General features: G+C 44.0%; 1 protein-coding gene, 1 long non-coding RNA gene and 1 other non-coding gene across 4 annotated transcripts in view; all 3 read left to right on the forward strand.

The window, feature by feature from the left end:
• Positions 1 to 29,435: 29,435 nt before the first annotated feature.
• LOC137546911 (uncharacterized) lies at positions 29,436 to 177,304 on the forward strand. The gene is made up of 2 exons (XR_011026399.1): positions 29,436 to 30,427; positions 169,787 to 177,304. It is a non-coding gene; the product is annotated as an uncharacterized lncRNA (long non-coding RNA).
• On the forward strand, positions 153,533 to 153,658 carry LOC137555133 (U6atac minor spliceosomal RNA). Its single transcript, XR_011027832.1, has one exon. It is a non-coding gene; the product is annotated as a U6atac minor spliceosomal RNA (small nuclear RNA).
• Positions 177,305 to 205,156: 27,852 nt separating the features above from the next.
• ZBED1 (zinc finger BED-type containing 1) overlaps positions 205,157 to 288,358 on the forward strand; it is a 439,106-nt gene continuing 355,904 nt past the window's right edge. The window contains exons 1-2 of one of the 2 annotated variants that reach the window (XM_068269938.1): positions 205,157 to 205,393; positions 218,509 to 221,808. In XM_068269938.1, the coding sequence (XP_068126039.1) occupies positions 218,562 to 220,646 (2,085 nt within the window). In that variant the 5' untranslated portion in view covers positions 205,157 to 205,393; positions 218,509 to 218,561 and the 3' untranslated portion in view covers positions 220,647 to 221,808. Of the gene's footprint in view, positions 205,394 to 218,508; positions 221,809 to 288,358 lie in introns of those variants that run through there. The other variant, XM_068269940.1, reaches the window with a different exon arrangement.

Raw genomic sequence — 288,358 nt, forward strand, 5'->3', positions numbered from 1 at the left:
GCACCGGCCGGATCCGGTAATGTAAGCAGGGGGGGGGGGCCTTTGTGGCAGCAGCGGCAGCTCCACAGATTGTGAATCGGTTTCATAGTGAAATCGATTCAAAATCTGTTTGCAGTGTAGGCAGCCAATAGATCCCTCTTTGATCAGATTCGATCACAGAGGGATCTATTTGTCTATTTGCTGGTCGATCTGGTGGCAATCGACCAGAGTATGGCAGCCTTTAGTTGTAAATGAATATGTAGGTGTGTGGCTGGCCCTCCCCGTTGTGTTTTACAGGTGAGTTTACAATTACTTATTCAGACAGATCTGTCTTTGGGGGAGGATCAACTTGGAAGCTATAGAGATGGCAAAAATGCTTACTTTATCACTGACTAGTCTATGCAACTGGAATGGATCTCATAATTTAACCACTACCTGCCTGCACTATGTTTTAAAATTCATCCTAAAATTCCCTCTTAACGGACCACAGGACGTTTTAAAACGTCCTCCCCCGCTGTTACCGTTAACCCCCCCCCCCTCCCCGCTGCACTTATTGTCGCAACCCACAGAGCCGCAATTGGTAAAAGGGAGGAAGTCTTCCCTGAACCAATCAATGTGCCCATAATGGTGCCCATACATGGTACAATTTTTATTTTTTTGGCATTAGATAATTTAGATTGATTATTCTGTTAGATCGAATATAAGGATTTTTCCAACATGTCCGATCAAATTTTTATAAAAAAAATGGGATAATCGTTAGCTTTTCTTGATAGAAAGAAAAGATTCTTTTTGACTTTCATTAGATTTGATCATTTTGGTTGAATAAACTGGTAAATCAAACGTTTTTATTGTACTATGTATGGGCACCATAAGGCAAATATTCTGGCTTCATAGAGAAGCCAATGAGATTTGCTGTAATAACACTGTCAGTGTGTTTATTCTAAGTACAATGATAGTGAGTGTGAGGACATCTAGTGGTAAAAAAAATACATAAAAAAAGAAAAAAATATGCACTTTTCACTAGATTTTACACATTACAAATGAAATAAAAAATAAAAAAAATGAATACCTACTTCCACCTTCCCCTGAACTTCCCTCCCGCCATAGTTATGAAAATAAAAGTCTTGTAAAAAAAAAACAGCATTTAAAAAAAATACATAAATAGTTACTTTAGGGACTCCACTATTTTTCTATGACATGATGGTATATTACTGTTATATTTGCATATATGGGCTTGTAATTAGTGATGGACGCAAAACTAAAAAAAAGCACCCTTATTTCCAAATAAACTATTGTTGCCATACATTGTACTAGGGACATAATTTAAATGTTGTGATAACCGGGACAAATGGGCAAATAAAATACGTGGGTTTTATTCACAGTAGCATGTTTTATTTTAAAACTATAATGGGCAAAATCTGAAAAATATTGATTTTTTTCCCCCATTTTTTCCTATTATCCCTTTTAAAATGCATTTAAAATAAAATTATTCTTAGCATGTACCACCCAAAGAAAGCCTAATTGGTGGCAAATAAACCCCCCAAAAAATAATAACGTTATTGGCGAATGAATGGGAGGAGCGCTGACAGGTGAAAATTGCTCTGGTCCGTTAGTGTAAAAACCCTTGGGGGGGGAAGTGGTTAAACCATCTGAGACTGATGGGGTTAATATATTAATTCCAAAGTCTGTTGGTGTCACAGCCTGAGAAAAAGAAGCTCTCACCCACCCAAGAAGCTCCCACCCACCCAAGAAGCTCCCACCCACCCTTAAACGCTTGGCTTCCTGCTATGGGCCTATAGGACCTTACTGTGAGGTATTGACCAAGCAGATTATGGTGTTTTGGTTCTGGTTGCCCAACTATGAAGCCATTAGTTTAATTTAATATGTTGGGTAACTGTAGATAAAATTGGGTTGTGACCTTAAAGTACCACTGAACTGTATTAAAGCTTTAAAATAAAGCCCATGGTGGGCTAGATTACCTTTTACCAACTGTGCCGCCACTGCTCATTGCCGCCGGGATCCCCGCAGCCCATTCCCTGCCTGTCCCTGCTCTCGCGCATCCGATCAAAAGTTCCTCCAAGTGGTGCAGAGCATGGAATGAACTGCGCAGGTGGGAGTTCGGGACTGCGCCGGCACAGTGAAACAAAGGGCTTGTGAACTGGGGCTTTGCCTTCACTGTGCTGGAGAGATTCCAAACTGCACCTGCACAGTTCTGAATCGCACAACGCTATTGGAAGCAGAAGAGGATGGGGAGGGGGGGGGGGGTGTGACAATGAGCAGTGTTAGCACAGTTAGTAAAAGGTAATCTAGGCCACCATGGTTTTTTTTCTACAGTTTCTGCATGTTTTTTTTCTACATTATACATACATTTCAGGGGTACTTTAACATTTGAATTGCTACATGGTCTCAGCTAAGTTTTAATTAATTATGTTTCGTAGTGTAAAAGTTTTCCTTTGCATTCAAATGCTTTCAAAAACCCCTAAAGATAAGAAGAGGCCATATAGCAAAGGTCAAAGTAAAAGCAATAAAATCAGAGATGCCGTATTTTATATGTTCAACGTCAAAAAGGAATAGATGTCATCAAACCTTCTAACATAATTTGCAGCACCATATGGCTGAAAACACGAATAAGATTCACTGTCTCAGTATATTACTCTAAAAGTAGGTAGGGCTTCATACCTTCAAATGTAGGTACAGCTATAACCAATATAAATATATTAATGCAATCTATAAATTCCTACATTTAGCAGATACAGTAAAGGATGTGAAGGTTGGCTGAGATGCGCCATTTTCAGGCTTAATGCATTTGTGTCACTAATCTGCTCCTCTTCAAAGGGAAAATAAAGCTGAAATCCTCCCAAATGTGTGTCTGCCTTTTATGAGCTGCCAGCTTTCTGCTTTCCTCACCATACGCATCCATGTTAGTTCACCATGTGTTGTGCTGTGAGAGTTGTCCCTTCTCATATCTATAGGCCCTCATTTTCTACAGTTGTTGTATACCAGTTAGGTGCCGGGTAATTGGAGGAGTGTGGAAGGATTGCTAATATCGGCTACAATAGAGCAGAGCCCCATGGGGTAAGTTAGGCACTAGGTTATCGGAGGAGCATTGGAGGATCGGTAATAGGTGATTGGCTATAATATAGGTGAGTGTTGGAGGGTGAGCTAGACATGGGGTTATCGGAGGATCGGTAATAGGCAATCAGCTATAATATAGATGAGTGCCTGGGAATAAGTAAGGCACCGGTTTATTAACAAAACAGCAGCAGGGCAGGTTTATGTAGGTAAAGAGGTTTGGTGTTGTGCATAGATGGGGGGAGGTTAGTGTAATGCTAGGTACACACCATACAATTTTCTGTTAGATTCTTCTGTTAGATTTACCTACGACATGGAAAAAAAGCTATCTGGCAGGTAAATCTAAGAGAAAATCTAACAGAAAATTGTATGGTGTGTACCTAGCATTAGGCATAGAAGAACTTTCAATAAAGTAATCCCTAGTTATTCACCCCAACCAGGTAAATAGGTAAAAAAATAATTTATACCTACTTCTTATTTATCATAAAGGGTTGAAAAGTAAAACAAAATCCCTACACCATGATAAAATATTCTTTTTATCTTCTGTTTGTTCTTTTCTGATTTGTTTACTTCTTTCTTCTTTTGTTTTTCTGTATATTTCCATCTTCTTCTTTAGTTTGTTCTGTATTTCTTTCTTTGAGAACTCCTTTCCACTAGGGGCAGGTGTTCTGGTTCTGCGCCGGATGGCATGTGTGTAAAAATGTGACATTCGTGTTGGGGGGTGTGAGGGGAGTAGCGTTATGTCCCTCTATGGGAAGATGTTGAATGTCCCCCAAAAACTTTTTTCCAGATGTGAATGATTTTCCTTATTAGCAGTGATGTAGCTAAGGAGCTATGGGCCCCGGTGCAAGTTTTACGTGGGGCCCCCCAATCCCTCCATACATAAAAATTGATACACGCGCAACAAAACCTGCCAAGGATTTCCACAGTGTCAGAGGTGCAACTAGAAGATGGGAAACAGTTTGTTAATGATTACTACTAATTAAAGCATCTATAGAAGTGATTATTACCAGCACAGGGACAATAGAGAGCTAATATTGTGCTTGAAGCCTCCCCTCTGACCCAAGGGCCCCGATGCGGTCGCTGCCTCTGCAAACCCTATTGCTACGCCACTGCTTAATAGGCTGAGACAGCCCTATGATTTTCATTTGGGTTGTTGCAACAACTGTAAATTTCATGTGCATTCATGTCCGGGATTTTTTTATGATCTGTGTTACATGGCCTTACTGTAAAAATTCTGTTTTCACCTTTAAAGGGACTCCGAGCAGTGCAGAAACTATGGAAAGATGCATATCATTTTAAAGCTCTCTTTCTCCTCTTTCAAATGATATATAAAACGCTGCCCTACGTCTTTTAGTTTTCGCTATTTTCGCGATTGAAATTGCCGCGGCCGCGATTTCAATCGCGAAAATAAAGAAAACTAAAAGGCGTAGGGCAACGATTTAGGTGTCGCCAGAAAGAGGAGAAAGAGAGCTTTAAAATGATATCCATCTTTCCATAGTTACATTGTATTACACAGGCCGACTTTTTCTGCTGAATGGAGCTGCTGACACTGGGGAAAGTGTCGTCCTGTGTAATACAAGTAACTATGGAAAGATGGATATCATTTTAAAGCTCTCTTTCTCCTCTTTCTGGCGACACCTAAATCGTCGCTCTACGCCTTTTAGTTTTCTTTATTTTCGCGATTGAAACTGCTGCCGCTGCAATTTCAATCGCGAAAATACCGAAAACTAAAAGGCGTAAGGCGGCGATATATATATCATTGGAAAGAGGAGAAAGAGAGCTTTAAAATGATATGCATCTTTCCATAGTTTCTGCACTGCTCGGAGTCCCTTTAATCTTCTTTTCTTCTTACATTTATTTGCTTGCAGCAGGTCTGTCCTTACCATATGCCACTTCTATAATGTTCAGGAGCCACATCCATCCATAGTAGAATTTTCTGCTGTAGCTCTCCAGTGGTCCATCCTTGTTTACCAGTGGATACCATCCCTATTTTTCCAAACGTATGCTTGGGAAGCTGAAATAGGAATTACACTACATATACATTTTAGATTTTTCTTGACTAAAATAATAATGAAAATTTAGAATCTGGACTGAGGTCCCCCAGTGTCAATCTCTTGTAGAAAATCTGATTTCTATTGTTCCTGTAGGAAATTCAACCACTAACTAATCCCCCTCCTCCATTTATGGAACAGAACATGCTGCTTGGCCAGGAGATAAGCAGCATGGCTGTACAGTGCTTTAAATAAACCTTCCTGAATGTCTCCATGATGTGTGATTCAGGTGTCAGGAATATAAAGTGTGCACAGGTCTAAGGACAGAGTTAAAGGTAACACCAAAGCAGAGTGTTTCTAGCATTCCAAATGTTGTTTCTGCAGATTTGTCTTTGAAGAGGTCATTTGTTTGTTGTTGTTTTTTTCTAATAAATGTGTGGAGCAAAAACCAGGTTAAAGGGGAACTGAAGTAAGAGGTATACGGAGGCTGCCATATTTATTTCCTTTTAATCAATACCAGTTGCCTGGCAGCCCTGCTGGTCTATTTCTCTGCAGTAGTATCTAAATAACACCAGAAACAAGCATGCAGCTAGTCTTGTCAGATCTGACTTTAAAGAGAAACTCCGACCAAAATTTGAACTTTATCCCAATCAGTAGCTAATATCCCCTTTTACACGAGAAATCTATTCCTTTTCACAAACAGACCATCAGGGGGCGCTGTATGACTGATATTGTGGTGAAACCCCTCCCACAAGAAACCCCTCCCACAAGAAAAGTACATACTTTTTTTGGGCAGTTTCCTGTCTGTGAACCTTGTTGCATTGTGGAAAATAGCTGTTGCAGCTGTTTCCAACTGCCTAAAACCATGCAGCAGCTACATCACCTGCCAACACTAAAATGTTCGCTGGAGTTCCTCTTTAAAGTCTGAAACACCTGATCTGCTGCATGCTTGTTCGGGGGCTATGGCTATTAGTATTAGAGGCAGAGGATCAGCAGGGCTGCCAGGCAACTGGCATTGCTTAAAAGGAAATAAACATGGCAGCCTCCACATACCTCTCTCTTCAGTTCACAATGTCGAACACACTTTCCACACACTTATACAGGCCTATCCGTCTCCAGGCCTGGAAGCAGGTGCCGCTCTCCCGCAGGTACACCACTCCTGCACTCTTTGTACTATGCAAAAAACAGGAGACAGCACACCGTTTGCTTCTTCAAGTGATCTGTATTCATAGCTCTCTCTTCAGTTCCCCTTTAAAGAAAGTTAAGAAGAGAAATGGAGTTGAAAATCCCACTAGCCTGTGGTGGACAAGGCAGTCAATCAGTTTTAAAACATACAGGGGAAGAAAATAGGGGGGATAAGCAGACTGAAAGGCGTCTGCTAGAAACTATTTCTCTAGTAAAAAAAAGTACAAGTTCACAAAGGCTGAGAGAAGATTACCTGCAAAAAGGAACAGTCAGTGTGTGGACAGGGTGGAGAAATGCTTATGGAGAGGGCAAGGGGATTTGGGTTTAGTGAACAGATGGAGCAGAGGGATAACAGAAGAGAAGTGACTTCATGTACATTAAAGTGGTTAAAAAAGATGAGAGGACTACAGACAGTTGGGATGGATGGCATTAGGGTAGTATGGTGTGGAGTGATATAAACAGATACTTACCTAAAAAAAAGTGGTCTCCAGGAGGATGTGGGAAGCCTTTGGAGGATATTAAAGGATACATCCGGGAAATTAAAATAAAGATTTACCCACCTGGGGCTTCTTCCATCCCATTGAAGCCTTCTAGGTCTCATAAGATTGGCCATAAGAAGGCCTCCATAAGATTGCGACCCGTGGTCGAGATCTGCTACGCATGCGGGAGGGCTCTGCACTTGCGCAGTTCAGAGAGAATTGAACTGCGCAAGCACAGAGCGCTACCGGCAAGGGGATTGCGAGAGGCGAGCCCGCATATGTGCGGAAGATCCTGACCCAGCCACGGGTTGTGATCTTACTGAGAGGCGACCGGAGGCCTGGCTGAGAGCGGAACCATGTCGCAAGACCTAAAAGACTTCTAGGGGCTGGAAGAAGCCCCAGGTGAGTACAACTTATTTCCCGTATGTTTCCTTTAAGAGCATGGGGTGTTGAATTGAGGTGTTGAGCAAAGCTTCATACACACACTAGCTTTGGTTGATCAGGGTCATCTCTGCCAAGAATCTCATGTGTGTGGAGGTGTAACTTGAGGTCTGCCAAGATCACTTAAATGATCCAACTTGCCAGATCTTTAATCAGTGTCTGACACCATTGTTCCACGCCTTGTCCCTTCTCCTCTCCTTATAGCGCTAGGCTCTTAAATTGTCACCTGGGGGATCCAGTCCCATTCCTTTCAGGTAAATAGCATGGAGTGTGTGTAAGCACCCTTAGAAGCCTGCAAAGGTGTGTTTGGAAAAATATATTTGGTTGGCAATTGAATAAGCAGAGTTAAGTCATGAGCATTAAATCACTGATAAGGCCACACGTCTTTCCATCTGCATTTGGCTGCACATGCTGATTTTGGCAATGATGTAATGTGACTTGTGTGTCACGGCCGGGGGAGAGTGGGGCAGGAGGAGCAGAAGATGACAAGAGTAACTTCTGTCAAGACCAGTGATACTAAACAGTTATCCTGAGATGCTACTAGGTCAAGAGAGGTGAGGTTAAAGAGAGTCAGTATGAGTGATGCAAGGTAGTCTGAGGACAGAGCAGGGTGGGGCTTAGGCTACTAAAGTCTCTCTGCCATTGGTCTGGTTTTGGAGGTGGTAATACAGAGCAAATGGATTTATCTAACTTACTTCAGTTTATATTCCAATTACATTTTTATTCTAAAAATGATATTTTACTATTGATTTATTTGGTATTCATGCATTTGTATATGCTTAGTTACATATCTTATATGGATGTATTTATTGCTGTTAATCATAGCTCCTAACTGTCCCACTTTCGGAGGGACAGTCCCTCTTTGGGAGCCCTGTCCCTCTGTCCCTCTTTCCTCCCCATTTCTCCCTCTTTCAGGACTTTGCCCCTCTTGCTATGTAAATATATATATATATATATATATATATATATATATATATATATATATATATATTTCTCTACTAAAAAATATGTTTGATTGACTCTAAACTTTATTCCCTTCCTTCAAATTGATATATTACTAATTTTAGAATGTTAATATGAAGGAAAATGAAGCAGGATAGAGAGGACCAGCATGGTTTGAATTATAAAACAACATATTTTTCTTATGAAATCTTTATGGTATGCGTGACTAGGGGGCATGATGGGGGCATGATCAGGGGTGTGGCTTAAGTGTCCCTCTTTCTCATCTCAAAAAGTTGGGAGGTATGGTTAATCACAACAGCAATGCACACTATCCCTGTGCTCAGAAAACAATTACCGTAAGATGAAATTGGGCCCCAGGCAAGTTTTTGCCCACTGCTGATGACCATGTGGCTTTTTTAGTAAGAGTTGGTGGGGGCTAGCTTCCACCAGGCCCCTAGACTCTTTCCAGGACCTAGGCAACTGCCTAGATTCGCCTTGTGGATGACCCAGCACTGCCTGTGCTCAGTCCTGGTATAAGCTCCAGAACTTTGGCTACTAGTAGCAAATCATTACTAGGCTATATAATGTGCACAAGTGCAGATGATGTGCATTGTGAAAGTAATGATCACCTGGGAGGGAGAATTAAGCAGGTGGAGTCATAATTGACAGATAGTCTGCAATGCAAACATTTCATTCATGTGATTGTTGTGTTACATCCCGAGAATACTGGTCACCAGATTGCAGTCATCATCATCAACTGTGGTTGGAACCATCATCTCAGCAGCTGGACTGAGCATACTGTACATCATAATCAGCTGCTGAACTCTGCATCTGTCAAATTCTGCAGGAACAGCAAGCTCAGCTGCTGAACTCTGCTGGTTGGTTAAACTAGAGGACTGAACATGGAGAAGACACATATGGGGAGACAGAAAGCTGGGGCATACAGTACAGGAGGCAAAGCTGTGACATGCCTTATCATAGGTGTTAAGGGCTAGTGATAGTCTGATGCATACAAATATTTATTCCCATGATTCTGTGATATGCGAAAATTACTTCTAAACGGGTATATGCAGTAAACTGCATGAAGCAGAGTTAGATTTGTACAATTTTACGTACGATGAGTGACGCATTGCATGTATTGCATTGCATTCTTCTCCACTCATTGTGCAGTATGACTTTACACACATAATTCTGCTTAAAGGGAATCATAACTGTGATAAAAAAAAAGAAAAGTTTCACTTACCTGGGGCTTCCCCAAGCCCCCTGCAGCCATCCTGTGGCCTCGCCAGTTCTCGACTATCCAGGTCCTGAACCCATCGTCAAGTGCGTCCTGTGCAGGCGCAGTACGAGGTTTCTCTTACTGTGCCTGCCCAGGACACGCTTGACGAAGGGAATGCGCTTGGCCAGGAAAATTAAACTAACCCGCGGCGGGGGACCGGAGGATAGTCGAGGACCGGCGAGTGCACAGGAAGGCTGCAGGGGGCTTGGGGAAGCCCCAGGTAAGTGATTTTTTTTTAATCACAGTTAAGGTTCCCTTTAAAGCAGTTTGTTTCAAAGTGAGAACAAAATTGTTTGTTTGTTTTTCGGTCTAAAATTCTTTTCTCTTGTACCTCACCCTGCAAAGGTCCCTTGTGCAATGTCAAGGACACAGTTATGATTCCCACCTCTGGTGTCCAGGAGAAGGTAGGATTATAGTATGAGTAGACTTAAAGGGTATCTGAAAGCAGGGGCTTATTGGGGTAATATGGCACCTATGGCAAACACTGAAATTGCCCCTTTCCCCCCTCAGTATACGTCTTGAGTTAGCCCCCAGTATAAGTACTAAGTACTAGAGGTAAAACCATAGTATAGTGGTAATCATTATCACACTGTTCTCCTCATCCTGATTACAACTCTTTGTCACTGCAGCTTTTGATGTTCCATATCAATTGCTTTAGATTGGCCCAATGTAAAACTTGCACTGGGGCGTCTAGCTACTTAGCTATGCCACTGGCCCCTTCAGTATAGGTAGAGACAGGAGTTCCTCCAGTATAGGTAGTGAGAGATGTCTCCTGGTATAAGTACCCCTCATCCTGCAATATAGGTAGTGAGAGAGGTCCCCCTGTATAAGTAGTCGTCTCCCCCCAGTATACAGTCCTGCCCATAATTATTCATACCCCTGGCAAATTTTGACTTAAAGTTACTTTCAACCAGCAAGTAATTTTTTGATGGGAAATGACAGGTTTCTTGCAAAAGATAATACGATGATGTACAAAAGGCATTATTGTGGTAAAACAAAAATCTCAGTTTTTATTTAAATTTAAGCAAAAAGTGTCCAGCCCGAAATTATTCAAACCGTTCACAAACTGTCACAGTCTGCGGGACAATCCAAAGTTCTATACCATTCCAAATAGTCCAAGCTGTTCTAAAGCATCCTAATTACCCTGATTAATTGGGAACAGCTGTTTTAATCAATTCAACAGGTGAAAAACAGCAGCTCTCTGCAGTTGGTTTGTGGACAGTCATGGCTAAGACAAAAGCTCAGTGAGGACCCGCATTGTGGCTGCTCACAAGTCAGGAAAGGGCTACAAGGCCATTTCTAAATGTTTTCCAGTTCCAGAGGCTACAGCGCAAAGTGTACAAAATACAAGATGTTCTGCACTGTGGAAAATCTCATTATTTAATATTGTATTATCTGTGTATGACTCTTGCTTATTCTGACCATTCTTACTTTCAGTGATTCTGTACTTTTGCCCATCTGATCTAGTTGCTGACTCTGCCTGTTATAATCTTCTTGCCTTTGTCTTCTGACTTTGTACCGTATCTGCCAGTCTGTTGCCAACTCGTTTAGTCTGACTACTCTACCCTCACCAGAGGGCCCTTGTCTCTGGTGAGGGGTTCAGTACTGTTAGTGCCCACCAGCTCCTCTGGTGTGGCATAGCTAAACCTATCAGTACTACTGTTGCACCAAGCACTATACTTTACCATCACAGTAACTGTCTGTATACTTGTATTATTGGTGATTCTGCAGATCATCATATAATTAGGTATCTATCTGCATTATAGGTGATACTGCAGATCACCTAATAATCAGAATTCTGTTACTTGCTGACACCAATCGTTACAAGAATTCTCAACAACAACATCAGGTAGTCTGCAGAGAAACTTGGGCTTGGGCACCAGTGGACATTTCAGCATAGCAATGACCTAAAACACACAGCACAAGCGGTGAAGAAATGGTTAGCAGACAACAACATTAACGTTTTGGAGTGGCCCAGCCAGAGTCCTGACTTGAATCCAATTGAGAATCTGTGGAGGAAGCTAAAGATCAGTGGAGACATGCAAAAAGCTGTTCTGCAATTATAGGAAGCATTTGATTGCTGTATTAGCTAATAAAGGCCTTTCTATTGATTATTGAGAAGGGTATGAATAATTTTGGACTGGACACTTTTTGCTCAAATGTAAACAAAAGCTGAGAATTTTTTTTTTCATAATAATGCCTCTTGTACATTGTCGTATTATCTTTTGGGAGACACCTATGTCATTTCCCATCAAAAATTACTTGATGGTTGAATAAAAGTGAATTTAAGTCAAAATTTGCCAGGGGTATGAATAATTATGGGCAGCACTATAGGTAGTGAAAGATACCCCCAACCCCCCAGTATAGGTAGTGAGAGATACCCCCCAGTAAAGGTAATGAAAGGTTTACCCCAGTATAAATAGAACCCACAGTATAGGTAGTAAGAGGCATCCCCCAGTATTGCTTTGCAGCATGGGGAAAAAGGGGGCGGGCCCATGGTGCAGTGGCGTCCATAGCATGAGCAATGCCTGCACCCCTCTAGATACACCACTGTCTAAAAGCCCCCTTTAATAAAGGGACCACCAGATATCCAACCACTCCCAGGTAATTACTGTAGATAAAAAGGGGACATTTATACAACCCTACCTGTCACCATTCCACCTGACACATAATAACATTTGGTACAGCTCATAAGCCTTGTATTATTATTGGGTACTATTGGGTACATTGATAAATCTTTTTTTTTAATAAAGTACATTTTCTTAGGGGTCCGGATTTACATGTTTTACACTTTGCTATAGTGCTGGAGGCACTAGAAAGCCGGGACACAATATGGGTGGTTGTAAAGCGTACAAGAGGAATCGGCGCGGGAGACTTGGGTGCAGGATACAGCCGTGTTAAATACTATTCCCCCTCCAGGCTGCCGTGGATGTTGGGGAATGAAATAATTTGGCTTCCAGCAATTGCTGGAAGCCAAATTATTGTGTTTTAAAAGTAACTTCAGCTCCGTCTTCTGACGGCGCCAAAGTAACTCCCTGTGCGTCCAAGTCTCCTGTGCTGGATTCAATGTGTTCAGGTTGTAGTGTGTATCAGGATCCTTGGCACTTGTTGCTACTTTGTCACAATCATAGAAGGACATCCTTCATCATGCAAGCTATGAGGATGTGCCTTGGCACAGTACGATGTAGCAGAAACAGCATTTATGGGCGTAGCAATCACCCCTGTGATAATATCACCACTCTTTTTATTACATAAAATCTACCTGTAAAGTTTCAGGCTAATATGCAAGAATTCTTTCACAGTACCTCACCTCCAGAGTCCAAAGTGTTAATACAGGCATACTTTAGTCCACTCCAGGATCACAAAATCCTGGTGTTAAAGTTAACATGATGATAAAGGTGTAATAAAGAGGCATTTTAAATGTCTTAAACTAGAGAAAATAGCCCCTACTACAGTACACGGAGGCCCGTTTATAAATGTGGGAAAATTTCCCCACCCCTAAAATACAGTGAAGTTTAGTAAACAAAAGCAGTGCATAATTGTTCAAAAATGTTCCCCTAATCTGCACTAGAGATGGCCCGAACGGTTCGCCGGCGAACGGTTCCAGGCGAACTTCTGGTGGTTCGCGTTAGCCATGTAAGGCAAGTTCGGTTCGCCCCCATAGTGCACTATTAGAGTCAACTTTGACCCTCTACATCACAGTCAGCAGGCACATTGTAGCCAATCAGGCCACACTTCCTCGTGGAGCCACTTCCCCCCTTATAAAAGGCAGGCTCCGTCGGCCATTACACTCACTCATGTGCCTGTATTAATTAGAGAAGGGACAGCTGCATCAGACTCTTTCATAGGGAAAGATTAGTTAGGCTCCTGCAGGCTTGTTAGCTTGCTCCTTGCTGATTCTTATTGCTAAAATAGCACCCCACAACAGCTCTTTTGAGAGCTAATCTTGTTTTTGTGATCAATTTTTTTCTGTGTAATTCATCCTGTGTGTGTGCCACTGGCAGCCAGGCCCAGCACATTCAGTGACTACCTGTGTGTGTGACAGGTGCACATTGTAATACCCAGTACTGCATATACCTATTTGTTGTGTTCAGTGCACCCACCTCATAACTGCATATACCTACCTGTTGTGTTCAGTGCACCCATCTCATCACTGCATATACCTACCTGTTGTGTTCAGTGAACCCACCTCATAACTGCATATACCTACCTGTTGTGTTCAGTGAACCCACCTCATCACTGCATATACCTACCTGTTGTGTTCAGTGCACCCACCTCATCACTGCATATACCTACCTGTTGTGTTCAGTGAACCCACCTCATCACTGCATATACCTACCTGTTGTGTTCAGTGAACCCACCTCATCACTGCATATACCTACCTGTTGTGTTCAGTGAACCCACCCCTTCACTGCATATACGTACCTGTTGTGTTCAGTAAACCCACCTCATCTCTGCATATACCTACCTGTTGTGTTCAGTGCACCCACCTCATCACTGCATATACCTACCTGTTGTGTTCAGTGAACCCACCTCATCACTGCATATACCTACCTGTTGTGTTCAGTGAACACACCTCATCACTGCATATACCTACCTGTTGTGTTCAATGCACCCACCTCATCACTGCATATACCTACCTGTTGTGTTCAGTGAACCCACCTCATCACTGCATATACCTACCTGTTGTGTTCAGTGGCACGCTTTGCGGACATTCAGCGGAGAAACAACTTGCCGGTGAGGCGCTTGATATGTGATAGCCCGACTCGCTGGAATTCGACCCTGGTCATGTTCTCTCACCTGCTAGAACAGGAGAAAGCCGTCACCCAGTACCTGTACAATTACAGTAGAAGGACACAATCTGGGGAGATGGGGATGTTGTGGCCCAACAACTGGACACTGATGCGAAATGCATGCAGGCTCATGCGGCCGTTTGAGGAGGTGACCAACCTGGTACATGGTGAAGGCACCATCAGACTTGCCCTCCATAACAGATTCTCATTAAAGGATTTAAAGTTGATTCATTTCACATATACAGCAGGGCCACGAAAGTCCTCCTGTATTGTTATTTTTGGTCACTACCTCGGGACGTGCATGCCTGCCTACTGCCTTCCTTGGATGTGTGGTGGTAGCCGTTTCTTAGGCTCCAACTCTGGACCGGAATCGAACCAGTCCTGGATTCCCTGGCCATTACCCGTGGTCACTCACAATGGCAGACTTGCCCTCCATAACAGATTCTCGCCTCCTTGAGGTGGTGACCAACGTGGTGAGTCACATCAGATTTGCCCTCCATAACAGATTCTTGTTAAAGGATTTAAAGTTGATTCATTTCACATATTCAGCAGGGCCTTGAAAGTCTTCCTGTATTGTTATTTTTGGTCACTACCTCGGGATGTGCATGACATGCCTGCTGCCTTCCTTGGATGTGCGGGGGTGGTAGCAGTTTCTTAGGCTCCCACTCCAGACCGGAATCGAACCAGGATTCCCCGGCCATTACCCGTGGTCACTCGCAATGGCAGACTTGCCCTCCATAAGATTCTCGTTGCAGGTACTGAACAGCAAGCAGAACAAGTATTTAAAAAAAATAGATGTAAGCTTTAACAATGGTAGAGAAAGAACCATCGAAAGTCGATAAGGCACCTGACATCACTGAGTGAGGAAGAGAAATCGCGCCATGGTGCGCACTAGTCCAGTCGCGAACCCGGTTTGCGAACCGAAAATCGGAGGTTCGGGCCATCTCTAATCTGCACATAGGTGTCAGCCACTATACTGAGTGTAGTGAAATATTTTTTGACAAACCGTTTCATTTTTTTTAAATTTGATTTATTTTATTATAAATTTAGAAATATTTACAAAATTAATGAAGAAGTGAAAAATGAAAAGTACAGAACAGAAGAAAAAATAATAATATTCAAACATTCGGCACTTCTATAAATATGGAGAGCAAAGATTGGGGATTCACCAGTTCACTGTTTTGTAAATAAGTCCCAGATATCATTAGGCATACCTCCCAACTTTTGGAGCCAGGAAAAAGGGACACTAAAGCACATCCCCGGCACACCTTTAACCACTCCCCAATTGTTCTAAACCATGCCCCTCCCTTATACAGTTTCCCCCTCCGTTCTATGCAGAGATTGGCGCATGGATCGATGTTAGGCAAGCTATTTAAAGAATAATCACAGCACACATATGTGATGAAGGATATACATTAGAGTAAACAGCTCTACATGAAGAGTTATGAATATATTGAATAAGAAAATAAAGGCTAAAATGTGCAAAATATTAAATTCTTTATTTCTGCCAAAAAACTTCACATATCAGAAATGCTAACAGTGCCTACAAGTGCATAACTCTAGTCCCAGGACTGTAAATACATAAAATCACACAACTATCCCTAAGTAAGGATCTTGTATCACAAGGGTTGTTAATAAATGCAATAGCACAGAGGAATGCAACCAGTATGATTGATACATACAGGATTTCTAGCACTTCACAAACATATTGAAAGATAAGATATCCACCTCACTACTCAGATGCTTAGGGCTCTTTCACATCAGAGCTTGCGTTGGAGAACGCTCAAAGCATGCATTTTGTTGTATGCCTTTTAATGCGTTTTGATATGCGTTGCACTGCAGTGAGTGTGCGTTTTTAATCCGTTTTCAATCCGTTACAGCACATAGAAAAACGCAGGTAATTTTTTTTCTTTTAGTTTTCAACTTTCTACATTGTTCCTCTGTTGCATTGTGGGACTGATTGCCTGCGTTAACGGATTGAAAACGCGCATAGTGTGCGTTTTACATTGACTAACATTGTAACGCATAAAGCTAGCGTTAGCTGAAAAACTGCGCCTGGGTGCAGTGTAACGCAACGCACAAAAAGGCTGCGTTATATGTGAAAGCTAAAATGAAAGTCTATGGACTTTCATTTCACCTTGGGTAACGCAAACTTTACCCTTTGCGTTTACACGCAGAAAATCTGCCCTAATGTGAAAGAGCCCTAAGTGACCGTGGCAAAGCTGCAGAGTGTTTTGTAAATATTATCAGGGTGGTATGGCCTCAGCTGACAGAAAGATCCCTCACCACCAGCATGGCTGTCTCTATCTGCGGAGGGTTTTTGCTGCAGGTCACTAAAGAGGAGATGAGGGTCTGTGAACTAGTTCAGATTAAATTTCCCATTTTATTTTGCAAACAAATGTGTCCAATTTTTCATGCATAAGATATTTAAAATCATGTTCTGTTCAATGCATATGAAAACATTTAAGCCCCAGTTCATCCTATTTTTTATTCATGCTTTTTATGTGGATGGATTTTTGTTTGTGATTCACATAGCCTTTAGCCTGCACAGCTTCTAATTCTGCATGAAATGAATTATTAGTAACTGTCACAGTGCATCATCAGTACCCATATCAACATACAGATGCTCAGTGACATCTGTCCTTTCTGTAGTGTAACGATGATGTCATGTGATCACAGTGAGAAGGGAGACAAGTCCATTGTTTTGGTCACCTTTTCAAAGTATGTATGGGTGTCCCCTAATGCCAGGCTACTGCTCAGTCGTGACTGGACATGCTGGAAAACAATGCCCTCTCCTGCTAATCCTCCCCTCCTTCATAGAGCAAAACATACTGCTCGTAACATAGCGAAACAGTGCGTGCTTGTATGGAGAAAGGCCGCCTGTAAGAATTGAGAAGGATCGCTTTGGGCAACCATTATTGTCATTTTGCACAGGCAAAAATACAGACAGAAGACCAACAAACGTTGATTCCGGTGATACCTTTAAAGGAATACTGTAGGGGGGTCAGAGGAAAATTTGTTGAAGTTACCCGGGGCTTCTAATGGTCCCCCGCAGACATCCAGCCACTCAACGATGCTCCAGCCCCGCCTCTGGTTCACTTCTGGAATTTTAGACTTTAAAGTCTAAAACCACTGCGCCTGTGTTGCCGTGTCCTCGCTCCCGCTGATGTCACCAGGAGCGTACTGGGCAGGCCCAGTATGGTCTGTGCCTGCGCAGTACGCTCCTGGTGACATCAGCGGGAGCGAGGACACGGCAACGCAGGTGCAGTGATTTTCAGGTGTCTGCGGGGGACCATTAGAAGCCCCAGGTAAGTTCAACTCATTTTCCCCCGACCCCCTACAGTATTCCTTTAATGGCTAACTGTAAATGGTTTATTGCAAGCTTTCTAAACATTACGTTTCTTCTTCAGGCATTATACAGAACTGTATCAGACCCTTACGGTTCTGATTCAGGTCTGTATAATGCATAGCTCCCAATAGAGATGGCCCAAACCTCCGATTTTCGGTTTGCGAACCTTCGCCAAACGTTCGATTTGCGCAAACTTTCGCGAACCGCAATAGACTTCAATGGGGAGGCGAACTTTGAAAACTAGAAACACTTATGCTGGCCAGAAAAGTGATGGAAAAGATGTTTCAAGGGGTCTAACATCTGAGTTTTTGCATGGATGAGTGGGATAGACACCAAAAGTCCCGGGAAAAAATCTGGATTTGATGCAAAGCAGTGCTTTAAGTTCAGAAATCACGTTGAATGCTAAATTGCAGGCCTAAAGTGCTTTAAAACATCTTGCATTTGTATACATCAATCAGGGAGAGTAATTAGAGTACTGCTTCACACTGACACACCAAACTCACTGTGTAACGCACCACAAACAGCTGTTTGTGTAGTGACAGCCGTGCTGGACTGGTGCGCACCATGGCGAGATGGCTCTTCCTCACTCAGTGATGTCAGGTAATGTCTGACTGCCTTATCAACTGTCAATGGTTCTTTCTCTAGCATTGTTAAAGCTTACATCTATGTTTTTAAATACTTGTTCTGCTTGCTGTTCAGTACATCAGTTCATCAAGCAAGTCTGCCATTGTGAGTGACCACGGGTAATGGCCGGGGAATCCTGGTTCAATTCCGGTCCGGAGTGGGAGCCTGAGAACTGGTTACCACCACCGCACATCCAAGTAAGGACCCATTTGCTGTATAAGTAATGTACCTGCCCTGACCGTGCTTTGCAGATCAGGCATCTGTGGTCAGATGGACCCTTGACCCAGTGCAAGATGAACCAAATCGAAAGCATTTGCCAAGAATGTGTTATGGAGGGCAAGTCTGCCATTCATTCAACTGTGTGAAACTTTCTATGGTACTTTCTCAGTAGCATGGTGACCACGGGTAATGGCCGGGGAATCCTGGGTCGATTCCGGTCCAGAGTTGGAGCCTAAGAAACGGCTACCACCACCACACATCCAAGGAAGGCAGCAGGCACGATGTGGGCACAGAAGGGGGAGCAGAAACGGCTACCACACATCCAAGGAAGGCACCAGGCATGGCATGCACAGCCTGAGGTAGTGGCCAAAAATAACAATACAGGAGGACTTTCGAGGCCCTGCTGTATATGAGATGAATCAACTTTAAATCCTTTAACGAGAATGTGTTATGGAGGGTGTAACGAATGTGGAATTATCTCCGTGGTCAGCGAACAAGATGTGCGGAAGTCCTCCACAAGCGCCTGAATAACAGAACCCAGCTTTGGTGCAATGCACCTGTAGAGGGGAATTCCCACCGGCAGATGGAGATGTGGAGTGCAGAGGAATAAACCCTCTGCACTGCCACAGACGCCAGATAGGAATTGTACGAGGGGAAGCAATACAGGGCAAGATAGCCCCTAATGAGAGAGAGTGAGCACAGAGGCAGAATGTATGTATGTCCACCAATCTAGTCGCCACCTGGCGACGGTGAACACACAACAGCGAAGACCAAGTGGGAAAGCAATCGCAAGAATGGCTATTGCTAACAGCGACACAAGACTGAGTAAAGACAGAGCATAAACGTAGTAAGAAAGACACAGCAAACAATAATGATCAGAACGCCAAAGAAAATAACAAACGCACTATCTAAATACGGTCGCCGCACGAGAAGCGCAAAAGCGACAAAACATGTTAATGGCGCGGTCTCCGCACGAGAAGCGCAACAGAGACAAAACACGCCAACCCTGACTAACAAATGAACCCAGAAACACAAACAAACAAATAACAGAAATGCTTGCTAATCGGTTGCCTTACCTCAGGCAACAGCAAGCGTTTGCTCCAGACAAACAGACAACAAGAACAAGTCCGATAGGATCCACTGCTCTTCCGCAAGAGTGAGTGCGATCCGTACACAGGAACAGGACTGAAAGAATCCACTGCTCTTCCGCAAGAGCGAGTGCGATCCGCATACAGGAAAAGGACTGAAAGAATCCACTGCTCTTTCGCAAGAGCAAGTGCGATCCGCACAACAAGACAGAGAGAAAGAGTAACCAGCAGCAACCGCAGCCGAGGTTAAACTCCAAGACAGAATACAGAGAGATCCACCGCCTCTAATGCTAGGACGAGTGCGATCAAAACAGACAGAGCGATTTTCTGTCAGCCGCTGCTGGCGACAGAACAATCGCAACGGAAAGACAGAACAAGGCAAAACAGATAATAACGACCTCACTAAGCTAGAAAAGAATGCTAGTGCACTCCCAGGAATAACTACTCTAAGACAGCAATAATAGCCAGCAATGAGCAGAGGGCTGAGACTCCAGGCAAGTTTAGCAGGAACAAACCTTCATGACCAACAAGGAATTCTGGGAGGAAATGGTATTTATACTGCAAGCCATCAAAGGAAGCAGCTAAGCAATTTGCATGACAAGTGAATGCAAATTCCTCACCAGAACAGCAACTCTGAAACTTGCAGAGCAAAGACAGGTCTCTTTTCCAGGGACCTGCAGCACTCAGACCTAAAAAATGGTCAAAAAGCTGTCTGCTTGTGCAGACAGCAGAGCAGATTATTACAGTGGGCAAGTCTGCCATTTATTCAACTGTGTGAAACTTTAGATGGTACTTTCTCAGTAGCATGGTGACCACGGGTAATGCCCAGGGAATCCTGGTTCTATTCCGGTCCGGAATGGGAGCCTAAGAAACGGCTACCACCACCACACATCCAAGGAAGACAGCAGGCACACTGTGGGCAAAGGAGCAGGAACGGCTACCACACATCCAAGGAAGGCAGCAGGCATGGCATGCACGTCCCGAGTTAGTGACCAAAAATAACAATACAGGAGGACTTTCGAGGCTGTAATGACACTGATAGACTGTACTACCTTTAACGAGAATCTCTTATGGAGGGTAAGTCTGCCATCCATTCAAGTGAAAGGTATGCACTGACTGCCAGGTATAATACAATGTGCAGTCAAAGATGCAGTGAAAGGTATGCAGTGACTGCAAACAGCTGTTTGTGTAGTGACGGCCGTGCTGGACTGGTGCGCACCATATGGTCGCCGGGCTGAGGTAGCTGAATGACAGAACAGTGACTGTCTAGCTGATCAAATTTGGTCTGTCCACAATGAAGCAACGACCTTATTATCTTTGGTGTGCCCCCCCCCTCCCCCCCCCCCGAGACACTCATATAGCTGCTGGTCATTGCTTCATTGTGATACGCAAGTCCCTTCACCACGGCAAAGTAATGATCACGAAGGGGAATTGGCACATGTGCCTTTTGTCTTGTTGTTGCAGCTGCAGTGCAGCCAGAAAAATTAGGCAGGCATGTACACACACCAGAAAAATTGTTATAGCGGCCGCTGCTAGCAGCAGCCTTAAAAATTCAGGAATCCACCTGGAGTCCTGGTGGACCCTGTTGGTGGTGGCAGAGAAGGCAGTCAAGCGGCCTGCAGGTAGAGGTGCTGTGTGGGGAGCAACTTAGTCTTGGGGCAGGCAGTCACACGGCGTGCAGACAGAGATGCTGTGTGTGGGGACTGACTTAGTTTTCGGGTGGGCAGTAGCCCTCTGGGATCCATGCCTCATTCATTTTGATAAAGGTGAGGTACTGGACACTTTTGTGACTTAGGCGACTTCTCTTCTCAGTGACAATGCCTCCAGCTGCGCTGAAGGTCCTTTCTGACAGGACGCTTGAGGCAAGGCAAGACAGAAGTTGGATGGAAAATTGGGACAGCTCTGGCCACAGGTCAAGCCTGCGCACCCAGTAGTCCAAGGGTTCATCGCTGCTCACAGTGTCTACATCCACACTTAAGGCCAGGTAGTCGGCTACCTGCTGGTCCAGGCGTTGGTGGAGGGTGGATCCGGAAGGGCTAAGGCGAGGCGTTGGACTAAAGAATGTCCGCATGTCCGACATCACCATGAGATCGCTGGAGCGTCCTGTCCTTACCTGCGTGGACATGGGAGGAGGATTACTGGCAGTGGTACCTTTATTGCGTTGTGCTGTGACATCACTCTTAAACGCATTGTAAAGCATAGTTCCCAACTTGTTCTGCATGTGCTGCATCCTTTCTGCCTTCAGGTGAGTTGGTAACATGTCTGCCACTTTGTGCCTATACCGAGGGTCTAGTAGCGTGGCCACCCAGTACAGGTCATTCCCCTTGAGGTTTTTTTTTATACATGGGGTCCATCAACAGGCTGGACAGCATGAAAAGACACCATCTGCACAAAGTTGGATCCAGACGTACTATAGATCTCCTCTTGCTCTTCCTCAGTGACATCAGGTAAGTCCTCCTCCCCCCAGCCACGAACAATACCACGGGAACGTCGAGCAGCACAAGCCCCCTGCGACGCCTGCTGCGGTTGTTCTTCTGCCGCCGCCTCCTCCTCCTCCTCCTACATAGAAACACCTTCCTCATCATCTGAGTCTGACTCCTCTTCCTCACACGACTCTTCCTCCTCCTCCCCCCTCTGTGCTGCCGCAGGTGTTGAGGAAACATCTGGTTCTGATGAAAATTGCTCCCACAACTGTTCCTCCCGTAACTGTTCCTGTTCACGCTCCTCCACAGCTTGATCCACCACTCTACGCATAGCACACTCCAGGAAGTAAGAGTACGGGATCAAATCACTGATGGTGCCTTCACTGCGACTCACCAGGTTGGTCACCTCCTCAAATGGCAGCATGAGCCTGCATGCATTTTGCATCGGTGTCCAGTTGTTGGGCCGGAACATCCCCAGCTCCCCAGATTGTATCCTTTTACTGTAATTGTACAGGTACTGGGTGACGGCTTTCTCCTTTTTCTAGCAGGCGAGAGAACATGACCAGGGTTGAATTCCAGCAAGTCGGGCTATCACATATCAAGCATCTTACCGGCAAGTTGTTTCTCCGCTGAATGTCCGCAAAGCGGGCCATGGCCGTGTAAGACCGTCTGAAATGCCTACACAACTTCCTGGCCTTCTTCAGGGCGTCCTCTAAGCCTGGGTACTTTGACACAAATCTTTGAATGACTAGATTCAGCACATGTGCCATGCAGGGTACATGTGTCAGCTTTCCCAAATCTACTATAGCGCTGCGGAATCACCGGGAAATCACCGCGGACGAAATCGTATGCGGGTGCGATTTTGCATGCGTTTTTTCCCGTGATTTCGCATGCGATTTCGCATAGGGTAGTAGGTATGCGATTTTAACCATGTCACTGCCTGTGTACATTAACATTACTTCCTATGCGAAATCGAGGTAAAAAATGCATGCCAAAACCGCATGCGATTTCCCTATTAAATACATTGAATGCGATTCACATAGCGGTGTAAGGGGAGCGAATTCTGACGGCTTTGCAGTGCAGATTTTCCCCACACACAAAAACGCTCCGCACAACGCACAAGTGGAAACAGGCCCATCCACATGTATTGGCTGTGTGAATCCGCATGCGGACAACGCATGCGGATTTGCTATAGTGGAAACGAGCCCTAATTTGACTCTGTATACTTATTACATTCCTCTTGCTGAAGTGCCAGTAACATGCAAACACTGAGTAAGAATGGGCTGTTGTAGAAAGTGAATTTTAATGTGAATAAACGTCTCTGGCAATTGAAGGATACCTGAAGGGAGAGGGATATGGAGGCTGACATATTTATTGCCTTTTAAACAATACTAGTTGCCTGGCATCCTGCTGATCTTTCAGGCGTCAGTAGTGTCTAAATCACACACCTGAAACAAGCATGCAGCTAATCCAGTCAGACTTCAGTCAGAAACATCTGATCTGCATGCTTATTCAAGATCTATGGCATTTGAGGCAGAGGATCAGCAGGAGAGCCAGATTTGTATTGTTTTAGCCACTTCACCACCAGGGTTTTTTTCCCCTTACAGCATGGACTAGAACAATTTTCTCATTTCAGCACTCCTCCCATTCATTCACCAATACCTTTATCACTACCTATCACACTGAAATGATCTATACATTTTTTTAGCCACAAATTGGGCTTTCTTTGGGTGGTACTTTTCGCTAAGAATTATTTTATTTTATATGCACTTTAACAGAAAGAATAAGAAAGCAATTGAAAAAATCCATTATTTCTCAGTTTTCAGACATTATAGTTTTAAAATTAAGTATGTGACTCTAAATGAAACCCACACATTTTATTTGCCCATTTGTCTCAGTCATTACATTATTTAAATGATGTCCCTAGTACAATGTATGGCGACTATATGTTACTTAGAAATAAAGGAGTATCTTTTCCATTTTGTTTTGTTTTTTTAAATTCCATTATTTGCACACAAAAAAAAAAGTAATAATATACCCTCATGGCATACATATTTAAAAAGGCTAAAAGCTAAGTGTCTAACTTAACAATTTATGTATTCTAACTTTGGCTGTTTTTTTTAACACTTTTTTTTTATTATAGTAACAATTGAGACAGAGGGGTTAATAGAGTTTTTATTTATATGTGTTGGTGTCGTCAAGTATGAATCACAGCTTTCTATACTATAACAAAAGTGAAAGTTGTGAGTTTTTTGTGGGCTTTTTTTTACAGTTTTACAATGAATAATCTCTGCTGTTCATTACAGCAGAGATTATTCATAAATCCAGCACTTAGATTGGTAAATGGGGACATGTTCCTATTCACTAATCTGTCCTGTAACTGCCAGTCATGGGGGCAAGCGCCGGTGTGCCCACATGCGCATGTTCCACGTCTCAAAGGCTTGAGACAATTATCTACAGTATTATATATAGCTACTGGTTAAAGGAAATGAATATGGCAGCCTTCATATCCCTCTCACGATGTCATGTGGCCATCAGGTCAGGGCTCAGTGAAGACATGGGACGAGCTTGTAGGACTCAATGGGGAGCAGTGTAATGCACACAGCAGGCACAGGGAGTGACACACTCTTGCTTCCTGATCTCTGCAGGGGGAAGAAAGTGAGAGGGAGCACTTTAGGGGCAGGAGGTCTACAGGGGATCTATTCATGGCGCATTATAAGGAGGCACTATATGTATGTTTTGCTACACTACAAGGAGCCATCATACAGGTTGCATTATATAGGAAAGGGGGGGACATGTAATTTAGGGACATTATAATGGGAGGGCACTATAAATGGGAGGTACTACAGGCGGTGGGCACTATAAATGGGAGGCAATATATTTTTGAGGTTCTATAAATTGTGAACTGTGTAAGGAGGGCAATATTTAGGTGGGCACTACATATAGAAGCACTGTAAGGACTCTTGTACAGGTAAAATGAACAGGGTGCACTAAAAGGATGGCACATGCCTTGCGGGCAAGTAATAGGGGCACTATAAAACAGCAGACAGTAGGAGCTAAACATGGGTGATTACAATAAAAATACTTTTAAGATTCTTAAGACTATGCCCTCTACAAGATTAAAATACTGAATTAACCTCTTATTGATTCATTGGTACCCATCTTTACCATTTTTTATTATTGACAACAGCAGAATACAATTTGTATTTTAATTAGAGTAGCACTGTTTATTTTTATATGAATAATGTGTGAAAACTGAGAAAGGTTGTATGGTTGCCACACAAAACCTAATTTGTCTCCCCAAAAATATTTACATACAGGTGTCATACATGATAAAGTTATTGCTGAAGCAATAGGGGCATTATAGCAGAACTGTCAGGACTGTTCCTGTCCATAAGATGAAAACAACCTCTAGATGTGGCTAAGCACACCTCAAGCCCCATTTCCTGCCACAAATATTTTATTAGATCTGTGTATAAACTGTGTTGTCTATAAGCTTCTTGATTAACTGAAGTTAAATAATAAACTTCACTGCACTATAAGCCTGTACTATAAGGTGCAATCCTCTCAAAAAAAACTGAGCATGCCCCCCCCCCCCCCCCCCCCCACACACACACACACACAATTTACAAACTGAAAAGTGGGGATGATGCAATCCAGGCAACTACAACAGCCACACCCACAAAGCTGGAAAAGCACTAAACATCTTATCATGCAATCAAAATTTAAAGACAGAATTTTAAGTTGCAGATGTCTTGTGACTACTGACTGACTGCAGAAGATGCAGATTTCATGATAAGGGGTTATTTTGTAAGCTAAAAACACTGTGTGCTCTGCAGTATAATGTAGTACATAGTACAGAGCAAAAAGTGCAGAATGGATGTGTTGTTATATATGGATCAGTTCTCACTATCTCAGCTGCTGCCCCCACCACACTGCTGCATACAATGTTATGGACTGAGGATGCATTGCATTCCCTTCATTATAATAGATGGAACCTGTGCGTGCTATTTCACAACGGAAATACATGTATTGTGTTAAAATGCAATGTAACACACAAATCCAAGTGTGAAGTCCATGATGCCAGCAGCAAACTGCCTGGCCTACTCTTAGCAGCAGATTGGAGAGCTTGGCAAGGATATCCACAAGTATACACAAAGAAGGAATGATAGCTTCTCACACAGGAATCTTGCTTTGAGCACAGCCTGTTATATTAGTGAGAACAGGGTGTAGTAGACAACAATAATATACAGCCATTTTCTAATTTAAAAAATAATTATAGCTATATGATGGATTGCAAAAGCCAATCACTAGCTACAGGTCTAAATATTCCATAAGATAGCTAAACAGAGTGCCTGAATAGACCTTTTTGTGTGACATAGGGTTTGTGCAGCTACAAAAATAAGTGTTAAAAACATGGTATCGTGACTAATGCAGCTAATCTGAGAAAGCAAGGGGAGGGGCACAGACTGAATTCTTTGAATAGACTGCAGCCAACAGCAATAGTAGTCTGAACTGAAAACATGACTATTGAAAGCACTCCTGACCAAGTACTTGAAAAGTGATGTATTTGTCAATATTCAATTAAGGAGCTTATATATGTAATGGCCAGAACCCGAAGTCTGGCCACTTTGGCAAGGGGAGGAGCCAGAGCCGTTAAAGAATAACCGAGCCGCCTGGAATCATTTCATTTCGGGTACTGGCCGCAGTGTGACAGTCACTTCTAGTCTTATCCGGCCAGAACCCGTAAGTGGCCAGTCTTCGGGTTCGAGCCGTAACATATATAAAAGCAAGAAGCCCTGACACTGAGGGTTGATAAAGGTAAATGATTAAGAATTTGTAATACTTTCCCATACTTTGCTATTTTATCACCCAACTCTTCTAATAAGCTAAACATTAGTCCAAGCTGATATGTTTGCACTTGGATCCAGCACTGTCCTCTTCCTTGGCATTCTCGAGGTCCTTGTCCCTCGACACAGTCTTCCAGCTCCTCCATTGGCCACAACATTGGAGCAGCACACAGCTCTTTTTGCCACGCAGGCGAGGTGGTAGCTACAGCATTGGTACAAAAGTAGGAGTAAATAAAACCCTAGCTAAACAGCTGTTTGCCTTACACAGCTTCAGTGTGGTTGTCATGCTGTACTAATGCTCCCATTTCATTGGCTTGCTAGTAAGCCCTGAGTTTGCCAGCCTTGCGCCAGTAACCTTATCAAGAAAGAACACGAATGACTGGTCTCCACATGAATTTCAGCAATTATATTTCTTTATTTAAAGTGCCATAGCATAAAATGCACAACGTTTCGGCCCATGGGCCTTTGTCAAGTGCAAATCACCTTATCAATCAGTTCAGTTAACCCTGTCCTACCTGTCAGTCCAGACCCCAGCCATGCTCTAGTTACCCTGTACTGACAGTCAGTCCAGTTACCTGGTACTCCTTGCCAGTCCACATTCCAACTTGCTGAAGTTATCCTGACTTGCTAAACAGTCAAGTTAACCTGTCCTGACAGTCAGCCAAGTTACCTTGCCCTGCCAGTTAGTCCAGTTATCCGGTCCTTCCTTCTTCAGTTATCCATCATCCGAGATTTTGTCCTGCTTGCCTGCAAGTTCAATCTTGACCTCAGTCGACCAACTCTTATTGCTTTCCTGTCTGCTGTCAGATCTAACTAGACCAGCACTTCGACCTAGCCCTGTCAGTTACGTTTCCTGTCCAGATCCCAGTCTTGCCAAGTACTGCAGGGTTCAGCCTCCTGTTCTTCTGATCAGTGTTTGGGGTAGTCCCACGGGTTGTGACCAGGTGGTCACTTGCAGCGAAGTTGCCCAATGTCCAGCTCATTGCCCTGTGCTGCATGCTCTGGTGAAGACCAGTAGTCACTTCCATCCAGGATCCAGGGATGCCCCACATCTTTATACATGCCAAGAGCAGCAGGACCCTTACAAAGCCATTGTAAAGACAGACGCAGTTGTGTTGAGTCCACATCTGCACCTTCATCCGGTCTTGCAAGCCAACTTCTGCAGACATTTCCCACATAGTCCATAAATGTTTTTTTTTTCTTTTTCTAGAGAACAAAAGACTGCAGGGACTTGGTTATTAGTAATATCAAGCCTCTTATCAGTCATTTCTGCAAGGCCATCCTTTGGGAAACTTGTGTTCACCCTTTGGGAAACCCTGTTCACATAAGTTATTGAACTGTTTTCTGTGTGGTAGAGTTGAACAGCAGCCAGGGATAGACAGCTATACTGGTGCTGTATATGTAACTGAATGGGGCAATCTGCCCAACAGTTAGGGCCAGCAGCTGAAAAGTAATGTTCAGTTGCGCCATCAAATTCGCCACATATTACGCCTGCTCATATGTGCTTGGATTGTATACAGCGGTGTACATGTGTTTAAAACAAACCCTCTCCCAAAACACCATAATTCCTCCATGTGGTGAACCCACCTGCTGTTTGTTTCTCCCAAGTATTCTCACAGGAGTAAACTTCAGTAAAAGATCAATTTAAATTATTAGCAATATTTTCTTTATCTCTCTCTATTTATAGTACTCCCCCCTCCCCTCCATTGCTAGGTGCTGAAAAAGGTTTTTAGAAGATATAAGATGGAAAAATAACTCCTAAGGAGAAAAGTTAATTGAATCACGACCATAGATATGAAATTAGAGTCACCCAGTCGAGTCATTTATGCTTGGAGGCATTCTGACAAAGATCATTTTCTCACACTTTAATCTTTACATTTCCACACACACTGAGCCTTGTTTTGCCTGGAGAATAAAACACCGTAGGGTACATTTTCAGTGCAGAGTTGGCATGCACAAGAGAATCTCAGTACTTGGGAACAAATGATGAGACTCTGAGCGTTCCCTTCACCTGACATGAATCCACTATCCGCTGTTTAGTCTGCGTTGGGTAATTTCCTTTTTGCCGTCTGCAAGGCAGTGACTGGGTGGACTAGGTTATCTCTTCATCTGTGTTGTATTCGCAGAGGTGTAAAGAATATAATGAGAATTCCCAGTCAGCACAGTCACTTGCTACACCGACTCTCTCTCATGTGGTCTGCCGATGATCCAGCCTCTATTCAAGCAGCAATTATCCGACTTTGACTTCCAAGCAGCATGCTTGATCTGGAACACTGAAGCATAACATGTTTAGCTTCACTGCAGGTGACACTATCGCCTCGGAACCAGTATTCAGGCAGGGAATGACAGCTGGGAGACTACAGAGACGGGAATGAAGCATCAGTAAATGATGACTTTGAATCGCCTGGGACACTTACGGGGAAACACCTTGTTGCTTTATTTCCCTCACATGGATCTTATTTTACAGACCCTTCACAGACGCCGTATATGTTTCCGTATTGCTTTTTTGTTTCTGTATTTCTATATTACAACCTGCAGCACGCTATCTCCACAGAACATAATGGCAACACCACAGGATTAGAGCGTGCCATTCAGTGACTGAATGACAGAGAAACAAGAGGAGGAGTTGTGCAATGAGAAAGAGGGAGGACAGAGGGAGATATCGAGGTAGGGGAGGGAGAGACTTGGCTGGGTGGAATACTAATCAACCTAGGTCTCAGTCTGCAGCAGCCAAGCTGCAGACATAGACACACACTGGAGTCGCTCTTTCACACATGCACCTAACCTGCTTCCTACAGTTAGACCAACCACCATTTCCTAGGCTGATACTTCATATTGATCAGCACCAGCATTTTGACTTTTAGGTTGTGTGAGTGAACCTTAACCTCTGACCTTGCAGTCTTCTCCTCCTTCAACTTTTCATGCCTGTTTCCAGATTTTCTTCCTTTCTTTTTCTGTGTCCCTGTTTGATGGCTTTTGATGGAAGCAACAGCAGGAGATTACTTTACTCAACTCTTGCTACTTCGATTTGCTCCACAAGTTTGAATGCCTCCTGCCTTCTGCTAGAATAAAAGAAGCTGGGAAGATCAGTTCTGCTCCCATGGCAGGATTATTAGCATCATTAAGTTTCCTCTGCGCAGTCCCTCTCTTTGCTCTAGTTAAGGCTTTGATCTCTGGTGCCGGAGACTCAGATGGACGTGTGCAGAGAAGATTTTGAATCCGTGTATAGACGAGCTGTCATTTTCTTCCCCTTTTCCCTGTCAGGAGGAACAAAGCACCGTTTGTACATCTCATTCAGCTTGGCACGAAGCAATGCAGATGCTCCACAGGTCCTAGTTGGTACCTCTCTCCACAGCACTTGTATGTCGGTGCCAGAGACCACCGGTTAACCTTTCCTTCATTAGTTTACAGTAATTGCCAACTAGGCATCTCCGTCTAAACCCTTGGGTGACATGCAGTCCCTCATATCTCCTGTGACCAAGGCTATCCTAGTAGCTTTGTTTATTTTTGCCATTCTGTTGATCCTCTATGTGATCTTGTGGTACATCTGCCGAGACGTGGATTGTGATCATGGAATTTAATGTAGGATGCTGGGCAATGGATTAGGCAGCGGAGCTGGTCACATAAGGAATACATGAACCGCTCATTAGCGACATTTTTTCATGAAAAGCAAAGACCAGAAACTGACCTTCAGAACTCAGGGTGACCTGGTAAGTTGTCTTTTGTCAATGGCAAGAAAAACAAAAACATGTTCTTATTGTAAACTGAACAGTCAATGGCTACTGGTGAACATGATGTGAGGTGAAGTGTGACACTACAATTTCTAAATATTAAACATTTCAGCAAGTATAGCTATTCAAAACTTTAATATTCTTTCAAAGTATACCAGGGTTAAATCAATATTCTTGTTCAGTGGTAACTATAAACCGGCTAGCAAAATTGTCCCTAGGGAAGACGTTATGTCAAGGTGTTTGAGTAGGGTTAGAGGTCATTTAGGGCAAGAGTCCTGGAGGTGATCATCACAACAGAGTCCCACGCAGCCTTGGATTTCCTTACAGTACTGTCTGAAGATTTCAGCTTACAAATAAAACAGTGTGAAAAAATATAGCAAGCCATTGGATACATTAAAACATTCTCAAGCTATAGATTTCATTCCATGAGAGATCTCTGTCCGGCTTATCGTATTACCATAGCAGATGCCTGATAAAGGCTGTGATGTTCACATTATGACAGGTCTTGGTGTGAATCTGTACGTGTGCAGAGCTTGATATATATAAACGGAAGACAGAGTGTATACAAGGTTTGTTTTGTCTCGCTACGTGCAGGGAGACGGGAAGGACAAAAAGCATGAAAATGCTTTGCGGTCTGCATTGATATGCAAGAGATAACAGCAGCAATCTCCTACTGATGATGAAGGCAAACCCTTGGGACATGGGCAGGATAGTAATTGAAAAGGCAAATAGTTTATCAACACATAGCTGGAATTGCTTACAGCAAAGATGGTGGCGAGGCTGAGAGATTGGACACAGCGTCTTTAAATGAAGTATATTTATCAAAATGCAGTCAGTCTGCAGGAGAAGGCTTACCTCAGACGTTAGCCTTTTGTACAGTGTTCTGTTGAACCCTCTGGCGCTGGCAGCTGTACCGTGAATGATAAACACACACCACAGAATGGAATATATTCTGTATCTTTTGTCAAAATATGGCATACGCTAAATGGAATGTCTAAATGGACCATTTGTAAGTTCAATGTGACGTTTCAGTTGGGGTTTTAAAGTTTTTACAGCAGTCAGAAGTGTTAATTGGGTGGCAAGGACATGAGATTAAATGCTTAATGATGTGTGTAAACATTCAGGCTCCTTTAGCAAGGCAAAGAGCAGCGTGCAGAATGCAGTAACACAAATCAGCAATTACCTTGCATGATGAAACTGACCTCAACCAATGAATGACGACATTCCACTGGCGGCTGCCACAGGTTGCTGCGCTTCACGCAGCATCGCCATTCGCTGGCAAGCGCACCTGTGTGACTACATCGTGCATATTTGACACCTGTATCTAACGCTCATAGCTGAATTCTAGCTAAACTTTTGTTTTTGTTTTGGGTGTAGTGGAAAAGGGTAAGTCTAGGTGCACAATGGGAGCTGCATTGTGTTTCCTGTAAAACAGGAATGTAATGCAACAGAACATAAAAGTCTCATTGCACAATATGCAACCGGTGTGTTGCATACAGTGAAGCATACAGTCAATGGAAAATATGCTGCCCTGCCAAGGTTAATGTCTGTGTTATGCAGTAATGCACTCTATGCATTGCGTTGGGATACCATTAGATCACCGGCGGATGCACTCTGAAGTCATATAGACTTACTATTGCAGTGGGACTTACTGTGTTAAAGTGCCTCTGAGATTCGCACCACGAACTTCTGTAAGGCCTGGAACCGACTAGGACAGAGGCGTAGCTATGGTGGGCAAGGGGGACACATGTCCCCGGGCGCAGCACTGTAAGAGGGCACAGAGCATGGCCACCACACCCCCAAGTGAGTGACAGTCAGCTCGCTGGCTCCCAGAATTGCCCCAGCTTCTCTCCTTCACTCTGCAGAGGGGTTCAGAAGTGTTAACAGCACCAGAACAAGGGGGCACATCTGGCTAACTATAGGGGGTACATCTGGCTAAACGAGCGGAAGAGAGGCACATCTGGCTAAACAGCATTTGTACATTTGGCTCCACCCATGACCACGCTCATATTCTGATGCTTGGCCATGCCCAATTTGTCCAGAGGGGGGCGCAAAAACTGTCTTTGTCCCTGGGTGCTGAAAAGCCTAGCTACGCCTCAACGCTCTGAGCGCTTTGTGATTTGAAAAGCTCTTGCTAACGTAATGCTATGGGTGTGATCCCACTTGAGCGATGTGATTTTATAAAAATCCCCCATAACATTGCATTAGCAAGAGCTTTTTCAAATCACTAGCGCTTAGAAAAGGCTGGTAGTGGGTTTGAGCCCTAATGTTTGTATTGCTGCTTTAGCACTACTGTTAATCAGATTTCCCCTTGTGACTACTATCACCAGTACAGGAAGTGATCATACATCTTCCCAACTGGCAACAAGAAGATAATAAAACATTTTTTTAGTAAAGATATGTTAGAACCTACAGTATGTCAAGACTTTCTGTGTTCCTGTCTGAAAGCCCAGGGTTATTTAAGGAGACCAGGAGAATTTCAGGAGTCTGTGTTATATTATTAGTGTTTATTCTGGAGATGATATACAGTATAATCTCATTATCAAAATTTGGGTATAGTAAACTAAATGCCCAGGTCCCAGCCAAACTCCATTATTAGCATATGGGAGTAAAGCCTGGTTCAGTAAACCCTGATCTAATAGAACTTCTGTTATCGTAAGCCTTTTTTTGGCCCCTGCGGTATGCTGTATCCAGCTATAGTGGAAAGTGGGCGGGTTCATGTGTCATACATCAGTTGGAGACCCATGAGCCATGGTCAGTGGGGGGACTTGCAACCACTTGTAGCCTGCTTGCTATCTGCACACTACTCTAGGCCTGCATGGATTACCTCAAATGCACCAACCATTGAGATCTACAGGATCTTCTAAAAAAATTAGCATATTGTGATAAAGTTCATTATTTTCTGTAATGTACTGATAAACATTAGACTTTCATATATTTTAGATTCAAATACACACAACTGAAGTAGTTCAAGCCTTTTATTGTTTTAATATTGAGGATTTTGGCATACAGCTCATGAAAACCCCAAATTCCTATCTCAAAAAATTAGTATATTTCATCCGACCAATAAAAGAAAAGTGTTTTTAAAACAAAAAAAGTCAACCTTTAAATAATTATGTTCAGTTATGCACTCAATACTTGGTCAGGAATCCTTTTGCAGAAATGACTGCTTCAATGCGGCGTGGCATGGAGGCAATCAGCCTGTGGCACTGCTCAGGTGTTATGGAGGCCCAGGATGCTTCAATAGCGGCCTTAAGTTCATCCAGAGTGTTGGGTCTTGCGTCTCTCAACTTTCTCTTCACAATATCCCACAGATTCTCTATGGGGTTCAGGTCAGGAGAGTTGGCAGGCCAATTGACCACAGTAATACCATGGTCAGTAAACCATTTACCAGTGGTTTTGGCACTGTGAGCAGGTGCCAGGTCGTGCTGAAAAATGAAATCTTCATCTCCATAAAGCTTTTCAGCAGATGGAAGCATGAACCCACTTTTGAACCAGAAACAGCGGCAGAAGCACCTGACCTGGGCTTCATAGAAGCAGCACTGGACTGTTGCTCAGTGGTCCAAAGTACTTTTTTCAGATAAAAGCAACTTTTACATGTCATTCGGAAATCAAGGTGCCAGAGTCTGGAGGAAGACTGGGGAGAGGGAAATGCCAAAATGTCTGAAGTCCAGTGTCAAGTACACACAGTCAGTGATGGTCTGGGGTGCTATGTCAGCTGCTGGTGTTGGTCCGCTGTGTTTTATCAAAGGCAGGGTCAATGCAGCTAGCTATCAGGAGATTTTGGAGCACTTCATGCTTCCATCTGCTGAAAAGCTTTATGGAGATGAAGATTTCATTTTTCAGCACGACCTGGCACCAGCTCACAGTGCCAAAACCACTGGTAAATGGTTTACTGACCATGGTATTACTGTGCTCAATTGGCCTGCCAACTCTCCTGACCTGAATCCCATAGAGAATCTGTGGGATATTGTGAAGAGAAAGTTGAGAGACGCAAGGCCCAACACTCTGGATGAGCTTAAGGCTGCTATTGAAGCATCCTGGGCCTCCATAACACCTGAGCAGTGCCACAGGCTGATTGCCTCCATGCCACGCCGCATTGAAGCAGTCATTTCTGCAAAAGGATTCCCGACCAAGTATTGAGTGCATAACTGAACATAATTATTTGAAGGTTGACTTTTTTTGTTTTAAAAACACTTTTCTTTTATTGGTCGGATGAAATATGCTAATTTTTTGAGATAGGAAATTTGGGTTTTCATGAGCTGTATGCCAAAATCATCAATATTAAAACAATAAAAGGCTTGAACTACTTCAGTTGTGTGTATTTGAATCTAAAATATATGAAAGTCTAATGTTTATCAGTACATTACAGAAAAGAATTAACTTTATCACAATATGCTAATTTTTTGAGAAGATCCTGTAAGCTTCCATTGTAAGCTGCTGCCTGATTACTGAGGGAATTATTTACCTGTCATTTGTGACTTGCTTGTGCATGGCTGCTACGCTACAGTATCATCTAGACTGCACAGAAATGTGGACAGAGGTGCACACTATCAGTACTGTGCCTGCATTAACTGGTGAGACCTATGCATCCTGTGCAAACTGTTGCATAATTATTGCATGCAGATCCCTGCATACTGAGCACTGTACATTTTGATCTAGCTTAGACGCTGTCAGTGCTTGCTTGCAGAAGCATTGACAAAGAAAAAAATGACTCCCAATCATTGGCTGAACTAAGATACAGTACTAAGGTATACTTTAGTATGACAATTTCTGGCAGTAAGCTTCTGATATAGTAAACTACTTTACTTCAGTCCCTTGGAATTTACTATAATGGTATTCAGTACAGTATAGTGTTATATGGATGGGTATAGATCTACATTAAAGGGTGACGCTGACTGCCCTGTAGAGTTTTACCTTTTCTTTCCGCAGAGGATTTACTTATGATTACTTGGGATTCTCGTCATAAGTTTTTTTTCTCACAATTGTGTGTTAGAAGCAGAAAACAAATTACTTAACATTTTTTTTTGTAATTACCTAATAAGTTATGATAAATTGCTTAGTTCTGGTCATTCTCTGTGATGACTACATTGTGACAAATGACAAGAGTACAACCTTATACTGAGTCACAGTCACTGGGAATCCCCTCTGTGTGAGATGTGATTTACTTCACAAATCACATCACAAGTCATAAGGGCATTTTCAGATGGGAAATCTGCTGCTTCTTTCTCTTCCGCTTCTTTGATTTAGTCTCTAATGTGTATATGTGTGAATCAAGATTTGTTGTGAAACCACACTTGTGTGATGGGCCTGGCGATCAAACCTCATGAGCCAATCGACATTTGTCAGACCAGCATGGAGAAAGGCACTGCAGTTGTTAGTTTACAGGTCAACTGAAGCGAGAGGTAGATGGAGGCTGCGGCTGCCATAGTTAGTTCCTTTTAAGCAATATCAGTTGCTTGGCAGTCCTCTTGCTCTATTTGGCTGCAGAAGTGTCTTATGCTGAGTACACACTATGAGATTTTCTGGTCCATTTACTGTCATATCGATAATTTCCAACATGTCCGATTTGCTTTCCGATCGATTTCCGAGCATTTTCCGATCAATTTCCGTTAACTCAATCGGAAAATAATTGGACATGTTGAAAATAATCGATCTGACAGTAAATCGACCATAAAATCTCATAGTGTGTACCCAGCATAAATCACGCCTGAAAAAAGCATGTAGCTAATCTTGTAAGACTTACATACAGTAAAGGAAATGTGATGAGCTTCAGATGTCAGTTGATTTTCAGAAAAATTGTACAAGACGACCAAGATCGTAGGTGTGTGGAGAATGTCTTTGTTTACTGGTTACCAGGAAGTGAGCTTTAAAGCAACCCATGTTGTAGGAATGTGGAGAACACTTCTGTCTCCACACAGGTAGATCTTCATAGATGTTACTCAAGGTCATAATCTTTGCCCTCAAGGGCAGGGGGATCTCCACCTACAGGGGCAAACCCAGCCACAATACAGTGTAATAATATGGTAGGACATCATGCTGGGTACATATAATGCAATTTCCCGTCCGATTGACAGGCTCTGACATTTCCTAAATATCCGTTCTGCTCCCGATCGACAACGGGATCGATCAGGAGCAGTTTGGCTACAGATAATAATGAGGACAGCCGACATTGCTAATGAAGGGGAAAGTGAAGCATTCTCCCAGCAGGGCACAGGGCTATGCTCATGCCTGACTCTGTTAAGTTCCCCAGAGCTACTCCATGCTCTGTACACACACTGCTGCTCCATGCTCTGCGCAAACACTGCTGCTCCAAGCTCTGTACTCACACTGCTGGTCTATGCTCTGTATACACACCATGCTGCTCCATGCTCTGTACACACTGTTGCTCCATGCTCTGTACACACGCTGCTGCTCCATGCTCTGTACACATGCTGCTGCTCCATGCCCTGTACACACGCTGCTGCTCCATGCTCTGTACACACACTGCTGCTACATCCAAAGTCAGCTGTAGCAGGCAAAGAAAGGGGGTAGTCTGAGGGGAAATTCTGGGCAGCTGTAATCCCCCCCCTGCATTTGCCTATGACCTGGGTGACACACACTGTGCTTAATGGCCCATTCTTATTGCGTGTTGCGGCGACAGGTCGCCTGTGAGTATGCGCCGTTGCACGGGCGCGCACCCCGAACTGTCGCTGATGTCGCCAGGCGATTGGCGCGGTCAATCGCCTGGCGACAGTCGCCGCCGCAACTGTCGCTAGTCCGCGTGAGTATGCGGACTAGCGACAGCAACCTCCATTGAAGTATACGGAGGTTCCGGCGGGGGGAGGAGGAACGTCGACGACAGCTTCCGGCGTGCCGCTGGTCCCTCTTCCGCGTGTGTACGCGGAGGGACCTGGCGAGGAGCTGTCGCCAGCCAGTCGCCCACACGCTCACGTGTGCTGGCGACAGGCCCTAGAAGTTGCCCGTGAGTATGGGCCATAAGGGAGATGAATCAATGATGGAAGGGTCAACAGAAAATGAATAGGCTGCAGAAGTGCCAAAACAGGAGAAAAGCCATTGCCATATGTCACAACACGCTTTATTAACAAGCAGTGAAAATGTCAGGTTTTATGATTTCAAACCACTTTTTCAAGTAAAGAAGTAGATTAGCAATATAAACATTATCATTATTGTTTATATACTAATTTCTGTAAAAAAAATTGTATATGACTAACCATTTACATGGACAAATAATTAAAATAAATTAAACAAATAAATAGGAAAGGAAATGGAATAGAATTGCAGCAGATTGGAAAGATTACTACATATTTCTTATATAATTAATTTATATTACTAAACAGTGATTTATAGATTAAATACACTTTTGCAGTTGCGTACTCAAATAGACATATTACAATATAGGCATAGTAGCACTAACACAAATAAAATGTATTATATAATCATGTAATATGCCCCTCCTTCTCACAGGGCTTAATATTACTGTTCCTTGAATAATGATAAAAAAAAATAAAATAAATAAATCCAAATGCCTTTTAGATTGGTCCATGTTTAAAACCACTTCAGCACCACAGGGTTTTTTGCTTAAAAACCAGAGCAATTTTCACATTTCAGCGCTCCTCCCATTCATTCACTAATAACTTTATTGCTACTCATCAGATGTAAATGATCTATATCTTGGTTTTTTTTGCCACAAATTATGCTTTGTGAGGGTGATATTTGCTTTTAGTAATTATGTTATTATCTGTGCATTTTAAAGGGAAAAATGAGAAAAAAAAGAAAAAATACACTATTTCTCCATTTCCATCCACTATAGTATTCAAATAAACAATGTTACCATAGGTAAAACCCACGCATTGTATTTGCTAATTTGTCCTGGTTATCTCAACATTTAAATAATGTTCCTAGTAGAATGTATGGCGATAATATATTAGTTTCTGGTTTGTGTTTTTTGTTTTCTCATTGTACTCTATCAGTAATTAAAAGCCCTTATCTTCATGATTAACAGTAATACACTCTCATGGCATACATATTTTAAAAGCTAAGTCCCTAGGGTAACTATGTATTCTCTTTTCAATGCTGTCACTTTTGTTTTGTTTTTTACAAGTATTTATTTAGGGGTATAGAGTACATGAAAATAACAGTTTTATTGCTTTTCATTCAGTTTTCCGGTAAAAAAAATCACATGACTTAGCCCTCAGTTGTCAAACAACACAAAATCTATTCTCTCACTTGTCACGGTTAAAATGATACCCTATATACATAATCAGATACCTTATTGGGCATACAGCACACTGTTTACCACAAGTACGCCTATCTACTCCCCTGAGCTTCAGATGAAGTTTTGTGGGGAGTAGATAAGCGTAGCAAGGGATTCAAAGTGGTTATTAACGAGAACCCCAGGTGAGAGACCTATGGGGGCTGACATATTTGTTGTTAAACAATGAACATTGCCTGGCTGTTCTGCTGATCTCATTTTAGCCAAAGACCCTAAACAAGCATGCAGATCAGATTTTTCTGACAAAAAACTGACAAGGTTAGCCACATGCTTATTTTAGGTGAGTGATTCAGAAACTCCTGACCAAAAACATCAATAGGATTGCCAGGCAACTGGCATTGTTTAAAAGGAGAAAATATGGCAGTCTCCATATGTCCCTCATCAGTTTCCTTTTAAAGCGGACCTGAACTCAGAACTTCCTCTCTGCTCTAATAGATACCCAACAGCATAATAACCTTTAGGCCTCTATCACAGTGCGATGTTAAAGTCGCACGTTACAACAACATTTAACGCAGAATAAAACTCACTGCAAAGAAAAATCAATGCACCATTCACAGTGCACACGTTGTGTTGGTGACTAACGCTGCATGTTAAGTGAAAGTACTGCATGCACTGCGTTATATACGTTATTAGCTGCGTTGGACTGTTTAAACATGCTCAGTAATTAATTGGAAACATACTATTCATTGCATGTATGCTCTACTGTATGCCACTGTAATGGAGGCATTAAGTTGCATTGCAACTTTTTGGGGGCATCGCGTTGTAATTTGTGTTGCGACTTTAACGTTGCATCAAAACACAATGTCCTACTGTGAAGGAGGCCTGAAAGAAAAACATTTCTTTGTTACAGCTGATACAAATCCTGCAATAAATCTGCGGTGTGTCAACTTCCTGCTTTCATGAAAGCAGACATATTGTTTACATCCTGTGTTTATCAATTAGCTGCTCTGCCATGGCAGCCAGCTGAAACAGCTAAGTGATCAAATTACAACTTGTGATTAGTCACAGATGAGGGGGGAATTAAACAGGCTAAACTCTCTAAATACATACAGGGTGCATTTCTCTGTGTTTTCGTTCTGTCCTAAGCAAGAGTTCAGGTGCACTTTAAATATAACTAATGTCTAAAGATAAAATAAACCTTTACCTACTACTGTCGACAATATTTATAATAGATAACGTCAACCCCACACTTAAAAATTAGGCTGGGTTTACAGTGGGAGCTGCAATGCATTCCCTGTAAAAACTGGAATGCAATGGAACAGAAAAGGTGCATCTCATGTTATGCGACTGTTGCATCACATGCAGTGAAGCAAACAGTTAATGAAAAGTATGCTTAACTGCAACATGTGTTATGTGGTAATGCAATGCATTGGGATACTGTAGTCCATTAGATCGCAATGCACCAGCTGCACTCTGAACGTTGCAGAGACTTACTATTGCAGTGCGACTTTCTGCGCGACAATGCCTCCATTAGGTCACATCGCAACCCTGTAAGGTGAACCTAGCTTTAGAGTATCTAAACATATTAATGGTATTCTGCTACATGATTATAAAGATAAAGATTTAAAAAGAGCACCTACTGTAGTTTTCAAGCATTGAGTCAGAGCAGATAAAAATGTTGCAGGATGAGCGCTGATAAAAATGGCACTGCCAGAGGCGGCAATAGTAGAAACCATAATTAGCGGCAATGAAGTTAAATTACTGCACCCGATAAATAGCAGGCGTTAGGCTTCATAATTTGACTTAATTGCCACTACTTGCGACTTTCACCATTGCCGCCTATGGTGACAGGGGGTAGTTTAGGGAGGTAAGGTTAGGCGGGGGGCCTTGTTTAATGTTAGGCAGGCAGTAGTTAAGTTTAGGTGGTGAGGAATAGTTGGTTGAGGCTGGGCAGCAGCAGAGTGTGTGTGTGTGTGTGGGGGGGGGGGGGAGGTGGTTAAGGTTAGGCAGCAGGGGTGGAGTGGTTAAGGTTAGGCATTGGAGGTGGAGTAGTTAAGGTTAAGCAGTGGAGTTGGAGTGGTTAAGGTTAGGCAGCGGGGTGGAATAGTTAAGGTTGGCCAGCAGGGGTAGAGTAGTTAAGGTTAGGCAAAGGGCTGGAGTGGTTAAAGGTTACCCGAAGTGACATGTGACATGATGAGATAGACATATCTATGTACAGTGCCTAGCATACAAATAACTGTGCTGTGTTCCTTTTTCTTCTTTCTTTGCCTGAAAGAGTAATTGGCTGACTCAGTCCTGACTCAGACAGGAGGTGACTACAGTGTGACCCTCACTGATAAGAAATTCCCCTTTTTATCTCTTTCTTGCTCTCAGAAGCCATTTTCTGCTAGGAAAGTGTTTTATAGTTGGAATTTCTTATCAGTGAAGGTCACACTGTAGTCACTTCCTGTCTGAGTCAGGACTGAGTCAGTAACTTACATACCTGATATTTAACTCTTTCAGACAGAGAGAGAAAAAAAGGAACACAGCATAGTTATTTGTGTGGTAGGCACTGTACATACACATGTCTATCTCATCATGTCACATGTCACTTCGGGTATCCTTTAAGGTAAGGCAATGGTCATGGAATGGTTAAAATTAGGCAGCGGGGTGGAGTGGATAAGGTCAGGCATGGAGGTGGAGTGGTTAAGGTTAGGCACCAGATGGGGGTCTTAAAGTTAGGCATAGGTAGAAGGAGGGCTCAGTGTGAAAGTAGGCAGGGGCTTTGTTTTACATTACTTGCTCTCGGTGATTGCACCTCCTCCACTTCCTGGTTAGTTTGCAGGTGACCTGCAGCCAGCCAATCACCATGCTGGGATTGAAGACGCATGGTGATTGGCTGGCTGCAGGACACCTGCAAACTAACCAGAAAGTGGAGGAGGCACGATAGCTGGGTGCAGGTAATGTATAATTATGCTAGATGTCAGTATGGCTTTCATACTACATGGAAGGGTGGTAACATTGGTCTGTGATCTTTCATTTTCCAAAGACTATAGTCTGATGTGTGTATCCACCTTTAAAGGGAGCTTCACTGCACGTGATTTGATGAACTCATTTCTCTACACTTCACTGGACATCTTATTAAATCACCCCCAAACTCTTTTTAAAAAGTATGAGGCTAGATTCACATTGACACGTTGCATAACACACATATTGTTACATGTGTGAACTGCAATGGACCCTACGCTTGCTATACAAGTCACATTTATTCAAAGCCTGCATTCCTTCAGCCCCCCTGTAGTTTGTTAGCTTCATCCATGTTGGTCTGGTCCCCTCCACAGTGGAGTCCATGATCCAGCTGGGTTACGGGCCACAGTGTATGCACAGTCCTGGCCATGCAAAACCTCCAATCACGCTCCTGTAGCCAGAAGCGTTCTGCACATGTGCAGTAACAATCTTAACAGACACTGCATACACAGAACACGATAAGTGGATTTGTGCAGCAAGGACTGCACATGAGCAGTAGTCCCCGACTGGCTCAGTCAGGGACCATACCAGGGGGCTGACAGTGGCGCAACAGGGAGGCCCGGGAGATGGCCACACGCAGACTACAAGGAGCAAGAGGATACCCCAGGTAAGTATAAATCCTTCTAATAGCTTTGTCTCAGGTACACTTGAGGGCTCATTTACACTTGGGCGATTAGAGGGCATTTACCGCTAATCACTTTTTAAAGCGCTAGTGCATTGCTAAGTCAATGGCAATATCTCACTGCCGCGATCACCAGCCATTCGCAATTAGCGCAAAACACAAACGCATTACATTATCCCCACACTTTGATTGGTCCAATAGGCTGCCTGTCAAGTTTCCTGTCAAGTGACAAGCAGTCTATTGGGCCAATCAAACTGCTGGGATAAATGTCCTTTAAAGTGATTTGACCCGCAGGGGCTCTGGGCAGGACGAGTGGAGCTCTCGTCAATGCCAATTAGCCAGCATAAGTTTGTAGCGCTCGTTATGCTACTCTGATAAGGCACATTCACTCTGATAAGGCACATGAACTCTGATAAGGCATGTTAAGCGTGCAGTAAGGGGAGCTATAGTGATTGTGAATCAACCCTATAGTCTAGGGCCAATTTAGGGGGAATCCAATTAACTTATCTGTATGTTTTTGGGATGTGGGAGGAAACCGGAGTGCCCAAAAAAACCCCACGCATACACGGGGAGAACATACAAACTCCTTGCAGATGTTGACCTGGCTGAATTCCAAACCGGGGAACCAGCACTGCAAGGCGAGAGTGCTAACCACTACATCACCGTGCTGACCATTTGATTATGGAACAGTTGTTCGATCATCGGTTGTTTCACTCAGTTTTATCTTTCGTGTGTACGTAGATTTAGTGTCAGAGAACTTGCATTGGTGTGCGTTTGCCGGTGGCTATAAATGAATGATATTTATGAATGATGTGAGTCATTTATTCCAACCAAAAAGCTGTGTGTCATAGTGCTGCTGAAGGCAATGTTCAGCCATTATAATTGCTTGTATGTGGCACTCTGTACGTGGGCAAGACCATCAACGTAGTAGATATGCTTTATATTTCTTGGAAATACACTCAGCTGAATATGAATAAAATTCAGCCTTGCTGCACAGATTTATTTTCTTTCATCAGTTTTCTTTTTTCAGCACAAAAAGTTCCATGGCATGGTTGTCAGGATGTTATAGATGTGGTTGATTACTTTTACAATAACCCAGATGTTTTCTATGACTTAGGTTGTTAGACCATATAGTGCCAGTGCTACCTGTCCTGTTTCCTCTGTGGTCCCACTAAGCTTGAGGGCTTTAAGCTGTGACATCCCTTCTCTGTCCAGCATTTTAGAATAAAAAAACACAATAGCTATCATTCATAAAGCATTCCCGCATGCGGAAATGCTGAAAACAGGTGACTTTACCGAACACTAGCAAAATGTCAATTCATAAAGGCTGTTTCTGCATGCGCAGCTAACATTTCCGAGCAGAGCGATAAATTAACGCATTGTGTGGTGATTCCATGCGGAAAAGTAACAAAATGTAAATTCATAAAACTTTACGCAAGCGGTATGTGGACGGGGATTACCGCTCCCCTGGATGTAGCGATAAGCATGCGGAGTACATGTAAGTGAATGGGACAGACCTCCCAAGCAGCAGCAGAGAGAACACAGCATGGAGGGACTCGGCCAGCTTCTCCTGTTTCTGCATGCCTACCGACAGCCTAACGGCAGCCTACAGTGGGATATCTCCGCACTCCTATCGCAACAGGCAACACTTTTATGAATGACCATCCAGAAGGCTGAAATACCGTCAGCGATGTTTCCCCGCATGGATTTACTTTACGGACAGCACTTTCATGAATGATAGCCATAGTAGGTAAGAGCGCTTCCAAGCAGAACCTGCCTTATAAATGTTCTGTTGAAGCCTGTCAGCAAACTTAAGGCACATTACGTGAATTCAAGCTGCAGTGGCAAATTACGCAAGGGCTGAACTGACACCAATAACACCTCAACTACACATATTAGGTTGAACTCTAGTATTGATAAAACAACTTACATGAACTTTACCTTCAGTTGCACTATTTGTATAATTTGCATTCAAGTTCACTAATGGAGGATGTTCACTTCCAAAATGGTTTACATGCGAAAGAATTTCGTACTAGACCCTTTCACCACGATGAGGTCCACTCCAGTCGATTGGAGTCCTACCACTTATTTGTCACTTGGAAGTCAACCTACCTGTGGGATTTGGTGGTGGGGGCAGTTGTGGATGGTCCCACCAGGTGGTGAGAGCATTTTTGGGGGACTGTCTGTGCTGTTCCTGCCCCCCTGGGGTGTGTTTTGTACGGGGGGGGGGGTTCCAGGTGTTGTGAGTGCCCGGGGCCCTGCCTATATTGTCCACCTCTGTGTGTCTATTTCAGCATTTTAGAATCACCAGCGCTTGCAAGATTGATAAGGCAATGAAAGTCAATAGTGGTGATTCCACGGTAGGGAGTGCGATTTCTCAAAATTGCAATGGGTTGATTGCAGCATTTTTGGACCGATTATGCTTGAATGCATGGTATAGGATCACTGCAAAATCACATTTCAAATGCTGTACAAAGCGATTTTGCAGCACTTTTAGTGCTTAAAGCCACTTGCTGTACTGAAAATCTGTTGCCAAAATGAAATCGCAAATGGCAATCACTGTACCAGGGTCGGTTCTAGCTACAATGGGGCCCGGGGCAAAAGTTACTTGGGAGCTCCCCTAGCCCAGCCCCACCCCGAATTGCAAATTCACCACCCCGGGCCCCCGAGCTGGTTGCCAGGCCCCATACCCCTCCCCCCGTTACATAATATCAGGTGTCTAACATATATCCCAGTGGCGTAGCTAAGGAGCTGTGGGCCCCTATGCAAGTTTTACAATGGGGCCCCCCATAACAATGAATACGGCGCACCAACACCTTCCAATGGCAACTAGAGTGTCAAAGGTGCAAGAAGGGGATGGGGAACAGTTAGTTAATGATTACCACTATTCAAAGTATTTATAGAAGTAATTATTATGAGCACAGGACCAATAGAGAGCTAATACTGCAGTTGAGGGAGGGCCCTTTGGGGCCCCTCTCTTCCGAAGGCCCTGATGCGGTCGCTACCTCTGCACCCCCTATTTCTACGCCCCTGATATGTCCCCAAAAGCATTGCTGGGGTCCCCATTATTCCGCTTTCTGTTACCCTACAAATGCAGAGTGTACACATAGCAGTGTCTTATCTAATCCAGGTTGGGCACAGGAGGCAGTTCTGTACTCTATGCTCTGGACTTCATCTCTACTTCATTCCCTGCAGGGTCACCATAGCTGTAGAGGAAGGAGGGATACCTGAGGGGGCTACAGGACCTGGGGCAATTGCCACCTTGGCCTCTATGGGAGCGAGAGCCCTGCACTGTGTCACAGGAGCCCTAGTGGTCAGACCGCAAATTGCCTTCCAATCGGTTTCAGCACACAGACCATGCAAGCTTTGGTCACGATCTTTGCGCAGAAACAGACAGAAATTTGGGCAGCAGCCCGACCAGAAGGGAGCCTGCGAGGTATGGTAATTACAACTTTACACACTATTTCAGGGTATCTGCCACCACCACTGGTATGGGCCAGTGGACCCGACTGACTGACTGGTCCTGCGAATAAAAACAGTTAAACACACTCTATTCTGTCTAGATATCAACAATAGTAGTGTCTCTTCAGAAGTCTGGGTTCAGTTCCTGTGTATGCTGAATAATAGGGTAGCGGAACAGTGAATGACTTTGGTAAAGTCTTTTATTCACGGGCAATATAAATAATTAATATATACAGACAATTATTAAAATCAACAATTATTGAAACAGTAATAGCCAGTATGAAAAATAAAAGAAAGGGAGAAAAAATACTTAGTTTCATGGAAAGCTGTCCTTTTGTGGGAAGAATCATAAAGTCCTTGGTAAAATCCTTTGTTTCAGATCAAAGTTTAGAGTTCAGGCCAGGTGGATGCCAGCATATCCTCAAGCTGGCACAGATGAGATCAAGATGATGATTCAGGGTGGAGGACACTGAGTTTGTCTCCTCTGCCATTCTTATGCCCCTGATCAAGTAGGAGGGAGTGAGGGCGGGAGCCACACATCCCCTTAGAATATGAGATGAGTCCTCCCCTTGTCCTGGGAACCAGAAATCATATCTAACCATATATGGGCTCTATCTCACAGAACCGTACAGGTCAGGGCAGATTTACTAACATTTTCAGGTCTGTCTCGATTTACCCAGCAGCCTGATACCAAACATGAGGGGTGGGACCCCTGTGGTATCATCAGGGCACTTTCGAACTGCCTAACTGGCAGTCTTTACCTCAGAATGTTCTGAAACTTCCTCAGAACCAGCGCCAGATAGGGCCAAGCATGCTCTGTTAGTTTGGAGGGTCTGCCAGCCTGGCAACACAGAAATATGACACATATAGCAGTTTATGGAATATGAGATAAATCTGGGATTTACAGCAGGTCATTCCCAGGCAAAGGCTCTTTGAAGTTTGGGGCAGCAAGCTAAGTGTCAGCTCCCCTGCTGGGAGGGAGCCAGAATGTCTGACTTTTCCCCAACTAAATTGTTTCTGCCATCGTGCTTATCAACTATATCTGATAGATGGGCCATCAGCACAGCTTGAAGCCAGGGACACTGCAGCAGGCTAGTGCCTTTTGGTGGAAGGAGGGAAAGAGAATAAAAAAAAAAAAGAAAAAACCCCTGGGAATGTCAGTTCTGTTCGCTGCAATGACCAGCAGATCTGACCAAGAAATCGGAGAAACCGACGGCGAATCTTCCACATTCGCCTACGTTCCTCCCAGCTGTTCCATGACAGCTGGGAGAAAGGGAAACTCCAGGTTGCTACAGGTAGCCCCTACACAACCAATCCAGATTCTATTGATCTGAACCGCAATCGATGCAGAGAATCGAGTGCGATTGCATTTTCTTCACGGGTGGTTCTCGGACGCGTCTGCGGCCCCGCAACCGTCCGTGATACAATGTACAAATCGCTTTCATTAAATTTAAAATAGCTTCAAAAACTCTGGAAAAAGCTTCAAAAATCGCTACAAAAGTGATGCTTTGTGATTTCAATCCACAAATCCTAGTTGGCCCCAGCCCTTAAGCATAACCAACTCAGAATTCTTAGTCTCTCAACTTGTGGCACAGAACCATAGCCTTAGGGTCATAGCAATAGCAAGAGTGGAAACAGCTGCTATGGACCCCAGAAGCATTTGAGGGCTAAGTTTGTTCCCAGCCACAGGATGATCAAGAGAACATTGTGCACTAAGTTTGAATGATTTGCTTGTTACTATTTGGACTTTAGCACTGTGCCAGTGTTTTCTTCTTAGCAAGCATAGGTGACGGTGTACATGGTGACCTGGATGGATGAGTTGTGATGGGGTGGCCATCCCATGTACCTTTTATCCTTTTTATGTTTGTTAGTTAATTAATAAAATTTGATACGGATTGTTTGCATTAATTAAGACTTTGTTGCATAATTTCATAATTTATTTACTAGGGGGTGTATGTCCTGCTACTTAGTTTTCCTACTGCCCCTATTTTGATTGTCATGTTTTAGATTACATTAATCCAGAAAACACTGAAAATTAAAATGTTTTCAGTGTTTCAAGATCCACTGTACAAGTGTGTGTGTGTGTGTGTGTGGGGGGGGCACCTACCTAGCTAACCTATACTGGGGGCACCGAACTGGCTAACCTATACTGGGAAACCTACCTGGCTAACCTATATTGGGAGCACCTACCTGGCTAACTTATACTGGGGGCACCTACCTGTCTAACCTATAGAGGGGGAACCTACCTGTCTAACCTATACTGGGGAAGCCTACCTCGCTAACCTATACCTACCTGTCTAACCTATACTGGGGAAGCCTACCTCGCTAACCTATACCTACCTGGCTAACCTATACTGGGGGAACCTACCTAGCTAGCCTACATTGGGGGAACCTACCTGGCTAACCTATACCTACCTGGCTAACCTATACTGGGGGAACCTACCTGGCTAGCCTATACTAGGGGAACCCACTTATACTGGGGGCACCTAACTGGCTAACTTATACTGAGGGAAAACTACCTGGCTAACCTATACTGGGGAAACACACCTGGCTAACTTATACTGGGGGAACCTACTGGGCTAACCTATACTGGATCACCTACCTGTCTAACCTATACTGGGGAAACCTACCTGGCTAACCTATACTGGGGGAACCTACCTGGCTAACCTATACTGGGGGCACTTACCTGGCTAACCTATACTGGGGAAAGATACCTGGCTTACCTATACTGGGGAACCTACCTGGCTAACCTATACTGGGGGCATGTACCTGGCTAACCTATACTGGGACACCTACCTTGCTAACCTATGCTGGGGAAACTATATCTAGCTATCTATACTGGTGGCAACTATACCTGGCTACCTATACTGGGGGCAACTACAGAGGCATAGCTAAGGTTTTCAGCACCCAGGGACAAAGACAGTTTTTGCGCCCCCCCCCCACCTGGACAAAATGTTAGTGGCCACATATCTGAATGTGGACATGGTCATGGGTGGAGTCAAATGTACAAATGCTGTTTAGATAGCCAGATGTACCCCCATTCCCCCATTTAGATAGCCAGATGTGCCCCCATCCCGCATTTAGATAGCCAGGTGTGCCCCCCTATAGATAGCCTGGTGTGCCCCCCTTGTTCTGCTGTTGTTAATGCTTCTGCACTCCACTGCAGAGGTAGGGAGAGAAGCAGGGGCACTTCGGGCAGCCAGTGAGCAGCCTCTCATGGACATGGGGGTGCAGCGGCTGTGCTGAGCCCCCTCACATTGCTGCACCTGGCGACATGTGCCCCCCCCCCCCTTGCCCACCCATAGCTATGCCTCTGGGCAACTATGCCTGGCTACCTATACTGGGGGCAACTATGCCTGGCTGCCCTATGCTGGAGGCACCTATGCCTGACTGACCTATACTAGGGGCAACTATGTCTTGCTGACATATACTGGGGGCAACTATATCTGGCTTTATTAACACCCTACTACTTTGTGCATAACACAACTCCTAACATATATATAGAAAACCACTCAGAGATCAAACTGGTTATAAATGCTGTGTTATTGCATGAAAAACAATTTACCACATACAAACAACCATAATCCCTCAGTATTGCACCAACCCTTTATAACATATACATTACCCTCCCTGCATGAACTAAACTGACACTTCTACCACCTCCTATCATGCCCTATTTTAGGAGAAAAGCACTATGGCCTCGATTCATCAACACTTAGCAAATTTGTTAACAACAGTTTGGTAAAATACCGAATTTGTTAACTTCATTTCAGGATTCATAAAAGTTATCTACAGCTGTTAGCGAACATTCGGTAACGATTCGGTAACAATTCGCTAAACGGAATAAAGTGCAATTCATGAAAATGAAAGTGGGCGTGGTTTAGCGTTACATTTAGGATTAGTTATCTCCTTCACTGCTCTGTCGTTATTCCTGTCAGATCATTGCTGACAGAGAAGATGGAGCCATTTGAAGTGGTTATGTATCAGCTGAGAGTGATTCAAAGGCGCAGAAGGGCAAGAATAAGGTCTGCAACCATATAAATTTGTAAGAGAATAGATTTATTTGCTATAACACGACATCTGCATTTCTCTTGAATCATCTTGTAAGAGAACACAGGCAGTGTCAGGGTTAACTAATTTGCTAGCTGCACTATAATTTTTTAGAAAAGGCTCCTATCAAATTGTGGGATTGTCCCAACCACTTCCAGAATCCTGGTCCAGGTGTAAAGCCCTATTCAGAATGTTGCTACGTAGTGCTCAAAGGACTGCCTTTTACCCACAATTCCATGGGAATCTTATGGCCTTGTGTTAAAGAGGAACTGTAACGCCAAAACGGCCCCTGGGGGGTACTCACCTCGGGTGGGGGAAGCCTCAGGATCCTAATGAGGCTTCCCACGCCGTCCTGCGTCCCTCGGGGGTCTCGCTGTAGCCCTCCGTGCAGTCCGGGCAGCGGTGACGTCATTATTTACCTTCCTGGCTCCTGCGCAGGCGCTCTGATGCCTCTCGGCGCCGAAGTAGGCGGAAATACCCGATCGCCGTCGGGTCTGCTCTACTGCGCAGGCGCAAGTTTCCGGCGCCTGCGCAGTAGAGCGGACCCGACGGAGATCGGGTATTTCCGTCTATTTCCGTGCCGAAAGTCGCCACAGCGCCCCCGCTGGAGCCAGCAAAGGTAAATATTGAACTGACAGTCGGCACAGTCGCCGGCTGTTCGGAGGGCTGCGGCGAGACCCCCGTGGGACAGAGGACGGCGTGGGAAGCCTCATTAGGATCCGGAGGCTTCCCCCACCCGAGGTGAGTACCCCCCAGGGGAGGTTTTTGTTGTTACAGAGTCTCTTTAAAGTACCACTGTAAAATGGAAATATCGACACGTTACCGAATGGTTACCGAATTGTTATCGAATTCACACCGAATGAGGAAAAACCTTGATGAATACAACTAGAAATCGCTAAACTTCGAATTCGGTAATTTAACAAACTGGAAAAAGTTATCTCAAAGAGAATGATGAATCGAGGCCATTGTCCTCCGGACAAAAAGATGTATATGTTGTAAAGGTGGCCACCGCTCCGGGGTTTTTGTAAGGGTTGGTGCAATACTGAGGGATTATGGTTGTTTGTATGTGGTAAATTGTTTTTCATGCAATAATACAGCATTTATAACCAGTTTGATCTCTGAGTGGTTTTCTATTTATATAAACTATGGCCTCGATTCATCATTCTCTTTGAGATAACTTTTTCCAGTTTGTTAAATTACCGAATTCGAAGTTTAGCGATTTCTAGTTGTATTCATCAAGGTTTTTCCTCATTCGGTGTGAATTCGATAACAATTCGGTAACCATTCGGTAACGTGTCGATATTTCCATTTTACAGTGGTACTTTAACACAAGGCCATAAGATTCCCATGGAATTGTGGGTAAAAGGCAGTCCTTTGAGCACTACGTAGCAACATTCTGAATAGGGCTTTATACCTGGACCAGGATTCTGAAAGTGGTTGGGACAATCCCACAATTTGATAGGAGCCTTTTCTAAAAAAATATAGTGCAGCTAGCAAATTAGTTAATCCTGACACTGCCTGTGTTCTCTTACAAGATGATTCAAGAGAAATGCAAATGTCGTGTTATAGCAAATAAATCTATTCTCTTACAAATTTATATGGTTGCAGACCTTATTCTTGCCCTTCTGCGCCTTTGAATCACTCTCAGCTGATACATAACCACTTCAAATGGCTCCATCTTCTCTGTCAGCAATGATCTGACAGGAATAACGACAGAGCAGTGAAGGAGATAACTAATCCTAAATGTAACGCTAAACCACGCCCACTTTCTTTTTCATGAATTGCACTTTATTCCGTTTTAGCGAATCGTTACCGAATCGTTACCGAATGTTCGCTAACAGCTGTAGATAACTTTGATGAATCCTGAAATGAAGTTAACAAATTCGGTATTTTACCAAACTGTTGTTAACAAATTTGCTAAGTGTTGATGAATCGAGGCCTATATCTGGATCTCTGAGTGGTTTTCTATTTATATAAACTATGGCCTCGATTCATAAAAGTGCCTGCGAGCGGGGAAAGTCGAGCGGGGAAACACCGCTGTCGGTATTTCCGCCTTCAGGGTGGTAATTCATAAAAATTTAGCTAGTTGTGACAGGCGTGCGGAGATACTCCGCTGTAGGCAGGCGTTAGGCTGTCGGGAGACATGCGGAAACAGGAGAAGCAGGCGGAATCCCTCCGTGCGGTGTTCTCTCTGCAGCTGCTTGGGAGGTCTGTCCCATTCACTGCACTGTATTCCGCACGCTTCTCGCCACATCAGAGGTAGCGGTAATACCCGTCCGCATACCGCTACCTCTAATCTTTATGAATTGACATTTGTTACTTTTGCTGTGATAATCACCGCGCAAGGCGGTGATTTATCACTCTGCTCGTGGATGTCGGCTTTTCATGCGGAAAAAGCCTTTATGAATACAGATTTGGCTGTGTGGTCGGTAAAGTGAGCCGTTTTCAGCATTTCCTCATGCGGAAATGCTTTATGAATCGAGGCCTATATCTGGCTAGTTATACCTGGCTAACATATACTGGAGGCAACTATACTTTGCTAACTATACTGGGGGCACCTATACCTAGCTACCTATACTAGGGGCATCTATACCTGGCTTCCTATGCAGGGGGCACCTATAACTGGCTACCTACCTACCTATACTGATGGTGTTTTTTTGGGTGGTTGCACTGCAGCTGTAACGTGCAGTGCAAATTTTCGGGGTGCTGTACCATCATTCCAAATCGGAGGGGGGGGGGGAGGGGTTTTTGGCGCATCCTCACAAGTTTTCCTCAGGCAGCAAGAAGTCTAGAACCAGCCCTGACCGTAATGCCTAGCCCTATTTATTACATATTACTTACTGGCTTACTGTCACAGAGCTCTAACTCTTGCCATTGCAAAAGTTGAAAATTATCCTGAAATAAGTTTTACTTTTGAGGGTCATAGTACGTTTTATGCATACTGGATGTGACACAGTATAATGTTTTCTGCCATTGAGTATTTTTCTTAATAATTCTACCCATTCTGCAACTGATTTAAAAGTTTGCAGATAAAACTTTAGATTGTTTAGAAGACTCTTTCCCAATAGACAAAGCACAGATGAAATCATGTACTAGTACTTGTATGTCATGAAAATTATTACCTGTAGGTGGGGCTGTGGCAGGGCATAACTAGAAATCACCGGGCCCCCCTGCAAAACATTGGATGGGGCCCCCCTACTCCCTTCCTCGCTTTGTGCACAGGTAAACTGAGAACCAATGTTATTCAATAGCTCTGTCCATCTCCAATGGAGCAGAACTGGCTCTGCAGACTTCTCCATCGTCACTACAGTACAGAGCACTTGGGAAGGGGTAGAGCGGTTGGGGGCTGGGTGCTGTACACAATGCACACTGAAAAGGGACTGTCTACAAATCGTTGTCTACAAAACTTTGTATGATTCCTTATCAGCGGCTGAGCAGATGCAGTAATTAGAACAATTGTGCAGAGAGCAGAACGTTTTTTCTTTCCGTGCTCTTAGTTGTCAGTCTCTCATGACGTGGAAAAGAAACTTCTCCACTATGGGGCCCCTTGCAGAGTCTGGGCCCCTCTTGCAGGGTCTATTGTTACACCCCTGGGCTGTGGGGCAAACCTATTAAAGGGACTTCGAAAATTATGGATCTATCATCTTTATTTATTTTTTTGAACTCTACAACATGTCTGATCCAAGGATGTGACTGAGTTCACACGTCTTAATTGTGATAGCTCTCTTTTGTTTGAAAAAGTACACAGTCAAGTTTCTATAGATTTTGGTAATGAAATACATTGGACACCTCATTACATTTAATTTGACTAAAAAGCTTTGATCACAGGAGTTGTGTGGAATAGAAGCAGCGATCCTCAAGTACAGTTGGTTAATTAAACAACTGATCTCTGTAAAGCTACCCATGTACTTCACACTTATCCAACAAAGAGATCCTTAATAAGAGGGAATAAATTCACTATACTTGTGTACCTATTTAGGGAGGTTTATTAACTCAAGCAAGGGTTATAAGGGTCATATTTCAGTCTGCATAAGCATAGTGGTTGTATAATTGGGTCATGGAGTGAATATGCAACAGTAGGACAGTATTTGGCAAAGGGAAAGGGCATTAACCAGCTGCAGAAAATTAACCACTTGAGGACTGCAGTCTTAAAACCCCTTAAAGACCAGACACTTTTTTTTCCATTCAGACCACTGCAGCTTTAACGGTTTATTGCTCGGTCATACAACCTACTATCTAAATGAATTTTACCTCCTTTTCTTTTCACTAATACAGCTTTCTTTTGGTGCTATTTGATTGCTGCTGTGATTTTTAGTTTTTATTATATTCATCAAAAAAGACATACATTTTGTCAAAAAATGTTTTTTTTAACTTTCTGTGCTGACATTTTTTAAATAAAGTAAAATTTCTGTATACATTTTTGTCTAAATGTATTGTGCTACATGTCTTTGATCAATAAATAGACACTTATTGGATTTTTTTTTGTTTGGGTAAAAGTTATAGCGTTTACAAACTATGGTGCACAAAGTGAATTTCCCCAGTTTGGAGCATCTCTGACTTTTCTGAGCACCTCTCATGTTTCATGAGGTGCTAGAATTCCAGGATAGTATAAATACCCCCCAAATGACCCCATTTTGGAAAGAAGACATGCCAAAGTATTCACTAAGAGGCATGGTGAGTTCATAGAAGATTTTATTTTTTGTCACAGGTTAGCGGAAAATGACACTTTGTGACAAAAAAATAAAATAAAAAAATAAAAAGTTTCCATTTCTGCTAACTTGTGACAAAAAAAAAATGAAATCTGCCACAGACTCACCATGCCCCTCTCTGAACACTTTGGGGTGTCAACTTTCCAAAATGGGTTCATTTGTGGGGTGTGTTTACTGTCCTGGCATTTTGGGGGGTGCTAAATTGTAAGCACCCCTGTAAAGCCTAAAGGTGCTCATAGGACTTTGGGCCCCTTAGCACACCTAGGCTGCAAAAAAGTGTCACACATGTGGTATGGCCGTACTCAGGAGAAATATTATAATGTGTTTTGGGGTGTATTTTACACATACCCATGCTGGGTGGGAGAAATATCTCTGTAAATTAGAATTTTTTTGATTTTTTTTTACACACAATTGTCCATTTATAGAGATATTTCTCCCACCCAGCATGAGTATGTGTAAAAATACACCCCAAAACACATTATAATACTTCTCCTGAGTACAACAATACCACATGTGTGACACTTTTTTGCTGCCTAGGTGCGCTAAGGGGCCCAAAGTCCTATGAGTACCTTTAGGATTTCACAGGTCATTTTGAGGCATTTGATTTCCAGACTACTCCTCAGGCTTTAGGGCCCCTAAAATGCCAGGGCAGTATAGGAACCCCACAAGTGACCCCATTTTAGAAGGACGACACCCCAAGGAATTCTGTTAGGAGTATGGTGAGTTCGTAGAAGATTTTATTTTTTGTCACAAGTTAGCGGAAATTGATTTTTATTGTTTTTTTTTCCACAAAGTGTCATTTTCCAGTAACTTGTGACAAAAAATAAAATCTTCTATGAACTCATCATACACCTAACGGAATACCTTGGTGTGTCTTCTTTCTAAAATGGGGTCACTTGTGGGGTTCCTATACTGCCCTGGCATTTTAGGGGCCCTAAACCGTGAGGAGTAGTCTGGAAACCAAATGACTCAAAATGACCTGTAAAATTCTAAAGGTACTCATAGAACGTGGGGCCCCTTAGCTCACCTAGGCTGCAAAAAAGTGTCACACATGTGGTATCGCCATACTCAGAAGAAATAGTATAATGTGTTTTGGGGTGTATTTGTACACATACCCATGCTGGGTGGGAGAAATATCTCTGTAAATGACAATTTTTAGATTTTTTTACACACAATTGTCCATTTACAGAGATATTATCCCACTCAGCATGAGTATGTGTAAAAATGCACCCCAAAACACATTATACTACTTCTCCTGAGTACGGCGATACCACATGTGTGACACTTTTTTGCTGCCTAGGTGTGCTAAGGGGCCCAAAGTCCTATGAGTACCTTTAGGATTCACAGGTCATTTTGAGGCATTTGATTTCCAGACTACTCTTCACGGTTTAGGGCCCCTAAAATGCCAGGGCAGTATAGGAACCCCACAACTGACCCCATTTTAGAAAGACAACACCCCAAGGAATTCCGTTAGGAGTATGGTGAGTTCATAGAATATTTTATTTTTTGTCACAAGTTAACGGAAATTGATTTTTATTGTTTTTTTTCACAAAGTGACATTTTCTAGTAACTTGTGACAAAAAATAAAATCTTCTATGAACTCATCATACACCTAACAGAATACCTTGGGGAGTCTTCTTTCTAAAATGGGGTCACTTGTGGGGTTCCTATACTGCCCTGGCATTTTAGGGGCCCAAAACCATGAGGATTAGTGTGGAAACCAAATGCCTCAAAATGACTGTTCAGAGGTATAAGCATCTGCAAATTTTGATGACAGGTGGTCTATGAGGGGCCAAATTTTGTGGAACCGGTCATAAGCAGGGTGGCCTCTTACATGACAGGTTGTATTGGCACTGAAGTGCAGGAAGCGCAGGATGTTCTCAAATCGTGACCTGGACATGGCAGCAGAGAACACTGGCATGTGATGTACTGGGTGCGTAGACCAATAAGACCGCAATACATTCTTTTTGACTAGATCAATGTTAAGGAGAAGGCCCCAAAAAATGTTAAGTTTGGAAACTTGAAGTGGTTTCCACCGAAAAGGCTGGGCATGGTAGCTTCTCGGATTGGCGGTTGCGTATTGTGTGGCATAACGGTTGGTCTCAGCCACAATTAAGTCGTAAAGATCCACGGTGCAGAACAGATTAACAAATTTTAGGGCCAATCCGAGATTATCTGTCTCCACCTGGACTCCAGAATAGGCGATGAAAGAGGGTAGTACAGGTGCGGCGGAACCAGGGGATTGCCCATTGGGATTTGCCAGCGCCTCTGGGAGACTATGGGTTGTACGGGCCAGTTTTGCTGGTGGCTGCGACTCTAGTCTTAATGCACGTGTCACCGAACCAGTTTCTACTACCATGCTGGTGCTCGCCACTTCACCAGGGTCTACGGTAGTACTGGTGCTAGGTCCAGGAGATGCTACGCTGCAGGAGCATGCCTCACCAAGAAAACTCGGATCAGCACCACTCTGCTGCCCTTCAGTCTGATCCTGCGGTCCAGTGACATGGGGTGTGGTATGCCTGGCTCTATCCAGGACCTCAACCTCATCATTGCTATCGGTCAGAGAGCCACTGCTGTTCCCCCGGTTCGTATTCTGACCCAGTTGATTCGTCGGATGAGGATTCCCAATCGCGCTCACCCCACTGGGCCAGAATCTCGGCGGCCTCCTCAGCGGAATACCACTTTTTGGTGGACTGCTACATTTAGGGGGTATTCTTCTGAGACTACCCAGGAAAAAGAGCACCTACCTAGCAAAAGGGAGTAGTTGTGAAGTAGAAAGCTGCGGTCACTGAGTTTTGATAAAATAAAAAAAAAGAAAATCAAAATTGATCTTTACAGCTCCACGGCTAAATAGTTCCGCAGGTGCCGCCGCCGATCGGCGTTATGCGGTCCTGGGAGAGCCACTTTGCCGCCGCCTATTGGTAGTGGGCGGTCGGCAAGTGGTTAAAGATCAGATAACATATACTGTAAGCCTCTTCAATGGCAAGAGAGTGGCAATTGGTCAAGGTGGAAGAATTAGCACTGCATTTAAAGCGGACAGGAACTCAGAACTTCCTCTCTGCTCTAAAAGATACACAACAGCATAATAACCTTTAAAGAAAAACATTTCTTTGTTACAGCTGATACAAATCCTGCAATAAAACTGCACTGTTTCTACTTCCTGCTTTCATGGAACTAGACATATAGTTAACATCCTGTGCTTTCAAAAGAGCGTATCTGCCTTATCTGTCGTGGCAGTCAAGTAACATAGGTGAGAGATCAAATTGAAACTTGTGATCAGTCACAAATGAGGAGGAATTAGACAGCTTAAACTCCTCTAAATACATACATTTCTCTGTTTTCCTTCTGTCCTGTGCAAGAGTTCAGGGCCACATTAAAGTCATTCTGAGTTGTATTGCTGTTATAAACTGGTAATACCAGTTTGTAAGTTTAGTGACATGTTCAGCAAGCTGGGCATTACTGAACCTCCATGGAAGAAGAGGTTGCTCCATATAAAATAGTACGGTTGTAAATGAACAGCAAAATATGTAGGAGGGACACTGGCACCTCAAGAAGCTGTACATAAAAGAAGGAAGCTGCACCCAAAGGAGCTCTACATGAAAGATGGAAGCTGCACCCAAAGGAGCTCTACATGAAATAGAGTTATGGTGCCCATACACAGTACAATAAAAACTTTACATTTTCCCATTTATTCGACCAAAACGATCGAATCGAATGAAAATGTAAAAGAATATTTTTTTCGAACAAAGAAAAAGAATTGATTAGCCCATTTTTTCAATAAAAATCTGATTGGACATGAATGTGTATGAGAAGATTCATATCAGCGTGGGTCGTTCGCGGTGTGGCTAGCAAAGCGGTGCATGTTCCATTTTCGGGGTGATTCCGAGCCAATGGAAGGTATGGGAAAATCATTGAAGGTGTACAAAAACGCGCAATAAGGCGATTGACCCGGAAAAGAATAAATACAATGTACAATAACAATGTATTCTTAAAAACGCGAGCACAAAGAGCTCACTTCCTGACTTGCGTCGGGGAGTGAACTACAAAACCGCTCGGAAAATTGCTAAGCACAAAAACGAATCGCCCACCCAAGCACTGAAAATCGGAAAAAAAAGACGCCTCAAAAAAAAACAAAAAACAACGTGGATGGACACGCGAACGGAACGCAATGTGAACAAGGCCTAAAGGTGTGATATGGGGGAATAAACCCAGACATTTTTTTTTATCTCTGCAGCATATTCCACATACTAAATTTTATGCATACAATGGATTTGCACAAAATTGTTAGCCCCCCCCCCCTCCCCCTTTATGAAGAATTTGTTTGCAAGAGGAATTAATCTAAAATATCTGTTGGGCAAACTAATTAGAAACCTCCCATCACTTCCATGACTTGCCTGTCCTTTTACGTCTTTTTGTCCTTTCTGATCTCAGGGTTTTATCCTTATATTATAATAACACACTTCAAAGGAAAACCTCCTAGTGAAGTAATCTTCTTCACATTCTCTTCTCACCCTTGCAAAATTGCAGTTTATTAACCTACAAACAGTGAGTCACTGTTTCTGACATATTCATAATTGAAAATGAATCATATAGATTAGAGTGATGGCAGTTTGTTGCGGTACAACTTGTATGTGGCTCACAGAGCAAATGATTGATAGTCAGCATGCTGCAATCAATCAGCCAACCAGTGATGCCTTATGTACACATACACCTTCTGCATGGTTGTCATCCAGTAACTGGTTGGTCTACGTTCTCCAGCGATAATGAATCTTTACACTGTGTTCCAGCTGTTCACCGTTGGAATGCTGAAAGAGTGAGATCAGCTAAAATATAACATTTTATATCCATCCTCTTGAGATAGAACTCTTCCTTTGCTAACCAAACACAATCATTTTTTCTGCCCATCAATTTTTCTCTTTTTTTAAAGTGTTAAGCTGTCCATTAACGGTACAATATTTTCCTCAGGTGCAATCATTTGATCAGATTTGCAGGATCGTAAGTAATCGGAAAGGTAGTTATCAATTGTTCCCACAAATGGGTCGATTAAGGCACTTCCTCTCTTCAGATATGATCATAATATCCAATCTTCCAATCGACCAGTAGAATTCTTTCAAACAGATTTTCTCCAGACAATCTGTAAAATTACCGATATTCTGCTATTGGGCACTAGCTAATACCAAAAGTAGAATATCAGTAATTTTTACTATTCTACTATCACTTTACCCAACACTAAGCCACCTTCTACCTACTCTTAACGCCAACCTTGCCGATATCAGCACCGCCTTCCACTGCTATTTGTCGCCAATTGCACAAAACCGAAGGCCTGCCAACTTTTACGCTGGACGCCACTACAGCCGCAATTATCATTGCAGTCTATGTGGTGCCCAGATTACTAGCCAGCCGATGGCACCCAAATCACCTGCTTCATCTTTCGCAATACTCCAAGTTAGATCACCTAATCCAATGTCCTTAGTTCCATGTACCAGTGTCCCAATGCATGGTGCCATTCACACATCCTCCCATCTCCATAAAGCAGTAAACAGGTAATGTGGACCTGAACTCTTGCACAGGACAGAAGGAAAACATAGAGAAATGCATCCTATATGTATTTAGAGAGATTAGCTTGTCTAATTCCCCCTCATCTGTGTCTAATCACAAGTTGTAATTTGATCCCTCAGCCGTATCAGCTGACTGCCACAGCAGAGAGACTAATTTGAAAGCACAGGATGTTAACAATATGTGTGCTTCCATGAAAGCTGGAAGATGACACACTGCAGATTTATTGCAGGATTTGTATCAGCTGTAACAAAGAAATGCTTTTCTTTAAAAGTTATGATGCTGTTGAATATCTTTTAGAGCAGAAAGGAAGTTCTGAGTTCAGGTCCACTTTAATTAACTTTAACCCCTACAGGTTTGTACATTTTTATATTGAAATAGCCAAAACAAATTTTAACAAAGCTGATATAACAGACTAGTATGACATATTAAAAATCAACATTCTGATTAGCGTTTTATTTGGGTGTGAACTGGGAAAAGCTTATAAAAGCAATTTTTGTTCAGTTTCTTCTACAGATTTCTGAACAGTCAAGTTAACGGTTTGTCCCAATTTCTGGAATACCAATCAGATGTCCATTTTTACTTAGTCTGTGTTTATTATTACATTCATGCATAAAAGTAATTTGGTTATCTTCTTTTGCAAATAAACACCATACATTTAATAAAATGTGTGTCTTATGCAATAACAGACACCCATGTACAATTATTTATTATTTTTTTTCATCGTATGTGTCTTATTTATATATATTTATGTTCATATATTAATTAAGCAACATATTTATTTATGCATATATTGTGTATTTATTTATTTATGCATGCTTTTATTTTTAACTTAAAGAGAATTGCACTGTCTTGCTCAGCTCACACGCTGAACAGTGCTAAGTAAATAATTTGTTTTTTTAACAGAAGGCAATTGCAGATCTTTTCTTCGGTACACGCATGAGCACTTTGCACTTTGCAGTGCGTTCACTAGAGATCTCTTATATCCATATAAGTCCAATATGGGTGAAGCAGCTGCTGTAGTACTACTGCGATAGTGCGTGTAATGTGGGGTTCAGGATCGACGGACCCAGAATAACCACCCCCTCTGAGTTGCTAGGACTTGGAGGGGTAATAGTATTTTATGCCACCGGGAGCAGCAGCAGGGTGAGCCATCATCCAGCTCACCCTGTGCCCAACTCACCGACGGCGTTCATATATGTACGTCAATATAGGAAACCCTACAGGTTCTCCATAACTCACTTTCCACTATCTTTTTATCTGCCTCGATCTACCAATTCTGAAAACACCAATGAAAACTTAAAGTGAACCAAGCACCATTTTTAGCAGTCAGGGCATCTCAACAACACATTAAAAATGCATGCCAGTGATGTGCCTCATTATTTAAAAAAAACTTCAATTTTAGTTTTTTCTTTTTACATTTAAATGTTAGCAGAGGTTTTATTAGTCTACTTCAGCCAGCCTGCCCAACAGAGGTTTCAGGCCGCTAAGGACTAATGTAATTTTTTTATTGCACACATCAGTAACCAGTAAAAAAAAAATCAACGGAGGGGGGTGGGTAATTAGGAAAACTGGTTCAAAGAGTTTATCCAGAGGTAAGGTGTGAAAATAGCATCTGTGACTTCTGTGATTAAGGACAGCTAGAAGATGAGGGAGGAACATGGCAGCTCCTATAGCTATTAGATAGCAGGAGAAATTCCAGGGGGAAAAAAGGGTACTTATTTCCCTTTAAAGCAAACCTGAACCACCATGTGTGAAGATCTACTGACAGGTCAAATGAAGCCTTGGGATCGTTTCCAGGTTGTCCCTCATTACTTAGCTCTGTTTGGGTACCCTCCTTTACACTGTCAGATCCTTGCAATCACCATTTCTCAGTAAAAAAGTCTCATATTGTGTAATACAATATAAAATTCCAATACACTCACGTTCCTGATAAAATCATGGGCTCAGAGTTTTTATATGGGCTCACCCCCGTTTGTTGGCCAGTTGGCAGGCTAGGTCCCCTTGCAGCTCCAAGAAGCATCTATGCCACCACACGCTCTGCTAGTCCTTTCCGCCTCCGTTGCTCCGGGTGCCTGTCGCCTCTCTTCGGTTTGCTCCACCTGGTCGCGTATGGGTCTCATCCGCATCTAGACTCCGTCACAAGGCTTTGATCTGTCACTAGGTCTTCCCACACGGTGAGTCCCTCACTAGGGTGAGGTGGAGGCTGTCTGTCTGAGAAGTCCACTCTAGGACTGTGTGAGGATCACCAATTGATCTAACTTTGATCCAAAGAGCTGAATCTTCCTTGAAGCTTATTACTTTCATTTCTGGACTGCTAAAATGTTGTGATTTGTAGCTGCCAGCAATGTTATGGATTAATTATCATTATGTATTGGTGTTGTGGATTAACTTGCTTTCATGAGATTGATTGTTAAGTACAGTAACACTTCAATTGCATCTAGGTATTCCTGTATCCAAGCATAATTTGCTTTTAGGTATATATCTCCCAGGTGATATATACTAGTAAGTGGTGTGGGCGCCACCCTCTTATATATATTTTTGTAAATATAAAACAACTATATTGCTTGTTATCGTCACCTTTAATTTCCATACCAGCTTTATTGACCAATTATTTAACTCATAATAATTTTTAAAACTGTATAATTGTTACTAAAACTCTTCCCTATGCTTTCTCAGAAAAAAAAAATGTTTACATTTTAACTTTGCACCCCAACGAGCAGCTTTTGCTGTTCTCGCTTATGTTACAAATTGTTTTTCAAAAAATGTATATATATAAAAATTTATTTTTGACTCCTTGAATATCATTTTTTTAATTCTTTGTTACATAAAACCATAAACGATCATACACCAACTTACATTGCACAAACAAATGGGGTCTCAAGGTTAAATGCCCTCCACAGGGGGAGGGGGAGTTAGGCACCACCAGGGAGGGTCTTAGGGTCAGGCACCACCGGGGGGGTAAGATTAGGCACTGCTGGGGGGGTTAAGATTAGGCATTGCTGGGGGGTTAAGGTTAGGCACCACGGGGGTGGGGGGTGGGTTAAGGTTTGGAACCACCAGAGGGTTGAGGTTAGGCACCAACAAGGGAGGGTAAAGATTAGGCATCAACAGGGGAGGGTTCTGTGCGAGAGTAGGGAGTGGTTAGGTTATAGTAAAATATCAGTAAATATTAAAGATATTTTACTATATGAATGAAGGAGCACAATATCCATAAATTAACCAATATTTTATCACTTTTACTGGTGCCAATTTTACTAATGTAAAAATAGAGGTTACTGTGGGGAATAGTAGAAAATCCTTTTTTTAAATGATTTTTACGGCATATCCTGGCACCTATTTTACTAAGCAGTAACTTGAATACCGTTTACATCTGGAGCCCTTCTTAACAGGAGCCTTTAGTATATGAGCTTGTTTTTCGCTGAATTACTGAACTATTATATAATTTGTGAAAATCTTAGCGAATTTGGAAAAAAAAAGTCTAAACTACCACATGAGGTAGATGACCGAACTTTACATTTTTACCAAACATGTCTTAGTGAGGAGTGGCTCAATGGAGTAATGGTTAAGGGCTCTGCCTCTGACACAGGAGACCAGGGTTCGAATCTCGGCTCTGCCTGTTCAGTAAGCCAGCACCTATTCAGTAGGAGACCTTGGGCCAGTCTCCCTAACACTGCTACTGCCTATAGAGCGCGTCCTAGTGGCTGCAGCTCTGGTGCTTTGAGTCCGCCAGGAGAAAAGCGCGATATAAGTGTTCTGTGTTTGTTCTGTGTTATGTTAGTGAACTGAAGCCACATCGTGCATATCGTTCTGGTGGAAACCATCGCAACACAACGCTGACTCATAGATGTGAACGTTTCACTGAAATCTAATTGTGATGCGATTATATTGTCCATTGCGACAGAACACAATGTTGCACTGACTCACCCTTAGGGTGAAGCAGCCATGGCATTCGCTATGGCTGTTTTGGTAAAGGTAAAGCACATTCCAGTAATATGCATTGTAGATTTGAGACAGCAGTGTGCCTCCTCTGTTTTCCCTGTTTGGGCTCTCAGTTTATGTGGGTTACATTGCTGATTTGTTAACCAGAGTGCTTAAGCTTCCTCAGCCAGCAGAGACGCCATCAAGAAGCGCATACTGCTTAACTACATGCACATTTTACAGCTTCCCTTAACTCACCATCATAATTAAGAATTGACAGTTCATTAAGCACCTCTATATGTTTCACCCGGTTTGCTTTTATTTTCTTAGCATTCAATTTTCTACACATCAGCTTGTAAAACAATTAGTGGATCTAAGTGGCTGTGTCTTCCACATTAAAGAGAACCCGAGGTGGGTTTGAAGAATGTTATCTGCATACAGAGGCTAGATCTGCCTATACAGCCCAGCCTATGTTGCTATCCCAAACCCCCCTAAGGTCCCCCTGCACTCTGCAATCCCTCATAAATCACAGCCATGCTGCTGACAAACAGCTTGTCAGAGCTGGCTGTGTTTATCTCTATAGTGTCAGTCTGCTGCTCTCCCCGCCTCCTGCAGAACTCCGGTCCCCGCCTGCATCCCTTCCCTTCCTGCTGATTGGAGGGAAGGGTGGGGGCAGGGACCGGAGCTATGCAGGAGGCGGGGGAGCAGCCGAGACTGACACTACAGATGTAAACACAGCCTCACAGCAGGGCTGTGATTTATGGGGGATTGCAGAGTGCAGGGGGACCTTAGGGGGGTTTGGGATAGCAACAGAGGCTGGGCTGTATAGGCAGATCCAGCCTCTGTATGCAGATAACATTGTTTAAACACACCTCGGGTTCTCTTTAAGGTGATTTTAAAAGTGATTTTCCACCTCCTTGTATCCATAAAATCTAGTACAGTATATATTACCTGTCCCACCAGCGATTACAGGGATACTTTAGGGGGGTTGGGGGAAAATGAGTTGAAGTTACCCGGGGCTTCTAATGGTCCCCCGCAGACATCCTGTGCCCGCGCAGCCACTCACCGATGCTCCGGCCCCGCCTCCGGTTCACTTCTGGAATTTCTGACTTTAAAGTCTAAAAACCACTGCGCCTGCATTGCCGTGTCCTCGCTCCTGCTGATGTCACCAGGAGTGTACTGCGCAGGCACAGACCATACTGGGCCTGCACAATACACTCCTGGTGACAGCGGGAGCGAGGACACAGCAATGCAGGCGTAGTGGTTTTCAGACTTTAAAGTCTGAAATTCCAAATGTGAACCGGAGGCGGGGCCGGAGCATCGGTGAGTGGCTGCGCGGACACAGGATGTCTGTGTGGGACCATTACAAGCCCCGGGTAACTTCAACTCATTTTCCCCCAACCCCCCTACAGTATCCCTTTAAGGTACCCAGCCCCAGGTCATACACATCTCTTCCAGTTGCTCTGTCTGCATATTTTTACACCAGACCTCCACAGGGTACCTGCATAGAAATGATTATGCAGAAGCCTTGAGACAGGAAGAGAACCATACATCACTAATGGGTTAAATTAGGCCTAAAGCCTAGGAATTACTAATATGAATTTGCATTCTTAAAGGACAACTGAACTGAGATGATTTATTTCCTTTTAAACAATCCCAGTTGTCTGGCAGTCTTGCTGATCCTCTGCCTAACTCTGATGTTTCTGAAGTATGACTAGATTAGCTGCATGCTTGTTTCGGGCGTTTGATCTAGACACTAATGCAGCTAAAAAGATCACGAGGAAAGCCGGGCAACTGGTATTGTTTAACCAGTTCTTCAATCCGAGGCAGAAAAATGCAGGACTTCTTCTAAAGTCCCAGAGACTTAGTATTCAACCTTGCCTTTCTATGCGTGGCACATGCGTGCTCATCACCTGCCATTAGAGCTCAGATTGATGAATGGGAACATGTGTTCCCAAAGCCAATCCTTGCCTAAATCATGAATGACCAGCGCTGTAATGAACAGTACATATCATTCAATGAAAATATGTGTAAAAAAAAAAAGTTTAAACTCTAATGGCCCGTACTCACGGGCTGCAGAAGTTGCCTGTCGCCAGCACACGTGAGCGTGTGGGCGACAGGCCGGCGACAGCTTCTCTCCAGGTCCCTCCGCGTACACACGCGGAAGAGGGACCAGCGGCGAGGCGGAAGCTGTCGCCGACGTTCCTCCTCCCCCCGCCGGAAGCTCCATATGATACAATGGAGGTTGCTGTCGCTAGTCCGCGTACTCACGCGGACTAGCGACAGTTGCGGGGGAGGTGCGGCGGCGACTGTCGCCATGCGATTGAAACTTTCAATCGCATGGCGACATGAGCGGCGGGCGACAGTTCGAGGTGCGCGCGCGTGCGGCGGCCCATACTCACGAGCGACCTGTCGCCGCAACACGCGCGCGCCGTGTGTTGAGGCGACAAAAGTCCCTCGTGAGTATGGGCCATTACTTTTGTTTTGTTTAGTTTTGCTTAGGATGCTTCAGCATCTAGTGGCCACATTTTAATATGGCAGAACAAAAAATAAAAAGCCCATTAATCGTTTATATCTTCTCCCTTGCCCCCATAGTTACCAAATAAAAAACTTGTACAAAAAATTATATTGCTGTTATTTTTGCAAATAAGGGCTTGTAATTATTGATATATTATAAAGAATTACAAAACTGAAAAATACGCCTTTATTTCCAAATAAAATATTGTCGCCATACATTGTACTAGGGACAAAATGTAAACGTAATAACCAGTACAAATGGACAAATATCCCATGATACACTAAAGCTGAATATCACATAAAACGAAATAATTGCAAATGCTTTTTGTTTTGAGAAGGCAAACCTATGTTTAGCATAGCATTTTTTAAGTAAAAGAGCTGTTTGGGCCCTTTATAATATCCTAAGGGGCCTTTTCTACCAGCTGTGAATCCGCAAAGTTTCTGATGCATTTCCCGCACTCAATTTCACTGTGATTTTGCCGTGATTCTCTTTCAAGTAAATGCAATGGAAACACTGCAGGTTCGCAGAAAAAGGTTTTATGCTGGGGATACACGGTACGTTTCTGTACCGTGTATCGACCAGCTGATCCGGCCAGCTGATAATATTCAGCTGGCCCGTTCAAGCCTCTCGACCCCCGCCCGCTCGATTCCCACCTGCGGACAATGGCAGGGAAACGAGCAATGATAAGGAAGCGCGGGTGAGAGGTAATCGATCCGCGCGCACGTGCGGACAAGCGGGGACGCAGCGGGGGTCGATCCGGCGGCTAATCGAGCCGCCGGTCAAGCCGTGTATGTTAGGCATAAATGGTTCTGGGCCACAAAGAGCTATCTGGATACTCTGTAAGGCCTCCTACACACTATGAAATGCAGATGGCTGTGCGGAACACACCACGGGATCACACGCAGCTGCATTTCCTTTTTTGCACTGCTGATCCCATTCACTACAGTGAATGGGTCAGTATTTCGACCAGAAATGCATGCTCAGTGCATAAATGAAAACGTCAGACTGGGCAGCCTGTGCATTTCCAAAATGTGATGTGTATAGTGCGAATGAGGCCTTACCCTAGGCATTGCTGTTCCAGCACGTATTATAGCAGACTGTGATTACAAGGCATGCTGCTACTGCTGAAGTAGGTATGCCCTGATAATTCCATGTACTGTATCACAATAGGCTGTGGACAGCTAAACTCATAATAATCCATGCGACTGCTATAGTGCCGGGGGCATGTAGGTCCCAATGTTGTCTGCTTGCAGAAATTGCATTTATTTATGTTAGCTACTTCAAAGCTGCAGTTTTTGTATTTATGATATTAGAGACAAAGCTTTTGTACTTTGTCATTAAGCTGTGTACTATAAATAAGAGTTACAGATTTCCCAGAAAGCTCATGGTGAACCAAAGTTGGTGTAGCATAGTAATGCTCTTGGCAGGGGTAAACATTGACCAATGCTGTGGCAAGAACATTTCTTTATCATCCAGCTTTTTCAACGCCTATTTTCATCCCTTGTATAATATAATCGGCACCCATATATGTGAAGTACAAACAAAAAAAAATAGCTAAAGACTATTTTCTGAAGCACCACATCCTGATCTCAGCAAAGCTTAGCTACATTTTTGTTTGGGATTGTTTTGATTGCTATAAAAATATGATTCATTATAGTGCTCCATGAACCCCTCTAACGCCACCCATTTCATTGTTTGCCTTTTTTTTTGCTAATTCCTCTTTACAATTTAATTGCATGAACAAACTCTAAGGCTGGTTTCACAGTGCAAACTGGCGTCAGCGATGCGGTGTGTCGCACCCGCCGCACCGCATCGCCAGAAACAGGCCTTTAGGGAACACCACATTTGTATGCAGTGTTCCCTGTCTGGCCACAAGCCAGGCAGGAAGTGCTGTGCGCTTGCCATCACTTCCTGCTTCGGATATGCGGAAGAGCATGGAAGCGTATTGTTAAAATACATATAATAGAGAGACAGATTCATCCGGCACCACATCTGAAAGTTAAGCAGAAGCTGTTCTTTATTATATCTGTGTTGCTGGTCATGCAAACAAGTCCATAAACATTGCAAATGTACGGATAAAAAAACATACCCTTTGGATACTTGCTGTGGGGCAGTGTGGGAGCAGCGGTCCGCCTCCCACACTGCCCCACAGCAAGTATCCAAAGGGTATGTTTTTTTATCCATACATTTGCAATGTTTATGGACTTGTTTGCATGACCAGCAACACAGATATAATAAAGAACAGCTTCTGCTTAACCTTCAGATGTGGTGCCAGATGAATCTATCTCTCTATTATATGTATACGTTTGATGTTATCTTCAGCATCCAGAGCACACAGGAGGTGAATACCCTGAATACCCGGATCCATATTGACCCCTCCAGAAAATAATCCCCAATTAGACCCCACGACCGCAGTGCCAGTCTCTTTTTTCTTTTTTACTTGAAACTATATTGTTAAAATACACTTCCCTGCATGCACGCCGCAATGTCGTGATGCCAACATTTTTAAAATCCCCGCGCCCCATAAAGTAACATGACTTCTGATCTGACAGAGTGACGCAAGTACACGCGTTTACGTAGTTTTGTACTAGCGTCTGGGATGCGGTTAAAACAGCACTTCAGTCGCATTGCGCCGTACCGTGGCAGTATGAAAGTCACCATAGACTTTCATTGCCCGGTGGTGGGGTGCAATAACAATACCGCACCGCCCTGCCCCAATGTGAATGGGCCCTAAGCAATTATCAAAAAAAAATAACACTTACACATGAATCGAAATATGCATTTCTCTGACTCGCTTTTTTTGGAGCTGTATATGACTACATCGGATCAGGCAGGAGTAGACAGCACATTCACAAAATGTAATTTTTTAAAGATTTAGAATATGAGACACCATAGCTCCCAACTGTCCCTCTTTTGGAGGGACAGTCCCTCTTTGGGAGCCCTGTCCCTCTTTCCTCCCCATTTGTCCCTCTTTCAGGACTTTGTCCCTCTTTCTACGTAAATATATATATTTCTCCACTAAAAAAATGTATTTGATTGACTCTAAACTTTATTCACATCCTTTAAATTGATATATTCCTCATTTTAAAATGTTAATATGAAGGAAAATGAACCAGGATAGAAAGGACCAGTGTGGTATGAATTATAAAACAACTTTTTTCTAATGAAATCTTTATGGTATGCATGACTAGGGGGTGTGACAGGGGCGTGTTTATGGGTGTGATGGGGCGGGGCCTAAGTGTCCATCTTTCTCATCTCAAAAAGTTGGGAGGTATGGAGACACAGTTGTTGTTTTTTACAATCGACTACTGGATGGGCTGCAGATAAGGAGCTGTGGGCTCCACTGGAGGTTTTACAATGATCCCCCTCCAGCACTCTATACATAACAATTGATATGGAGCACAAAGACCTGCCAAGGACAGCTGCAGTGTCACATGGGTGTAAGCAGGGGTGGGGAACAGTTTGTAATTGATTATCACTGTTCAAAGCACATAAAGAGGTGATCTCTACCTGCATAGAACCAATGAAGAGCTAACACAGTGGTTTAATGCTGAGAATACACCATTCAATTTCCCATCAGATAGATGGGTCAATAGATCCAATCTTATTTCGATAGTTTTTCTGTTCGATTTTCTGATCACATCTATGCAAATCGATGAGAAAAATGATCGGAAATTAGATCGGACCTGTCGGAAATTATCGACTCATCTATCTGATGGAAAATTGCATGGTGTATTCCCAGCATAAGGAGGGGCCCTGGTAGTCCCATCTAGAGAAGGGGCCCTGCTGCATCTCCTATTGCCAAGCCACTGTTTCTGGACTTCATCCTGGCCAAAAGCATAGAATGCTACCTAAGGCTGGGGTTGTGCTGTGCTGCAGTGGATCTGTATCTGTGTTGTTGAATGTAATGAAGCACTGACACGGTCCATTCTAGGGTCTGCTGCACATCTAGACAGGGCAGGGCAGTTTTCCCCAGTATTGGTGGCCAGATGTGCCCCCAGGATAATCAGGTGTACCCTTAGTGTAAAACCCTCAGTATTGGGAGACAGATGTGCCCCCAGTATAGGTAGTCACGTTTCCTCTTAAAGGGAATGTCCACGCATGATTTACTTACCCGGGGCTTCCTTCAGCACCTGGCAGTCGCTATGTCCCACGCTGCAGCTCTGCTCTCAGCTACTGGCTCACCGGTCCCCTCTGGTGCAGACTGCACCTGTGCAGTACACTCTGGCCAACATGGACTTGATTGACAGCCGGGCTCGCATAGATGCAATAGAGGGCTGTACAGACACGAAGTCAGCTGACTTTAATCAAGTGTTCGCCCCCCCTTTGGTGGTCAGATGTACCCTTAGAATATGTAGCCAAGTGTCCCCTTAGTATATGCCGCCAAGTACTGGTGGCCAGATGTGCCCCTAGTATAGTTAGCCAGGTGTCCCCTTAGTATAAGAAGCCCCTTCTGTGCTCTGCTCCACAACCCCCCTCCTCAGAAGAGCTTCGGCAGCAAGCTGGGATTACAGTATAGGAGGGGGGAGCAGCGGGCACACTGTGACACAGCAGTAGGGAGGGCAGCCTGACTTCTCCCTCGAGCCCCCCTTCTGTGCCCTCCCCCTTTGCAGATCTTCAGCAGTGAGCTGAGATTGCACTGCAGTGAACACTCAACTCTCCCATGCAATATAGGTCCATGTCCCGCAGGGACAAGGAGCATGGAAGAGGTGATTGTTCACTGCAGAAGCTCTGCAATTGGAGGGGGGTAGTCGAGCCCCCTCCCCACAGCTGTCTCACAGTGTGCCCCTCCTGCACTGCACCCCGGGCAGGCACCCACCTCGCTCACCCCTGAATAAGGGGCTGACAGGGTATGTCACTCATAAAATGGATAGCAATGCAATCCTCTGTGATGTGACTGAGAAACAATGAAAGCTAAAACGCAAAGTTTTCCAGAGTGAAGTATCCAATGCGCCGCACATTGAAATCGATAATAAAGTTTTGTCTCCCCCAAATCCACAAATCATAGAGAACAATAAGTAATGAAGAATGAAGAAGCGATGCCAGACCAGATGTAGGCCATGCATTATTAATGTGCAATTTTACTTTCCCAACAATGCCAGGAGTGGAATTGCTTTATCGTAAAGCCTTTAGGAGTTCCATATTATAAGTTCTGAAAATACCAGAAGGCAGCAGTAATGAAATGCACAATTCATTGAGCTTTGCATTCACACTGCTTTTGTCTGAAGGGACTGTGCAATGGAGAAAAATGTGGTTTTGGAAATGAACACATCTGGTTTACTCCTTTTTGTTGTTGTGCAAGATCAAATGCTCCCAAACAGAAATGCTGTTCAGAATAATTGTTTGTTAATAGAAACAAAGAACGACAAAGATCATTTTCCACAGTGGATACTTTCCAACTGCTTTGTGTAATCTAATCTTTGCTTAAACAGATCAAGCAAAGTCTCACCTTATTTCCAAACAAAAGGCATTATTTTAAAGTGGGGCAGGATTTTTGGATGGAAATAAAGGCAACATTACAGAGACTGATTTGAGAGTCTCAATGCTCCTAAACACCTTGGGCCATATGCAGTTCACTTTATCACCTGAGTTTTCTCCTAGGTGATATTTTTAAATTTGTCAATAAAATGCCTTTTAAACCACCAGCAAGTAAGAAAATACTCAGAATAATTTTGAAAATACTTTTGCACTTACTTCTCAGTACTTTTTCAGTTGAAAAGTGCTGGGAAATTATTTAAAATAGAAGATGAAAAATTATCTCCTAGGAGAAAACATAGGAGAAAACTGGAATTGCATATGGGCCCTTGTATGGCTCATTGTGATCCCCTTTGTTCCAACTGCTGTGATGTGAAGCGATGATGTTGCCAAGCATGCATAGGGAAGCAATTCTGTCTGGCTTTTCTATAACTTCTTCCAGTGCAGACCATTCGCAAGCAAGGGGAAGGGGACAGGCTAAAAGTTCCTTTCATATTGCCGGGACAGAAAGAGGCAAACAGAACAGAATCCGGCAGACTGGTGGAGTAGGAGGTGTCCAGCAAAGGAAGAATTGCTAATGGCTGCCACCTGTATAACCCTAATTATGAAAAGAGGAGGGTGAAAAGCATGCACTGAAATGCTCATAGGCTTGAAGGAGTGTTTATTTATCTTTGTATGTGTCAGAGTGGTGCAACTAAATATTTTGAATTAAAAAAAGTTTGGTTTGGGTCCGTTTTAAGAAAGCAGAGGCAAAAAGAAATCTACAGCCTCTGGCAATTTTGTGCTCCTACATTAGATAATCAGCGTTTTCACTCTAGTTCTATTTGGCACATGTTCAGGTTTGACTTTACACAAGACACCACAATGTATATTAAACAGCAGCACCGACACAGTGAGAAATAAACATCTGCATAAGACCAGCAACACCATCAGGTATCAGCAATGTGCTTCACTTGGCTACACCAATATTGTGTAACCATGTAAAGGCAACTCCACTCAGCACACTGTACATATGATGGTAAGATACTAATAACAATAATTAACATATGTAGTAGTAGCAGCTCACAAGTCCAAGTACAGATCTTACCTTGAAATATGCAGGTAATTAGCATCACAGGTTTTTTTGTTTAGGTATGGGTTCCATTAACAGATGCCTGCTGAAACAGCAGAAAGTACACAGAGTAGGGGAGACTGAAAAAGATCTATAGAGTTCAGGGATATTGGACCCCTGGTACATTGTATTTTAAAATAAACCTGTAAGAATACCCCCCCCCCTCCTCTAGGGGATACTTACCTGAGGAGGGGAAAACCTCTGGATCCTAAAGAGGCTTCCCTTGTAGACCCCTCCCACCGCTGGGACCACCGGACACAAGTAAATAAAAACAATCCCAGCCACCACTGCGCAGGTGCAGTAGCAGTGTTCCCCTTGGGCTCCGGTGGAAATAATCTGAGCCCGATGTGGTCCCCTTTACTAACTGCGCAGTGGAGTGGACCCGATCAGGCTCAGCTATTTTTGCCAGAGCCCATCGGAAAGCCACTACTGCGCCTGCTACTGAGGTTTCCGACAAGCGGCAACAAGCAACACTTTGGGGGTCCCAATGCTGGCTCCCCTCTGGTGAGGAAGACGGGGGAAGCTTCCACAGAATCCAGAGTCTTCCTCCTCCAGAGGTAAGCACCCATAGAGGCACTTTTTTCCCCTTCAGGTACACATTAACTCAAAATACAGACATCTCCATTGCAGTACACTGCAACATGGAAAACTTTCATTATACTGAATGGAAAATATGTCCAGTGTCCCTGAAAATGTGTACAGCAGTGCATTGGTTTTGTGCTCTGTGCACCAACAGACATATGTGAAATACTCCATGGCAAATAAAGAGCAGTATCTGCTGTGTATTCCACTAGAATGCAGTACAATACATATGGGGTAAATTCACAAAAAGTGAAGTAATCTTAACATGTGCAGACAGCACAAGTAAAGATTACTGGGATTGATGCAATTAAGTAGCAGGTTATTCAAGCTATGTAACCCACTATATACAGGTACATGCATTACTTGCATTGTCTGTTCCTCAAGCAACATACAGTGAGGGAAAAACTATCTGATCCCCTGCTGATTTTGATTTTTGTCCTCTGACCAAAAACTGACCAGTCTATAATTTTAATGGAAGGTTTATTGTATATGTGAGAGAACCCTCAAAAACCCAGTCAGAGCTTGATGTGCGTTGTAATGAGCGAAATAAGTATTTGATCCCCTAACAAAAAATGACTTAGTATTCAGTGGAAAACTCTTGTTGGCAATCACACAGGTCTGACGTTTCTTGTCGTTGGTTGGCCAGCGGGTTTGCAGACATCTCAGGAGGGATTTTGGCCCACACTTCTTTGCAGATCTTCTCCAACTCAATAAGGTTTTGAGGCTGATGTTTGGTTACTTGAACCTTCAACCCCCTCCATAGATTTTCTATTGGATTAAAGGACAACTGAAGTGAGAAGAATATGGAGGCTGCCATATTTATTTCCTTTTAAACAATGCCAGTTGCCTGGCAACCCTGCAGATATATTCGGCTGCAAAAGTGTCTGAATAACACCAGAAACAAGCATGAGGCTAATCTTGTCAGATCTGACAATAATGTCAGAAACACCTGATCTGTTGCATGCTTGTTCAGGGTCTATGGCTAAAAGTATTAGAGGCAGAGGATCAGCAGGACAGCCAGGCAACTGGTATTGCTTAAAAGATAATAAATATGGCAGCCTCCATATACCTCTCACTTCAGTTGTCCTTTAAGGTCTGAAGACTGGCAAGGCCACTCAAGAACCTTCAATTGGCAACTACATTCTACTAAACATCTGTTCTCTAATGCTCACACTAATCCTCCCCTATACTAACTCTCCCCTATGTTTGCCTAACACTAACTACCCCCCGCCTTTTACTCCTAAAAAGCCTTGCGTTTGGCTACTATGTAGCCAAAGTCTGGTGCACTGTTGCTCCCTGCCAGTCAGCAGCTATTTGTATTCGCTATTTTATAGTGTTTTCTTTTTTCAAGTGTCACTGACAACCACTATTTCTATCCGGTATTTTTTTTTTTGTAGCTATTTGTAGCTGCTATTATTTTTTTCTATTATTTCTTATTTTTGTAGCCAGAGGCACCAAAATTCACATACATAGTGACATAACTGACATTTCTCAGGTTGGATCATTTCAAAGAGAATATCATAATGTGTCACACTACCTACCTGTCTCACTTCACCCCACCTGCCACTCACACTCAGATACACACTACATACAGGGCCTTGTTCGTTGTCACAGAGCTCACTACTATTGATCACAATGAGAGGATAAAAGGCATGTTCCATGACCGTTTTCATAATGTACTACACTCATTCAGCATTGGTGATTCTGTGTGTCAGCGCAGATCAAGTAGCTATTTAGCTGCTGATTGTCTTGTGTCTCCTTTGTGAAGGTCATAGACAATGAAATATCATCATGATGCTTCTTTGTCCAGGAGTACCCTGTGTGACTTTGAAACAATTTACACGGTGTTCACATCCCTGGTTGATAAACAACACCAGATTTTGGAGTTGTGCTGACCAATCCTTTAAGGGAATCTGAAGTGAAAATAATCTTATGATATAATTTGTATGTGTAGTACAGCTAAGAAATAGAACATTAGTAGCACAAATATGAGCCTAATATTGTTTCCAGTACAGGAAGAGAGAAGAATTTTTAGTTGTTATCTATGCAAAAGAGCTTCTCTGTACTCTCTGACCCACTGGGTCAGCTACAGTGCTGTTGTCTAAAGCACTTATCTCATCATGTCTCTCACTGTTTCTTGTTTGTTTAAGGTTTTACTGCAGTAACGTACATTAGCTCTGCTCTGTTCATAGTTAAAAATTCAGAGTTTAGTTTGTAAACTGTAAATATTAGAGAATGATGCAATATTATTAAAAAAAAATAAAATAAAATAAAAGCTATATAATTGAAAATAAAAATATGAGACTCTTTGCTACTAATGTTCTATTAACCACTTCACCACTGAGGGGTTTTACCCCTTGAGCACCAGAGCAATTTTCACCTTTCAGCGCTCCTTCCATTCATTCATCTATAACTTTATTATTACTTATTGCAATGAAATGAACTATATCTTGTTTTTTTTCGCCACCAATTAGGCTTTCTTTAGGTGGGACATTATGCCAAGAATTATTTTATTCTAAATGTGTTTTAATGGGAAAATAGGAAAAAATTATTATTTTTCAGTTTTCGGCCATTATAGTTTTTAAATAATGCATGCTACTGTAATTAAAACCCATGAAATGTATTTGCCCATTTGTCCCGGTTATAAAACCATTTAAATTATGTCCCTATCACAATGTTTGGCGCCAATATTTTATTTGGAAATAAAGGTGCATTTTTTCAGTTTTGCATCCATCCCTAATTACAAGCCCATAGTTTATAAAGTAACAGTGTTATACCCTCTTGACATAAATATTTAAAAAGTTCAGTCCCTAAGGTAACTATTTTTTTTTATTGTATTTATTTATATTACAAAAAAAAATAAAAATTTAGGAAGTGTGGGAGGTAATGAGTTAATTTATTGTGTAAAACTAATGTATTTGTATATGTAAAATGCTTTAGGGTGTAGTTTTACTATTTGGCCACAAGATGGCCACAGTGAGTTTGTTGTCATGCGACCTGTAAGCGTCCGGAAGGACTCTTACAGGAAGCAGTATGAGGCTGGGAAAATCACAATGATCGCGCTGTTTCTGATAGAAGCAGCAGATCATTGCGGGGGCTTAGATCAACGAACGGGAATGGATTTTCCCGTTCATTGATCTCCGGGCGAGCGGGCAGCGGCGTGCACAAGCGGCGGGAGCGCGCGCACGAGCGGTGGGAGCGCGGACAGCGGCGGTAGCGCGGGAGGTACTGATTTCTCTGCCCCTTGGTTTTTTAGGGGGGGAAAAAGGGACAAAGAAATTCGTACCGCGGCGGGTAAAGTGGTTAATCATTCGTACTACACATACAATTCATTATATCATAAGTTTTTTTTTCGCTTTAGTGTCACTTTAAGCTTTGTATACATGCTGCACTGCTGTCACTTGAAACGAACAAGGAACATAAAAAAAAAAAACCATAACGATGGCAAAATACAGCAATTACTGTCCACCGACTGTCCTGGCGGGTCAGTTTGCACATTAATTGCAGTTAGTCATTAGTATTGAACGATGACAAGCGATCGCTTCATTAAAACTACTTACGTGTGGCTAATTTACGCACTTCCTGGTGCCCATTTTTGCACTTTTGCTAACAATCTGATTGTCAGACTGTCATCGTGCCATAGCTGGATTCAGATGTGCTCCGTCATTCCTTCATTGCCAACCATTGGGGATTGCTCATTTTATGATGACAGCGGTTGAGCATGTACAGAGTTTAGAAATGAGCCAGTGATTTGCATATTATAAAGGAATATCCGTACTGAGCCAGTGACTTGTAAATTATACAGAATTGTCAGCACGGGCCCACTGTCTTGAATGTAGGCAACAGCAGATAAAACGTATAGGCTGCAGTTTTCACTGGATATCACTGATCAGTGGAGTTCCCAGTTAAGCCTCGTACACACACTATACCAACCCAGCAGAGGTGGCCGATTGAAGCCATCACTGCACAGAACCTAACTTGTGTGTTCAGCCATCCCAATGTGTCTGCTCAGTGAGGCCCAGGTGTTACCCGGACCGAATACTGTTGTGTGTTCCTATATTTTATTGCCTGATGAAGCAGGTCTACGCCTGTGAAGCACGTTGCAACCACTCTGGAGTATACCAATAAATGTTTTTTACTTGAATAGACGGTTTTTGGTGTCTGCTTGCAGGAGGTAATTCCACCACTGCCTCCTAAACACTTTTAAAGTTTTTACCAATTTGATTTTATCCTGTTGGCGCCTCTGTTCCATGTTACTGTCCACATTATGATTCCTGTAAATTTTATAAAGGAAAAGCAGAGAATCCTATTCTAGACAGTTTCCATCTTTTTTACCTTTGAATGAAGCTAATACTGACATAATTTACTACCTCACTCTTTTTTTCTCCTTGCTAATTGTGTATTCGTTATCCGCCCTCCTCCCAGAGTCTTCAGACACTCCCACTGGGGTCTATACTAGGAAGTGCACTGTCTTATGTCATTAGAAGGAGGGGGAAATAAAAGGAAGAGGAGGAATATATTATAGATAAAAAAAAAACCCAGCAACTGTTTTGCCAGCCGATGGCAATGGCAATTTAAGGGCCAGTGCTCCTAAGGTATGTGATAGCTCCAAACCATAACAGCAGAAAATGTTTTGAATGCAGGATTAGCATCTTTATCACTTAATACACTCAGACCAGTTGCTGTTGAAATTTGATTTCTATGGTGACAATCCCGCTTTAAAGTGGTACTCTGGGATCAAAATGAGTGGGCCTACTGCATAGCCCCCTGATAGAAGACTTGTTATAGGCATGACACTTTATAAAAGATGGGCTTGAGCTAAATTCTGAGTTAAAAATACCCTGTAGTTGTCACATCATTTATTCTCCCTGTTCATCAGCTGCGCCCATTTCAACTACAAAGTTTTAAATGACATGCATTAGATCGAATGCACTTTCCAGATGCATTTTTGAAACGTACACGTTTTTCCGTGCATTCTATTTTTTACTCTACTACGCAATTCTGCGGCAAAATCCATCTCTGGACATTTTTTTTAAATGCATACAAAAAATTAATACAATTAACTATGCATATCCACTGAAATATCTTATATGTAAATTGCACACCAAACGTGAACGCATCTGGAGAATTGCTGCACGCTGTCAGTATTTTCCGCAATTGCAAAATTCACATAAGAGTTCTGGTTCACCATGAGCTTCCTGGGCAATCTGTAACAGAGAGTGCAAATATTCCATATACTTTCATGCACCATGCGTTCTAATGTGAATTAACATTTGTGCGAAAAATGTGCAAAACCGCATGTAGTGGAAATGGGTCCTTTATCTTGTCCTTGTGTGGGCAGGAACTCTGCTTTCTGTGGCAAAACATCTTCCCTTCAAACATTTTTTCATACTGAACAGGATTAGGATTTGGCTATATATTTTCTAAAAATGTTTGCAACCCACTCTCCACTGTGGAGTGATCATTTGTCACAGTTAGAGGTGGGAATGCCACTTAAAGAGGAACTCCAGTGAAACTAATGTAATAAAATAGTGCTTCATTTTTACAATAATTATGTATAAATGATTTAGTCAATGTTTGCCCATGGTAAAATATTTTAAATCCCTGATTTACATTCTGACATTTATCACATGATGACATTTTTCCTGCTGGCAGGTGATGTAGCTGCTGCTTGCTTTTTTTGGCAGTTGGAGAGGGCTGTAAACAGCTATTTCCCACAATGCAACAAGGTTCACAGACAGGAAACTGCCAGGGATCTTATGGGAGGGATTTCACCACAATATTAGCCATACAGAGCCCCTGATGATGCGTTTGTGAAAAGGAATAGATTTCTCATGTAAAATAGGGTATCAGCTACTGATTGGGCTTAAGTTCAATTCTTGGTCACGGTTTCTGTTCTATTTCGAATTCCCGCTTTATGTGTGAGGCATACTCCAGAAGACCCAGTCTGTATAGCAGTATAACTCCACACTGATTTAGAAACCTCCACAGGCAGTTTACTCGATGAAATAATGACTCCAAGTATAATCTGTAGTATCTTTACTTGCGTTGAAAGCATACAAAGATGTTTTTTAGAGCATATTCATAGGTAAAAATACGATGCGACTACAAGCACAGCAGGATCTCCTCACTAACTGAACTCAACTGTTGCAGAAACATCTAGACAAGGCTGTTGAGCAGGGAGTTACAGTTGGGAAATGCTAAATAACTAAATCTTGCAGGGGGACTGGAATATACTAATACAATGAATATAAATAATGTTAAATAACATTAAAGGAGGCTGTTGTGACAGCACAGTTTCTCTTTAAATCAGTAAGTTATGACAGTGTTTCTCAACATTTAATTGGTATGTACCCCTTTTAAAAACCTATACTCACCAAGTACCCCCTAGCATAGTAAACATTATCACAAGTACCCCTTGACAAATATATATTTCATAGTAGTACATGATAATTGATTCTAAACAATGTCCAATCATCTACTATTGCTTTTAATTAGCTAAAATACTAATTTGGTGTAGTTTAAATAAGATTTATAATTTTCTAAAACATTAAATTTGTTATTCTTGGTTAAATATATCAAGCCCGAGTACCCCCTGGAACCACCAGAAGTACCCCCTGGGGTACGTGTACCGCACGTTGAGAACCTAGGAGTTATGACATGAGAACAGTAAGAAAAATCCCAGTTCTTTGCAGATAGATCTGTTGTTCCCTTGTTCAGCTGTTTGCTAAACCTTTCCATTCCCTCTTTTCGCGTACAGGTCAGTTTCACACATATTTGTGTGTGTGTGTGTTAAATACTATTCCCCCTCCCAGTCATCGCAACTTGGAGGGAGAAGTAACTTGGGTTTCGGCAACCGCGGACTATACCATTACTGCTATAACCATGCCAAGTTTCGGCGCTACGTGGCGCCCAGTGGGATAAAAAAGCCCTGATTCGCTCTTTTCTTTCGCATTCAATAGTAAGAGCTGCTTCTAAGAGGGGAAACCAACCACATTAACGCAACAGATGGGAATTACACTTTGCCCCCTCTTTACAGAACAAGACAGTGAGGTTCACTGATCTTTTTCACATGAACCTCTAACAGATTGAATTGCAGTCCAAGAGTATAGTTGTATTTGACTGAGAAATCATTTTCATTGTAACATAAATGAGCCATAAGAAGGAAATTGAACACTCGCAGCAGGTATAATGGGACTTTTGCTATTCCAGAATATTTAGCATAAAAGTATACTATATATTTAAACCTTGTTAACTGGAGTTCCTCTTTAAAGGGACTCCGAGCTCACCCAAAAAAAGAAAGTTGTACTCACCAGGGGCTTTCTCCAGCCCAGTGCTGGTCGGGAGGTCCCACGCCGGCGTCCTGGCTCCTCTCCTTCTCCCCGCTCCGGAATGGCTGACAGGCCGCAGCCCGGGCGACACTCGGCAGAGTATCGGGCTGCTCCTTACGCGTACGACGCGGCTGACGTCACACGCCGGCTGCCTCGCGTCATCACGGCGGCCGGTGTGATGACGCGAGGCGGCTGGAGTGTGACGTCAGCCGCGTCATACGCGGAAGGAGCAGCCCGACATTCTGCCGAGTGTCGCCCGGGCTGCGGCCTGTCAGCCATTACGGAGCGGGGAGAAGGAGAGGAGCCAGGACGCCGGCGTGGGACCTCCCGACCAGCACTGGGCTGGAGAAAGCCCCTGGTGAGTACAACTTTCTTTTTTTTGGGTGAGCTCGGAGTCCCTTTAAAGAACCACTATCGCACAAAAATTGTAAAATTTAAAATACATGTAAACACACACAGATAAAAAGTTAATTTTATCCTATGTTGCTGTCACTTAGAGTAGTTAGTAGAAATCTGATGGAACGGACAGGTTTTTGGCTAGTCCATCTCATCATGGGAAATTCTCAGTATTTCATTTATTCTTTACAAAAGCACTCCCTAGAAAGGATCTTTATACGGTTAATAAAGAGGCCATCCCTCCTACCTACCTGTTTGCACACTTGCACACTGTACAGAGCAACTGCCATTAACTAAGTGCTATTGAAAATAAAGAGAACCATGAGAATCCCCCATGAGGAGATGGGCTAGTCCAAAACCTGTCAGTTCTGTCTACTGCCTACTGTAAGTGACAGCAACACAGAAGAAACTTACTTTATAGCACATTTTGCTCTATGAGAAATGCACTTTTTATTTATGTGTTTTCATGTATTTTATGTTTTACAATTTTTCGCAATAGTTGTCCCTTAACTATTTAGTATATAAAAGGTCAATTTTAGCATGGATCATTGTAATTAAAAAAAAATTAATTACTGGTAAAACATTAATGTGGTACTAAAGTTTAAGTAGAGGTGAAAGCGCAAAGTCTAGAAATAACTAGATAAATGATAACTTAACCTCTGGTGTCCCTGACCGAAGTCAAAGTGGAATATGCTGAATAACGAGGGAATACATTACAAAGGCATTAAATAACCAAGCATTTGAAATGGTAATGAGGATATTTAATTGGATCTCCCATCTGGCCACTTTTTAATAATGTTGTTGGAAAGCCTCCATGTTTTCCAATGTACAAATAGAAAGCTAAAAAAAAATTCATTATGGGCAAAAAAGTTCCAGCTTCCGAGTTGATGAAATCTATTATTAAATGAAGGGTATGAGTGTTCAGCATCTTATTACCCGCTCCTCGGGAAACTGTCTGATTGGGATACTTATTTAACGTAGCCACAAAGCCAATATAGTTGTAAGGACTACTGATATCTGAAACCCTTTCATCTTTCTTTTGAAATGTGTTTGAGGTTTAATGAATTACAGTAGCGATCATGGAAAGAATGCAATGAATTGTAGAATGGAGTCATAAAGTGCCTCAGCTCCAGTAACCAAAGTTAATAGAAATCTTGGTTTTCATGGGGCTTATTTATAAAGATGACGATAAAAACTGCAGAAATAACTGCACTTTTTCAGCAATCATTCAATTGTCATATCTTCTGAAATGGTCATCAGTTTTTGAAGCGTTGGCCAGTTTTGGCCAGTTTTGTGTGATCACTACTATTGCTGATATTTATAGGTAATGAATAAAGGTGATGTCACAATCTCATTTCCTCCTCGTTCCATTGGCGAATTGCTCCTCCCGGGAGCCGGTGTGGACGATTGGATGACTTGAGCAGATGGCGGCTCTGAAATTCCCACTAGCTCATGCGGACAGGCCTCTTCCAATGCTGCCAAGCGACGGGGGTGTGTTGAGTGGAAAATGCATTTTATTGGCTAGCTGTGTGGGTGGCTCCTTCTCCTTGGCTATCAGTTTAAAAGCCTTGCTGTCAGTTTGCTAGTTGTCCGTGATAGTGTTAGTATCTTGAGCTAGCTGCTGGGTGTGAACCTCTTGTCTCCTGCCTATTACCTTGCCTGTATACCTGACTTACACTCTGATTGCTGACTGGACCGACCTTTGCTAGCGCTTGACCAGTCTTCTGCCTCACCCCTTGCATCTGGTATTGTCTAAGAGTCTATTAGCTTGGCCTTTTGACAACAATTTTGGATACCCTTCTGGTTTTCATCCATCTGATTACCGTGTATGACTCTGGACTATTTGACTACTCTGTTTCCCTGTATTACTGCCTGGCGAGTCTTGGTAGTACCACTGTCTTATCCCATCACTTCCTTTACCTTGCGCATTACAGGGACCCTGAGCAGTGGGTTAAATTTAAAATTGGTACTTACCTGGGGCTTCCTCCAGCCCACTGTAGGCTGCGAGGTCCCCCAGTGTCCTCCTGGCTCCGCTCCAGGTCCCGCTGGTGGTTCCTTTATTGGCGACACTCTGGCTGAGTGTTGGCCCAATACTTCCTAAATCGTGATGCTCCACGTCATCATGCCGGCCGCTACGGGTCATCACGGCAGCCAGCGTGACAGTCCTGCGCATGCAGGGTTCGTAGTTAGAAAACACTGCATATGCAGGACTGTCACGCCGGCCGCCGTAATGAGCGTCACGGTTCAGGAAGTGTTTGGCCAACACTCAGCCGGAGTGTCGCTGGTAACGGAGCCGCCAGCGGGACCTGGAATGAAGCCAGGAGGACGCCAGGAGACCTCACAGCCTACGGTGGGCTGGAGGAAGCCCCAAGTACCAATTTTAAATTTAACCCACTGCTCAGGGCCCCTTTAAGGCCTGGGTGCAACCACATGCCGGGTAGCATGCAACTTGTCCTCCAAGGCTGAGCAGGGGCGCGCCACACAGGGTGAAGACTGCAGTGGAGATTGGGACATAGGCACTGATTAATTTTAGATATATGAACACCACAATTATAAAACCATATTTATTAAGGATCAGGGGCGTTGCTAGGATCCTAGGAGATCCGGGGCACCCATGGGCACCAGGGGATGACAACCTGCGGCGCGCATAGGGAGTGCCCATGGCATGGCCATGTATGTAGTGGGCATGGTAGTGGGTGGGACCAAATTACATCAAATGAAAAGCGGTGTAACAAGAGAGGGGGACAGAGAGAGGGAGAGGACATACACCATGCACCGTTTGCCTGACTGTCACTTCTCTGCGGCTGGCTTACTGATGATCTGAGGTGTGAACTATTCCGCAGAGCAGCGCAGCAAGTAGTGAGCAAGGGGGAGCCGAACTTTGTGGTGAGTCACTGCCTAGCTCTCAGCTCTCTGATGGTGGGACTAGGCTACCTATAATTATGCAGGAGATTAACAGTGCAGGAGATTTGGGCGCAGCCGCCGCCATCATAGGCCGAAATAGGAATTACGGCTATAGCGGCGCACAGTCAGTAACTTCTGCACCATCAGACAGTGCTGAAGTTGCTTTTAAAACACTGCAATTCGGCTTCCAGCAATAGCCTTATACAAGCTGTATCCTGCGCCCAAGTCTCCCAGCGGCCAGTTCGTATGTATGTGTGTGGGGGGGGGGGAGGAACTTGCAAGGCTACCTATATTGGCAATCTACGTACAGATTGCCAATACTGACAATATGTAGGCTTGCAATCTAATTGTAGTCGTTTTCCCCACCAATGCCCCCTACTTTTCCAATCCCATACGCCCTCTTCTTTTCTTAAAGTGTACCTGTAAGAAAAAAAGTGCCCCGGGGGGTACTTACCTCAGGGAAGGGGAGGCCTTTGTATCCTAAAGAGGTTTCCCCCTTCCTCCACAGTAGAAGGGATCCAGCTCTGGGAGCCCCAAAGTTCTCCTTGTCGGTGTGTGCGCATACGCAGTAGTATTTGTTTTCCTTGACTGCAGTGCTTGAGTTTAGGTCAGAGGTTCTGTGGGATTCTAAAAATCAATCAAACAAGCTGACACTTATCTGGGGCTTCTATCGGCCCCCTGCAGCTGTAATGTCCCACGCCGTCCTCCTACGATGCTCCATTTCCCGCCGCCGGTCCCGGTTTAATATTCGTCTAAACAGACGAATAATGTTAGCTCCTGCTCGCGTCATCGGGAGCTTACTGCACAGCCGCAGTGTAATAAATTGTGTGATTACACTGGGACCGGCGGCGGGGAACGGTGCATCGGAAGAGGACGGCATGGGACATTACCGCTGCAGGGGGCCGATAGAAGCCACAGGTAAGTGTCAGCTTGTTTTATTCCTAGGATGCAAAAGAACTCCTTTTAAGTGAGAAGAATACGGTGGCTGGTATATTAATTTCCTTTTAAACTATATGAGTTGACTGGCAGCCCTGTTGATCTATGTCTCTGCAGAAGTGTCTGAATCACACCAGAAACAAGCATGCAGCTAACCTTGTCAGATATGACAATCACCGGCGTAACCACCGGGGATGCGACCCCCTCAGCTGCAGGGAGGCCCGGGGCTGCTCCGGGGCCCGCCAGCCATGTGCGGAGGGGGGGGAGCGCTGCCGCCCGCCCGATTCTAAGACCCCCCCAGGCCCCCAGCCAGGTGTGGAACTGGCCGCAGCGTCTAATAGACGCCGGGCCAGTTCATTCCCCGCAGCCCCGCAGTCTCCCGGGAGGCAGAGCAGGGCTACGGCAAGATGGCTGCCGAAGCCCTGCTCTGGAGACTATTTGTGTCTCTAGTACAGGGCTTCAGCAGCCATCTTGCCGTAGCCCTGCACTCTGCCTGTCAGCGCGGGAGATGTGCTGCTGCTGGAGGAACGTCGGGGGATCTGAGGCCAGGAGAGGAGACTTCTGCCAGGCAGGTGAGTGAATTGTTTTTTGTTTTTTTTTTACAGGTGCTGCCCACATTGCGATTTTCTGCTGTCTGCTGCCCACATTGTGATTTTCTGGTAACTGCTGCCCACATTGCGATTTTCTGGTAACTGCTGCCCACATTGCGATTTTCTGGTAACTGCTGCCCACATTGCGATTTTCTGGTGTCTGCTGCCCACATTGCGATTTTCTGCTGTCTGCTGCCCACATTGCGATTTTCTGGTAACTGCTGCCCACATTGCGATTTTCTGCTGTCTGCTGCCCACATTGCGATTTTCTGCTGTCTGCTGCCCACATTGCGATTTTCTGGTAACTGCTGCCCACATTGCGATTTTCTGCTGTCTGCTGCCCACATTGCGATTTTCTGGTAACTGCTGCCCACATTGCGATTTTCTGCTGTCTGCTGCCCACATTGTGATTTTCTGGTAACTGCTGCCCACATTGCGATTTTCTGCTGTCTGCTGCCCACATAGTGATTTTCTGGTAACTGCTACCCACATTGCGATTTTCTGCTGTTTGCTGCCCACATTACGATTTTCTGGTAACTGCTGCCCACATTGCGATTTTCTGGTGTCTGCTGCCCACATTGCGATTTTCTGGTAACTGCTGCCCACATTGCGATTTTCTGCTGTCTGCTGCCCACATTGTGATTTTCTGCTGTCTGCTGCCCACATTGCGATTTTCTGGTAACTGCTGACCACATTGCGATTTTCTGCTGTCTGCTGCCCACATTACGATTTTCTGGTAACTGCTGCCCACATTGCGATTTTCTGGTGTCTGCTGCCCACATTGCGATTTTCTGGTAACTGCTGCCCACATTGCGATTTTCTGCTGTCTGCTGCCCACATTACGATTTTCTGGTAACTGCTGCCCACATTGCGATTTTCTGGTGTCTGCTGCCCACATTGCGATTTTCTGCTGTCTGCTGCCCACATTGTGATTTTCTGGTAACTACTGCCCACATTGCAATTTTCTGGTAACTGCTGCCCACATTGCGATTTTCTGGTGCCTGCTGCCCACATTGAGATTTTTCTGGTGACTGCTGCCCACTGTACGATTTACTGGTGACTGCTGCCCACATTGCGATTTTTCTGGTGACTGCTGCCCCCTGTACGATTTTCTGGTGACTGCTGCCCACATTACGATTTGTGACTGCTGCCCACTGTACGATTTTCTGGTGACTGCTGCCCACATTACGATTTTTTGGTGACTGCTGCCCACTGTACGATTTTCTGGTGACTGCTGCCCACTGTACGACTTTCTGGTGACTGCTGCCCACTGTACGACTTTCTGGTGACTGCTGCCCACTGTACGATTTTCTGGTGACTGCTGCCCACATTACGATTTTCTGGTGACTGCTGCCCACTGTACGATTTTCTGGTGATTGCTGCCCACATTGCGATATTCTGTTGACTGCTGCCCACTGTACGATTTTCTGTTGACTGCTGCCCACTGTACGATTTTCTGGTGAATGCTGCCCACATTGCGATTTTCTGGTGACTGCTGCCCACTATATTATTTTCTGGTGCCTGCTGCCCACTGTACGATTTTCTGGTGAACGCTGCCGACTGTACGATTTTCTGGTGAACGCTGCCCACATTGCGATTTTCTGGTGACTGCTGCTCACTGTATGATTTTCTGGTGCCTGCTGCCCACTGTACGATTTTCTGGTGACCGCTGCCCACTGTACGATTTTCTGGTGAACACTGCCCTCATTGCGATTTTCTGGTGACTGCTGCCCACTGTATGATGTTCTAGTGAATGCTGCCCACATTGCGATTTTCTGATGACTGCTGCCCACTGTACAATTTTCTGGTGAACGCTGCCCACATTGCGATTTTCTGGTGACTGCTGCCCACTTTACGATTATTTTATGGTGAAATGCTGCCCGCTTTACGATTATTTTATGGTGAAATGCTGCCCACTTTACGATTATTTTATGGTGAAATGCTGCCCACTTTGCGATTAGTTTATGGTGAAATGCTGCCCACTTTACGATTATTTTATGGCAAAATGCTGCCCACTTTACGATTATTTTATGGTGAAATGCTGCCCACTTTGCGATTATTTTATGGTGAAATGCTGCCCACTTTACGATTATTTTATGGTGAAATGCTGCCCACTTTGCGATTAGTTTATGGTGAAATGCTGCCCACTTTACGATTATTTTATGGCGAAATGCTGCCCACTTTACCCACTTAACGATTAATTTCTGGTGAAATGCTGCCCACTTTACAATTATTTTATGATGAAATCCTGCCCACTTTACGATTAATTTCTGGTGAAATGCTGCCCACTTTACGATTTTTTTTTACGGTGAAATGCTGCCCACTTTACGATTAATTTCTGGCGAAATGCTGCCCACTTTACAATGAATTTTTGGTGCATTACGATTATTTTATGGTGAAACGCTGCCCCATTACAATTATTTTATGCTGAAACGCTGCCCCATTACAATTATTTTATAGTGAAACGCTGCCCCATTACAATTATTTGGTACCTATGGGGGGGGGGGGGGGGGGGGGGGCATCTAAATTTTCGCAAGGGGGCCCAGTGATTTCTAGTTACGCCCCTGCTGACAATAATGTCAGAAACACCTGATCTGCATGTGCTTGTTCAGGAGCTGTTGCTAAAAGTATTAGAGGCACAGGATCAGGTAACTGGCATTGCTTAAAAGGAAAAAATATGGCAGCCTCAATATGCCTCTCACCTAATTTCTCCTTCAACTGCTCACTTTTTTCACTGTAGTGGTCCTTTAAACAGTTGAAATTTGACAGTTGGAAAATGACAGTTTAAATAAGATAGTTAGAAAAGGGCAGTTGAAATTTGGCAGTTGAAAATGGCAGTTAGAAATGGCAGTTGAAAAATGGCAGTTGGAAAATGACAGTTGGAAAATGGCAGTTGAAAAATGACAGTTGGAAAATGGCAGTTGGAAAATGGCAGATAAAATTTGACATTTGGAAAATGGCAGTAAAAAAATGACAGTTGGAAAATGGCAGTTAAAAAATGACAGTTGGAAAATGGCAGTTGAAAAATTACAGTTAGAAAATGGCAGTTGGAAAATGACAGCTGGAAAATGGCAGTTGGAAAATGACAGTTGGAAAATGGCAGATACAATTTGACATTTGGAAAATGGCAGTTAAAATTTGACAGTTGGAAAAAGGCAGTTAAAAATGACAGTTGGAAAATGGCAGTTAAAAGTTGAACGTCACTTTTCAACTGTCATTTTCCAATTGCCATTTTCTAACTATCATTTTTCAACTGTTGTTTTTTAACTGCCATTTTCCAACTGTCAAATTGTAACTGCCATTTTCCAACTGTCATTTTTCAACTGCCATATTCTAACTGCCATTTTCCAACTGTCAAATTTTAACTGCCATTTTCCAACTGTCATTTTTCAACTGCCATTTTCCAACTGCCATATTTCAACTGTCATTTTCCAACTGCCATTTTCTAACTGTCATTTTCAACTGTCAATTTTTAACTGCCATTTTCCAACTGTCATTTTTCAACTGCCATTTTCCAACTGCCATTTTCCAACTGTCATTTTCCAACTGCCATTTTCTAACTGCCATTTTTCAACTGTCGAATTTTAACTGCCATTTTCCAACTGTCAAATGTTAACTGCCATTTTCCAACTGTCATTTTCCACTGCCATTTTCCAACTGTCAGATTTTAACTGCCATTTTCCAACTGTCATTTTCCAACTGTCATTTTTCAACTGTCAAATTTTAACTACCATTTCCAACTGTCATTTTTTAACTGTCATTTTCCAACTGTCATTTTTCAACTGCTTTTTTCCAACTGTTATTTTCCAACTGTCATTTTTAAACTGTCAAATTTTAACTGCCATTTTCCAACTGTCATTTTCCAACTGTCATTTTTCAACTGCCATTTTCTGTCATTTTACAACTGCCAAATTTTAACTGTTGTTTTTAAACTGTCTTTTTTAAACTGCCATTTCTCAACTGTCATTTTCCATCAGCCAAATGTCAACTGTTTTTCGACTGCCATTTTTTTCCAACTGTCATTTTTCAACTTCCATTTTTCGACTATCCTTTTGCAATTGTTACCTTCTTCCTTTCCTATTTTATTTATTTCTCAAATCTTGGCTCTTGCTATTTAGAAAGCCAGCACCTATTCTGTAAGGAGTTCTTTGGGCAAGACACTCTAACACTGCTACTGCCTACTGAGTGCGCTGTAGTGGCTGCCACGCAAGCACTTTGAGTCCGACAGGAGAGAAGCGCTATACAAAAAAAGGAATTATTATATGGATAACTGTAGAGAGGGAGTGGAAGAAAAAGCCTATGTTGGCTTTTTATCTTCCTATCTTGCTCCCAGTCTAATGACCCATTTATTGAATTCAGCTTTCATAGTGGTTCTCTTTCCAAGAGAAAAATGAGCTTGCTTAGGGATTTGTAGGATGTCAAAAGCCAACTCACATACATTGGCCAGGAATCGAACCCAGGCCTACCGCATGGTAGGCTGCTATCCTAACCATTATACCACCAACACAACACACTACAATGCTACATGCTGAAGCCAGCCTAGCATGTACTATTGTGATATACCCAAGAGAAAAATGAGCTCTCTCTCTCTCTAGGACTTGATGCAATTGAATGAATTTTCAGCTTAAAACCATCAACAGATACCGGCAGAATTTCACAGGCAATTTTGGAAAAAGCAATTCCTACAAATCCCTAAGCAAGGTCATTTTTCTCTTGGATATATCATAAAGGTACATGCTAGGCTGGCTTCAGCATGTAGCATTGTAGTGTGTTTTGTTGGTGGTATAATGGTTAGGATAGCAGCCTACCATGCAGTAGGCCTGGGTTCGATTCCTGGCCAATGTATGTGAGTTGGCTTTTGACATCCTACAAATCCCTAAGCAAGCTCATTTTTCTCTTGGATATATCATAATGGTACATGCTAGGCTGGCTTCAGCATGTAGCATTGTAGTGTGTTGTGTTGGTGGCATAATGGTTAGGATAGCAGCCTACCAGCTGTGGCTGGATAGTGTAATGGTTAAGGGCTTTGCCTCTGGCACAGGCGACCTGGGTTCGAATCTTGGCTCTGCCTGTTCAGTAAGCCTGCACCTATTCAGTAGAAGACCTTGGGCAAGTCTCCGTAACACTGCTACTGCCTATAGAGCGCATCCTAGTGGCTGCTGCTCTGGCGCTTTGAGTCCGACCAGAAGAAAAGTGTGATATAAATGTTCTGTGTTTGTTTGTTTACAATGCGGTAGGCCTGGGTTCGATCCCTGGCCAATGTATGTGAGTTGACTTTTGAAATCCTACAAATTCCTAAGCAAGCTCATTTTTCTCTTGGATATACCATAATGGTACATGCTAGGCTGGCTTCAGCATGTAGTGTTGGTGGTGGTATAGTGGTGAGGAGAGCTGCCTACCAAGCACTAGACCTGGGTTCGATTCCCGGCCAATGTATGTAAACTGGCTTTTGAAATCCTACAATTCCCTGGAAGACAAGACCCTCCTCCTTCGGAGAAGGGAGGAGAGGATTACAATTCCTGATGTTGTAAAGCAGTATAGGCCTGCAATTGAACATTCAATGAGATTTCTGACCTTAAAACACTGCTTTGTGTCAAATCTAGATTTTTTTTCTGGGACTTTTGATGATTTCCACTCAACCATGTCTCCCTCCAGGTATTAGACCCCTTGAAACATCTTTTCCATCACTTTTGTGGCCAGCATAATTTTTTCTAATATTCTAATTGAAATCTATTGCGGTTCGCGAAAGTTTGCGCGAACCGAACTTTCGCGGTAGGTTCGCGAACCTAAAATCGGAGGTTCGGGCCATCTCTACGTTTCAATCCCCCATCAAAAGCGTATTAGGAAGTCTTCGCGAGCCGTGTCCTCCCGAAGATGTGCTGCTCCATACTGCACAGGCGTGAGCGTGCAAGAGAGTGTGCTTGCGCAGGTGCAGTACAGGGCCGCCCTTCTTCAGGAGCACTCGGGCTCCCTGAAGACTTCTGAAGCCTCCTTCGGCCGGATAAAGCAGTATTTGACTAATTTAGTCAAATACTGCTACCGGGCGAGCCAGCTCTGGAATGGGGGGACCAGGAGAGGAGCCGGAAGGCTTTATAGGACCCAGAGCCTTCCCTCTCCTTGGGTAAGTATCTGTCTCATTTTTTTAAATGCGGTTCCCAGTCACTTTAAAGGACAACTGAAGTGAGAGGTGTATGGAGGCTGATATATTTATTTCCTTTTAAGCAATACCAGTTGCCTGGCTGTCCCGCTGATCCTCTGCCTCTCATACTTTTAGCCATAGACCCCAAACTAGCATGCAGCAGATTGGGTGTGCCTGACATTCTTGTCAGATCTGACAAGATTAGCTGCATGCTTGTTTCTGGTGTTATTCAGACACTACAGCAGCCAAAGAGATTAGCAGGGCTGCTAGGCAACTGGTATTGTTTACAGGGAAATAAATATGACAACCTACATATACCTCTTATTCAGTTGTCTTTAAAGGAGTGGACCTCTGACTTCATTTTAGCTGGTATCTTACATTAGTGTCGATATAGTGTGACTACAGGTCTACTGCAGTTTCAATCCAGTTGCTCAGTTTTCTTCAGGAGTACACTGATCTTTTTTTTTCAGTTCGAGTTCAGGATGAGGTCAGAAATATGAATATATATGAATACAGTATGCCCTAAAATGTCTTAAAAGACAATGAAGTTAGAGAGATATGGAGGCTGCCATATGTATACTTGTAAACAATACCAGTTGCCTGGCGTCTTGCTGATCTTTCAGTGTGTGTGATTCACACTCCTGAAACAAGCATGCTGCAAATAATGTCAAACATCTGATCAGCATGCTTGTTCAGGGACCATGGCTAAAAGTATATAGAGGAAGAGCACGATAGTCAGGAAATTTGCTTTGTTTAACCACTTAACGACCGGCCCCAGCCGATGGGCGGCGGCAAAGTCCGGGCCCAAACGACCGCAATACGCCCATCGGCGGGGGCGGCTGCGGGAGTGGCTATGCGGCGATCACGTCATTTGTGACGCGATCAGCCGCCGGGGACTGGCTCCGCCCACCGCTCGCTGTAACCCGCCGGCCGTTCGGAAGCGCCGGCGGGTTACTAGCTGCCCGATCGCCGCACGGAAAGTGTATAATAGGCTTTGTAATGTATACAAAGCCTATTATACTGGCTGCCTCCTGCCCTGCTGGTCCCAGTGTCCGAGGGACCACCAGGGCAGGCTGCAGCCACCCTAGTCTGCACCCAAGCACACTGATTTCCCCCCCCTGCCCCCTGATCGCCCACAGCACCCCTCAGACCCCCCCCCCTGCCCACCCCCCAGACCACTGTTTGCACCCAATCACCCCCCTAATCACCCATCAATCACTCCCTGTCACTATCTGTCAACGCTATTTTTTTTTTTAGTCCCTAATCTGCCCCCTACTCCCTCCTGATCACCCCCCCACCCCTCAGATTCTCCCCAGACCCCCCCCCCCGTGTACTGTATGCATCTATCCCCCCTGATCACCTGTCAATCACCTGTCAATCACCCGTCAATCACCCGTCAATCACCCCCTGTCACTGCCACCCATCAATCAGCCCCTAACCTGCCCCTTGCGGGCAATCTGATCACCCACCCACACCAATAGATCGCCCGCAGATCCGACATCAGATCACCTCCCAAATGCAGTGTTAACATCTCTTCTCTCCTCTAAACACCCACTAATTACCCATCAATCACCCCCTATCACCACCTGTCACTGTTACCCATCAGATTAGACCCTAATCTGCCCCTTGCCGGCACCCAATCACCCGCCCACACGCTCAGATTGCCCTCAGACCCCCCCTTATCAATTCGCCAGTGCAATATTTACATCTGTTATTCCCTGTAATAACCCACTGATCACCTGTCAATCACCCATCAATCACCCCCTGTCACTGCCACCCATCAATCACCCCCTGTCACTGCCGCCCATCAATCAGCCCCTAAGCTGCCCCTTGCGGGCAATCTGATCACCCACCCACACCAATAGATCGCCCGCAGATCCGACATCAGATCACCTCCCAAATGCAGTGTTTACATCTCTTCTCTCCTCTAAACACCCACTAATTACCCATCAATCACCCATCAATCACCCCCTATCACCACCTGTCACTGTTACCCATCAGATTAGACCCTAATCTGCCCCTTGCGGGCACCCAATCACCCGCCCACACGCTCAGATTGCCCTCAGACCCCCCCTTATCAATTCGCCAGTGCAATATTTACATCTGTTATTCCCTGTAATAACCCACTGATCACCTGTCAATCACCTATCAATCACCCCCTGTCACTGCCACCCATCAATCAGCCCCTAACCTGCCCCTTGCGGGCAATCTGATCACCCACCCACACCAATAGATCGCCCGCAGATCCGACATCAGATCACCTCCCAAGTGCAGTGTTTACATCTCTTCTCTCCTCTAAACACCCACTAATTACCCATCAATCACCCCCTATCACCACCTGTCACGGTTACCCATCAGATTAGACCCTAATCTGCCCCTTGCGGGCACCCAATCACCCGCCCACACCTCAGAACGTCCTCAGACCCCAGCCCTGATCATCTCGCTAGTGCATTGCTTGCATCTATTTCCCCCCTCTAATCACACCTTGAGACACCCATCAATCACCTCCTGTCACCCCCTAGCACACCTTCCCATCAGATCAGGCCCTAATTTGCCCCGTGTGGGCTCCTGATCACTCGGCCAAACCCTCAGGTCCCCCTCAGACCCCCTTCCGATCACCTCCCCAGTGCATTGATTGCATCTATTTTCCCCTCTAACCGCCCCCTGAGACACCCATCAATCACCTCCTGTCACCCCCTAGCACTCCTATCCATCAGATCAGGCCCAAAACATCCTGTCATCTAAGAGGCCACCCTGCTTATGACCGGTTCCACAAAATTTGCCCCCTCATAGACCACCTGTCATCAAAATTTGCAGATGCTTATACCCCTGATCAGTCATTTTGAGAAATTTGGTTTCCAGACTACTCACAGTTTTGGGCCCGTAAAATGCCAGGGCAGTATAGGAACCCCACAAGTGACCCCATTTTAGAAAGAAGACACCCCAAGGTATTCTGTTAGGTGTATGATGAGTTCATAGAAGATTTTATTTTTTGTCAAAAGTTAGCGGAAATTAGATTTTTATTGTTTTTTTCACAAAGTGTCATTTTCCGCTAACTTGTGACAAAAAAAAAATCTTCTATGAACTCACCATACTCCTAACAGAATACCTTGGGGTGTCTTCTTTCTAAAATGGGGTCACTTGTGGGGTTCCTATACTGCCCTGGCATTTTAGGGGCCCTAAACCGTGAGCAGTAGTCTAGTGTATTTTTACACATACCCATGCTGGGTGGGAGAAATATCTCTGTAAAAGGACAATTGTGTGTAAAAAAAATCAAACAATTGTCATTTACAGAGATATTTCTCCCACCCAGCATGGGTATGTGTAAAAATACACCCCAAAACACATTATACTACTTCTCCTGAGTACGGCGGTACCACATGTGTGGCACTTTTTTGCACCCTAAGTGCGCTAAGAGGCCCAAAGTCCAATGAGTACCTTTAGGATTTCACAGGTCATTTTGCGACATTTGGTTTCAAGACTACTCCTCACGGTTTAGGGCCCCTAAAATGCCAGGGCAGTATAGGAACCCCACAAATGACCCCATTTTAGAAAGAAGACACCCCAAGGTATTCCGTTAGGAGTATGGTGAGTTCATAGAAGATTTTATTTTTTGTCACAAGTTAGCGGAAAATGACACTTTGTGAAAAAAAACAATTAAAATCAATTTCCGCTAACTTGTGACAAAAAAAAAAAATCTTCTATGAACTCACCATCCTCCTAACGGAATACCTTGGGGTGTCTTCTTTCTAAAATGGGGTAATTTGTGGGGTTCCTATACTGTCCTGGCATTTTAGGGGCCCTAAACCGTGAGGAGTAGTCTTGAAACGAAATTTCTCAAAATGACCTGTGAAATCCTAAATGTACTCATTGGACTTTGGGCCCCTTAGCGCAGTTAGGGTGCAAAAAAGTGCCACATATGTGGTATCGCCGTACTCAGGAGAAGTAGTATAATGTGTTTTGGGGTGTATTTTTCCACATACCCATGCTGAGTGGGAGAAATATCTCTATAAATAGACAATTGTGTGTAAAAAAAATAAAACAATTGTCATTTATGGAGATATTTCTCCCACCCAGCATGGGTATGTGTAAAAATACACCCCAAAACACATTATACTACTTCTCCTGAGTACGGCAATACCACATGTGTGGCACTTTTTTGCAGCCTAACTGCGCTAAGGGGCCAAAAGTCCAATGAGCATCTTTAGGCTTTACAGGGGTGCTTACAATTAGGCACCCCCCAAAATGCCAGGACAGTGAACACACCCCACAAATGACCCCATTTTGGAAAGTAGACACTTCAAGGTATTCAGAGAGGAGCATAGTGAGTCCGTGGCAGATTTCATTTTTTTTTGTCGCAAGTTAGAAGAAATGGAAACTTTTTTTTTTCTTTTTTTTGTCAGAAAGTGTCATTTTCCGCTAACTTGTGACAAAAAATAAAATCTTCTATGAACTCACCATGCCTCTTACTGAATACTTTGGGATGTCTTCTTTCCAAAATGGGGTCATTTGGGGGGTATTTGTACTATCCTGGAATTTTAGCCCCTCATGAAACCTGACAGGTGCGCAGAAAAGTCAGAGATGCTTGAAAATGGGAAAATTCACTTTTGGCACCATAGTTTGTAAACGCTATAACTTTTACTCAAACCAATAAATATACACTGAATGGGGTTTTTTTTATCAAAAACATGTTTGTCCACATTTTTCGCGCTGCATGTATACAGAAATTTTACTTTATTTGAAAAATGTCAGCACAGAAAGTTAAAAAAATCATTTTTTTGCCAAAATTCATGTCTTTTTTGATGAATATAATAAAAAGTAAAAATCGCAGGAGCAATCAAATAGCACCAAAAGAAAGCTTTATTAGTGACAAGAAAAGGAGGTAAAATTAATTTAGGTGGTAGGTTGTATGAGCGAGCAAAAAAACGTGAAAGCTGCAGTGGTCTGAATGGAAAAAAAGTGCCTGGTCCTTAAGGGGTAGACAGACTGTGGTCCTGAAGTGGTTAAAAGAAAATAAATATGGCAGCCTCCATATACCTCTCACCTCTTCAGGTGTCCTTCAAAGCAGAACTCCAGGATGAGTTCAATAAAATGATCCCTGCAGTTCAGTAAGTTATTGCAATCCATCCTGGAATATTGTTTTTCTACCGCAAATGTGTTATTGCCTTATTAAGAGGTGATGAGACACAGAACAAAATCCTGATAGCTCACTTGTACTGTACCAAAAAAAGAACACACAGCCAATGTGCCTGCAACCTACAGTGACACATAACTGCAGCTTCAAATAATAATATATTCATATTTACATAGATTTTCTTGCCTAGTACATCTAATATTCCTCATGTTTGCGAGCTGGAAGAGGTTAATGAGAAGAGGTAAATTTCACTAATCAGTACAGTACTATATCAGCTTTGTGATAATCCTCCATGTCCATTGGCTGATATCTGTATACTGCCTGTCTTCTAACCTCTTCACTAATTTAAATCCTCTTCTGACCCCTAACCCAAATTAAAGGGGCACTATGGCGAACAATTGAAAATATGTGCACACATACTGTATACAAATAAGAAGTATGTTTTTTCCAGAGTAAAATGAGCCATAAATTACTTTTCTCCTATGTTGCTGTGACTTACAGTAGGCAGTAGAAATCTGAAAGAAGCGACAGGTTTTGGACTTGTCCATCTCTTCATGGGGGATTCTCAGGGATTTATTTATTTTCAAAAGCACTTAGTGAATGGCAGTTGCTCCGTCCAACTGCCAAGAAACTGTGTAGTGAGCAGGGAAGCTGGCCAGCATCATTGTTTAAAGAGGAACTCCAGTGAAAATAATTTAATAAAAAAAAGTGCTTCATTTTTACAATAATTATGTATAAATGATTTAGTCAGTGTTTGCTCATTGTAAAATCTTTCCTCTCCCAGATTCACATTCTGACATGTATTACATGGTGACATTGTTAATGTGGGCAAGTTATGTAGCTGTTTCTAGCTGCTCTGGCTGTTACAGACAGCTTTAAACAGCCATTTCCTGTCTGTGAACATTGTTACATTGTGGCAGTTTGCCCAGAGTACCACGGTATTCAGAGCCTCTTGTGGGAGGAGTTTCAGCACAAAATTAGTCACACAGCGCCCCCTGATGGTCTGTTTGTGAAAATCATTCTATTTCTCACGTAAAAGGGGGTATCAGCTACTGATTGGGATAAAGTTCAATTCTTGGTTGGAGTTTCTCTTTAAATCATTTTTTTTAGGGAATATCTTTATAAAGAATAAAAGACTAGTCCAAAACCTGTCGCTTCTGTCAGATTTCTACTACCCACTGTAAATCACAGCAACATAGGAGAAAAGTAATTTATAGCTCATTTTACTGTACTTCTTATTTGTCTATGTTTGCACATATTTACAATTTTCACCATAGTGCCCCTTTAAACATTTCTGATGAAATCCATTTCCTCACACCCATGCCTAACTTCCTATCCCTAGCCATTAAATTTAACCTTGCCAGCACCAGAATCAAACGTATACAGTTGGGCTAATTTATATCTTTGCAAGAGAAAAGCCAGCACTTGGCCATCTAACATCCATGTGCCAGTAACCATACAGTATAGCCGAGAAGCCAAAATTCAGCTGTTAAATAGCCAAGTCCAATGGCCCAGATCTGTACTTTTGTCAAAAGGAGAGCACTGGTCAGATTAACCACGGGGCACTACTTGGTAAACTCACAAAGGTTTCTCACAAAATACCTTTTGCCCCCCCCCCCCCCCTCCCCTCCCCAGTGTTGTGAGATAAGAAGATGCACTTGCCCACATCCATCTTCCCCCTAAAGGAAATAAAAGGACTTGAATAGGAGATTATGGTGCTGATGCTGCTGAAGGTTAACCCATCCAGGTAGGTATGTAAAAAGTGCCATTGTGTTAAAATAAAAAGTCTTTCTTGTATTGCAGAACCTTCCAACCACCACCCCTGCTTACTGCAATCTCCACAGCAACTGCCTGGGAATACCAGCATCAATATTCCGTATATGAATTTCCCTCCAAGATGAATAGACCAATGTGGGTCCTGCTTAGCAAATTCAAATAAGGTCAAGTGGGAAAATCATATAAGCCCCAGCGGAACTTATCTGGAAATTTTTTCTGAATTTCCTGCTGAAGTTTAATTGAGTTTGCTATCAAACAGACCCAGGACACATGTCACGCAAAAAGATCACTTCAGGTTTATCCCTGATCAGTGTACAGTGGCTTCTTGGCTCACTAGAGAGCAGTCCATTGAGTTCTATGGAGAAAGGAGGATGAGTGAGAATGTACTGTGTGTTCTGACATCTTTCTCTTACGCTCAGCATCACATTTATCTGCAATTTTTGATACAATTGCTATTTTGAAGGTTTGGATCTGGTGGTCTAACCTTCTTTCATGCATATCAAGCTGAGTTCTGTGCAGTAGTGTAGCTTAGGAGCTCTGGGTTCCAGTGCAAATTTTACATTGGGCCCCCCCAAGCTCTCTATACATAACAATTGCTATGGAGCACCAAATCCTGCCAAGGACCACTGCAATTCAGAAAGGTGTAGGCTGAGGAGGAGAGCAGTCGATTAATGGTTATAACTAATCAAAGCACATATAGAGGTGATCACTACCAGCTTAGCAGCAATAAAGAGCTAACAGAGCAGTTGAAAGAAGGCCCCTTTGGTCCAGGGACCCTGGTGTGGTCACTACCTCTGCATACCCTATTGCTACGCCACTGAATAATATTGTAGCCAGCACCATCGATATTTAAGCTCTTTTATAGCCAAAATGACATGAAGAAACAGCTTGACAAAGGAGTGTTGAAGTCCCAAACATTTCTTTATAGTCCAGGATGTCATATTGGCAATAAAAAGAGTTTTAAAGTAAATCGGATCTAAGAGGGATATAAGGCTGCCATATCTTCAGCAAGTGCTTTCCACCACTGAACCCACATCAATAAGCTCAGTGCATCCATGACTCATAGCCGATTCTCCAGTTGGACAATTTTTGGTAGGTACTAATCACTGCATGGTAGGAACACCCACAAGACCTACTATTCTGGAGATCCACAGACTTCATCATCTAGCCATCACAATTTGACCCTTGTCATTAAATTAAATGTTTCATTGTATGGCTGATCACTGTAGAGGTGCTTACACACGCACTACTATAAGGAACGACGTTCCTTATAGTAGTGCGTGTGTACGCACCCTATATCTTGAAAAACGTAAAACTGTAACTGTGTTTTTAGTATTGATAACCATCAGGGGGTATGCTAATGCAATGAAAGCAGTCCTTCAGGTGATCTGTACATTTATGGACAAGCAACTGTAACGATCGGTGTAACACAGAGAGGATCTGATTACCGGTGATCTGCAGTATCACCGAAAATACAGATATATACCCGATTATTGATGATCTGCAGTATCACCGATAATCAGATATATCTCTAACCTCTGGACACCTGAATAATATGAGTGTTTGGTGCAACAGTAATACTTTGAGGAGAGCACCCTATAGAGGGTGCTAAGGCAGTACGAGATACTGCTCAGAGACAGGTTCCTTCCAAAGGCCTGAAGCTCCCCAAGGGGCGGAGTCAGGCTGAGAGTGGGAAGGACCAGCGTGTGAGTGACACCAATGGAGGGATGTCACAAACAGACTATGAACTATCTCTAGCTGGGGAGATAGTTCTCGAGGTCGGGCAGGCCAGGTCGTCAACACACAGACAGATAAAGTACAGAGACAAGAGACAGATGCGGAATCCTAAAACTAGCAGAGTTTGGCAACAGAGTATCAGATATAGCGAAGTACCTAATCAGAGATCAGAAGAGTGGTCAGGAAAGCAGAAGGTCATAACAAATAATCAACAATGCCTAGACTTGGGTGTGAGCTCCTAGATCATCAACACCCCGGAACTGGTCTAGATAATAACACAGATGGTAACAGGATTCCTAGACTAAGGTGTGAGCTCCTTGATCATCAACACCTTGGAAACTGGTCTAGATATTAACTCAGATAATAACACAGATAATAACACAGATAATAACAGGATTCCTAGGCTAAGGTGTGAGCTCCCTGGTCATCAACACCTTGAAAACTGGTCTAGATAATAGCTCAGATAATAACACAGATACTGACAGAAGGTCTGAGTGCTACCACGTAGTGATCGCAACGCCAGACACCAGATAAATGACCAGCACCCAGTATATATACCCCAGCGCTCTCCAGCGCCACCCTTAAGTGCTGGACCAATGAAAAGTGCTGGAATTGTCAGCTGACCGGCTTGGTCAGCTGACACCCTTCTGACTGTCATAAAGGCTCTGCCTCTGCGCGCGCGCGCGTCCTCCTGAACCTGTGTGGACTATCAGTCCCAGCCACACCAGACGTGTTGTAATGTTTCTGCTGTGTTAGATGCGGAACCAGCCGCACCGCTGTCCAAACATGCGGCGGTTCCTCCGCGTTCAGCAGTACTGTCAGAAATATGCCTATGCGTGCAAACATCCGCTTCTGACGCGGAATCCGCCGCCTTGTTCATAAGGCATGCGGCGGTTTCATCGCGCTCCGTCATGCCGGTGGATGCAGACCCACGCTCGCAACCTGCCGCGTTGGACACGGAATCAGCCGCCTTGCTCTGAGTACCCGCGGCGGCTTTTCCACGTTTTCTCACAGCAACATAAGCGTCTATCACTTACTAGTGGCTGGTTTATTTTATTTTTTTAGGTTTGATCCCAGTTCCTACAACTTGGGAGTTAGAAAACAACAACTGCAGTACAGTTTTCTTTACTACAGGTACTTGAAAAAGTTAGAAAAAAAATTGTAGCTATTGTAAGTACAATTACCATGAAACAGGTCACAGTTCTGTTATACCTTTAGGTAGTATAAGACAAGTACGCTTCCAAAAACTTCTGGCAAAAGAGCTTATAAATGCATGGCTATGATCTCTGGGACAAAGGCAATTACCACTTCTTTGTCATTGCATTTTGCACTTTCTTGGAAGCCTGTCCTTGGAAAGTAATCTTTTTTTTTCCGATAGAATATTTTCAAGACTAAATGCAAACAATTTATGCCCATCTGCTGTTTTTGTTCGCCTGGGACATAGAGTAGAACATAGTGTACCCAATATGCTAATAACCAAGGTTCCATGAAACATTGTGGTATTCTGTTGTGTCCTCTTGTATTATGGATTCTTAGTATAATTAGGAGATGACTATAAATAAAACATGAAATATATGTCTGATTTCTTATCATGGTCTTGAAATCCATAACTGAACCAATAAATAAAAATCCTTGTGACATACTGTATGACATTCTGTGTATATGGAATTAAAGAATACATGTGACATTGCAAAATCTGATACTTAGCTCGAGAGGGTCTGGATCCTAATGAGGCTTCCCCCATCCTCCTCGGCCATCCCGATCCAGCATTGGGACCCCTGGACAAATGTCAATAATAATAGAATTTGCCACTGTGTGCAGGAAAACTAGCAGCTTTCTGCTCAGGCTACAGCAGAAAAATCCGAGCCCTAATGAGTCCGCTCTACTGTGCAGGCATGAGCTGGCTGCATCTGCACAGTAGAGGGTATCGGATCGGGCTTGGTTATTTCTGCCGGAGCCCGAGGGAAAGCAGGTACTGCACCAGCCTTGTCAGTGGAATTTTGCTGAGGAGGATGGGGAAGACTCTTTAGAGTCCAGGGGCTTCCCCCTCCCAAGGTAAGTACACCCTAGGAGCGCTTTTTTCCCGTCAGGTACACTTTAACCACTTAAAGCGGAATATAACCCTGCATTTCAACTTTGCTCTAAAACATTATTTACAGTATATTATATGTAACCAGCATTTTTTTTTTACTAGACCAGCATTGGAAGGGTTACACAGGGCTTTAAAGTTCCTGGAGATTTCTGCAGACGCATCCGAAGCTCAGATAGTTACATTTTGTTTACATAAATGTATCAAAGTGTATCAAAGTGTTGAATGTGACTCATCTCTCTGACTGAGCTGGAGGACAGCCAAAGTGTGTAACATTCAACACTTAGATACATTTATGTAAACAAAATGTAACTATCTGAGCTTCGGATGCATCTGCAGAAATCTCCAGGAACTTTAACCACTTGAGGACCTAGGGCTTTCTACCCCTTAAGGACCGGCCACTTTTTTTCCATTCAGACCACTGCAGCTTTCACGGTTTATTGCTCGCTCATACAACCTACCACCTAAATGAATTTTGGCTCCTTTTCTTGTCACTAATAAAGCTTTCTTTTGGTGCTATTTGATTGCTCCTGCGATTTTTACTTTTTATTATATTCATCAAAAAAGACATGAATTTTGGCAAAAAAATGATTTTTTTTAACTTTCTGTGCTGACATTTTTCAAATAAAGTAAAATTTCTGTATACATGCAGCGCGAAAAATGTGGACAAACATGTTTTTTATAAAAAAAAAACCCATTCAGTGTATATTTATTGGTTTGGGTAAAAGTTATAGCGTTTACAAACTATGGTGCAAAAAGTGAATTTTCCCATTTTCAAGCATCTCTGACTTTTCTGACCCCCTGTCATGTTTCATGAGGGGCTAGAATTCCAGGATAGTATAAATACCCCCCAAATGACCCCATTTTGGAAAGAAGACATCCCAAAGTATTCACTGAGAGGCATAGTGAGTTCATAGAAGATATTATTTTTTGTCACAAGTAAGCGGAAAATGACACTTTGTGAGAAAAAAAAAAAAAAAAGTTTCCATTTCTTCTAACTTGCGACAAAAAAAAATGAAATCTGCCACGGACTCACCATGCCCCTCTCTGAATACCTTGAAGGGTCTACTTTCCAAAATGGGGTCATTTGTGGGGTGTGTTTACTGTCCTGACATTTTGGTGGGTGCTAAATTGTAAGCACCCCTGTAAAGCCTAAAGGTGCTCATTGGACTTTGGACCCCTTAGCGCAGTTAGCCTGCAAAAAAGTGCCACACATGTGGTATTGCCGTACTCAGGAGAAGTAGTATAATGTGTTTTGGGGTGTATTTTTACACATACCCATGCTGGGTGGGAGAAATATCTCTGTAAATGACAATTTGTTAATTTTTATAACACACAATTGTCCATTTACAGAGATCTTTCTCCCACTCAGCATGGGTATGTGTAAAAATACACCACAAAACACATTATACTACTTCTCCTGAGTACGGCGATACCACATGTGTGGCACTTTTTTGCACCCTAACTGCGCTAAAGGGCTCAAAGTCCAATGAGTACCTTTAGGATTTCACAGGTCATTTTGAGAAATTTCGTTTTAAGACTACTCCTCACGGTTTAGGGCCCCTAAAATGCCAGGGCAGTATAGGAACCCCACAAATGACCCCATTTTAGAAAGAAGACACCCCAAGGTATTCTGTTAGGAGTATGGTGAGTTCATAGAAGATTTTATTTTTTGTCAAAAGTTAGCGGAAAATGACACTTTGTGAAAAAACACAATTAAAATCAATTTCCGCTAACTTGTGACAAAAAATAAAATCTTCTATGAACTCGCCATACTACTAACAGAATACCTTGGGGTGTCTTCTTTCTAAAATGGGGTCATTTGTGGGGTTCCTATACTGCCCTGGCATTTTAGGGGCCCTAAACCGTGAGGAGTAGTCTTGAAACGAAATTTCTCAAAATGACCTGTGAAATCCTAAAGGTACTCATTGGACTTTGGGCCCTTTAGCGCAGTTAGGGTGCAAAAAAGTGCCACACATGTGGTATCGCCATACTCGGGAGAAGTAGTACAATGTGTTTTGGGGTGTATTTTTACACATACCCATGCTGGGTGGGAGAAATACCTCTGTAAATGGACAATTGTGTGTAAAAAAATCAAAAGATTGTCATTTACAGAGGTATTTCTCCCACCCAGCATGGGTATGTGTAAAAATACACCCCAAAACACATTATACTACTTCTCCCGAGTACGGCGATACCACATGTGTGGCACTTTTTTGCACCTAACTGCACTAAGGGGCCCAAAGTCCAATGAGTAACTTTAGGATTTCACAGGTCATTTTTGTTTCAAGACTACTCCTCGCGGTTTAGGGCCCCTAAAATGCCAGGGCAGTATAGGAACCCCACTAATGACCCCATTTTAGAAAGAAGACACCCCAAGGTATTCCGTTAGGAGTATGGTGAGTTCATAGAAGTTTTTATTTTTTTGTCACAAGTTAGCGGACATTGATTTCAATAGTTTTTTTTTCACAAAGTGTCATTTTCCGCTAACTTGTGACAAAAAATAAAATCTTCTATGAACTCACCATACTCCGTACGGAATACCTTTGGGTGTCTTCTTTCTAGAATGGAGTCATTTGTGGGGTTCCTATACTGCCCTGGCATTTTAGGGGCCCTAAACCGTGAGGAGTAGTCTTGAAACCAAATGTCGCAAAATGACCTGTGAAATCCTAAAGGTACTCATTGGACTTTGGGCCCCTTAGCGTACTTAGGGTGTAAAAAAGTGCCACACATGTGGTACCGCTGTACTCAGGAGAAGTAGTATAATGCGTTTTGGGGTGTATTTTTACACATACCCATGCTAAGTGGGAGAAATATCTCTGTAAATGACAATTGTTTGATTTTTTTACACACAATTGTCCATTTACATAGAAATTTCTCCCACCCAGCATGGGTATGTGTAAAAATACACCCCAAAACACATTATACTACTTTTCCTGAGTACGGCGGTACCACATGTGTGACACTTTTTTGCAGCCTAGGTGCGCTAAGGGGCCCAACGTCCTATTCACAGATCATTTTGAAGCATTTGTTTTCTAGACTACTCCTCGCGGTTTAGGGGCCCTAAAATGCCAGGGCAGTATAGGAACCCCACAAGTGACCCCATTTTAGAAAGAAGACACCCCAAGGTATTCTGTTAGGTGTATGGCGAGTTCATAGAAGATTTTATTTTTTGTCACAAGTTAGTGAAAAATGACACTTTGTGAAAAAAAACCAATAAAAATTAATTTCCGCTAACTTTTGACAAAAAATAAAATCTTCTATGAACTCGTCATACACCTAACAAAATACCTTGGGGTGTCTTTTTTTCTAAAATGGGGTCACTTGTGGGGTTCCTATACCGCCCTGGCATTTTACAGGCCCAAAACCGTGAGTAGTCTGGAAACCAAATGTCTCAAAATGACTGTTCAGGGGTATAAGCATCTGCAAATTTTGATGACAGGTGGTCTATGAGGGGGCGAATTTTGTGGAACCGGTCATAAGCAGGGTGGCCTTTTAGATGACAGGTTGTATTGGGCCTGATCTGATGGATAGGAGTGCTAGGGGGGTGACAGGAGGTGATTGATGGGTGTCTCAGGGGGTGGTTAGAGGGGAAAATAGATGCAATCAATGCACTGGGGAGGTGATCGGAAGGGAGTCTGAGGGGGATCTGAGGGTTTGGCCGAGTGATCAGGAGCCCACACGGGGCAAATTGGGGCCTGATCTGATGGGTAGGTGTGCTAGGGGGTGACAGGAGGTGATTGATGGGTGTCTCAAGGTGTGATTAGAGGGGGGAATAGATGCAAGCAATGCACTGGCGAGGTGATCAGGGCTGGGGTCTGAGGGCATTCTGAGGGTGTGGGCGGGTGATTGAGTGCCCTAGGGGCAGATAGGGGTCTAATCTGATAGGTAGCAGTGACAGGGGGTGATTGATGGGTAATTAGTGGGTGTTTAGGGTAGAGAATAGATGGAAACACTGCGCTTGGGTGGTGATCTGATGTCGGATCTGCGGGCGATCTATTGGTGTGGGTGGGTGATCAGTTTGCCCGCAAGGGGCAGGTTAGGGGCTGATTGATGGGTGGCAGTGACAGCGGGTGATTGATGGGTGGCAGTGACAGGGGGTGATTGATGGGTGGCAGTGACAGGGGGTGATTGATGGGTGATAGGTGATTGGCAGGTGATTGACAGGTGATCAGTGGGTTATTACAGGGAAGGACAGATGTAAATATTGCACTGGCGAATTGATAAGGGGGGATCTGAGGGCAATCTGAGCGTGTAGGCGGGTGACTGGGTGCCCGCAAGGGGCAGATTAGGGTCTGATCTGATGGGTAACAGTGACAGGTGGTGATAGGGGGTGATTGATGGGTAATTAGTGGGTGTTTAGAGGAGAGAATAGATGTAAACGCTGCGCTTGGGTGGTGATCTGATGTCGGATCTGCGGGCGATCTATTTGTGTGGGTGGGTGATCAGATTGCCCGCAAGGGGCAGGTTAGGGGCTGATTGATGGGCGGCAGTGACAGGGGGTGATTGATGGGTGGCAGTGACAGGGGGTGATTGATGGGTGATAGGTGATTGGCAGGTTATTGACAGGTGATCAGTGGGTTATTACAGAGAAGGACAGATGTAATTAATGCACTGGCGAATTGATAAGGGGGGGGGGGGGTCTGAGGGCAATCTGAGCGTGTGGGCAGGTGATTGGGTGCCCGTAAGGGGCAGATTAGGGTCTGATCTAATAGGTAACAGTGACAGGTGGTGATAGGGGGTGATTGATGGGTGATTGATGGGTAATTAGTGGGTGTTTAGAGAAGATAACAGATGTAAACGATACATTTGGGAGGTAATCTGACGGCGGGTTTGCGGGCGATCTAATGGTGTGGGTGGGTGATCAGATTGCCTGCAAGGGGCAGGTTAGGGGCTGATTGATGGGTGGCAGTGACAGGGGGTGACAGGGGGTGATTGATGGGTGATAGGTGATTGGCAGGTGATTGACAGGTGATCAGTGGGTTATTACAGGGAAGAACAGATGTAATTAATGCACTGGTGAATTGATAAGGGGGGGTCAGAGGGCAATCTGAGCGTGTGGGCGGGTGATTGGGTTTCCGCAAGGGGCAGATTAGGGTCTGATCTGATAGGTAAAAGTGACAGGTGGTGATAGGGGGTGATTGATGGGTGATTGATGGGTAATTAGTGGGTGTTTAGAGGAGAGAATAGATGTAAACAATGGATTTGGGAGGTGATCTGATGTCGGATCTGCGGGCGATCTATTGGTGTGGGGGGGTGATCAGATTGCTCGCAAGGGGCAGGTTAGGGGCTGATTGATGGGTGGCAGTGACAGGGGGTGATTGATGGGTGATTGACAGGCGATTGACAGGTGATTGACAGGTGATCAGGGGGGATAGATGCATACAGTACATGGGGGAGGGGGGTCTGGGGGGGGGGGGTTTGGGGAGAATCTGAGGGGTGGGGGGGTGATCAGGAGGGAGCAGTGGGCAGGGGGGGGATAAAAAAAAATAGCGTTGACAGATAGTGACAGGTAGTGATTGATGGGTGATTAGGGGGGTGATTGGGTGCAAACAGGGGTCTGGGGGGTGGGCAGGGGGGGGGGTCTGATGGGTGCTGTGGGCGATCTGGGGCAGGGGGGGTAAAAAATCAGTGTGCTTGGTGCAGACTAGGGTGGCTGCAGCCTGCCCTGGTGGTCCCTCGGACACTGGGACCACCAGGGCAGGAGGCAGCCTGTATAATACACTTTGTAAACATTACAAAGTGTATTATACACTTTGTATGCGGCGATCGTCGGGTTAACATCCCGCCGGCGCTTCCGTATGGCCGGCGGGATGTTGCGGCGGGTGAGCGGCGCCAGGCGGAGGATCGCGTCACGGATGACGCGATCGCTCCGCCCATGCCCCTACAAGGACCGCCGCCATTTGTCAATACGGCGGTCCTTGCGGGGTGCACTTCCCGGCCGCCAATTGTACATACGGCGGTCGGGAAGTGGTTAAAGCCCTGTGTAACCCTTCCAATGCTGGTCTAGTAAAAAAAAAATGCTGATTGCATATAATATACTATAAATAATGTTTTAGAGCAAAGTTGAAATGCAGGGTTATATTCCGCTTTAACGACCAGCCGCCACCAATAGAACGAGTGTCTGTTTCATGTCAGTTCACGGATGCGGGGCTCCGTGAACAGCCTGAGAGCCTCCGATCGCGGCTCGCAGGCTAAATGTAAACACCCGGGGACGTAATCCCCAGTGTTTACATTTTACAGCGCTGCTATCACAGCAGTGCCATAAAGGAGATTGGTGATCCCTGGCCTCTGATTGGCCGGGGATCGCTGAAGCCTATCTGAGGTGGTACAGGATGGATCGCTGTCCTGTACCGCCTATATTGAGAAGGGGAGGGAGGGAAGGAGAGGGAGGGGGGAATATCAATGCAGAGGGGGGCTTTGAGGCATCTTACCGCTAGGCACAACTAGGCAGCGGTGATCAGACCCCCCCAACAGGACATCCCCTTAGTGGGAAAAAAAAGGGGGGGGGGGAAGTCTGATCGCCCTGCCTGCCACCTGATCTGTGCTTAGGGCTGAAGAGGCCACCCAGCACAGATCATTCAAAACAGTGCTGGTCCTCAAGTGGTTAATACAGGGGTGTAACTAGGGGGGAGCAGCCTCTGCAACTGCAGGGGGGCCCAGAGGTGTGTGTGTGTGTGGGGGGGGGGGGGGGCAACTACTAACCTTCCCTTTCTCTGATACTCCAGATCAGGTGTTTTTGTGGCTACACTTGTTATGGGTATGAAAATACTGACGGCCACACTTGTTTTATAATAATGGCATAATTGCAGTATTTGTATAGCGCCTTTCTCCTGTCGGACTCAAAGCACTTGCGAGGCAGCCACTAGAGCACACTCAGTAGACAGTAGCAGTGTTAAGGAGACTTGCCCAAGAAACTCCTTACTGAAATAGATGCTGGCTTACTAAACAGGCAGAGCCAGGATTTGAACCCAGGTCTCCTGTGTCAGAGGCAGAGCCCTTAACCATTACACTATCCAGCCACTGCTTGTAAGATGGGCCCCCCAGACTGTGAGGGTTACCAAGGACAGGCAAAGGAAGGGATGTGAACATTATGTGGCCGATCAAAGTTTTACTGGGGTGGCCCCCATGATTTGTAGTTACGCCCCTACTTTAATAGCAATAGTATCAAAACTGCTTCAAAAATTATATAGTGATTTTTTTTTTCATTTTTTGCTAAAGTTATAACATTTAAAAATGTTTTCCCTTGCTTTTAAATATGAATTTTTGCATATACATATTTTTTGTTTACCTTGCACAAATTGTGTTTTCCCAAGCTGGTGTGAACCCAAGCAGAATCTCTAGTACAAAATCACATACTTGCCTAAAAAGAAGGAAATCACTGGATCCTAATGAACTAAAACACAAAAAGAAAGAGCGCTCTGAGGGCAATGAACAGTACATTCAAACGCTGTCCTATCCAGGACAGGTCTCATCTGGAAAGTGTGGGCTGTCACAGAGTTCAGCCTAAGACAGAGTTTGTCCCCTTTAAGATATCCGGGGACCAGGCTTGCCAGCGGGTCTTCAGCGGCAGGTGTCCGTGGAACAGGTAGCGTGATTCCAAGGCTCAGCGGTGTGAGGGAGACGGCTCACAGTACGGCGAAGACGTCAGCACTCCCCTGCATGTAGTTAATTCATGTGGATCATAGAGCTGCCTACTGCTTACGGATCTGCCTGATCGCCCCACAGGGAATCATCCCAATTCCCAAACAACCTACCCTGGATCCTAATGAGGCTTTCCTCTGGTCCCCCATCGCTGAGCACAGACCCTCCAAAGATTACCGACAAGTACTTGTGCATGTGGACAAGTGGCTTTGTGCTATTGCACAGGCGCAGACGCGCTTGTGCCAGAAGAGGATTGCGGCCCAGATCAGCTGAAAGGTCCGTGAAGGGCAACAGGGAACCAGAGGACAGCGAGGGGACCTTCATTAAGACCCAGAGGCTTCCCTCACCTTAGGTAAGAATGTATTTCTGAAGCTTCATCTCAGGGTCTCTTTATAGCAAGAGAAACAAAGAGTACTCCCAATAGCGAGGTTACCCTTTTAATCAGTTAAGTGTATGCTAGAATACACACTTATAGGAGAATAAATCAATAAAATCATGTAGACATCTCAGACCAAGATCTCCTCCACTTCTCCAACTCATTGTTGGCAGCACCATTCAGCATGGTCACATGCCAAGAGAGTCTGGTTACTGGCTCCATGTGCTGATTGGCTCACTCAAAACAAGTTTCGATGCTCAGCCTTTCGTTAGATGTGTGTGTTGGGGAAGGGGGGTGCAAGACACTTTGGGCTTGGAGAGTTGATGTGCTCCTGTTGGGGAGACAGGTATGATTGATTTGAAAAAAAGATCCTTAAAATGGACTTTACAGATTATAGGCTGGAACAAATATTTCTGCATGCTGACTTGAAAAAAAGTATTCAAATTTACAATAGTAGGTTGCATGATTTTGGCCTAAGCAAGCATGTGGCAGTCAACGGGATGACATTAGACTATTCTAGCAAAAAAGAATGCCACTAAAATGTCTCAGAAAAGCTTTGGCATTAATCTTCTCTACAGCGTTTCTCTAAATGGAATGGGTAAGGATTAGAACTCAGTGGGTGTTTACCTGCACAATTCGCTGCCTTCTAATGTCTTAGGAAACCTATAAACTTGTCAAAAGCCTTTTATTCAAAGCAATACTTACCGTACTTGCCCAAGAAAATCCTTAAACTTGGTCCCATGAGTAAACATCTATATATGGCAACTTACGCGTTTCAGGCCATATAACTATGGAAACTTATTAGAGCATAACAAATGAAAGAAAAAAAGAAAAGAAAAACTAGTGGATGACTTCTATTTGTAGCACAAAAGATTTTTTATTACACGTGTTATGGACCTATTGCTAGTGAGAAACTGAGGAATCTCATATGCGTATGACGTAATCCTAAATGTTGTTCTTAATTGCAGTTTGGCGTAAAAGCGAGATATTTTCATTAAAGCAGAAATGCAATTTGATGGCAAAATTTCTGAACAGCAGGATTCCCAGAAGTGAAAAGCAGCACTTATTCCAGGTTTGTAGTCGGTGACCTGTAAGGCAGGCTGATAATGCTTTCTTATTTGCACGTAAGCATTTTCTACATCTGTGCTCTACTTCCATTGTTTTCTTCTAGGACAGTTACAAAAAAATACATATCATTTGTAAAGCAGTCTTTACAGAATACTTTAAATGTCACCCTTGATCAAGAATAGAAGTGGTTTCCTTATTGAGTGTAATCCCATTAGGACATAATCCCTAGTCTTTTCTTTCTGTGTGAACTATGGACTTTGTTTCACCCCTTGTAGTGAGTGGCTTGTATACAGATAGACAGTGAGGACATAAGCATAGCACAAACACGATGTCACCAACCTTTTAGTAACTAAGAGCTCGTTTCCACTGCACACGGTGCAGGAAGATCATTGCATCACACTGCACCGCAACTAAACCGCCGCTAATGTAAGTCAATGGAAGTGTTTCCATTGACACAAATTACTTGACGCGATGCGCTACGGGAGAAATTATGGATAGCATGCTGCAGTTTTTCACAGCATGCATCCGAGTCCCTATAGCCGCTAACAGGAAGCTGCATGACGCCGCATCCGGCAGTACTTGCAGGGGGCGGGTTCGAGGTTATGCGCCGATTGCCTCGCATCATAAACGCTAGTGGAAACAGGCCCTAAGAGACAGATCAAATCTGATTGGAGAGAGATCTGATGGTTGCCCATACACTGCAAGATGATTTCCGATCGATTTCAGCATGAAATCTCTCGGGAATCAGCCTTGTAATGCCACCTCTGCTGCCTGGCTGCCCCACATATGTTAATATGTGCCCCCCCCCCATGCCTGTGCATTGTAATCTCACCTGCCCCAGCTGTGGTGACCCCGGGTCTCCCCCAAGGACCACTGTCACATTGACCACCTCGTGGCAACACTGGAGGGAAACAGCAGACCAGACTGGGAGTTACCGCAGCTCGACAAGTGAGATTTACAATACACAGGCACCGGTGGGGACGACATTTATATTTGGGGGGATAGCGGTCAGGGGTCTGTCGCAACTGTCAGTCATTGCAATATCACAGGCTGTTACAACCATGTACCTGATCAATGACATCAGACTGAAAATTCCAATCTTGTGCAATTGATACATAAGACCAATTTTGGTCCAAAATCGGTCAAATTGTTGTTTGGACATGGTTGTTGTGACACTAATTTTCAGCCGATTTTATAAGATTATCACATTGGATGGTTAATCAGACCACAATAGATGTATGGCCAGCTTTAACCAGCCTACCCAATGCATCCCCGAGAGACAGAGTGTTGGATTATCTCAACCAAGTGTATTGATCTTCTCCTTACCCCTCCTGCTGAAAGCTACTTCTTAGTTGGCCAAATATACCGTAATTGATTCTGATAAGTTATCAGGGAGAATTAGATTGTGATTAAATGTCATCTAACTACAGAGAGACTGTGATTTATAGCCCTGATTTATTGACCCAAACACTGGGGGAAAGCATGGAAACACAGGCAAGTTCTTAGTAGGATTGGTACAGTATGTACGCATGTTACTCTCATTGTGCTACACATCATGTAATATAAATTTAAGGTTTTCTTAGTTCTTTTAGAGAACCTTAGTAAATGAGATCCTTTACCCACACAGAGAGATTTGTAGCAGCTCAGCTCCTATATCGTATTTAATACAGGCAGCCAAAGCCTGGAAAAGGTCCAACATCACTCAAAGCAGTGATGTTAAAGTCTGCCTCTCTACTCGTGAGACCTCATTTTTTTTCATCGCTTGCTTAGGCCTTGTACCCCTAATACCGGAGGGGGAAACTGATAGGTCACCCGGGGTTATGTAGCGGAAACCCACATCAACTAATTGTTAGTTTCAGGCATAGGTTGGATGGTAGGATAATGTTAGGAGTAGGTAGGGTAAAAGGTATAGGGTGAAAGGTAGTTAGGTAAAGTAATATCTGCATTATCCTGCGCCCAATAGTATATTGGTAACATTACTGATATTCTGCTTCATCTGTTGCCCAAAATACCAGGTGCCTTTTTTGCATATATGCCTCTATGCTATCCCGGGACTGGTGATGACATCTCTCTGTCTCCTGTATGAGGCAAGTGAGCAGGCATGGTAAAGGGCAGAAGGGTGGGGGCTGGGGATCAGGAGTTGTAATAGACAAATGTCTTGAGGTTAGGGCTGGATTTTCCATAAGGCACTGTAAGCACGTGCCTACAGGCACCTGATGATGGAAAGGCGGCTCGGGGGGAGGTGAAAGCTGGGACAGTCAGCACACTTGCATTGTGGTTCGGTGGGGGTTTGTGGGTTCGTGGAGGGCAAAGTCTAAAGTGCCAGAACATCTGTTCATATAGGCTCCTGTGATGTAAATCCGGTCCTGCTTGAGGTGCAGTTTGGCAAGCCAAAGGCATCCCTGTGAGAGAGCATTAACCTCCATGGTGGTAAGGACGAGGCTGACTCGTTAAAAAACTTTCTACAAACAGTATAGATGAGTTAGCTTCGTCCACGCTGAAAACTGGCGTAGAAAGAGTTATAATGGTGTATGTGCACCACCTATTGGCAGTAGGCACATATTACAGCATTACATAAAATTACAGAAGCATTACAGAAAACTTCTGGTATCTCATACCATACTGTATATTGTACAGAGAATGACACTTATTGCCACACTGATCTGAACTAGGCCGTGACGGACTATAAGGATCACCATTGCTAAGAGTTTGCAGCAGACCAGAGTATGTACAGTGGCACAATGATGAGACTTTTAGCTATGCCTAAGCATGACCCAACGGCATTGTTCTTGGCACCTCCCCACCCGCTGGAAGCCACTAAGTCAGATGCGCTTGTCGTCCCTTCGCTGACCTGCCCCCCCCCCCCCCCCGTCTCCCCGCGCATCGCAACAGAGGCGTCATCAGCCGAAGACGACAGTGCACTAACAACACTGTACAGAAGTGTCATCAGCCTTTGAACACGATGCGTCTTTTGCTATGCAGGGGGGAGCGGAGAAACGCGTGTAATGGCGAAGTTTCTGGTGGTGGGAACAGTGAGAACAATGCTATTGTGCTGTGCTCTGGCATTGCTAAAAATCTAACACGCCGGATCGTCATGCAATCGTTGTGCACCTGATGTAGTCACGCTGGTCTGACCATAATGACTACCCCCGCCATGGCAGTCGTTATGGTGCACCACCCAGAGTTCACACCAGCATGTGTATGGACCTTTAGGGCTGGTTCAGGCGGAGGTCTCAATCACCTGCCCAGAGTCTCATCCAAATGCTTTTCTGCAAGCATGCAGAAAAGCATTTGTCGACTTTCAGCGGCGATTTTCAGCAATTGTCATTTTTCATCTGGCAGGGGGACACAGCACCCCAGAATGACCAGACCCTGCTGCTTTCTGACAGTGGAAAAAAATAAAGATCAAAATGCTGCTTTTTAACGGTGGTAAATGACGTGCAAATGTGCATGTGAACTGGCCCTTAGTTGTTGCACCCCACAAGAGAGATGTTTTAGGTAAACACTGTACGGTATTTATTTCTGCATCTATAAATGTATTTCTTCATCCATATTTGAGGAGGATTTTTCTATTTGTTATTAAAAAGTTTGTTTTAGAAATTTTAATGTAGTTTTTTTACATGATTTTGTTTTGAATCTTTTATTATACTCAAAATGCATACTAGACCCTTGCTTGACGTATTTTAGTAAGTTGCAAGCAAAAATTTCACCAAAATTAATTGAACCACTTTTTGCACAGAAACATGACATGCAAGTTCTCAAACCCACAAACTCTTAAGGAAATTTAGGGTAAGTGGGTACATGTGGGACAATACTGGTGGAGTACAGTTCCACAATCGGTAGCTAAGAGACTTGGAAGGAAGATAATTATTCAAGGGTAGATGCAAACCAGCCATGCTACTGCACACATTGCTTAAGTATAATTCAGACAAGCTATTTCAATGTATTTGTTACTGCAATTTTGAAAATAAACGATGAAAAGATGTGATCTCTATAATAGAAAGAGATTGAAAATGAATACTCTTAATGTTAGTACACACTGTCTGACAAACCTGCACAGCACTAGGGAATTGAGATGGAAATATGCCAATTCCAGCTGAAAAGACTGCACTTGCTTGCTATTCAGATTCACATCATATCTACAGCAGAATGCATTTCTTGGCATCTCAGAGAGATTCAGTGATTGAGATGTCTAAAGGTTCATCTTTTCAGTCAATATGGATAAACTAACAACTAACAATTAGTTGATGTGGGTTTCCGCTACATAACCCCGGGTGACCTATCAGTTTCCCCCTCCGGTATTAGGGGTACAAGGCCTAAGCAAGCGATGAAAAAAAATGAGGTCTCACGAGTAGAGAGGCAGACTTTAACATCACTGCTTTGAGTGATGTTGGACCTTTTCCAGGCTTTGGCTGCCTGTATTAAATACGATATAGGAGCTGAGCTGCTACAAATCTCTCTGTGTGGGTAAAGGATCTCATTTACTAAGGTTCTCCAAACCATTGAGAGCTGTTTCAAACATAAACTGTTGTTATATTTATACTTAAAGGAGTCATCAGGCAGTATTAAAGAAAATAAGTGCTACTTTCCGGGGGCTTCCTCCAGCCCCAAGTTCCCAGCACGTCCCTCGCCGCAGCTCTCCCCGCAGCCGTTCGCCGCAGCTCCGTCCCAGTCCCCGGCGATGACGTCAGGGCGACCTCCGGGTCAGCCTGTACTGCGCCTGCACGAGTGGCGCTGTCAATCACCGCCACTTGGGCCAGAGCGGACCGCGCAGGCGCAGTAGTTCTGCGCCCTGACGTCATCGCCGGGGACAGGGATGGAGCTGCGGCGAACGGCTGCGGGGAGAGCTGCGGCGAGGGACGTGCTGGGAGTATCTTTACTACTGCCTGATGACTCCTTTAAGTGTACGTAAAATGTATTAATCACTTCAGCCTTCAGTATTTTTCACCTTATGCATCATTTTAGCGCTTCTCCCATTCAGACAATAACTTTATCACTACTTATCACAACGAAATTATCTAAATCTTGTTATTTCTACCACCAATTAGACTTTCTTTGGGTGGTACATTTTGCTAAGATTTTTTTTTCTAAATGCATTTTAACGAGAATATAAAAAAATGGAAAAAAAATCATTATTTCTCAGTTTTCGGCCATTAAAGTTAAAATAATACATGCTACCATAGTTAAAACCCACATATTTTATTTGCTATTTGTCCCGGTTATTACACCCTTTAAAATATGTCCCTATCACAATGTTTGGCCCCAATATTTTATTTGGAAATTAAGGTACATTTTTTCAGTTTTGCATCCATCACTTTTTACAAAACCATAATTTTAGAAAACATTAGTAATATACCCTCTTGACAAGCATATTAAAAAAGTTCAGATCCTAAGGTAACTGTTTGTTTTGTTTTTTATTGTAATTTTTTATTTAAAGTTTTATTTGGGTATTCTGGGTAGCGTGGGAAGTAAGGAATGCATTTGAATTCATGTGTAGGCCTGTTGATGTCATTGTCTATAAAATGAAGTGAGGATCTCTATGGTATTGTATTGTCCTGTATTCACTCTGTGTGTTCCTGTCTGTTCAAAGTAATCTGCATTTCTTGATGATCTATCTTGTAATAATTTCTGTTTGAAAATGGTGCTTTTATAATTTTCTTTTATATAAAATGGGAGTCTGTTTTCATCTCAAATTGGGAGTCTGCTATCATCTCTGTACAGATCTTATCACCACTTCAGCACACAGTGGCTTCCGTACACTAAATCTTGTATACACATTAGGTGAAACTCAGCCAAGGCAGTCAATCATGAGTGCCACTGCCGATAATCTAGCATGAGTACAGAAGCCACTGGATGCTCATCGAGGCCTGGCAGATCCCTTCGCCCAATCAGAGGCCTAGAGCATTGTTTTCCCCACTTGCCCCGCACGCCGTGTGACATCACTCCTGCAGGGCTTCAGTCCCCACACAGGAACAGTACATGTCACTAGCCTGAGTCTGTACAGCCTCAGCCCTGCAGTGTCGCCTGAGGGATTGGGTGCTGATTTACACCGGGCGGTTTGCTTGTAAATGTGTACGAGGCTTAAAGTATACCTAAAGCAAAATTTTGAAAAAAAGATACTTATCTCAGTAGAGGAAAGTCCCTGAATAATCCAAAGACTTTCCCATCCCCCTTTAGCTCACCATTCCAGCAGTGGGACCATTTGAACCTATTCAACAAGGGCTTATCAAATAAGTTTATGGGTCCATGCTCCCATTATGTATGAGCACAGGCACAGCAGCACAGAGCCACTTGTGCTTGAATTTTTCCTCTGTGCTGAAGCTACTTTAGCTACTGTGCAGGCTGTCAGTGCGCCTGTGCAGTGCACCTGTGCTCGTACATGGATGAGAGCGTGGGCACAAAGAAAAGAGGGTCCTGGAGACCATCATTGGCTGCAAGAGGATTGGAGAAGCCTCTGGAGGAGATCAAATACATTAGTCTTTAAGGTACCATGCACAAGTTATGCAGAGCAAGATCACCCACAAGGCAACCCAGGCAGATGCCTAGGGCCTAGTGGGTGTCAAGAGGCCCGCTGCCATCTTCCCTGACCCCTCTCCAACTCAGATTAACAAAAGGATTATAATAGGGAGCTAAAGCTACAAACTTGCTTAGGGCCTCATCTCACCTTCACCCATCAGTGACGATAACACAGTGTAATGGTGCTGCAAACAAAAATACTCAGAATTCCGTGCAGTCACATGACTTTGGGCTATGCAAAAATTGCTAATAGAAATCTTTTGCTATCTCTCCAACCTTCATCCACTGCCCTCTAGTGGTGAATACACACATCTACACTGCCTGTTACCTACTTCTCTTTTATTGCTGCAGTTCTTGTAGGTCAAGTTACTGTAGCTTGAGCCTAATAATTATATCACTGATTTTTCATTTTTGTCATGCAATTTTGTAATTGCGGCAAAATATAATAGAATTAGCGATATGTGCATGGTATGCGGAAAAAAAGCTGAAAGTTGTACATTATTTTAAGGTGGAAGAAATGCAAAAACTGAAATGCGACCTCATTGAAAACAAAATACTGAATCATGAGCACACCAAAAACTTTCATCATATGTTTGGCAGGGTTTCAGGCTATGCAGAAAAGTGCTTGTATTATAACAAACATGCACCCTACATAAGTGCACTATTAATTAGCAAGGAAATGTCACAAACAAAAATTAGCCAGGAGCACTTGCAAGCCACTAATCAAATTGGTGGTTAAAAGATTAATCAGTCATTTTGGCATAATTCTGGATTCATTTATAGGACAAAATGGAACCACGTAAACTAGTAGCAAGGTATTATAAAGGTATTATAAAACAAGAAAGAAGTGTTTTCTATCAGTTCAAACTGAAGCTGCATTTATAAGTTTTCATTGCACGAAACACACAGGCCAGAGAGTTCACTATAAATAGTATAACTGTATGCAGAATTACTGTGCTGAAAGATGCTTACAGTTTGCTTGGTTTCAACTAGTGATGGATGTACTTTAACCACTTGCGGATCCTTGGGATGCATATCTATGCCCCTGAAAACTTCACTTGCTGATCTGGGGCATAGATCTGAATCTCTGGGCCATATGCAATTCACTTTTTCACCTGAGTTTTCCAGTAGGAGATCATTTTTAATCTTCAGTTTAGATTGCACTTTGGAATGGAAAAAGTACCAAAAAGTAGGTGAAAAAAGTACTGCCAAAGTTAATTTGAGTAGTTGCTTGCTTGCTGGTGGTGTAAAAGGCATTTTATTTACAAGTTGTGAAAATATCACTTAGGAGAAAACTCAGGTAAAAAAGTGAATTGCATATGGGCCTCTGTTTGTTTTCCTTGCGCGGGTGCCTCCATCGCCATTCCCCCAGTCCACGATCGATGAATGGGACCATGTGTTCCCAAAGCTGATTAAAGTGCCTGTTATGAATGATCACCGGTATTAAGAGATGCTTGCAGACATTCATAAACTGAAAGTAAAACACACATACACAACACTTCCTGTGTACTGTTCACAGTGTGGGGACATCTAGTAGACAAAAATTAAAAAGCTACTTTCATACATTAACAAATAAATTCCCCCCATTAGTTATTAACCCCCTCTAACCCCTCCCCCATAGTTACCATAATAAAATGATTGTTAAAAAAAAGTGAAAGCATTTAAAACAAAAATACACAGTTTGTTACCCTAGGGGCTCAGCTTTTTAAATATGTATGTCATGAGGGTATATCACCATTATTATAATCGATTCGGAAAGTATGTGGTGTGCCAGCACTATAAGACTTACGGTCTTTCAGTATGGTAGTCAATTATGGTGACATGTTAGTTTAAGGCGGGAGGTTCACAACATCCAGACACCACCTTGATTATGAAAACTGCGTGCTCATGATGTCGGTAGCAGATACAATGCGTAGATCAATAAAATAGAGACAGGTTGCATCAGGCACTGCAGTTAATTCAAATTTATTCAATATTCAAGCATGGTGTGAACCACAACATGTGGATTTGTTCCATTTACAGGTAGGTGCAAAAGTCATTAACAGACAACTCGTGCTGAGATGACAGATTTCAATAATTCTGAATAAGAAAAGTGTCCTACCATATCAGAGGGTGGTGGCGGTGGGTACAGGGCAAAAGATAGGTAGTCTAACAGCCGTTTCACACGGCGGTGCTTCTTCCGATGCTGATCCATGCCATTACACAACAAACACTGTGTTTTGTTTCCTGTATCACGTGTTAGGGGCGGGTTACGCGATGACATACACGTTAACTTCATTTTTATATAATGGCTGACAACTAGGAAACAATGACTTTCTTTTCTCATTCTCTTTCAAATGCATAGGAAATAAAATAACTCTTAACAAAAAGTACCACCCAAAGCCTACTTTGTGTCAGCAAAAAACATTATATAGGTTATTTAAAGAAAACCTGAACTGAAAATTAAAAGTCAAAATATACTTACCTCCTGTGTAGTCTACTCATCAATCTCTTTCTCCTCCTCTGTGTCCTGTTTGTCCACTGTGATCAATGGAATTTTCCATCCTCCATTTTGAAAATGGCCATTACCCCATAACAGCTTTCTGGTCAGCAAACTGTTAAACTGTAACATCACCCACTTGAGCCATGTTGAACATGGACATTACCTGGCCCATTAGTTGTCCTCTCAGCTATAACTGACAGCAACTGATATATAACTGACAGCAACTGATATATTTCAGTTCTGACAAAATGTTGTCAGAACTGGAAGGAATTGTTGTCAGAAGAAAATGGTGAGTTTCTGAGAGGAACTGATGGCAACTATGAAGGTAACTATGTAATGTTCATTTGAAGTCACCTCATGTGTTTATTTTAAATCATTTTACTCAGTTCAGGTTCCCTTTAAGTGTGATAAGTAGTAATAAAGTTATAAGTTAATTAAAGGGAGGAACATGATGTGTGAAAATTGCTGTGGTTTTTAAGGGGAAATAACCTGTGGTAGGGAAATGGTAAAAGAAGAGAGGGGGGGGGGGGAGAGATAAAAAGATAAGTTGTCAACCAGGATGATTAGGAAACTAACAGTCTTAGGGCCCTTTCACACCAGAGGGATTTTTCGGCGTTTTAACGCCACGGCTGAAGTTGGCGTTTTGCTAGGTAAAAGAAAGTCCATAGACTTTCATTTTACCTTTCACATCTAACTCGGCGTTTTGAAGCGTTGCGTTTCAACGCTCCCAGGAGCTTTTTCAGGGCTGTTAACAGCCAAAGTTGGCTGTTGGCGTTTCAATGATAGTCAATGGAAAACGCCAACTTCAGCGTTTTCAAAGCCTTTTCAAAGCGTTTTACAGCTATCTTGTTCACTTATTTTTATAGAAGAAAAAAAAAAGGACGTTTTCATATGGGCTGTAAAACTCTTTCAAAAGGCTTTGAAAACGCTTTGAAAACGCTATGTATTGGCGTTAAGCAAAAGGCTGACTTTCAGCCTTTTCTACCGCAGCCTCTAGTGTGAAAGAGCCCTCAGCTGAAATAAATAAATAGAGAATATACATTCAAAAAATTTTACAGGTCGTCTGCATTTTAATTGTAGTCTTTCCAATCTTTGCAATTTAGAATTAAATACTTCCCGTGAAGCCTAATAATTACACCCCAATCAGCCCAATCAAAATTCAAGGTTACTTAAACTCTGTAAAGCTTGCTTAAATTAAAAAAAAAAAAAACGAGTTAATAGATTCAACAGATTCTGGGAAAAATCCTGGTGTTATGTCATCAACATGAAATATTATAAAATAATTTGGGGAGGATAAATCTAAAACTGTGCAAATGATTATCATAACAAGACAATATATATATACACTGTACAGCGCTGCGTAATATGTCGGCGCTATATAAAATACTAAATAATAATAATAATAAGTCCTGAAAATCCTAAAGGACATCTGAGCTGGAATGGTAAAAATTTGATCTATTTTCCTAGGGCTTCTTACAGCCCCTAGCAGTCTATCTGGTCCATCAGTGTAGTTACCCTGCCATCTAGATCGACAACCACAGCTGTGGTTGCTGGCTATTGCACATGCACACTGTGCACCTCTCTTGACCTTGGTCCTATATCTGGGAGCATTATGCACTTACATGGTCCAATACTCTACTGCACAGATGAAGTCTTTGTAAACTGTGCAAGAGCAGAACACTCTCGGCCATAGAGGCAAGATCAAGAAAGGTGCATGGACATGGGCAATAGCCCACAACCACGGTTGTGGTCTGTGATCTTTCAGAGGGGCTAGCGGTGCACTGGAGGGCAGCGGAACTACACTGAGCAACCAGATAGACTGATATGGGTTGGAAGAAGCCCCTGGTAAGTAGATTTTTCTTTAACATGTCAGCTCAGAAGTCCTCTAAATAAACTACATCAGCCCTTTAGCCAAATACGGAACCTGGAAAATACCTACTCATCTGTCGAAACTATGGTACAATCTAATTACTCAACAAGGACTTAAAAATTTCCCTTAAATGTGAATGTTCTTAGCTACTGTATTTAGCATAAATCACATATGATCCTCTGAAGACAGCATACACAGAGCACTCAGAGGAACTCCCTTCAAATTCTTGATTGATAATGCCAAAACAGATTGCACTTACCATACTTCTAGAACCCACAATAATAAACATGCCAACCAGGCTTTCTGCCGTCACGCATGCCATGTTCAGTCTCACCACTTGATTCCCCAGAGGTCCCAACATATCCAAAGCGTTAAATACACAGTAATTTCCATATAATTAATATCAATCATTATTAATACGCAAAAATCATTTGGGTAACTGTGTAGCGGAGCAGCTTTATTTCCAAACAGACTTGTAGGCCTCTAGTTTGTAATTCCATATTGGGGTTAGAAACTTAAAGGGAACCTTAACTAAAAAAAAATGAGTTTCACTTACCTGGGGTATCTACCAGCCCCCTGCAGCCATCCTGTTCCCTCGCAGTCACTCATGGCTCCTCCGGTCCCCCGCCACCAGCTAGTTTCATTTTTGCTGTCTGGGAGTCGGCGGGCCGCCATGCATACCTTTGCACGCATTCCCGCTGGTACAGGAAGCTATTGCGGGCATTAACAAGTACATTTTTACGCGTTACTGGTGTAATGCATAAAAATTTAGTGGGAATGCGTGCAAAGGTACGCATGGCGGCCTGCCAACTCCTAATCAGCAAAAACAAAACTAGCTGGTGGCGGTGGACCGGAGGAGCCACGAGTGACTGCAAGGGCACAGGATGGCTGCAGGGGGCTGGTAGATGCCCCAGGTAAGTGAAACTCATTTCCCTTTAAAACTGGGTCATGCCTATTTCCTGTGAACCACAAAGTCCCACTCTCCTCATGAAGACATATGGTTTGTGTGTCACATGGTCAAACTTATTAACCCATGCAGCAGCTACAGCCAAATGGGTGATGGAGCAAGTTGTTCTGCAGTGGCAAGCACACTTGGCCAGTGAATCAGGTTATGTCTCCTCTGCTTCTATGCACTTTCTGTTATCACCCTGATAAGTTTGTCTTGTTCAATTTTGACTTCCACTGAATTTTTACTTAATATGGAGCTTCAACTAATAATGTGGAATCAATAGTACTGAACTAAATTGAATTACAGTGGATTGTTTTGAGAAAAGAAAATACATTTTTATTCCTAGAAAATGTTAAAATCACTTTACCCTTTATTTTAAATTGCTTAAAGACCTTTAAAGACAATGTTCTTTGATTTATAAAATAATAATAAGCTCTTCAATTGACAATATCTGAATAGGCAAGTTAATTAAACATTGTCTTGAGATTAATATGAACCTAGAATTTTTTCGTATATCTCTACAGAAGTTATATATAGTAGTATTAAGAAGTGCTGTAAAAATACTAGTGCCATTGAATAAAATTAAATCTATATTGGTAGGTGAACAGAGGCACCAGAAGGATAAAAGTACATACAATTTTTAAAAAATTGCTGGGAGGAAGTGGTGGACTCGCCTCCGTTAAAGCAGACACCAAGGACTGTAAATGTATAGATATACACATTTATTGAAAATACCCCAAAGATGCAACGCGTTTCGCGGGCACAGCCCACTTCTTCAGGCAATAAGCAGGGGATAAACAACAGCAATTCAGTTATAGCAAGCAGAGCACCTACAGTCCTTGGTGTCTGCTTTAACGGAGGCGAGTCCACCACTTCCTCCCAGCAATTTTTTAAAAATTTTATGTACTTTTATCCTTCTGGCGCCTCTGTTCACCTACCAATATATTTGAGTCCACCCCAGGTGGAGGGGTGATCTACCCCCTTTCTTCCTATCTACAGAGAGCGACTTCTTAATCCTGAGTGAGGACAGGTCTAATCTCCTCACCTGCCTAATGAGTGGTTACCTAGGTGGTAACCCGTGTTTGTGAGTATTACCATCTCACTGTTTCATTTATCCAATCAATTTTGACATACTACACCATATTGGGCTCTCGATTTCTCTTCAACTTTAAAATTAAATCTATGGTATGTTCAATTTGTTAAAAAAAAAAAAAAGTAAAACAGAAATCTGAACTGAGCCCATATTTGATACTCCTGTTCAAATTATCTTCAACTCTGCTGGGCCATTTTTGTTTTTATTAATATAATGATGGAACAAACTGAAACCTCATGAAAACATTTCTTATTAAACATCTTGTCAAAAAACAATATCACAGATAACTATGAGTTCTGGTTCACTGTGAGCTTGCTGGGCAGTCTGTAACTCTGGGTGTTTCAAACCTATTTCATAGAGCCACATTAATCGATGCCGTGCACTGATGCGGTTCAACCAATCTGAAACAGTCTGTATACATTGTGGATCTGTACAATTATTGCATTCCATCAGTTCTGGAGGTGTGGCTAGCCTACAGGGACAACAAGGGATAATTTGCATATTCAGCAGTGATGCATCTTGGGAGACGTCACATGCTCACTCCAACGTGAATTATCACAAATTCCTTCTGTTTTAAGAGGGCAAACTTTTGTTTTGCTTAACATTGTAGTAAGAGTGCATTTTGGTCTTTTGTAGCCCCTTAAGCACTCCAATGAGTTATGGTTCATCATGAGCTTGCTTGGTAGTCTGTAACTACAGATAACTAGAGTACTTTAAAGAGGAGCTGTTAGGTATAAGGTCTCAGAGAAAATAAACACATATATCAGTAGCTAAAGATTGGCTGTACTTACATTACATATGCATTTCACTGTCCACGTTTGGATTTCACAGAATTTTTATATAGTATATGCAGAGATTGATGCTCCTGACAGCTCATGGCAGGCTCCATGTTTTTCTGTCAAATGTGTCGTCATGTCCTGCCTGCTTCCTGATCACAGAAAAGCTTGTACTTGAACAACACAGTGTGCAGTGAATATTAATGAGCCATGTGGCTAGGAACAATAGCTGACTCCTGCAGTGTACTCTGCCCGGAGATTTATCAGTGCTACGTGCTGGACTGATTACAATCTGCTGTAACGTCTCATTAGCAGCCGAGGGGAGGGCCCCAGAATGCTTTGCAGTATAGTATGCGGCTTGCGTCCTCTTGGGTTTTAACAGCCTTTCTGATAAGCACACATCAAAGGTAACTGAGATTTTTATCTTCACTAATGGCTTTTGGGCTTCCTTCTAAACTGTTTAACACAGGAGAATAGAGGTTTAAATTAGCTTCTGCAGCCTGACAGTTACTCTTTAAGAACTCAGAAGAATCATGTACCAATGAAAGCAGGTGGGTGGGTGTAACTTTATACACACCATAATAAAGATAGTGTAACACACAAAACCACTCTACTTAAAATATAATAAAACTCTGTAAAATTCAGACAATTAAAGAGAAATATAAATAAGTGACACCGTGACAATCGCTACACAAGGTCAGAGTAGACCAAAGCCTGACCATCTGTGACCTGCAATATATGTCTCACAAAAATGCACATTATTAGACTGTTACAGATTACAAGATGATTGTGCATGTTCACAAAGCACTGCTAGGTACCATATAAGGTGAACCTCAAGATTAAACAAGTGGCAGTGCTGTGAATCTCCTATCTATTATACCGCAAATGACAATAAATTGTTTCAATAGCATGCAGCAATATGGGAAAAAATGGTAATGCAGTGCAGTTTCTGCACCCAGTTAGGTCCCCAAGAACCTTACATCCTAACATTGCGTGGGGTGTGTATACGCGTACATCAAAAAAGGGCGTCGGGAAAAAAGGGCGCGTGGTGTAAACGATAAGCAGTATTATCGTTTATAGAAATATTGTGTAGAATTTTGTTTACAAATAGTGTTTTAAGAATTTATAAATCATTAAATAATGTGTATGAGATCGGCAATTCTTAAAACGTTAATCTTCCCTGTTTCTAAACTGAAACTTATATTTACGTTTGTTAAAAACCCTCCCTGTACCTATACCTAACCCCTAGACCCCCTGTTGGTGCCTAAACCTAAGACCCCCCTGTTGGTGCCTAAACCTAAGACCCCCCCTGGTGGTGCCTAAACCTAAGACCCCCTATGGATAATAATGTTTTACAAACATTAATAAATAAAAAATGTAAATAAAGAAATGTAAATAATTTTTTGGGGTGGATAATAATGTTTTAGAAATAGTGATTTAGTATCTTTATAAACGTTATTCGTCACGGGCTCATTTTGTAAAGTTAAATCATCACAAGCACAGTTATAAAACCTTAAAAATCTCCGGGCGCCGTTTGTAAAACGTTAATAATCTCCGGCGCCTTTTTTTCCCTGTTCGGCGCCCATTAAACTATATTTATAATGGGAGTGAATGGGGCGCCTTTTTTGTCCACTTGTCTCATGCGCCCAAATCTCCTGCTTCCGTGTATACATACGTTGCGAGGGGTGTGTATACATGCTCGTCTCATTCACTTTTCCTCCTGCTTCTCTGAGGCAACCCCTTTCTGCCAATCCTTACATTGGCTGCCATTCACCCACAGAATCCAGTTCAATCTCTTATCACTATCATACAAAGCTCGTCATAAGCTATCTCCTCCATACATTTCTTTATTAATCTCCAGAATCCTTCCTGGAACCTTTGCTCCTCCCACGAGACCCTCTTATTTGTCATCCAACTTGGTCACCAGGGCCGGATTTAGGCCAAGGACACATAGGTCATGGCCTAGGGCACCACAGGAGCAAGGGTACCAAAGCAGCAGGCTGAACTTATGCAGCATTTGCAAGCTTGCAGATGCTGCAATGCAGGGAGATCAGGTGAGCGCCTGACCATGGTACTCTGCAGCCAGGGGCCTGTGCATCGGCCACCTTGCTCTCTGCGCACCTTTGCATTGTGGTGGGCAGCTATGGACTTGGGCAGCATTGGAGATAGAGGGGAAGAGGAAGCTTCTGCACTAAAGATGATCTGAGAATTGAGTGACACTGATGGCTGCTGTGGTGTGAAGGCAAGTTGGCTACCTATACTGAAAGGGGGGACGTGGAAAAAGGAGGGATTAAGGGAGTCATCTGGCTACCTATACTGGAGGGAAAGGAGTCATCTGGCTACCTATACTGGAGGGAAAGGAGTCATCTGGCTATCTGTACGGGAGGGGTGGTAACCAGGTTACCTATACTAGAGGAAAGGGGTCATTTGGCTACCTATACTGAAGGGGGGCGGCTGGTTACAGCGGTTTTGGGCAGTAAAGTCTACAAATCCAGCCCTGTTGGTCACCTCCTCTCACTCTCGCATTCAGGACTTTTCTTGAGTGTCATTTCTCCTTTGGAACTCTCTCCCACAACCTGTCCATCATGCTTCAAGCCTGGAAATGTTCAAATGTACCCTCAAGACATATTCAGACAAGCTTATAATTTGTTATCCGCTAGAAGTTGAGGCTCAATGACTCATCTGCTAACCCTTTTGTCTACTCTTCTATTGTCTACACCCCACTTCCATATAGATTGTCAGCTCACAAGGACTGGAATTGAATCAAGCCCAAGGTGTTTTATACAACTTTTTTTCCATCCATATTTTCCTTGGTTGTCCATGTAATGTTTTTGTAAAAAAAATCTGCACAGTGCTGTTGAAAATATTAACACTATTTAAATGAAATAATAATAGGAAACAGCAAATGTACTGCCTATATTTCTCTAATTTCATGATTTAAAAAATAAATAGTTGGAAGTGCAGTTCTTACCATGTAAAATTTGAGGCTCCTGTGTCATTAAAGCGGATCCAAACCAAACATTTTTTTAATTCAAAATATTTAGTTGCACCACTCTGACACATACAAAGATAAATAAACACTCCTTCAAGCCTATGAGCATTTCAGTGCATGCCTGTCACCCTTCTCTTTTCATAGCTAGGGTTATACAGGTGGCAGCCATTAGCAATTCCTCCTTTGCCAGACACCTCCTACTCCACCAGTTTGCTGGTTTCTGTCCCGGCAATATGAAAGGAAAAGAGGGGTTTCTCCAATAAATGTAAAATATTTTATTTATCATCATGCAGCTAAAAAAAGGCTGCTATTTATTATTATAATTTAAAAACAGATTTTATTACTGAAATCTTGTATTTTTAATTTGGGTCCACTTTAAGCCTACAGCAATCAGTAAGGGTTTTTTTTTTTTTTTTTAATGTTTTAATCTTGAAGGAACAATACACAAGGGTGTACAGTGGAATGGAGTGAGGACAACAATCAATTTCTGACTGTTGGTAGAAATCAGGTGCTGACTTTGCATCCACACTCCTCAACTACAGGCAGCACGGTGGCCTATTGGTTAGCGCTCTTGCCTTGCAGTGCTGGGTCCCTGGTTCGATCCCAGCTGGGCCATATTCTGCCTGTGTCTGATTGGGTTTCCTCCAGGCACTCTGGTTTCCTCCCACACCCCCAAAACATGCAAATCATTTAATTGGCTTCTCCCCAAATTGGCCGTAGACTACGATACATAAATAGACATATGACTATGGTAGGGCCAGGGCAGTATCTGCACGGAGTTTGTATGTTCTCCCCGTTTCCTCTTGGGTTTCCTCTGGGCACTCCAGTTTCCTCATTCATCCCAAAAACATACAGATAAGTTAATTGGCTAACCCCTAAATTGACCCTAGACTACGAGACATATATAGACATATAACTATGGTAGGGATTAGATTGTAAGCCACTCTGAGGGACAGTTAAGTGACAAGACTATATACACTGTACAGTGCTGCGGAAGATGTTGGCACTATGTAAATACTAATAATACCTTCCTTTCAAAAGCTCAGAATAAAATTAAATATGACCATGTCAACAGCCTGGGGAATTGAGTTTACAATCATCCATTTGGTTTGTATAACAAATATTAAGTGTTTCCTCCCCAGTTTCCCTATAGTCACTGTGACACTATCATATCCATTGTTTCGCCCTGTAGATGCTTTGCATGTATAAGCTTTTATTTTTGGTCGAAGGGGCTGGCTATTGTTATATTTGGAAAATAGATCTGCTGTGGAGTTATCTCTGGACATAGAAAGAATGTCTCTGTCAGTTGGAGGAGTAGAAGAATGGCCTTAGGCCAGAAACAAGTCAAAGGTTAAATTCAGAATCAAGGTCAGACAAAATACTTGCGATACATGTACCAATTATAAGCGTTATGACTCACTTGTTCCATATGCTTAGGCTCACTGGACAGCCCTTCCAAGCTAATTTTCCATGACTTTTGTCTTCTGATTGAGACACCTACCCATTACTGCAGCACGGATGGAAGGTAGAAATAAATATAACAGCAATGTGGACATCCCTGATAACAAGCAATCATTTAAAGACTGAATAAACATCTGATAAAGAAACCTATTTAGACTCTGTTCTGCTTGAACTTCCTTATTGAGTGCTCAACCACTAGCCATTAAAGTCGCTCAGATCTCTTTTATACAATTCTAGTTCTTATTCAGCTTTTGCCACAGTGCTTTACTTTGTGCCTACAGCATTTTTAATTTGTACCAAAAATAATAAAGTGCAAATTAATTTACTCGCCTGTAATCCCTTTCAATATGTTTTTGATGCATATTTAATACATTTTTAATCAGAGCCTTCTCACTTTTCATTCTGTTGTTAAATCATCTTCACTTCATTATTCTGGTTGTGTCATTTTGCAGAAATGCAAAGAAACAGATTACACGGATTAAGAAACTGGAAATGTTGTTTAACTGTATTCATCTGATGTTAATCTTAGGGGAAAAAAACATCAATTTGCATCGCTGATGAAGATACAGATCTTAAAACGAATGTACTGTTAAACCATCCTGAACCGCTGGTCACTGCTACCCAGCTAGTAAAATTAAAAATACATATTAGCATTTGTCTAATTGGAAGACCCAGCTATTTCCAAAAAGGTGATTCAATAGCTGGTGTCATTTCCATTAAGGAAGTGAGTAGGATGCTAAATAATAATCTAAAAACAACAGCAATAGTGATACTGCCACCCATCCAGCAAAAAGAAAAGAAACAAATGGGCTTGTGGTCAAGGAGCCCAAAGCCTGAAACACACTTGAGATATATTTTCAATTTCTACATTGTGTCTTCAATAGAGGTAGAACAACAGTGTACTTCCCTCTAAAATTGTTTTTAACTACTTTGGCCTCCTGGACATACTAGCTACGCCCAGGAGGCCATGTGCGCGTCAGCGCGCTCCCTTGGCCGATCGCGCGCGTGCACGCGTGCTCCCGGCCGCGGATCGTTAGCCCACGAATCAGTGAATCGGGCTATGGTGCCCGATCACTGATTCCTCTCCCCCGCAGAAAAAGCGACAGCTTCTCTCAGAAGCTCCGCTTTTTCTGGCTGTTGCGTCCCCCATACGTCCCTCTAAGCGTATGTTACGCTTAGAGTGACGTCATGTAAACAAACTCATGGCCACCATCTTGTGGCCAAAAAGTAAAACTACAACTAAAAGTAAAAAAAAAAAAAACCTTAACACACATTTACATTATAAAAGTTCTGTTTACATCCCACTCTCCCAAAAAATACCCAAATAAAATGTTTACTATAAAAAAAAAAACATTACAATAATAGAAAAAAAACATGTAAATATTTACCTAAGGGTCTAAACTTTTAAAATACCAATGTAAAGATGAAATATTTCTATACTTTTTTTATTTTAAACTTGTAAATAGTGATCGATGCAAAATGGAAAAAATGCACCTTTATTTGCAAATAAAATATTGTCGCCATACATTGTTATAGGGACATAATTTTAATGGTGTAATAACCGGGACATATGGGGAAATACAATACGCGAGTTTTAATTATGGAGACATGTATTATTTTAAAACTATAATGGCTGAAAACTGAGAAATAATGAATTTTTTCCATTTTTCTCTTATTCTTCCTGTTAAAATGCATTTACAGTAAAGTGGCTCTTAGCAAAATGTACCACCCAAAGAAAGTCTAATTGGTGGCGGAAAAAACAAGATATAGATCAGTTCATTCTGATAAATAGTGATAAAGTTATAGGCAAATGAATGGGAGGTGAACATTGCTCGGATGCATAAAGTGAAAACGACTGAAGGCTGAAGTGGTTAAAAAAATTTTTTTTTTTATTTTTTGGGAGTCATTATTCTCTAGCAGTTATGTTATGTTAGTTAGTACATTGTATCTGTTAGTCAGTTACATTTCAGTAATGAATGGAAATAGTAGCAAAAATCTTTCTGTATCGTGTTAGCCAAACAAATTATGTAGGTAGAAAAAATAAAAAGTCTTGTAAAAGTAATACCTTTTAACCTCCCTGGCGGTGCATTTCTGTCTGGAATTATGAGTCAAAAGCGGTACATTTTTTTCAAGAATTTTAGGCATCCGATTATTAAGTCTTAACTCACTAAAATATACCACAATAAAGGCCTGGAAGACATCCTGCATATAAATAAAAGACTAACACAAATTTGCTGAAAAAAAAAAATTATCAATAAACTGAAATAATATAAAAACTGTACAAATAAGTAGCAGATTATATACACAGTATGTACATGCAGTACAGTATATAACTAATACACCTCCCGTGTGTGGTAGATCTTAAAACATGGAACGACACACAGGGCGACATTACAGTCCGGGCAGTAGAAACGGGTTTCTTTGCGGACTTTCTTACCCTTGCTATCCATCTTGCTGCAGCAAACAACGAACATCCTAGTTGGTGCCGTTATTTTGGAGTGGGTGGATTATAGTCTGAAAAGTGGCGGCCAGTGAGGCACTCAGGATTGACAACATATGATGCATGGCGCCCAAGTCGCACATCTGCTGATGAAGTCTGGTACTTCAGACATATACTTTCGCAAATTTTCCATATAAAGTCAGAATGTGTTCCTGGCCTGTCACTGCGTTGCTTATACAAGATGAACGCATTCCACAGAGACTGTTCCAGCAGATGAGGAAAATATTTTTTATAGTATTTTTTTTGCTGTTTGCGAATTGCGGGGTAGTACGTCATCGCTTGGGCAGCTCTGTCCACCCCACCCATTGTCTGGTTGTAGTCCAGGATGACTTGCGGTTTGTCCTGGACTTTCCCTCCTCGCTTTGTGGTGGTAGATGATGCATCATGGACAGTGCTGAGCACACACACGTCCTTCTTGTCACGCCAGCGGAATGCCAACATTTTTCCTTTCTGCCAAGCCACAATGTCCCCAGATTTTAGCCTTTGCTTTGCGAAGGCAGTTGGCATTTCTCGCCAGTTAGGACGAACGGTGCCGTAGGCATCAGTTTTGTTCCTGATGAGTATTTCAAAAAATTCAGGCGAACTGTAAAAATTGTCTGTGATCACACAGTATCACTTATTCAACAAAGGCTCCATCAAACACAGCACGGATGAAGTAGGGTTAAATTGTGTACAGTATGCTGTTCCAGATGAAGCCCGTTGATGCCTCGCATAACATGTAGGACTTCACTCCAAGCCGGGCCCTCTTGGATGCAATGTACTGTATCCAGGACAGTCTGCATTTGTACTCCATCAAGCTTTCATCCACACTTATGTCCCTCTGGGGTACATAAGTGTTGCTGAAGTTTTCCACCACCAGCTGAAAAACCTCACAGATCTTTTTCAGCTTTGGCGCAGGGTTGGTGGACTCATCGAAGGCGGTGTTGTCTGCAAAGTGCAGAAACTTCTTGATGAGTCCAAAACGGTACTCCGACATTACCGTGCCAATGAAGGGGGTAGCAATTATTTTGTTTGTCGACCAGTACCATTTCTGCAGGGGCTTCCCCACCACCCCCTGCAGAATAATTAGTCCAAGGAACAGCCACAAGTCCTTTTTGGTGATAGGCTTCTACATCCTGCTCCAGGAAAAGGGCCCTCGTGGAGCAGCCATTTCTTGCACGGCGTAGCGGTTCCTCTCCACCACGATTTCATCAAAAACAGCGTCACTGAAGAGCAGCTGCAGGTAGGCCAGGGGGCAATGATCACATTCAACCTTCAGGCTGGGCTCCCCAGTAAAAGGGAAATGGGAGGCGGTGGTGGGGCCTGAGTGGTGTTGATTGGGCACCAAACATGTGCGTCACTAACCTCTGTGTCGCTGGTGATGGAGTCGCTGTCGCCATCAGATGACAGGTTGCCAGTTCCATCACTGTCACTGGAGTCCTCCAGCGACTGCAAATCCGGATCGCAGTCCTCGAACGGCATCAGCTCTTCCGCTGTGGGACGCTTCGAGGATGACGCCCAGGGGCGTAGCAATAGGGGTTGCAGAGGTTGCGACCGCATCGGGGCCCTTGGGCCCGAGGGGCCCCGAAGGGCACTCCCGCAACTACAGTATTAGCTCTCTATTGGTCCTATGCTCATAATAATAACTTCTATAGATACTTTGAATAGTAGTAATCATTAACAAATTGTTCCCCATCCCCTTTTTGCACCTCAGACACTGTGGTTGTCCTTGGCAGGTTTTGGTGCACCGTATCATTCATTATATATAGAGTGCTTGGGGGGCCCCATTGTAAAACTTGCATCGGGGCCCACAGCTCCTAAGCTACGCCACTGATGACCCCATAGCAGGTGACGGGCAGGTGGCAGGAGAAGAGCGTAGTCAAAATCCAGGCAGAGGTCGGTACACAGAAATCCAATATCAGGCAGAATCAGCAGGCAAAGAGCGTAGGTCAAAATCCAGGCAGAGGCCGATACACAGAAATCCAATATGAGGCAGAATCAGAAGGCAAAGAGGGTAGTCAAAAATCCAGGCAGTGATCGGTACACAAATCCAAAAATCAGTAGCAGATCAGAGATCACAGCACAGCACAGATCACAGCTCACAGCAGGGAACCAAATGGCAACAGTGTATTGGATACACATGTATTTGATTCATGTGTATCCAATACAATGCACTTCAGAGCCAATAAAATTCATTTTTTAAATTTCCCACCCTACCCCCATGACGTCATGCCGCCCTACGTCAGCCCGTACCGACTGCTCCACTCTTCTGATTGGCTGTCGGGTCCCAAAGAGAATAGTGGGGAAATGGGGTCCCGGCGGCCGGACAAACACCGCTGCTGCTGGGGGGAGAGAGGCAGGAGTCCCTGGAGAGTGCCGATCGCGCAAGGGACTGCTGCAAATAAGGTAAATTAGCACCGCCACCACCGCCGCTGCTCCGATCACATGTCCCCGCAAGATTACCGGAGATATGGGGATCCCGGCGGCTGCACAATAGAGACACACTTTGGGGGACAGATGCAGGAGTCCCGCTGAGCAGCGCCGATCGGCATGCGGGACTCCTGCACGCAGCCGCAGCATTTTTTTTCACTGCCCCGACCTGAGCTCGGGCTTACCCATAGCAGCTGCTTTTTCCTACCCCGAGTTCAGGTCGGGGATACCGCCAGGAGGGTTAATGGCTAACTAATAACGTTAAATTATACAAGCTTTCTGGGATCTAGTCCCCTTCTTCAGGCATATTTCCAGATGTTAGCTGAAGTAAAACACTGACTTACACTTACGTGTTTACTATTTACCTGCATCAGTGTTTTACTTCAGCTAACATCTGGAAATATGCCTATATGACAGTCATCCACTACAGAACCACTTTAAGCCTTCTCCTAGACCAAACATTGGATCTGACTGACAGCGTAAATTATACACCGCACTGTTATTGCAGACAGTTCATTATTTTCTACTTCATTATATCTGAAGAACACCCTGTAATAACAGAAGGGTTTTAAAAGAACATACAGATAAATAATCCCACACTTAGGCAGGTGATGGCTGTTCTGATGTGCTTATCTCGCTCATTATCTGAGCTGTGTGTATTGCAGATGAATGGTTAGTGAGTTGGAAAAGTGAATATTTGCATATTATTATGTTGTATTCCTGATAAGTGTGATTCTGCATACAGAATTGGACATTAATGAATATATGCATAGCTTCCTCAGAGAGCAATGCTGATTTTAGTGTCATGACCTTAATACAGTGTTTTTCATCTTTATACATTGCTGAGTTTATACCTATTCTGTGAAGCACTGATCATCGCATACAGCATGCTGAACCTATTGTAACGGGTTGTAGTCAGAATCAGTTAGGAGATTATTTCTGATTGGTTGATGCGTTCTGTCTCTTCCATTAAATCTAGGATTTTGCATTATTCACACCACATTAAGGTGGGACAGAGGAACACACTTTAAAAGATACCTAGAGTGAGAGGGATAAGGAGGAAGCCATATTTATTTCCTTTTAAACGATACCAGTTGCCCGGCATCCTGTTGATTTTTCATACTTCAGTATTGTCTAAATCACCCACCTGAAACAAGCAAGTAGCAAATCCAGCCCAATTTAAGTGAAACACCTGGGAGACATGCTTGTTCAGGGTCTATGGATAAAATAATTAGAGGCAAAGGATCAGCAGGACAGACAGGCAATTTGCATAGTTTTAAAGGAGAAAAAGGCAGCCTCCATATTCCTCACACTTCAGTTGCCCTTTAAAGAGAGTTAATGAAATGGTGGGTAAAGCACTCTGAATAAAATTCGCCATCGCCGCATCCCTGTTCTTTTGTGATCGGAGCATGAGAACCGTCCGTTCTCAGCCCCGATCACTGTGCCGTTATGAATGCAAGGAAACTGTTAAGCTGGCCATACACTAGGCCGATTCCCGCCAGATCGACAGCAGATTCGATCACTGGGATCGAATCTGCTGTCACATCGTTCCCGCAACACGCCGAATTTTGATCCATTTCGTCCGATCCCGTTGATAGCTCCGTGCGGAAAATTACCGTCGATCACCCACAGGTAGGGAGCGCGTCGCTAGCGGCGTTCGAGTACCCAACGACCGACGCAATAGAGCCCGCATACATTACCTGTTCTGCCGGCACGGCTGCCCCGGTCAGCGCTGCTCCGTCCCCGCACTGGTCTGGTCTCCGGGTCCAACATGCTTCACTTCTTCTAGCCCGGCAGGAAGTTTAAACAGTAGAGGGCGCTCTACTGTTTAAACTTCCTGCCGGGCAGGAAGAAGTAAAGCATGCCGGACCTGGAGACCAGAGCGGAGATGGAGCAGCGGTGACCGGGGGCAGTCGCGCCGGCGGAGCAGGTAATGTATGCGGCGGGGGGGGGGGGGGGGGGGAGCGGCGGCAGCAGCACCCCACACCACCACCACCACCACAACAGATTGTGAATGGTTTCAGGCTGACATCGGTTCACAATCTGTTTGCAGTAAAGGTAGCCATACGATCCCTCTCTGATCAGATGCGATCAGAGAGGGATCTATCTGTTGGTCGAATCTGATGGCAAATCGACCAGTGTATGGCTACCTTTACACACACTTTGGTTCCGATCTGCTGTGAACAGCAGACAGTAACCTAAGTGTAGTGCCATCTTGTGGCTAAAAAGTAAAATGCATGCAAATAAACACAAATATACCATAAAACACTTTTACATTCAAACATTTATAAAATATTTATTATTTTTAAAGGGAACCAGAGAGGAAGAAAAATAAAAAAAATAGGAAAAGCTTTTATACATACCTGGAGCTTCCTCCAGTCCCATAAGCCTGGATCGCTCTCACGCCGCCATCCTCCGCTTCCTCTATCGCCGATACCAGGTCCCGTCACTTCCGGCGGACACGACCAATTTTCCGCATCACAGGGGCTCCCTCCATATCCTTACGCATGCGCCTGTGTAGTATGGAGCCGCACGCGTAAGGATACGAAGGAAACCCCTGTGATGCGGAAAAATTGGCTGCGTGCTTATGTCGACTGGCCCGACTGGCTGAAACTACAGGACCCGGCACCGGCGGATAGAGGCAGTGGAGGACGGCGGCGTGGAAGTGATCCAGGCTTATGGGGCTGGAGGAAGCCCCAGGTATGCATAAAATCTTTCCCCCCAACATCTCTGGTTCTCCCCTTCCACCTCTACCCCACAGTTACCGAATAAAATATTATCACCATACATTGTACTAGGGACACAATTTAAATGTTGTAATTACCGGGACAAATGGGCAAATAAAATGTGTCCATTTTATCTACAATAGCACATTTTATTTTTAAACTACAATGGCTGAAAGCTGAGAAATGGTGAATTTTTGCAATGTTTTTCTTCTTCTTCCCTGTAAAATGCATATATAATAATTCTTAGCGAAAAGTACTGCCCAAAGAAAGCCTAGTTTGTACCGCAAAAAATAATATATAGATCGTTTCCGTATGATAAGTAGTGTGATAAGTAGTCATAAAGTTATTGGCGAATGAATGGGAGGAGCGTTATGTGAAAATCGCTCTGGTCTTGAAGTAGAAAAAACCTGTTGTAAGGTAGTGGTCAAAGGGAACCTAAACTGAGAACGATATGGATTTTTCCTTTTAAAATAATACCAGTTGCCCGATTCTCCTGCTGATCCTGTGTCTCTAATCCTTTTAGCCACAGCCCCTCAACAAGCATGCAGATCAGGTGCTCTAACTGAAGTCAGACTGGATTAACTGCACTTGTTTCAGGTGTGAGATTCAGCCACTACTGCAGCCAAAGAGATCAGCAGGAAGCCAGGCAACTGGTATTGTTGAAAAGGAAACCTCCATATCACTCTCTGTTAAGGTTCCCTTTAAAGGACAACTGAAGTGATCTATAGAGACACATCTATCAACAAATGCAATCAGGAGTGGCTTGAATGATAAGTTGCTTGCAAGATTTTTAAAGAAATAGACACTATGGGCTCGATTCCCAAAGCTGCGCTATGCGTGTAGCACGCAATGTTACTCGTGCAAAGTTTTATGTGCGCAAAGTTTTACTTCTGCGCGCTAACAAAGCTCTTCGCGTTCACAATGTGCGGCTTTGTGAGTCGAGCCTTATGCGTTATTGCGGTTTGTGGTTGAGAAGCCACACAATCTGGTGAGTGCAATCTGTGTTGGCACATGTGTTGGGTCAGTGAGGTGGAGGTTCAATTGGATTGGAAGTTACTGCACTATTATTACCTTTTGCTTGATTTTGAGGAGAATCGATACCATCAGGGGCGTAGCAATAGGGGTTGCAGAGGTTGTGACCGCATCGGGGCCCTTGTGCCAGTGGGGCCCCGAAGGGCCCTCCCTCAACTACAGTATTAGCTCTCTTTTGGTCCTGTGCTCATAATAATCACTTCTATAGATACTTTGAATAGTGGTAATTATTAACAAGCTCCTCCCCATCCCCTGCTTGCACCTCTGACACTGTAGTTGCCATTGGCAGGTTTTGGTGCGCTGTATCAATTGTTATGTATAGAGTGCTTGGGAGGCCCCATTGTAAAACTTGCATCTGGGTCCATAGCTCCTTAGCTACACCACTGGATACCATCATCATTAGCTGAGGGATGGATGGATGGATATCTGTGGAGACTGATCGCTTAAAATATGACCTGTGGCTCTATGCTGTTTGTAATTGAGCAGCATATATCTCTGGTGAGCACATTGTATAATTACTCTGTGGGTGCTAATCTAATACCCTTCTCTGTATGTGAAGGTGGAGGTGCATATTCATTAAGAAATACTACACTATTATTGTCAATCTCTTTTTTATATGTCTTATATGTCTTTTTTCTGAGGAGCAATTCAAACTAGTGTGCATAATCAGATTGACGACTGGACTGGACTGGAGTTGAATTGTATAAGACTTTGCCTCAGCAAACTGTTCAGAGCGCATACACCTTATGAAGGATTGTATCAGGTGACTGTTTGGTATCTGCAACCCGGTTCTTGAAACTTGATTAAATTCTATGTGGAGGAGCGCAACATCTGTATTTTTAGATTAGGGATTGATACTTTCTTCTGTATGTACATAGTTGTCACCTACTCTGGCTGTCCCTATCTGAGGTCTGCCAACATCGATAATGGTTTTATGTTATTGCAAGTAAATGTTAATAAGGTGTTTTCCAATTCCCTTTGTGTTTCTATTACTTTCCATAAGGTCTCTCTCAGCAGGGCCGGGCCGAGGCATAGGCTGGAGAGGCTCCAGCCTCAGGGCGCAGTGTAGGAGGGGGCGCACAATTCATTCAGCTGTCATTCCTAATTGTGTTTGAAGCAGAAAGAAATAAGTAAAGGGAATACATGGCAGTGACTGCAAGCCAGATAACTAGATATTAAGGTGTTGGGGAGGTTGTGGGCCCTGTGGCACCTCTTAGTCTAATAGAAATCAGTGTGTGACGGCTGGGGTGGCAGGGATGGAGGGGCGCACTTTGGTGTCTCAGCCTTGGGTGCTGCAGGACCTTGTCCCGCCTCTGTCTCTCAGATCTGCCTTATTCTGGCCACATGTGGTTGGGTCTAATTGTTTTCATGGATTGATTCAACACCAATTGTAAAAGAAAATGAAGCAAATTTTCAACTGATTAAAAAAATGTCAGTTATCCGACATTCTTGGTATCTTGCATGCAGCGAGCTGATTGCATTGGACTAAAAAATGATCACAATTGATCGGTTGCACTTGAGTTGTACATTTGTGGCAGTTAGAAAAAATGATTGTTCTAGTAAACGTCTGTGTAATATACAACCAGTTATAACTTGTTATGATTTTCCTACATATTATAAGCAATCGAGCAATTGCTTAAAGCTAATAATAGCAGCATCAATAGAAATATTAGTCCCATTTGTGGCGGCATTGCACACAGTAATTATAGCAGCATGGGGTTAAATATAGTGGCAAGGAGGTAAAAATACAACTTTTCATTGCATCATGTCAGACAAAGCAAGCATATTGTTTTGGGCATATGTTGGCCCTTATCAAACCATAACAGAACTCATGACTTGATGGGAGGTAAAATCTGCCTAAAACAGCATGCTGCCATTGTCTGTTGTAATGCTATAATTACCTCCACCTTGCTATACTCACTGTGCAATGCTGATATTTGCCATTGATGTATGTCATAAGTACAATTGTATTTACTAATATACTATTCTCACACCGTACTGATTACATTTATCTAGGCTCAGTCAAACTTATAAGAGGATGATTTTAGGAAGGGTGTGGGAAATTGAGTTTATAGGTGGCCATCTCTTGACTTGGCGGCTGATTGACCATCAGATTCGCTAATTATTGAATCAGATGAAAATTGGTGCTTCCAAGATCATGCCCAATCGACGATGCAACAAATTACGGACTGAAATCGGTCACATGTTTTGATCGGACATGCTGCAAGATATCGGGACGTCATGGTCGATTGGGTGTGCAGCCGTAACACCGAGCAATATTGGGACAAGCGGCAAATGCGGTGCAAGCCCTGGCTTTGACCCCCCCCCCCCGTGTGTGCATTTATATGTTACCTGCCCTGATGGGCATTGCACGGCAGGTGACACATGACAGGTAACACATAAATGCACACATGGGTGGCACATTTATACACTAGGGGGCAGTAGCAAGGTGGCAGACTTAGTGGATTCCTGAGAGATTTCATACAGAAATCGATCGGGAATCAGCCTGCGGTGTATGGTCAACCGACAGATCTCACTCTACAGTAATCAGATTCAAACAAAGAGATTTGTCTCTTGGTCGAATCTGTCTATCATTGCTAGATGTATGGCTTTCTTACGAGTATGGTATGCTTATTGGAGCAGGTCATGATAGAGGATATATTTGGCAGGTAGCATGACTTATAGGTTGCTCCATTTTTTTACAATACTTGTAAAGCGTGCTGAAGCATATGGTCATTTTGAGTCCGACAGGAGAAAAAGCGCTATACAAATGTTCAGATTAACAACAAAAAGTTGTAAAGTGTTTTTCTACCATAGGGCAAGCACCTAAAATGTCTCAGCTCAGGGTGGACTATGTCACAGAGAAAAAAAGGTACATGTCCATAATTGCCAGCCAAAAAGGTCAACCGGGTATTAAAGCCTTCTGGGGTGGATCTTTCCTGACTGAGTGTGGTAATGAGGTCCTAAGGTTTGGAGCAGTATGATAAGTCTTTGGTTCCAAAGGTTTTGAGATGGAATCTAAAGATGACCAGAATATTAGCACCTGCAGCGATTCTTCAGATAGCCAGGGCCTATTTTTTTTACAAGGATTTGAATGTTAGGAACCAATATAAAAAAAAATAATGATTGATTTTATGGGTAAACAATGGCGTGAGTAAGCAAACAATGATATATGGAATTAGCTCATTAACAGTCTGGTGGGGGCATTCTGTACTAACTGCAAACCGTGCAGGTTCTCATTTTGGAGGCCTGTGTATACACTGCACAAGTCCAGTTATGATGTAATGAAAGAATGAACTAAACAGGGCAAATCAAATCATTTGGAGGAGATGAGGGGGCTTACGTTTTGCAATGTTTCTTAGGTAAAAGTAGCCGCTGAACCCCAGTGGTGATGAATGGAATGGATGTGGAGGTGTTTTGCTGCCAAGCACTAACAACCAGTGGCCACAGCATGTAGTTTCAGCCTGTAATTATTCATCCACTCCTGTAGCTTTGTAACCCAGGTGTTTATGGATGTTGTGGGGTCTCTTACACCAGGAAAATGGCCACAGAAAAAAAAAATTGCAATTCTGTTGTAGGAATTACGCCTCCCTCCCATACCCATCCTCTTGGCTTTTTGGACATTTTTATCTCACAATCCAACCCTCCCTCCTTCCAGAACTAGTATGAGCCAAAACCAATTCCGGGTACAACTCCTTTTTACTTGGCAAAATAAATTATTCTGATTCTGATACACTCTGTCTTAAAGTGAACCTCCGGACTAAAAATCGACTCAGCAGCACTGAAAAGGCTTGGTGTTTCTTTAAAGAGAACCCGAGGTGTGTTTAAAGAATGTTATCTGCATACAGAGGCTGGGTCTGCCTATACAGCCCAGCCTCTGTTGCTATCCCAAACCCCCCTAAGGTCTCCCTGCACTCTGCAATCCCTCATAAATCACAGCCATGCTGTGAGGCTGTATTTACATCTGTAGTGTCAGTCTCAGCTGCTCCCCTGCCTCCTGCATAGCTCCGGTCCCTGCCCCCGTCCCTTCCCTCCAATCAGCAGGGAGGGAAGGGATGCAGGCGGGGACTGGAGTTCTGCAGGAGGCGGGGAGAGCAGCAGACTGACACTATAGAGATAAACACAGCCAGCTCTGACAAGCTGTTTGTCAGCAGCATGGCTGTGATTTATGAGGGATTGCAGAGTGCAGGGGGACCTTAGGGGGGTTTGGGATAGCAACAGAGGCTGGGCTGTATAGGCAGATCCAGCATCTGTATGCAGATAATATTCTTCAAACCCACCTCGGGTTCTCTTTAACAGTTTCACAGCATCAGAACTTTGTTTCTCTTACCAAAGCATCATTTTTAGCTGCACAGAAGAAAACTGCACGGGCATTTTTCCCCTGATGCTGTGCAAAGCATGATGGGATTTCTGATGTTGTTGTTCTCGTTCTGCTGTTTTGGTGTTTTTTTTTTTTTACATTTTGAATTTGACATTTGAAGCCTAGTGTGTGCAGCTGGGAGGGGTAATCAGGACACAGGACAGTTGGAACTGTGTCTCCTGCTCCTTGTCAACTCCTTACAACCAAAAAGATGGCTGCCCCATGACAAAGATGGCAGCCCCCATGAATCACAAACATTTACCTGTTCTTTTAAAACAGGGTGGGTAAGAGATTATATTACCTATCTATTCTAATTAACATAACTAATGTAACTTGATGACAGTATGTTTGTTTAGGCTGAAGTTCCCCTTTAAAGCAGCTGTTGTTACCTTACAGTCCCTCCCGCAATCATAGCAAAGAATTGACAAAAATGTATAACAAGGCTAGCTTTAACCACTGCTATAACACTGAACAAATGTGTGAAACTGAAAGTAAAATAGGAGTGTTGCCTATTTGTAGAGGTGAACTGCAGGTAAACTTAAAAGGAACCTAAAGTGAGATGTATATGAAGGCTGCCATATTTATTACATTTTATACAATACCAGTTGCCTGGCAGCCCTGCTGATCTCTTTGGCTTAAGTAGTGTCTGAATCACACATCTAAAACAAGTAGCTAATCTTGTCAGAAACATCTGATCTGCATGCTAGTTCAGGGTCTATGGCTAGAAGTATTAAAGAAACTTTGTAACAAAATGTTCAGCCTTATTTCTCCTATCCTATAAGTTCCTATACCTGTTCTAATGTGGTCTGTCTTACTGCAGCCTTTTCTAGTTGCACAGTCGCTGTAATATCTCTGTTATATAATCTAATTGTTTTTCCTTTGCCGGCTTTGTCGGCTCAGGCAGGAATGTGCTGCTCTACTGTGATAGGGAGAAGCTATGCACACCCTCTCCACGCCCTCCTGCAGGCTCTGTATGCTGCGTGTATGACTCACAGACAGATCTTCTCTGTCACATTCTGGTTAGCAGCCATGTGTTTTGTTTGTAAACACTGCCTAAAACTGCCAATTACAAGCCAGGATTGCAGCAGGGAGCAGGGCCGGATTTGGGCTTTCCAGTGCCCAAGGCCCGCTTTCATCAACCGCCCTCCTGAGTCTAAATGAAGCCTACACATGTGCTAGTAATGTAGCAGGGTGTGGTAATTATATTTCCCCCCTATATCCCCAAAACACACTAAGTTAATGAATTCCCCAACACAATTGGTCTTATGCCGGGAATACACGAGACGTTTCCGCGGCTCGATTATGCCACCGGATCGATTCCCACTCGTCCCCGCGGGTGATTCTCTTATCTTCGGCTTGTTTTCCTTATCTTTTTCTATTGTCCCACTCACGGTATCGAGCGTGGCATTGATCCAGCGGGTGATTGGACTCGTCGGAAATGATCAATCGAGCCATCTAATGGCTCGATCGAGCCGCGGAAATGCTCCGTGTATTCCTGGCATTAGACAATGATCTGGCAGGATTAGATTGTGAGCTCCTCTGAGGACAGTCAGTGACATGACTATGTACTCTGTAATGTGCTGCAGGAGATGTCAGTGCTATATAAAAACATAATAATAATATGGTAGGACATTAGACTATGACTGTGGTAGGATTAGATTGGGAGCTCCTCTGAGGACAGTCAGTAACATAGCTATGTACTCTGTAAAGTGCTGCAGAAGATGTCAGTGCTATATAAATACATAATAATAATAATAATATGGTAGGACATCAGGCTATGACTATGGCAGGATTAGATTGTGAGCTCCTCTGAGGACAGTCAGTGACATGACTATGTACTCTGTAATGTGCTGCAGGAGATGTCAGTGCTATATAAATACATAATAATAATATGGTAGGACATATGACTATGGTAGGATAAGATTGTGAGCTCCTCTGAGGACAGTGAGTGACATGACTATGTACTCTGTAATGTGCTGCAGAAGATGTCAGTGCTATATATAAATACATAGTAGTGCAAAATGCTACTATCTACCTTGTAGTGTCCCAACTTAAACTAAAGTTGAAATGGGCAGTGGAGAAGACATTCCTCCAGCCCCCTCCATGCCAATTGCTCCCTCACTGTCCTCCTGGAACATCTGGAATTGGCACTGCAAAATCCTTTGGTCTGGGGCATACTGCACATACACACATACATGGCCTGGCTGCAAACACGTCCACGTGGCCGGGAGTGTTCTGAGCCTGCGCGTGGCTGGACTGCGCCTGCATTGACTGGCGCACTTTGTGAGGCCAGTTTTGGATGATCCAGGAGGCAGAGGAGGATGGCGATGGAGCAATCAGCGTGGAAGGGGCTGGAGGAAGCACCAGGTATGTATATTGTTTTTTTCTTGTGTTTCTCAGGTACACTTTGCTCTTTGTATGGAAAGGAAGCAAAAATAAATCCTGGACAGTTGAGTAGAGAAAGCAAGGGAGGAAAAGTGGGCAGAGAAAGAGATGGTAGTCAGAGAGACAGAAAGAGAAGGTGGGAGTGAGGGTGGACAAAGTGAGCATAGAAAATGAGAGAAAACAGACAGCATGATCTTATTATGTACTGTACACATGTAATAGTGAATACAGAGTGTTCAGTGAATCTGTACACATTACCCGCATTGCAGTCCTATGCTTTAAACATGTTTCACGCACCTGTATATTATTCAGCATACTTTGGGGGCTTAACAATTCCTCACAATTAAAGATAAAGCCTGCATTCCCCAATGTGCCCTTCTCTCACCTCAATTCAGGGAGAAAGGTTAAGTTCAGCTGTGTGTAGGAAGACGAGAGTGCGAGAGGATTGTAATGCACGGCTATCACAGGCACTCTGGCTTCACAGAGTGCGTGTAGTTTCAGCACACGCTGTCTGCAAAGTTACTGTGCCTGTTTACATTTCACAGGCATCCCGAAATAATTAAGCATTTTAGTGCCAGTATGTGCTTTTTACACATACCGTATTTTTCGGAATATAAGACGCACTTTTTCTCCCCCAAAAGAGGGGGGAAAAAGTCAGTGCGTCTTATATTCCAAAGAATGAAAAAATCGTACAGAAATGTCACCTGTGTATGCAGGTGTCTGGCGGCAGTGTCGGGCAGCCTGTGCAGGTGGCGTGTAAATGTGTCGGGCAGCCAGCCTGTCAGCATTGCAGGGCTCTGAGCGGCACTGTTGTCCCCCTTTTACAGGGCTCCGCGATCGGTTCCTGTGGATTGGCACCGGGCGGGACTGCAGTGTGTGCTGTGCAGTCTTCCGCTCCCCTTGCAAAGTAATAAGGCATCGGCGGGTGTTGCAGCCGCGGGCATCACTCACCTCGTCCTTGGAGCCCGCGAGATCAGCCGCTTGTCTCTCTCGCCTTCTCTCTAGTGCCGGTACTTCCTGGTCGCGTCATTACGTCGCGTCTGTAATGACGCGACTAGGAAGTACCGGCACTAGAGGGAAGGAGAGAGAGACACAGACAAGCGGCTGATCTCGCGGGCTCCAAGGACGAGGTGAGTGATGCCCGCGGCTTCAGCACCCGCCGATGCCTTATTACTTTGCAGGGGGAGTGGAAGACTGGAGGAGGACGCTAGGCACACAGGACGGCAGATCACGTCAGGTGAGTGAATGATTCCCGCGGTAATGGGGGAAGACCACAAAGGGGGACTTGAGGTGGACATCAAGGGGGACACCATAAAGGGAGACGGAGAGGACACAAGAGGGCACAGTTGGAGACCACAAGGGGACAAGAGGAGGCCATGAAGGAGGACAGGAGGAGGGCACAATGAGGCACAGAAGGAGGATGGGCAGGACACAATGGGGGTAGCAGGACACAATGAGGCACAGAAGGAGGACGGGCAGGACACAATGGGGATAGCAGGAAACCACAAAGTTGGTCAGGAGGGGGGACATGAGAAGGCCACAATGGGGGACATGAGAAGGCCACAATGGGGGACATGAGAAAGCCACAATGGGGGCAGGAGAAAGCCACAACAGGGGTCAGGAGGAGGCCAGAGGGGGGGGGGACAGGAGGAGGCCACAAGGGGGGACAGGAAAGGCCACAAGGGGGGACAAGAGAGGCCACAAGGGGGGGGACAAGAGAGGCCACAAGGGGGACAAGAGGAAGCAACAAGGGGGGGCACGAGAGGCCACAAGGGGGGACAGGAGGAGGCCACAAGGGGGACAGGAGAACGATACCCACTGAGACAGGAGAAGGACACCCTGGGGGACAGGAGGAAAACATCTACAAGATGCCCCTGGACCAAAGACGCATCAGGTTTAGAATATCTTTTTTTCCCTGGTTTTTGCCCTCTAAACCTAGGTGCGTCTTATAGTCCGGAGCGTCTTATATTCCGAAAAATACGGTACCTGGCAATCGTGCGCCCTCTCAGCTGCCTGCAGTTAGGCATAGTTACTCCTCCCTGGCTGCAAGGCTGTCTAGAATAAGGCTGTTTCCCTTCTTCTTCTTCTCCTCGAGGCTCGAGCGATCCATCTCCTCTCTGCTTCCAGTTCCCCCCATAATGCCGAGCGGAGGGGCGGAGCCAGATAACAGCCGACATGTATAACCCCAAGACGGAAAGACTAGAGACAGACTGTGCTGCGGGGACACGTAACTGTAGTAAGCTGCCGACTCTGCAACAACCGGTGGGATGACCCGCCCCAAGCCCCGCCCCACCCTAGGCACAAGCCTAGGAGGCCTGTGCGCAAATCCGGCCCTGGCAGGGAGTGGCAGAAACAGTAAAGAGGGGCCCAAGAGAACATAATGAATAGAATGGTATGCTTTTTATTGTTAGAATTTTAGAGTACAGATTCTCTTTAAAGGCAGAGGAACAGCAGAGTAGCCAGGCAACTGGCATTGTTTAAAAGGAATTAAATATGGCAACCTCCATATTCTTCTCGCTCAGGTTCCCTTTAAGTTTTACTTTTATGTGTGTGACCAGCTGCACAGCTGTGATTGTTTGCCGGGAGTACAGGGAAGAGGTAACCTCAGAGTGCTGTGTGAATTGTTTTTGGGTGATAATGAGGAAAATGTGTAAGCATCATGGACTGACAGAGTGAGATAAAATGAGAAAAAAAAAGCAGTTCAAGGAACGGATCAGTCGAGAATATGAGAAACCATATACTATGAAAAAAAACTGGGAATGCCTGAAAGAAGGCTTGCAGAGCTCAAAAGAGAATTTGGGAAGCCCAGGTGCAGCCATCAAGGACCCATTTCCACTAGTGCCGAATTTGACATGAATTTTCAGCGTTTCCCTGCAGGTGAGAGAGCCGGGGAAACGCTGCCTATCTTTTTAATGGTTTCACGGTTCAGATCACACTGCTGTGTGAATCTGGACAGCATGCTGAATTTTTAATGCTGCATGCACACGTTTCGGGCTGTGTCTTCACAGCACAACTGGAGCCGTTGCCTAAACAGATATGGCCACTGCTTCTTGCGGAAAGTGGCCCTTAAAGCAGGGGCGTAACTAGAAATCCCCAGGCCCTCCTGCAAAGAAAATCCCCCCCCCCAGGTCCGCTCAGGGCCGTTTTGGGGGGCAGGAGGGGCAGCAACATGATAGGATAGCATGGCCGCACATCGGTGGGGAGGGGGGGGCACAGTAACCCCTTCACCTCGGGCTCTCCCCTCAGACTGTCCTCTATCCCTGCCAATGTGCGGCCACGCTTTCCCCTCATGCTGTGACCCCTCCTGCCCTCCAAAACGGCCCTGAGCAGGCCCCAGGAGCAGGGGCAGCATCCCCTACTGTTACGCCCCTGCCTTAGAGTAACAAATCCAAGTTGTAGTGAGAAATCAGAATTATGCTTCTGCATTTTGAGTACATAAAAATCTGAGAAAATCAGCAGGTGTAAAGCAGAAACTACAGGTTTCTGTTTTAAATATTAGCTAAAATATTATGGCTCTTATTCAAATAACTTTTTCTCCTGAGTTTTCTCCTAGGACATCATTTTTCATCTTTTTTTAAAAATCACTTTTAAGATTGGGACCTACTAGAGTGATTTTGACTGTGTCTTTGGATCGCAGACAATCGCTGGCGATACCAAAAAATGCTTTGCTAATGTATTTAACCATTGCAGCCTGCAGGTGTTTTCACCTCTAGGACAAAAGCAATTTTCCCCTGCCAGTGATTCTTTCATTCATTCGCCAATAACTTTATTACTACTTATCACAATGAAACAAACTATAGCTTGTTTTTTTTGCCACCAATTAGGCTTTCTTTGAGTGGTACATTTTGCTAAGAGTTATTTAATTCTAAAGACATTTTAATTGGAATAATAAGAAAGAAATGAAAAAAAAAACCTTATTTCTCAGTTTTCGGCCATAATAGTTTTTATAATAAAACGTTCTAGTGTGCATAAAAACCACACATTTTATTTGCCCATTTGTACCAGTTATTGCAACGTTTAAAATATTTCCTTAGTACAATGTATGGCGTTAATATTTTATTTGGAAATAAAGGTGTATTTTTCTGTTTGCTTCCATCATGAATTACAAGCCCATATAGGCAAAAGATAACAGTAAAATATAATACACTCTCACAAAATATATATGAAAAAAGTTTAGTTCCCAAGGTAACTATGTATTTTTTTTTTAAACTGTATTTGTTTTAAACACACACACACACACACACACATATATATATATATATATATATATATATATATATATATATATATATATATATATATATATATATATATATATACATATATATATATATATATATATATACATATATATATACATATATATATATAGATATAGATATACATATATATGTGTATATATATATACATATATATATATATATATATATATATATATATATATATATATATATATAAAAGCTAGGGGGGTTGGGGGTTAATCAGGCTTTATTAAATGTGTAATGTTGTTGTTTTTGCTTTGTTTGTTTTTTTCCTACTTTAATTTTACTTTTTGGCCACTAGGTGGTGCTAAGCACTCTCCTGGAAGATACCAGGAAGTGCTTGATCTTTTTTTTTTTACATTTTGTGACACTCATTCACTCATTCACAGGGGATCGTTTGCCTTGGGGGAACCCTTGCTCCCCTTCCGCAATTGATACCCTGTAAAAGCGGTGGGGAATGAGCGCATACCCAACTGTTACAAGTGCGCACCCGCTGCAACACCGCTGGATGAATATATATGTCCAGATTCCCACTAAGCAGTTGGACGAATATATTCATCCATTTAGGTTTAAGTGGCTAATTGGTGGGGAATGCATTAGTGCGATTGTGAATAGGTCTAATCTCAATTGCAGGACATGCAGCATTTTGGGTGCGTTTGTGCTACAATGCAAAATACACAAGCACTGCAAATTCACTTTTAAATCACTTTTCAAAGTGATTTTGCAGTAATTTGGAGTACTCACCCGATGTCCTGATGTCCGGCTTCCACCTGTAGTCCTGCCCCCGAGCAGAAGAGGTTACAGGTGTGTCTCTGATTGGAGCTAGAGAAGCACCTATGACCTTTTCTGCTAGGGGTGAGGCTAAAGATGGAAGCTAGACATTGGGATACACAGCGAGTATATAAAACTTTATTTATAAAGGGAAATCGCTAATCAGAAGCGCTGTACAGTTTACTGTACATCGCTTCAAAACACCACAACTCGCAAAATTCCTAGGAATCGATGCACACAGAGCATGCATGATTTGAAAGCGCTGCAGGGATTCCAAGTGGCCTGGCCTTAAAGAGAACCTAAAGTCAACCAAAAAAAATGAGATTAACTCACCTGGGGCTTCCCTCAGCCCCCTGCAGACGATCGGTGCCCTCGCAGCACCGCTCCGATGGCCCAGGACCCGCCGGCGAACACTTCCGGTTTGGCCGTCACCGGCCGACAGGCATGGGAACGTGAGTGATTGTTCGCATTCCCAGCCTGTATATCGCCCCCTATGCTGCTATCGCAGCCAGGAGGCCACATAGGGGGCGATATACAGGCTGGGAACGCGAACAATCACTCGCGTTCCCATGCCTGTCGGCCGGTGACGGCCAAACCGGAAGTGTTCGCCGGCGGGTCCTGGGCCATCGGAGCGGTGCTGCGAGGGCACCGATCGTCTGCAGGGGGCTGAGGGAAGCCCCAGGTGAGTTAATCTCATTTTTTTGGTTGCCTTTAGGTTCACTTTAAAGTAAACCAGAGAGCTCCTAAAGATTTGATACTTACTTGGGGCTTTCTCCCACCCTAAAAAACATGTCTCAGTCCCTAGCTGTCCTCCCGCGGTCTGCCATTCAGCCGCAATCAGCCCTGGTAACTGACCTGGTAAGTTGTCAGTCCAGGTCTGCTGCGCATGTATGGGAGGTCTGCGCATGCGCAGAAGACCCAGACTGGACCCGATGCCTGTCGCACCTGAACGGCAGCCTGCGGGAGGACAGCGAGGGACTCAGACGTGTTTATGGGGTGGGAGAAAGCCCCAGGTAAGTATCAAATCTTTACTTTAGGAGGTCTCACAGATGGGAGGTTGGTAAAAACCACAGTCTCATAGGTGCCTTTTAATATTCATTAAAGTTAGTAATCTATTATGAAGAGGTTTGTTATGGTAGTTAGATTGGTGCAGACACCCATGAAAGGAGCCTCCCATGAGTAAGAAGATGTGGTTAGTGGAGGGCTGATATGATGACTGCATTTCTGACCTTCACAGGCTTAGGGCTGGTTCACACTGCAAGAGCTTTTTCTAAGTGCTTGTGATTTTAAAAGTTCTTGCTAATGTAATGCTAGGAGTGTGTTTTCACCTGTGCCATGTGATTTTATAAAAATCACCCATTGCACTCCTTGCAGTGTGAACCAGGCCTTACTGTGGAATGCTCGAGACATGTAACTTTTTTAAGTGAAAAAGCAGTAATCTCCAGACTGAGGGCTGGTGCATACCAGAGCAGTTCATGAGCGTTTTTAAAAATGCTAGCAGCTTGAAAACCACTTGGGTAATGTATTTGAATGGGACGGTGCACACCAGAGTGGTTTGTTTTTTCCACAAATGCAAACTCGGGGGCTGCAGCATTTTTTAGAATTCTGAGGCGTTTCTGCCTCAATGTTAAAGTATAGGAAAGTGGAAAACCGCTCTGAAAAATGCTAGATCAGATCGGTTTTCCAGGCGTTTTTGTTACAGAAGCTGTTCAGTAACAGCTTTACTGTAACAATATATGACAACTGCTACACAAAAATGCTCCAAAAAACGCTAGGCATGTTTAGAGAATGTCTCTAAACATGCCTAGAATCGCTCTGAAAATCTGCTTCAAAAGGGTTTTGGTGTGCACTGGCCCTACCAGATATACCACTGACAAGCAGTTTTAAAACCGCAATGATTCTGGGGATAAGAATTACATGGCATGCAGATTTAAAAGACAATACAATAATTTTGCTTGGAATTCTGTTTTTAAAGAATTATTGGGTGGTGATCTGAAGTTTGGCTCATGCATGGAATAGAATTAAGAAGTGCAGCTGTTTCTTTGGCCCACCTGTTTGCATCTCTAATCTGTCGCATTTCCCCTGGAACGCTTGTGTGTGTGTCTGTGTGTGTGTGTGTCTGTGTGTGAGAGTGTGTATGTGTGTGTGCCCGTATGCTCCTCAGTATTTGTTTCAAGTGGTAACAGATCTTTAGAAAGAAAGAGACTGCATATTCGGGACTGGTTTTTGTGCACCTGCCTCCATACCCACCAACCCCTATTCTATGTTCAGGTATCCCCCATCCCTTTTCATGTCAATTCTACTCTGTCTTGTGCAGCAGGCCTATCTTTCATATGTAGAAACCACCTTTTCTATCAGCAGTCTTGTGCAGTCTCCCACATGCAGCATTCCCCCTAGGTGACAGTGTGGCCTTGATATATGAAGGATGGAGGTCAGTGGCGAGCTGTGTGAGCTAATAAACCTGGAGACTGGATTCATCACGGCAGAGATATAAAAGAGAGAAGGACGGGGAAGGTGCTTCCTGTGCATGTAACGCTTGTGGTGCTGGGAGCTTATGCTGTAAAGAGCTGCTCACCTTTATGGATGGCTGACAGTATCTTATGACATAGGTCAGCATATGCACTTGTATATCAGATGTCCAAGTCTTGTCTATAGCCATGACTAAGAGGGATGCCCGGAGGTGCGGGAGCAACAGGACATGAAGTATCCACACAAAAAACATATTTTTTTATAAATTTCAGGATATAATAAATTAATGAATGTTAACGCGTTTCGCAAAGATTTAATAATAAAACAATGAACACTAAAGCATTTTAAGATAACTTGAAATGGACTCAACACAGATGAAACTATCAGAAAGAAATGTTTCATGTAATAGTAGCAACCAGTTACAGTGTTTGGGGAGGATAGAATGACATGGATGGGATGGAACAAAATGAGAACAAATTGAGCACAAAACTCAAAAGAGGAGGAGCTGAAACTCCAGATGTAAGACACTTTTATTTGATAATGTTCGTGTTAATGCTGTGTGTGTAAGTAAACATGGGCATGAGAAAAAATAAATAGCATAATGTTGGTTGTGGAGATCATGTTGTGTGAAGATGAGTGAATTGGAAATATATTTGTATGTGAATGAGTAAATAGTGAAGTCAGGTGTTGTATGAAAGGAGAGAAGGTTAACCCTTGACAAGAATGGAAGAGTTCCCAGTGGCCTTTACAACACATACAGGTTAAGGCATTGCCATTTACTAATCGTGGTAACTCTAACCAAGTTTTTCTGTGTGTTCAGGCTCAGCCGCAGCGTCACTTACTCTCCAGACTGTATCAGGAGCTCTTGGCAGGTACCCTATCCCCACCGTTCCTATTTCTTGACAAATGGGAGAAAACTTTTGGCAAAGACTTTGATGGGGAGACATGAATGAAAATATGCAACTTAGCTCATAAAAGTACTCTTAATGTGTCTATGCAAGAATGCAATTTCAAGATATTGGCCTCAATTCACTAAGATCATGTTGGAGATAATAAGGCAAGAGAAAACTTACCACCACGCATCAATCTTGCCTTATTAAGGTGTAGAGATACGTTTTCACTGTAAGAGAGTTAAAGTGATTGTCCAAGCTACAAAAAAAAAGATCCACTTACCGGGCTTCCTCCAGCCTGTGGCAGCCGTCCTTTGACCTCGTCGCAGCTCTGATGGCTCCCGGTCTTCTCCACTGGTGCAGCCGACCTCGCCAGGACGGCTGCCATTGGCTGGAGGAAGCCCCAGGTAAGAGGATCTTTTTTTTCTAACTTGGACAATTCCTTTAACTTATCACTTCAGTCCTTAAAGAGGAGCTGTTAGGTATAAGGTCTCAGAGAAAATAAACACATATATCAGTAGCTAAAGATTGGCTGTACTTACATTACATATGCATTTCACTGTCCACGTTTGTACTTCACAGAATTTTTATATAGTATATGCAGAGATTGATGCTCCTGACAGCTCATGGCAGGTTCCATGTTTTTCTGTCAAATGTGTCGTCATGTCCTGCCTGCTTCCTGATCACAGAAAAGCTTGTGCTGAATAACACAGTGTGCAGTGAATATTAATGAGCCATGTGGCTAGGAACAATAGCTGACTCCTGCAGTGTACTCGGCCCGGAGATTTATCAGTGCTACTCGCTAGACTGATTACAAGCTGCTGTAACGTCTCATTAGCAGCCGAGGGGAGGGCCCCAGAATGCTTTGCAGTATAGTATGCGGCTTGCGTCCTCTTAGGTCTAACAGCTTTTCTGATAAGAACACATCAAAGGTAAGAGAGATTTTTATCTTCAATAATGCCTTTATGGCTTCCTTCTAAACTGTTTAACACAGGAGAATAGAGGTTTAAATTAGCTTCTGCAGCCTGACAGTTACTCTTTAAGTGACCTCCTCTGTAGTTATTTTCGCATGCAGTTAATTAACAGCCTGTCTTTAACTTTAGAATTCTGTAGTTTTTTTAAGGATCGAAGAGTTAACTTTAGAGATCTCACCTTAACATAAAGACAGAAGAGTTAACTTTAGGTTTGCCTGAGGTAAAATGTTTTCTGAATACTACATGCCTTATCACCATGGTGACCACTCTAGAAATGTTATTTAAGGCAGGAGATAAGCCTAGTGAATTGAGGCCAATGTCTTGGTGGTATTGCACACCAGTTCTCCTTAGTAAGATCTACAGCTCGCACTCTGATTTGTGTTAGAGATGTGCAGCCCAACCGGGTAATATGCGCCATATATGGTGGTCATGCTCCCAAATTTCAAGATATTGGAGACCGGTGCAGATGCTGAAAAAATATTGCTGAATTCTATATTGCCTGGGAGCCAGAGGCATTTTTATTTCACCTGGGACAGGCAAGGGCTTCAAAGGTTCTCTCCCATGTCATTTGCTAAACACAGCAAAATCCTGTATTCCGGTCCTTTGGAGATCCCCGAATCCCGTGTCCCTGTGGCTGGAAAGGGTTCAGGCTATAGCTGACATTGAGGAACTTATTTTTCTGAAGCATGATAAAATGGACAAATACACCAGGACATGGGCTTTGTAGTTCGACTTTAAAGGGATACTGTAGGGGGGTCGGGGGAAAATGAGCTGAACTTACCCGGGGCTTCTAATGGTCCTCCGCAGACATCCTGTGCCCGCGCAGCCGCTCACCGATGCTCCGGCCCCGCCTCCGGTTCACTTCTGGAATTTCTGACTTTAAAGTCAGAAAACCACTGCGCCTGCGTTGCCGTGTCCTCGATCCCGCTGATGTCATCAAGAGCGCACAGCGCAGGCCCAGTATGGTCTGAGTCTGCACAGTACACTCCTGGTGACATCAGCGGGAGCGAGGACACGGCAACGCAGGCGCAGTGGTTTTCTGACTTTAAAGTCAGAAATTCCAGAAGTGAACCGGAGGCGGGGCCGGAGCATTGGGGAGTGGCTGCGCCAACACAGGATGTCTGCGGGGGATCATTAGAAGCCCCGGGTAAGTTCAGCTCATTTTCCCACGACCCCCCTACAGTATCCCTTTAAAGATGGGGAGGTTTACAAGGCTGTAATGAGGTGAGGTGGGATGCTTCCCCAGTTCCTTAGGTAGATTCCCCTTGAAAGGATTGCTGGTGACCCAGATGGACGGAGAGACGGAGAGACCCCCTTCTGGCAGACATCTTGTTGTTTGGATGCTACAGAGAAATCTCAGGGGCTAAAAATGTTGGTTTGCATTGATCACTTCATTTTGTTATACTAACTTCTGCTTTATAGGCCATTCTGCTTTGTTTAGACTTATTGTTGCGACTAAGGGTCTGTTTCCCCTACACACAGATTGGATGCAGAATGAATGCAGAAAAACTCCAAAGACTCCAATGAATGTCTATGGGCCTGTTTCCACTAAACGCAATTTTTCTGATGCAGATTTTCTCATAGGCATTAACTGGAGTCAGTTTTTTCTGCATCCATTCTGCATCCAATCTGCGTGTAGTGGAAACAGGCCCTTAGTCTTGCTTATGAATATTTTAATTTCAACCGAAATATACTGCTCTTTCATGCATAATTTATGTTAACGAATGTATCTTTATTCTTCTGTACACTTTTTTGTGTTCATTTGCATAATCGTATGTATAAAAAATTATATATATAAAATATAAATATAAAATAAAAATATATAAAATAAGTAAATAGTGAAGTCAGTCGGATTAAATAGTACGAAAAATACATAGAACAGAAATCAAAAGGCAAGACCAATTCTGGTGTCTCTGTTACACCAGGATGGATGCAAACAAAATGGACAAATGATGCATTAAATTTACAAATAAAACTTAACAAAAATCATGCAAGGAGATATACATCTATATGTACAATTAATAATAATAAAATATATTATTATTTTTAGTTATAGATGTCAGGCAAGTCAACTAATTTTTCATGATTGAAAATACAACCATTTACTAAAAATGAATGGGCACCATAAGGCTGATTGGGAGAAGCTTTACTTTACAGGGTGTGGTACAGGTCCATTCCAAGGTTGTAGATTCAGCAGATTACATATACCTTTTGCTAACATATTGGAGCACAGTGGCTAAGTGGATGGCACTCCAGCCTTGCTTTACTAGAGTCCAGTGGGGTAACAATAGCCCTCGCAACCCCTATCATCATGGGGGAGGGAGGGTGGCTGGGGACTAAAGAGGCTTGGTCCTGAAGCAAAGTGCAGAGTACAACAGAGGCAGCATCATACTTTACCTTCATCCAGAAAACAGAGGCGCCAATAGGATAAAAAAACACTAAAAGAACTTAAAAACCCATCTTGGTAATAGAGGAGGCAGTGGTGGACTCACCCCCTCCAAGCAGAACACACAACTGTGGATTTTCAGTCAAAACAATTTTATTGGATACTCCAAATAAAGTGCAACGCGTTTCACGGGATGCAAACCCGCTTCATCAGGCAATAACAGAGGCGCTCAGTGTTGATGATACTGGCAGATGCTGTTTACTCCTATCTGTTATTGCCTGATGAAGCGGGTTTGCATCCCGTGAAACGCGTTGCACTTTATTTGGAGTATCCAATAAAATTGTTTTGACTGAAAATCCACAGTCGTGTATTCTGCTTGGAGGGGGTGAGTCCACCACTGCCTCCTCTATTACCAAGATGGGTTTTTAAGTTCTTTTAGTGTTTTTTATCCTATTGGCGCCTCTGTTATCCTATTATCTACATCAAGTCCACCCTTGGTGGAGGGTTGCACCCTTCCTTCTTCAACTACAGAGAGTGACTTTTTAATCCTGAGTGGGGTCAGGACAATCTCCCCACCTGCTTTGACAGTGGTTGCCTACTTGGTAACCCTGGTTTGTGAGTATTAAATTAATATTATTACTCTATCAATTATACCTTACCAGTACATACTACACTATATTGGGCTCTTGGTGTTCTCTCTTTTTTTCATCCAGAAAAGTGACTCTTGATGCATGTCATGTGACATGCAGAGATGTCAGCCACAAGTAGATAGGCTGTATGGTGGCTGAAGTGAAGAGAGGAGTGAGAACCTGTCTGTCTGCTGGATGAAGGTCAAATATGATGCTGCTGCTCTATAATTAGAGGGGCAGTAATGCATTGGGATCTTGGAGGCAGGGGCGCCTGAAGCTGCAGGCACTACAAGCAGCCGCTTGGGGCGCCTGCCTGTCAGAAAGCGCTGTCCACCACTACTAAAATTAATTATCTTTTAAATTTGTCCCTCCACTTTGCTGCGCGGCTTGGCTCCTGGTACTTTCTACTACACTCTCCTTCCGCCCCCTCCCCCCGGTAAATAGAGAGACAGCTCAGCAGCACCACCTCTCCACCCCTTTCTATTAGCAGTGACAGAGAGTGTGGATCTGCCTCTAACTCCGCCCCCCGCCAGCCAGAAGTTCGGGTCCCTAGGCTTCCCGCTGTCTGACCCATCAGACCATGCTTTCCCTGTGTCCCCTGTGTGACCAGCAGGCAGAGGTGAGGGTAAGCTGCAGGGGGAAGATTGGAATCAGCGCAGCAATGCTGATCAGTGCAGAGGAGAGAGGAGGACAAGGCAGCTGTGCACTGTGTGAGCCCAGAGCTGTGTATATCAGCATTGTAGCATGTGAGCTGTAGGATGCTGATGTACACAGCTCTGAGCAGCTCATAGTACACAGCTGCCTGTCAGAAGACTCACACATCCCCTGCTCATCCCCTGATTTTGCATCCCCCTAATTTAAAGTGTGTCCCCAGGTGCTCTGTGCAGTAGAGGTTACCTGTCAGTGTCTGTCTCCACTCTGCCTTACATACATGCACCCTATGTGGTTGCCGGCATATACATGGGTGTGTATGTGACATCACACACGCACCCACATATACGCTGGTAACCACCCGGGGCGTGTGTATGTGAGGCAGTGTGGAGACTGAGCCATTGGCGGACACAGACAGGTAACATATACTGCAGGTTACAATTATTTTATGGTGAAACATTGCTGCATTACAATTATTTTATGGTGAAACATTGCTGCATTAAAGTACCCCTGACACTGATATTTTTAATATGTTTTTCTTCCTAGTGCTCTGTGACTAGCACACAGCATCATCCTCCCACCTCCAGCGCTCCCTGCGGGCCCGTTCTGACATCACATATGGGCAGAGAGGAAGTGGCAGTTCTTCCTCCTCTCTGCCCATCCTCCACTCAGCCCCTTCCACCTGCAGGCTTAGTTCCCCTTATGATCTGCTGCACACAGCACGCAGGGGAGCTGCGCTGTGTGTGGTCTTGTAGCGATTGAGGTTGGAAGGATATCCAACCTCAATAATCACAAGTCTGCACACAGCGCAGCTCCGCAGCACGCTGTGTGCAGTGGTTCATAAGTGGAACTAAAACGGCAGGGGGAGGGGGCTGCATTATGAACGGGCAGAGGGGACAAAGAACTGCCACTTCCTTGCTGATCATATTCGACATTCTGCCTCAGTTGAAGATTACGACTGAGCAGAATGTGGTCTACAGGGGGCACAGGAGGGGGAGGATGGTGCTTTGTGCTAGTCACACAGCACCAATAATGTAAACAATATTAAAAATATTAGGGACAAGGTCTGGGTCAGGGGTAGTTTAAGATTATTTTCATGGGGCGGCAAGGGGGGGGGGGGGGGCGCACCACAGGTTTTCTTGCCTGGAGTGACAAAATGGTTAGAGATGCCCCTGCTTGGAGGGAAGAAGGGTTTGCAAGGGGGACCTGACAGGCAGAGTCTTACTGGGAGGTCCGCCAGGTTTAAATTACGCACAGCTAGAGTTCCAGGTTCAAATCCCAGCCAGCATTTCCTCCTAGAACCCAAAAACATGTTGGGTGCTTAATTGCTTCCCCTGAAACACTGGTCACAGACCGATTGGAGTCGGAGATCGCGAGTCCCCTCCAAAAGACAGTTGGTGATTGGAATTTTTTAAACAACAGCATAAAGCATTGCGAAATGTGTCAGCACAATGTTGATGCATAATACAGTACTAATACAAGATTTATGCAAATTAAATTAACTACTGGGAGACCTGCATTTAAGATTTTTGTAGGCTCAACCTGGGACGGGGGGAATTGGGGGGGGGGCGGCCCTCCGCGCGCCGCATCGAAAAATAGGGGGTGCGAAAAATTTGGTGTCTGCAGCGCGCGCGAAAAATGGGCGTGATCATGACATTCTATGGGCGGAGCTAACAGAATGATGCAACAGCGAGGCACAAGAAAGCAGTGTTTACGCCGTGATGTGGTCAAACGTGGATTCACATCATAGGTGTGCAGAAACTGTGTGTTGCTATTTAATAGTATGCCATAACCCCAATGCAGCAAACACAGCCAACTATGACCATTAAATAATAAATGCAGCAACAGTTACCCCAGACACCACAAAATAAACGCAATGGGCAACATTTCAGCACAAAATAAACACATGGCGGGCAACATTTCAGCACAAAATAATCGCATTGCGGGCAACATGTCAGCATAAAATAAACGCAATGGGAGCAAACATGTCAGTACAAAATAAACGCAATGGGGGCAAACATGTCAGTACAAAATGAACGCACTGTGGGCAAACATGTCAGTACAAAATAAACGCACTGCGGGCAAACATGTCAGTACAAAATAAACGCACTGCGGGCAAACATGTCAGTACAAGATAAACGCACTGCGGGCAAACATGTCAGTACAAGATAAACGCACTGCGGGCAAACATGTCAGTACAAGATAAACGCACTGCGGGCAAACATGTCAGTACAAGATAAACGCACTGCGGGCAAACATGTCAGTACAAGATAAATGCACTGCGGGCAAACATGTCAGTACAAGATAAACGCACTGCGGGCAAACATGTCAGTACAAGATAAACGCACTGCGGGCAAACATGTCAGTACAAGATAAACGCACTGCGGGCAAACATGTCAGTACAAAATACACGCAATGCGGCCAAACATGTCAGTACAAGATAAACGCACTGCGGGCAAACATGTCAGTACAAAATACACGCAATGCGGCCAAACATGTCAGTACAAGATAAATGCACTGCGGGCAAACATGTCAGTACAAAATGAACACAATGTGGGCAAACACTTCACCTGCAAGAAAAAGCATTTACTCACCTGGCAGAAGACGTCCCCTCACGCAGCCGGCCTCTGGTGCCTCAGGTGCAGCTCCCCCTGGCCTGGACGATCTTCAATCTCCCGCTCAGCCTCTCACAGGCAGAGCAGGGCTACGGCAAGATGGCGTCCGGAGGCGGAGCCCTGTACTGGAGACAAATAGTCTCCAATACAGGGCTCCGCCTCCGGACGCCATCTTCCCGTAGCCCTGCTCTGCCTGTGCCTGCCGGAGGAGAACATTGCAGGCTGGAGCGGGGCTGCGGGGAATGAACTAGCGCAGCGTCTAGTAGACGCTGCGGCTAGTTCATTGTACGGTGGCCAGAGTCCCGAGGCCGGGACGTCCCGCTGCTAAAAGCGGGACGTTTCCTGGGACCTCATGAAGCCTGGGACAGCGCCCCCCGAAGGCGGGACGCATCCCGGGTAAAGCGGGACGTATGGTCACCGTAATTTAAGCTAGTCATTAAGCCTTGGATAGAGGAAAAATCTTTGGTCAAACAGTACTGCAACTGAGCATGACTCATGTTTAACAAGATGGAGAACTGTACTTCTAGATTTAATCTGCGCTGCAACCTTCTGGGGAAATCTGAAATTGCAGCTTAATCACAATATGCAATGTAGGAGCTAGAGTACACTGCAGCAGGATTAATAATAGCAGCCAGTAGATGAAGGTTGCTGTTACATGTTTACTGTGGAAAAAGGAGGTTACCACTGTGCTGCTATTAATCGTGTTACAATTATTTTTTACACGATTTTCATTACCAGTATATGTCTTTGATGTAGCTGTACTGTGCTGTACTAAAGCTGTTTCCTTTATCACGGGAAAGCCTCATGTACTGCTAACAGCCACAAGAGCAGTGTGTTGTGTCTGCAGATTGCTCAGGGCAAAGCATGTGACGCTGACTCACTAATCATTTCATCAGATGTGTACTGTGATTCCTGTACATTCTACCAGGAGCAAGTGTTCATTACACTATAACCCACTACATTTCTTCATAGTATGCTATGCCGACAGTTTATCGCTCTCTGTTTTCTAGCGTGCCTAAAACGCACACATTTTATAAAGAAAGTATTATTGTTACTTGGTGGAAACACTTTTGGTATTATTTAATAATGTGCAGCACTTTATCACATTTCACAACGCCATTGCAGTAAGCAGACCATGAAGAGGTTATTGCTATTTCAGAAGCTTGACAATTCCTGGCTTTTATTAAATAAGGCTGATCGGGCTTCAGTGAAAATGAATTTACTGCTATGAACTGAAATATATTGCATGTTATTGTTGCTTTGTCATTTGCCTTATTAACACCTTTGGCTGCCATTGACAATATGAATTCCTGGATGACTGCACTTGCCTTTGACAGTCATTGCTGTGATATATGCCATCATGGCTTTCAAATGGTTAAAACAAGCTTATGGCAGAATTATCCACCACAGGGTTATTTGAAATATAATGTGCAGGTTGCAGACTTTTCTTTGTATTGGGTTGGCTCTCCAACTGCCTGATTAACCATGAGCTGCCGCAAATGGTGAATCCCCCCCCCCCCCCCCCGGGGGCAGGAGCTGCTTCCCCTGTTGTTATGCCAGTGCTCCCCTGGGAATATGGCGGTGAAGGTGCGCGCCGGATCCCGGCAAAAAGTTGGCAGAGCGGGACAGGACCATCAGCCCAGCATAGGCAGCGGGGGGAGAGCACGCCTTAAAACTCTATGTGAACACTATATCCAGGACCATGTGAGTGGTTTTTAATAATAACGTTTTTAACTGTTATACTGTATCACGCTATGAGAAGGCTATGAGAAGCTTATTTTTTGAGGCAAATGACTACTAAGTAGGAGGGGATGGTATCCATTCTCTGAAGGCGATCACCTGTACCAGGACCCTGAAGCACCGCTCTGCTGGACTCTGACCAGTCTAGCAGTGGTAGAGACATCTGGAGAGTGTGTCTTTTATAAGGGTGTATTCAGTGGTGGACCTGGAGAGACTATTGATGATAGCAAGATACACAAGGCTGAATATTTTAATGGACTAATGTCTTTAAGGACTTGCAAAAAAGGATGTGCACTGAAATATTGTTTTGATATCTGAATTGGTTATAGCCTAAAACCTGATTGAAGCGCACTCTGGAAACGCATATGGTTTTAATGTTTTAATCTGCTGGAGTGCTTTGATATTGATTGATGATCACTTGTGGCTTTCATTCGGGCTCAGGCAGAAATAGCCAAGCCCAATTGGATTTGCTTTAATCTGCAGGCACAGAAACTGTTACGGTCCTGTTACGGTCCTGGAGCCCACACCACCAACCTCATTCACAAGGTCTTGATTGATTCTGCTCTCTGCAAACACAAAAGGTGAAGGTTGGCTCAGTGTATTTTCCATGCTGACAACAATATCAGCCAAATCTGTATTTGGACTCAAATTTCAAAGCACTTTTTCAGACTGTTCAATTCTCATCATAATTCCAATATGATTCAAATCCATGTGCCCTAACTTGTTGTTAGCGTTTGAATTTGGAAGATTGAATACAGAAACTGGCCGCACACCACACTTCAGCACCCGCAGAAGTGGACAGGGTGATGGGAAGTTCACTTACTTGCGGTTCATGCCGTGTTTCACATCACTCCGATGCGGTTCATGCCGTGTTTCACATCACTCCAATGCTCCCACCTTCCGGCTTGGAAGGAAGAAGCATTGAAGTCACGGGAAGCGCGGCATGCGGGAGAATTCAGGTTTTTTAATTTAATCTTCCGAATCCGAATCCGAACACCAACACTACTTGCATAAAGACTGCTTTTCTGTGCTGAATAATGGTTTCCGAGATATACAAAAATGATCTACCTAGTATTCTGTACAGTATTTACTGGAGCTATCTTAATTATTCTTTCATAACCATTCCCACCAACAACCATTTCTTTCTCCAATTCACAATCATTACTTTCTAGCACAGGAAGATTAAAGACCGCAAATACAACACTCTGTTTCCTTAAAGAGTAACTGTCAGGCTGCAGAAGCTAATTTAAACCTCTATTCTCCTGTGTTAAACAGTTTAGAAGGAAGCCCAAAAGCCATTAGTGAAGATAAAAATCTCAGTTACCTTTGATGTGTGCTTATCTTAAAGGCTGTTATAGACCCATAAGGACGCAAGCCGCATACTAAACTGCAAAGCATTCTGGGGCCCTCCCCTCGGCTGCTAATGAGACGTTACAGCAGCTTCTAATCAGTCCAGCGCGTAGCACTGATAAATCTCCGGGCAGAGTACACTGCAGGAGTCAGCTATTGTTCCTAGCCACATGGCTCATTAATATTCACTGCACACTGTGTTGTTCAAGTACCAGCTTTTCTGTGATCAGGAAGCAGGCAGGACATGACGACACATTTGACAGAAAAACATGGAGCCTGCCATGAGCTGTCAGGAGCATCTATCTCTGCATATACTATATACAAATTCTGTGAAATCCAAACGTGGACAGTGAAATGCATATGTAATGTAAGTACAGCCAATCTTTAGCTACTGATATATGTGTTTATTTTCTCTGAGACCTTATACCCAACAGCTCCTCTTTAACTGGTGTTTCAGATAGTCTACCTGAGCTGCACACTGAGATTGATCAACCTCTGTATGTCTAGAGGAGATTGCCAGTGTCCTTATGGCTGCCTCGGCTGCTCAATACGCCGCTCATTCTCACTGTGTAACTCTTTATTGTACTTTATTGCCTTTTGTTACTCAACCCTACAGCAACAAACTTTTGAGCAGAACATGTTAGAGAATTAGCAGAAAATGTTAGAAAAATAACTTTGACCCTAAAGTCTTCTACTGTCTCTTCTAACTCTGCTTTAATAATTTTTGTCTTGCTCTGCAATCCCCTGAGCTGCAGCTTATCTTGGCCTTGTATCAGTTTCTTATTAGTTCTCATTTCATTTCCACATATTCTCAGGATTGTCCTTAGGAATCTGTAATGGCATCCACGTCTTTAACAATGCCTTGTTTGTTAAGATTTTAACAATCTGTTTACTTACAGTACAGACACGTCATAAGGCTACAGCTTCCTGATGTGTTCTGCTGCTATAGAGACGGAGCTCTATATGCGTTCCACCTTGGTTACAATTCTCTGAGGCGAGCTTCTTACTTTGTATTGCCTGGCTATGACTACTTCCAATTTCATTGGCTACCACACATGTACCCTCCGCTACTTTGCTATTTAAATGTTGCACTGTTGGCTTGCACACACGGACACTCCTCCTCTCTTGACAAAGCAGGGTGACTCCTGCGAAACTAGTGGGGTCTGTCGGGGAGCCCTCCGTCTATTCTTGCCAACATGCCTTGCCCGCTCCATAACTCATCATTCCAACTGGGCTTAGTATCCTCCTAGCCTATGCACATTCATAACACTTCATACGCTGCTCCGAGGACATATTTCAGATCATGTTTTTGCCCATATTAATGATTGTTTATGCATTGTTTAAGGCATTTATGTATTGGATTTGCACTATGATTGACATTTTTGATACTGTTTCATTGTAGCAGGTATGCATTGCATACTGAACCATACATATGATTCATACTGAACCTCTGATGCTGACAATCAATCAGTTTGGACAAATATACTGCAATTGGTTATTGTGCAATGGCAAAGATTTGTATTGGGTTTTTTATGTGTTTTAATTGTATTGTACTATTACAAAGTATTGAATTAATAATGATCATGTTATAATAAAAATCCTGTATATACTTTTTTCTAAATGTATAATTGAGTGGTGCTGTTTCCTTGGGCGTTCTGTTCTCTTCCTTTGTGTATGTATTTTTTGGCCTAGCACACGCTAGATAGGCCAGTGTGTGGACATTACTTATTGTAGCCAAATGTGTACATACTGTGTAAAGAAAAAAATAAAACCTGCTGAGGGGAATGATAATTTGCAATCCCTGTATAAACCTTGAGATACCAAGGTTTCCAAAGTGTACATTCAATCTCTAAAATGTGCCTTCCTCCATCTGAGCTGCATAGGGAGCTGTTTGGATATTGCCGAGCATCCTAACATTCTCTGGACTGCATCAACAACATGATTTATCGTTTTAAACAGGGTTTTTGTCATGTTCAAAAAGGCTCCTACTGGTGTGGCCACTATACATTAATCTGCACACACAGAAGGAAGCCTATGTATTTTCAAATGGATGACTCACCCTTTAATCAACGAACGTCTGATGCAGCATACATTGACAAAATCATACATCAACAAAATCAAAACTTCATTTTTCCATATCTAAAAACGCTGCACTCTCAGAGTGAATTTAATTCCTATATAAGGCAATAAAATATAACTGGGTGCCACTAAGCTTTTAATGCACCGGGAGCTTTTGACAATAGTCCTCTGTGTAGAGGATTCTTAGGTAAAGGAGCTTACAAAACAAAAACAAAAAAAACTACTATAAAAGCAGTGTTTATTTAATGCTAGGTCTTATATCTAATTCCTAAATGATTGTCTTTTTTATTGCAAGGGCAAAACTCTCCAGGCTCCAGCCATCTACGGTCTCCAGACATCACTGTCTCCATGACTGCTGCTTTCTCGTCAAGTAATGAGAGAGGGCGCTGTAATCATAGAGGTCAGGACGTCTGGAGATCATTGGTGGAACCTGGAGAGGTCAGTCACTGCTCTCTTATGCTCCGCTGCCACTACTCTGAATTGGAGGGAGGGAGCTACATCTGGCTACCTATACAAGGGAAAGCCATCTGGTTATCCATACAGAAGGGGCTACCTATGACTACTTATATGGGGGGGGGGGGTAATTCTACTTATCTATATGGGGACCCCTGAGGCCACCTGTACTGAGGTGGCAACCTATACTGAGGGGGCTGCATCTGACTACCTATACTGGGGGGCCCCCTATCTACCTATACCAGGGGTCACATCTGGTTACCTATACCAGGGGCTTATTTTGAAAACTCATACTGGGGGTACTACCTAATACTGGGGCCACCTCTGGCTACCTAAAATGGAGGGAGTTATGTGCAATTAACAGCCTGATTATTTTTGTACGTCATCGAGCAGTAAAAAGTTACCAGTGGCAGCAGAAAGATCAGTATTCTATTAGCTTTCCACTGAGATCTGAACGATCATCAAAAGGCAACAAGCAGGTAAACAATCAATATGAGATAATGATTGTTTACCTGATCTAATAGTGTAAGATGGCCTTTAAAATGACTCTGTTAAGTAGTTAGCATATCTGTGTTGGCATGCTGAACATCTGCAAACACTGAGTATAGTAGTTGGCGGGTGCCAGGCCCGCGCACTATTAATACTTAATGGAGCCAATAGCATCATTCTGCTAAGCCCCTGATGAGTTGATAGGCAATGATGGACGTAGGACGGAGCTCCAGAGTGACTTAACACACGTGACCTGGCGTCGTTGTCAGCGTTAAGGAGGGAGTTTTAACTAGTGACAGGTTACGGGTTGGCAAACAGTGTGGCATCCAGGTATTAAAGTGTACCAGAGACGAGAGATACTTACCTTTTTATACATACCTGAGGCTTCCTCCAGCCCCATGGGCACCGATCACTCTCACGCCGCCGTCCTCCGCTGCCTGCAGCTCTGGAACCGAGTCCCGTAACTTTGTGACCAGTCTGACGCCAGTGAAGTGTGCTATTTACATATCTCTCCAGCTGGAGAGATACATAAAAAGTGCACTTCCCCTTGCGCAGACTGGCTGTGACTGGAGAAAGTTACGGGACCCGGTATCAGAGCTGCAGGCAGCGGAGGACAGCGGCGTGAGAGTGATCCGTGCCCATGGGGCTGGAGGAAGCCCCAGGTATGTATAAAAAGTTAAGTAGCTCTCATCTCTGGTACACTTTAATACCTGGGTGCCATGCGCATGCCACACTGTTTGCCAATTCGTAACCTGTCACTAGTAAAACTCCCTCCTTAACGCTGACAACGACGCCAGGTCACGTGTGTTAAGTCACTCTGGAGCTCCATCCTACATCCATCATTGCCTAGCAACTCATCAGGGGCTTAGCAGAGTGATGCTATTGGCTCCATTAAGTATTAATAGTGGGCGAGCCTGGCACCCGGGAGATTTACCCTCCCTCACATCAGTAAGTAATGTATTATGCACATATAACTATAAATCCTCACTCACTGTGATAATTACACACATACCCAAAGTCATTAATGCTGCACTGCATGCATAAGCAAATGAATCCTCCCTCACCACAGTATTAAAAAAAACAAATCTTTGCACACATCCCTAAGGTAGATAAACTTATAAATTATATATAAACAAACACCAGCAGTTCTTACCAAAGCCAGTGTACTTTATAATCACGTTTGCCTAACGTGAAATAACATTAAACACTGGCAAGGCTGCAACACTGCCATTAAGAATTGCTGAGGAAGCAATTTAGGTCAAACTTGATATGTAACCCTTAGGGTTTTAAAGTACCAATATGGAAGATTTATCTTGCTTCTTTTTTGGCCAATTCACGTATCACGTTGCAGCCTCTACACAAAGAATTTTCAGTTTATTACGGGTTTCATTCAGCAATTTAGAGAGGTAGAAAATATTTTTAAAAGGCATTGTGGGAAACTGAGAACTGATGCACAATTGGGCCTGTAAATTCCTGACAAACTAAAGTTTATATGCAGAAAAGATCCCATCTCCCAAAAGATATCCCTTCAAAAATTGAGGCTGACACTCGTATTCACTAGTTCATGTATTTTTATTGAGGGTTGAATGCCATTAAAGGAAATTTAAAAAACATTTAGCAGGGTACCTCTATGATAACAGTTAAACACAATATGGTATGGTATGGTCCAGTAATTGAATAGCAACCATCAAAGATTATTATATATAATAACGATTTGCTCAGTACTGGAGCAAGGTCACAGTGCTAGGAGAAAATCAGTAAATCATTAAAGTGCAATATATGTTCAAACAACTCAGCTGGGGTATGGTGAATTGGACCTATATGGCAAATAACCACAGTGAAATGAATACTGCTGAAAAAAGGATCCTTTGTATATATTGCACAGTTAGCACAAATGCATAAATCAAACATTTTGTAATATAAGCTGAGAAAATAGTAATAGATTAAATAGCTAAAAATGAAGCAGCAAAATGGTATGCAAACAGATGAACAACGCCTCTTGTAAAGTATATGATTGTATATGGATATGCACATTACCATAGACACAAAAATCATCATATTGTGTTGCAGAAGTTAAGTTGTAGTTGGTTTCAGCGCCTGGTATTTCTGGTACTGCAGATACATTTGCACAGTATAGGCCAATAAATCTGCCAGACAGACTTTTTTCTGCAGCCATTAATTAATCAGATGCTGCTTGGTTTGAGCACCTACCAATTTACCCTCCTGTGTTCATTCTGTTATGTATGTCTATCTTTAGGAAGTACCATTAACTTTTTGGCAGAGAATGGGGTGACCAATGGTTGGGAAAAATCTTTGTAAAAGTGCATTTATCCTCTAAGAAAATGGCCCAATGCAATTAACTTTTTTTCTCCTGAAAGATATTCTCATCTTTTATTTAGAATACTGTAGCTTTTCTGCACTTTGCAATTGAAAAAGTACCAAACGGTAGGTGGAAAAGTACTATCTAAAATATTTTAAGTATTTTCTTTCTTGCTGGAGATCTAAAAGACATTTTATTGACAAGTTTGAAAATATAACGTAGCGAGAATCTCAGAAGAAAAAGTTAATTGCATATGGGCCAATGTGTTTATTCTGTACTTTGTTTGCTATCATTTTGTGACTTTGTATACCCTCTATGCATTGTTTTATTCATTATCTTTTCTGTCTTTTTTCTGTTTTTAGTTTTTTTCGGCTGGGACTCTTAAATCTTGTGTGTCTGCATAATGACGAAGTGGTGGGAGCTTGGTCATCTTTGTGTACGATTGCCACTAATGTCCTGGAGACAGCTTTGGACAATGGATTTCTTTCCATGCTTATCTGTTAAATGTTTTACTCTGTGCTTGTCTTTATAGATTTGTAAATGTGCAGGCAAGGGGTGCTGACTATCATACTACACTGAATAAACAAATCAGAACACATTGGGGAAAACAGCAATGATTAGATCTAAAGACTACTACACTTCCAGACATAAATTATAATGTTTTATAGGAAAGTTTTTCATCTTAAGCACATCAGTGTTTTTACCTAAAAATATTCATGTTACCCTATCAGTATCTTGCTGTGCTGCACAGCACAGCACAGGGTAACATGCTCTACAAATCTTCTGCTTTAGATTCTGAAAAACCTTTTAGTGTAGCGATAGTCCACTCACATGAACAAAATGAAACCATTTTAAGATCACCTCCCCATTTTTCTTGAGTCATAATTATGGTGTTTGTCAAAACTGTACAAGCTTTAACTGTCCTTGTCTATTTGTTATTTTTCGAGGTAATACTAAAAAGGGAATATGTCACTAAAAATTATAGTTTCTTTTTGTATACTCAGTTTAACATTAACACATGTTTTTAATTCAGGGTACAAAAAGCAAGTACTCTAGTTTGACATCAGTTGGTTGAATCAACTCCTATATTTCAGGGATACCAGCTCTTTGGTCTTTGGTCAAAATACCCAGGGGTGCTCTCTGCTATATAAGAATGTCTAATGTGTCTTGCTACATTGCACATAATGTAAAACAAAACAGGCAACTTACCGTAAGCATGAAAAAATGCCCTTCACCACCCTTCCCCATAAATCGATCTAGCATGGAGACTGGAGAGAAACAGGAAGCTGACAAGGGCATTCAACCTGCCCTCGTCATCCCACACAAACTCAGATGGTATCTTATTTATGATTGTACAGTATGCATTTTTTATTGAATACTATTTAACTATTGCCTGTTAACTTGTAAACATTCGGGAAACCTTTTCCATGTAATGCCAAAATATTATTGTCTAAATGACTGCCAAGAAATATATACTAAAAGCAATTTGCACCTGATAGGTCATTGTATTTTTTGCCTAAAGGAGTTACAAGCATGTAGTGGATCTTACCGACCATCTATGCCATTTTAGGACACAGAAACAGTATTTATTTAAATGGCTTCTCAGATAGACCCCAGATGTCAACATCCAACAGGACAGCATGCTGAACTGAGCAGAATAAAACTACAAACATTGTAATTTCTTTTAGGCAATGTTTAAAACCTGAACCATGATAAATTTCAAAGAAGTTTTAAACCACTGATCTATCAACTATATAATATCTTTTACTGTAAAGCTTTTCAGGTTTTCTATTATCAAGGGCCTGCAGTCCCTGACATACAGAATGATTTGCTATATTTACCCTGTTTATTTTTTAACAGGTAAAAAACAAATAAACAAATATTAATGTTAGGAAACACTATTGCTTTCCTAATAAAACTTTTTTTTACTTGTGGCTCCTGCCCCAGGTTCAGTACCACAGGTGCCACAGTGGTGGCCATTTTGAAGTGTTTTACTGGTCCTGCCCACTCTGCATATGTGACTGCTTTCATACGCCACCCTCCCCCAACATGATGCTATACTCACCTTCTGGATTGGTATAGAGGGTGGGGTGAAAGTGTCCACAGTAGAAAAGCATCAGTATTTGCCATGAACATACAGTATTGATCAGGACAGAATAGTGGAGCCCTGACATGTGTGATAAATATGGTATTCTGGAAGAGGATAGTACAGTTGCTCAAACTCAGTCTTACCTCTCTGTGGGGGAGGCTAGGAGTGCTTTAACTGTGACAAACAGCTTCTGATGTTCTTTCAAGGAGCTACCGGCTCTCTTGTCGTCTGTATAGAGAGTCATTTTGTCAACAACAGAGCCTGCAGGCCATGGACAATGGAAAAGTTTAGAATTGACAAGTGATATAACTGGCTTATTATATACAGCTCCCTGTGATAAAAGGAAAAGCGTTATTGTACTTAGAAGTACATCTGGTTTTAAAGACCATTAGATCAGTCTGGTGCCTCATTCATAGTGTTGGTGTTCAAATTTGTGATATTGAGTTCGGAAACCTGAATTATCATGAACACCACACTTCAGCACCTGAGCAAGTGGACAGTTCATACTTGTGCTTCACATAACTCTGGTGCTTCCTCCCTCCAAGATGTGTTGCGCAAGTAAGTGAACTTCCCGTGATCCCGTCCACCTGCTTGGGTGCTGATGTGTGCTATTCGGAAGAATTTGGGTTACCCGATTCAATATTGTGAATTCGAACACCAACACTACTCATTTAGCTTAAAGGACAACTGAAGTGAGAAGAATATGGAGGCTGCCATATTTATTTCCTTTTAAACAGTACCAGTTGCCTGGCAGCCCTGCTGATCTGTTTGGCTGCATAGTGACTGAATAACACCAGAAACAAGCGTGCAGCTAATCTAGTCAGGTCTGTCTAAATCACCTGATCTGCTGCATGCTTGTTCAGGGTCTATGGCTAAAAGTATTAGAGACAGAGGATCAGCAGGATAGCCCGGTAACTGGTATTGTTTAAAAGGAAATAAATATGGCATCCTCCATATCACTCTAGTTACAGTCGTCTTTAAAATTCTTGAACTGGCAGTGTGTTGCATGGAAGATGTAAGAGCTTGTGAATCAAAAAAACCAAAACATAAACTCAGCACACCACAAATCTAGTTTAATGCACGCAAACAATGCTGTTTACCTAAAAAAAAACTCACACAAGTGTTTTCAAGGAAGTTAAAATATTTTAGATACCGTATTTTATTTATAAAGAAATAGAAGATATTGAACACTATTTTCTGAGGTCTTTTGTTAGCTATATCGATAAAATATCATGTAAAGAAGCAAATCTCTATCCTGTCATGGTCAGTTCATCTATTGAAAACACTATATGATTGACGATGTGCAGTGTCCTAACCATTAGCTGCAAGTCAAATTAGTACATTATTCAACAATAAGGGCACATTCACACTTAATGAAAGTGGTTTCCAGATGTTCATGGCAACTAAATAAGAGAAGACAAAGTGTAGAGAATGTGGTACTTCACGGCAACCATCTGCTACAGTAGGACTATTTTAAACATAAAATAAAAAATGGCATAGTTGATTGCTTGCTTAGAGATCTGCATATCACACCTTGGGCCATATGTGATACCCTTTTTCTACTAAGTTTTCTCCTAGTTGATATTTTCTCACATTATCAATAAAATGCCTTTTAAGCGATCAGCAAACAAAAAATACTCAAAATAATTTTTACAGTACTTGTTCACCTTCTTTTTAGTACTTTTTCAATTGCAGAGTGCTAAAAAGTTGATTTAAACAGAAGATGAAAAATATCTCCTGGGTGAAAACTCAGGAGAAAAAGTGAATTGCATATGGCCCCTTGTTTCTCTTTGCACTGCCCTCTTAAAGGGAAACTATAGTCTTTCTATATAGTCTTTCTAATTTATTTGTTTACATATCAATATGAAAATGATTCATTTAATGTAAATACACATCAATGTGTGTTAATGCATAAACAAAATATATAGTTTGTAATAGCATATGTAAAGGGGAACAGCCATATTAATACATTACATATATAGACCCTTATTCCTGCTACATGGTGGTTTGCCTTGTTCATGCTATCGTTGCAAGATTAAGGGTCTAGTACGACTCCTTAAATATACTGCACTCTATCTGTGACTAATGTATTATCTCAGCAAGCATTTAGATGAAAGTATTACAATAATAAACCATTCAGGTGGCAGAGAGTATAATTTGTGTACAAATTTTATCATATCTTTTTATGGCACAACACTAGAGAAAACACTTAGAATTTAAAGTAGTCAGTGAACAGCTTTTATAACCATGTACATTTTGCTGTCACATCAACACTGGCAACAAACACTGTTAAGTGAAGAATGTCAAAATTGAGCCCAGTGAGTCAATATTTTGTGTGCCCATTATTTTCCAACACTGCCTTTACTCTCCTGAGAATGAAATTCACTAGATCTTTACAAGTTGCCTTTAGAACACTCTTCAACTGCCTGATGAAGCTGGTGGATGTTAGAGACCTTGTGCTGCTCCACCTTCTGTTTGAGGATGCCCTAGAGATACTCAGTGGGGGTTAAGTCTGGAGATACGCTGGGTAGTCCAGTATCTTCACCCTCAGTTTATTTAGCAAGGCAGTGGTCATCTTGGAGATTTGTTTGGGGCTGTGGTCATGTTGGAATGCTGCCCCGAGGCCCTGTTTCTGAAGGGAGAGTATCATGCTCTGCTTCAGTATGTCACACAGTACATGCTGGCATTCATGGTTCTCTCAATGAACTGTAGCTTCCCAGTGCCACCAGCACTCATGCAGCCCAAAACCATGACACTCCCTGCACCATGCTTGACTGTAGGGAAGACTCACTTATTTTTGTATTCCTCACCTCATTGCTGCCCCACACGCTTGACACCCTCTTAACCAAATAAGTTTATCCTTTTCTCCTTAGACCACAGGGGCATGATTCCAGTAATCCATGTCCTTATGTCTGCTTGTCTTCAGCTGTTTGTGGCATTTCTTGTATCTTACATCATCTTTTGACGAGGCACCCCTCCAACCCCAGCAGCACTTGTACGTCTGTTTGCAAAAGACAACCTCTGGATATGACACCGAGCACGTGTCAACTTCTTTGGTCGACCATGGAGAGGCCTGTTTTGTGTGGAACCTGTCCTGTTAAACCACTGTATAAGAGTTCTTTGCCATGAGGCATCTTTCTGAACTTCCAGTGACCAGTATTAATGTCAGAGAGTGATAACACCAAATTAAACAAACCTGCACCACATTCACACCTGAAACCTTGTAACAGTAACAAGTAACATGGCCCTGGGGAGGTAAAATGTTTAATTGGGCAGAATTTTGGTGTTCTTCACTTAGGGCTGTACTGACTTTTGTTGCTGGGACAGCAAATTTACACTGTTATGCAAGCTGTACACTGACTACTTTACATTGTCAGTGTCATATCTTGAGTTTTGTCCCATGATAAGTTATAATAAAATATTAACAAAAATGTGAGCGGTGTACTTACTTTTGTGAGATATTGTATATGGAACAGCAAACACATACAAGATAGATTTCACATCAAAAAGTCTTCAAAGGACAATAGTAATTGTATGCAGTTGATACACATTTCATCTGACTGTGCACAATCAATCAGAAGTTAAATATGAACTACTACCTTGCTTCCGAAAACTCATGACTTTTTATTACCATAGCTTGTAGCTGTTTACGTCATATTCTTTCCTCCCCCAGTACATTGTAGCTGAAAATGTTGGTCATAGGTCACTGCAGGAGAATGTTTATGAAGTGTAACTGGAATGTGTTTATTTTGATAAATAAAATTATTGCACTTCCTCCTATTTATTTGCTTGTGTGTGGGGAAAAACAATGCTACCCTCCCTCAAATATTCCAGTGATCTCCCTGGCCAGGTTGAGCTGTTGGTATCCTCCATTCTGAAAAAAAATAAACAGACTCATCATGATACTAGACATTGCACAGAGCTCAGATTATTTGTCTCTATTATGGGGAGGGCAGACATGGCTAGGTCTAACCAAGGAACACACAATTATCGCTCTGATGAAATGAGTAGGGCTATGCATTCTTTTATGAGCAAATAGGTGATTTAAATAAGGGTAAGTAGGCTACACGTATACTGTTCCTTTAACCCATTAGCAACATTATTAGAGTTATCTCGCTTGAGATAAGTGCACTGCTTTTGACTTCAGTTGGCAGAACTGGTTGTGCTGTAAATTCTTGGAATGTGTTGATCTCTTTTTACTAGCAGAAAATATAGAAAGTGAAAGCAGAAGTCCTCTGTTATTGTCTCACACTGCCCCCTAGTGACAAGTGGCCATAAATACGCATTACAGCAGTACTAATTAGAAACAAGGAAATATAACAAATAAATAAAAAACATAAAAAAACAACTCAAATAAATTAGCCAGGAGCCCTTGCAAGCCTCTGAATACAGTGGCTGCTAAAGGCTTAAAGTAAATCTTAAACAAACACTATTGTTTCTCTTTGAGCAAGCTGAATGATATATTTTAGTATGAATGACAAAGCAAGTTTTTACATACATCAGTTGATACAATTAAAATCACTACATTAACTAAAATGTGTATATCCCATTTCACCAGTAGGACTTAAAGCCCTTAAACAACTGAAGTGAGCAGCAGCCACCCCTCTGGGGCATGATCAGTAATCTGCCATAGTCATAGTCTAATATAACTGTCCGGGTCTAAAGCAAATTTTGGGGGAAAGCTAGTTATTCTACTTTGAGCCAATTTGGAGGGAAGCCAGTTAAACTATCAGTACGTTTTGAGGATCTAGAAGGATACTGGAGTATGAAAAGGAAACCCACAGAGTACATACAAACTCCATGCAGACAGTGTCCCTAAAAGTGATTGGGAACCAGAACCCTAGTGCTGCAAGGCGAGAGTGCTATCCACTGTGTCATAATGCCACCCAATTGCTACTGAGCCATGTTCCCTAAAGTACTTCTCAGTACACTAATGACAGGCCCCTTTAAGATAATAGATGAGCTTTACAGCATACCCATCTTTGCCGTCTGTCTGAGACCATGTTTCAGAGATCCACAATTCCCTATACACTCCAGCAGCATAACTGGTGGTTGCATTGCACAGCAGATGCAGGCCTGGATTGACTCTAAAGGAGGTATATTGGAATAAGCTCTTATTATATAAAGGATCCTGGCATTAATTTGCACTGTTAAAACAGGTGTATTTCTACAGAGTAGCATGAACGGTCTCTCCCGCCTCCCATGTAACTGTGATAAAGTGACCTGTGCAGCATGGGTTTATTTAGTGACATACTCCTTTACGTTTATTAGCCATAATGTTTAAATGATAAATGTGCACTCTTGATGCAAATTTTCTGTGTTTTCTACAAGCTGCATTGTCAACTGTTGTGCAGTACTGATAGCCATGAATGTGATGCTGTTTTTCTCATTCTTCCAATACATGAAATTTTCTTGTAAGAAGCCTAAACTGTGTACAGTGTAACTTATAAAAAAAGAAATCACATTTTTAAGATAACTTATATTTTAACAGATGTAGAACAAAATGCTGCACTGTCTGTGCTACTGTAAGCATATCCCTTTTGCTACATCTCTGGATGACCGTTGAACAAATATAAATGCAGTAAATAGCAGTTTATGTTGATACTTTTTGCCTACTCGTGCTACCATATGAAATGGATAGCCTGATAGCCTTGCTGGGATATGCAGTTTTAATTTTTTTTGTATTTTTATTTTCATTTTAGAAATGCAAATTTGTTATTTGTTATTCTTGTTTGTCTTCTGCTGCTTAATTTATGTATTTACTTAAATAAAAGTGTTTTGTATTTATTGATATTAGCAGTACATTTGTGTGTATATTACTGTTAAGAAATGTGCCTTCTGCCTACTACCTAGGTTTCAGGAAAGCCATGCATTATCATGGCGTAAAAGACAATATCTGTACAAACTATCCTGTTTCAAGTTAAACCACCTACCTTGTTACCGCAACTGCTTAATTCACACATTCCATGCATAAATTTTATGCTCCAGATGCTATGTTTAGATCTCTTCCCAGTTTTATGTTACTGACCCTAAAACCCTGTGAAAATTCAGATGCACAGAGATCTACAGATGAGAAAAAGGAGAACGGATGACATTACAGATCATAATGCTATCAAACCAGGATCCCTGTACATGCTGACAGGTGTTAGTGGTGCTGCATTCACAGCAGACCACATAGAGAACATTAGAGAACATAGAGAGATCCTACAAAACAGATACAGATTAATAGTAAAATTGTCTCATCTTAACAAAGGACTTTGTCTGGGTCATATCAATAGGTATGAAATTATCTAAACTAGACTGTAATTGAATAAACGGATGAGCTTCTGGTCTGGTTCAGAGATGGAAATGTTTTGACTTGGTATTATTGTTATTGATGTATAAAGTGCCAACAAATTCCGTGGCGCTGTACAAAGTAAGAAACAAACATGGGGTACAAAGTAATACAGACACCAATATACAAAATACAGAGTTGGTACAAAATACAGAATCAGTAATTACAGTGACAAAAATAGGGTTAGAGGTAAAACTCAAAATTGCATCTATACTTTAAAACATTAAGCATAGCATAAAACTACTGTAGACAGGCCTAGATCTACATTACAGGAGCCTATAGGCACAGATGTCCTGGCACCCTAGACTTCACCCTCCATGAACCTACAAACCCCGCCGAACGGCATTGCAAGTGTGCTGGCTGTCCCAGCTGTCACTTCTCTTTTAACATCATAGGTAGCTACAGGCGCCCCTTAGTATTATGCTATGTAAACACTATGAGATTTTCTGGCAGATTTACTGATTTACAGATTGATTATTTCCAACATGTCCGATCTGATTTCTGATCATTTTCCGATCGATTTCTGACTGTTTTCCGTTCACCTCTATTGGAAATTGATTGGAAAATGATCGGAAATCAGATCAGACATGGTGGAAATCATCGATCTGACAGTAAATCTGCCAGAAAATCTCATAGTACTCTGTATTAAGCACAGTAGCTAGAGGTGCCCCGACTGATGGGAGATCTTGTCAGTGGAATTCAGAGACACGGGTGAGTAGCCTCTTATTTACTCGGGACTCTGCATAGAGAAGGAGGGATGCACTTGGGAAGGGGAGTGAGCCGCCTTTCCATCACCAGGTGCCAGTAGGCACAAGCCTACAGTGCCTTATGGTAAATTCGGCCCTGACTGTAGATAAGGAAAGACTGATTTTAAGTTATTGGAAGGTGAGTTCACCAAAGCTAACTGATAAGATTGCTGATTGTAGAACAATTTATCATGTTGACTGGTAATTAAGTAATTACTGAGCAAATAAAGGTGAGAACATTCTTTGCTTCCCCCCTGGATACACATTGTTTACACAGCTTAGTACACATCAAGATAATCTGCTGATTCTGGATGACAATGGCAATCTAATCAATTACCAACAAGTGAAGTGAAAAGTCTGAGTATTAACCCTCCCAGGAATTTGGAAACCATTTATATATTTTTTGCTAAAAAATTTATTTTTTGAGTGAGAAATGTGATCAAATAATCATTTTTCTCCAATATAAGTCAATTGAGAGGGGAAGAAAATTCTGATACATTTTTCTGAAAATTAAATGATGTAGGGTATATTGTCAATTTCTTGATTTATAGTCCCAAGCAATTTTTTTGTGTTTTCTTGGGGGAAAAATACTTGGGGGGAAAATAGAACACAAGCGTGCAATACGTTAATCAGATGTTTCAAAAACAATCTGAAAAATTGACAGTAAAATTTTCGATTAGAAAAAAATATATAAGAATAATGGTATGATGGCTATCTTTAGGATAATGAGGGTCACCCCAGGGTAAGAACATCATGGCAGAACACTGTAGTTTAATTACGTTAAATTTTACTAGTTCGCCCCGCTAGCACTGAACAGAACAGCAATATGGCCCTTGGCCTAAAAAGTTTGGACATGAATTGCATATGGACCAAGGAGCCTATCCAATTAATTTCTCCAGAGTTTTATCGGTAGATAAGCACTAAGGAGAATGTAAAAAGTGATATTAAACTTATTTTGAGTCATTTTTTATCGGTGGGAGTTTTAAAGGGTATTTAAAGGGTATTTTATTTATAAAGTTTGAAAATATATTCTTGGTGAAAACTCTGGAGAAATGTTATTAGGATATGGGCCTAGATGTTTTCACAATTTGGAAATGTAAGGTAGAAAAACTTCTTGAGGCAAGCTTGCAACTAAAAAAATAAGATTAGCAGCATTACTGATAATATGTTTCTATATAGAGATTAAAAGAAATAAAGAAAAGAAAAAAACTCTCTTTTTTTTCATTCAATGATGTGCACAAAAGTAGGTAATTTTAGATCTTGCTATCCTTGCCATCAGAGCCGTCACCCTAAATGTAAGGCTCCTGTTGTTCCTGAGCAGGTTTCAAAGCTTGAAGGCAAAAACGTCCCACCATTGCTGGAGTCCATAATAAAATACCTGCTCCTGGCATACTTCTGCAGAGGAAGAGGGAACAATAAACGACAATCCTACAAAGGTCACGGCGCAGAAAAAAAAATGTTATACAGCAGCTAAGGGCAAATACATGTTGAGACTTTAAGCTGTAATGACAACTCAGGTGAAAGTGAAGGGAAATTTTCATGGTGACAATGGTACATATTTGGCTGAATATAAACCACCATAATTAAACTATATTTGTAGAAAAAAAAAATAATGCTGCTTTGGAGGAGGTAAAGGGGGCTAGCATTATACTTTGCTTTTGTCATGACATGCATTTATTTTCTTTTAAAGCAAACCTGAAGCGAAAATAAACTTATGAGAATTGTATGTGTAGTACAGCTAAGAAATAAAACATTAGTAGCAAAGAAAACAGTATCATATTGTTTTCCATTACAGGAAGAGTACAAAACTTAAGTTGTTATCTATGTAAAAGAGCTTCTCTGAGCTATTCGTGCCTAACTTGGGTCGAATGCAGTCCTGTTTTCTGAAGCACTTAAAGGGAACCTTAACCCTGTAAAATAAACAAAAATTCACTTACCTGGGACTTCCCGAAGCCCACTGCAGCCTTCCCGTGCCCTTGCTGGTTCACGAGCGTCCTCCGGTCCCCACCACGGGTTAGTGTTGTTTTTGTACGACTGAGAATCGGCCCCCGGCAATGCGAATTGTTCTTCACCTTCCAGCCGTCAATTTGCGTTGCCGGGAACAATTCGCGTTGCTGGGGGCCGACTCAAAAACGCAACAAACCCGCGGCGGGGACTGGAGGACACTCGTGCACCAGCGAGGGCACAGGACGGCTGCGAGGGGCTTTGGAAAGCCCCAGGTAAGTGAAACTTTGTTTATTTTACAGGGTTAAGGTTCCCTTTAAAGTGTACCTGAAATGGGGACTTAAGAAAAAAATAATCATACCTGGGGCGTCCTCCAGGCTTATCTCTCGATTGCCATCCTCCGCCACCTCCTTGTTCGTCTGCAACTGGCCCCAGAAAATCCTCCAGTCGGGGCCAGACGGCGCAGTTCGGTCGTGCGCACTCCCCTGTCTCACTCCCATCATCGGAAGCGTTCTGCGCCTGCGCACTAGTACTGCACAGGTGCAGAATGCACCAGGCGATGGGAGAGACCGTGCAGCCAGGCCACGCATGCACAGTTGGCCCTGGACCAGAGATGTTATCGGGGCAAATTGCAGAAGAACAAGGATGCGGAGGAGGACATACGATGGGCCAAAAAGTCTGGAGGGGGCTGGAAGAAGCCCCAGGTATGTATATTTTTGTCTTAAAGAGAAACTCCGACCAAGAATTGAACTTTATCCCAATCAGTAGCTGATACCCACTTTTACATGAAAAATATAATGATTTTCACAAACAGACCATCAGGGGGCGCTGTATGACTGATTTTGTGCTGAAACCCCTCCCACAAGAGGCTCTGGTACCGTACGGTACTCTGGGCAAACTGCCACAATGTAACAATGACACACACAGGAAATGGCTGTTTATAGCTCTCTGTTAAAGCCAGAACAGCTACATAATCTGCCCACAGTAACAATGTCACCATGTAATACATGTCAGAATGTGAATCTGGGAGAGGAAAGATTTTACAATGAGCAAACTCTGACTAAATCATGTATACATAATTATTGTAAAAATTAAGCACCTTTTTATATTAAATTATTTTCACTGGAGTTCCTCTTTAAGTCCCCATCTCGGGTATACTTTAAACAGCCAAGAAACAGTGAAACAACTTGAGATAAAGTTTTTCTGCAAGAAAGTTCAAAGGATCATTATTTATGCTTTATTTAATGGCTTAAATGTGGATTTAAAACTATTCTCCTATGTTGCTGTCACTTACAGTAAGTATTAGAAATCTTACATTACTGACAGATTTTGGGCTAGTCAGTCTCTCCACAGTGGATTCTCAGCATGGCCTTTATTCTTTATAAAAACATTCCCTGAAAAAGATTTATACAAAGATGCTGGCCTGCCTCCCTGCTCACTTTTTGGGCAGTTGGACGGAGCAACTGCCATTCACCAAGTGCTTTAAAGAAAACCTGAACGGAACATTAAAAGTCAAAATAAACATACACAAGTCATACTTACCTCCCATGTAGTCTACTCCTCAATCTATTTTTCCTCTCCTGCATCCTGTTTGTCCACTGTGATCAATGGGATTTTCCGTCCTCCATTTTGAAAATGGCTATTACCTCATAACAGCTTCCTGGTCAGCACACTGTTAAACTGTAACATCGCCCACTTGAGCCATAGGGAAACATGGACACTTCAGTTCTCCTCTCAGCTGTAACTGACAGCAACTGATATATAACTGACAGCAACTGATATATTTCAGTTCTGACAAAATGTTGTCAGAACTGGAAGGGATTATTGTCAGAAGAAAATGGTGAGCTTCTGAGAGGAACTGATGGCAAGGTAACTATGTAATGTTCATTTGAAGTTACCTCATGTGTTTATTTTAAATAATTTTACTCAGTACAGGTTCTCTTTAAACCTCCTGAGCGGTATGCCCAACACTGTGTCGGGCAAGGAATTTTTGCTGAAAGCGGTATGCCCGACACAGTGTCGGGCATGCCGCTCAGGGGGTTTCCCTAGCTACAGGAGCCCCACTGTATAAGTTAGGTAGGTGCAGGGGCTCCTGTACACGATAGGCAGCATAAGTAATTACAGGCATAAGCACCCCCGATTCCCCCCTAATCCCCCGATGCAGCCGCTGGATACATACCAAGCCTCGTTCCAGCGAACGCTATAGCCTCCCTGCACAGCTCCGCATATCTTCCGGTATGCAGAGGATAGAGGCTGAAGTCATGTGACAGCTGACTTCACATGACTTCAGCCCCATTCCTCCGCATACCAGAAGATACGTCACATGACTTCAGCCCCATTCCTCCGCATACCAGAAGATACGTCACATGACTTCAGCCCCGAACGCTATAGCCTCCCTGCACAGCTCCGCATATCTTCCGGTATGCGGAGCTGTGCAGGGAGGCTATAGCGTTCGCTGGAACGAGGCTTGGTATGTATCCAGCGGTTGCATCGGGGGATCAGGGAAGGCCACTATGCCTGTAATTACTTATGCTGCCTATCGTGTACAGGAGCCCCTGCACCTACCTAACTTATAGAGGACAGCTCCTGTACCTAGCTAGCCAATTCTGGGGGACATCTAACCAGCCTTTCCTGGGGCCACCTACCTAGCCTATCCTGGGGGTACCTATCTACCTAGCCTATCCTGGGGGGGGGGGGCACCTACCTAGCCTATCCTGGGGGCATCTAACCAGCCTATCCTGGGGGACACCTAACCAGCCTATCCTGGGGGACATCTACCTAGCCTATCCTGGGGGCATCTAACCAGCCTATCCTGGGGGACACCTAACCAGCCTATCCTGGGGGACACCTACCTAGCCTATCCTGGGGGACACCTAACCAGCCTATCCTGGAGGACACTTACCTAGCTTATCCTGGGGGACACCTAGCTAGCATATCCTGGGGGACACCTACTTAGCCTATCCTGGGGGACACTTACCTAGCCTATCCTGGGGAATACTTACCTAGCCTATCCTGGTGAACACTTACCTAGCCTATCCTGAGGGACACGTACCTAGCCTATCCCTGGGGACACCTGCATCTACCTAGCCTAACCCGGGGGACACCTGTGCCAAACTAGCCTATCCTGAGGGACACCTGCACCTACCTAGCCTATCCTGGAAGATACCTGCACCTACTTAGCCTATACTGAGTGACACCTGTACGTACCTAGCCTATACTAGGGGACACATGTACCTACCTAGCCTGTACTGAGCGACACCTGTACTTACCTAGCTTATACTGGGGGACACCTGTACCTAGCTAATCCTATACTGGGGGCACCTAGACCTGGATACCTACCTACAATAATCTGCGGGGGATTCCGTAGACAGATGGGCACCACGCGATGGGCAACACAGGACAGGTAATGTATAAATTCACACATGCAGGGCCGGGCCGAGGCATAGGCTGGAGAGGCTCCAGCCTCAGGGCGCAGTGTAGGAGGGGGTGCACAATTCATTCAGCTGTCATTCCTAATTGTGTATGAAGCAGAAAGAAATAAGAAAAGGGGATACACAGCAGTGACTGCAAGCCAGATAACTAGAGATGGTGTTGGGGAGGTTGTGGGCCTCTTAGTCTAATAGCAATCAGTGTGTGACAGCTGGGGTGGGAGGGATGGAGGGGGCACACCTTGGTGTCTCAGCCTTGGGTGCTGGAGGACCTTGTCCCGGCTCTGCACACATGGGAATACATTTTGACATTGAGGGGGCAGCAGGGAGGCAATGGGTGCGGCCTATTGTCAAGCGATTTCATGTTGAAATTTATCAGGAATCAGTCTGTGGAGTATGGGTAGCCGACCGATCTCTCTCTAATCAGATTTGATTAGAAAAAGATTTGTCTCTTGGTCAAATCTGCCCATTATCTCTAGATGTATGGCCACCTTTACTTTTTGTATTAGTGCAGGTTGAGCAGCTGCAGCTTGGAAGTATAAATGATCAGAAATTTTGGGGAGTAATTTTGAAATTTAGTTTAGATTTTGTGTTTTATTGGACTCAAAATGTACACTAGACCCCTGCTTGACAGGAAAAATGGTTATGAAAATTAATTGGATCACTTTTTGCACAGAAATCCAGCAGAACCTGAACGTAAAGGAGGTTAAAAATAAAGAAAACCCTGAGAAACCCCCCATGAGAAGATGAGCTAGTCCAAAATCTGTCGGTAATGTCAGATTTCTACTACTTACTGTAAATGACAGCAACATAGGAGAAAAGTAATTTATGGCTCATTTACTCTGGAAGAAACATACGTCTTATATGTATACACTTAGGCCTGGTGCACACCAAAAACCGCTAGCAGATCCGCAAAATGCTAGCAGATTTTGAAACGCTTTTTCTTATTTTTCTGCAGCGTTTCAGCTAGCGTTTTGCGGTTTTGTGTAGCGGTTTTGGTGTAGTAGATTTCATGTATTGTTACAGTAAAGCTGTTACTGAACAGCTACTGTAACAAAAAACGCCTGGCAAACCGCTCTGAAGTGCCGTTTTTCAGAGCGGTTTGCGTTTTTCCTATACTTTACATTGAGGCAGAAACGCATCCGCACTCCAAAATCTGCAGCAGCCCGGGAGTATGCGTTTCTGCAAAACGCCTCCCGCTCTGGTGTGCACCAGCCCATTGAAATACATTACCCTAGCGGATCCGCACCCGCAAGCGGATCGCAAACCGCAGCGGAAACGCTCCGGTGTGCACTAGGCCTATCTTGTATTTTAAATTGAAAGATTTTTCGCGACAGAGGTCCTTTAAGTATTTATATATTGCTAACATATTACAAAGTGCTGTACAGAGTATATATTGTCTTGTCTATATATTGTTTTGTCACTAACTGTCCCTCAGAGGGGATCACAATCTAGTTCCTACCATAGTCATATGTCTATGTATGCATCATGTAGTGCATGTATCATAGTCTAGGGCCAATTTAGGGGAAGCCAATTAACTTATCTGTAAGTTTTTGGGATGTGGGAGAAAACCGGAGAGCCCAGAGAAAACCCACACAGACACAGGGAGAACATACAAACTCCTTGCAGATGTTGATCTGGCTGGGATTCGAACTGGGGCTCAGGGCTGCAAGGGTGGGCGCTAACCACTACGCCACCGTGCTGCCCACGCTACTATAAAGGGGTTCTACTGTATAACTGAAAATAAAAATATGAGACTCTTTTCTTTGCTACTAATGTTTCATTCATTATCCGTACTACACATACAGTTCATTGCATCATATTTTTTTCACTTCAAATTTGCTTTAAAAGTGTTCATTCACAAACAGTTAAATGTAAAACTCTCTAATGCCAGCATTTCTACTGATCAGATGTACAAAAGCATGTAAATGGATACAAAGGATCTTGGGGCACCGTGCTGGTCACTGTGTGCAGGCCTTTACCTCTAACAGAACGGCCACTTTCTGAAATGATCTGCAGTAACATCATCTTTATTGATATTTTTATATACTAGTATATACTTTACATGAAGTATACAATGTGACCCTTTGTTACACAAATGAACTCCGCCTGTTGGTGCAACATGGGCTGGAGTGACAAATCAGTACCAGGGTTCAGCTATTATACAGCCGAACTCTAGATTGGTTTCGGTGCAGGTATAGCTGAGATATCGGCTAGTGTATGTATAGCTGAGTACTGTTTTTCGGCTGTGAGGCTTAGTGTTAGCTAATGCAATCACCACTCCACATTGACTACCGTACTTTCCATACGTGCCCATTTCCAGTTGCAGTGAGCAAACTTTTTATGCACCGTATGCTTCACTGCACACATAGACATACTGTGCAATGCAACTTTTCCCCTGTGTTGTGCTCCTGTTTTTATAGGGTATGCAACACAACATCCCAGTGCCAAACTAGCCTTAGAGCTCTTTTAGAAGAACAGTGAGTTTGCGATGCTGTTGCTATCCAGTTGCTAGAAGTGAATGCATACTGGTTGCTCTACAATGTAACTGAATGGGAGTGTTTGTAACCAAACATAAGTCAGTGGCACGCATTGCGGTTACTGAGACTGCATAATGCAGGGTCACAGCGCATTGAGTCCCCATGGAGAAAAGCGCTATAAAAATATTATTGTTATTGTTACTGTCCAGTGTAAGTCTGATGCACCACAGTTGGTCAATTTTCAACCTGCAAACATTTGAATAATTCTGCATTAATTAAATATTATTTGCATTTTATTAGCAATCCCTACTGCTGACAAGCCATCCCTGTGAAAGAGCCCTTATGGTGGTTCTTACAGACAGGTGTTCTGCGTAAGGCCACGTTTCCACTGGAGTGCTTTGGAGACGGACTCTGCACCTGGGAAATCGCATCCGAATCCCCCTTCTATGCCAATGTGCAGCAATGGGAATTCAGATGCAAAGTATGAAAAAACGCAGCCTTTCTTTCCCCTGCGCACGATTATTGGAAGCCCTCTATTGATTTTGGTTCTGTTTTTGAGTGCCGGAGAGCAGAATGTGTTGGACTAGATGGAATCAGGGCCTAAATGTCTGGCTATACAGCTGAACAACTGCCGTCCAGCTCCTAAAGATGATGAATGAGGTGTAAATAGTTCTGACTTGTATGCAAATTTTATGCAGCATGAAATAGAGCCAAATAACACTGGCAGGAAAAGAATTTCCAGTACCAAACTCTACTTTGCATTCAAATCAGAATAATTTACATCTCACTGACCAACTCTACAAAGGCTACATTCCCTTTGACACTGAATCTCTTGTATTCCGTCACAACGGGCAATATCATTGCATCCCAGTGCATGTGATGCAATATTTCTATGGTACGTTCACACAGGTTCAGTGTGGCTGGTCCCATTGGTGTAACACACACAATGCTTTGTGTTTAGTGTCAGTGAAACGCGCTTTCATTGGACTGTATGCTCCACTGCATGGTCACATTGCAACACGCACTGTGTGCAAGAACCCTTACTGGCATCACATGTACCATACATGAAAGAGGGAGTCTGATATACAAGGGGAAGAGCAGACCACTAGACTACCATGAAAATCTATATAAAGGGGAAGGGACCACTAGACCTCAGTGGAAGATACAAGCAGGAGGGGAAACCATTAAACCACCAAGGGAATACTGTAAGGCTCGCTTCACACTGCACAGATCAGAAACTGATCCTGTAAAAATGATCCATTCCAAATGGATAATTTTTACATTGGGCATCAGTTTTTCATTCATGTTTTTTGCTCCCTGTCACCACCCGCTCGGTATACCCACGACACATCTGCTTTGTCCGTTCGATAAGTGATTATTGCACACTCCCCATACTTGCATTCCGTTCCCCGGAACATATTAAACGTAGACTCAGTACAGATTTTCTTGTACTGCGCCTGCGCAGGATGCTCCCGGCCACAGGCACAGTGGACATCAACTTGTAAGTTGGCGAGAAAGAAAGTGAGCCACGGCAGGGGACCGGAGGATGATTTGATGACGTCGCAGGCACAGCTCGGCTCCAGGGGGCTGGCAGAAACTCCATGTAAGTGAAACGCTTTTACAGGCTTCAGGTCCGCTTTAAGTCAGCTAAGGCGTCCGATAACGACCGCCTAAGCCGATAATCAGGCGTGTGTTTACTGCAGCCGCCGATCCCTGAGGGTTCTTCCCAGCGGATCTACTCAACCCCAGCAACACTGATACCCAGCTGATCTCATTGTTCGTGTCGATACCCCAACTGCCGTCACGCACGCGCCACTCATCCCCCCCCTGCATAGCAATACAGTACATTGTCAGCTACACAGCTGACACGTGTGTGCAGCCAGGCCCAGCGGTACTGTCCAAGGCGACATTCGTCAAAGGTGTGCACGCACCTTTACGCAGTTGCCATCCGACATTGATTTTAAAGAGTCCTGAGTGCTGCATTTATTCTCGTGTTCCTAGCATCCAGTGAAAATCGCAAATCGGGAGTCACAAATCTGAACTGCATTGCATATTGCAGTGTAAAAAATGCCCAACTCTTTCTAATCCACTGTCGGCCTTGGCATGACTTTCTCCCCGATGCAAGTAATTTGCCCACCGTCATAGACTCTGTAGTGGCGCCTAGTGTGTAATTCGGGTGCTGGCAATAGCCGGAGCCCATGTTATGTTAAAGTAAACCTGAAAGTTAAAGAAAATTTAAAAAAAAACAGATATTTACCTCAAAATGGTGAATCCTCTGGATCATAATGAGGCTTCCCCGTTTCCCTCAGCCAGCCCTTGCACCCCTGAACTAACAGTGACAGTAATGTTTACATTCACCAGCCTATGCACTAGCGGCTTTCCGCTCGGGCTCCGGAGGAAATAGGCAGACCCGATCAGGCTTGGCTATTTCTGCCAGAGTCCGAGCAGAAAGTGTGCATGCGTGCAGCAGCGACAAGCCCAAAAAAGAGGACTTTCAGCGGAGCCAGCACGGGATCCCCTCTGTTGAGGAGGATGGGGGAAGCCTCTTTAGAATCCAGAGGCTCCCGCCTCCTAAGGTATGCACTTTTTATCCCCTTCAGAAGGGCCAAGTAGTGTTAGGAGTAGAGTTTACAGTAGGGGCCAGATTAGGAATTAGCTAGAGGTAGTATTACCTCAAGTCTGCACAGTACAGGAGACCCAATTGGGCTTAGCTTTTTGTGCCAGGACCAGCAGAAAGCTGCTTGTGTGCATGCGCTGACAAGCGAACTTTCAGGGGTCCCACCGCTGGATCTGTTCTGCAGAGGAGGACTGGGAAAGCCTCTTTGGGATCCAGAGGCTTTCCCCTCCCAAGGTAAGTACCCCCTGGGGTGTTTTCTCTTCAGGGTAACTTTAAAGTGTATGAGAGACTAATGATTCCCAATAAAATATACATTCCTGGTTCTGCCTCCAGCCCCCTCGGCCTGGTCACTCCAACTGCATCCTTTTCATTTGCCTGGTACTGGTCCCGAAAAATCCGTCAGTCGGCACATGCGAACTCCAGGCAGGTGTGCTTCCGTCTCGTTCACTTCGCCTGGAGCGTTCTGCGGCTGCAAGTGCGACGGTAGTGCCCGCACGGCTGTGCCGCGCATGAGCAGATTGCCCCGGACCGGAGGACTTTCCGGGGCCAATTGCAGGCGAATGGAAATGGAGAGGAAAAAGAGTGCTCTGTGGGAACGCTTTGGGAGCCTGGAGGAAGCCCCAGATATATATATATTTTATTGGGAATCGTTCGTTTCTGGTTCCATTTAAGTGCGGGGGGGGGGGGGTGCACTGCAAAATGAATTGGAAAGAGAGCTATCTAGCTACTAAAGTAAATAATAAAAATAAAAAAAAGTGGGGGGAGACATAACAGCTTGTTATATGCCATGTGCTCAAGGGAATAAATATTGCAGTCCTTTGACATAATTACTCAAAAGGTGCTGGGACAGCATACATCGGACAACCAAGTGCCAAGAACAGAGTGCTGCTGTCTGACGGGACGGTGTGGTGTCTGATTTAGCTACATTGTCAGATTTAGCTACATGTAGCTACCGTATTTTTCGGAATATAAGACGCTCCGACATATAAGACGCACCTAGTTTTAGAGGGAAAAAATCAGGAATTTTTTTTTCATTAATTAAAATTAGCTACTCCTCCCACAGTTTCACAGGTACAAGCCCCAAACTTTCCACACTTATTCGTCTTTAAGACCCCACCCACATGCAGAGTAGCACAGAAAAGGAATAAGATGAAATAGGGCCCTAGACAAGATAGCACTTTTTTGGGCGCTAGTCTACTTTAGGGGACCCAGCAGGAAAACAGTTCTCCAATCACAGCATCCTTTACCACACAAAGCATTGTGAATGGCTGAACAGGGTGGGTGTAGTTTATTACAACCTAGAAGTTCAAGAGCATGCCGTCCACCCAATCACATTAGCTAGATTTCCCTATGAGGTTTCCTGCTGGGTCCTCTAAAGTAGACTAGCGCCCATTTTTGTGCACTGCTGATGGTCACTAGTGTTGGGCGAACAGTGTTCGCCACTGTTCGGGTTCTGCAGAACATCACCCTGTTCGGGTGATGTTCGAGTTCGCCGAACACCTGACGGTGCTCGGCCAAACCGTTCGGCCACATGGCCGAACTAAGAGCGCATGGCCGAACGTTCCCCGAACGTTCGGCTAGCGCTGTGATTGGCCGAACGGGTCACGTGGTTCGGGCCCGAACGCGCTCTGATTGGCCGAACGGTCACGTGGTTCGGGTAAATTAATACCCGAACCACGTCATATCTCCGCCATTTCTCTGTGGGTTTAGCTTTGGGTAGGCAGGCAGGGTAGTTCGCTCTCCAGCCACGCTAGCCAGGGTCCCCCCCAGTCACTGTGTGTCGCTGCTGGGAACAGTAGTACACCGCTCGCTCAGCCACACTATATATATAGCATTGTTTACTGCCACTGTGTACCTCGCTCAGCCACGCTATATATAGCATTGTGTTTTCTGACACTCTGTGTACACGGCTTAGCCTGGCTATATAGCATTGTGTGTACTGCCACTGTGCACCTCGCTCAGCCACGCTATATATAGCATTGTGTTTTCTGACACTGTGTACACGGCTTAGCCTGACTATATAGCATTGTGTGTACTGCCACTGTGCACCTCGCTCAGCCACGCTATATATAGCATTGTGTTTTCTGACACTCTGTGTACACGGCTTAGCCTGACTATATAGCATTGTGTGTACTGCCACTGTGCACCTCGCTCAGCCACGCTATATATAGCATTGTGTTTACTGCCACTCTGTGTACACCGCTCAGCCAGACTATATACCATTGATTACTGACACTCTGTGTACACCGCTCAGCCAGACTATATACCATTGTTTACTGACACTCTGTGTACACCGCTCAGCCAGACTATATACCATTGTTTACTGACACTCTGTGTACACCGCTCAGCCAGACTATATACCATTGTTTACTGACACTCTGTGTACACCGCTCAGCCAGACTATATACCATTGTTTACTGACACTCTGTGTACACCGCTCAGCCAGACTATATACCATTGTTTACTGACACTCTGTGTACACCGCTCAGCCAGACTATATACCATTGTTTACTGACACTCTGTGTACACCGCTCAGCCAGACTATATACCATTGTTTACTGACACTCTGTGTACACCGCTCAGCCAGATTATATAGCATTGTTTACTGACACTCTGTGTACACCGCTCAGCCAGACTATATTGCATTGTTTACTGACACTCTGTGTACACCGCTCAGCCAGACTATATACCATTGTTTACTGACACTCTGTGTACACCGCTCAGCCAGACTATATACCATTGTTTACTGACACTCTGTGTACACCGCTCAGCCAGACTATATACCATTGTTTACTGACACTCTGTGTACACTGCTCAGCCAGACTATATACCATTGTTTACTGCCACTCTGATTCTGCTGGGAACAGTAGTACACCGCTCGCTCAGCCAGACTATATAGCATTGTGTTTACTGCCACTCTGTGTACACCGCTCAGCCACACTATATAGCATTGCGTACTCTGCCAGTCAGTGTGTATATTGCTGGGATCAGTAATACTCCACTCACCGTCAACCACTATATGAGCTCAACATGAGTTCCCCAGAGACCTCCGCTGTGAGCAGCACTCCCAACAACAGCAACAGCCAACGCCCCACGCAAGCTATAACATCCACCCCAGCAGCCAGTGGTCAGCAGCAGCCCTCCCCGGAGGAGAACGTTGTGTCCATCGGTCCGTCGCCAGAGCGATTAATGAGGGCTGCCATTGAGGAGATGATGGGGCCTGATGTGGAGGAGGAGGTCTGGCTCAGGCCAGCATCCCAAGTTAATGTTGAGGACGATGAGGGGTCTGTGTCTGGGGATGTTGGGGTGGCAGAGGTGGTGGGTGGGTCAGACTCAGGAGAAGAGTTGTATGATGAGGATGATGATCGGGACCATCTGTATGTGCCTCAGAGTCCGACCCCGGAAAACATGTTGTATCGTGTGTTTAGGTACTAAAATCTGCGTTCCCTCCCAGTAGTGTTGGGCGAACAGTGTTTGCCACTGTTCGGGTTCTGCAGAACATCACCCTGTTCGGGGTGACTATATAGCAGACTATATAGCATTGTGTTTAATGCCACTCTGTGTACACGGCTCAGCCACACTATATAGCATTGTGTTTACTTCCACTCTATGTCTGCTGGGAACAGTAGTACACCGCTCACCCGCCACTGTATAGCATTGTGCTCTGTGTCGCTGCTGACAATAGTGGTACACCGCTCACCCACCACTGTATAGCATTTCTGTACTGCCACTGTACTGCTGCCAGTCAGCGTGTACTTTAAGGATAAGTGAAATGAGGAAGAAATCCGGTGAAAGAGGGAGGGGCAAGGGAAGAGGTGTTTCCCCTGACGGTTCACGTACAGGCCACAGGGGAGCACCCAAGAAAACCCACTCAATACCGCCCATGTTGTCCAGGACAACAACCCTCACAGATCCAAAAGAACAGGACCAGATAATTACTTGGATGACCTCTCAAGCGTCCAGCAGTGGGTTAAGCAGCACCAGCACATCACGCACGAGGTCCGAGTCCTCAGCCAGTTACAAGGAGCCAGTGGGCACAAAGCTGACACAACCGGCAGCGACACCACGCACACAACTGCCAGATAACCAGACGACGTTGGAGTGAGCTGCGCAGAGGTTGTTCTGGGGAGCTCTACTCCACGGCGGCGGCCCCCCACAATGACATATGACGAGTTTGAGGAGATGGAAGAGGAGGGTATGGACAATGTGGACATAGACCCAGATTTTGTTTGTGAACGAGAACATCGCCGTCGTAGCAGCAGCACAGATGAGTCTGTTGAGGAACCCACTGCTGCACGAGTTCGCCTTGTGCCACAAGGTAGGCGGCGCGCAATTTCAGGCACCGCAAGCATGGAAGTTCAAGTGAGAGGCAAAAGAGGCGCAAACAGAAATCGCCAGCAAGGCAGGTGCTCCAAAGTCTGGGCTTTCTTTGAAGACTGCACTGAGGATGTTACCATGGCGATTTGCAAGGTGTGCAAGACCCGCCTGAGCAGGGGGAAAAGTATTAACAACCTCTCCACCACCAGCATGAGCCGCCACATTCTATCCAAACATCCCATTCTGTGGGCAAACGCGGCAGGACAGGGTACCACCAGCAACACTGCCTCCCTTGGGTTCACCAGACTCACCACCAGACCCGCCTCAGCAGCAGCAGTAGCCCAGCCATTGCGTGGTTCACAACATTCACAAACATCAGACGATGCTGACACTGTCACTTTCCGGACTAGTGCTCTTGAGGTCTCCCAGTGTTCATCAAACACAACAACCAACAGCCCTTCGGTGTGCAGCCCTACGGTTGAGTTGTCTGTCTCTGAGATGTTTGAGCGCAAGAGGAAATTGCCAGCAAATGACCCCCGGGCCGTGGCAGTAACAGCCAGCCAGCATAGCCAAGGTTCTGGCCTGCGAAATGCTGCCATATCGAGTGGTGGAGACAAACAGCTTCAAGGGCATGATGTCAGTGGCCATCCCACGTTACGTGGTTCCCAGCCGCTACCACTTTGCGCGCTCTGCAGTGCCTGAGTTGCATGAGCACGTGGTCAGCTAAATAACCCGAAGCTTGAAGAATGCCGTTGCCTGCAAGGTTCACCTCACCACTGACACCTGGACGAGTGCGTTCGGCCAGGGTCGATACATCTCCCTTACCGCGCACTGGGTGAACCTTGTGGAGCCTGGCAGCGATTCCTCACCTGCTACGGCGCGGGTGTTGCCCACGCCGCAAACAGCTGCACCGCCGTCCCTCCCACTGGATAACAACAGCAGCACCTACCTCTCTGACTCCTTCTCCTCCAACGCATCTCAAAGCTGTACCTCATCCGGAAACGCTAACCCAGCATCAGCAGCAGTAGGATCGTGGAAGCAGTGCAGCACAGCTGTTGGCATGCGTCAGCAAGCGTTGCTGAAGCTGATCTGCCTTGGGGATAAGCAGCACACAGGGGAGGAAATTTGGAGGGGAATAAAGGAACAGACGGATTTGTGGCTGGCACCGCTGGACCTGAAACCGGGCATGAAGCTAGACACCTGGCACGAACTGGCAATGTACGCAATAGAGGTGCTGGCTTGCCCGGCAGCCAGCGTTATGTCGGAACGCTGTTTCAGTGCTGCCGGAGGCATCGTCACAGATCGGCGTATCCGCCTCTCCACAGAAAATGCAGACCGTCTGACTCAAATTAAAATGAATCAATCCTGGATTGGAAACGACTACGCAACACTCCAGGACCCCAACCAAGTAACATGACCAATGAACATCTGGGATGGTTTAGCGTTTCCGGTCCCTGTTTATTGAACCTCTCATCTGTATTACATTTATGACTGCATGGCGGCAAAAAGCATTGCTGCTATATCCGCACGCTTTTTGTCCTCATGCAAGGCCTGGGTTGTTGTGTCTCAAAAAGCATGGCCTTCTTCTCCTCCTGCGCCTGCTCCTGTTCCATCACGTGTGCTGCTGCTGCTGGGTTAGCGTTGCCGCCCGGTCCCTGTTTATTGAACCTCTTATCTTTATTACATTTATGACTGCATGCATGGCGGTAAAAAGCATGCTATCCGCACGCTTTTTGTCCTCATGCAAGGCCTGGGTTGTTGTGTCTCACAAAGCGTGGCCTTCTCCTCCTGCGCCTCCTCCTGTTCCATCACGTGTGCTGCTGCTGCTGGGTTAGCGTTGCCGGTCCCTGTTTATGGAACCTCTTATCTTTATTACATTTATGACTGCATGGCGGTACAAAGCATGCTATCCGCACGCTTTTTGTCCTCATGCAAGGCCTGGGTTGTTGTGTCTCACAAAGCGTGGCCTTCTCCTCCTGCGCCTCCTCCTGTTCCATCACGTGTGCTGCTGCTGCTGCTGGGTTAGCGTTGCCGGTCCCTGTTTATGGAACCTCTTATCTTTATTACATTTATGACTGCATGGCGGTACAAAGCATGCTATCCGCACGCTTTTTGTCCTCATGCAAGGCCTGGGTTGTTGTGTCTCACAAAGCGTGGCCTTCTCCTCCTGCGCCTCCGCCTGTTCCATCACGTGTGCTGCTGCTGCTGGGTTAGCGTTGCCGGTCCCTGTTTATGGAACCTCTTATCTTTATTACATTTATGACTGCATGGCGGTACAAAGCATGCTATCCGCACGCTTCTTGTCCTCATGCAAGGCCTGGGTTGTTGTGTCTCACAAAGCGTGGCCTTCTCCTCCTGCGCCTCCTCCTGTTCCATCACGTCTGCTGCTGCTGGGTTAGCGTTGCCGCGTGGTCCCTGTTTATTGAACCACTTATCTTTATTACATTTATGACTGCATGGCGGTACAGAGCATGCTATCCGCACGCTTCTTGTCCTCATGCAAGGCCTGGGTTGTTGTGTCTCACAAAGCGTGGCCTTCTCCTCCTGCGCCTCCTCCTGTTCCATCACGTCTGCTGCTGCTGGGTTAGTGTTGCCGCGTGGTCCCTGTTTATTGAACCACTTATCTTTATTACATTTATGACTGCATGGCGGTACAAAGCATGCTATCCGCACGCTTCTTGTCCTCATGCAAGGCCTGGGTTGTTGTGTCTCAAAGCGTGGCCTTCTCCTCCTGCGCCACCCTCCTCCTGTTCCATCACGTGTGCTGCTGCTGGGTTAGCGTTACCGGTCCCTTTTCCTGGAACCTCTTATATGTATTACATTTATGACTGCATGCCGACAAAAAGCATGTTACCTGTGCAAAGAAAACAGACATTTCCCGCATTTAAAAGACAGTTTTCCCTTTGAAACTTTAAAATCGATTTTCTCAAAAACTATAAGCTCTTTTTGCTAAATTTTTTTTCCTCTTGTACCCACTCCCAAGGTGCACATACCCTGTACATTTGGGGTATGTAGCATGTAAGGAGGCTTTACAAAGCACAAAAGTTCGGGTCCCCATTGACTTCCATTATGTTCGGAGTTCGGGTCGAACACCCGAACATTGCGGCCATGTTCGGCCCGAACCCGAACATCTAGATGTTCGCCCAACACTAATGGTCACCTGACTTTTTTAGTTAGATTTGGTGGAGGTAGCATCCACCAGGCCCCTAGACCAGACGCGTAGCTTGGGGGAAGGGGGGGGGGGTCGGGGTAGGACAAGTGCCCCCGGGCGCTAGGTCCCCAAGGGCGCCCATTGGGGATTTTACACCCCCCTCCCTGGCCTCCCGCTGCCTGCGCCCCCCCCCCCCCCCCTCCCCGCGGCTGTCCCCGTTGCCAGGCAGGAGCAGCCCAGCTTCAGACCTCCGACCAGCCGGCGACCACTATGTATGTAATATGCTGCAGAAGATGTCAGTGCTATATAAATACATAATAATATGGTAGGGCATTACGCTACGACTATGGTAGGATTAAATTGTGAGCTCTTCTACAGAATACATAGTCATGTCACTCCCTGTCTTTAGAGGAGCTCACAATGTAATCCTACCATAGTCATAGTCTAATGCCCTACCATATTATCATGTATTTGTGCTGCAGAAGATGTCAGTGCTATATAAATACATGATAATAATATGGTAGGACATTAGACTATGACTATGGTAGGATTAGATTGTGAGCTCCTCTGAGGACAGTCAGTGACATGACCATGTACTCTGTAAAGTGCTGCAGAAGATGTCCGTGCTATATAGAGTACATAGTCATGGCACTGACTGTCCTCACAGGAGCTCACAATCTAATCCACACTTTGCAATTGTGTATCACCTAAAAACAGACATTTTATAGACTTTGGTTGTATCAGAATAAAGTGAGGATTTTTGAAGGGTTAGTGATATGGAGTTTGTACTATTACACACGTCAATCTGTCATTTCTCCTCCTCCCCACCCCGGTAGCAACAGAATGTGATGTCCTCTACACAGCTGGCATGTCTTTGTACAGGCTGGCCCAGTAATGGCACCTAGGGGATCGGTCCCCAATCCTCGACGGGAGACATCAGTTGTCACACCTACAAGCGCCTTTGGAAGAAGGGAATAATTGACCATTAATTACACAATTTCCATATTTGATGCATCTATTCTAGAGAAATCCCCTTTGGAGAAGCCAGTCACATGACCCAGACAGGTATTTTAAATAAACTTAATGCAGAAAATACAGAAATGTTATTTTCTGCAGAACATCATGTGTAGCTAACTAATGAAAAGTTTTCACCACTTGCGCTATGTATTGGCTCTCTGGATGACGTCTGTCCTTCAATCTCAGTGGATGAGCACAGTGGTACAGACTAGCGATTATCATCATTACTTTGCTGTTTATTAAATTATATAAAGAAATTAACTGAGCCACAGAGCGCAATCCATGTGGCAGAGATACAACGCCAGACTTTATTGAGAATCGCAGCTCGTTAGCTTGGAACGTTTGGGAGATCACGATGCCCTCATTGGGACGATATTGGTTTGTACATATTACTGAACACAGGGCACGTGCGATAGCGGTAGTTACTTTTGGCTGCTTGATCTGTACACTGTGGATAGGTTAGTGGATAGGTGTTGTAGGTGGTTGTTTAGTGGGGAACGCCGCACTCAGTTTGATTAAAATCCAGACTTGCCCGCTGAGGATATCTATGTATTCTTTAAAGGCACAGAAATCGCTGGCCACAGCTTTAAATAGGAGCTGTCAACCATACTATCTCAGAAAAAAACATATATAAGTAGATAAATACTTGCTCTACTTACATAACATATGTACTGCACTGTCCACGTTTTGATTTTAGTGATTTTTCTACAGTAAAAAAGAGAAATCCTTAGCATTTCCCATTTTAAGTGTGGCTATTTTGAAGCCAATCCCGATGTCATTTCCTCCCTTACTCTCCTCTGCCTGATTGTGTATGCGTTGCACACCCTTCACAATATAAAGTGCATTGTCTCAGCATGAGAAATATTGGCCAATCAGAGAGGAACAGAAGCGTGCGAGGGGAAAACAGGGAAAGAGGCTTCAGCCAATCAGGCTGCATTAGCTAAGTCTGAGGGGAAATTAGAAAGAAAAAAAAAGGACAACCCAGCATGCCCTGCAACTTCCTTTGTGCGGCAGATGTACAAAATAAGAGTCAGGTAAACTGGGGAATGATCATTTATCAACAAGAAAAGTAATTCAGTAAAAAGTAAAAGTGATTTTAACTTTTGGATTGCCTGGTTAGCATCCTTATTACTTGTTTACCAGATAAAAATAAAGAATTGATTTTTGATGTTATTCCTGACAGTTACACTTTAAGTGCGAGTTTCAGGCACACATTATATCCTGAAATTAATGCTGCTGGCGGCTGAATTGCGCTTTCTGTTAAATTGGCTTAATTTCAGTTTATATACAGTTGCCATTAAATTTTCACCTAGGCCGGAGTTATTGGCATCAGACAATAAAAGTGGCGATATTTCTCTATAAGCATGGTAATGGTTACAAAAGTGCTGAAACATAACCGGAATGTGGAGCGTGTGGAACGGAGGAACTGTACTGAAAATAACATAATGCACAGAATTGCTGATCTGTCTGAAAGAGGCTAAAGGTAGATATACATCTAGCGATTTTGGTTGATTGACCAAGAGATCGGAGAGAGATCTGTTAGTCACCATAAACTGCAGGCTGATTCCTGATTGATTTCAGCACGAAATCTTTTTAGAATTGGCCTAGTGAAGTTGCATAGATGACCGTGCCCCCCCAAATGTACATGTACCCCCCCCCCCCCCTACACACACACACACGTGCCTGTGCATTAATACTTTACATAGAAAAAAGAAAGAGCGCTCCAATGGTGCATTAAAACTTTTAATGGAATATACGCAATAAAGTATTGCACTTAAATTAATGCTTCATTAAAATCAGCGTGTTTGTGGCCTGCCCACGATCATTCTCCTCTGCCACGGTCTGGCCAGGACCTGGGGCCACTCCGATGTCTCTCCGCGGTGTAGCAAGGAGGGAAAGGGGGCGTGGCCACTCCACGTCACTGCCCCTACTGGTTTCGGCGTATACCACTCCTTCATCAGGTGACATAGGGGTTGTAGCTCGCAGTTTTTATTAGCTAGCCGCACAACAAATTTATCGTTTTGCATACAATTGAGATGCAGAGGTGGGTAAGAGATCTCCAAGGAACATTCTCTCCTCATTATGCATATTAATTACTTATCCACGCACCTCCCCGCCCCCTCCCACAGCTGAGCCACGATGTGCGGCTAGCTGATAAAAACTGCGAGCTACAACCCCTACGTCACCTGATGAAGGCGTGGTATACGCCGAAACCGGTAGTGGCAGTGACATGGAGCAGCCATGCCCCCTCTTTCCCTCTTCGCTACACCGCAGAACGCGGAGAGACATCGGAGCGGCCCCGGGTCCTGGCCAGTCCGCAGCAGAGGAGGATGATCGTGGGCAGGCCACAAAAACGCTGATTTTAAAGCAGCATTAATGTAAGTGGAATACTTTATTGCGTATATTCCATTAAAAGTTTAATGCACCATTGGAGCACTTCTTTTTCTTTTTTTCTATGAATCTCAGTATCTGGTAACCACCCAGCGAGAAGTGACTCCATAAGTGCACCAACGCAAGGATAACACCTTTTCAAGTGTATACCAGTTTGCCGTTTAGTTAGTTAGTGCAGGACCTTGAAAATTGTTTTTGCCTATTAATACTTTACCTGTCTGCCTCTGTCTCCGCACTCTTGTTCCTCACACCTCCCAACTTCTTGGGATGAGAAAGAGGGACACTTAAGCCACGCCCCTGCCACACCCCTGATCACGCCCCTGTCACACATACCATAAATATTTCATAAGAAAAATTTTGTTTTATAATTCAAACCACACTGGTCCTTTCTATCCTGGTTCATTTTCCTTCATATTAACATTTTAAAATTGGCAATATATTAATTTAAAGGATGGGAATAAAGTTTAGAGTCAAACACATTTTTTAGTAGAGAAATATACATATTTACATAGAAAGAGGGACAAAGTCCTGAAAGAGGGACAAATGAGGAGGAAAGAGGGACAGGGCTCCCAAAGAGGGACTGTCCCTCCAAAACAGGGACAGTTGGGAGTGCATTGAACCCCCATGTAGTTGCTGGCATATTCATGTGGGGCACATGGTCAAATTGTTGTTCGGACATGCTCTTGTGGGCACTGATTTTCATCAGTTTTGATAATTATGAAACACGATAGTCGATCGGCCGCCAAGTCTACAAATGTATGGCCCCCTTTAGAATTGCAGCGTTTTTTTTTTTGTTTTGTTTTTTGCAGTCTTTCCTGAAGTGATTTCTGGCAATTTTGAAATATCTTTGCAAATTGCTATTCAAAGTACTAGATTCATTAGTGCAAAGCTTTGAGTACAGCAAGCGGTTCTAGGTAGTAAAAACGCTGCAAAATTGCTTTGTACATCGATTTTGCAGCGATCCTATACTTTGTATTGAAGCACAAACGCTCTTCAAATGCTGTGGGCACCACGATCGCTGAAAAATCTCTAGCACTACTGTGGGATCATCTTGATTGACTTTCATTAACATAGCGCCAGTGTGAAAGGGCCCTAAGGTTTGGTTCAGACGGACATCTGAACCAGCCGCCCGTCCAAAGCGTGCAAGCTCCCAGAAACGCATTTGTCAGCGCCACCCGGTGTGCAGCGTTTTTGATCCCCCGCTGAAGGACATGAAAGCGACAATTAAGTCGTAGAGACCAGCAGTGATCAGAAAAAAAAAATTCTGTCACTGCGTTGGGGCGGGTGAGGGTTTGGCCGGGTGATCAGAAGCCCGCAGGGGGCAGATTAGGGCCTGATCTGATGGATAGGAGTGCTAGGGGGTGACGGGACGTGATTGATGGGTGTCTCAGGGGGTGATTAGAGGGGAGAATACATGCAATCAATGCACTGGGGAGGTGATTGGAAGGGGGTCTGAGGGGATCTGAGGTTTGGCTGAGTGATCAGGAGCCCACACGGGGCAAATTAGGGCCTGATCTGATGGGTAGGTGTGCTAGGTGGTGACAGGAGGTGATTGATGGGTGTCTCAGGGTGTAATTAGAGGGGGGAATAGATGCAAGCAATGCACTGGGGAGGTGATCGGGGGGGGGGGGGGGGGTGAGGGTGTGGTCGGGTGATTGGGTGCCTGCAAAGGGGCAGATGAGGGTCTGATCTGATGGGTATGATGGGTAACAGTGACAGGGGGTGATTGATGGGTGATTGACAGGTGATTAGTGGGGAGAATAGATGTATACAGTACACAGGGGGGGGGTCTACGGAGGATCTGAGGGCGTGGGGGGGTGATCAGGAGGCAGTTTAGGATCTAACTTGTAAAATAGCGCTGACAGATAGTGACAGGGAGTGATTGATGGGTGATTAAGGGGGTGATTGGGTGCAAACATGGGTCTGGGGGGTGGGCAGAGGGGGTCTGAGGGGTGCTGTGGGCGATCAGAGGGCAGGGGGGGCCAGATCAGTCTGTTTTGGTGCACATTAGGGTGGCTGCAGCCTGCCCTGGTGGTCCCTCGCTCACTGGGACCACCAGGGCAGGAGGCAGCCTGTATAATACGCTTTGTATACATTACAAATTGTATTATATTGTATTATACGCTTCCTATGACGCAATCGTGGGGTTAACAACCCGCCGACGCTTCCGATTGGCCAGCGGGTTGACGTCGCGGGTGGGCGGAGCCTATTGCCGGAGGATGCGTGCGCATATCAGCACGCGAACCCTGGCCAGCAGCCACATAACGACCCGCCGCCGATGGGCGTATTGCGGTCGTTTAGGCCCAGCCTTTGCCACCACCCATCGGCTGTAGGCGGTCGTTATGTGGTTAACTTAGGCTACTTTCACACTATGCGTATTGTTTTGCAATAAGAAAAAACAACAGTAATAAAAGGTTGCATCACAATGCATACAGTACACAGAAGTACGCTCTACACATACAGCTTGCTGTGCATTATTTAAACGGAAACCAATGCACCTCAGTGCTGATGCCCCAATGTGAATGTACTGTCGGAACTGACAAAATGCAACAGATGCAGTGTAAAAGAAGCTTAAAGAGACTCCGTAACAAAAATTGCATCCTGTTTTTTATCATCCTACAAGTTCCAAAAGCTATTCTAATGTGTTCTGGCTTACTGCAGCATGTTCTACTATCACCATCTCTGTAATAAATCAACTTATCTCTCTCTTGTCAGACTTGTCAGCCTGTGTCTGGAAGGCTGCCAAGTTCTTCAGTGTTGTGGTTCTGTGATGCATCTCCCCCCTCCAGGCCCCTCTCTGCACACTGCCTGTGTATTATTTAGATTAGGGAAGCTTCTCTCTTCTCTCTTATCTTTTACAAGCTGGATAAATCCTCCTCTGAGCTGGCTGGGCTTTCACATACTAAGGAATTACATACAGGCAGAGCTGTCTGCACTCTGCAGGAAGAAACAGCCTGACACTTCAGTGGAAGATAGCTGCAGGGGGAAAGAAACACACAAATGATCTCTTGAGATTCAAAAGGAAGGCTGTATACAGCCTGCTTGTGTATGGATGTATTTTCTATGTGTGGACATACTGTACATCAACCTACTTCCTGTTTTGGTGGCCATTTTGTTTGTTTATAAACAAACTTTTTAAAACTGTTTTTAACCACTTTTAATGCGGCGAGGAGCGGCGAAATTGTGACAGAGGGTAATAGGAGATGTCCCCTAACGCACTCGTATGTTTACTTTTGTGCAATTTTAACAATACAGATTCTCTTTAATGGCATGCTTTTTTGACAGGCAATGGAGCAATACAACAGATCCCTACTTTCACACAAACCTGTTAACACGCATTTGTTGCGAATGTGGTTCCACTGCATTAGAATGCAGCACTACACTTTTTTTTCCCAGGCAAAGGAGGTGTTGCCATGGCGTGCAGAAAAAGGTAGCTATTTCAGACGACGCTCCCCCCTCCAATGACGAGCTAATGGATGTGCGCATGCGCAGTGCTGAAAGTAGCTATTTCAGACGAGACACCAGAAATTAATCGTAAAGTGGGCAGCATTTTACCATAAAATAATCATAAAGTGGGCAGCATTTCACCATAAAATAATGATAAAGTGGGCAGCATTTCACCATAAAATAATTGCAAAGTGGGCAGCAGTCACCAGAAAATCGCAATGTGGGCAGCTGTCAACAAAAAAATCGCAATGTGGGCAGCAGTCTCCAGAAAATCGTAATGTGAGCAGTAGTAACCAAAAAATAATCGTAAAGTGGCAGCAGTCACCAGAAAATAATGGTAAAGTGGGCAGCAGTCACCTGAAAATCGCAATGTGGGCAGCACATTACTAAGTACTGTTCATATCGTTAATTGCGGCTTTTAATATTGGTGCTTATGGCAGCCCTGTTTTTCACCTGCTCTGCACCTTACCCCCTGCCCTTCCCCTCATATCATGTGCTACCATTTTCCCACCAGAAAAGTTTGACCAGTACACCTTAAACCCTCCCTCCCCCCCCCCCCCCTGCAAAGTGGCTAGTATGACTATCCCGTCACAACATTTTATGTGTGCCCCCCCTCCTACTAATCTAATGGTCCTCTTGTTCCCCTATGTATAGCCAGGATCATCCCCCCCCCCACTGTGTACTGTGGTTCCCGAGTTTGTCACACGAGAAGTCGGTCAGGAGCTGCACAAATGTAACTGAAAGCAGAGGAGCTCTGATGAAAGCAGAGGAGAGAGCAGGGAAGAGGGATGCACAGCACTAAACGAGGTATGCTAGAGATATACACCCAGGGCCGGGCCGAGGCAAGAGAGGCTCCAGCCTCGGGGTGCAGTATAGGAGGGGGCGCACAACTCACTCACCTATCATTCCCCTATTAAGTTTGAAGCAGAGATAAATAAGAAACGGGGTACATGACAGTTGCTGCAAGCCAGATAACTAGAGATTAAGGTGTTGGGGGCTCTGGGACACCTCTTATGGCCCATACTCACGGGCGGTAAAAGTGGCCTGTCGCCAGCACACGTGAGCGTGTGGGCGACAGCTCCTCGCCAGGTCCCTCCGCGTACACACGCGGAAGAGGGACCAGCGGTGCGACGGAAGCTGTCGCCGACGTTCCTCCTCCCTCCGCCGGAAGCTCTGCGTACCTCAATGGAGGTTGCTGTCGCTAGTCCGCGTACTCACGCGGACTAGCGACAGCTGCGGCGGAGTTGTGGCGGCGACTGTCGCCAGGCGATTGAACATTTCAATCGCCTGGCGACTTCAGCGACGGGCGACAGTTCGGGGTGCGCGCCCGTTCCGGGCGACAGTTCGGTGTGCGCGTGGCCCATACTCACAGGCGGCGACAATTGTCCCTCGTGAGTATGGGCCATAAGTCTAACAACAATCAGTGTGTGACAGCTGGGGTACGAGGTATGGAGAGGTGCACTTTGGTGTCTCAGCCTTGGGTGCAGGAGGACCTTGTCTCGGCTATGTATACACCGCTCTACAGCCTATGCGAGGACATACATTGCAGCCTTCAGGAGGAAGCGAAGCACGTCAGCCTGAGTGTGGGAGTTTCAGGTGCCCTGCGAGTCGCGCAGCTGTGTAATACAGCACATGAGATGAGATCTCGACAAGTCTGCACAGCGGCTCATAACCACTTCTTCTTTACCAACAGTTCTGCAGAATCTGCACTAAGTTTGCTAGTTTTTCTATCTGTGCGGCAGACGAGCCTCCCCCTCCTATGACGAGCTAATGGACGTGCGCAGTGCTGAAGGTAGCTATTTCAGACAGGACACGGTAATATCCTGCGCTGCCAGCAGTAAGGCACTATGCTGCCTCTCCCTACAGGCTGCAGTGATCCCATCATCCATCCGGCCCCGTAGTGCAGCCATGTGGCTCCTCAGCGTGCTACTCCCCGTACTGAGGAACTATTACATCGGGGCGATAGTGGCCCTCCAGCAGCTGCTGCTCCGCCGCTTCATCCTACCAGGTCAGTCCCCTCTCTAATGTTCATATACGTCCTGCTTTACCCGGGACGCGCTGTCCCAGGCTACATGAGGTCCCGGGAAACGTCCCGCTTTTAGCAGCGGGACGTCCCGGCCTCGGGACTCTGGCCACCGTACAATGAACTAGCCGCAGCGTCTCATAGACGCTGCCCTAGTTCATTCCCCCGCAGGCCCGCTCCGGCAGGCACAGGCAGAGCAGGGCTACGGGAAGATGGCGTCCGGTGGCGGAGCCCTGTACTGGAGACTATTTGTGTATCCAGTACAGGGCTCCGCCTCCGGACGCCATCTTGCCGTAGCCCTGCTCTGCCTGTGAGAGGGGACATTGAAGGCGGATCGTCCAGGGGGAGCTGTACACACATCACCAGAGGCCGGCTGCTGAGAGGACGTCTTCTGCCAGGTGAGTAAATGGTTTTTTTTTTCCAGGTGAAATGTTTGCCCGCAGTGCGTTTTATTTTGTACTGACATGTTTGCCCACAGTGCGTTTAGTTTGTGCTGACATGTTTGCCCACAGTGCGTTTAGTTTGTGCTGACATGTTTGCCCGCAGTGCGTTTAGTTTGTGCTGACATGTTTGCCCGCAGTGCGTTTAGTTTGTGCTGACATGTTTGCCCGCAGTGCGTTTAGTTTGTGCTGACATGTTTGCCCGCAGTGCGTTTAGTTTGTGCTGACATGTTTGCCCGCAGTGCGTTTAGTTTGTGCTGACATGTTTGCCCGCAGTGCGTTTAGTTTGTGCTGACATGTTTGCCCGCAGTGCGTTTAGTTTGTGCTGACATGTTTGCCCGCAGTGCGTTTAGTTTGTGCTGACATGTTTGCCCGCAGTGCGTTTAGTTTGTGCTGACATGTTTGCCCGCAGTGCGTTTAGTTTGTGCTGACATGTTTGCCCGCAGTGCGTTTAGTTTGTGCTGACATGTTTGCCCGCAGTGCGTTTAGTTTGTGCTGACATGTTTGCCCGCAGTGCGTTTAGTTTGTGCTGACATGTTTGCCCGCAGTGCGTTTGTGTTGTGCTGACATGTTTGGCCGCAATGCGCTTATGTTGTGCTGAAATGTTGCCCGCAATGCGCTTATGTTGTGCTGAAATGTTGCCCGCAATGCGCTTATGTTGTGCTGAAATGTTGCCCGCAATGCGCCTATTTTGTGCTGACGTGTTGCCCATTGCGTTTATTTTGTGGTTTCTGAGGTAACTGTTGCTGCATTTATTATTTAATGGTCATAGTTGGCTGTGTTTGCTGCTTTGGGGTTATGGTATACTATTAAATAGCATCACACAGTTTCTGCACACCCATGATGCGAATCCTCGTTTGACCACATCACGGCGTAAACACTGCTTTCTTATGCCTCGCTGTTGCATCATTATGTCATGGCCACGCCCATTTTTTTACACGCGCCGCAGATACCACATTTTTCGCCACTGCGCGCGCCGCACCGCCCCTATTTTTCGGCAGCCCCCTCCCGCCCTGTCCTAGGTTGAGCCTACAAAAATCTGGTCACTGTAGTTCATTATGTTCTGCACGTTGTGTGACGGGAAGCACCGCCACTGTCACAACAAGGCGCCAGTGTCGCCTATCGCGCATGTCGTGACGAGTGTCGCCTTCGTGGCGCTGCGGTGTCGGTCAGCACAGTGACAGCTTTCCTATCGCGATGTCTGGCTGACCGGAGTCTCATGACCTGCGGTGGCCATGGGAGCTCCATACATACAGCAGCGTTAGGAGACCCCGGGAGCAGGTGTGTATCGCCCGATATTTTTCAACCGCGATAATAGTGGGACTGGGTTTTATTCTGCAATTAGCGGCACTTCTCTCGGCCCGGTACTTCCGGGTGACTCGCCGGAAGTGGGCTGTGCAATCCTTACACGGGGACGAGCCTTGCTCAGAGTGCGCACTCCCGCTGTGTCGGTGCGCGTCCTCGGTCACCTATGATGTGGAGTTCGCTTCTCTCTCTACTCCGCCTATTCATTGCTTTACTGTACTGAGCAACTCGTGTTTACAGTATTAGGATAGGAGATAGGCACTCAGTGGTGTAATTAAAGAAAACCCGTAAGGAGTAAAAAAAAAAGAGTTTAACTTACTTGGGGCTTCTACCGCCCCCCCTGCAGACGTACTGTGCCTGCGCTGGGACAAAACGATCCTCTGGCGCAGTGGCCATTGACTTGCAAGACGGATAACGAAACTGAGCCACGATGGGGGATCGGAGGATCGTTTTGTCCCATCACCGGCACAGGACGTCTGCAGGGGGCAGTAGAAGTCTCAGGTAAGTTAAACTCTTTTTTTACTCCTTACATAGAGTGACGCGGCGAAAAATGAGGGCTGCGTGTGCCGAAACGTGGTGGCGCTGCGCTGAAAAATGGGTGTGGCCATGACATTGTATGGGTGGAGCTAACGTAATGATGTAATAGCGAGGCATAAGAAAGCAGTGTTTACGCCATGATGTGGTCAAACGAGTATTCGCATCATGGGTGTGCAGAAACTGTGCGATGCTATTTAATAGTATACCGTAACCCCAAAGCAGCAAACATAGCCAACTATGACCATTAAATAATAATGCAGCAACAGTTACCCCAGACACCACAAAATGAACGCAATGGGCAACATGTCAGCACAAAATAAACGCATTGCAGGCAACATGTCAGCACAAAATAAACGCTTTGCGGGGAACATGTCAGCGCAAAATAAACGCATTGCGGGCAACATGTCAGAACAAAATGAACACATTGCGGGCAACGGGCAACATTTCAGCACAAAATAAACGCAATGGGGGCAAACATGTCAGCACAAAATAAACGCAATGTGGGCACATTTCACCTGCAAAAAAAAAGCATTTACTCACCTGCCAGAAGTCCCCTCACGCAGCCGGCCTCTGGTGTGTGTGCAGCTCCCCCGGACGATCCTCCTCCACGCTCACAGGCAAAGAGCAGGGCTACGGCAAGATGGCGCCTGAAGCCCTTTACTGGAGACACAAATAGTCTCCAGTACAGGGCTCCGCCTCCGGACGCCATCTTCCCGTAGCCCTGCTCTGCCTGTGCCTGCCGGAGGACAATGCAGGCTGCTGGAGCGGGGCTGCGGGGAATGAACTAGCGCAGCGTCTATGAGACGCTGCGGCTAGTTCATTCAGTACGGTGGCCAGAGTCCCGAGGGCGGGACGTTGCGCTGCTAAAAGCAGGACGTTTCCCGGAACCTCATGCTGCCTGGGACAGCGCACCCCGAATCCGAGACCTGTCCTGGGTAATCCGGGACGTCTGGTCACTCTACCTTACAGGTTTCCTTTAACCACTTCAAGACTGACCTCAGGCTTACACCCTCTCCCCTAGTGACCAGGCCATTTATTATAACGGCTGTGCAGCTTTATTGGCGTGCTGCACAGCCCTTCAAATCAGCACGATTGAATTTAACCTCCTTTTAGTGTCCTTAATAGGATACTGGCCTCTATTCATAAAGCATTCCCGCATGCGATAATGCTCAAAACAGCTGACTTTACCGACCATTTAGCAAAATGTCAATTCATAAAAGCTGTTTCCGCATGAAAAGCTGACATACCTGAGCAGTGCGGGAAATTACCGCCTTATGCGATGTTTATCTCAACACATGTCAATTCATAAAGATTAGAGCAAGCGGAATTGGGACAGAGAATACCGGCTGTTTAGAAAAGGCGATAAGCCAGCGGATAACAGCTAAGTTAATGGAGACAGACCTCCCAGGCAGCAGCAGTGAGAACAGTACAAAAAAAGCTTTCCGGAATACCCAGGCTGTGTTTTTTAGCCTCTTGGGTACCGTTTTCATATATATTTTACATCAGGAAGCCTGCATGTGTAACATTCTTGAAGTTCTTCTAAGCTGCGGCAATTAAATAGATTGTTTAGAAAGAGTAATAGACAGATTCAGGGCAAGGAGAGGCAGTTTAAAAAAAATGCACATCTAAAGGGAAGTTCGGGCTGCCTCCTTTAGGGCTCGTTTCCATTATAGCGAATCCGCATGCGGGCACTGCATGCGGATTCGCATAGTCAATGTAAGTGGATGGGGCTGTCTCCACTTGTCCGGCGGCGGGAGGGTTTTCGGTGCGGCAGAAATCTGCACGGCAGAGCCGTCAGATTTCGCGTGCATGAGGAATGCGGGCGAATCGCCGCTAATGCATTTAATAGGGAAATCGCATGCGGCTTTGTCATGCGCATTTCCCCGCGATTTCGTGTGCGATTTTGCATGGTTTGCTATGGAGCTTTACTCAGGCAGTGACATGGTTAAATTCGCCTGGCTCTTTGCCATGCGAAATCGCATGCGAAATCGCGGCTAAATCCGCAAGTGGAAACGCAGCCGCGTGCGATTTCTTCTGCGGTGGAATCCAGGCGATTCCGCACCGCAACAGTGGAAACGAGCCCTTATTGTAATTCTGTGTCTGCACAGACAAAATGTCTCAACTCAGGCAGCACCGCCAGTTTAGTTTGGGAATTCCCCGACCTTTTATCGCAATTGTAAACTTTTTTATGAATTAGCACACAAAAGTCTAAAATACCGATGCAGTGTTTCCCTCCAAGATTTTTCTTTTTTTTACTGCAAATGTTTTATGAATAGAGCCCTATGTAGGAGATGTCTGATCGCTGCTGCAATCTTTTTTTTTTTATAGACAGAAGGGAGGCTTTTCTTTCCTTCCTCCCTCCCCTGTGCCGTCCTAATCGCCTTAGGATCTTAGGATGGCGATTGGCACTGTTCCCCGCTTCTCATAGGTATCAGTCTATGAGAGGCCAAGCTCTGAGGGTAGGAAATGGCAGCATTGTACAATTGTAAATGGGAATTCTTTCCCCTGTCGGCTCTTAAAAGCCTGCTAGCCGCGATTGTGGCTAGCAGGCTACTCCGTGAACCGGCAGGGAACGTTTGCGCATGCACGCGCGTTCCCTGCTAAACTGCAGCTCCAGGACTTGACACCAATCGGCGTTAAGGGGGTCCTGGAGCTGCCGCCACGGTCACGCCCATCGGCATCACGCGGTCGTTAAGTAGCATGGGACCCTAGTGCGAGTTTTACATGGGGCCCAATAACTCTATTGATACGAAGCCTCAAAAATTACCAAGGACAGCTGCAGTGTCATAGAGGTGTAATCAGAGTAAGAAAACCGTTTATGGATCACTACTATTCAATGCACGTGTAGAGATGTTCATTACCAGCATAACACTAATGCAAAGCTAACAAGATGGATTAGGGAGGGCCCCTCTGGTCTATGGGCCCCAGTATGGTCACAAACTCTGCATCCCCTATTGCTACACCACTGCTGGTACTTTTTGTTTCGTTCAGTTTTGGGGGCTTATCCAGAAGATGATTTCCTAAATGACTTTATCACTATGAAGTGGCTAGAGTTAGTAAGGTCAGCAGCCCGGCATCCCGTTGCAAATGCTTTTCCTTAAACATGCAGAACAACATTTGTCGGCTTTTGGGGTTGCTTCCTTGCGTGCAGCCTTTTTCTTACTGTAGGAGGACACAGAAGAGCGGCCTCAAACCTGTTGCATCCAGGATCTGCTAAGTGTCTGGAAGAGGGTGAAAAAAAATCGAGATCCAAACACGCGATCGTACCAACGGCTGTCCATTCATCTGAATGGACAGTGTTTAAAAGATGGGGTAGGTTAGTTTAAGCAATAGATGGGGGCAGTTAATTATAGGTATAGGCAGGGGGGAGATTAGTATTAGGCATAGATAGGTAGGTTAATGTGAGAATACGAAAAGACAAGGCTAACTTTATCAGTATTCTACCATTGGCAACAGGAGATAGTTGAACAGTAATGTCCATTGAGTACATCTCGTACCTAATTTAACATGCAGTGCTTTTAAATATGCACATACTAAGTGAGTGGTGCAAGTTAATTATCCTGATGTAAGAATCCACCTCCAGCTGTGAAAAGATATTATGCAAAAAAAGCTAAAATAAATCAGAACATAAATATATTTCTTAAAGTAAACCTGAGACAAAAAGGGGAAAAAGGTTTTATACATACAGTGGTGTGAAAAACTATTTGCCCCCTTCCTGTTTTCTTATTCTTTTGCATGTTTGTCACACTTAAATGTTTCTGCTCATCAAAAACCGTTAACTATTAGTCAAAGATAACATAATTGAACACAAAATGCAGTTTTAAATGATGATGTTTTTTTATTATTTAGTGAGAAAAAAAACTCAAAACCTACATGGCCCTGTGTAAAAAAGAAATTGCCCCCTGAACCTAATAACTGGTTGGGCTTTTCTAGCATGAACCGCCTTTTTAAGGTCATGCCACAACATCTCAATAGGATTCAGGTCAGGACTTTGACTAGGCCACTCCAAAGTCTTCATTTTGTTTTTCTTCAGCCATTCAGAAGTGAATTTGCTGGTGTGTTTTGGGTCATTGTCCTGCTGCAGCACCCAAGATCGCTTCAGCTTGAGTTGACGAACAGATGGCCGGACATTCTCCTTCAGGATTTTTTGGCAGACAGTAGAATTCATGGTTCCATCTATCACAGCATGCCTTCCAGGTCCTGAAGCAGCAAAACAACCCCAGACCATCACACTACCACCACCATATTTTACTGTTGGTATGATGTTCTTTTGCTGAAATGCTGTGTTACTTCTACGCCAGATGTAACGGGACACGCACCTTCCAAAAAGTTCAACTTTTGTCTTGTCGGTCCACAAGGTATTTTCCCAAAAGTTTTGGCAATCATTGAGATGTTTTTTTAGCAAAATTGAGACGAGCCTTAATGTTCTTTTTGCTTAAAAGTGGTTTGCGCTTTGGATATCTTCCATGCAGGCCGTTTTTGCCCAGTCTCTTTCTTATGGTGGAGTCGTGAACACTGACCTTAATTGAGACAAGTGAGGCCTGCAGTTCTTTAGATGTTGTCCTGGGGTCTTTTGTGGCCTCTCGGATGAGTTTTCTCTGCGCTCTTGGGGTAATTTTGGTCGGCCGGCCACTCCTGGGAAGGTTCATCACTGTTCCATGTGTTTGCCATTTGTGGATAATGGCTCTCACTGTGGTTTGCTGGAGTCCCAAAGCTTTAGAAATGGCTTTATAACCTTTACCAGACTGATAGATTTCAATTACAGTACTTTTGTTCTCATTTTGTTCCTGAATTTCTTTGGATCTTGGCATGATGTCTAGCTTTTGCGGTGCTTTTGGTCTACTTCTGTGTCAGCTCCTATTTAAGTGATTTCTTGATTGAAACAGGCGTGGCAGTAATCAGGCCTGGGGGTGACTACAGAAATTGAACTCAGGTGTAATAAACCACCTTTAAAGAGACTCTGTAACAATTTTTTCAGCCTTAGTTCTTCTATCCTATAAGTTCCTATGCCTGTTCTAATCTGCTCTGGCTTACTGCAGTCTTTCCTAACTGCACTGTCTCTGTAATAAATCAATGTATCTTTCCTCTGTCCTGTTTGTCGGGCTAAAGCTTGATTGTGTGGAATGTGCAGGGCTGCTTGTGATTGGTAGAAGCGATACACACCCTCTGCAGGCCCCCTGCATACTCTGAATGACTCATACACTATGCTTAGCTGAGCCTATTAGAAGCTGGTTAGTTTGTTTGTAAACACTGCCTAAAACTGTTAATTACAAGCCAGGATTGCAGCAGAGAGTGGCAGAAACAGCACAGAGGGGCACAGGAGAAAATCATGAATAGAATGGTATGCTTTTTATTGTAAGAATATTAGAGTACAGATTCTCTTTAAGTTATTTTTTAACAAGGGGGGGCAATCACTTTTTCACACAGGGCCATGTAGATTTGGAGTTTTTTTTCTCACTAAATAATAAAAACCATCATTTAAAACTGCATTTTGTGTTCAATTAGGTTAACTTTGACTAATAGTTAACGGTTTTTGATGAGCAGAAACATTTAAGTGTGACAAACATGCAAAAGAATAAGAAATCAGGAAGGGGGCAAATAGTTATTCACACCACTGTACCTGGGGCTTCCTCCAGCCCCCTCTGGCCTGGTTGCTCCCTGGCCACTGTCCTCTGCCTCCAGGATGGTCCTGTAAAAGCCCCATTATTTTCAGTATGTGCGGCCCAGCCATGCAACTCCACCAGGCTGCCATCGCTGGGAAAGCGCTCTGCTACTGCGCAGTACTACTGTGCAGGTGCAGATCACTCCCAGCCGCAGGGGCGTGTGCGGGTGGACTGCGCCTGCACTGACTGGCAGAAGATAACAGGGCTCTATGGGGACCATCCAGGAGGCGGAGGACAGTGGCGACCAGGCCGGAGGGGGTTGGAGGAAGCCACAAATATTTAATTTCAGGTACACTTAAAGGGGATATCTGCAGTGGGTGAGAGGGAGGCAGGATGTGCGCCAATGAGTGCAGCTCACCAGGTTCAGATAAAATGGTTACGCTGTGAAACTCTACATCATAGCTAAAGACTTCTGTAGAGGGAAAGTATTATCCACTAAAGCATGTTTGTTACATTTAAAGAGAACCTAGGCGGAAGCATGGGTTCAGAAATACATACTTACCTAAGAAGTTAAAAGCTTCTGGATCCTATAGAGCAGTAGTCCTCAAACTAAGACCTGTGGGCCGAGTGCGGCCCCCCAAAGGCTTTCTCACTGGCCCCCAAACACATAATGTATAACTTACAGATGCGGCCCACTGCACCATTAAGTGCTGGCACCACTCATTCACATTCTGTAGAAGCCAGTGACCAGTCATTCGCTGGCTACCAATGCAATTCTGCATCTGGTGATACTGCTGTCCAACTGAAAGGCTGGTTGTCACCTGGGTATGCTTCACTGTCTGGTGTACAAAGACGCACTCCTGGCTACTGCTGGGAGTTCTTCTCCAGGCATGATTGGGGAGAATCAATACCTCGATTCAATGTAAGGTTTTTAACATCCATTTTATGTATGTACCAGCCCCCCAGCAGTCTGAAGTATATTGACCCGGCACTGGACTGAAAAAGTTTGGGGACCCCTGCCATAGAGGCTTCCCGGGTCTTCCTCGCTCCTGCTGCCACTCGCTGGGACCCTCCTTAACATCGGGGCCTTGCTCTTCTGGCATGAGCATGCCTGCGTATTAGCATGGAGCGTCTTGTGAATGAGCTGCTCCGGCTTACTGCGCAGGCGCGACCATACTCGTGCAGTAAAGCCGCACTTGTGTTTGGAGAGGAGCGTACCCCTGAGGTTCCTACCAACAAACCCTTGTTGGTAATCTTCGGAGGTCCGTGCTCGGGGATGTGGGACTGGAGGATGGCATGGGAAGCCTCTTCAGGATCCAGAGACTTCCCTCTTCTTAGCTAAGTACTATATGTCTTTTTGTACCTGAGGTTCACCTTGGGTACACTTTAAAGCCCTAACTCGTGCTCCCGGATATTTTTCATTAGTAAAGGTGACACAACATTTATAGCTAATGCAGAAATTCCCTTTGGGAAAAGTCAGTCAGCACTGCAGCTCAGCAGATTTTTGCCATAATGGGGAGCTGTGGTAGCCACATAACGCTATCTTCTGACTAGCAGGTGAGAGAGGTGGGCGAGTTCAGGTGATCCGAGCTCATGAGGAGAGACTGGCGGCTGCACCCTCACACCTCCTCCCTGACTATCTCAGGTTGGCAATGATGGGATTGGGCAAGGATACTGGAGACCTTTCTCCCCAGTAAAATTGCCCTGTCTAACCAGGAAGAGAAGCTAAAGGACCCGGCCTGGTGCATACATGCTGCACACAAAATATTGGGCATTGCTATTTCATGCAAATTTACTTGCTATACATTACAAAATGTGAGCCTGCTCTAGTGCTTTCATCATAATGTCTGCTATGATTTTTAATCTATTTGCAAAAATTCTGAGCTCATCTCCAATGTCTTTTTAAAAGTTTATATAGTGTAGATGTGATGCAATTTATACAAGCTGTCTGTAGTCTTGTCTTGCTCTGCTTCCATAATTTGCAGTGCAGAGCTTGTCAGGAAGGATGAGCTACCCAGACATCAGTCTTCACTGATGAGTCCTCGCTGTAGCCTAAAGGGAAAGGAACAGACCTCTCCTGCGAGTTCATGTTGAAAGGATTTCCACTGGGGCGACAAACACTTTTTTTGAAAGTTGCTATTTTGACAGTGTTTATTAACACACAAAGTTGCAAAATATTGTGATTTACGATATATACCTGTTATTAAGTATGTTTTGTTTTTTTAAATTAAAGGTGCAAAACAACTTTAATTACAAACTTGACAAATGGCTGATACTGAATATCTTGCTACAGCTGATCTGTGCATCTTCCACATATGGCACTGTCATTGTTAACTTCCATTGTATAACCATATATAAGAAATACAAAGAAAACTAGTTACACCATTAGAATATAGTAAAAAAAAAAAATAGAAAAATTCCATAAAATTATTTTGCTGTAATAGTGAGTTATGTCTGCAATCCCTTGTGCCAGCAGAAATGTTTTCAAAAAGTGATTTGTACAGGTTTCTGGATTGGGGTGGCGTCTTCCTGTAAATACAAGACTTGCCGGATCTCAAACCAGGCATATACTATTACGCAGGGAGCACACTTAGGCCCCTTCACCACTTGTAGAACAGACAAGAAGGTCAGCATCACCTGCTTATGCATGAGTGTGCAAGGGTCAAGAATACAATATGAATTGGGAGAAAAAAAGAAACCCACAAGGGATAGCATCACTGCTAATAAGTTTGAAAATATATACATATGATCTTTATTATCTATGATTAGACAAATAATGCACTCGATGATAATTCAAATGATTACAAAAGTGTAGAACTGTATCCCGTAAAACACAATTCCCGTAAAAGGTAAACTGCACACTATAGTAATAATGCCAGCACTGGGAGCTCAAACTCTCCTTGATAAAGCGTAAAGCCCGCGGAACTAGTGGGTCCGTTTGAAGGGTTCCTCTATCTCTCTCTGCCACACGCTGATGCCTGCACCACCATTTATTCCTCTGGGCTAAGAATCCTATTGATAATTACGCTATGCACTTTCCTCTATGGGTTGCTTCACTAATTGGCCCGTAGTCTACTTATATATTCATATGTCTATTTGCACAGTTGTTAAGGCTAGAACTTAGCTGTTTGATGGGTCATAAGATTTTGCACATATGATTTGTGGTTTGTTTTATTTGTTGACACAGGCATCTGATCTATATAACATATCCCTTCACCACGGAAATGGAAATGCTGTTGCAAGACATGGCACTTTTTTATTTTTATGCAAATTTTGGGCAATGTGATTGCGATTCCATCCATTATAATGAATGGAAATCGCAATGCTTTAGCATGTTTTTGTCATAAACCATGCATTATGATTCCACCGTGAATGACAACCCATGGACAGGGACATCAGACATTGTAGTCTATGCACTTCTGATGTCACTGCAGTTCACATCTCATTGTGTTCCTGAGAATGCGGTGGAAATCGCTGGATGTAGCTAATAGAACTGCTTACATTTACAACAGTATCCCATAAAACTCAATGCCAGTAAACTGCACACTATAGTAATAATGCCAAGACTGGGAGCTCAAACTCTCCTTGATAAAGCAAGGTAACTCCTGTGGGACTATTGCAAAACACAGCACTTCCATTTTGTTGCAATTTTTTCCATCCATTATAATAAATGGAAATTGCAATGTGTTTGCATATTTTCGGCGTAAACCATACATTATGATTCCACAGTGAATGACAACCCATGGAGTCTATACACTTCTTATGTCCCCGCAGATCTCACGTTCCTGAGAATGCGGTGGAAACCGTGGGATGTAGCTTATAGGCCTGCTTAGACTTGCATGCGTTTAGCCCTTTGAGTGGATGCATGGATTACCTCCAAAGAGGATTACTGTTGCATAATTATTTGTCCGCAATATTAAAAAGGAAAAATAAATAGTAGTTTATATTTATAAGTTGGTTTCCTGAAGGATTATTTTTTCACTATGTGTAGCTTCATTTTTCATGAATGTTACTGCAGGTGTTGGGAACACCATTTAGGATACATTGACATTTTTGTCAAAATCTCCCTACTATCCTGCTGCAGTTTGTATAACGGGTGGCCCTGGAACTAACTATTTTATCAGGTGCCTCCAGCACCCAAATTTCCAGTAATAGCTGCTATTTGTAACTATTAACATGGGCACCTATGATGGTGCCTAAACTTCCTCAACCTAAATGCAGCTACAAATAGTGAATGCAAGTGGAGCTAGGTCTAGGTATAGATAATGATAATCTTAACATTTGTATAGGGCTTTTCTCCTATCGGACTCAAAGGGCTCAAGAGCTGCAGCCACTAAGGGCGCGCTCAAGAGGCCACCCTGCACTGTTAGGAAGTCTTGCCCAAGGACTTCTTACTGAATAGGTACTGACCCTAGCCAGGATTCGAACCCTGGTCTCCTATATCAAAGAGCCCTTAACCAGTCCAGTACACTATCCAGCCTCACATAGGAATGCAGATACCGGGGCTGCAGTGACAACAGCAGTGTAGCCATAACTTCCCCTGCGCCCACTGTTTGTGACCACAGTTAGGATAGAGTTGAGCATAGATAGGGGTGGTTGCTGTGGCTGGAGTGGGGGGGGGGGGGGGGGGGGTTATATGGTTAGGCCTTGGTTGGAGGTCGGTTAAGTTCAAGTGAGAATGGGGTCAGGCTACGAGATAGACATATTTTACTATTTATCGTAATTGCATAGAGCCTAATCACAGAATATCAGTCATTTTACAGATAATCTACTAGCGACTTTCTTAGGCACCCAGATTTCCTTGCCCTTCTATTTCATATTTGCGTCACTTAGTCTCCATAGTGTTTTATATACCACTGAAGAGATAAGTGACAAAAGAGAGTATTCTAGTGAATTCATGAAAATCTATGCCCAGTACTATTGTGCAATCCATGACCATTACTAAAAAGAGGGCTGTAAAGCTTCTGACTATAATCTAGCAAGGAAGTGTATTGCTTTTTATTTAGCTAATGGAAGCTACAGATTAATTCACCAGGACATTTTCTGTAAAGTGGTGGTTTATAAATGAGGTTGGATAAGATGCTGGAGATAGCTTCAGGGAGTAAAGATGAAGGAATGAGTTAGATCTGTACAAAATGTAATGGCTCTTGCAGCATATGTAGTAATATAACCATGTTTTAGCTTCCTCATTTATTTATGTCTTCCTGCCTTTTAGCGGATCCAAATTACCAGGTGAAGCAATAACTGAAGAGGAATACAAGACAAGCTATGGAATCTAAAGCCAGTGATATCTTTCAGCCAGATCTTAAGCTGGTTGCTCACCCTAGGGCAAAGAGTAAAGTGTGGAAATACTTTGGGTTTGATACTAATGCTGAAGGGTGCATCATGCAATGGAAGAAAATCTACTGTCGCATATGTATGGCTCAGATTGCGTATTCTGGAAATACATCCAACCTTTCTTACCATCTTGAGAAAAATCACCCAGATGAATTCTGTGAGTTTGTAAAAAGCAACACTGAGCAAATGCGGGAAGCTTTCGCCACAGCGTTCTCTAAGTTAAAGTCAGAATCATCTCAACAGGTTATCCAGGAATCATTATTAATAAAGAACCCTCAAAGTCTCGACAGCAAGAAGCAAATTGAAGTATCTTCTGCTGTAGTAAACTTCATTTGTGAAGGCATGTTTCCAGCGTCCATATTGGATGAGCCAACTTTTAAATCTCTACTGAAAACTCTGGATCCTAAATATGAAATACCTAGCAGAAGGTATGTTTGTGGAAGGATTTTACCTGACAAATATCACTTAGTGAGGGATACTGTACTAAAAGATTTGGCTGACCTTTTGTGGTGTGGTTTATCCACGGACATGTGGAAAAGTGAAAAGCAGAATAGATTGTATGTGACTGTATTCGTTCACTTCTTGTCTTCTGATCCTTTTACTGGTCTGTTTACGAGCTCCAGGTGTTTGAAGACATTTGAAGTACCCGAAGAACACAAAGCCGAAGCAATTACACGGGTGTTGTATGAAACATTTATCGAATGGGGAATAGGTAACAAAGTATTTGGTGCTACCACAGATTACAGTAAGGACATTGTTAAAGCTTTTTCTCTGTTGGATATACCTATAGACATGCCCTGTTTAGGAAGAACATTTAACAACGGAATAAAGCAAGCATTTCAGCTTCCAAAGGTATCAGGACTTCTGTCACGATGTAGAAAGTTGGTGGAGTATTTTCAGCAGTCTTCAGTTGCAATGTACATTCTTTGTGAGAAACAGAAACAGCAGAACATGCTGCCTTGCATGCTTAAGAGTGATAAGGTCTCATGGTGGGGCAGCACACTTGCGATGCTTCAGAGTCTTAAGGAACAGCAGTTCATGATTGCTGCAGTTTTGGTAGAAGACAGTAATAACCATCACCTCATGCTTGAAGCAAGTGAATGGAATACGATTGAAGGTCTTGTAGAGTTGTTGCAGCCATTTAAACAAGTTGCAGAAATGCTCTCAATGTCAAAATATCCCACTATTAGTATGGTAAAACCTCTTCTTCATATGCTTCTGAATACATCACTAAATATCAAGGATACTGACCTGAAAGAAATAAGCATGGCTAAAGAGGTCATAGCCAAAGCTTTGTCAGCTACTTATCAACAATCACCGGAAATAGATATGTTCTTAAACGTTGCTACATTTCTGGATCCAAGGTACAAGCGACTTCCATTCTTGTCTGCATTTGAGCGTTCACAGGTTGAAAATCGTGTTATCGAGGAAGCAAAAAGTCTACTGGACCGAAATGAGGAGAATTATAATACTGAGGACAAAGTGTATAAAATTCCAGAAGAACCACCTGTAAAAAAACTGTTAATGTCTTCTACACCACCTCCAACTAATAATATCAACAACATGTTGGCTGAAATTTTCTGCCAGTCTGGAGTTTCAGAGGACCAGGAGGAATGCCATGCTCAAGTTGTTGAGGAGCTGAGTAATTTTAAATCACAAAAGGTCCTTGGCCTGAATGAAGATCCACTGAAATGGTGGTCTGATCGTTTGGCATTATTTCCTCTGTTGCCCAAGGTACTTCAAAAGTATTGGTGCATTTCTGCTACTCGAGTCTTCCCTGGGCGTCTTTTTAGTTCATCATCAAATGTTGTAAATGCTAAGAGGAACAGATTAGCTCCTGCTCATGTGGATAAGCAGGTGTTTTTATATGAGAACACAAGAAATTCTTCAGATGCAGAACCTGAAGATGATGATGAAGGAGATTGGGCCATCCAACAAGAACAATATTTTAATATGAATGACTCAGTCAGTGCAGGCAGTAATTTCTTTTCGGCTAGGGATAGTGGGTTCATTTAACTATAATCTGAAGGTATAATCATTGTTTATTCTTATTTATTGTAATATCATTATTATTATTTTATTTCTTTGAAGAATTTATCTTTACAAACTATCGATTTTATGTAAAATCTTTGTTTACCTTTTTAATTCTGCTACACACAATGCAATTTTCTCTTCCGATCAATGGGTCAGTCGAAAATTTTCGGCATGTCTCATCTGCTCCTGATAGAGTACAGTCGATTTTGTGCAGTACTCATCTAAAATTGGTCCCGTTCTTGATCAGGTGCAGATCAGACACGCAGGAAATTATTGATTGACCTGTCAATCTGATGGGGAAATTGCATCGTGTGTACCTGAGGCAACATTGAGATAACGTGTTTTGCACTGTACATACACACTTAATTACCAGGCTGTTTTTCTTTTGCTGGCTGAAAGAGTTAATTTTCAGGCATGGAAGTGACCGCTTCTGTCTTGACGGTACATTGTCGGGAATATAGTAAACAGCACAGAATAGAAAATTACAGCCATAGATGTTTTCCTGGCAGGGTAGGGGAGAGATAGGAAAAAGGTCAATAGTTTTGTATTTTAAATCTGGGGCATTTAATAAAACTGCTGTTGAGCAGAGGCAATAATACATCCAACCTACTTTGCAAATGTTTAAATATAAAATAAAATCATGGGATATCAATAAAAGTAATTTTTAGGAGTAGGAGAATAAATACAATTGTTTATCTCATCAGGTTTTTTGTTTTTCAGCTCAAATTCACTTTAAGAAATCACAAGTTCAGTAATGTATTCTTAAAGGAACACTATTGCTAAAAAAAATGTAACCTTTAAAATACATGTGTACACATACTTAAAAGAAGTTTCTCATTTCTCTCAGAGTACAATGCACTATAAATTACTTTTCTCCTATGTTGCTGTGGCTTACAACAGTAAATATCTGACAGGTTTTGGACTAGTCCATCTCCTCATGGGGGATCTTATATAAAGATGCAGACTAGCCTTCCTACTCACTTGCAAACTATTTTAGCAGCACCAAGACCTTTCAGATTTGTACATGTACTGTAAGTAAGAGGAATGCAGGAAAAAATAAATGTATAGTGTATTTTACTCTGGAACAAATGTACATTAAGTGTATGCATATACATGCATTTTAAATTTTACAATTTTTTTTATGATCGCGGTCCTTTAAGAATTTTTTTTTTAATGTATTTTTTTTAAAATTAATATATAACCTTGAGTACTATTGAATACTCAAACGAATGTACGCTAATTTAATTTATGTTAATTGTTTTAATATAATTTTGCTCTAATGTTGTATGATGATCTAGATTGATTTTAGACTCCTTTCTTATGCTTATTTGAATTAATTTTCTTTTGATAAAATAATTCCTGACAGATTGTATTGCTGTGCAGCAAACACTGTCATTCTTCTATTCTGCAAATGAAGATTCTGATTTATAGTTGTAGGTCCAGACTATGCTTTCCTTAAAAGATTTGATTAGATTATTCCCAATTAATAATTCTAGGCTAACACTTTATCTTGGTCATATAGTTTTTTTAAAAAAATCTCATAACAGAATTCCAGTTAGCCCTTCTGCACACGCAGACAGTGTATAGGAGTGTTTAAGAACTTGCAATAGTGATTATAACACAAGCAAAAATAATTTGCCTATAGTTTGCTTTTAAAATTGTAGATTTTTTTTTTTTTTTTTTTTTATCATCCACTTTGGGATATTCTGGTGCCTTTAGCGGCAGTGGATGGTACTACGTAAGGGAGATATTGGTTAAGGTGTAACTAAGATGGGGGATTAAAAAGAAAATATACATACCTGGGGCTTCTTCCAGGCTCATCGTTCCCACACCATCCTCCGCTTCCTTGTTAGTCCGCAACTGGCCCCGGTAAGTCGTCGCAGTCCGGCCGCGCACGCCCCCCCCCCCAACCTACCTGCTGCGCTCCCATTGTCAGTGTTTTGTGTCTGTGCAGTACAAGTATAATCTTGTTATAGTAAACTCTGGTCTAGTAAGCATTCTGTTATAGTAAACTACCTCTCCAGGTCCCTGACAATCTCCATTATAAGTCTATGGGAGCAACACCTAGTATAGTAAACTCTGATATATTAAAACTTCTGTTATAGTAAACGTTTTTTGGCCCCTACCTGATGCTGACTCTGGATATAGTAAACAGCGGGTGGTGTATATGTCATATGTCAGTGTGAAACCCATGGTTGGCTGCTCTCTTCAGGCTGGTTGCAAGTTGATGCCTGATAACATTTGTAAGATGAGAAGAATGGCACTGGATATACAGTACTTTACAAATAAGCAGCCTGTGGAAAATGAGGAACAATGTGAACGTAAATAAGAGGATGCAGTGTTACCACTTCCATTTTGTAATCACTGATAAAAGTATCATCACAGTCCACAGTCACAGGGATTGTACGCACTCATGGGTTTCTACTCTTTTTATTAGCGATGACACTCCTGGTAAGGTGTGGAGGGTAGTACAGGCTACTTTCACTTGTAGAGCAGACTAGAGCAGGCCTACTCGATGCAAAATTGAGAGTGGATAGGAGAGTGCTAAGTCCCACCCGCAGAGGTATCGGAGCCACTCGCATTACAGATGCGATTGGCTTATCATGATTGGTTGCATTTTGAAGTGAGGCTTTATGATTGGCTCAAACGTGAGCAGAACGTTTTTTTTCAGGACACATGCTGTAAGTCTCGCCCGCTGATGTATTGGAGCCACTCACAGGAAGCAAGTGGCTGCCTCTACTCAGTGAAAAGAATGATCAAGGATATGCAAATTCTTCCGGGTTGATGCAATTTTATGCAAATCTATGCAGTTTGAAAATGGACCAATCAATTTAACTACTTAAAGACCGCTCCATGCCAATTGGGCAGCTCTAGGACCGCCTAACGCTAATTGGTGTGCAGTCTTGGGGGCATGTTTTGTGTGAAGATTATGCGTGCGCGTTTCCGCTTCAATGACAGAGCTCTGCACCGTCATCAGTTTCCCAGCGGCGATCACCGCTAGGAGACTGTTAGACAGCGAAACCGCTGTCTATTTACATAGTACAGTGCTGCGATCTACGCCAGCGCTGTACTGGGGACAGCCTTGTGGCTAAAGCCTATAATAGACGATTGCGCTGATTGGCTGGGAGGGGGGGGGGGGGGGTAAAGTGATAAAAAACCAAATAGGCAAATTTTATTTATTCAGTGACGGCTGCAATTTTTAAGGAGCCCTGGATATTGTACCAGCAATTTGTCCAGCCTGGCTATGCAGCTCTAAGGAATGCTTAACCTTGTAGTCCACCAAATGTGCAAGTGCTTGTACTATACCTCTATTGGGAGGACAAAGTTGGTCCTTTGCAACAGAGAATGTACCAGGGCATACCAGGCCATTTCTAGGGCAATTTCTGATATAGTAAACCACTTTTCCTGGTCCGTTGGAGTTTACTATAACGAGATTATACTGTAGTACTATGCAGGCACAAAACGCTCCTGGCGGCGGGAGGGCGCATGCGACTGCGCATGTGCAGTTGGCCCCAGACCAGAGGGCTTTTCGGGGACAATTGCAGAACAACGAGGAGGAGGACGGCTTATTCCTCACCCTACCTCCTGCACCTTCATAGCAGCCTGAACATGGCATTACTGCAGTAGCACAGTCCATGTGACAGGGGGGACGGACAAACTGATCTCTGCGCATGTGCATCGTTCTTCCGTGCAGCTATGCCACACACTGCTGGGAACTCATAGAGTATGGGTGCTGGAGCTTTGTTGCCACGGCAACAATGCATATGCGCACTTGACTCTGTGTGTCTGCCTATAACGTATCTTCAGGGTCCTCTCTGTGAGAATGTCCCACAAAATGCATTTGCTTGCGACAGTTGTATAACAGCAGTTACTGTGACATTGCGGAGTACAGGAATATACCATGCTGTAGATGTAGGCAGCAGTTCATTTAGGTGAAAGAAGACAAACGTTATATCATACTTACCTTACACTTGGTTCTGTCTAAGCTCCCATCAGACCTCAGTGTTACCATACTTTTGGCATTTTAACAACATTTTATAAAAACTATTATTTTGCAAAACTAATTGCACCTTTCTTTACCGCTTTTAATTGCTGTTTAAATCATCCAGTTTATATTTTTAAATTATTTGGCACTGATGTCCTTTTTAATATACTTTCAAAACAGAGTTCATGGTATGTACAGGATCTTCTCAAAAAATTAGCATATTGTGATAAAGTTCATTATTTTCTGTAATGTACTGATAAACCTTAAACTTTCATATATTTTAGATTCATTACACACAACTGAAATAGTTCAAGCCTTTTATTGTTTTTCTTATTGGTGATTTTGGCATACAGCTCATGAAAATCCAAATTTCCTATCTCAAAAAATTAGCATATTTCATCTGACCAATAAAAGAAAAGTGTTTTTAAAACAAAAAAAGTCAACCTTCAAATAATGTTCAGTTATGCACTCAATACTTGGTCGGGAATCTTTTTGCAGAAATGACTGCTTCAATGCGGCGTGGCATGGAGGCAATCAGCCTGTGGCACTGCTCAGGTGTTATGGAGGCCCAGGATGCTTCGATAGCGGCCTTAAGCTCATCCAGAGCGTTGGGTCTTGCGTCTCTCAACTTTCTCTTCACAATATCCCACAGATTCTCTATGGGGTTCAGGTCAGGAGAGTTGGCAGGCCAATTGAGCACAGTAATACCATGGTCAGTAAACTATTTACCAGTGGTTTTGGCACTGTGAGCAGGTGCCAGGTCGTGCTAAAAAAATGAAATCTTCATCTCCAACTGAACATAATTATTTGAAGATTGACTTTTTTTTTTTTTTTTTTAAACACTTTTCTTTTATTGGTCGGATGAAATATGCTAATTTTTTGAGATAGGAAATTTGGATTTTCATGAGCTGTATGCCAAAATCATCAATAAGAAAAAACAATAAAAGGCTTGAACTACTTCAGTTGTGTGTAATGAATCTAAAATATATGAAAGTCTAATGTTTATCAGTACATTACAGAAAATAATGAACTTTATCACAGTATGCTAATTTTTTGAGAAGATCCTGTGTATAGAGTGGGGTATAGTTACTGTATTAGCCTAGGCCTTTTTTTTAACATTGAGTCTCAAGCATCCAGGAAGCACACTAACCGGCATCAGCCAATTCCCCCATCAGTGGCAGATAACCAAGACTACAGCATTGTGATCTTTTTATAATGAAAACTTTCATAAGCAGAATACAGGTAACTAAATTATTTCCTGTGTTAAACCTGTAGAAAGTGAGTCTGATACTTGTGTGTTTATTCCATTTTGAATATTCTGTTATTGGATGGAAATTGAACAGAGTAATAAGGACAAATAAAAGGATGTTCTTTGTCTTCAGTTTTCTGAGTTTTGCTTGCATGTTAAAACTGATGTCTCAGTAGCCTTTTTAAAATCTTTGCAAAATAACTGCTTTTATTTCTCCTGCACTTTAGTTTGCGCTTTTGGTGCTTTATTCTTTTCCATGCTGTGAAAGGTCAATCTAGAAGGCTGCAATGTCAAAATGAAAAAACTGTGAACATAAACATTCTCGTGAAAGATCTTTAAAAAAAAACAACAAAAAAAAAACACAAAATGCTTAAACAACCGAAAATAATTGTTTTCCATTTTTTAAAAATACTGGATCATACCAGGTTCAAGGCTGCTTGCCCAAAGTACAGTATCTAATATTCTTAGCAAAGGAAGATAACAAAAGAAATTAATTATAAAATAATGAAGTCTGTCCACAAAATATGTTCACTGATTTGTCTTTTTACTCATCATATCTTAAAAATGAGCAACAGCATTATAAATACATTTGTACTTTTCGTTGCTGTTTTTTTTTTTTTTTTTTTTTCCCCGATATGAAAAACAGAACTTTTTAGAAATGTTGAAAAAAAGAATGTCATAGTCATTAAAACTCCTGTTCATACACAGTTTATATACGTTTAAAAGAACATTATCCTAAATTTAAATTCATTTGAAATAAAAATAGAAATTTGCCTTCTTAAAACATAATGTATTTGCTATTATTCAGGTTGAGCATATGCATCACCGTTGAATATGCAAATTGTCCCTTTTTTGTCCCTGAAAGCCAAACACCCCTCCAGAACCGCTGGAATGCAATGATGTCAGCTTATTAATTTCACAGAGCCACATTTATCCAACGTACATACTGGCTGGTCCTTATCAGTGCATAGCATAGAGTAAGATTACTCTGTTTGCATAGCATTTTTAGTAACATCCTTAATTGTTAAAAACTCCAGGTGCTTAAGGTAGCCATACACTGGTCGATTTGCCATCAGATTCGACCAACAGATAGACCCCTCTCTGATCGAATTTGATCAGAGAGGGATCGTATGGCTGCCTTTACTGCAAACAGATTGTGAATCGATTTCAGCCTGAACCCCCCCCCCCACCCGTATACATTACCTGCTCTTCCAGCGCGACTCCCCAGGTCTCTGCTGTCTTCTTCTCCGCTCTGGTCTCCGGGTCCGGCATGCTTCACTTCCTGTCTGGGGAAAGTTTAAACAGTAGAGCGCCCTCTACTGTTTAAACTTCCTGCAGGGACAGCAGTAAGTGAAGCATGCCGGAGACCAGACCAGAGCGGAGAAGACAGCGAAGAGTCGCGCCGGCGGAGCAGGTAATGTATTGCGTCGGTCGTCGGGCACTCGAAAGCCGCTAGCGACGATCTCCCTACCCGCGGGCGATCTACAGTATTTTTCTGCACGGAGCGATCGACGGGATCGATCTATGAAATTTAGCGTCAACGATATGACAGCAGATTCGATCCCAGTAATTGAATCTGCTGTCGATCGGCGGGGAATCGGCTAGTGTATGGCCAGCATTAGGCCTCTTGCACACTGCAAGCGATTCAGATTCCGCTTTTTAACCTGTTTTTACATCCGATTCAGATTCCGATTTGCAGTGTGCAGGGAGCAAACTGCAAATCTGAATCGGATGTAAAAACTGATTAAAAAGCGGAATCTGAATCTGAATCGCTTGCAGTGTGCAAGAGGCCTAACTCCTTCCTCTGTCATTCTGAGGCTTTGCCTTTTTGATGCGCTATGAGTTCGCAGGAAAGCTGATTGACATATCCTTCTTTTCAGTAAGTGTAATAGGGGTGTCTGGAAAAAGGGTGCAAAATAATACTTCTAGCATATCATTTATTTTACTAGTATCCTACTATCGCTGGTTCCCGATAGTCAAATGTCAGTAATTATACTGATATGCTACTTTTCTTCACACTAAACCTACCATATTTGCTCCTAACACTGACCTCCCCTCACCTACTCCTTACACTACCCTCTCCCCTATATATGTCGAACACTAAACTCCACTTGCCTATATAATGCTCAGAGTTCAGTTACAGTATAACCAAACTCTGGTGCACTACTGCTCCCAGCCAAATGGCTCTGAAGTTGTTTAAAACCATATTTCCTGCAAGCTAATGATTTAAACTCTCCCAGCACCGCAGGCCATGCCAATAATTAACCCCATGCAGCCCAATAAATGTGCTCCAGTGCCGTGTCTGTATCAAAAGCAGAGTTCCGCTACAACTCCATCACTGCCGTTCCTGTAACGGAAGCAGAGTTCTGCTACACCTCAACCAACGCTAACAGTGCTGTCTCTGTGTAGGGGAAGAAGAGTTCTGCTACACCTCCACCACCGCTAACAGTGCTGGCCATGTAGGGGAAGCAGAGTTCTACTACACCTCCACCACCGCTAACAGTGCTGTCCATGTAGGAGAAGCAGAGTTCTGCTACACCTCCACCACCGCTAACAGTGTTGTCCATGTAGGGGAAGCAGAGTTCTGCTACAACTTCACGGCTGCCAACAGTGCTGTCCATGTAGCGGAAGTACAGTTCTGCTACAACTCCACGACCGCTATCGGCGCTGTCCCTGTAACGGAAGCAGAGTTCTGCCACAACTCCATTGCTGCTATTTTGCTCAAGTGCTTCCAGTGCCCAAATTACCAGATTTAGCCATCAATTCACTAGGTTAACCTAGGAACCTATGACGGTGTCCAAATTCCTGTGCTGCAAACTGCTGCCAAATCAACTACTTCGCTCCTTTTTAAGGAATGGCAGTCACTATAGGTCCTAAGTCAATAGAGAGGCATGGCTTTAACTGAGAAATCAAATTTACTGCCCTGAGGTACTGTGGATCTGTGAATGGGTACGGAAAGTTTTTTTTTTTTTTTCAAAGACTGTTGTTTTATCTAATCAGTGTACCCCCTACTACAGTCTCTGTAATGGTTAACGTACCAATTGATCTATTAAAAATGCAAGTAGCATATAATCATTTCTAACATACATTCATGACCTTCTCTTCCTCAAAATATCTGTTGGGGTACATTGGGTACATTGTTGACTCTGACCCCAGTAGTTGCTGTGGACTCTTCCAGGATGAAGAGTCTGAGTGCTTACTGGTCTTAATGTTTAAATAGTTTTATTGGGGTTTTTGATAAAATAAACAGTACAGCCAAATAGGCAGTTGTATACATTTGTCTATAAAAATGTTCACATTGGTAACAGTAACATAGCTTTTATAACGGCCGTTGAGAACAGTTTTCCAGATCGAACAGTATTCATAGTGATAATAACACTTGTTTATATGTCATACATGTAGTAATAATCAAATTGGTGTACTTAACGCACATATTGTTGCTAATCCTGTTACTAGATATGTTTCATAGTAAGAAGAATGTTATGATACTTCCATATATAAAGGATTAATTGACTATGTTGTTTTGAGATTAGCTATAATTAGATTGGAGCAGATCTCCCTGAGAGTTGGGGGACCAAATCCACCCTGCTGAACTCTCTGGTCGCGTCTATCTCAATAAAGGGGCCCATACACTCAGCTGATTTTCTGGCCGACCGATAAAAATCGATCGATTGCAAATCGGTTGGCCGATCGGCCGATTTCGATCGATTTTGATGGATTTCCATCGAACTGGCAGGGTGGAAAATCTAAGTCGATCTGATGAGATTGCTTATCATTTTGCATTGGCCCTAATGGAAATCTGATGGCAAAAAAAATGCCATCAGATCGAAATTTCAATAGATTTCAAACTGAAATCTATTGGAATTCTATCCTGGTAAAAAATGTTCTAAAAACACATCAGATAGATCATCAGATGCATTTCATATCTATCTGCTGCTAATCTGACGAGTGTATGGGCACCTTAACCACTTGAGGACCTAGGGCTTTCTACCCCTTAAAGAGACTCCGTAACAAAAATTGCATCCTGTTTTTTATCATCCTACAAGTTCCAAAAGCTATTCTAAGGTGTTCTGGCTAACTGCAGCACTTTCTACTATCACCATCTCTGTAATAAATCAATGTATCTCTCTCTTGTCAGACTTGTCAGCCTGTGTCTGGAAGGCTGCCAAGTTCTTCAGTGTTGTGGTTCTGTGATGCATCTCCCCCCTCCAGGCCCTTCTCTGCACACTGCCTGTGTATTATTTAGATTAGAGCAGCTTCTCTCTTCTCTCTTATCTTTTACAAGCTGGATAAATCCTCCTCTGAGCTGGCTGGGCTTTCACATACTGATGAATTACATATGGGCAGAGCTGTCTGCACTCTGCAGGAAGAAACAGTCTGACACTTCAGTGGAAGATAGCTGCAGGGGGAAAGAAACACACAAATGATCTCTTGAGATTCAAAAGGAAGGGTGTATACAGCCTGCTTGTGTATGGATGTATTTTCTATGTGTGGACACACTGTACATCAACCTACTTCCTGTTTTGGTGGCCATTTTGTTTGTTTATAAACAAACTTTTTAAAACTGTTTTTAACCACTTTTAATGCGGCGAGGAGCGGCGAAATTGTGTCAGAGGGTAATAGGAGATGTCCTCTAACACACTGGTATGTTTACTTTTGTGCGATTTTAAAGAGAAACTCCGACCAAGAATTGAACTTTATCCCAATCAGTAGCTGATACCCACTTTTACATGAGAAAAATAATGATTTTCACAAACAGACCATCAGGGGGCGCTGTATGACTGATTTTGTGCTGAAACCCCTCCCACAAGAGGCTCTGGTACCGTACGGTACTCTGGGCAAACTGTCACAATGTAACAATGTTCAGACAGGAAATAGCTGTCTGTTAAAGCCAGACCAGCTAGAAACAGCTCCATAATCTGCCCACAGTAACAATGTCACCATGTAATACAAGTCAGAATGTGAATCTGGGAGAGGAAAGATTTTACAATGAGCAAACACTGACTAAATCATGTATACATAATTATTGTAAAAATGAAGCACTTTTTTTATTACATTATTTTCACTGGAGTTCCTCTTTAACAATACAGATTCTCTTTAAGGACCGGCCACTTTTTTTCCATTCAGACCACTGCAGCTTTCACGGTTTATTGCTCGCTCATACAACCTACCACCTAAATGAATTTTGGCTCCTTTTCTTGTCACTAATAAAGCTTTCTTTTGGTGCTATTTGATTGCTCCTGCGATTTTTACTTTTTATTATATTCATCAAAAAAGACATGAATTTTGGCAAAAAAATGATTTTTTTTAACTTTCTGTGCTGACATTTTTCAAATAAAGTAAAATTTCTGTATACATGCAGCGCGAAAAATGTGGACAAACATGTTTTTGATTAAAAAAAACCCATTCAGTGTATATTTATTGGTTTGGGTAAAAGTTATAGCGTTTACAAACTATGGTGCAAAAAGTGAATTTTCCCATTTTCAAGCATCTCTGACTTTTCTGACCCCCTGTCATGTTTCATGAGGGGCTAGAATTCCAGGATAGTATAAATACCCCCCAAATGACCCCATTTTGGAAAGAAGACATCCCAAAGTATTCACTGAGAGGCATAGTGAGTTCATAGAAGATATTATTTTTTGTCACAAGTAAGCGGAAAATGACACTTTGTGAGGAATAAAAAAAAAAAAAAAAAAAGTTTCCATTTCTTCTAACTTGCGACAAAAAAAAATGAAATCTGCCACGGACTCACCATGCCCCTCTCTGAATACCTTAAAGGGTCTACTTTCCAAAATGGGATCATTTGTGGGGTGTGTTTACTGTCCTGACATTTTGGGGGGTGCTAAATTGTAAGCACCCCTGTAAAGCCTAAAGGTGCTCATTGGACTTTGGACCCCTTAGCGCAGTTAGGCTGCAAAAAAGTGCCACACATGTGGTATTGCCCTACTCAGGAGAAGTAGTATAATGTGTTTTGGGGTGTATTTTTACACATACCCATGCTGGGTGGGAGAAATATCTCTGTAAATGACAATTTGTTAATTTTTTTTACACACAATTGTCCATTTACAGAGATATTTCTCCCACTCAGCATGGGTATGTGTAAAAATACACCACAAAACACATTATACTACTTCTCCTGAGTACGGCGATACCACATGTGTGGCACTTTTTTGCACCCTAACTGCGCTAAAGGGCCCAAAGTCCAATGAGTACCTTTAGGATTTCACAGGTCATTTTGAGAAATTTCGTTTCAAGACTACTCCTCACGGTTTAGGGCCCCTAAAATGCCAGGGCAGTATAGGAACCCCACAAATGACCCCATTTTAGAAAGAAGACACCCCAAGGTATTCCGTTAGTAGTATGGCAAGTTCATAGAAGATTTTATTTTTTGTCACAAGTTAGCGGAAAATGACACTTTGTGAAAAAAACACAATTAAAATCAATTTCCGCTAACTTTTGACAAAAAATAAAATCTTCTATGAACTCACCATACTCCTAACGGAATACCTTGGGGTGTCTTCTTTCTAAAATGGGGTCATTTGTGGGGTTCCTATACTGCCCTGGCATTTTAGGGGCCCTAAACCGTGAGGAGTAGTCTTGAAACGAAATTTCTCAAAATGACCTGTGAAATCCTAAAGGTACTCATTGGACTTTGGGCCCTTTAGCGCAGTTAGGGTGCAAAAAAGTGCCACACATGTGGTATCGCCATACTCGGGAGAAGTAGTACAATGTGTTTTGGGGTGTATTTTTACACATACCCATGCTGGGTGGGAGAAATACCTCTGTAAATGGACAATTGTGTGTAAAAAAATCAAAAGATTGTCATTTACAGAGGTATTTCTCCCACCCAGCATGGGTATGTGTAAAAATACACCCCAAAACACATTGTACTACTTCTCCCGAGTACGGCGATACCACATGTGTGGCACTTTTTTGCACCCTAACTGCACTAAGGGGCCCAAAGTCCAATGAGTACCTTTAGGATTTCACAGGTCATTTTTGTTTCAAGACTACTCCTCACGGTTTAGGGCCCCTAAAATGCCAGGGCAGTATAGGAACCCCACTAATGACCCCATTTTAGAAAGAAGACACCCCAAGGTATTCCGTTAGGAGTATGGTGAGTTCATAGAAGTTTTTTTATTTTTTTGTCACAAGTTAGCGGAAATTGATTTTAATAGTTTTTTTTTCACAAAGTGTCATTTTCCGCTAACTTGTGACAAAAAATAAAATCTTCTATGAACTCACCATACTCCGTACGGAATACCTTTGGGTGTCTTCTTTCTAGAATGGGGTCATTTGTGGGGTTCCTATACTGCCCTGGCATTTTAGGGGCCCTAAACCGTGAGGAGTAGTCTTGAAACCAAATGTCGCAAAATGACCTGTGAAATCCTAAAGGTACTCATTGGACTTTGGGCCCCTTAGCGTACTTAGGGTGTAAAAAAGTGCCACACATGTGGTACCGCTGTACTCAGGAGAAGTAGTATAATGCGTTTTGGGGTGTATTTTTACACATACCCATGCTAAGTGGGAGAAATATCTCTGTAAATGACAATTGTTTGATTTTTTTACACACAATTGTCCATTTACATAAAAATTTCTCCCACCCAGCATGGGTATGTGTAAAAAATACACCCCAAAACACATTATACTACTTTTCCTGAGTACGGCGGTACCACATGTGTGACACTTTTTTGCAGCCTAGGTGCGCTAAGGGGCCCAACGTCCTATTCACAGGTCATTTTGAAGCATTTGTTTTCTAGACTACTCCTCGCGGTTTAGGGCCCCTAAAATGCCAGGGCAGTATAGGAACCCCACAAGTGACCCCATTTTAGAAAGAAGACACCCCAAGGTATTCCGTTAGGTGTATGGCGAGTTCATAGAAGATTTTATTTTTTGTCACAAGTTAGTGAAAAATGACACTTTGTGAAAAAAAAACAATAAAAATTAATTTCCGCTAACTTTTGACAAAAAATAAAATCTTCTATGAACTCGTCATACACCTAACAGAATACCTTGGGGTGTCTTTTTTTTCTAAAATGGGGTCACTTGTGGGGTTCCTATACCGCCCTGGCATTTTACAGGCCCAAAACCGTGAGTAGTCTGGAAACCAAATGTCTCAAAATGACTGTTCAGGGGTATAAGCATCTGCAAATTTTGATGACAGGTGGTCTATGAGGGGGCGAATTTTGTGGAACCGGTCATAAGCAGGGTGGCCTTTTAGATGACCGGTTGTATTGGGCCTGATCTGATGGATAGGAGTGCTAGGGGGGTGACAGGAGGTGATTGATGGGTGTCTCAGGGGGTGGTTAGAGGGGAAAATAGATGCAATCAATGCACTGGGGAGGTGATCGGAAGGGGGTCTGAGGGTTTGGCCGAGTGATCAGGAGCCCACACGGGGCAAATTGGGGCCTGATCTGATGGGTAGGTGTGCTAGGGGGTGACAGGAGGTGATTGATGGGTGTCTCAAGGTGTGATTAGAGGGGGGAATAGATGCAAGCAATGCACTGGCGAGGTGATCAGGGCTGGGGTCTGAGGGCATTCTGAGGGTGTGGGCGGGTGATTGAGTGTCCTAGGGGCAGATAGGGGTCTAATCTGATAGGTAGCAGTGACAGGGGGTGATTGATGGGTAATTAGTGGGTGTTTAGGGTAGAGAATAGATGGAAACACTGCGCTTGGGTGGTGATCTGATGTCGGATCTGCGGGCGATCTATTGGTGTGGGTGGGTGATCAGTTTGCCCGCAAGGGGCAGGTTAGGGGCTGATTGATGGGTGGCAGTGACAGCGGGTGATTGATGGGTGGCAGTGACAGGGGGTGATTGATGGGTGGCAGTGACAGGGGGTGATTGATGGGTGATTGATAGGTGATTGACAGGTAATCAGTGGGTTATTACAGGGGAGAACAGATGTAAATATTGCACTGGTGAATTGATAAGGGGGGGTCTGAGGGCAATCTGAGCGTGTAGGCGGGCGATTGGGTGCCCGCAAGGGGCAGATTAGGGTCTGATCTGATGGGTAACAGTGACAGGTGGTGATAGGGGGTGATTGATGGGTAATTAGTGGGTGTTTAGAGGAGAGAATAGATGGAAACACTGCGCTTGGGTGGTGATCTGATGTCGGATCTGCGGGCGATCTATTGGTGTGGGTGGGTGATCAGTTTGCCCGAAAGGGGCAGGTTAGGGGCTGATTGTTGGGTGGCAGTGACAGGGGGTGATTGATGGGTGATAGGTGATTGGCAGGTGATTGACAGGTGATCAGTGGGTTATTACAGGGAAGGACAGATGTAATTAATGCACTGGCGAATTGATAAGGGGGGGGGGTCTGAGGGCAATCTGAGCGTGTGGGCGGGTGATTGGGTGCCCGCAAGGGGCAGATTAGGGTCTGATCTGATAGGTAACAGTGACAGGTGGTGATAGGGGGTGATTGATGGGTGATTGATGGGTAATTAGTGGGTGTTTAGAGAAGATAACAGATGTAAACGATACATTTGGGAGGTAATCTGACGGCGGGTTTGCGGGCGATCTAATGGTGTGGGTGGGTGATCAGATTGCCCGCAAGGGGCAGGTTAGGGGCTGATTGATGGGTGGCAGTGACAGGGTGTGACGGGCGAGCCGTCAGTGCGCAGAAAACGCAGCCGCAACCGTCTTCCTGCCTCGGTTGTCGTTGCGCTGCCCCAATCAGAATCTCATGTCTGTGGACACCAGGCAGTCCAGCCTGGGGGGTCTCTGCTGTCTTCAGAGAAATAGTTAGCCTAGTTCTTTTCATGAAGCCTGTGCCCTGTGACTTGCTAATGAAGCCAGAGGGGTAACACTCAGATGTTAATTAACAAACCAGGAGTCTTTTCAGAGCCAAGGAAGCTAATCCCAGCAGGGGGCAGACTTAGCGGAACCATTCAGCCAGGATAGGGAAACATAGAGTTATGATCTTTATGCATGTTTTAGAAGTACCATACATCGGAGAAATGTGGAAGTTATATCATTCTGCTGGTCCGGATCTTGTGAGTTTTTTTGATATTAAATTTGGGCCCCTAGCCTAACCAGAACGCTGGGAATTCCACCGTTTTTGAACCGGGCATGCAAACATGCCCAAGTTTGATATCATATTAATCGGTAGGTTCTGGGGATCGAGAATATGTAATTATTATCTGTGTGCCGGCCGCGCAGGTCTGCCTAGGGAACCTGTCAGGATTATGAGTTTGCTAAAGCCCCTGCCCAGATGTGATTACCATAGTCCGGCCTGGGGGGCCGCCTCTGGAAGCCCGCCTCTGAGCTCAGCTCCATTAAAAGTGAATGAGCTGCCTGGGAAGAAATTCCTCCCTTTACCATCTTCAGGACACACGGCCACTATGAGGAACAAGTGGTGGCCATATTGCCAGAGCTAAAACAAAGGACATCCTCCATTTTGTTTGGATTCTAAATCTTGCTGAACTTTACTCTGCAACAAAGAACTCTAAGAACTTGAAACCGTTTTGCTTGAACTTGACGATTTTCCCACAAAAGGACATATTTCCACAAACCATAAGTATTTTTCTCCCTTCTTTTATTTTTCATACTGGCTATTACTGTCTTAATAATTGTGATTTTTAATAATTGTCTGTATATATTAATTATTTATATTGCGTGAATAAACGACTTCCTCCAAGTCATTCACTTTCCGCTACCCTGCTTATCAGCACACACAGAAATGATCCCGGGTCTCTGAAGATACGCTACTGTTTGTTGTTGTTGGCTAGACAGAATATCGTGTGTTTAACCGTTTTATCCGCAGGATTAGTCAGTCAGTTAGTGGGCCCCACGGTCCCATAGTAACCGCGGTGGTGGCAGTTTACTCTGAACCAGTAGAGGACGTTGTAATTACCCGTGTCTCACAGGCTCCCTTCGGAGTTGTCTGCGGCTAATTCTTAACGGTTCCTGCGCATTGACTGCGACCAGAGTTCGCACGATCTGTGCGCTGGCACCGTTTAGAAGGCTAAGTGCGGTCAGCCACAAGGGCTCCTGTGACACAGGGGGTGATTGATGGGTGATAGGTGATTGGCAGGTGATTGACAGGTGATCAGTGGGTTATTACAGGGAAGAACAGATGTAATTAATGCACTGGTGAATTGATAAGGGGGGGTCAGAGAGCAATCTGAGCGTGTGGGCGGGTGATTGGGTGCCCGCAAGGGGCAGATTAGGGTCTGATCTGATAGGTAAAAGTGACAGGTGGTGATAGGGGGTGATTGATGGGTAATTAGTGGGTGTTTAGAGGAGAGAATAGATGTAAACAATGGATTTGGGAGGTGATCTGATGTCGGATCTGTGGGCGATCTATTGGTGTGGGGGGGTGATCAGATTGCCCGCAAGGGGCAGGTTAGGGGCTGATTGATGGGTGGCAGTGACAGGGGGTGATTGACAGGTGATTGACAGGTGATCAGGGGGATAGATGCATACAGTAAACAGGGGGGGTGGTCTGGGGGGGGGGTCTGGGGAGAATCTGAGGGGTGGGGGGTGATCAGGAGGGGGCAGGGAGCAGGGGGGGGATAAAAAAAAAAAATAGCGTTGACAGATAGTGACAGGGAGTGATTGATGGGTGATTAGGGGGGTGATTGGGTACAAACAGGGGTCTGGGGGGTGGGCAGGGGGGGGGGGGGGTCTGATGGGTGCTGTGGGCGATCTGGGGCAGGGGGGGGAGAAATCAGTGTGCTTGGGTGCAGACTAGGGTGGCTGCAGCCTGCCCTGGTGGTCCCTCGGACACTGGGACCACCAGGGCAGGAGGCAGCCTGTATAATACACTTTGTAAACATTACAAAGTGTATTATACACTTTGTATGCGGCGATCGCGGGGTTAACATCCCGCCGGCGCTTCCGTATAGCCGGCGGGATGTTGCAGCGAGCGAGCGGTGACAGGCGCCGGCGGAGGATCGCGTCACGGATGACGCGATCGCTCCGCCCATGCCCTTAAATGGACCGCCGCCTCTGTGGGTGAGCCGGTCCTTAAGGGCTCCACTTCCCGGCCGCCTCTGTGCGTTAGGCGGTCGGGAAGTGGTTAAGTCAAAGCATAGTCATCTATGTGTTTCCGGTTAACATTAAGTTGAGTAGTTTCATTCGCTTATGTCTTATACTGTATATTTAAGCTTATTTATTCATTCTGCTTATTGTGTACCCCAATAGAGATTGAGTGCGTACTGGTCTTCACCAGAGAGTTGCATAAGGGTTGATGGGCCACAACCACTCAATGGGCTGCTTTTCTGCAAGAAAATTGCAGGTCACAGCTACCAGGATCGCTCCACCTGTGACAGTGAACAGGAGGCACAATGGGGCTGAAACTTAAGCTGGAGTGTTTGCATTTTGATATCTGGAGAAGATATGGGGCCATATGCAATTCACTTTTTCACCTGAGTTTTCTCCTAGGAGATCATTTTTCATCTTCGCTTTAAAATAACTTTTCAGCACTTTTCAGCTAATAAAGTACCAAACCGGAGGTGAAAAGGTACTATCAAATTATTTTGAGTATTTTCTTGCTTTCTGGTTACTTAAAGAGAATCTGTATTGTTAAAATCGCACAAAAGTAAACATACCAGTGCGTTAGGGGACATCTCCTATTACCGTCTGTCACAATTTTGCCGCTCCTCGCCGCATTAAAAGTGGTTAAAAACAGTTTTAAAAAGTTTGTTTATAAACAAACAAAATGGCCACCAAAACAGGAAGTAGGTTGATGTACAGCATGTCCACACATAGAAAATACATCCATACACAAGCAGGCTGTATACACCCTTCCTTTTGAATCTCAAGAGATCATTTGTGTGTTTCTTTCCCCCTGCAGCTATCTTCCACTGAAGTGTCAATCTGTTTCTTCCTGCAGAGTGCAGACAGCTCTGCCTGTATGTAATTCCTCAGTATGTGAAAGCCCAGCCAGCTCAGAGGAGGATTTATTCAGCTTGTAAAAGATAAGAGAGAAGCTGCCCTAATCTAAATAATACACAGGCAGTGTGCATAGAGGGGCCTGGAATGGGGAGTTCATAGCAGAACCACAACACTGAAGAACTTGGCAGCCTTCCAGACACAGGCCTGACAAGTCTGACAAGAGAGAGATAGGTTGATTTATTACAGACACTGTGATAGCAGAAAGTGCTGCAGTAAGCCAGAACACATTAGAATAGCTTTTGGAACTTGTAGGATGATAAAAAACAGGATGCAATTTTTGTTACGGAGTCTCTTTAAAAAGCATTTTATTGGTAAGTTTAAAAATATCACCTAGGAGAAAACTCAGGTGAAAAAGTGAATTGCATATGGGCCATGATGTCAAGAACAAGCAAGTAGATCATAGCAAATGCCATCAAATGTAGTCAGTCAGGATCCACACACAGGTCAGACCAGGCAATGATAAAATGGAAGGTCAATCAAGTCACAATTTAAGGGTCGGTGTGGCTGACTCTAGCGTGAAAATGTTCTCCCACAGTGTACTTATTGTTTGACAAATCCTGAACCCTTGAGAGTGTGACCTTTTGTGAGTCCTACTAGTTTTGGAAACTAGCTGCAGTCCAATCCTTGTGAATTTCCCCCAAATTCTTGGATGGGCTGTGCTTTACATCCTCTCAAGGCTGTAATTAATCCTGTTGCTTGAGCACATTTTTTGCCATTTTTTTTTTCTTCAACTCAACTTTCCATGAATATGCTTGGATACAGCACTCTGTCAACAACTAGCTTCTTTACCCCTCTCCCTCCTCCTCGCTGTTCCAGCATTGGTATGGAGCTCAGCCACACTGCACAGGTGCAGACAGCTTGCACCTATGCAGTAGCATGGAGCCACAGGGGTTCAGCTTTTTCCACCAAGCCTGACTGGCGGTTTCATGCTAATCTACAGGTAAGAGCCATCCCCTGCAGTGCAGCCATGCCTGTTCTTTTACATGCCATGCCTGTTCTGAATGTCCACTTTTGATTTTGGGGTTTCCATGTGAAATGTAATCTAATAATTGTTACCTAAACGGATGAAATAATCTGACAGTGACTTCAGTTTTTAAGGCTGTATTATAATGCTATCATTATGATAGATTATAATCACGTGACAAAATGCAATAGCTTGATTTATAGACTTATCAATCGCATTTCAGATGACGGTAAATGAATACTGTCTTGCGTGTCTAAGTTTCAGTTGGTACTTTTTATACTAAACTGCTACCGACATTCAAGGCCAGCTTTAACTCATGCTGCACATAAATTATGGGGAATATTTATAATGGTGTGGAATTATGTATTTATCACTAGATGATGACTTTTTGGATTATTTTTAATACATTAGTACCCTGAGAAAAAGTGAGAAAATTCACCACCTTTTTATTTTTAAAATCGATACTTTACAAAATGTTATCACATGTATACACTTATTGAAGAAAAATTACTTTTGCAAAAAAAAATTGGTAATTTAGTCTCCTTTTCTGTGCCCAAATAGTGCTGAAAAACTGTAGAAAGAGTGCAGGAGTGCCTAATGAAATTTTTTTTTTTTCAACTGGTGATTCACCTACTTGCTGCATGCCGTGCAGTATATTCACGGCCCTGCAAAATTGACAGGATGCACCAGGGCTGGGAATACAAGTCTGCAGCGGCATGTTGCCGTTTGCTCCCGTTCGCCCGCACGCACGCACCGCCATTACCGCCGCTTAGAGGGGAAGTTAATGAATGAGATCACAGTTCCCATTCATAAATCTAAGTCCCTGATTCATTGAATGCCGGCGTCTACGAAACGCCGGCATTCATTGCATCTTCCTGTTTTTAGACTGCTACGCATTACTTCCGATTCACGTGCTTACGTAGGTGAATCGGAAATAATGACTGAAGACATCTTGTGGCCAAATAGTATATTACACCAAAATTCATTTTTGTTTAATAAAAATCCCCACACTGACTTTTATAATTATTTCCCTCCCATAGTACCCAAACTTTTTTTTTTATAAATATATAAAGGGGGGAAAAATGTACATAAAAATATGTAAGTAGTTACTTTTGGGACTAAACTTTTTAAAAATGTATGTCAAGGCGGTATATTACTATTTTTAATTTATGGGCTTGTAATTAGTGATGGATGCAAAACTGAAAAAATGCACCTTTTTATTTCCAAATAAAATGACAGGTGAAAATTGCTCTGGTCCACAAGGGGAAAAAAAAACCCTCAGTCAAGTGGTTAAGCAGTCTTCACTTACCTTAGTAAATGGGGTTAGTATATGGGGTTAGTCCATGCCAGACAGAGAAAAATATAACTTTGAGGCCCGGTTGTACACCTAAGATTAGTGGTGCATAACCTGACAGATGCAAGTTGATTTACATTGAAAGAATACCTTGTGTGGCAGATAAATGCAAACTGCTGTTATTTTCTTGATGACCCTTGTGAATATGGGTGGATACAGCACTATACAGTCACATATATGTATGTACAGAGCAGTGCATACAGTACTAGGAAGAAATGTACCTTTTTAAGCTACTCCCACATAATGTGAACAGTAGAGCAATGCTTTTAGCACATTGTGCGTCATGAATATACAGATGGAAGCACTTTTGCCCTATTCTGGATGTACTTCATGTAAGGAAGATGCGGGAACAAATGTGGGTGTGACCAATGCAGAATAGGGAAATTGTTTTCCATGCAAACCAGCAACATGCAGCTTACAGAAAAATAACTGTGTACTTTACTTTAACACACATTTTGCTAGTACAGATATGATGCACTTGATCTCTTTAATGCCTGCACAGCCACCCAGCTTTTAAAGTGTACCTGTTGACATAGAAGTGGCCCAAATAGGTACTTACCTAGTTCGAGAGGATCCTATGGATAATCCAGAGGCTTCCCTCACCGCCCCCCTTCTCACCATACCAGCGCAGACACCCCCCCCCCCCCCCCCCACCCAAGCCCGTCAACAAGGCCTTCTCAACAGAGCTCGGCTTCATTGCTCCGAGCCAAAACAGCCGCTCCATGCTGCGGCACAAGTGCAAAAAGTCCTGTGCAGTGCCACCATGCTTATTAGAGTATGAGAGCGTGGTTGCGAACTTCTGGGGTTACAGCTCTGAAACTGCCTGATGGACTGTGGACTGTGGAAGTCTCTGGAGGAACAAGAAGCTTCCCTCCACTGAGGTAAGTATCTAATTTTTGTCCCAAGATAACTCACGGTTGCTTTAAAACAGTGTATACTTTCCACTACCAAACATGTACATCCTGTCCTGTGCCTAACAAAATTATCCTTATTTAATGTGTAAAACGGATTGAAGTTATCCTCTATAATAAAAGTAATGTGTCCCTGCGTCCTCTCCTGTCCCTGTGTCGGTGCATTTGTGCTACTGCACGTGTGGCCCGCGGGGGACAGGGAGCGCTCAAGGCGGGGAGCACGGCTTGAATGTCGGGCAAGGTGTTGGTGAAGGGAAGGTCGCAGCTGAACCCTAGTGTCCATTTTAAATGGGCAGGCTTAATGCCTAGTCAGATTATATTTGCGGGTTTGATTGAAGTTGAGCTTTAAGTTTCTGGTGGACAGTGGTTGATTACTGATTATTTTGGCATAGAAGGCATCCCATTTCTGTGAAGTCTTGATCTCCACAAATGCCTACTGACCCTGTGATATACTGTATGTCTGAATCAGCCATCTGAGTCTGGCTTCTGAATGGTCTGTACAGGACACACTGTACATATGTCTATTAGCTAATACAGGCTTACTAAACATGTTTGTAAAAAAAAAAATTATGAACTCTCAATTTCAACAATTGTCTTGTTGGTGGGCACTATAAGCACGGATTTAATTGACCCTTTTACTCTGGACAAATAACATTTTAAGTTTGTAAAGCAATCCTGAACTGAAAATAAACATATGAAATGATTAATTGTACACATTTTAGTAGTGGGAAACAGAACATTGGTAACAGAGTCTCATCATTTTATTTTCAGTTTAAGGCCCATTTCCACTGGGTCCAAACACAGTGCGAATTCAGCTCTGTTGCTTAAACACAAACACTACAATTCGTGTGTGGGCAAAAACAATTGTGCTTGCGTCAATTGTTCAGGCATTATGTCCTAATCCCCATTGCAGTGTATAGGCACTGTACGGTACTGTACTGATTTGGACATGAATTTGCAGCTACACAGGTGACACATTTATCTCCTTGACAGTCTGATGTAAAAAATCTGCTTCATTCAGCTACAAAACAAACAGAAGTAATGCCTCTTTGAACATTTCAGCACTAAAATGTTTTCTGCAGTCTTTTTTCTCAGCCAGATAAAAGGATTTTGCTTTCTATTTACTTTTTTTGGACAAGAGCTGAATTCTTAGTGTACTGGAAATCATAAAGGGAAGCACGGTGGCGTAGTGGTTATCGCTCTAGCCTTGCACCGTTAGATCCCCAGTTCAGATACCAGCCAGGGCACTATCTGCAAGGAGTATGTAAGTTCTCCCAGTTTCTGCACAAGTTTCCTTTGGGCACTCAGATTTCCTCCCACATCCCAAAAACATACAGATAAGTTAATTGGCTTCCCCCTAAATTGGCCCTAGACTACGATACATACGTACATACTGTACATACATACATACATACATACATACATACATATATATATGACTATGATAGGGATTGTATTGTGAGCCCCTCTGAAGGACAGTTAAGCGACGCGACAATATACTCTGTACAGCTTTGCGGAAGATGTCGGTGCTACAGTGGTGTGAAAAACTATTTGCCCCCTTCCTGATTTCTTATTCTTTTGCATGTTTGTCACACTTAAATGTTTCTGCTCATCAAAAACCATTAACTATTAGTCAAAGATAACATAACTGAACACAAAATGCAGTTTTAAATGATGGTTTTTATTATTTAGTGAGAAAAAAAAAACTCAAAACCTACATGGCCCTGTGTGAAAAAGAAATTGCCCCCTGAACCTAATAACTGGTTGGGCCACCCTTAGCAGCAATAACTGCAATCAAGCGTTTGCGATAACTTGCAACGAGTCTTTTACAGCGCTCTGGGGAATTTTGGCCCACTCCTCTTTGCAGAATTGTTGTAATTCAGCTTTATTTGAGGGTTTTCTAGCATGAACCGCCTTTTTAAGGTCACGCCACACCATCTCAATAGGATTCAGGTCAGGACTTTGACTAAGCCACTCCAAAGTCTTCATTTTGTTTTTCTTCAGCCATTCAGAGGTGGATTTGCTGGTGTGTTTTGGGTCATTGTCCTGCTGCAGCACCCAAGATCGCTTCAGCTTGAGTTGAAGAACAGATGGCCGGACATTCTCCTTCAGGATTTTTTGGTAGACAGTAGAATTCATGGTTCCATCTATCACAGCAAGCCTTCCAGGTCCTTGTGACGCCGTCGATATGACATATCGAATGCGTCATGGAGTTACCAACGCTAGTTCTTCGCAAACCACCCAAACTGACAGTTTTTGGTTTAAATACACTTTTTTTTTTTCCCTTCGCCAAAGGGCTGGAGAAATCTTTTCATGGTCAGTTAATTAGCCTCCTGTTGAAAAGATTCTCTGCCAGCACAGGGGACCCCCTGAGGTGTTTATGACCTCATCCATCAGGTGAAGGGTAGATATCAGTTGACAGAAGCTCATAAATTGTAGCTTTCTCCAGCCTGATCGGCACCGACCCACTAGGAGTCCGACACCTAGCTGCCTTGTGGCCTGAGTTGAAAGGAGACAGGAATGATCCTTATCACGCCATCTGGGCACCCAAAGATTCAACCAAACTGTAGAAACTGTATTTAATAAATAGGCACAATTTGATAATATTTCTGGTGTTCCCAAGATCGCAGTTCCCTCAAATTCACGGAGTTTAGTAGATTCCACATGACACTGGTCCTGAGAGATTTTCAGCCCTCTGGATCTTTCGGAACCAGTGCCAGTAAGGTGAAAGGGGGGGACGGTGCTATTAGCGATCCAGACTCCTCGTGTTTGGTATTAGCAGATTCACACACTTACGCTGATTGTGAATATTCATTCGGGTTCTTGATATTACCTACGGGCATGCTGAGAGCGGGCAAAAAATGAATTGGCCCAAAACCTCTCCCTGCCTAAGGGGGCATTGCCTTATTCAAATTGCAAGGCTGGACTTGTATGTGTCATAACTCCTCCCACCTACAGTGAGGAACAAAACTGACATGATCCAAAAGTCCAGTGTCCTTTACCTTCAATCTGATGCCTAGTAACATCCTGGCAGCCCGCAGGGACACGGGCCAACCTCCATCTTTGAACTTTCTAACAAAGGCCTGTTGGCCGCATGGCAACTGCCATTTTGGGACTTTCGCCAAAGACTTGCGATTGCCGCATGGACTACCAATAACGGTATTTGAACTGTATATAATCAGACATCCTGTTCCTTTTCTTGCTTTCTCTCTGTCAATCAATCTGTTCTAAAATAAGCTGTGTGTATGTAGTTTAGAAATAAACTAACGATTTTATCGTTCAGTCTTGTGCCTGTTCTGGTCATCTGATTGCTGCTATAACGAATCTGCCCTCTGAAGAGTCGGTCATACTACCGCATTGTTTATGATTTGCTTATAAATTGTTGATTTGCTAGCTAGGTTGTAAATAACCGTTTCTTCCTTCTAGGATTAGCTAGTACCAGATTTCCTGTGCGAAATCGATAACTTTCGTTCCTCGATTGTAAATACAATTCGAGATTGCATCATATAGGGACCCAGCAACCTTTCTTTAACGTCACATTGCTCACAGTCTTTAAGCCGTCGGAAGTGACTATTCCCCGAACGGTGACTTGAGCGTGTTGAACGTGATTGGGCTGGCTACCGTATTATGATAGCGGGAGTCTCTTTCCTCCCTGAACTTGAGAGAGTGGTGGCAGTTTACTTTATTTACCCGATTTCCAGTGCGAAATCGATATTTTTAGTTTACCGATTGTATATACAATCAGAATTGTACATGTATGGGCACCTCCAACCAATCTTAACCGTTTACTACGCACACAGTGAATTTGCCTCCAGCAGTCTCTAGTGCATGAGACCTGCATGGCAACAGTGGCCTAGTAATACGGGATTGGTGGATGTTTGTCCCATTACATATTGTCGGCAGCTGCGCGACCAATCTTTATTGTCAGTCTGTTCACCGTACTTCCTGCGTATGCTAACGGGAGCAGATTAGACGGGATTGGCACGCTCTGTCGCCCTTTTCTTTCTTACCTCTGACGATCCAGCAACCGGTCTCGTTGTCCGTCTGCGCCCGTACTTCCTGCGTACGCTAACGGGAGCAGATCTCGACGGGATCGCGGGGCTGGATTGTCACATTGGATGGCAGTGGTGGTGATGGCACACCCCAAAACCAGGCATAGCCAGCTTTTGGGAAATCAGAGCGCAAAGATCTGACAAACTCAGTCTTTGCAACCAGAATAATAAGACAGTGGTCACTAAGTATCCTGTCTTGCAGAACCGAAGTTCTGGGCACAAAACGGTACACATTGATAGCGAATAGATTGGTCTACATTTCCTAACTTTTTCTTTGCTATATCCTACTCTTTCTTGTACTCATCTCTTCTGAATGTCTGATTCAGTTCAGTTTCACCAAAATTGGTCAGTTCCTGACGTGCAAGCCCTCTGCGAATCGCACGGCATTGCTGCTTGCAGCACAGACAAGGCTGAGCTGGTGGCATAACCCCAGAGATGGAATCCTTGTCGCCACCTTGCTTAATGCCTCCATACACCGCAGTCCTGATACCCCCGGAGTGGTTGGCAAACCTGACCGGCGAGGATCTGCGCATATACCAGGAGTTCCGAGAAGAACAGCGCCAGCATGAAGCAAGGATGCTCCAGCGTGAAGCAGAGCACCAAGAGCGACTGCGCCAGTTTGATCTCCAGGCCAAGGAGCGACGACTCCAGCGGGAATTGGAGTTGGCAAACCTGACCGGCGAGGAACTGCGCCGATACCAGGAGCACCGAGAGTGTCTGCGCCAGCGGGATCTCCAGATCGAAGAGCTACGGCTCCAGCGTGAATTGGAGTTGGCCCAGCTAACCCAATCAAATCAGCACTCTTCACTATGTGTTTCGGTGGAGAGATGCGAACCTCTACCCGTGACTCCCACAGCAAAACTTCCTGCCATGGAAGAGGGCACGGAACGAGACTTTCCTGTGCGCACCTCTGAGAGGGCGTACCATCAGGTTCCTGTACCTGACAGCCAGAGAACTCTGGTGCTGGGCAGTCACAGAACACTGTCCCAAGACTTGGAAGGAGGTAAGCCTACTGCATTTGCTCCTCCTGGTCCGGTGAGCGTTGCGCCACCGAGACCTGCAGCTGCTGCTATTGCTGCATCCCAGTCTGACACACCTGCCATTCGCACGTGTAATCTTTGTGGCTTGACTGGCCACATAAAGTTCTTCTGTCCCAAGAGGAAGAGAACGACCGTCCCTAGCCCGAAGATGGCTAGCAACCCTGATCCGTCACCTGCATCACCCTCTGCACAGCCTGTCAGCGTGTCAGAGATGCTCTACGGTTCCGGAAATCTCCACAATGCTCCAGTGGACGACCAGATCATCTTTTGCTCCAGTGCTCCAGAAGCAGATGTTTCCTTGGTCTGTTCCGACCTTGCCACAGAGGAAGATATTCTCCCACAAAAGCTCCTCACCCTGACTGAAGTCAGGCCCAACCACCACAACCCTGTTATCCCAGGTCCCGAGAAGGCCGGATGGGGGGTGGGTTTGCCAGAGTGGGCTGTTGCTGAGTTTCCCTCTCCTCCTGTGCTTGGCACTGATCTAGGCACGCTTGTGTGCCCTTCGGAATTTTCTGCTGATATGCAGGAGTTCCCAGCAGGACTCCCTGACCACCAGGTACTGTACAAGCCTTTGGGAAAACAGGGAGATGTCAAACCCTTACCTGCTATTGCTACTGTACCTAACGCCGCTGGGCGGGAGGTACCCTCAGATTTATATGTACCAGCAACTGACTGTCTTTTATCCCTTCCTGCACCTGTTATTACTAATGAAATTGCATGTGTCAGTGATAATTGTGATAGAAACGCTGTACATTCTTTGGCCATTACATGCTCTATGGCCAGCCGCATGAACTCAGAGCTGACAGCAGGGATCCCCTCTGACAATTCTGACTTTCAGGCGGGTGACACACATGCTAAAACTGACATATCATGTTATGCAAATGCTTTTGATAATGTTGTGCATGTTTGTGAGAGTACGCTGGGTGACGCCTTCAGTGTCACCGGCAGTCTGGACTCAGGACTATCTGGAGAAGTCTCGACTTCCCCTGATATCTCTGACCTTCAGACCAATGTCAATATTGACGTGATTTTGATGTACCCAAAAGGTGATGTTTATTGTAGTGTACCTGTGCAGACAGACGCACACAGTACTGTTAACCTGAGCTCAGAGCCTGCAGGCATTCCTGTCAGCTCTGACCCCAGAGAGTTTGATTTTCAGCAGCTGACCTCAGATCGCACTAGGCAGCTGGCTGAGATTTGTAGTCCCACATCCGTGAGGATACTACAGAGCGACTCCAACCTGCGTGCGCTTAGTGGCCAGACCGCTAAGCCACCAGCAGTGGAAGCTCCACTACAGGTGTACAGGGAGAATGGTAACTACTCCAGTGAGCCCATTCCCCATGTAACTGACACCCCAGGTGAAAGCACGGTCCATGTGGATCTGTTAGAAGCCCAGTCAGATAGAACACAGTTAGTTCTGGGAGAGCACGGCCAATTAGAACAGGAAGACACAGGTCCCCTGCCAGGCTTGATAGCTCCCACACGAGAATTGGCGGATGATGTGAAAGTCACCCCCCACCTCTCGTACTCCCCGAAGGCCTCGCTGAAGCGCACTGCGCCCCCACAGCGAAATCTTCGCAGCAACCCTGGGCAGGATACAGCAGTTCACAGAAGGGACCCGGGGACTCACAAGCCCTTATGGCAGATCCCCTACAGCGCCTCTCCGGAGGTGCAAGCAAAAGTGAAGATGAAGTATGAGGAGATGTTACAGATGGCTGTCCTCCGCAAATCCTCTAGCTCACAGACCACCATGTTCTGTGAGGCCTATAGGATGCCGGACGACATCCCAATAACCGTTGCGTATCCCATGACTCCCCTCGGTGATCTGTTGGATTGGCTGGCATCCGCCAACTACCTAACGATCATAGATCGGAGCTACGGATACTGGCAGATTCCAACCGTGCCCAAGGCACGCCTGGAATCCACATTCACCCTGCCCTTGGACTTAAACGCCTCGATGCGGATGTCTTTTGGCATGATGGATGCCCAAGCCACCTTTCTCCAGGCGTGGAACGACCTGTGGAAAAGCAAGCACGGTTGTACAGTCACGTACCCGGATGACATCCCTGTGTTCCCCCCGACTTGGGAGCAACACTGCGATCACTCGTCCCTGGTACTAGGACAGCTGTCAGCTGACAATCTGACCGTTGAACCAGACGCATATCAGATTGTCATGACAGAGGTACAGGCCTCTCTGGGAACAGCGGGATACTACAGGACGTTTGCAAAGCCCTGTAGCCTCCTGGCTAAACCACTGACCAACACAAAAAGGGCAACCCCCAAGGTCATGTGGAACCCAGGCTGCCCCGCTGTACGGAGCCCAAGTAACAAGTTGGTATTGCTTCAGTCAAGGTCCTGCTAACCGCTCCTTCCCCAATCTTGTAAAGGGGGGAGATGTGACGCCGTCGATATGACATATCGAATGCGTCATGGAGTTACCAACGCTAGTTCTTCGCAAACCACCCAAACTGACAGTTTTTGGTTTAAATACACTTTTTTTTTTCCCTTCGCCAAAGGGCTGGAGAAATCTTTTCATGGTCAGTTAATTAGCCTCCTGTTGAAAAGATTCTCTGCCAGCACAGGGGACCCCCTGAGGTGTTTATGACCTCATCCATCAGGTGAAGGGTAGATATCAGTTGACAGAAGCTCATAAATTGTAGCTTTCTCCAGCCTGATCGGCACCGACCCACCAGGAGTCCGACACCTAGCTGCCTTGTGGCCTGAGTTGAAAGGAGACAGGAATGATCCTTATCACGCCATCTGGGCACCCAAAGATTCAACCAAACTGTAGAAACTGTATTTAATAAATAGGCACAATTTGGTAATATTTCTGGTGTTCCCAAGATCGCAGTTCCCTCAAATTCACGGAGTTTAGTAGATTCCACATGACACTGGTCCTGAGAGATTTTCAGCCCTCTGGATCTTTCAGAACCAGTGCCAGTAAGGTGAAAGGGGGGGACGGTGCTATTAGCGATCCAGACTCCTCGTGTTTGGTATTAGCAGATTCACACACTTACGCTGATTGTGAATATTCATTCGGGTTCTTGATATTACCTACGGGCATGCTGAGAGCGGGCAAAAAATGAATTGGCCCAAAACCTCTCCCTGCCTAAGGGGGCATTGCCTTATTCAAATTGCAAGGCTGGACTTGTATGTGTCATAACTCCTCCCACCTACAGTGAGGAACAAAACTGACATGATCCAAAAGTCCAGTGTCCTTTACCTTCAATCTGATGCCTAGTAACATCCTGGCAGCCCGCAGGGACACGGGCCAACCTCCATCTTTGAACTTTCTAACAAAGGCCTGTTGGCCGCATGGCAACTGCCATTTTGGGACTTTCGCCAAAGACTTGCGATTGCCGCATGGACTACCAATAACGGTATTTGAACTGTATATAATCAGACATCCTGTTCCTTTTCTTGCTTTCTCTCTGTCAATCAATCTGTTCTAAAATAAGCTGTGTGTATGTAGTTTAGAAATAAACTAACGATTTTATCGTTCAGTCTTGTGCCTGTTCTGGTCATCTGATTGCTGCTATAACGAATCTGCCCTCTGAAGAGTCAGTCATACTACCGCATTGTTTATGATTTGCTTATAAATTGTTGATTTGCTAGCTAGGTTGTAAATAACCGTTTCTTCCTTCTAGGATTAGCTAGTACCAGATTTCCTGTGCGAAATCGATAACTTTCGTTCCTCGATTGTAAATACAATTCGAGATTGCATCATATAGGGACCCAGCAACCTTTCTTTAACGTCACATTGCTCACAGTCTTTAAGCCGTCGGAAGTGACTATTCCCCGAACGGTGACTTGAGCGTGTTGAACGTGATTGGGCTGGCTACCGTATTATGATAGCGGGAGTCTCTTTCCTCCCTGAACTTGAGAGAGTGGTGGCAGTTTACTTTATTTACCCGATTTCCAGCGCGAAATCGATATTTTTAGTTTACCGATTGTATATACAATCAGAATTGTACATGTATGGGCACCTCCAACCAATCTTAACCGTTTACTACGCACACAGTGAATTTGCCTCCAGCAGTCTCTAGTGCATGAGACCTGCATGGCAACAGTGGCCTAGTAATACGGGATTGGTGGATGTTTGTCCCATTACATATTGTCGGCAGCTGCGCGACCAATCTTTGTCAGTCTGTTCACCGTACTTCCTGCGTATGCTAACGGGAGCAGATTAGACGGGATTGGCACGCTCTGTCGCCCTTTTCTTTCTTACCTCTGACGATCCAGCAACCGGTCTCGTTGTCTGTCTGCGCCCGTACTTCCTGCGTACGCTAACGGGAGCAGATCTCGACGGGATCGCGGGGCTGGATTGTCACAGTCCTGAAGCAGCAAAACAACCCCAGACCATCACACTACCACCACCATATTTTACTGTTGGTATGATGTTCTTTTGCTGAAATGCTGTGTTACTTCTACGCCAGATGTAACGGGACACCTTCCAAAAAGTTCAACTTTTGTCTCGTCGGTCCACAAGGTATTTTGCCAAAAGTCTTGGCAATCATTGAGATTTCTTTTTTAGCAAAATTGAGACGAGCTTTAATGTTCTTTTTGCTTAAAAGTGGTTTGCGCCTTGGATATCTGCCATGCAGGCCGTTTTTGCCCAGTCTCTTTCTTATGGTGGAGTCGTGAACACTGACCTTAATTGAGGCAAGTGAGGCCTGGAGTTCTTTAGATGTTGTCCTGGGGTCTTTTGTGGCCTCTCGGATGAGTTTTCTCTGCGCTCTTGGAGTAATTTTTGTCGGCCGGCCACTCCTGTGAAGGTTCATCACTGTTCCATGTTTTTGCCATTTGTGGATAATGGCTCTCACTGTGGTTCGCTGGAGTCCCAAAGCTTTAGAAATGGCTTTATAACCTTTACCAGACTGATAGATCTCAATTACAGTACTTTTGTTTTCATTGGTTCCTGAATTTCTTTGGATCTTGGCATGGTGTCTAGCTTTTGAGGTGCTTTTGGTCTACTTTGTGTCAGATAGCTCCTATTTAAGTGATTTCTTGATTGAAACAGGTGTGGCAGTAATCAGGCCTGGGGGTGACTACAGAAATTGAACTCAGGTGTGATAAACCACAGTTAAGTTATTTTTTAACAAGGGGGGCAATCACTTTTTCACACAGGGCCATGTAGATTTGGAGTTTTTTTTTCTCACTAAATAATAAAAACCATCATTTAAAACTGCATTTTGTGTTCAATTATGTTATCTTTGACTAATAGTTAACGGTTTTTAATGAGCAGAAACATTTAAGTGTGACAAACATGCAAAAGAATAAGACATCAGGAAGGGGGCAAATAGTTTTTCACACCACTGTATATAAATAATGATAATAATAAAAGGAACTGCAGACAATTTCTTACTGGGACTAGTACTTCATATACCTATGTTTATCTCATCATTTCGCATGTTCGTTCAGGTATGCTTTAAACTGACCCTGTAGTGAAAAGGAAATGGAAGTTGCTACATTACATTTTAAAGAACAAGCGACACCCATGCTAACCTAGAAATAAAAAACACATATATAAGTAGTGTTGGGCGAACACCTAGATGTTCGGGTTCGCGAACGTTCGCCGAACATCGCCGCGATGTTCGGGTGTTCGCGCCGAACTCCGAACATAATGGAAGTCAATGGGGACCCGAACTTTCGTGCTTTGTAAAGCTTCCTTACATGCTACATACCCCAAATTTGCAGGGTATGTGCACCTTGGGAGTGGGTACAAGAGGGAAAAAAATATTTGAAAAAGAGCTTATAGTTTTTGAGAAAATTGATTGTAAAGTTTCAAAGGAAAAACTGTCTTTTAAATGTGGAAAATGTCATGTTTCTTTGCACAGGTAACATGCTTTTTGTCGCCATGCAGTCATAAATGTAATACAGAGAAGAGGTTCCAGGAAAAGGGACCGGAAACGCTAACCCAGCAGCAGCAGCAGCAGCACACGTGAGGGAACAGGAGGAGCAGCAGGAGGAGAAGGCCACGCTTTTTGAGACACAACATCCCAGGCCTTGCATGAGGACAAATAGCGTGCGGATATAGCAATGCTTTTTGCCGCCATGCAGTCATAAATGTAATAAAGATGAGAGGTTCAATAAACAGGGACCGGAAACGCTAACCCAGCAGCAGCAGCAGCACACGTGAGGGAACAGGAGGAGAAGGCCACGCTTTTTGAGACACAACATCCCAGGCCTTGCATGAGGACAAATAGCGTGCGGATATAGCAATGCTTTTTGCCGCCATGCAGTCATAAATGTAATAAAGATGAGAGGTTCAATAAACAGGGACCGGAAACGCTAACCCAGCAGCAGCAGCAGCACACGTGAGGGAACAGGAGGAGCCGCAGGAGGAGAAGGCCACGCTTTTTGAGACACAACATCCCAGGCCTTGCATGAGGACAAATAGCGTGCGGATATAGCAATGCTTTTTGCCGCCATGCAGTCATAAATGTAATAAAGATGAGAGGTTCAATAAACAGGGATCGGAAACGCTAACCCAGCAGCAGCACACGTGAGGGAACAGGAGGAGCCGCAGGAGGAGAAGGCCACGCTTTTTGAGACACAACATCCCAGGCCTTGCATGAGGACAAATAGCGTGCGGATATAGCAATGCTTTTTGCCGCCATGCAGTCATAAATGTAATAAAGATGAGAGGTTCAATAAACAGGGACCGGAAACGCTAACGCAGCAGCAGCACACGTGAGGGAACAGGAGGAGCCGCAGGAGGAGAAGGCCACGCTTTTTGAGACACAACATCCCAGGCCTTGCATGAGGACAAATATCGTGCGGATATAGCAATGCTTTTTGCCGCCATGCAGTCATAAATGTAATAAAGATGAGAGGTTCAATAAACAGGGACCGGAAACGCTAACCCATCACAGATGGTCATTGTTCATGTTACTTGGTTGGGGTCCAGGAGTGTTGCGTAGTCGTTTCCAATCCAGGATTGATTCATTTTAATTTGAGTCAGACGGTCTGCATTTTCTGTAGAGAGGCGGATACGCCGATCTGTGACGATGCCTCCGGCAGCACTGAAACAGCGTTCCGACATAACGCTGGCTGCCGGGCAAGCCAGCACCTCTATGGCGTACATTGCCAGTTCGTGCCAGGTGTCTAGCTTCGATACCCAATAGTTGAAGGGTGCAGATGGATTGTTCAACACAGCTACGCCATCTGACATGTAGTCCTTGACCATCTTCTCCAGGCGATCGGTGTTGGAGGTGGATCTTCACGCTTGCTGTTCTGTGGGCTGCTGCTGCATGGGTGTCATAAAATTTTCCCACTCCAAGGACACTGCCGATACCATTCCCTTTTGGGCACTAGCTGCAGCTTGTGTTGTTTGCTGCCCTCCTGGTCGTCCTGGGTTTGCGGAAGTCAGTCTGTCGGCGTACAACTGGCTAGAGGAGGGGGAGGATGTCAATCTCCTCTCTAAAGTCTCCACAAGGGCCTGCTGGTAGTTTTCCATTTTGACCTGTCTGACTCTTTCTTCAAGCAGTTTTGGAACATTGTGTTTGTACCGTGGATCCAGAAGGGTATAAACCCAGTAATTGGTGTTGTCCAGAATGCACACAATGCGTGGGTCGTGTTCAATGCAGTCTAGCATGAATTGAGCCATGTGTGCCAGAGTCCTGCCAGAATCCTCATCATCCTCTTGTGAGCGTTGTGATAGTTGTTGTGATGCATCATAGTCGTCACCTTCTTCCTGGTCTGCTTCTGCTGACCATTCGCGCTGAATTGTGGAAGTTCAACGTGCACCGCTCTTGCCCTCGTCAGTGGTGGCAGGAAATTCCTGCTCCAACTCCAGCTGTTCCTCCTCCTCTTCTTCGTCATAGCTGCTGGGGCCAGCGTTTCCTGAGGCGGATGGCCTGATGTTGGTACCATCACGCTGATTGTTTTCTCCCTCAGATTCCCCCAGTTGCATCATGACAGCGGTTTCCTTGATTTTCAACATCGACCTCTTCAGTAAACACAGCAGTGGTATGGTAATGCTGACTGAAGAGTTGTCACTGCTCACAAGCAACGTGGATTGCTCAAAATTTTGGAGGACTTGGCAGAGGTCCAACATGTTGGCCCAATCGGATCCACAGAAGCTTGGCAGCTGTCCGGATGCGCCTCGGTACTGCGCCGTCATGTACTGGACCACTGCACTCTTCTGCTCGCAAAAGCGGGCTAGCATGTGCAGCGTAGAATTCCAGCGCGTAGGGACATCACACAGCAAGCGATGGTGGGGGAGATTGAAGCGCTCCTGCATCTTGGCGAGTGCCCCCGAAGCAGTACTGGAATTTCTGCAATGTTTGGCCACTCGTCGCACCTTCAACAGAAGATCGGCCACGCCTGGGTATGTCCTCAGGAACCGCTGAACTACTAGGTTCATCACGTGCGCCAGGCAAGGGATGTGTGTCAGCTTAGCCAACCTTAAAGCGCGAATGAGATTACTCCCATTATCACACACAACCATGCCCGGTTTCAGGTCCAGCGGTGCCAGCCACAAATCCGTCTGTTCCTTTATTCCCCTCCAAAATTCCTCCCCTGTGTGCTGCTTATCCCCAAGGCAGATCAGCTTCAGCAACGCTTGCTGACGCATGCCAACAGCTGTGCTGCACTGCTTCCACGATCCTACTGCTGCTGGGTTAGCGTTTCCGAATGAGGTACAGCTTTGAGATACGTTGGAGGAGAAGGAGTCAGAGGGGTAGGTGCTGCTGTTGTTATCCAGTGGGAGGGACGGCGGTGCAGCTGTTTGCGGCATGGGCAACACCTGCGCCGTAGCAGGTGAGGAATCGCTGCCAGGCTCCACAAGGTTCACCCAGTGCGCGGTAAGGGAGATGTATCGACCCTGGCCGAACGCACTCGTCCAGGTGTCAGTGGTGAGGTGAACCTTGCAGGCAACGGCATTCTTCAAGCTTCGGGTTATTTTGCTGACCACGTGCTCATGCAACTCAGGCACTGCAGAGCGCGCAAAGTGGTAGTGGCTGGGAACCACGTAACGTGGGATGGCCACTGACATCATGCCCTTGAAGCTGTTTGTCTCCACCACTCGATATGGCAGCATTTCGCAGGCCAGAAGCTTGGCTATGCTGGCTGTTACTGCCACGGCCCGGGGGTCATTTGCTGGCAATTTCCTTTTGCGCTCAAACATCTCCGACACAGACAACTGAACCGTAGCGCTGCACACGGAAGGGCTGTTGGTTGTTGTGTTTGATGAACACTGGGAGACCTCAAGAGCACTACTCTGGAAAGTGACAGTGTCAGCGTCGTCTGATGTTTGTGAATGTTGTGAACCACGCAATGGCTGGGCTACTGCTGCTGCTGAGGCGGGTCTGGTGGTGAGTCTGGTGAACCCAAGGGAGGCAGTGTTGCTGGTACCCTGTCCTGCTGCGTTTGCCCACAGAGTGGGATGTTTGGATAGCATGTGGCGGCTCATGCTGGTGGTGGAGAGGTTGTTAATACTTTTCCCCCTGCTCAGGCGGGTCTTGCACACCTTGCAAATCGCCATGGTAACATCCTCAGTGCAGTCTTCAAAGAAAGCCCAGACTTTGGAGCACCTGCCTTGCTGGCGATTTCTGTTTGCTCCTCTTTTGCCACTCACTTGAACTTCCACGCTTGTGGTGCCTGAAATTGCGCGCCGCCTACCTTGTGGCACAAGGCGAACTCGTGCAGCAGTGGGTTCTTCAACAGACTCATCTGTGCTGCTGCTACGACGGCGATGTTCTCGTTCACAAACAAAATCTGGGTCTCTGTCCACATTGTCCATACCCTCCTCTTCCATCTCCTCAAACTCGTCATATGTCATTGTGGTGGGCCGCCGCCATGGAGTAGAGCTCCCCAGAACAACCTCTGCGCAGCTCACTCCAACGTCGTCTTCCAGATCTTGTCGGCCGACCTCCTGCAATTGCAACCCCTCCTGCCCAACTTGCTCTGGGATTTGGGTTTCCGAGTCCTCCTCGGACTCGCCTTGTATTTCAGTGCGCGGCGCATTTCCCACAGTTAATGGTTGTGAATCCGGGCACAACATTTCTGGCTGTTCCTCCATTGACCTTTGAAAGGTGGAAGTTTGTTGGGCTGGGAATAGCTCCTGCGAATACCCCATTGTGTCCTGAGGTAATTCATCGGACTGGTTATCTGGCAGTTGTGTGCGTGGTGTCGCTGCCGGTTGTGTCAGCTTTGTGCCCACTGGCTCCTTGTAACTGGCTGAGGACTCGGACCTCGTGCGTGATGTGCTGGTGCTGCTTAACCCACTGCTGGACGCTTGAGAGGTTATCCAAGTAATTATCTGGTCCTGTTCTTTTGGATTTGTGAGGGTTGTTGTCCTGGACAACATGGGCGGTATTGAGTGAGTTTTCTTGGGTGCTCCCCTGTGGCCTGTACGTGAACCGTCAGGGGAAACACCTCTTCCCTTGCCCCTCCCTCTTTCACCGGATTTCTTCTTCATTTCACTTATCCTTAAAGTACACGCTGACTGGCAGCAGTACAGTGGCAGTACAGAAATGCTATACAGTACCACTATTCCCAGCAGCGACACAGAGCACAATGCTATACAGTGGCGGGTGAGCGGTGTACTACTATTCCCAGAAGACACAGAGTGGCAGTAAACAGAATGCTATATAGTGTGGCTGAGCGAGGTACACAGAGTGGCAGTAAACAGAATGCTATATAGTGTGGCTGAGCGGTGTACCACTATTCCCAGCAGCGACACAGAGCACAATGCTATACAGTGGCGGGTGAGCGGTGTACCACTATTCCCAGCAGCGACACAGAGCACAATGCTATACAGTGGCGGGTGAGCGGTGTACCACTATTCCCAGCAGTGACACAGAGCACAATGCTATACAGTGGCGGGTGAGCGGTGTACTACTATTCCCAGCAGACACAGAGTGGCAGTAAACAGAATGCTATATAGTGTGGCTGAGCGAGCGGTGTACTACTATTCCCAGCAGACACAGAACAGTAAACAGAATGCTATATAGTGTGGCTGAGCGAGGTACACAGAGTGGCAGTAAACAGAATGCTGAGCGAGCGGTGTACTACTATTCCCAGCAGCGACACAATGACTGGGGGGACCCTGGCTAGCGTGGCTGGAGCGCGAACTACCCTGCCTGCCTACCCAAAGCTAAACCCACAGACAAATGGTGGAAATATGACGTGGTTCGGGTATTTATTTACCCGAACCACGTGACAGTTCGGCCAATCAGAGCGCGTTCGGGTCCGAACCACGTGACCCGTTCGGCCAATCACAGCGCTAGCCGAACGTTCGGCCATGCGCTCTTAGTTCGGCCATGTGGCCGAACACTATCAGGTGTTCGGCCGAACTCGAACATCACCCGAACAGGGTGATGTTCTGCAGAACCCGAACAGTGGCGAACACTGTTCGCCCAACACTATATATATAAGTAGATAAATACCACTTCTACTTACATAACAGATGTATTAGGCTATCCACGTAATGATTCTTGTGAATTTTATAAAGGAAAAGCAGAGAATCCTATTCTAGGCAGTGGTCATCTTGCCAAGCTAATGCTGATATCATATCCTCCCTGACTCTTGTTTTCCCCCCTCCCTTCTCTTGCTCATTGTATATTCATTACCTGCCCTTCTCCCAGAGTCTTCAGACACTCCCACTGAGGTGTATACTAACAACTGCACTGTCTTATCCTTCAATCACTGAGTCACCTCAGCCTTGCTTGTAAACACAAGTGATTAGAGGGTGTTTCTGATAAGCAGCTAGGAAGAGAAATAAATGGAAGAGGAGGAATATATTATAGATAGAAAGAACTCCCAGCATTCAACTCTTTGGCACTAGGGCCAGTGCTCCTAAACTATGTGATAACTACACACCATAACCGCAGAAACAGTTTTGCAAGTTTTGAATGCATGATTAGCATATTTATCACTTAATACACTCAGACCAGTTGCTGTTGAAATTTGATTTTTATGGTGACAATGCCGCTTTAACCACTTCATGCCATGTGCTGAAGGGTATAAATGTGCATGCACTTCGACAGAATGGACACCCTATCTGCTCTAAGGGTGTACAAATAGGACATATAAATGTCAGTTTTGCAGGAAGTGGTTAAACAATGCCAATTATCTGCCATTCCTGTAAACCTCTCTGGCTTCAGTAGTATCTGAATCGCAGATCTGAAAGAAACATGCAGTTAATATAGCCCAACCGCCTGATTTGTATACTAATTCTAGGTCTATACCTTTAAAGAGAACCCGAGGTGGGTTTGAAGAATATTATCTGCATACAGAGGCTGGATCTGCCTATACAGCCCAGCCTCAGTTGCTATCCCAAACCCCCCTAAGGTCCCCCTGCACTCTGCAATCCCTCATAAATCACAGCCACGCTGCTGAAAAACAGTTTGTCAGAGCTGGCTGTGTTTATCTCTATAGTGTCAGTCTGCTGCTCTCCCCGCCTCCTGCAGAACTCCAGTCCCCACCTGCATCCCTTCCCTCCCTGCTGATTGGAGGGAAGGGACGGGGGCAGGGACTGGAGCTATGCAGGAGGCGGGGGAGCAGCTGAGACTGACACTACAGATGTAAACACAGCCTCACAGCAAGGCTGTGATTTATGAGGGATTGCATAGTGCAGGGGGACCTTAGGGGGGTTTGGGATAGCAACAGAGGCTGGGCTGTATAGGCAGATCCAGCCTCTGTATGCAGATAACATTCTTTAAACATACCTCGGGTTCTCTTTAAGTATTAGGGGCAAAGCAGCCAGGCAACTGGAATTGTTTGGAAATAAATATGGTAGCCTCCAAGTCCCTCACTACAGGGTCACTTTAAGCTTTTAAATGACATTGTACTGAAGTATTTGTTCTAAGTGTAAACATTTAGACATCTTTCTGACGGTACATGGTCACACAAGGTTAGAAAGAGACACATCAATCTCGTTTTTAAAGTTTACTTCTCAAAGGTCACTTTTTCATTCTACTAATAATACGCTAGCTGCCAAAAACACATTGCAGTTTTGAAACAAAGTGAGAAGTTTACTATAAACTGCAATAAAATACTGCTTTGTGTGACAGCCACGGATTGCAGATGCATGAATAGCTGGTCCTGTGGGGGATGTGTTTGATGGTTCTTCTGCCATACATTGCTGCTTGGTCATGTCATATATTCAATCACATGGTAAATCGGAAATTTAACCTTTGACAAAGTCATGCATCTATTTTTCTTGGTAGCGGCACCTGCGTTGTTTGCAAACTATTATTTGTTCAGTGATGGAGCTGCTAGCAGCAAAAAAATTTTCTTTTGACCTGGCATCCCTGTGACTACAGTGCAAATTGGCTGTGCAATCAGTTTATATAGATGGAGTGGAAATTTGGAGTTTGAGGTATAATATTAATGTACTTTTAACAGCTCATTAAGTTCAGATACATCTTGTACCCTTGGCCTTTTCAATTATTTGAATGGCTACATGTTTTACCTCTTTTTAACGAGACTGGATGCATATTGATTTGACATTTGCACAAAGCTACCTAAATTATTTCAAACAGTGTTTTTTCGCAACATACTTTTGATTGTGTGCGATTTGTAAAAGAGTCTTCACTGTATAAACCTGCAAAAACAAGGAAATCCATCTGAGATCAATTTTCTTTTGTCCCGTGGGAGGAATTTAAATTAAAGGTGATATAATTTAGCTGATATGAATGTGTAAGAAAAACTGTTTTTACCCTTGGTACAGCAAGGGTGAATGCTGATGCTTGACCGGCCAAGCCCCCCCCCCCCCCCCCCCCCAAATACTAACCGAGCCTCCAGCGATGTTTTTTTAGACTTCCTGCAGCTACTAGCGGCTTTCCAGCATCCACCGTGCACAGGAAGCCGGAATGTCACATGACCCGCATCAGAAAACTGCTAGGAGCTGCAGGAATGCTACAAGACATTGCTGGAGGCTCGGCAATGCCTTCAAACCTGCCCCAAACCCATTAAAAACAAAACAGTACCTATTATCCGTTAGGCATGGCGGTTAGTTGAGACTTCCAGTTGCCTGAGTTCTGAATAACGGGGACTTTTGTTCTTTTTGCTTCTCAGAAGAAGTCATTAAAAAAGATGGTGACAGACATAAGATGGCATTTGCCTGATGCAACTGATTGTAATAGACTCAAGGATTGCCGGCTGACCAGTACTATGTTTGCTGATTTTTGTAAGTCACGCTCAGTTCCTTTCATTCCATAAGCATTTTTATTTGTGAGCATACCAGGAATTTAGTGGCTTGAGAGGTCCTGTGGATGCTACTTATATAGGGCTTTGGCGCACAGGTGACTTTTCTGCATACAGGCAGTCATTACCCGCAAAATATCTGTCTCCTGGCAGTAGCTTTTCTAGCAAAGATAATAGAGGTGTGAGAAAGGACTCTCGGACGAAATGTTGTGTTTTTTCTACTATGGTATATTACATTTTGCTACTATTGCACTAATCCAGGTAGAGATCCAGTCATTCTATTATCTTTGCTGTGGACTTTCAACACCCTTTAGAGGATCCGGGTGTGTACTGGTGGACTCCCTGGGCTTCAGAATTGCTTAGCAGTTTGAGACTCCAGGCTGATACTGGCTTTTCTAGTAGCTTTTCTAGCACTCTACTGCTCCGTTGCTAGCGAATTACTTTCATCAGTGATTTGGCTAGCAGTGGCGCAACATTGCATAGTAATGCTGTAACTGGCAGTGATGAAGGCAATGGGTGATGCCATGTTCACTACTGCTCAGATGTAGTAGAGAGTAACCAAGCAGCTCAGGGTGACCCAAACTACTAGGAATGTATAGGGGGATAAAAGGGACCAAAAAGCCCTCCTACTAAAAAAGCAAAGCTTGGTGTAATTTTTGGTGTAGTTTGGGTCACCCTGAGCTGCTTGGTTACTCTGTTGTACTCGTCCAAGCCCTATTTCATACAGCTTTATCCCTGCCATGTACTGATGAGGACCAAAAGTCCGAAACAGGCTGTCTACATGTGGGTTTGATAAGGCTGTGTAAAACTTAAAGCTATAAGCTTGCTATACACCAGCGGTTCTGGATGCTTGCTTGGCTTACAAGGGCGAAAAGGGATAATTTGCATATTCAGTAGAGCATTGTGGGTAACCACATATGTTCACTTATAACTGAATTATTGCAAATTTCCTTCTGTTTTAAGAAGGCAAATTTCACCAAGCAGATGTAGTAGAGTGCCATAGCCCTTACAGATGTATGATAATATGTGAAAATACAATCTAGTTTTATACAGGCTGGACAATGAAACAGCAAATCATCAAACCAGAGTATGGTGGGTGTGTGGCCATAGTGGTTGGTGGCCATGGAATACAACAATTAACAGTCCCAGAATGGTCAACACGCCAAATCCAATGGAGCGCTCAGTATGTATTATTAAACTGCAATATAATCAGATAATTGTCTTGGGGTCACATAGTCCCCAATTATCAAGATATGCAGATAAAGTGCCCCTGAAACAATTGTTGGTTTGCATTAGTTTACTGATGAAGAACTACAGATTGCTTCATTGGATTTCATTGTGCTTACCACCTTTTCTGGTCTTTTTCTTTTCTACTGTATGCACATACAGATTAGGCCCCGTTTAAACTTAATCAGTTGTTATGCGTTAGTATGCGTTAGTATGTGTTGGTACACGTTGGTACATGTTTTTTCAATAGCAGTGCATTGAGAAGAAGATCTACAGTAATAGAATCTATCTCTATCTATCTATCTATCTATCTATATATATATATATATATATATACATCTCTCTCTCTCTCTCTCTCTCTCTCTCTCTCTCTCTCTCTCTCTCTCTATCTCTATCTATCTATCTATCTATCTATCTATCTATCTATCTATCTATCTATCTATCTATCTATCTATCTATCTATCTATCTATCTATCTATCTATCTATCTATCTATCTATCTATCTATCTATCTATCTATCTATCTATCTATCTATCTATCTATATATATATATATATATATATATATATATATATCTCTATATATATATATATATATATATAGATAGATAGATAGATAGATAGATAGATAGATAGATAGATAGATATATCTATATATCTATATCTATATCGATATAGATATAGTTCAAAAGTGGCTTGACCTGGGGAATGCGGCACCTGTAGCCCATTTCCTGCACACGCCTTTACACGGTGGCTCTGGATGTTTCTACTCCAGACTCAGTCTACTGCTTCCGCAGGTCCCCCAAGGTCTGGAATCGGTCCTTCTCCACAATCTTCCTCAGGGTCCGGTCACCTCTTCTCATTGTGCAGAGTTTTCTGCCGCACTTTTTCCTTCCCACAGACTTCCCACTGAGGTGCCTTGATACAGCACTCTGGGAACCGCTTATTTGTTCAGAAATTTCTTTCTGTGTCTTACCCTCTTGCTTGAGGGTGTCAATGAAGGCCTTCTGGACAGCAGTCAGGTCGGCAGTCTTACCCATGATTGCGGTTTTGAGTAATGAACCAGGCTGGGAGTTTTTAAAAGCCTCAGGAATCTTTTGCAGGTGTTTAGAGTTAATTTGATGATTCAGATGATTAGGTTAATAGCTCGTTTAGAGAACCTTTTCATGATATGCTAATTTTTTGAGATAGGAATTTTGGGTTTTCATGAGCTGTATGCCAAAATCTTCAATATTAAAACAATAAAAGGCTTGTACTACTTCAGTTGTGTGTAATGAATCTAAAATTATATGAAAGTCTAATGTTTATCTGTACATTACAGAAAATAATGAACTTTATCACAATATGCTAATTTTTTGAGAAGGACCTGTACAAGACAAGATCAAATATCTACAGTGTGTGTGTGTGTGTGTGTGTGTGTGTGTGTGTGTGTGTGTGTGTGTGTGTGTGTGTGGTTATATCCAGTATACACTTAGAGTCGATTCATAAAGCATTACCACATGTGGTAATGCTGAAAACGGCTGACTTTATCGAGCACTTAGCAAAATGTAATTTCATAAAAGCTGTTACCGCATGAAAAGCTGAAATTCCCGAGCGTTGCGTTAAATTACCAACTTGTGCAAATGTCAATTCACAAAGATTAGAGCAGGCGGTAATGGCACGGAGAATATCGCCTGCTTTGAAGAGGTGATAAGGGAGCGACAAGAGCAAAGTTAATGGAGACAGATCTCCCAGGCAGCAGCAGCGAGTGCAGAACAAACAAGGCTTCCCCTGAATATCCTAGGCTGTGTTTTTAACCTCTTAAAGAGAACCCGAGGTGGCATTGTATTACGTTAGTGGGGCACAGGGGCTGGTTGGGCACACTAACACCAGCCTCTGTTGCCCCATCGTGTGTCTCAAAGACCCCCCTGCTCGCCGCTGTCTGTCAGCGCCGCTCCCCTGCCTCCTCTGCATCGCCGCTACCCGCCCTCGTCCCTTCCCTCCAATCAGCGGGAGGGAAGGGACGAGGGTGGGTAGCGGCGATGCGGAGGAGGCGGCGGAGCGGCGCTGACAGACAGCGCTAGAGTAAACATTGTGCTGGCGACACGCTGCGTGTCGCCAGCACTGCGGGGAGTATAGCGGCGAGCAGGGGGGTCTTTGAGACACACGATGGGGCAACAGAGGCTGGTGTTAGTGTGCCCAACCAGCCTCTGTGCCCCACTAACGTAATGAAATGCCACCTCGGGTTCTCTTTAATGCTGTTTTTAGACTTTTATGTATAATTTCAATAAAGGATGGATTTTTGTATATTTCTAATCATATTGATCTGGTGCGGTTTTTTTGAGGTCATAGCTTTTTTTTCTTTGCCTGTATGGATATTTGTATACCGTTCTGCACATTTCAGTAAAATCCTGTAACTAGCATAGGGTATTATGTAATTTGTGGATGGTGCTCCTCATTTCTGTTCTGTTTAACCCCTTTGGTACTTGTTTTCAGATGTGCATTTCACATCAGAAAGCCTGCCTGTCTAAAATTTCTTGTTCTTCTAAGCTTTGGTAATTAAGTAGATTTAGAAAGACTAAAGACAGATTCAGGGCAAGCAGAGGCAGTATAACAAAAAAAATGCACATCTAAAGAGAAGTTGTAGATGCCTCTTTTATTGTAATGCTGTCTCTGCATGGAGAAATGTAACAACTCAGGCAGCTTCTCATGTTACCGCCAGCTTAGTTCAGTAAATCCCAGCACTTCTATCATAGCTGTAAAGATTTTTATGAATTAGCACACAAAAGTCTAAAATACCGAATGCGGTATTTTCCCGGCAAGATTTTTTTTTTTCCACCGCACAGCCTTTTATGAATTGACCCCTTTATGTGCAAGTGTATATGTATATAATGTAGTGTTTTCCAAAAGCTGTTTTAGCTGGGTGCTCCACCTGGCTAGTTTTAGCTGTAAGCAGAGGTGTGCAGAGAAATGCCGGCCCTGCATTTCTCTCACCTCGCCCCACCCAGCTACTTTTTCATGCCACCCGGCTAGAAAAACTTTCTGAGGAGAACACTGATGTATGTGTGTGCTAAAGTGTAGCATATACATGACTTTATATTATTGTGCACTCATTTTATACATTTCTGATTTCCTGGTGGCAACCTTAGAATCATTTGTCACTTCTGCTTCCCGTTTTGACCGACAGAGTGAAAAGAAGTGACGTGATTGTGACCAATCTCAGAGAGTCACACAATGAGTACATTTTATCCATGATTCCTCCTACAGGAGAAATTATCTAGGAAGATTGGTCTTGTCTAAAGTGTCCAATCAGCATGTTTTAAGCTATCTGCATTTAATGCAGGGCATCCGAGAAGAGTAAGGTCATTTGCTCCTTGGGATAGCTGGTTGGGCTTTCTCATGCCATTTGAATGATTGAATTGGCTGGAATGGTTATCGGATAATACATTTCAGGCATACTGCTTTTCACCTGTTTGCGTGGAGATCAGCTTTAATCTTGGATTGTCTAGTGTAATATATGTAATAGTTAACAGTAAAAAAAATGCACAATTTAATTTTAGCTGAGGGTTTGTGTCGTGCAATGAAGCCTGGCTATCCTTACATATACACATATATTTATACGATAATTTAGGTTTGCTGCAGGAAAATGCATGGTAAGTTGCAGGAAAATGCATGATGTAATTAATGTTTCCCCCAAAAATATCTGTCTGGTGATTTTGCCTTCCAGGTGTTATTTTTACTGCAGATGCTGGCTTGTCTAATCCAAGCTGACATCCTTGGTGTGCTACATTATACTGTTGAGTTGAATTTGTGTTTTCGACTCAACATGTTTGTGTAGTGCCAAGGTTGCTTCAGGTCAAATGCATACAACTTCAAACAGCAACATTTAACTCTTTTTAATAGTTGAATATATAGTAAGGAAATGTGGATGTTGAATCCATTTAGCTCAAAATTTGAAATGGTTTACACAGCAGTATCTTGTAGTATATTAATTTCTTAAATATTTATGTAATTTCAAAAATCTACCCTCCAATGCTTTGCTGTTTCAGGAACGCTGAAGGAACATATAAAACTTGATGATCATGTTTGATTGGGCTGGTTTTAGCAGACTTCAACTAAAACTTTATTTAAAACTTGTCTTTATGTTTTCAAAAACAGTGAATTGTTAAGATGTCTGTCTCCCTTGGAGAAATTGTCTCACTTCCTGCCTAGTGGATTGCATCGATCATGGAATGAATTCCAGAATGTTTTTTTTTTTTCACGTCTGGTGTGTTGAAGTTGAGTTTCTTCTGCCTTTAACCACTTGAGGACCGCCCCCAGCCGATGGGCGGCAGCAAAGGCTGGGCCTAAATGACCGCAATACGCCCATCGGCAGTGGTGGAGGCGGGCGTGGTTATGCGGCGATCACGTCATTTGTGACGCGATCAGCCGCCGGCAACAGGCTCCACCCCTCGCGCTGTAACCCGTCAGCCGTTCAGAAGCGCCGGCGGGTTACTAGCTGCCCGATCGCCGGTAACTAAGTGTATAATAGGCTTTGTAATGTATACAAAGCCTATTGTACAGGCTGCCTCCTGCCCTGGTGGTCCCAGTGATCGAGGGACCACCAGGGCAGGCTGCAGCCACCCTATGTCGCACCCAATCACACTGATCCTCCCCCCCCCCCTGCCCCCTGATCGCCCACAGCACCCCTCAGACCCCTCCCCTGCCCACCCCCCCAGACCACTGTTTGCACCCAATCACCCCCCTAATAACCCATCAATCACTCCCTGTCACTATCTGTCAACGCTATTTTTTTTTTAAGCCCTAAACTGACCCCTGGGTGCTCCTGATCACCCCCCCCCCCCCCCCGTGTACTGTATGCATCTATCCCCCCTGTAATAACCCACTGATCACCTGTCAATCACCCATCAATCACCCCCTGTCACTGCCACCCATCAATCACCCCCTGTCTCTGCCACCCATCAATCCAGCCCCTAACCTGCCCCTTGCGGGCAATCTGATCACCCACCCACACCATCAGATCGCCTGCAGACCCGCTGTCAGATCACCTCCCAAGTGCATTGTTTACATCTGTTCTCTCCTCTAAACACCCACTAATTACCCATCAATCACCACCTGTCACTGCTACCCATCAGATTAGACCCCTATCTGCCCCAAGGGCACCCAATCACCCGCACACACCCTCAGAACGCCCTCAGACCCCAGCCCTGATCACATCGCCAGTGTATTGCTTGCATCTATTCCCCCTTCTAATCACACCTTGAGACACCCATCAATCACCTCCTGTCACCACCTGTCACTCCCTAGCACACCTACCCATCAGATAAGGCCCTAATTTGCCCCTTGTGGGCTTCTGATCACTCGGCCAAACCCTCAGACCCCCTTCCGATCACCTCCCCAGTGCATTGATTGCATCTATTTTCCCCTCTAACCACCCCCTGAGACACCCATAAATCACCTCCTGTCACCCCCCCCCCCCCCCAGCGCTCCTATCCATCAGGTCAGGCCCAATACAACCTGTCATCTAAAAGGCCACCCTGCTTATGACCGGTTCCCCAAAATTCGCCCTCTCATAGACCAACTGTCATCAAAATTTGCAGATGCTTATACCCATGAACAGTCATTTTGAGACATTTGGTTTCCAGACTACTCACTACCCAAAGCTCTGCCTCTACCCGGAAGGAGCCCCAAATCTTCCCCTGGGGATTTGAGGGGGATTGTTCAGCTGCGGGGATGTGGCGTTTCAGCTAGGGCATTAATGCTGAGGAGGACTGTGAAGTAAAAACAGGTATTTTTTGAAGGCTTCATACACTCTTTAAGGCCCCTTTACACTTAGCATATTGGTGCATGCCACAAATGCCGCATCCCATGACAGAAGCAATGATAGCCCTATGGGGTTATCACACTTAACAGGATGTGTCAGGCAGTATGTTACCGGCCAACTTCCACATATATCCCAGACATGAGGCGTACTTTCAGTAAAAAGTATGCCTCACTGTGTTGTTGTTTTTTTTTTTTATTTTTTTTTTTTTATCGCACCGTGGCTATAATGTGCTGTAAGACATTTTGGCTACGATGTAAAAAGGGCCTGAGTTTCAAGCAACCAGAAAGCACACATATCTGACAACAGCCGATCCCTGTCGGTGCCAGATAACTGAGACTAGTAACTAGGCTATTTTCTTTTTGTACCTGAAAGAATTAACCTTCAGGCATGCAAGTGACAGTCTCTCTTGTTTGACCCTTATTGGATTATTGCCTAATCCTCACTGATAAGGAATTACAGTTACAGTAGGCCTAACGCTCCGGTTTGGCCTACTGAGCTTAGTTGCTGTGGTTTTGAAGTGCTTTTAGCCTGACAGGAGATGAGCACTATACACGTTAGCATTTTATTTTATTGTTCTAATATGCTACCAGCATATCCCACGTTCTTTATGGGATTTCATTGCAGTCATTTCCCTTACCTTTTGATATTAAAAACAGCTAAAACCTTGTTAGTCATGATTATGCCTCCGAGATGTTTACTAAAAAGAGACCTTCTGAATTCTCCCCTGCACACTCCCCACTTCTTGATATCATTGTAATGGAAGTAGTTCTTGTTATGGGTAAATAAAATTGAGCAAGCTGATCACTGAACAAAGATTGCTGGCACTGCTAGCAGCAATAATTAGGAGATTAATTGGTAGCCTATTGGTTACTAATGCAAACAATGAGCTGCTGGCACTTTTAGTCCCGTTGGTTTGGTCATTGCCACAGTAAAGCTCTGCCATGTCCAGTGCATATCCACCAATGATTTAATTTAGTTAGAAGTATGCTATTCCCCTGGGTTCAGATTATTGGACTATTCCTGTGTTATGACTTAAGCGACTGATCAACAACATACTCAAATGAACTTGTTTAACCACTTGAGGATCACTGTCTTAAACCCCACCCCCCTTCCCTAGTGACCAGGCTATTTTTTACAATTAAGGCCCCTGCAGCTTTCTGTTGGTGGGCTATGATCGCTTCCAGGGTGTTTATTTTTTTTATAAACCTTTATTTTCTTTTTTTTAATAATAAAAATGCCTTTTTTATCCCTCCCTTCCCCCGCCAGCCAATCAGTGTGAACGGCTGTCATAGGCTTCAGCCAATGGCAGCCGATCGCTTCCCTGCCACCCAGAGGGACAGCTGTCCCCAGTACAGTGCTGCTATAGATTGCAGAGCTGTGCACAGTAAATAGATGGCAGTTTCACCACATGCGATCCAATCTTTTTCATCCAATTTTACCAAATCTATGTAGTATAAGGGAACTGCCTATAGAATCAATTCAATATGTTGACTCAGTTCACTCTTCTATTACATAGAAATGGTAAGATTGGATGAAAAAGATTGGATCATTAGTGGCCACCATAACAGTCGCCGCTGGGAATCTGATGATGGAGCGGAGCTCCGTCATTCAAGCAGGGATCGGCGGTGCGCGATTCCCTGCAATCTCTGCCCCTAGCACTTCACGCCAATCGGCAAGCAGTTAAACATACACTGAGTAGCCCAAAAAATTTGAGACGACCCCTATTTTAAAATAAACCAGTCCAACAGTGATGTAACAATGCAGAGTTGCTTATAAAAGGAACGCTCAGCTTTGGACATTGTAGTTCTCATGGAAATTAATGTCAAAATGGGTAAGACAAAAGATTTAAGTGACTTTAAACGAGGTATGATCGTCTGTGCAAGAAGTGCTGGTGCTAGCATTCCTGAAACGACGACTCTTTTAGGCTGTTCTTGCCCAAAATTATCTCGGTTGTTTGGAGTGTGGCAGTTGAGGAAAAGGAGAAAAAGAAAAAACTTCAAACAATAAGGCCTATTCTGGTAGAAAAAATGGCCGGTGAACAAGAGGTGAAAAGGTAGTAGCATCCAGTCAGTTCTGTCTCAGTTGACCTCCAATGCCCTGGCCCCATTGTATTAATTTCCACCTCCCAGAGTTTCCCTCTGTTCCATGTAAAGCATGGGTTAACTGTTCCATTCTAAATATATATGAAATCTCTCCAAGGGGGGGTTTTGGGGACTCGTTGACTTCCAGTGCCTCCCTATCAACACTCTCGCAGCATATATCAGATGGCGAATTAGGGATCTTTTGTACTTTCTAATGCTAGAATCATTGAGATGTAGAAGGTAAAAGCCTGGATCATCTGGTGGCTCAGTGTCTACCAGTTCCCTCATCACTTTTTTGACTTCCTCGCAGAATGGTCTAATATCTTGGCAATCCCAAAATGTGTTTTAATGATCCTGTTTCCCTCCGGCACCTCCAGCAAGTCCTATCTGCTTACTGGAATATCCTCCCTAATCTTTCCGGTGTGTAATACCATCTCGTTAGTATTTTAAAGCCATTTTCCTATATTCTTGCTGAAATCGAGGACTTATGTGCCTACAACAAGGCCCTCCCTCACTGTGAGTCCGTAAGCTCCCTCTGCAATTCCTTCTGACAATTATTTCTGATTGCTTGTGTATGATCTTCCTTACAATTTTAATAAGGTGTATATCTGGGACAGACTCCCCCTCCAGCTCCCTTCCCCTCCACACAGGTCCTCAAATCGCGTATTTCCCCTTGATAGTTCCATCCTCGTACCCGGAGTACCAGGCTCCAGTAATCTAAACCATCTTTCTGCAGAGACCTATCTATCTTGGTCAATGTCTTCCAATTTCCTCTTTCTATCAGCATATGTGCTTGTACTCCCTTTGATCCCCTCCATTGATAATATGCATTTTTTTTTGCATTCCAGGCATACATTCTGGGTCATCTAGCAACGGTAGTAAGGGGGAGGGATGGACTGTAAGCTTCGTGTAACGGTTGGGTGTTATAACTCAGACGTCTGATTATTAGGTGATCTGAAGTATCACCAACAATACAGACACTATGCCAGATTATTAGGTGATCTGCAGAATCACCAATAATGCTAGTATAGTTAACCCAGACTATGTGAGTAGTGCTTGGAGCAACCGTAACTATAATAGTTTTGCGAGACCTTACCAGAGGAGCTGGTAAGGTACTGTCAATGCTGGAGACTGTTTAGTTTGCATGGGCCTTTCCAGAGTGGCTGGGAAGGCACCAACAGAAACAGTATAGCAACGATACCACGCCAGAAGACTGGTGAGTAATTGGCACACCTCACCAGTGGTGCGGGCCCACTGGTGAGTAGAATGGTCAGACAGGCTAGGTTCGGCAACAGAGAGGTAGAATCAGTTCAGAAAGCAGAAGAGTAATCGGTAATCAGGCAAGGGGTTCAGCAACTTTAGGCAGAAGTACAGAATCAGTAAGCTAAAGCAGAGTCAGAGTATAGCCAGGTAATCAATAATATACAATAATCCTAGTCTTGGTGTGAAGTCATTGGTTTCAACACCTGGATCTAGTCCAAGGTCTGAGCGCTAACACGTAAGTATTCATGACAGCAGACGCCGGCTGAATGGCAAACGAAGGCTTATGAGGAAGAGGGAGACTCTCAGCCACTCCCACCTCGGATTCCCGCCAATCCGAGCGGCGAGAGTCATCCCTGACGTCAGCCGACCAGCAGGTCAGCTGACTCGCCTTCTCCTGGCATAAAGGTCCAGTCTCGACAGCAACCCTATGGGCTGGTGATGAGACTGCTCTTGGCGTGTTAGACGCCGAGAGCAGAAAGCAGGACTGCGTGCAGGGAATGGCGGCGGTGGCGGAGATACCCTGCCCGCTTGCAGCCGCCAGATTCACAGTTGTTACACTTATACCTACACAAGAAATTCGGGTGGCCAACGATTGATTGTAGCACCACTCAAACTGAGGAGAGATCAAGGTAAAACATCAGACTCTAGTAACCACAAAAAAGGAACCTTAATCTCTTCATGTGCTTTTACAAAATACTTTATTAGCTGCATACAAAAATACTCAGCAGGGGTGGTTCTGAACCCTCCTGTTAAAAACCTATAAAACCACCTCTGGTCTATAAAATGACAATTGCGGTACTCATATTGTTTATATACCCACTGTCGCCGTGACGGTAACTGCCCAATATCGATCGCCCAGCACAGCCTATGCAGATCAATATGGTCCACTGATCACAGTCTGACAATTGTGGGCCCACCACCGACGCACACCATGAGGCCTCCTCTCACACTCTCCTAAATGGCCATCTACCCTGCATCCTGCCGCCCCGCTGGTATCTGCAGTTCCTCAGCTCCCATGTGTCCGTGGGCCCGTGCTATCCCAATAATGTCCCAGCTATCCACAATGTGTGTAATTCCAGTAGCTCTTCACCAGTGTTACTTCATGCTGGATATTTCAACTTTAACTTGCGCAGTTTGGAAGTTCAGGTCCACCGCCACCGGCAAAGCGGCAACCAGGTATGCAGCCTATGGAGTGTGTGATTGTATGGGGAATTCGTGCTCTCACTTACGCTACTGCCGCCAGGATTCTCTGCTCGTCTTCGCGGGGGAGCATCGCTCAGGGCACATCCAATTGCCCGACGTCTCCGTCACCCCGCAGCTTGAAGCTGGTGCACCGCGTAAGGAGTCCCCAGAAGATCCACGGCGTGCGGCGGAGGTTCCGTTTCATGAGTACTCACATTGTCCAGACCAGGGCCCTCCCGCTGATGCGTTTCACCCCGCCCACGGGGCTTTCTCAAAGCGTGATGGATCAGACAGTCAGGTAGGCTCTTCCCTTTATTCAGCATACGGCTCCACCTTCAAATTAACCCCCTCGCAGCTGGCTTACTGCGTCAATACGATACAGCACTTTCCATAAGTCACTTATTATCATCGCCACACTTATCTTAACCACTTTTACCACAGGCAGTCCGTTCGTCCGCAGATATCTGCTGCTCACAGGGCAGCTGCAATTCCTAATCCAAAAAATAGACCATATTGATGTCTGTATTCAGTCCTTGGGGGATCTTTGTTCCCAAACGATAGATCCAGATGGTTTCAATTTTATAAAGTTCTTTTTCAATATCACCCCCTCTCCTAGGCACTTTCTGTTTTATAATCCCTTTGAAACGCAGACCCGAAGGGTCCTTATTGTGATATTTTTCAAAATGGAGACCTAGGGGGCTATCTTTTTCCGCCTTCTCTATATTTTTTACATGTTCACCTATCCTTGCTCCCAATCTTCTTTTCGTCTTGCCAATGTATAACAGATTACATGGGCACGTAATGCAATAAACAATTCTCTCAGAGTTACAATTGATGTTATCTCTAATTTCATAAGTCTTTGTCCCTTTGGCATTAGTGAAGGTTTTTGTTCTTTCAACCAAGTTACACACACAGCAATTCCCACAGCTAAACATACCTACTTTTTGAGGAAATCTGGGGCGGCAGGACGTGTACCCTATGGTCCTCTTCCAGCGCCATGTGCGCCTATGGCTGAGGTTACGACGTGCTCCTGGTCTGGCGGGGAACAAGAGAGCAGTTGTGCCAATTTATGTCAGAGTTGGAGGTGAACGAGAGAAATTTAAAATTCACATTTGAGGTGGATGATAATGAACTAACGTTTTTGGATTTGAGGATTCGTAGGGAGGGTGAGCGATTTGTTACGACATATAGAAAACCCACGGCAGGAAACACACTCCTGCACTTTGAGAGTCATCATTTAAATACCCAAAAAAGAGCAGTACCTAGAGGCCAGTTCTATCGACATAGAAGGAATTGTACACTTGATAGTGACTTTGAAAAAGAGGGTCGAGATCTGGGGAACCGATTGATGCAGAGGGGGTACCCAGGTGAATTGTTCGAGCAGGAGTTTCAGCGGGCAGGTGAGAAAGGGAGAGAAGAGATCCGCAGTGGACGGTCCCCCAAGAAAAAGATCAGGAAGGTTGGGAAGGATAAGGATCCAATCAGATTTGTGACAATGTATGGGTCTCATTGGTACAGTTTACAAAATGTGCTACAAAAACATTGGAATGTTTTGCTATTAGATCAGAGGATAGCCAGGATAGTTGGCGAGAGGCCCTATATGACAGCAAAGAGGGCACAAAATTTAAAGAACATATTAGTGAGATCTGAATTTAACAGTTCACAGAAGGAGACATGGTTGGGACGATTTCCTCAAAAGTAGGTATGTTTAGCTGTGGGAATTGCTGTGTGTGTAACTTGGTTGAAAGAACAAAAACCTTCACTAATGCCAAAGGGACAAAGACTTATGAAATTAGAGATAACATCAATTGTAACTCTGAGAGAATTGTTTATTGCATTACGTGCCCATGTAATCTGTTATACATTGGCAAGACGAAAAGAAGATTGGGAGCAAGGATAGGTGAACATGTAAAAAATATAGAGAAGGCGGAAAAAGATAGCCCCCTAGGTCTCCATTTTGAAAAATATCACAATAAGGACCCTTCGGGTCTGCGTTTCAAAGGGATTATAAAACAGAAAGTGCCTAGGAGAGGGGGTGATATTGAAAAAGAACTTTATAAAATTGAAACCAGCTGGATCTATCGTTTGGGAACAAAGATCCCCCAAGGACTGAATACAGACATCAATATGGTCTATTTTTTGGATTAGGAATTGCAGCTGCCCTGTGAGCAGCAGATATCTGCGGACGAACGGACTGCCTGTGGTAAAAGTGGTTAAGATAAGTGTGGCGATGATAATAAGTGACTTATGGAAAGTGCTGTATCGTATTGACGCAGTAAGCCAGCTGCGAGGGGGTTAATTTGAAGGTGGAGCCGTATGCTGAATAAAGGGAAGAGCCTACCTGACTGTCTGATCCATCACGCTTTGAGAAAGCCCCGTGGGCGGGGCGAAACGCGTCAGCGGGCGGGCCCTGGTCTGGACAATGTGAGTACTGACGAAACGGAACCTCCGCCGCACGCCGTGGATCTTCTGGGGACTCCTTACGCGGTGCACCAGCTTCAAGCTGCGGGGTGACGGAGACGTCGGGCAATTGGATGTGCCCTGAGCGATGCTCCCCCGCGAAGACGAGCAGAGAATCCTGGCGGCAGTAGCGTAAGTGAGAGCACGAATTCCCCATACAATCACACACTCCATAGGCTGCATACCTGGTTGCCGCTTTGCCGGTGGCGGTGGACCTGAACTTCCAAACTGCGCAAGTTAAAGTTGAAATATCCAGCATGAAGTAACACTGGTGAAGAGCTACTGGAATTACACACATTGTGGATAGCTGGGACATTATTGGGATAGCACGGGCCCACGGACACATGGGAGCTGAGGAACTGCAGATACCAGCGGGGCGGCAGGATGCAGGGTAGATGGCCATTTAGGAGAGTGTGAGAGGAGGCCTCATGGTGTGCGTCGGTGGTGGGCCCACAATTGTCAGACTGTGATCGGTGGACCATATTGATCTGCATAGGCTGTGCTGGGCGATCGATATTGGGCAGTTACCGTCACGGCGACAGTGAGGTATAAACAATATGAGTACCGCAATTGTCATTTTATAAACCAGAGGTGGTTTTATAGGTTTTTAACAGGAGGGTTCAGAACCACCCCTGCTGAGTATTTTTGTATGCAGCTAATAAAGTATTTTGTACAAGCACATGAAGAGATTAAGGTTCCTTTTTTGTGGTTATCACAGTTGTTACACTTTGCTTGTTTGTGGTATCCATAAAAGATTTTCAGACAACAGTCTCAACAGATCACTCACCAGATGGGTAGGCTTATATCTTTTCACTAACCAGGGAATATTCCTTAACCTCCCTGGCGGTAAGCCCGTGCTGAGCACGGGCTATGCCGCCGGGAGGCACCGCTCAGGCCCCGCTGGGCCGATTTGCATAATTTTTTATTTTTGCTGCACGCAGCTAGCACTTTGCTAGCTGCGTGCAGTGCCCGATCGCCGCCGCTACCCGCCGATCCGCCGCTATACGCAGCCGCCCCCCCCCCCCCCCAGACCCCGTGCGCTGCCTGGCCAATCAGTGCCAGGCAGCGCCGTGGGGTGGATCGGAGTCCCCTTTGACGTCATGACGTCAGTGACGTCATCCCGCCCCGTCGCCATGGCGACGGGGGAAGCCCTCCAAGAGATCCCGTTCTTTGAACGGGATCTCTTGATCTCCGATCGCCGGCGGCGATCAGAGGGGCTGGGGGGATGCCGCTGAGCAGCGGCTATCATGTAGCGAGACCTCGTCTCGCTACATGAAGAAAATTTTTTATTTTTTTTTAAACGTATTTGCTGCCCCCTGGCGGATTTTGACAAACCGCCAGGAGGGTTAATGGTATGCTTTCCAAGTTTTGCTCCAGATCAACCCATCTCTTATTTTGGGGGGACCTGTGCCAGTCCACAATTCTATTAAGTACAGAGGCCACATAATACAAACATGGATCTTGAACGGCTAGGCCTCCTCTGTGGCTATGTCAATAGCTTAAAACTTGCCCTTGGTGGCCTGGCATTCCGTATAAACTTAAAAAAAATCTCTTCTCTTCTGATAGCCTGAAAAAAAAGATAATTGCACCGCTATTGGGAGAGCCTGAAACATATCTTTTGCTATTTCCTTACTTCTCACTTTATAATTGAATTGTACTATATCTCCAGGATCTGTCGCGATTTTAACACCCAGATATGTCAGAGTCAGGGGGACCCATCGAATAGGGAAGTTTTCTTTGATAGTTTCAATATCTCCTGGTTTCATCATTACCCCTAGGGCCTCGCAATTATCCCAATTTACTTTAAAATTAGACAATTATCCATATTTCTTAAATTATGCTAACAAACGAGGCAAGGCTATTCTAGGTCGAGACAAAAGAAATAGAAGATTGTCGCATATGCTGCTATTTTATGGACCTCACCCCCCCACTTCAATCCCCGTTCTATCCTTATTCTCCCTTATATGTCTTAATAAGGGCTCCAGAGTCAAAGCAAAAATTAGCGGAGAAAGGGGGCAGCCCTGATTTGTCCCATTTCTTATTTCCAAGGGATCCGATAGGACTTTATTACTATCCTTGCTGTAGGGGAGGAATACAATGCCAACAAATTGGCCTGCATTCTCTCTCCTAGTCCGATTTGCTGTAATACTACCTTAATGAAATCCCAGTCCACCCTGTCAAACTCCTTCTCGGCATCAGTTGAGAGGCACATGACAGGGGTGGACTGGGCACTCGCATAGCATTTCAGAATCAAAGTCCTTATAGGATTATTCCGTTCCTCCCTTCCAGGTACAAACCCTGTCTTATCATAGGGTATAAGATAAGGGACCACACGAGACATACGCCTTGCAAGTATTCTTGCGAATATTTTCAAATCCACATTCAAAAGTGATATCAGTCTATAGCTTGTGCAGCTTGTTGGATCTTTATTTTTCTCATGTATCACTGTAATGTGGGATTTCAAAGTATCCCTACCTAGCACTCTATTTCTGCACTCTCCCTCCGCCAATGTCCTCAATGCCTTCGTTAGGTGAGGCACCAATGTCTCACTAAACTGCCTATAGTATTCTACTCCAAAGCCATCTTGCCCAGGTGCTTTCCCCAATGGGGTCTGCACAATCACCTGTCTTACTTCCTCTTCCAAAATTGGTCTTTCCATTTCCTCTCTGTCCTCTGGGGAGATGCCCGGCATACCCGAGGCAACTATATAATTTTTCATCTTTTCTCTATTCCATGTTTCTACTCTTCTGCGTCTCAATCTCTGGAAGACCATATAGAGCGCTATAAAAGTCCTTAAAGGGAGGGTTCATGGAAAAAAAATACTAATCCACTTACCTGGGGCTTCCTCCAGCCTGTGGCAGGCAGGACGTGCCCTCGACGCCACTCCGGAGGCTCCCAGTCTTCTCCCGTTGCTCACCTGACCTGGCCAGGCCGGCTTCCAGGTCGGGCTCTTGTGCGCTCTGTAATGATATATTGGGGTGCTGATGATGTGAAGGATAATAACGGAACATATTATTTCATTTTTCTGCCTGTGTTCCGTGTAGGTCTGCTAGAAGGGAGCTGTTGCCTTGAGTTGCTTAGGGCAAGGAAATGGGTGATTGTCTTGGCCATATGAAGTACTTTGAGTTTCTGGATGCAGTTCCTCTGAGAGTGGTTCCCTGCTAATGGGATTATCTGCCTGGCTTTTTGAACTCAGGAGACGGCCCATTGTCTCAATACACAAAGCAAGACTACCAGAGACTGGAGACTAACACAGGAATGTTTGAAATGTACTTGACAGCCTACTAGAAATGGGTGAAGGGGTGAAGTCATTTTGATACCATTTTCTACCTGTGGAAATTGAATTATTGGTGGAGGTGCAAACTATACCCTGTAAATTACATCTATTGGAAGGGGGTTGAAAAACTCTGCAGACTTTAAGGGCTGAGACAGGAAAGCTTTGAGGCTAGGAAAGAATGGGAGGAAGCCTTAATCAAGTTTTCACCTGGAGTTGAAAAGCCTCACTTCACAATCTTTTGATGTATAGACTTTTACCTGGAAATGGAATTATGTCTGAGATTTAATTAAAAACTAGTTCCTTCCCTCCCCAAGGAAGTTGCAGCCTCCAGGCGTATCTCACAGTATAAAAAGCAGAGGCAGATGCCTAGAAAGGATCTTCTCTTGGAGGTAGCGCTTTAGCTAGGGATGATCGTGACTCCTGGTCGAAACGGCGTCCTCCCGTCAAACAACGTTCTAACCTAAGCTGGTAACGTTTTTTTTCCCCCGTTTATTTTTACGCAAATATCCGTGTGTGTATTTTTGTAACTTTTATCTTTGTAACTTTTTTACTTTGTTTTTGTACATCTTTTGTATATATTAAGCTCTGCATTGTTCCATGTTTTTTTATGGAATATTAAATCGTTATTTAATAAGCTTGACTTCTGCTGTGCTAAACTAACACTCATAGCCTAGAAGAGATTGAAGTGTGTATAAATCCATGCCTAATTGTATGCTTGAGCAACACTACCATATGAAATTGTAATTGCATTGTGTGTGGGGCGTTTGTCATACGTTGGCCTAAAGCGCGCACGTACGAAAACGCCAGTGCGAGTAGCGACAGCAGAGTGGCTAACAGTATCGTTCGGAACGACTGTTAGTGGTTTTGCTTCACTACTGTGTAAGATTGCAACTGTGTGTGTGTGTGGGTGCGTGGCGTTCCCGTATTCGGCCTAAGCGCAAAGCTGACCCGAATACGAAAACACGAATTGCACGCTGAGGACTCGACAGCAGAGTGGAGGTGTCTAGCGAACCGCTAGTGGTGGCAGTGAGAAGTGTTCTGGGGGGTCACAGCCTTGTTTGTAGCTTAAATAAGGCTGCTCCCCGCTTGATCTGGTCAAACCCGCAGTCGGGAACCGTATACGCAGGCGTGCCGCGGGCCGGTCCCTGACACGCTCCAATGTGCGTCTCACGCGGTCGCGCTGACTTCATCAGATGTCCTCCAGGCTATACTGCGCAGGAGCAGTTCTGCGCCTGCGCAGTCGAGGGCACGTCATGCCTGCCACGGGCTAGAGGAAGCCCCAGGTAAATGGATTAGTATTTTTATTTTTTTAAGTTCTCCGTGGATATTTCCTTTAAAGACTCCACTATGGATCGGACATAATTAGACACCTGTTGATTTCTAAGGGCCCTCGCAAGTAGTTTCCCTCCTTTATTCCCATTTTCATAGAACATCCTTTTGCATCTCAGGCTTATATATTTTGTCTTGAAGAACTTCAGATTTTTCAATTTTTCTCTTTCTGCCGTGAGCTTACCCATCATTTTCTTATCTAATATTAAACAAACACTTATCTGCACTCATACCCCAAATATTGTGTGCTTGGGCTGTTAGAACAACCAACCACAAAGCCAAAGGAATACAGCCCTCAATTAATAGCACTACACCACATATATGCAAAAATACAAATTGTTTATTAAATAATCTATAACACTACTATGCATGTTTAAAAACGATTAAAATACTACTACAATGTGCTCTTTCTCTGAATATATGGAATTTAACAAAAAGAAAAAACATTTATTCATGCGACGCGTCTTTGTGATATTTTACGCCGCTGTTCCTTTTGGATTGGACTTGCATCAATAAAGTAAATATTCCTTGCCTCAGGACTTTGACTCGCTTTCTTTATGTGAATTGTCCTTTATATATGCATATATGGTATGTGTATAGTACTGTATAATGGTTGCTATTTATAAATGTATATTGTTATTATGCTTTGGGAAATGAGTGAGATCATATGTATATGGTTAAAACTATTCTCCCCCCTTTTTTATTTAGCATTTTCAACTTTATTATTATATCCAGATAGCACTAAGGTCATCTATTGTTGCTTTGTATTGTTGCGCAAGCATTATGTTCTATTCAATGCTGCAGATATTCCCTCAAGCGCATCTATTTGGATACTTACTTCCTTATTTGCGCTCCAGCGTGGTTCGGTGCTTCTGGCCTCCTCCTCGCTCACTTCCTCCCTGAGCCTTTGACAGTTAAGGTGTTGACGTCACGTCCGGTGACGTCACTTCCGGCTCGCACTACTTAAACTCGACGTTCATGCGCCATTACAGATGCAGATCCCCCCGCTCTCTAAAAAAGTGGCGTGACGGCCGCGATACCGGTGGAGCAGTCCACCGGGGGTTCTCTCTGGCACCATACCTTGGTCTCCTCATCTTGGGCCTGGCTAAGTATCATCGCTTTCATACTATCTGTGTTGTTCACCTATATCACGTCTGATCTCACTCAAAGTTCCTATGCTATAGGTTTATCCATTGTACTATATTTAATAGGGTTGCTCTGTGGAGTTGTCACTTAGAAAATATACAGTGAATAGTCTTCAATTGATATATATTTTTCTTTATGCACTTTATTAGCCTTGATATATGAACCCGGGTTCTGGACCCAGGATAGCTCAATATTGAACATCCTGATGGTCAATAGAGATATATATTCTCAATTTATTATGAACAGGAGTTTTTTTTCTACCTCATGATATAATAATTGTATATGATTTATTGCATAGAATATCTTGGTATGGTGCTTACTGCTATTTTAATTGTTTTTAAACATGCATAGTAGTGTTATTGATTATTTAATAAACAATTTGTATTTTTGCATATATGTGGTGTAGTGCTATTAATTGAGGGCTGTATTCCTTTGGCTTTGTGATTCCCTTATCTAATGATATTTTATGTTGCCTCTCTAGACGCGCAATATTACTTATCAACTCAACTTTTAGTTTTCTCTCTCTCCCTCTTTAGTCTGCTCCCCTCCTGAATAAGTATCCCCCTAATGATGCATTTATGTGCTTCCCATATGGTCATATGTGGAGCCTCCCCAATATCATTGAGTTCAAAATAGCTCTAGATGTTTCCCATGATCTTTTTCCTGGTTTCTTCCCTTTGGATAATGAAGGTATTCAAACTCCAAGTACATGGTTTTATTCGATTTTCCTCCATACTCCACTCTAAATAAATAGGGGCGTGGTCTGAAGTAGTTACAATCTTTGTGTCTAATGGTGTTGACAATAAGTTATGAGACACCAAAAACATGTCTATTCGCGAGTTGGACCCGTGTGGAGGGGAATAATATTTATAGTTCCGTTCAGTAGTATGTTGAACCCGCCACACATCCAAAAGTAGTTTTTTCTGTAGGAAATGCTTGCCCCTCTTAATCCTCTTATATGTGAGAAATGCCTTTCCGGTAGAGTTATCTATCTGAGGGTCCAGAGTAAAATTAAAGTCCCCTCCCAAAATCATGGATCCCTCTGCAAATCCCTCCAGTTTCCTTAAGAACTGTTCCAAAAAGCCAATCTGCTTTGTGTTTGGTGCATAGACCGCTCTCCAGGTGAGCTTGTGGGTATTAAACATTCTCTTCACCAATAGGAATCTGCCCCTCGGGTCTTTATGTATATTAAGATTTAGATAATATAATTGCTACACCCTTCCTTTTCGAGTCCCCCACACTACTATAAAAGGCCTGAGGAAATCTCTAATTTGTTAACTTAGGGTGTGATGGTCCTTTGAAATGCATCTCCTGTATAAATCTGAATTCGTTGCGCATATAAATCCCTCAAAAGATTTGTCTTTTTTTCCGGAGCATTAAGAACGCGGGCAGTCACGGACATACATTTAAGGTGGCTCATCTATCTCCTGGACTTCCTCCCCCCCCCCCCCCCACCTATCCCATATCGGAACACATTGCACAAAAATATGCAAGTAAAAACAACCATCATATATCACACATTTGTCCATCCACACCATTCACACCTCGCATATGTACCAACCATGAAGAGTCATACCTCCTCAAAGTCCCCAAACCTGTCATTTCTTTTTGTGGACCCAGTCCACAGAACCTTAAACCTAGGTTCATTGGGTCAAAAAATTCCCTTTTTAGGGTCCAGAATTTAACCACCTTAGCGGTATGGACGAGCTCAGCTCGTCCATTACCGCCAGAGGGTGCTGCTCAGGCCCTGCTCGGCCGATTTTGATAAAATAAAAAGCAGCACACGCAGCCGGCACTTTGCCAGCCACGTGTGCTGCCTGATCGCCGCCGCTCTGCGGCGATCCGCCGCGAGCAGCGGCGAAAGAGGGTCCCCCCAGCCGCCCGAGCCCTGCGCAGCCGGAACAAATAGTTAAGGGCTGGATCGGAGGCGGCTGTTGTCAGGACGTCCCTGACGTCACTCCGCTCGTCGCCATGGCGACGAGGAAAGCCAAACGAGGAAGGCTGCTCATTGCAGCCTTCCTTGTTACTTCTGCTTGCTGGAGGCGATCAGAACGCCTCCGGAGCACCCTCTAGTGTGCTTTCATGCAGCCAACTTTCAGTTGGCTGCATGAAATAGTTTTTTTTTTAATTAAAAAAAAAACCCTCCCGCAGCCGCCCTGGCGATCTCAATAGAACGCCAGGGTGGTTAATGGTCCCTATGAGTTGGTATCTAACCTTGAGAGATGAAGTTCCGTCCTGACTAAGGGAACCACTTCACTAACCAGTAGGGGAGAAGGAGCTAGAGACATAGCGTGCAACTAAGAATATCAAAAAGAAGAGAGAGGAAATAGAGAAGAAAAAAAAAGGGGGGGAGGGGGGCAGAGGAAGGTGGTGGGAGGGAGAAGGGGGCAACACCAGGGGGGGAGCATATAACCACCCTCTTCTTCAACCAGATCTTATCTTCCTATTGTAACCCACCCATCTATCTGCAGCTCCTGCCCCCCCCCACCCAGCGCAGGGAAATGGGACATCGCAGCTGCATTATCCAACCCTCAACACAATCCGATAGTCCCCTCTTACATCTGAATTCAATGCAGGTGCATCACAAAGCATATCGCAATGCACAACAAGACGGACTTTGCAAAGGATGGGTTTTAGCAGTAGAAGACCATCAAGAGTGTCTTTGGTATCACAGAAAAATTGGAAAAGATGCCTGTTGTGGGCCCTTGCTACCGTGCTTGATCGATCTCAAGTTGATTTGAGGAACATTAATCAGAGTTTAACCTGCATCCATGACCAGCTCAGTCCCCTGACCTCAATCCTATTGAGCATTTGTGGGACAAAGTTGAAAGATCACTTCAAAACTTGGAAACGCCACCATCCAATCTGACCCAACTTAGAGCTGCCATTATGTCAGCATGGGCCAACATTCCTCAGCAACGGTATCAGCATCTTGTTGAGTCCATACCAAGACATGTATGGACTGTGATCAGAGCTAAAAGTGAACCAAGTAGTTATTAGAGGGTGTCTCTAATTTTTGGACCACTCAGTGCATAAAAGTAAAAATGAAAACATTTTTTGTAATCCTGATAAATTATGTACCATTGTTAGGCTACGTAATAGCCCATCTAGACTTCACACTAGTGAACAGCTATGAGCTTCATTCTCTCATCAGAGAACTACTTAATTATGAGTATAATCTGTGAAATAGCACATTTTAATACTTTGTATTTTTTCACTGCAATTTAAGTTTAGTAGGAGTTGGTGCATTCTTGCTGACTTAAAGCCACCCAATCATTGCTTACAACTCTGAGACGACTACTGCAACTCTGACTCTACAACTTTGTAAACAATATTATTACCTAGTAGTCAAAATGGGGTCCATAGAAGCTGACTGACTATTCTAGTGCTATATTTACTAATGTTGTGGCGTCATCCATATTTGATCAACTACACCTCACTAAATTACAACTAGGTTGTCCAGTCCCAGCCTGCATCTCATACTTGAATATCTTATTTCTGTACCATACACAGGAATACTCATACCAGAATTCATGTTTATTAAATAGCTGAAATATGAAATGGTGCAAGGGTGCCAGCATAATGGACTGACTTCTGACTATGCGCCATGTTTCTCACATTTTTCAGCTGGAGTAAGTGCCATACTGACTTATAAAATGCAATTTAATAAACAGCAGCTGTGCATATTGTTTTAGAGCCCGTATTGTTGATATTCTTTGCATAGATGGTCTTTTGTTAATAACCCTGTGGAAGATCAAAGAGAGATTGCAAATCTTTTTGATGCTTGATGTCTGATGGGGCTGTAGGGTGCATTTGGCATTAACCTAAGATTTCAACTCCGTTCTTTAACTCAATCGGTACTTTATTACAGAGCTGTAACTCCTTAGAGTAACAATCTTTAGTTATCTATAAAATCGTTACTGAATTTACAAAGGTTCATGTTTATCATAATTGCATAGAATGCTGTAGTTGATGCACACAGTTCAGCAAGAATTATTTCATTTGTATCATCCTTCATATCACAGTTTTTGGCCCAAACTATGAGAAAAGACAAAATAATAAACCTAAAAATAACCTTTTTTTTAAACTTTTTTTTTTTTTTTTTCACAGTTTCGCCTGTTTTTGGCAGCTTCCATTTTTTATAAAGTGATGATAAATGGGAAGGCAGAGTTAACATTGCTTTATCACTGGGAGTCGCCAGAAGCTCTAGCAATATATACACTGGCGTAACAATAGGGGATGCGACCCCTGCCGTCGTGACTTTTTGGGGGCAGGAGGGGTCGCAGCATAAGAGGAGAGCTGTGGCCGCAGATCGGTGGGGAAGGGGGAAATCCCCCCACCCCCACCCCCTCCCTCACCTCGGGCACTCCTCTCAGCGCTCCCCTCCTGCAAGCAATCATTGGTGGTGCTCGTGGCAGCCACGGCAGGGAAGCTGAGCACATACCTTCTTCTGGCCGGTTTTCGATCACTACCACTTTTTTTGCAGGGGGGCACGGGGCTTTCTAGGTACGTCCCTGAATATATAATATAGTGTATAAACAGAAAAATGCCTTCTTGCAACCTAAACTGTTAGTTTAAAAAACAAAATAAACATCTGACTGACTTTCTTTTGTTAAACATAGCTGTTTTTCCACTGCATGCTTGAAGTTGAAAAATCATTTTAAAGTGACAACGAAGCAAAAAAAAAACTTATGATATACCGGTAATGAATTGTATGAGTAGTACGGACAATTAATAGAACATTAGTAGCAAAGAAAAAGTCAATTTTTTTTTATTTCAGTTATACAGCTTTTTTGTTTTTTTTTATAACATTTCATCATGCGCTAATTGCAGTTTACAAACTACACTCTGCATTTTAAACTATGAAACAGAGAAGAAGTAATGACTCTTTGATCTTCCCTGCAGTAAAATCTTATCTGAAGTTTTTTTTCTCAGTTTCTTCGATGTATAAGTGCTTCGGAAAATAGCACTGTAGCCAATCAAGCTTGGTCGGAGAGCTCAGAGAAGCTCTTTTGCATAGATAACAAGTGAAGTTTCTGAACACTCCCTGTACTGGAAACAATATGAGACTCATATCTTTGCTACTAATGGTCTATTTCTTAGCTGTACTACACATATAATTAATTTATGTATATATTTGTAACGATTGCTCATTACATTCAGCTCTCCTCACATCCAGTGCTGGCTCCTGTCATGGCAGTGGAGTCTAACAATCGCTCGTTACCCTCCAGCCGTGGAGTCCCACTAAGCTCCTTTTTGCCTCTCCCGCATGCGGAGGACGCCGATCCGATATGCTTCCGGGGTCAGCCGTCCTCTTCTGCTAGGTGCACGCCTATTCCTGCTTTATCTTGGTGGCCGAGGGCGGTACTACATTCTGCCTAATTGAAAGACAGGATATTTTAACCCTGCTCTCTTACTGTTTGGATGCTGTTGCATTCCTGGTCACAGTAACAGCGTGTCGGCGACATTCCCTTCCTTCCCTTCTCGACCAGGCTTCCTTTTCAAGTCATTCGCCTATTAGCGTTCCCTGTTGGCTTACCTTGCTGCTATCCTTGGAGCCTGCCTGTTAGCCTGCATTATCCTACTATGATCCCTGCCTGTCAGTCTTAGCCTAGTCTTAGCTTGCATTGTCCATCCCTGTTCCCTGCCTACCTCTTCCTGTTGCTGCACTATCCTGGGGATTCCACCTGCCTGCCCGATCCTCTCCGGGAACTCCTCCTGTCAGCCAGCAGCATCCTGGGGTTTATCCCTACCTGCTAGTTCCCCTCCAGGAATTCTCCAGTCATCTGCAGCATCCCGGGTATTCCTCCAGTCTGTCCGTTCCCCTCCTGGGTTCCTAGTCTGTCAGTTCCCTTCCCAGAATTTACCATAGACTGGCAGTATCTTGGTTTGCATGGATTTGCATTGGCTCAGGGTTGTTTGCATCTACCTGACCATCACTACTTACGCTATATTGTATTGCTATATAAGCTAGTGAGAAATATGTGTACCCAGGTCTACAATATGCGTACATGTTTTTGGTATAAATTATATTGTATTTATGAAAGGAATTTTTCCTGTTTGATCATGAACAGTCTATGCGTACTTTTTGTTGATATTTGTACTCTGTGCATGCATTGAGGAGTATTGATTGTTGTTTTAGGCACTGTGATTGGCTTGAGGAAGCAGGCTGAGACCCGCGAATCGCGTTGCTTGTGCTAAATAAAATTCTTTGTTCATACAATTATTTCGTTATTGAGTTAGCCACCTCACCTTTTTCGATTTTAAAAACGACCGCCTAACGCCGATAGGCGTCGGCAGGTCGAAGTGGTGTTTCCATGGAAGCGGCCGCTCGTTCGAGCGGCCGTTCCATGTCAGTTCACGGAGGGTGTCTCCGTGAACAGTCTGCGAGCCTCCGATCGCAGCTCGCAGGCTAAATGTAAACACGCAGGGATGAAATCCCCTGTGTTTACATCCATACGGCGCTGCCGTGCAGCAGCACCGTAAAGGAGATCGGCGATCCCCGGCCTCTGATTGGCCGGGAATCGCCGCCGTCTGATAGGCTAAAGTCTATTAGAGGCGTACAGGACGGATCTCTGTCCTGTGCCGCCCACAGCCAGCGCAAGAGGTAGGGAGGGAGAGTGAGGGAGGAAATTCGCTGCGGAGGGGGGCTTTGAAGAGCCCCCCCCCGCTCGGCCACACAGAGCGGCGGCGATCAGACCCCCCCCCAGCAGGACATACCCCTAGTGGGGAAAAACGGAGGGAAGTCTGCCCTAAATCACGATCTGTGCTGCTGGCTGGAGAGCCCACGCAGCACAGATCAAACAACAATCCCCTGGTCCTTAAGTGGTTAAACTGGTCTTAATCCATTTTATACATACCCGGGTGCCTCTTTCCTTTTTAACTGTGCTTAACTTACCCCCCAACGTCCCCTGTTGTAGGGGTCGAGACAGAACACCTGTGGTCCTTACCACAGAGGTTCACTGTCACTTTTCATAAGGAGAGCGACCACATCCAGGTCTGTCCGGAACACCCTGAGTGGAGTCGGGTTCATTGTCTCCACCTGCTTCCTGCAGTTGGTTGCCCCCTTGCAACCCGCCTTTGTGAGTAGTATTTCAAATTTCTTTTCTTCACGCTTTTTCTATCTAACATACTATACTATTTGGGCTCCCGTTTTTGTCTCCTGTACCTTTTTTGCCTAGGGTGCTGCAACACCCCTCCAACTTTGTACTTCCTGATACTGCTAGCCACCGGTCACTGCTGCGCACAACTTATGTCTATCAAAAGAGCTGTTCGCATCATCCCTGTAGTGTCTTTACTTAATGGTCATTGACCTATTTG

The sequence above is a fragment of the Hyperolius riggenbachi genome, chromosome 2, assembly GCF_040937935.1.
Source record: "Hyperolius riggenbachi isolate aHypRig1 chromosome 2, aHypRig1.pri, whole genome shotgun sequence".
Taxonomy (NCBI): Eukaryota; Metazoa; Chordata; class Amphibia; order Anura; family Hyperoliidae; genus Hyperolius; species Hyperolius riggenbachi.